Genomic DNA, 288,358 nt, shown 5'->3' with positions numbered 1-288,358 from the left:
GAATCTAGCTCACAAGGCAAGGTAAGAAACTCCAATGAAAAATCTCAGATGCTCAACAATGAAATAAAAAGTCAACCCCATCAACAACCAAGGAAAGAAATTCTTCAAAGAAAATCTTTTACTCCTAACTATGGAAGTGATAGTCGGTTATTTCCTTCAAGGAATGATGTTGAATGTTTTATATGTCATAATTTTGGACATGTTGCAGCCAGATGCAAAAGTAGAATGGTTCAAAACCATCACATAGAAAGATCATCATGTTCCAGGTACTTTAAGGGATATTGTTTTGCTTGCAATATGTTTGGCACAAAGCTATTGATTTCAATAAAAGGAATATGAAACATGTAAGATGTTATGCGTGTAACAAGTTTGGACATAAAGCAAAGGAATGCAGGAGAAAAATTCAGACACCAAACCAAAAGGAGCATACATCATCACACTCCAAGGTATTGAATAAGACGGAATTATTGTTAGAAAGATGTGGCATAGCTTAGTTTGCAGACATAACAGACCCAGGGGAAGCTGAAAGTGTAAAACTTCAGTATTCCAATTTTCATACGCAACTATTATGAAGAGAAGTCGCGTATATACGTGATTTAGATGCTGCACAGTCACGTATATGGTGTTCTGAAGAAAAAGCAGCGGGACAGACTCAAGAAAAGGAGTCTGATATGGTTCAGTCACTTATCTAGTCTATTCGATGATGGTATGTGTTGGTTGGCACAGGTTCAAGGGGAGCATATGATTCTAATAATGCATTTTTGGCATTATCTTAGAAGATCTTGATACAGATCCACATAGTTGTTTTGATTCAGGTGACTCCTTTGATGATGGAAATATACAGGTTGTTGATCTTGATGCTGCTGATGGTGAAGATCATATGGTGTATGATAGTTGCTGATGACTATCGTGATCTTGTTTAGATCGGTTGTCCTTGTTATAAATGTCATGTATATCATTTGATGTAAAGGTCATGAAAAGACCTAATTTGTAACCCCACTATGCATGAGAAGGATGATGTAATATTTTCTAAGTCAGTCATGTATAAACAAAATCGGTGTATCCCCACTTGGTTGGGAGATTGATGTATGTATGAGTCATTGGTGATAGGAAGGTCATACTCACTTAGTTTAGTTGTAGAGTCATGTTATTCTTTTGAAAAATATTTTTGCAGACTCTGCATGTGCTTAGGGGGAGCTTGGACGGATTGGTACATCTTAGCATGTACAAAGGGGAAGCTCAATCAGAGATTTCAACGTGTACTCAGGGGGAGTATGTACGGCATAATGTATATCAAAGGGAGAGAATATATTGGTCTGCCCTTTGCCCTTGATGTCAAAGGGGGAGAGTGTCTTGTTGTTGTTGTTGCCATGAAGTCTAAAGGGAGAGATTGTTGGCATTATGATACAGGTGTTGTCCTTGATGGAAACTCACTTAGATGATAGTTCATAGTGCAGAAGATTAACAAGAAAAGAATTAATGATCAGACTACAAAGAATGAAGAAAAAGAGGTATACCCAGGTTTACCTTGACAAATGAGCATATACACGCGGTTTAACAGAACAAAAGGAGTGTATAACATGCACTTTCACAAGAGGGAAAGCGCGTACATGTTGGAAAACTAAGCTTTTGGTTTGAGGTATTTGGTCCATGGTATTTTGATCCATGGTATTGGTCCAAGGTATTTGGTCCAAGGCATTGACCCTAGGTATTTGGTCCAAGGTATTGGTCCTAAGTGGTTTTGGTCCATGGTATTGAGAAAGGCCTACAACTATAAAAGGAGGAGAAGATCATTAGGCCAGGAGTGCAAGAATTGAATATCTGATGAAGTGTGAGATCTAGTATGCAGGTTATCGGCTTATGGTGCTTTGCTTGATCTAAATCAAGGATGAAACTTAGTGGTTGATGAGGGATAAGATCTAATGATGGATTAGGATCTTAAGGCTTGAAATGAATTATCATTATCTGGTTTGATTATGTATAATCTAGATCTAAATACTGACACATGGGTTATTCTGTAAATGTTATGATCTGGGTATAACTAAAGTCTGTAATAGCTACAAAATTATTTGCAGATGTATATGCTAGTTGGCTTTGGAAAAATCACGTATACACATTGTTTCGTTTCATCAGAATAGCATTTACATTATGAGATATTATATTTGAATTTTCAGTTCTTATGGTTGTTGCAGAGTTCTGGGTTCTGCTCTGTGATTTTGGTGATTTTGTTTTGATGACAGTATTCTGAATATTGCAGTGGTGATTGATTTTGAGCTTCAATGTTGTTAATGGGTCCAATATGAAAATTGGATGAAACGTGGCCTTTAGATTATGGTGTTGTGTTCCAAAAGTATTCAGTCTGAAAATTTATGAAACGTGGTCCCTGGAGGAAGAAAGAAGGTCGTAGCCTTCTGTAGGTTGGTGCCTACGTACTAGTAAACATATCGGCCAATACAAGAGCCAGGGGGTTGGAGCTCCCTTCCAGTAGTAGCTGGAAAACAAGTGAAGGTTGCAGCCTTCAATAGGTCGGTGCCTACGTACTAGTAAACAGATCGGCTAGTGCAAGAGCCAGGGGGTTGTAGCTCCCTTCCAGTAGAAGGTGGAGAATGAGAGAAGGTTGTAGCCTTCTGCAGGTGGGTGCCTGCGTACTGGTATGAGTCTGCACCAGTACAAGATTGTAAACAAGTTTTTCTTATATTAAAGAAGACAGCAGCAGGTGGTTTTTGTCCCGCATTGAGTTTCCACCTTAAATCTTCGTGTTCATGTGTGTTTCATATGTGTGATGTCTGTTCTGTTTTTACTGCACCTAGTTACTGTTTATGTGGTTAATGAAGTACTGATGCACTAATTAAAGATCAACATATGATGAATTAATTGAATCATAAGTTTGCTAGATATACGCTAGTTGCCCTTAATACAGTTGCTTGTACACGCAAGTTCCCTTCACTGAAGTAGCATATATAAATCTGATTATGGAAATGAAGTATTTATTGATTTGCTAATACTGATTCACAGCACACCCCCCCCCCCCCCCCCTCTCAGTATTATTTCCAACATAGCTTGAGCATGATTAAACTGTATGTCTCAAGCAGAAAGGAATTGTGGCATTTTAAACAAGCTGCACACAATTTCATCTATTTATTCTTTTACAAAGCTAGAAGGCTAGTAGTGGAACTTAAGCTAGCATCACTTTCAGGTTTATTCATTTTTTTGTGGGGTTCATTTATCATTTATTTTCTTTTTGTTTTCTTATATTTTTGTATTTATACCCTCTTTTCATTTTTTATTTTCATTTTTCTATCTCTTTTTGTGGAAATCATTTGCAGACAGCTATATTTTTTATCGTATGAAATATTGAAAGCAAATATTCAATGATAATTGATCCTATAAATTATAGGACCCTAACAGATGGCACTTGTATTGTCACACATTATTGGAATGGGATCAGACAGCTCTACATGTATATCTTTCAAGGTTTGCTTCATCCATAGAATCTGCATACAATAGGTAGCAGCAACAATATACTCTACTTCAGTAGTCGACAGAGAGATAGAGCTCTCTTTCTTGCTGACCCACAACACGAAGCATTTACCCAGGAAGAAAGATGCACCAGAAGTACTCTTCCTGTCATCAAGACTTCCAACCCAATTTGCATCAATGTAGGCCTTTAATTGTGAATCTTCACTCTTAGCATACCACAGTCTATATTCTGTTGTACCTTGAAGATATTTGAAAATCGATTTCGCAGCAACAACATTACTCTCTCGTGGAAAGGCATGAAATCTGGCTACAATCCCCACTTCTTGCATGATGTTTGGCCTTGAAGCTATCAAATACAATAAGATTCCAATCATTGACCTATATTCAGTCTGATTTACTAGTGGTGTTTCATCTTCTTTGCACAATTTGAAGCCTATATTCATGGGCATGCTGACTGTTGTGCAATCTTCCATTCCAAATTTCTTCAAGTTTTCCTTGAGATATTTGGATTGAGATATAAACACTCATTGTCGAAACTGAGTAATTTTCACACCCAGGAAGAAAGATAGTTCTCTGATCATGGACATTTCAAACTGTATTTGCATACATTTTTCAAATTGATGCCCCAACTGTTCCATATTACTACCAAATATTATATCCTCCACATACACAACTATTATTAGTACATGGTCGCCTTCATATTTTACATACAGGTTAATTTCAATTGTGCCTTTCTTAAATCCTTGTAGTTGAAGGTACTTATTTTGTCTTTCATACCAAGCTCTAGGGGCCTATTTTAATCCATACAGGGCCTTATTTAGTTTTTATATGAGCCCTTCATCGAAGGTGAGTAGAAATCCTTTTGGTTGTTCAATGTAAACTTCTTCTTCTAAATCTCCATTGAGAAATGTTGACTTCACATCCATCTGATATACCTTGATATTCTTATGGATGGCAAGTGCAAGAAATATCCTTATAGCTTCCATTCGAGCTAATGGTGCGAAGGTTTCTTCAAAATCTACCCCTTCTATTTGGGCATACCCTTTGCAGACCAATTGAGGGTTTTTCCTGATAACTTCACCCTGTTCATTCAGTTTGTTCTTGAAAACCCATTTGGTTCCAATAACATTTTTCCCTCTCGGCCTTGGAACAAGCTCCCATGTATCATTATTTTCAATCTGGTCAAGTTCTTCATTCATAGTGTTCACCCAAAACTTGTCCTCACTTTCTTGACAGAGGTTCTTGGGTTCTATCTATGATAACAGAGCCAAATTAGCATAACTTATACTGCCCACAAGTTTCCTTCTAGTTTTGACACCATGTCTTTGATCTCCAAGAATATTACTCTCAGGATGTTCCTTCTATACATACCTGGAGGGTCTCTTTGGCTTTGAAGACATGCCTGCTTCCTCACCTTCACTGTCTGATATGTTTCATTCATATCAGCAAACCTCAAGTCCGAGATTTCTTCATCATCTGAGTTCATATTACTTTTATAGGATTCATGTTGTGAACCTACTTCATCTACTATTACGTCGATGCAATCCTCAATCTTCCTTGTATGTGTGTTGTAACACTTATATCCTTTTCTTACAATAGACTATCTGAGCAATATTCCTTCGTTAGTGTGTGAGTCAAACTTCCCAGGGTTATTTTCATTCCATTTACTAAATCACTTTCTCCCAAACACCTTGAGGCATTTAACTAATCCAGGTATTCCCTTCCATAACTCATAAGGAGTTTTATCACTATTAGACCTGAGTTGAGGTCTGTTTGACAGATAGACTACTGCTCGGGTTGCTTCTCCTCAGAAGTTGTGAGACACTCCTACTTCATCCAACATTGCTCTGGCCATTTCCTGGATTGTTTTGTTCTTCCTCTCTACTACTCCATTTTGTTGAGGAGTTCTAACCACTGAGGCCTCCTAATACCATGCTCTTCACAGAATTCCTCAAATTCTCTTAAGGTGTACTCTCTCCCTTTATCTGATATTAAGAATTTTATCTTTAAGTCTTTCTCATTTTCTACTTGGGCTTTAAACTTCTTGAAATGCTTGAATCCTTCCGATTTTTCTTTGAGAACAATCCAATTATCCCTGGTGAAATCATCAATGAGAAACATGAAATACCTCTCTCCTTATGAGGTTTTTCTCTAGTTGGGCCACAAGTTTCTGTGTCAATGAGCTCTAGAGGTCTGGATGAGGATAACTCTTTTGATTTGAAATGATTCCTAGTCTGCTTTCCAAATTGACACAAATTACAGATTGTGTTATTGGGCTTTAAAATTCTTTGTAATCCTCTCACTGCTCTCGTCTTGCTTATTTATCAAACTGTCAAAATTCATATGCCCAAGCCTCTTGTGCCACAATCATGCTTCACTCATTTTTATCAAATATCAATTGACCCTAGAATCGTCAAACACATATACATTAATGTAGTTTTTGATTGCTTTTCCCACCATTTTTCCATTCTTTATGTTGTAGATCTCACAGTCTTTAGATCGAAAGGTCACATCATAGCCATTGTCACACATCTGGCTAACACTGAGAAGATTGTTCTTGATACCTTCTACATACAACACATTTTGTGCTTTTGTTTTTCTATCAAGACTCACTACTCCTTTTCCCTTGATTCTTGTTGGAGCGTTGTTTTCAAAAGTTACATTGCTTCCTCTGTCATTTTCCTTAAGCGACAAAAATTTTCTTTTGTCTCCATTCATATGTTTGGAACAACCACTATCCACATACCATTTGTTTTCTTGACTATGAGTTGATAAGGTAAGTCCACATTGCATGCTTTTTTTAATCTTTGGTTTCCAGCTCCCTTTATCATTTTGGATAGTTTTCTGCCTGACATTTTGGGACCTAAATAGGTATTCAAACCCGCTTATGCACTTACTAGCTTTATTCCCAAAATTATTGCATTCGAAGCATTCTACTTCACTTAGAAAGGGAGAGAAGACATTCTGATTTCTGAGAGAAAAGTTTTGAGAAATAGAAATCTTATGTGTATTATATCATGGATTTTCATCTCTTTCAACTTTGATCCTTCTACAATTGATGGCTTTATGTCCAAATATATGAAACTTATAGAAGTGACCATAAAACAAATAGGCATGCCTATTGTTATAAGCATTATGAGATTGTGTAGGAAAATACCTTGGTTGTCTGATTGATTGGTCCATTCTCCATTGACAATTTCCTCTTTTCCTGACTTCTTTCTTGTCTTCATTAATTCTTTCATGATGCTTCTTCTCATGGCTCTTTGATTCTTCAAATCCTTTGAACCTGAATTTTATCTTCCCAATAGAAGATATCTTAGAGTATGCCAGGCCGGTTTTGATTCCTGAGGGTCTTTGGCTATTTAGGATTGGATCTAGTCTCCTTGTTCCTTCATCAAATTTTTCATTTAGACCCTTCTCAGTCTTTCTTTTCTCAAGATCGGTTCTCATAGAGAAAGCCTCTGCTTCAAGACTCTAACATTTCTCTTGCCATTCTTGAATCAGGTCTTGAAGAACTTCTTCTTTTAAATTGGCCTCTTCGAGCTCAAATTTCAAAGACAAAATATCATCTTTCATATTTGTGAGATCGTTCCCCTTTTTAACTTGAGCAGCTCCTGGTTCAACTGCTTGTTCTCCTCTTTCAGCCTCTCACAGTTTCCTTGTTTTTATTTCAATAGAAGGACTAGACTATCCTTGCTCTTTATAGCTTCTTCAAAATTTTCTTTTTTACAGGAAAACTCCTCATTATCAGAGTTATACATACCTTCCTCAACACGATGTAACTGTTCCTTCAGCTGCTTATTTTTCTTCCTCTATTTCTTTAACTCGTCGAGGTCACTGATGAGTTCCCCTTCAAGGTATACTACCCCTTCTTCTTCTTCCTCTTCAGAGTCCATAATACCCTTTTTTTGGATTCTATTTCAATATCCATAAGAATATACTTATCTAACTCATTCTTCGATGAGTATTCACAGTCTAATTCTAGTGCTAAGCTATCCCCTTTGGAGTAGAACCCCTTCTTCTTATAGGGATTTTTACTTCTATGTGTCTGAGACTTATTTCCAAATTTCATAACCTCTTCCCTTTCAGCCTTTTCTTTCTAAGGGTATTTGGAAGAGAAATTTCCAACTCTTCCATAGTCAAAACACTTAAAGGGAAACTTCCCTTTATATTTTCCTGAGCCATGCTTCAATTTTCTACCTAGTTGAGCCAACTCCTGATCAAATTGACAGTTGGAGCAGCCCTGATGTTCATTGTGTTCCTTTCCCTTTCTGGATACTTTGAACGCCGCTTCCTTTGGTTCATATTTTTATATTCCTACTCTCATATCATAGGCTATGAGAGTACCATGTAGCTAATCCATCTTGAGATCCTTTAAGTTAGCCATTTCCTCAATAGATGAGATTTTGGCATTAAATATCATGGGTAGAGATCTTAATATTTTCTAAAAAATCATCTCTTCCTCTAATCATATTAGTCACTTCATCAACTCTGAGGAAGTATTCTTCTATGCTTTCATTCTCATTCATTCTCAGGCTTTCAAACCTCATTTTAAAGGTCTGAAGTTTCACTTGCTTGAATTTGTCATCTCCTTCATTATTCTGGTTAAGATTTACCCACACTTCCTTAGTAGACTTACAATGCATAAATTTTACAAGTTTGGATTGAATAAGACCAGAGAAAATGGAATTCTTGGATTTAGCATTGTTACCATATAACGTTTTACCATCTTTATCAGTGGGAGGAATATCAGGGACATTGTAGTCTACTAGTACTGAAGTCCAAACTTCTACTCCCAAGGACACAAGATATGCTTCCATTCTCACTTTCCAAAAAGCATAGTTGATCCCATAAAAGTTTGGTATTCTACTTGATTAAGACTATTGACACTCTTTCTTAGACATAATTCCTCATATATCTACCTTCCATTGTTTAAACTATTGCTGAAGGAACCTGGCTCCAATACCAATTGTTGAAATAAGGAATTACCGAGAGGAGGGTGAATCAATAATTAAGAAACTCTTTTCTTTTTCTTATTATTCTTGTAGTCCCTTATTATATTATTTATTAATGAGACATTCATTCACAAAAATGGTGAGCCAACAATATTTTAGACACACATGTTCAAACAACAATCACATGAGCAACACACATTTTACACGTGGAAACCTAGAGGGAAAAAACCACCAATATTATTTCTTGTTTATGATGTAAATTAATAACCCACTTAATTACATTTGTTTTTTTGTGAGCACCCACTCACAGGAGGCATCAACCCCTTTGGCTAGCAAGCAATAACTTGCCAAGAGGCACCAATGTGCTCTTGCCACTGCTTTACTATTTCATACAATTTTCAAACTGAAAACAGAGGCATACAATTATACAGATAAATAATAACAATGGTTTTTCATAGATCTGACTTCTACATTTTTCCTTCTGCGTTTACTTGTAATATATCTCCTCTCGTTTCTTATAGCAACACTTCCTCTGTGCTCTTCCTTCACTGTCAAGGGCTCTACACCAACTGCACTTCATCACTACCCCTGCAATTCTTCACACAGTCCTCACACTGCTCTTTCCATTGTATTTCACAGTGCCCTCTTAGGTGCTTCAACCTCTCTACTTTGATTCCCCCATCACAGCACTACACTCTCACATATATGCTCACCCATTGAATTTTTCATTGTCAGTGATGGCTTTGTTCCACTGAGGCACTATACACGAGAGAGTCTCTCCACTCTGTCCTCTAGCTGCCAATCTGTACTTAGGCATGGCTTCAGTTTCCACTCTTGCGTCTTCTAACAATTTCTTGTCACAACACCCAAAACAGAGATGGACCTTGTAGTTCTTCATAGTCTGACTACATAGAGCTCATGTGATGATAAATTAATTCTTACAGTGACTTGCACACTCCTCTAAGAATCTCATGTTGATTTATCATTCCACATATCTTGAACATCCACAGAGGTGACCGTTCTGTTCTTATTTACCATAATCATTCATGCACACAAATCAGTGGATTTCTTCCTTCATGCTCTCAAATTCATATTTGTCACAAATGTTTTCCTCAGTTTCTTCTTACAGATACTTTCATAGTATTAGCCCTTTCCAACTACCAACTCCTCAATGCCTTCATTTGTTGGCATTATGATGCATGTGTTGTACTTGATGGCAACCCACTCGTAGAAGAAAATCTCACTTATTTATAACTAGGTGAATCCACAGAAGAGATATCAGATGTGACTGAATGCATGGGATGTCGGACAGCTCAAAGGAATCAGATGACAGTTCTCAGTATGACAAGTTAGCTTTGCCATCAAGTCCAAAGGGGGAGATTGTTGGCATTATGAGACAAGTGTTGTCCTTGATGGCAAATCACACAGATGACATATCATATTGCAGCAGATCAGTAGCAAAGAATTGATGATCAGACTACAAAGAATGATGAAAGAAGAGTATATATGCAGGTTCAGAGTGCATACGCAGGTTCACTATATACCAAGTAGGGTATACAAGCAGGTTATACGCAGGTTCACTATGTACCAAGTCACGTATAGGCACAGGTTCTCTATATACCAAGTAGGGTATACATGTAGGTTATACAGGCGCGTATACACGCGGGATTGCCGACAAAAAGTCGCGTATGCGTATGCACGTACTTTCATGCACGGAAAAGTGCGTACATGTGGGAAAGCTTATTTTTGGGTCCGTGGTATTTAGACCTATGGTTTTGGTCCTTAGTATTGCGTCCGAAGTGTTGAACCCAGGTATTGGGTCCCTAGTATTGGTTCTCAATGGTTTTGGACCATGGTATTGAGTAAGGCCTAAGACTATAAAAGGAGAAGAATATCATTAGGCAAAGGTATTCAAAAAGTCTTGAATATCTGATGAAGGATGAGATTCACTATGCAGGTTATGGGTTCATGATGCATTGCTTGATCTGAGCTAAGGAGGAATCTCACTGGTTGATGGAGAACAAGATCTAAGGATAGATCGGGATCAAATGGTTTGAAATGAACTATCTATATATGGTTGATTATGCTTATTATAGATCTGTATACTGACGCTTGTAATGTTCTGACCTGGGTATAACTTAAGTTTGAAATAGCTGCAAGTCATGATTGAATATTTATATATCTGTACGCGGGTTGGCTTTGGTGAAAGCGCGTATGTACGCAGGTTTGGTTCATAGTAGTAGCGTATACATTATGAAGTATGATATTTGAAGTTGCAGTTGGGTCTGATTGTTATTGCAGAGTTCTGTTGTCTGCTCTGTGTTCTAGCAACTGTGTTGTTGATAGGGTTTCAGTGTTTCAGTGATTCAGAAATTGATGATGCTAGTATTGATTGTTTTGTGCTTCAATGATATTGATGGGTCCAGTATGAAAATTGGATGAAACGTGGCCTTTAGATTATAGTGTTGTGCTTCAGGAGTATCCAGTTTGAAAATGTATGAAATGTGGTCCCTGGAGGATGAAAGTAGATTGTAGGCCGGTGCCTATGTACTAGTACATCAGCTAGTACAAGAGCAAAGGGGGTGGTATCTCCCTTCCAGTAGCAGCTAGAGAACGAGTGAAGATTGGAGCATTCATTAGGCAGGCACCTATGTACTAGTAAATGGATCAGCTAGTACAAGAGCTAAGGGGGTTGTAGCTCCCATCCAGGAGAGTCTGGAAAACGAGAGAGGTTTGTAGCCCTCTGCAGGTAGAAGCCTGCGTACTGGTATAAGACTGCACCAGTACAAAACTATTGTAAAATGAAGTTTCCTATTAAAAGAAGATAGAGACGACTTGCAGCAGGTGGTTTTCACCCACATTGGGTTTCCACCCACATTGGGTTTCCACCTTATATCATGGTGTTCATGTGTGCTTCTTGTGTGTGATGATCTGTTTTGTTTTACTGCACCTCCTTACTGTACATATGGTTAATGAAGTTCAGATGCACTAACTAAAGATCAACATTTAATGGATTAACTGAATCATAAGTATTCTGGATATACACTAGTTGCATTAGACACAGTTGCGTATACACGCAGGTTCCCTTAATTGAAGTAGCGTATATGTATCTAATTATGGAAATGAAAAAGTTTTATTGATTCGATAATACTGATTCACCCCCCCTCTCAGTGTTATTTCCAACATCATTCAATTTCGCAGCTATCGACCCATACAATCTTTAATTATATGTACTTCCTTTTCGGAGAAACTCCATATTGCAACTTCACAGTGGTCCAGTGTTCTGATATCCTCAACCACTTGATGCTTATCTCCCTGAGCATTTACTATCTCATATGACTAGGCTCGTGACCATCAGTTTAATGCCATATCGAAACCCCCTTTGTATCATAACTTCTGTGAGGTTCTGATTGTGTCTTAGCTCCTTCTGCTTAGCCTTCATTACATTTCTCATCATAGGACCATTGCCTGTGACCACCAGTGTAGCACATAGGTGCCAAGCCTTCAAACTCCTAGTGGGGGCTTATCTTCCTTTGCTACTGATATGCGCCCTTGGCTCTATGGATTTATATGACCAAGAGCCTACCCAATATTGGAAGCCCCCTCAATCAGAAATTTCCAATAACCAACTGTTCTAGAGTTCTAATATCTTAATCCTCCAATATGACATCATCACTCCGCGTGGTGTCTTTATAGTAGTGACATGTGTCACCTTGATCTGGTACACTAGTGCACCCAATATTATTGAATTAGCCTACCACGTGTCCTGTTGTACTGCTATGTCATGTTGATGTCAGATTACACTGTATATTATTGGAACCAATCTCATGCCACCATTTTTAATACTACAAAGACAAAGAAGAGGACCCGTCAACCCTTGGATTTGCAACAAAATCCTTTGTTAGTCTTATTTGGCATTACTCGACACTTTTTAATACTATTAGAACTGTTGGACATCAGGACTTCTTAAAGTGCCTCAGTTAAGAAGTCTCAAAAATTCGATGTCCCGAAGCTTCGATATTTCAATATCGCGATGTGCCACTCTCCCGATGTGCTGACCTCTAAGATTTTGATATTTTGATATGTCGATGTCCCAATGTGCTGACCTTCAGGGTTCCGATACCTGATGTGTCAATGTCCCGATGTTTTGACCTCTGGGGTTCTGATATCTGATGTCTCGATGTGCCGATGTCTTGATGTGCTAACCTCCAAGGTTCCGATATCTGATGACTGGTGTCCAGATCGATGATAACTCAAACCTTCGATATGTCGATATTCCTTTTTTCCTAAGGCTTCACAAGCCTATACTTCAACAGACCATATCTTTTGATCCAAGAATCCATTTATGAACATCCACATATCGTAGGAAAACTCTTCCAGAGCACTTTGCATTGGATAGGGTTTGATGTAGCCTTTGATTCCTTCTATTGCATGGAAAATGACTGCAAAATTCTTTTCTCATTGACTCTTTGTACAGTTGAACTCACAACCACCATGATGATCATTTTATGGCTTCTTCAGTAAGCCTACTATTGTGATGATTTTCTACAAGAAGCTTGTAGCTACCATGGGATACCACCCAAACACCCAATCATCATGTTGACCCTTGTTTGACATCAATTCCAACACCTACACAACCACCCATACACCATCAAATGTCCAAACGCGAAATTGTGGCACAAAGATTGTTGGACTAAAATGCAGGCAATGTTTGAAAATGTTTATGATCAACTACATGTGGCACACTTGGTTCTAAAGACAAAAAAATCGAATAAAAGAATTAGAAGAAATAATAATTCGATAGTCCGGAGAGCCTAAAGACACTAGGCCTAATAAGAAGTTGTTGGAAGAAAATAAAAGGAGATCAATGCTTTACAATCTATGCTAAAAATTCTTGATCATGACCCTCATGTTTTAATTCAAGAATTTGAAAGAAAGGAAGAGGTCGAAACCCATCTCCAAGAGATGGAAATAGCCCCATGGCTCAAGGAAAAAGAATGCCAAGACACCCTGAAACAAATGGAGCTACTAAAGACAAAATCCTGTGAAAAAGAAGAGCATCAGCTCAAGATTTTGGCAGAATACAAATCCTTGGTGGATCGAGCTCTTAACTCTCCTAAATCATCTGAAATAGAAGATTCCCAACTATTATGCGTTAAGATAACTCAGTTAAAACAAGCGCTAGAACTTGCCCAATTTGAACAGGAAAGAGCCAAATATAGAGCATAAAATTTGGTAAATAAAAAAAATGAAGAAATCAAACAAATTCAAGTTACACTAAAGGAATCACACGGTGAGATTAAGACCCTAAAAGAAGTTATTAAACTTACCCACATAGGTAAACAAGTTCTAATTCAGGTGAAAGGGGAAATATGGAGGGAAATCAAACAAAATATCTCTATAGTCCGAGCCTACATTGAAATCCTTTCAGACTATGAAAAGGGTATTATTAAGAGTGCAAACTTAGAAGAAAAAGGTACAACCTCAGCTCTTGATGAAAGATTGAAATATGTTGATTCACTCATTGATCTTATCAATAGCTTGGAGGATGAAACCTTGAAAGAATTGGATCTACCTACCAGTGATCAATGTGTTTTCTCTTTCTGTATGTTAAAAGAAAAGTGTGTTGCGATGCAAGTGATGTGGGAGGAATTCGAGAAGGACACTAAGGAAATAGATTACTTTAGAGAGGATTGGAACTATCTTGGAAGGTTTGGTGTGCCTTTGTTTTGGGGTGTTGGACACCTAATCCTATAAGGGTTAGTGTGGAAGCAGAATAGACTAAGGAAGTCCAAGAGACCTTGGGATGTGGAACCCAATAGTCAAACCATGTACTATAAATATATATGTTTTGTTAATAAAAAATGTACTCTCATTTTTTATCTTTCATATTCTATTGTTGCCCATGTGTGTGTTTAACATGGTATCAGAGCATGCGATCTCCTGCCCTACTCAACTGTGAGCCACTTGTTTTCTGTGGCCTTTTTATACATGTCAATCCTGTATCTCTATTCTAGACTTCCATCTCTGTCAAATCTCTGTTGTTGAATGAGTTGGTCAAGAGTTGAACATTATACCATACCTTGAATTTCGTGAACCGCCCCAATACGCTACTCTTTGTACCTGTCAGTTTTTCCTATTCGCTGCCTCTCAAAGATCTGCATGTCCATTATTCTTCATGTGTTCATTCTTGCCTGAACCTGAGTGTTTCAATGTGCGCCTGAGCTAACGCTCCATTAATTTGGCCTTTGTCAGAAATCTATTTTCTTATTGTTGTCAGGGACGGTTTCTATTATAGATTTTGCGTTGAACAACAATTCGTCTGACCTTGTGCTGGTTGGCCTTCTCTTAGCGCTATTGATGTTATTCTCTATCTGCTCCACATCTTGAAACACCGCCTCCCATACCACCATACGCTGTTGCAGTTTGGTTAACGCCCGACCTATACCGCCTCCTCCTCCTGCATTCGGTTGAACGTTGGACTGTCCTCTAGCATCTTTTCCAATTATGAAATTCTTTGTCTTACCTAACATCCACGGCTACTTCTCCGCGAAAACAAATTAGCATTTACCCTTGACCCTTCATCATGACTATGTTCACTGATACCTTTCACCACGAGCGTAGTATTACCAGAGTGAATTGTCCAAGCATCCTTCGCCCTAGGGCTCTCTTTGGGTTTATCGAAGTGATTACCGGCAACAGAGAAAACCATCCAAGCCTCCATTGACCATCTCCTCATAGAGTTTGTAGTTGTCGTGGTGGAAGAAAATATCAATGTATTGGGAATGATGGAGAAAAAGCAAGGCAGAGCGGAATCACTCCAATCATAGTATGAAATCAGCCCAACATATGGAATCACTCCAATCGCAAAAGGAAACCAGCCTTTGTATAAAGCTCTTGGACCTTTCTCACGCAAGACAGTTGACAATGCATGGAACATTCCACGGTACTGATAAGATGAGTTTTCTGTCTATACAGTTAACCTTCTGTGAACCATGTCCATTATATATGTTGCAGACATAACAATTGTTCTTGCACATGATCCTGCTCCTAAACATAGAACTAGTGTTAGCTCTGCATCTTCATTGCCTATCTATCGCCTATAAAACCAGAGAATTTCACTTGAATCTTGTTCATAGCTGTAAAATTTTACTGCAGAATTTTGTACTATCCTGGCACAATTGGTACAATTTCCTTTAAAAATTCCATGAATTCCTTCAGTATTCCATATATAGTGTAATCCTTGAATTGTACCATTGTATTTGAGGTGAAGAGGATTCACAAGAGTAGAGGTGGGATGGAATGTCATCTGCTGGCCTAGCGAGAGAGAATTAGAGAAGAAGGGAATCCAAAGGGAAGAGGCAGCCATACATCTTAAGGTCTCGATAATCAAAGTGCCTTGGACCTTCATTGCCTACGACTGTTGCTATGCCCTGGAAGAAAAAAAAGAAGTAATAGTTTGAACATGTCTCTCCAATCAGTATCATTACCTGGTGCATGTGGACTCATTGAATGGCTTACCATCTGCTGGAAATGATATATACCCTGCTCTGGAAGGAGGGATGGTTATGTTTGGGGGACCATTGCAAATAGTCAGGGCCACGATATTCTCGCATGAAGGTTGGGAGGTCGAAGTAACATCCCTTGCTAATGCCTTGGGTTGTTCACATATCATGCAGATGGTAATCACAGTGAAGAAAACCAAGTCAAGGGTGGATATACACTTGTTTACCAATATTCTAAGATTGTGTGGCCATCCAGGTCATGTAGTGGACCAATGAAATGGAAAACATAGTATTCCTGTCTTCAGAAAAAATAACATCACATTAGTTTTGTGCATAAGTGTATGCCTCCTTTTATCTTGACAATGTCTAAGTCGGCTTAGTTCTTGTTCAAATTTGAGTTGTCACCTACGTGAAATCTTGAGTGTGAAACCCCTTCACTATATGATCAGTGCGTTGATGAGTATGGATTTATGGTCTTGAAGCTCCTCAGATTGGTTCTGCTGCAATACACGGGCAACGCCGACTCGAGATGACTGCACTCCATAAAACTGGAAACGCATTCCAGAGCTACTTTGCCATTTTTAATTTCGTTAGGGAATGTTTCATGAAGAGCTAGTCTTTCTCTGCTCCAGAAATAGATTCACAAAATATTGGTAGAGTTTTTTGCTCTCTATGTTGAACAATTTGGAAGTATACATTGAAGGGCCATGAAACGTGCTGCAATAAGTTCAGCTCCTAAATGCATTACACCCTTGCCATTCCATTAAGAGCAAGTCAATGCCATGAGAAGTTGAAAAGTTACGAGAAAATGTTTATTCAACTATTTGAATGCCACAGTATGCCATGAGGAGAAAGTTGGGCTATATCGATTTTGCACAAAATTTTTGATCCTCACCATGATGCTGGACTGAGGTTTATGTAACCAGATTTGATACTAACCTGTTTCAATGTTCTAAGCATAGAGACCATCATTTAACAGTGAAGTTCGAATCTAACATGGTGCATTGAATGTTTATGTGGTGCATTGAATATGAAAGTCTTTTTTATAATATGAAAGTGGCTATGGTTGGAGGTGACATATATATGTGGTAGGATGTATTGTGATAAGCAAGACCTTTTACATATATGTGTAGCTATGTGTTGATGAAAATTGTAGACAAGTTGTATAACGGTTTGGTCTCTTTATAGAGACATCACCTCATCACTGCAGATTTCTTTTAGAAGACTTATATCCAAGCTACTCTATTAATTTCCATTTTTCTCTAGCTTACAAAAAAGCAGAGCTGCTTCAGTAGTCTTTTGTTGTAAGTCAAAATGGCTTTAATTTATGATGTATTAGATTTATTAAATACTTTGATACAATCCAATGACGATGGGATGGTAAACATCAACAAAGACAGTCTCTGTGACATTCAGACCTGCCTGCATAATGCACAAGAAAAGATCAATTTTTTGCAGCTTGAATCACAACTATAGCAAGAAGAGCTACATCAAAATAGACATCATTCTGAACCTGTTTTTATTCAAAACATTGAGACAACCACCCATCAGCAGCAAGTCAATAATGTTATAGTTCATTCAGATTTAGTACCCAATAAAGCAACAGTTCTACATGCAGATGCAGAAGTTCAGTCTGCACTTTCCATGCCCATCATCAGACCTTGGGAAGAGATTTTCCACAACAAGCATAGAACTGGTCTTGGATATGACAAAGACGTGTACTTTCATATTCCAAACTACTCCAAGCCAATCCAATTTCAAAGTGCTAGATTTCTTCAGGACGGTTCATCTTCACCTGGTCCTCATGACAGTTCACCTTCAGCTGTTTCAGATTTTGGTTCTCTTCCACAACAACAACAACAAATTGTGAAATGCCAACACTGTGATCGAGTTGGCCATCTGAAAGATCACTATTTTGATCTTCATCCACGTAATCACTGTCATAAAACTAGTCATTCTTCAAACAGATGCTTCAGAAACAAACCTCCTGCAAGAACAAAGATTCATCTTGGATGGATCGATTCTTGGCAATGGGCATCAACAGCCAAGAAGATATTCCAGTCACATGTCAGAAATTGTTCTAGAGTATTGAACAGTCTTGCAGTTGAGTTTTCTCCATCATCTCACCTTATATCTTACATGGGGGGAAATGATGGTCATCTATAAGCTTCAAAGTCACATCAAGCGAGCCTAAGCCACAACCTGCCACACCAGTTTCAGGTTTGTAGCCAGATACAAAGATGCCCCCGAGCATGCCTTCAGTTGGTAATTCCTTTTCAAAGAATTTGGGGACACTTCCTCTAGCAGAAGACTTCATCTTCTTGCCAGTTTTGGAAGAGTTCTAGGAATTTCATTAAACATTCCAGACTTGGTGGTAATCCTTAAACCATCACAGGTTGAGACCTCCCTTTTCAGGTTGAGATTCTCCCTTTTATGCGGGGTGAGACCTCCCTTTATTGGTTTAAGGTTTCCCTCTTCAAAACATGAGGATCACTTCCTCTAGTAGAATAATTGAGTTTCATGCCAGAATTGGAAGAGTTGCAAGAACTCCACTAAGCGTTCCAGTGTTGGTGGTCATCCTTAAACAACCACCCTTTATACCAACATTTCAAAGAGCACATTCAGCCTAGTGTTGCCATGCATTTTTGCACATTTTGTATTACAACTCTCTTCTTGGACTCATACATAACCCTTTGAATTAAGGGGGGGAATGTTGGAAACCTAATCCTCTAAGGGTTAGTGTGGAAGCGAAATAGACTAAGGAAGTCCAAGAAACCTTGGGATGTGGAACCCAATGGTCAAACCATGTACTATAAATATATATGTTTTGTTAATAAAAAATGTACTCTCATGTTTTATCTTTCAGATTCTGTTGTTGCCCATGTGTGTGTTTAACATGGGGTAAAGATAATTGGGTGATATCTCAAGAGGAATTAGGTAATAAACTGAAGAATATAGAACAAGATACTGGTTGCTTGACTATACCTAGTGAAGAGGTGATTTCAGTGACTACGTCATAAACGAACTTAGCATAGACTTTGCCATCTTGGCCGGAATTATGCCTTGGTTGCTAACAGAAGAATGGGATAAAATGGCTAAGTTGATAAACCATTTGAAACAAAATATTGTTATTGAACAGGTCTCCTCAAAAACTCAAGTTGTTCAACCAGTTCCACCAATTCAATCTATAACAAAGAAACAAGAAGACTAGAGTGAAAATACTATAATTACAACTCAGGCAGTTATAGCCAGGATGCATGGTGCCTATGCTCTCTCCTTTATGGGCACAATGAAGAAAGTCAAGACTCCAAAGCCATGAAGGTGTTATGGTGCATAAACTTTTATTTAACAAGTTATTTTATTTTAAATTCAAATTTTCTACATTTGAGATAGTTATTCCATCAGTTATATTCCAGACTAATTATTTAAGGCTTCGTTTCCCATAAAGGGGGGGTGATTGATAGAAGTGATAATTTTCAATTTTTTTGAACTATTTGTACATGTTATGTTGGGCATGGAATCCCCCCCCAAGGCATGTTTTGGGGCTTAAAGCCCAAGTTTTGACCAAATCTTGTTATAAAAGCTTTGCGAATTGTGGGCATAGGGCGCGAAAGTATGATAGAGTCACAGGGGTGTCCGCCGTAGTTTTGTAATCTAATGTCGGCTAGATAGACCTACCCATGGTCCGCGGACCATGGGATTGTATAAATAGAGCGAGGCTCTAAGTGTAGAAAATAACTAACTAATAATGAAGAGAATAGAAGAATGAGAAGTCTAAGTGATTGAGTCAAGGTAAAAAGTGTGTCTGTGGGTCGTAGAGTAGGAGAAGGCTCTGCAGCTAAGTGCGCAGAGGCCTAGTAGTCCGCAGATGAGTGCGCGGATCCCTGTATCTGAGTGCATAGGGTGGGTTGAGTCTGTAACCATTGGAGAATCAATAAACAGAAGTTTTGCTATAATTATGTGTATATTTTCCTGGTTTAATGCATGATTGGATATGATTTGCAAATATATTGTTTATTTACTGCGCGAACCTGTATGAATGTTTTGTATTGTTAAGTATAAATTAAGACATTTAAGTAGGCGAAGGTACTTAAATAATACTGGAAGATAAATAAGATCTTGGGTAATAGCACAGAGCGCGGCACAACCCCTAGTCAGGGCTGCACAAAGGCAGGGTATCAGGCCGCGAGGAATAGAAGGTGCGCGAAGCCACTTGAGTGAAGGAACAACCAAAGGACCAGTCGAACCTATCAGACATCTCAAGGGTGCGAAAACCTGGTTCTAGCACCAGGGAAAATTTTAAGAACCCCCCCTAAATTTATAAATATAATAAATGGGCGAATCTCCATGGTATATAGGAAAAATGGAAGGCGATTTTATCAATAATATAATATGTATATATAATTTTTTGGCGAATCTCTCACCAGGCCTGGCGAATATTTTACTCAATTATAAAATCTTGTAAAATCTTGGCGAGTCTTTCACTAAATAATAAAAATTTGTAAAGTCCTAGTGAATCTTAGCATAGGCTACATGCTGGTTTAATTCCCCCATTTAAATAGGCTACATTCCAGGTGAATACCATGGGTAAATACCATGTGCCATTTTGGTGAATACCATGGGTCAATACCATGTGCCATTTTTATTTTTATTAATTCTAATATTAGGGTTAATAATGGTTTTTTGCATGGTATTAATAACAATCTAGTCCATGGTATTTGTCCCATAGTATTTTGGTCATAAGTTTCACCTAAATATACCCCATTTTTTGAGTGTTCGTAAATATAAGGTGACTTATGGAGTAAATATAAAAAAATGTTTTATTTGTTTACTATACCTCTCGTTTATTTATATTTTTATTAATTTACCATACCTCTTTTACAAATATGGTATTTGGCCCATAGGATTCACTTAAACAAAACCTCTTTCTATTTTTATTAATTTACCATACCTCTTTTACAAATATGGTATTTGGCCCATAGGATTCACTTAAACAAAACCTCTTTCTTGAACCTTCATAAATAGAACGAGGGTTATGGACTAAATATAAAAAGAGGTTTTATTTATTTACGATACGTCTAGTTTATTTATATTTTTATTTATTTACCATACCTTTTGAGTATTTATATTTTTATTTATTTACCATACCTTTTGAGTAAGTATAAAAAGACGTTTTATTTATTTACCATACCTCCACTTTACTTATATTTTTATTTGTTTACACTCTTACATGTATACAAGGTGACTCATGGAGTAAATATAAAAATGTTTTATTTATTTACCATACCTCTCATTTATTTATATTTTTATTAATTTACAATACCTCTTTTATAAATATGGTATTTGGCCCATAGGATTCACTTAAATAAAACCTATTCTTGAAAATGGGCGAATGGATTCACTTAAATAAAACCTATTCTTGAAAATGGGCGAATGGAAGGTTGTAAGTCCTAATTTCAAGGGCTAAATTTACCTTTTTACCCTCTCCCTTAAAATAAGGTGGGCTATTTGAGGTGATTTGTAAAAATGTACTATGATACAAAATATTCGCCCACTAAAAATTTAAAACCCCTTAATTTCACCAAAGGGCGAACATTCGCCCCTAAAATTATCCTTGTCTAGCACCCTCCCATACTACTTCAAGTGAGACCTCAATCCACACTCCGTGGACTGTTGCGAAAAGGGCCAATAGTACAGGGATTTGATTGGCTAATTAACTTCGAACCTGGGTTAGGCCCCAACAAGCCAACAAATGGTTCCATTGCCGGGACCGAGATCTTCATAGAGATGTTTGATGTCGTATCACTGGAATCTGACAAAGAAAGGAATTGAAAAGTGGTTGGACAAAAAGATTCATGTGTTCGCAGTGCAGGAAATCAAGAACCCACAATTATCAAAGGAAGAGTTGTTAGATTGCTACTTGTATACGAATATCCACAAAATTTTCTTTTCATCCTTCCCTACTGAGTTGTACGAGTGGATCGCGAAGCTAGCAGATAGCCAAGGAAGGTGTAAACTTGACAAACCTATTATGTGGACTCCAGAATTGGTGCGTAGATTGGAAGAATCGGAAGATCAGATCGCGCACATTGTCGATTACTGGCTCGATCGAATCATAGGAGGATTCATCACCAAATTTGTGGTAGATACTTCAGTGAACTATAGCGAGGCAGAATGACACTTCCTCAAGGGACCACGAGGTAAGTACGTTAAATATTTGAACACTTGGATTAAAATACTACTGTGTGAAAATCAGGTTATGTGAATAAATTGATGTTTGGGGCGATGCGAAGTGGGAGAATCTACAGAAACTAAGGTAGCACAGAACTAGAAACTAGCCCCTTGATTTCACCTCCATGAGGAGGTGAAGAAGAGCTCGCGAAGGTCTCGCCAAGAAGTGCGATCAATGTGATAAGGTAGAGAATTCCACGCATACCACCCCCACCCACACCACCACTAGTTTCACCATCTTCACCCCTGACTTCACCCACACCACCTCCGCCACCACCACAAAGCAGTATCGACAGTGCGATAAAACTACCAGTGTTCAAGGTAGTAGGGAATGAAGATCCAAACCAATTTTGGTTCGTGATAAAAGTTGTATGGGAAGCACAGGGTGTCACAGACGACAATATAAAGAAGGAAATGTTGGTCAGTTCTCTGCAAGATCGCACACTGACTTGGTACATTAAGCATTCCAATGACAATCCGAATGCAGGGATAGCAGATATCCAAGTTACGCTAAAAAAGGAATTTAGCATGCCAAAATCAAAGGCACAGTTGATCATTGGATTTAAGGAAATCATAATGCTACCAAGCGAAACCCCATGGGAGTTGGATCAAAGACTGAAGTGCACAATTCGCGAAGCGAACATGACCTTAAAAGATGGGCAACACCGCAAATGGTTTGTAGCCTTGTTAACGATGCATCTACGGAATGCACTGGCGCAAAAAAGACTAACCACTCATGCTGAAGCTTTGGAGGTTGTGATGAGATTGCACGAGACTCCGATACAAGATCCTAACCTGGGAGTCTAGCAAATTCACACGCAGTTGAAAAACTTGTGCCTTAAGATGCAGAGTTTGATATAAGACAGGACGACTCATCCAAAAGTACGTGACGAGGTATGGTGTGTAAAGTGCAAGGGTCAGGGTCATGATAAGGACCACTGCATGGTGTTTGCGAATTACCTCGTGGGAGGAGGACCAATGCCATTGAAACTGGAGGCACAAGTAGGACCAAGCGCGGCACCTACATTATGGTGCACGATTTTTCAAATAGCAGGAAAGCATGCTACAGATAACTGCCATCTATTACATAAGTACACGTAGAATTCCCAGCAGTTGTTTTGTAATTTCTATAGATCAGTAGGCCATGATGATCGCACCTATAGAAGTTATGAGCTGATGATGGATCGGACTCCTACTTATAGAGTTCAGTCCGAAACATGGCCCCTTGATCAGAATGCCAGGATGGCGCAAACCGGATTTCAGGGGTGTGGACAAGGCCAAGGTGGAATGGGACCAGGAAGAGGTCACAAATAGCTGATATGTTACAATTGCAGAGGGTCAGGGCATTATGCCCGTGATTGTACAAATCCAACGAGACCATCATGCTTATATTGTACGCAGTTTGATCATGAGATGGAGGACTGTCCCACACTAATAGCGAGGTTGCGTGATAAAGGAGCACTCCAGCCTCCCCCGACTCAGAACCTACAAATGATGAGGTTTGAGCCACGCGACGAAGATCCTAATGTAAACATCGTGCTCTGGAGTGGTATTATGATAGGTGATGACAAAAGCAAGCAGGCTGAAGAAAGTACATGGGTTCGCAAGGGTCCAACGAAGGAACCAGAATTTGATTTGGAGCACACTAAGGAGACCTTCATGGAAGCTAAGAGGAGCTTCACTGATGCCTCCACTTCAGGAAGTAAAGATAGACTGGAGCCAGAAATGGACCCATCGATGCTCACTACGTTCTTGGAGACATGAATGAAGCTACTACCTAACAGCAAGGCTATGAAGGGGCTGCAAGAACTCATAACTAGATGTGCTAGGACCGCACCAGGAGAACTGCGCGTATTTTGGAAGCTCAGGAAGCACACGAAGCGAACAGGAAGGGAGATGAGATTGACTGCGCAAATCAGGGAATATGAGATGGATCAAGTGATTCTAGATCTAGGATTGGACATGAACGTCCTACCAAAACATACATGGGAACGCATGGGCAGGCCTGCGCTGCAATGGTCTCCTATCTAACTGAGAATGGTGAACCAGCAAAAGATCCTACCTATGGGGAGATTGCAGGGAATCACAGTAAACATCGAAGGAGCAAGCACACTAGCAGATTTTAAAGTGATAAAGATTTTTGATGATAGCAATCCCTACCCCGCACTATTAGGAATAGATTGGGCCAATGACATGAATGGAGTGATAAATCTAAATAAGTGCAAGATGATCTTTGAGAAAAAGTCACTACACGTGGTGGTACCTTTAGACCCTGTGGAAGGATCATGCTACACAAAGCATGTGCGTGACTATGATAGCAACGACGATCTAGACTACATCTACAAGATAATTGCTTGAGAGAAAGACTAGGCAAATCGAACCGCGAATGGCTGAATCTCATGGGAGCGCAAAAGCTCCTGTACATCATATTTCGATGAAGATATAGAACGATGGTAGAAGCGGTTACACGAGGTAACCACGCTCAACTGTAACATGATGACGAGATCGTTGCGCTACGTAGCAACAGAGGTATGAGATCTGCCTACGTATGATGGGTTGAGTGAGGTGGATGACTTCCTGAACAAATTTGAAAAAGAAGTACCAAAACAGCAGCGTTTCGAAGCTCTAAAATGGATACTACGCGCTACGCCCAGAAGGTGGTGGGGTACACACCAGAAGAGTTTTGGGGACTGGCGCGAATGCAGAAGGATGATGCACATGCTGTTTGGGAAGCCTCAGATGTGGTTAAAAGACAAGTATAACAGATGAAATGGCCAGCGCACCCACCTTTCCAGGTGGATACAAGCATATGGTGTGAAACTTGCTGGAATGCACACAGTAGTCGTGGTAGGAAACACGATCGGTAAGCAAGTACGGGCAGGACAATGGTGCGAGCGACCCCTCCGGCTCGGACCATGAACAAGGTCCACAATACGAAGTGGACTGACTGGGACCTGCGCATACCAACAGTTCTATGGGCTTATAGGACTGCGTGCAAGCACTTGACCCTACAGGCACCTCCAAGGCTCGAGTATCCAGGACCCACTATAAAGCCTATAATACAGGGAAATGGTTGACCACGAATACTAGCACCTATAGATATGTTGGTTCGCAGAACCGTGTAAGAAGAAATCCAACTGGGAAACTCTAGGCTCCAGGAACTTGAAAAAGAAAGGGTACGATTAAGAAAGAAAAGTGCTCTGGTGGACGCGGATGTTAAGAAGCTTGAGGACGAGATAAAGGAAGATTTTCTCAGTAAAAAGACCAAGGTGGTAAGGCAGGATGTGTATGATCACGATGACAGGGTTAAAACCTATCGCTGCGAATTGATCAGTCTGATACCTTGGCTTGGACCACACATTACTAAGTGAATTAACCAGAGTAGCACGTTGCAGATGGTAAAGTGTGTGATGCCGACCATAACAAGAAAAGTTGGGTATTTTCCAAGAAACCTGATGGATGACAGGATGAAACTTTACACGAGTGGTGCAACCACCTGACTAGCCGAAGGAAGTATAGTCTTAGTACTCCAAGCAGTTGAAAGGAAGCGTGAGACTATAAACTACTCTACCCAGGAGCCGCGCGATGTTGAAGTTGCTCAGAGAAACAAAAAGTCACAAGGTCCGCGACTGTGCACGAGGGGCAGCGCTGCCGCACGGGTTGGCCAAAAAATGACCGTTGATGTCACTATTCATGATGGGATGCTTGACTTGAGGCCAAATGGAGCGGGCGGTAAGCATTTAAGATGTCATTTATGGGCAGGATTTGGAAAAATCTGCCACCAAGGGAGCATTTATGGACCGGATTTGGGGGCAATGGTCGAATTCAAATTTAAAAAGCACTATAAAATACAAAGGGTTGCCTAGCAAACAACACTTGGTCATTTGTGAATTGAGCCATTGAATAGAGCCTTGATTGTTGTGAGCCGAGCGTTGATTGAGCCCCTGAGTTCGAGAGTGCTAGATTCCTGGACAAACACGATGGAAACAGCTGTAAACATTATGGACATAACCGAAATGGCCACCAAAGAGGTCGCTCAAGCCCTGACTGTGGGGGATACTCTGGAAGGTGTCGAGATTATGGCAGAAATCCTGAAATCACCACGCACACCTGGACCCAAGAAATACAAACAAGCAATGATCCTCGTACATGTGTCCCCGTGGAACCCGCTGCGCACTAAGATGTCAATGGAGGAGAAGGGGAAAATTGTCACCATAGAGATCGATGAAGAAGAGGAAGACCTGGAGGACCTAATCATCGCAGAAGACGAGGATGAAGGCATGGAGGAGGAAACTCAGCCGGCGCACCCCCCAACAAAGTTTCCTGCCTATGGCACCCCAAGAAAAGGAAAGGCTAAAGTGCCCAAGGACCTGGAAGAGACCAAGAGCTCACTCTAGACCCCTCTCCTCCCAGACAAAATTATGTTTGAGGGCACACACTTGGAACGAGTGTTGAGCCTAGAATTCGAATACTAGGACCTCGCTGACCACGAGAAGTTCCCTCACCTAGAGACCCTACACCTCATGAAGCCCAAGCAAAAAACCGCGGCGAGGGTGACAGAATTAGAGTTGCGGAAGTGCTTGCGTGGAGTGGAAAAGGCTCGACTACTAAATCTGCTCTGGGTTCCGCATTTCCACCGCACCCCAATAACCATTTTTGTCATCAGCTAGCTGCTTTGCCTAGTGCATGATGGGTGTTTGTGGCTGGAAGAGCCTATCCCCATCACAGTAGACTTGATTCACCATATCTCCCAGCTCCCATGCAAAGGAGAGGACCCCGTAGACATCTCAGAGGGGAAGAGCAGTGACTTCGCCATCGTGGAGGCCATGAAGAAAAAGTACAAGAGGGAAAAGAAGAAGAGGGGCTATGCCATCTCCAGCATCAAGGACAAAGCAATACGTGTGGCAACCCAAATCCTGGTAGGAAAGGTTATGCGCAAGTGCCACACGGATAAAGTACCTACGCCGGTGGTAGCACTCGCTAAGCAGTGTGTGGAGGTGGTCCAGTTTAACTGGTCCGAGTTCCTCTGCAAGGAGTTTTTAGAGAATGCCATGAAGCTCAAGAACACGGAAAAACGTTCCACTATGCATGGCTTCTGTTGTCCATAGTGCTCGTGGCAGGGGAATTACTTGAGGATAGTCAATTCCCCATAATTGACAGGGACCTGCTAGAGGCCGTGAAGTATGCTTCGCTTTGGGCCACAAAGGATGCCAAGAGGATCTGCGACAGTAAAATATTTTGGGTGTTCATGGAGATGAACCTCAGAATGGAGATCAATCGTAAGCCGGGGTTGTCGCCCACTGTCTACAACAACCTTTAGAGTTTTGCAGAATTAAAAGTGGACATCCACAACATTTATATCAGAGCGCACAAGGATCCAACCAAACAGTGGATAAATCTCCCCTTCATAGCTACAGATGATGTCATTTTTAACGTACTAGAGGCATGGCCACCAGAGTGGCATGGCCTAGATTTTGCAAAGATCGAGAAGTCGGTGGCACAAAGGAAGAAAGAAGAGGCCAAGCTGTGCATCGCATAATTGGCCAAAAAGTGAAGGAAGGAAGTAGCGATAGCAAAAGTGCGAGCGGCGCAGGACGCTGCACAAAAATCCACTAAGCAAGAAAAGGCCGCAGCAACAACAACAACATAGGAGGCAGCCGCGAAGGCGAGTGAGGGCCAAACAACGCCTTCATAGGGGTAGGAAGCAGAGGAAGCAGAGACAGAAAATGGAGGCGCGGACCCACAAACCACGTCAATGCAGTTGAAGCACCAACACCCAATAGAGCGGGCAGGGTCACGTAAGAAGGTCAAGGCATCGAAGTTTTCTATTGACCCGATCACCCTAATCGAGGGTGATCTACACGACATCGGCGAGATAGTGCACAATGTCACCTCTAAGGCTCTCCAAGATTTCATGCAGGAGAACCAGATTGTGTTGGGGGCCCTCTGAGTGTAGTTGCAGGAATTACAGGCACGCCCTCCTCAGGTTGGTACCCTTTCGACCAACCTTGCAGTCGGAACAATGCCAACATAACATATGTTGCGCACGCGCATGAAAAATACCATAGTGCTGCTGGAAGGGGCACTCGTGACAACAAATGAGGCTGACAAGCCTACATTGAGTGTGCTAAAGGATCTCAGTATTAATATGGTTGCACTCCCACAAGAGACCTTATATGTTTTGCAAGATGGGATAACTGCAGAGCTGTGAGCTAGGGAGAGTTGCGCATTGCAAGTTCTCAGTGAGCAGAAAATCAATATGGAACAATTGAGGTTGCAGCACAAAAAAATGGTGTCACAGAATCAACAGTTGGTATAGGTAATATATGAAGCCTACCAAAGCATCCTGGAGCTGGCCATCCTAGCGGACATTACAGCAGAGGCACGCATCCATAGGCTAGTAGCAGGGTGCATGAGGCGCGGGAGAAAATGGCAAAGGTTCAGCTAGAGCTGAACCTTCAGATCATCAAGTTATGGTTAAAGGTGCAGTCATCCACCCCCGTAGAATTCATAGAATAGTGCGCTAGCGCTCTCACAGTGGGACTAGAAGAGATTGACGGTGCAATGCGAGACTACACCAGTATGTTGGAATAATCACTTAAGGTCCTCACAAATCTGCAGGAGGACCCCAACATCCAGCATTTAGAGACAGAGGCATGAGAACTCCAACAATAGTATGACAGCATCCAAGGAACTACGTGGATGGTGGTCCTCACTTAGAGGATCGCGTGGATGCAAAGGCTAAAGTGCTAAAAGAGCAGGTGGACGCGACACGACACAAGGAAGTAGTCCTGAAAGCGCGCTTCTAGCCTTGGATCGACGAGGCCTTCACCATCACAGCAGAAATTGAAGGTAAGCTCGCACACATGCAGGGGATGCACGCACTGATGCAAAGAATCACTCTCGACACAAAGGTCTGGAACAACGTATGCAGCAGTTCCAGCAAGCAGCAACTCAGTGTGCTGTTGACCTTGCCACAGTTCGAGAACAGTTGGAGGGACTCCGCGCAAAGATCTCTGTGCCGACAGAGTGACTCGAGGGTGAGTCATGATGTTTGTGTTGGGGGCCTGTTGGGCATGGAATCCCCCCAAGGCATGTTTTGGGGCTTAAAGCCCAAATTTTGACCAAATATTGTTGTAAAATCTCCACGAATTGCGGGCGCGGGGTGCAAAAATATGATAGAGTCACAGGGTTGTCCACCCTAGTTTTGTAATGTAATGTCGGCTGTATAGATCTACCCATGGTTCGCGGACCATGGGATTGTACAAATAGAGCAAGGCTCTAAGTGTAAAAAATAACTAACTAATAATGAAGAGAATAGAAGAATGAGAGGTCTAAGTGATTGAGTCGAGGTAAAGAGTGTGTTTGTGGGTCATAGAGTAGGAGAAGGTTCTGCAGCTCAGTGCGCAGAGACCTAGTAGTCTGAAGCTGAGTGCGCGGACCCCTACAACTGAGTGCGCAGGGCAGGTCGAGTCTGTAACCATTGGAGAATTTATAAAGAGAAGTTTATCTTTTCCTGGTTTATTGCATGATTGGATATAATTTGCAAAGATGTTGTTTATTTACTGCGCGAACCTGTATGAATGTTTTGTATTGTTAAGTATAACTTAAGACATTTAAGTAGGTGAAGGTACTTAAATAATACTGGAAGATAAATAAGATCTCAGGTAATAGCACAGAGTACAGCACAGCCCCTGGTTAGGGTTGTGCGAACGCAGGGTACTAGGCCGCGAGGAATGGAAGGTGCGTGAAGCCACCTGCGCGAAGGAACAACCAAAAGACCAGACGAACCTATCATACATCTCAAGGGTGTGGAAACCTAGTTCTAGCACCCTCCCATACTACTTCGAGTGAGACCTCTATCCGCACTCCACAGAATGTTGCTGAAAGGGCCAGTAGTACAAGGATTTGTTTGTCTAATTAACTCCAAACCTGGGTCAGGCCCCAACAAGCCAACATGTTACATAATCTATTACTACATTACTGAAAGCTTTCCTTGGCATTTTAGATTAATTTTATTGTGCTCATTTATGTGTGCGCAAAAATTACAGAAATATAAATCTGATACTAGCTATTGTTTAGAGAAGTATTTCATTTAGTTTTTCGTATTTTGATATCATATTATCAATCTGAATGACTATATGACCAATATTCAATTGCCATTTATTTTGGAAGCTTGTCACTTGATTTATGACAATTATTGTTTTATATTTATGATTTTTACTATGCTACATTTTGTAATTCGTCTATATATCATGTTATCGGCATTTCAAAATTTATAAATTCCCATTTCATCTTTGTAAGTTATGTTTTAAATATTTACTATTGAACATGGTTGTATTCAGATAGTTGGGATGGAAGGTTGGAGGAAATTTGCACATGTTGCAATGATGTCTTATCATATTGGAATGACTCTAGATTTTGTACCTTTGATGTTTGTTCCTTTTTCATTTTTTCCTTAACTTATTATAATAAAATTTTGAAGTTTGTTTGTTAAGGTTCATCTATCATATCTGGTTTAAAGCTTTCAGAAAGTTCTTTTGATAGGACTTTCTCTTTTGTTAATACCATAAAATTACTACAACAAATAAATTATCAACAACTAACCTTATTATCTTTTCCTATTGAAAATTATATAACTACTATCAAGGTTACCCCCTGTGGTGCACTAGAGGTTAACCTATAGCACCTAGAGCAAGAGGAATTCTCGGTCCTGAGTGAATGAGTATTCAATTCGTTCATATGTGGGGATTATTTGAGAACCAACACCATCAAATTGGATTTAACATATGATACCATCCCAGTGTTTAGTGGAGAAGCAAGATGACTATACAGAGAATTGAGGTTTGTTAAGACAGTTACTAGAGCTGTCCATTCAAATAATTCCCTTTATATGGTAAAGAGAAATATTTATCTTTCTTGCTGTTAGAGGAAAGTGAACTAATCCTAGAGGAAACACGAGTGGAGTCTGCAGTCTAGCTAAACCAACAATTACTTGAGTGTGATAAAGTGTGGAAGTTACACTTTCATGGTGCTTATTCCAAGGAGGGTGTCATGCGGAAAGAGTCAATTTTGCGGACAAAACCGACCTCCCTAGAAACTAAGGCGTTTCTAGTGACAAACAAAACAATCAAGCACTATCTTTCCCTAAATATGCATTTAAAATAAAAGCAACCAGGTGTTTAAGGCTTACCTTTAGTCCAACGCTGTTTGTAGTAGCCAAGCCTCTTCGATCCAGATGAGCTCCTTATCCTTGAAGCCTGCATACACTAACAAGCAAACGATTACATAGCACCTGAATAACTCATATAATAAAACATATTCATCATAAAGACCAAGGAGTTTATGAAACAAATTATATATAACAACTTGTTGAGAAAAATGAACTTAATTTTATTAATTGGAAACAAAGAAACCTTACAACCAATGCCTTGGTGTTGTGCAGGTCCCTCCCAGGGTCCAGCAAGAGTTCTCCTCTACTTTGATCAGCTCACCCACTTCCAAATGAAGCTAAGAAAGGAATGTGATCTCTCCTCTCAAGCTCTATAAGGGAGTCCTAATTTCAGCAGCATCTACCCTTAGGAATGTTCAGCTTTCAACCTCTCTTGCCTCTGGCCCAATGCCTGTATTTATAATGCTTTGGAGGAAGTTAAATAGGTCCACCATCAATGGGATAAGCCCCTCTTTCAAAGGGATAGCTCCCCTCTTCATGGGATAAGTTACTCTTTCATTGGGATGCATGAACCATCTGGAGGCGCTCAATCCACGCCAAACCATCTTCTAGAATGCTCTAGAATCGACCGCAAGTAAGTTTTTTGAAGTAAAACTTACGCCTTTTGACTTTTACAGGGGTACGCACCCACCCCTTTACAGACAGAACGTACAAGTACGCAGGTATTATGTACTTGAGGTGCGGGCACGCAGGTAAACGTAAGAGAAAGTGTGGAACCAGAGTTATATTGATTTTTTAAAGGCTTTCTCTCTTTTTTGGAGTTTGACATGAGGAGGAGAGGTATAAGACTTGCCAAGGAGGATAGTATGGTTATTGATGGAGCCATACTGACTGCAAATAGTCATGGTGACAAATTTTAGTGTAACAGAGGGAAATGGGGCAGGTGCGTTGTTGGTGTCCCCATAAGGCATCTTAATCCCTCTCTCCTTCAAGATGGAGTTTAAATCCACTAATAGTGTTGTTGAATATGAATCCTTGCTACTAGTTCCACAAGCTACTAGAAATCTTAATATTGGGTGCTTGGCTATGTTTGGAGAATCAGATCTAGTAGTGAAACAAATCAGCAATCAATGCCAAACCAAACATCCAAGATTAAAGGCTTACTAGAATGAGGTCTTGAATTTGATTGATAATTTTTTCTTAGCCTTCAACATCCAATACCTACCCAGGGAAATAAATCGGATGGCTAATTCCTTGGCTATAGCTACCAACAAATTTAAATCTCCTCAAAATCCACTGCTCAGATACGAAGTTGAGGTCAGATACAGACCATCAGTACTAGATAATGTCAAACATCGGCTGGTGTTTGAAGACAAGGATCATATTAAACGTTTCATGGAAGTTATCGGAGAATTATTTAATTCAGTAATTGACTAGGAGGAAGAGAGAGTGATAGATGAATAGTAGGTCAGTTGGGAAGAAACCATTGCAGGACACAATATTTTACAGCTGAAGGGTAACACTATTCCTAGGGTTTTGGTTCCCTTGGAAAGATTTTTTAACTCAAATGATGTGGCTACCAAGCAAACTGAGAAAGAAATTGAAGAGAAGGTGGAAGATTGCAACATTGGTTCAGAAAAGGATCCTCACATAATTAAGTTGGCAAAAGAAGTTCCTCATAAGTACAAGCAAAGGTACTTGGATCTTTTCAAAAATTATATGGATGTGTTTGCTTGGTCTTATGATGATTTAAAAACATCTGATACTACTATTATTCAACATAAGATCCCTTTGAAGGGTAGAGTGAAGCCATATAAATAGAAGCTTAGGAAATTTAACCCTCTGTTGCTCCCATCTATTGGAAAGGAAGTACGGAAGTTTCTCCAGGCCAAAATCATTATACCATTCAGATATTCAGACTGGGTAGCAAACATAGTTCCTATCAGAAAAAGAATGGATGAATAAGGGTATGTGTGGACTTCGGGAATCTGAAAAAGGCCTCATTAAAGGATAATTACCCCATGCCTAAAATGGAATACATTCTGCAGAAGGTGGTAGGGTCTGCCTGGATGTCCATGATGGATGGCTTTTATGGAAACAATCAAGTAGTTGTGCATCTTGAATATCAAAAGAGACATGCCTTCACCACACCTTGGGGAACGTTCATCTATGCAATAATGCCTTTTGGCCTCATAAATGTAGGGGCCACTTTGTAGAGAGCCATGGATATAACTTTTGTGGGAGAACAAGACAAGTTTGTAGTGATTTACTTGGATGACATCATTGTTTTTTCAAAAACATATTAGGAACACATCAAACATTTGTGTCTCACTTTGAGAAATGTAAAAAATATGGCTTGTCCTTAAATCCTAAAAAATATCAATCGCTCTAAGTGAAGGAACGTTTTTAGGGAACATAGTGGAAAAACAGGGGGTGAAGATTGATGAAGAAATAACAGAGATGTTGAAGAAGGATAAGGGAGTGAAATGGATTGTGAAGTCTCATGAATCATTCTCCAGAATTAAAAGGGATTTTGTAGAAGCCTCTGTATTGGTTAGCCCAGACTATTTAAAACCATTTTTAATTGTTTTACTTATTGCAGAAAAATAGTGAGGGGCATGAGAAACCAATAACCTTCTTCAGTCATGTGCTACAAGATTATGAGATAAAGTATAACATTTTGGAGAAGCAGGCTTATGCCTTGGTTAAAGCCCTAAAGGCCTTCATACTTTATGTCCTGCAACTAAACATAACTACTTATGTTCCTACATCTCTTGTGAAAGACATTCTAGTGCAGGGTGATAGTGAGGGGAAAAGATGCAAATGGATCGCTAAAATTTAGAAGTACAACATGGATATCAAGCCTACCAAGTTGAGCAAGGGGCAAGGGCTAGCTAGAATCCTATCTGAAGCAAATTTCCAAGCATTGGGCATAAACTTACTGGCTGGAGGAGATGGAGAGAGTGGAAATTTGGAGTAGAAGCAAGAGATTGAAACATTAGCCCAAAAAATCCAAATGAAGTATGTTGTGTCTCACTAGTATAAAAATATTGTTCATTATCTGCTTTTTTTGAGGTGCCCAGTGAATTTTGATAAAATTAATTATAGGGCTCTGAGGCTGCAAGCCCATAAATTTGTTATCTCAAATGGCCAATTAGACTGGAAGGATCCTATGGGGATTTTGCTTTTATGTTTGGTTGAGGAAGAAATCTATAAAGTGATGGATGAATTTCACAATTGTGTTTGTGGAGGACATTATAGTTGGAGGGATACATCACACAAGATCCTCAACGAAGATTTTTACTTGCCCAAAATATTTGGTGAGGTGCACACTTATGTTCGGGCCTGTGATAAGTGCCAAACGTTTGCTGAAAAACAGAAATTAGCACATTTTACTCTAATCCCTGTTTTTGTTGAAGAACATTTCAGACAATGAGGGTTAGACTTCATTCAGGAAATACACCCACCCTCCAGTCGCCAACACAAGTGGATACATACAGCCACTGATTACTTTACTAAGTGGGTAGAAGAAGCCCTGGCTAGGAATGAAATAGATGTGATAGTTATTAAGTTCATGGAGGAAAACATCCTCGCCAGATTTGGCTACCCAAAGAAGGTTGTCACTGACAATGCTTAGGTGTTTAAGTCAGCCAAATTTATAGATTTCTTCCAAAAACAGAACAATATGGTAGGCCACTCCACCACCTATTACCTACAAGGAAATGGATTGTGTGAATCCTCAAATAAAACCCTGATAAGGATTCTAAAGAAAACAATATCAAAAAAATAGAGGAACTAGGACTCACAGCTAAAATTTTCCTTATGGGCCAATAGGGTTACCCCCAAGAGAGAAATTAGAAAATCCCCTTTTGAATTGGTTTATGGAAAGGCAACAATTTTTCTTATACAACTAGTTATGCCAATGGCTAGAATCTTGCAAGACATTGAGAAAGAGCCAAATGCTTTAACTAGAAGGATAAATCATTTGGTGTAACTGCAAGAGAGCAGAGAACAGGTGAATCAGAATTTGATCAGTTATCAAGAAAAAATGAATTCCTTGTTTGACATAGAGGCAAAAGACATTAATATGTAGCTAGGATATTTAGTATTGAGTTGGGATGCCAAGAGGGAAGATAAAGGAAAGCATGGAAAATTTGATCCCCTTTGGTTCAGACCTTTCAGCATTCCTGAGGCCAAAGGGAACAACACCTTCTTACTAGAAAATCTAGAAGGAGAAGTGCTTGGGCTGCCTGTGAATGGGAAGTTTCTAAAGCTTTACTTCAAACACTGAAAGATTCCACTTCTATTAACTATCAACATCGGTGAGCCATTTGTAAATAACTATCATTGTTTTCAACTTCTATTTATGTTTTTGTTTTATGAAAATATGAATAAAATGACTCCATGCCCAAGGAGTAAGGAATGAATCTGTAGTTTCTTAGTGCATTGTATCCAATACATTGTCCCCAGTTGGATCTAATGTTGTTACACTTCACATTCAGTTCCAAGAAGCTGAGAGATTAGATTCAGGGCTCATATCTAAAAATTCTTTTTAAATCAGCTGAGGAATCATTGGTAAAGCCCTTAAGTCAAAAGATAGTTAAATCACCCATGGGGGCCCACTATCAGGGCCTAGAGCTATAGTGGAATGTCTAAAAGCACAAATGCTACTCACAGGACCCCTATCCATAAAGCACAGCAAGGCAAAGGGGTGTTTTTTCACGAGCACACATCGCTAGTTAAAGGTAGAGAGATTTTCTGTGCAGATCATTGTCCATCTCCACCCAACCACCCCCCAGAAGCACTTCGGGGGAGGGGGGGGGTAACCTGCGCGAGTGTTAAACAAGCGCCCCCCCCCCCCGGGAGTTGAAAAGTCAGATATAGATTCGACGATCCAGATTCATTTTGAGGGAAGAGCGTGGGATTCGGTATCTGGCTGTCCGACCCACCAAAGGATGGTGGGAGTGAGGAACATGCGCCAAGTGGGCCAATCCACATGTGCCTTTTCAAGCAAGCGTGAATTCAAAGGGTAAAATGGTAACTCCACTGGCCCCCACTCCTATCCACCTATCCCCACCATCGCCCAATCTCACTCAGCCATGTGTCCCTCCCATGATGTCATCCTAAGTCAATTACCGTTTCCCCTACTCACTTATAAAATCCTGCCCACCTTGCATTTCCAAACATTTTCGTTATCTTCTGGTGCAAGCTCTCCTGACAGTCGCCTGTCTAGAACATCATTCGAGCTTTCAGCTGGACAAGTACCTTCTCTCAACGTCATTTTCGACCCGCTCCATGACAACCAAGTAACCAATCACTCCTATCCTCCTGTGAATTGTTCAGATACTCATAAAATATCAAGAAGGCGGCTCCCGAGACCCCAAAAGTCCGTGAGGCCAAACCCTACTCCAACGTTGACCCCATCACGGACACAGAGACACAAATTGTTGAACCTACCTATGCCTACCACCTTGCTAACCTCCATTTTGACCTGTATGGCAATCATGTTAGGGGGGAAGACCCATTCGGGGTAGTTGACTCCAACTTATATTATCATATTACACCCTCTATGAACCATTCTCCTGAATTCATCTCCTGGTTGAATTCGGCCTACATTGAAAAGAAGAATTTGTTTGTTTCTTCCTCTGGGGAATAAATCCTCAAAGTAACCCTAGATCTGATTCAGAAGGTCCTGGTTTACCCCAGCTCTCCTGAAACCCAACAGTTTATTGATATCACACTAGTTTATCTTTACTTTACCCTCCCAACCAATGAGAAACAATCTTTCTTGCAAATGGTCCTAGCCCCTGGCCTACAATCTCTGCCTATGGCTAAGAGCTTCCCTATCACCCTCTTTATTGAACCCATCAAACCCATCCTATCCCTAATTTCTCCTATGTTGGGGAATGATGATGCTAACATAAAAAAACAAATCCACCTTGGGCTTTTTAAGGAAAATGATGCCGCCTAGCCATTTATTTGATATTCCAGCTTATCTATCTGAGGCAATAATATTTCTGCTGCACCATTTTCCAACCACATCTTATTTCAGATACTACTCATTGTTTTTCTATTTGTTTATGTACACTCGTGTGGATGATTTTGAGTGACTGGGCCTCAACTTGGTGGATGGAAACAAGCAGAGGAGATTTTTGTTCAACTGGGACATTATTATTACGAATAGGTCATATTTTGATAGTTACTCTCAATTTTTATCAACTTATATGGCCATTGCATTTAAGGTTATCCATGGTTTTTCTACCCCCAGGGTTCTCCCCCAACAAAAAGAGATTCTCCAGCTTAATAAGGACACCAGGGTAGGGGATTAGTACATTTCTTAGGATCACACAAAAATAAGGGTTTATGGGTGTGAACATCCCCCTTACCACCCACATGTGTTCATGCCCATGAGGATATTTTCTCTAGAATTCATCAGGCAGAGGCTCAATGTGGACCAACTCCACTTTGTGCCTGCAAATAAGGGACATATGTGGTGGGCCCCAGTATTGTAGCAATAATGCTACAACTCCTGGAACTCCCTTCTTTAACTTTATCAACCCGGTAGTTCGTAAAAAACTTGGAAGCGACGGTGCTGTATGCACAAGTACTAGCTCTTGCCGCAGCTGTCACTTGGTCAGCTGGCACAAGTCCGCTAGGGGCTCAAGCCAACTTCTATGAGCTCTTACAAGAAGCTTTTTAACTGATGGACGAAAGCTAACTCAAAGGAAGCTAATCTACTTGCGGAAAGAAACTGAAAGCCAAGAAGAAATACAAACCCTAGCAAACCCTAATTCTACCAACTAGTCCTACTGATGCAAAAATGAGAATGAAAACTACGAGAAGAGATGCCATTACTTCTAAGGAGGTAAAACGCATGTATCTAAGTTATCACTATCTGAAGAAAACATCTTTTTGTATTTTTGTTTAAGTTATTAGAATTATCATGCATGTGCTTTTAACTATTTTTTACTGTGCAGAGGTGGATCAGGGAGGAGAAATGCTTGGGAAAGGTTGGGAAGGTTCAGAGAGGGTCTAAGGGGTCCCTAACACCCTTCCAGAGAGTCTCACCAAGTTTGGCTGCCAAGGAACCGTGTTTATGAGCTTCTACAGGAAGTCTGCAGGGGTTCTACAGGATGTTCAGAGATTTCTACAGGATGTTCTGAAAAGAGGATTTTGGAGCATGGATGGAGGGAAAAAGATGGAGGAATGAGTATGGAGGTGAAATAGGGGTGTGAAGAGGTCTAGGGCTTGGTGGATGAGGCTAAGGAGTGATTGGATTTTTTCAAGGGAGAGTGAAGCAATGTTGCACAAAAATTAGGGTTTTGGGAGCGAATGGCAAACGTGAAGCAAGGGTTCTAAGTAGAGGGTGGAGTGGATGGTGCTGATGGAGAATAAGCAGATGAAGGAGTGGTACAGGTGCTCTGCAAGTCGTTTTTCCAATCTGAACCAACAAAACTTGTAAATTCAAAGACCTAGTTACGTTGACCTAATTTGCTAGCTATTAGTAAAGAGAATGAACAGAAGTGTGACCTGCAATGAAACCATGTATTTTAACTCATGCAAATAAGCAAATGAAAGTTTGAACTGGTAACCAACTTCTACACATGAAAATCAAACACTAGTGATTGCATGGCAAAGCAAAATCAGCGTTTTTGTGGGCAGCAAAGTCATCCTAGTCACAACTCCTGATCCCACTAAGGGAGAGGTGAAACCACAGATGTTTGTTGGCCCTTTTCTTAAAGCTTTTTCTGTTAACAACCTATCAACTAAATCTGAGCATGAAAATCTATTTTACACATAAAAAACAAACTAAATAACAAAACAAGAGTTAGATCTAAATAGCAGATTTTATCATAAGAATGCAGCAAAAACACATAAAGATAATCAAAGGAGGTATTGGGCGCTTGAGATGGGCCCAACCCCAAGAGATACAGCCTCCTAAGAGAGATTTAGAGCTGGTGCAAAGCTGGATTCATCTTTATTAATCAAGAAATGAAGAGTTACATCAAAACTGTCCACAAGGAGAACTTGAAAATGAGCTGACAGCAAAACTAATCTATTGCATACAAATCGAATTACAAAATGACTACAACAAGGCTATGAAATGACTAACTACTAGCTACAAAATGACTACCCACTAGCTAACCCCAAATGAGGCCCTAAGCCTTCTTATTTATACAATTTGAGGACCCAACAGTCCTCCTAAAATTTAGGGACTTGGCTGCCCAAGACTTGTAGTTAACAGCAGTCCTACTTGACTTGCTTGGCTGCCCTTGTGCTCATTGATTTGGTGGCCTTTGAACTCCAAGCTGATGGTGGAGAATTCGAGGTAAGGGCCCATAAATGAGGGGGACACCTTCCTACAAATCCTCTAGCTTGTTCTCCCACGAATTTGGCTGCCAAGTGCTCATTAAGACCTTCAATTTTGTCTCCAAGTTGACCAAAAAGGCTACACAAAGCACCCATTAGACTTGTTGGCATAATGACTAACCAAATTCACTCTATTAACATAAAAATAATCAAAAACATGCAATAAACCAATGAGAATGGTGGATTAAGTCAACTTAGGAGGTTGAATGAGCCCAAATAATTGTCCATTTTTGGGGCTCATCATCACCCCCCTACTGAAAGTGTTGCTCATCCTCTGAGCAACCAATCTCTCTCCATCTTTGATGGCCCTGGTGGCTTCTTTGGCTAACATCTCGGCTGATTTCTCCTTTGGCTTCCCTCTTTTCAAACTTCCTGTGGAAACAGTTCTCTGTCTTCCTGTAGAAACAGTCTGCTAACAGTTCTTTGTCTTCCTATAGAAACAGTCGGCACTGTCTTAGCCTGCTTGGCTGAGGGTGCTTTCTCCTTGAACTGTGCTGCTGGTTTGATCCTCATAGTTATTATTCTCGATGGAGATTGGTGGACTTTGGGATCCAAAAAAAAACCATCTCAATGAGGTCAATCTCCCTTTTGATCTCAGCCTGGTTAGAATTAATAGAATTATCACTCATATCATCATCTATGTTACAACCCAATAGCATATCAAGGTCAATATTTTGATCAGATGAATCACCATCTAACAGAAATGGGAAGTTGATGTCAGCATCAGACTCCATTTGAAAAGCTCCACCTCCTGCTACTACTACCTCAGAGTAGTCAGTCTTGTCTGGAGATGTGACTGCATTGGCAGATCCAGAACCCTTTCCATTACCAGTACCATTCATTACAAATTCACATAGAGGAATGCTATGGCTGCTGTCCATGGGAAAAGGGTTAGGATAGTTTTCTGGGTTGAATGTAGATGGCCCATCATCTCTTTGTGGAGATCCATCATCCTGAATCAAATGCAGGGTACTTGAGACAGTTGATCTAGGATCTCCATGATGGTGATGCTTTTGTTCTTCAGTTTGCATGTTCATGATGGGTTCACCTCTTTCCATTTTCTGCATATTGAAAAACAAAGAATTGCAGGAATAGGCGGAAGTTGTATGAACATTTTCTACGTCCCAGGGTTTCCATACAGGGATACTTACCTTATTGCAGTTGTTAGGAGAAGAGGCCAGGCAATGAAACGCATTGTAGTTTTCTTGCTGCAGTTGAACCTGAACCTGTAGCAGCTGCTCATGTCGATGCCGATCCCCTTGATCTGAATTAGATGACATTGCATCTGATATTGGTACCTCTTTCCTATCCTCATTGCAGGGCACTAATTCCTTCTTCTCTGCTTCTTTCAAATTCCTTATGTAGTCTGTTAAAATCGAACTTCTGTGTTTCCTGTCATCTATAGAGCCATCCAGAGTTCTCCTTGATCTTCTGCGAGCAGTTTGCCTGCATTTACTTGCATTCCAGTGGTTTTTTATGGCATTCTCCGTTCTGCCCGGAAGACGTTTGGAAATTTCTGCCCACTTATTCCCCACTTCTGCGTGAGCCTTCACCAATAATTTTTCTTCTTCTTCAGTCCACAGATCTCTCTTTCTTCAAGCTCCAAACTTGATGAAGAACCTTAGGCTTCTCTGCTCTGGAAGTCTCTGCTGCACTTTCCTGTAGAAGACCCCACCCGTTTCCTGTAGAGTGTGATTCTGCCTTTGAGTGAGCCCGATGCATGAGTGAAATTCGAGAACAGGTAGGAAACTCAGCGGAGGACGATAGGTTAAGCCGATTGTGGACGCAGAGGATGTATACTTCAGTTTAACATGATGCAAGTGCAAGTTGACTAACAGTTCATGACTTTCAGCTGAGCGCTCATTAATTCTGCGTGATTTTTGGTGGAGTGAGGTGGAAAAATGTGTACGCTGGCTTTTTAGAACTGCAATGATGTTATGAACTGCATGTCTTCATCTATCTGTCAATCAGATGATGTACTGTGCACTGGAGTTCAACAGATCTACCACTAACTGCGTTTTTCAAATTTTTCATGAATGACCATACACGTATGCTGCGTGATTTTTCCTTGAGCGCTAGAGAACTGGGTGTCTTGCTACATTCATGGATTAATTTCACCATTCCATTCGTTCATGCAATGCTTAGACTAGATTCATGCAATAGATGAACAAGGTTTAGTCACGTACCTGAAATCAAACGGCTGCTTGTGAAGCTTTTTGCTGCTGCATGCTCATGTTCTGCTGCTACATGCTTGGATCCTTTGATTGCATGAGGGCTTGGCTGATGGTCTTTGATTGCTTTTCCTTGTGCAGGTGTCCTCTGGCCGGATCTGAGCTGCATGCAATTATTTTCACGTTCAGATCTACACCTTCAAGCTGCTGCTGCTGCATGGTCACAAAATCAGAACTTGTTTTCACCATTGCTCTCAAATGGTAAACCGGATTGATCTGAAGCTCGGTGAGCATGTTCCTATCATCATTATGCATCTCTCATAGCAAAATCGTGATCAATGGATGCACGGATTTCGAGAAAAATGGAAAATGGCTGAAGACTTCAGATATCGATTTCTCGGAAACCGTGCATCAGAATTGGCTGAAACTGCTTGGGTAGGCTACTATCACCCATGTGCATCTCCCCATGAAACAGGTTTTGAAACGGATGCACGGATATGGAGAAAATGCAAAAATGGCTGATGGTGATGGAGGCTGATTTCTTGGAGACCGTGCACCGAAATTGCATGAAACTGCTCAGGCATGTTTTCATCAACCTTGTACAATTCCCCATAAAACGGTTTGTCAAATGGATGCATGGTTTTCAAGTTATGGCAAAAACAAATTTTGTTCTATGGATTTTTGCTTCAAGGCACTTTGCATTTGGTTGCATGGAAGGGAAAACTGAGCTGGGGCTGTGATGCAGGTATGGAGACGATGGAGGAGGAGTTGGAAGATTGCATGAGGACTTCTGAACCCTTGAGGAAGCTACCATGTTCACCAAACCACTTGTTGAGATCCATGTCTAGTTTCCCACAATTTCTACAGGAAGTTCCTGTAGAAGCACAATGAGAAGCACAAGGAGGTGGAAAAAAATGATGGATGAAGGCAAGAGATGGACACACAAGTGCTTGTAGGCCTAATCAACAGATTCCCACCATTAGATTCACTTTTGAAATTGGATTTGGCTCGTCCAAAGGTTCTACAGGATGTTTCCTGTAGAAATACAGAGCTTCCTATAGAAGGCACAAGAAAAATTCCTTTGACCTTGATTTGAGTGCTCCTCCTGTCATGAAACGTCCTTCTTGCAACCTGCAATTAGCCAATGGAATTAGTTTTATTTTTCTTTTTCTTTTTCTCTTTTTTTTTTGAAAAACAACTAGGGCGCCTCATGGAGGTTTTCACCCTAATTGCCTGCCTTGGGCGCCTCCAAGGGAGGTTTTCACCCAAAGATCTTATTCCATTTTTATTTTCTCTTTTTTTCCAACCCATTGACCGCCTCATGGAGGTTTTCAATCAATGAGCCAATCTGAGGCGCCTCCAAGGAGGTTTTCACCTTAGATTTCTATTTTCCTCTTTTTTCATTTTTTTTCTTTTTCTTTTTTCTCTTTTTTCTTTTTTCTTTTTTTTTCTACCCTACCCTACTTGAAAAACAAAATCGTTCTCAAGTATAAGAAAACTTCCAATGGAGCCATGTGCACATCGAGATTAGAGACAAAATGATGTGAAGGCTCAAAATGCATGCTTTGACAGGTATCCGGATCTCAGAGACCAAATGATCTGGCTTTGAAGGGATCAAACATAACTGAGGAAGAAAGTACTGCTGCAACTTAGTGACCTTCTGAAACCATATCTCAATATAGCTTTGATATCCTTGGTTCTTTTGCTGATCTGGATCATGTTTCATGTCACTTTCTATCATGACTTTCTCATCTTCCTCCTTTTGCTGATCTTTCTCTCGAATACATGGAATATTTGATGCTAACCATGAGGAAGCTTTCTCGATCTCTGATTCTGATCTCTTCTCTTCATCAAGTGCAGCCCATGGTTCTTTAATCTCCTCTTTTGAATCTTGTTTTGCTGGATGTGATCCTTCAATGCTTTCAAGATGATCTCTTTTTTGCAATGCTTTTCCTGAGCCATGGTGAAGATCATTGAGCTCAAAAGGAGTCATTTGCACATGTTGTGCCTCAGCTTTGCAATTGGGTTGAGCTGCTCCATGGTATGGTTTTGGAAATGGTGGTACGGGTAGCTGAGTGGAGGTGTGTATTTGAGATGGATGCAGATGGGGTTGTGGTTGGGTAGGCATTTGGGGTTGCCTTGGTGGAGGAGGAGGCGATGGTTTTGGATGAGCAGGTGGTGGAGGAAAATGAGCGGGATGAGAGTTGTACTGGGGCCTCCACTCCTGATAAGGTGCATTCCACTGAGGCTGTGGCGGAGCATAAGAGTGAAATGAATGAGCAACTGGTTGGGCACAATATGGATCTGTGAAGGAACAAGGAGGAGGTGTGAACCAAGAAGGATGAGCTGGGGGACCCCAAGAAGGCATGAAAGTGGCTTGGTAGGGGTCATAATAGGTCTTAGGTGTCCCTTGCAGTTCCTGCTGGTAAGATCTAGGTCCATGCGGCCAACTTTGGTTCATGTAATAGAGTGATTCAGTGGCTCCTTTGGCTCTCTAATATGCAGCTTTGAATCTGGGTAAGGAAGGGCACTGATCTGTAGGATGGTATTCTTCACAGATGAAACACACTTCTATGGAGTACAATGGACATTCATTCCTAGGATGCTTTCTAGTGCACCTAGGACAAAAAATGACCAAAGCCCTCTTGGCCTCCTCTTGCTTCTGTTGGATCCGCAAGGTATCCAGTTGCATGGCAAGAAACTGCCGCATATCACTCTTGAAATCTTTGATCTGATTTTCAAATTCATCTTTGGACGAGATGTTGCTCCCAACATTTCTGCTTGTAGCCATTCACTTAGAGGAATGTTTTCTTCTTCTTCTCCCCTAGAGGTTATTTAGATATGTCTTGTTGTCCACCTAAGGGTTCTTTAATCACAGCCATCGAAGAAGAGAGAGAAGGTTGGTTGTGTGAAGCAGTGCGGGTGTTGTGCAATCATTTTTCTAACTTATCTCTACTCCTACAAGGCATGAAATGAAATCTTTTTGGTTGATTTTTTCTTTTTTCTACTTCTACCTGCAAAACTGAAATAGATTGAACTGCAACTAACTATCTTTCTAAAATGAAAATGCGGAATTGAAATGAAAGGAGGAAAGGACTAATCTATTTTGCTCAAATGAAATTGCAAGAATGAAATGCTAGTCTACACTTGCAGAATTGAAATGCTAATCTACGCTTGCAGAAATGAAATTGCGGAATTGAAATGCTAATCTACGAAAGCGGGAAAGGCTAATCTACTTTTTCATAAATGAAATTGCATAATGGAAATGAAATAAACTACTTAGCAGAAGATTGTAGTGGAAAATAGAAGAAAAGCGACAATCACCAATACTCTGACGCTTCCTCGGTAACGGCGCCAAAAAGATGGTGGGCCCCAGTATTGTAGCAATAATGCTACAACTCCTGGAACTCCCTTCTTTAACTTTATCAACCCGGTAGTTCGTAACAAACTTGGAAGCGACGGTGCTGTATGCACAAGTACTAGCTCTTGCCGTAGCTGTCACTTGGTCAGCTGGCACAAGTCCGCTAGGGGCTCAAGCCAACTTCTATGAGCTCTTAGAAGAAGCTTTTTAACTGATGGATGAAAGCTAACTCAAAGGAAGCTAATCTACTTGCGGAAAGAAACTGAAAGCCAAGAAGAAATACAAACCCTAGCAAACCCTAATTCTACCAACTAGTCCTACTGATGCAAAAATGAGAATGCAAACTACGAGAAGAGATGCCATTACTTCTAGGAAGGTAAAATGCATGTATCTAAGTTATCACTATCTGAAGAAAACATCTTTTTGTATTTTTGTTTAAGTTATTAGAATTATCATGCATGTGCTTTTAACTATTTTTGACTGTGCAGAGGTGGATCAGGGAGGAGAAATGCTTGGGAAAGGTTGGGAAGGTTCAGAGAGGGTCTAAGGGGTCCCTAACACCCTTCCAGAGAGTCTCACAAAGTTTGGCTGCCAAGGAACCGTGTTTATGAGCTTCTACAGGAAGTCTGCAGGGGTTCTACAGGATGTTCAGAGATTTCTACAGGATGTTCTGAAAAGAGGATTTTGGAGCATGGATGGAGGGAAAAAGATGGAGGAATGAGTATGGAGGTGAAATAGGGGTGTGAAGAGGTCTAGGGCTTGGTGGATGAGGCTAAGGAGTGATTGGATTTGTTCAAGGGAGAGTGAAGCAATGTTGCACAAAAATTAGGGTTTTGGGAGCGAATGGCAAACGTGAAGCAAGGGTTCTAAGTAGAGGGTGGAGTGGATGGTGCTGATGGAGAATAAGCAGATGAAGGAGTGGTACAGGTGCTCTGCAAGTCGTTTTTCCAATCTGAACCAACAAAACTTGTAAATTCAAAGACCTAGTTACGTTGACCTAATTTGCTAGCTGTTAGTAAAGAGAATGAACAGAAGTGTGACCTGCAATGAAACCATGTATTTTAACTCATGCAAATAAGCAAATGAAAGTTTGAACTGGTAACCAACTTCTACACATGAAAATCAAACACTAGTGATTGCATGGCAAAGCAAAATCAGCGTTTTTGTGGGCAGCAAAGTCATCCTAGTCACAACTCCTGATCCCACTAAGGGAGAGGTGAAACCACAGATGTTTGTTGGCCCTTTTCTTGAAGCTTTTTCTGTTAGCAACCTATCAACTAAATCTGAGCATGAAAAGCTATTTTACACATAAAAAACAAACTAAATAACAAAACAAGAGTTAGATCTAAATAGCAGATTTTATCCTAAGAATGCAGCAAAAACACATAAAGATAATCAAAGGAGATATTGGGCGCTTGAGATGGGCCCAACCCCAAGAGCTACAGCCTCCTAAGAGAGATTTAGAGCTGGTGCAAAGCTGGATTCATCTTTAATAATCAAGAAATGAAGAGTTACATCAAAACTGTCCACAAGGAGAACTTGAAAATGCGCTGACAGCAAAACTAATCGATTGCATACAAATCGAATTACAAAATGACTACAACAAGGCTATGAAATGACTAACTACTAGCTACAAAATGACTACCCACTAGCTAACCCCAAATGAGGCCCTAAGCCTTCTTATTTATACAATTTGAGGACCCAACAGTCCTCCTAAAATTTAGGGACTTGGCTGCCCAAGACTTGTAGTTAACAGCAGTCCTACTTGACTTGCTTGGCTGCCCTTGTGCTCATTGATTTGGTGGCCTTTGAACTCTGAGATGATGGTGGAGAATTCGAGGTAAGGGCCCATAAATGAGGGGGACACCTTCCTACAAATCCTCTAGCTTGTTCTCCCACGAATTTGGCTGCCAAGTGCTCATTAAGACCTTCAATTTTGTCTCCAAGTTGACCAAAAAGGCTACACAAAGCACCCATTAGACTTGTTGGCATAATGACTAACCAAATTCACTCTATTAACATAAAAATAATCAAAAACATGCAATAAACCAATGAGAATGGTGGATTAAGTCAACTTAGGAGGTTGAATGAGCCCAAATAATTGTCCATTTTTGGGGCTCATCATCACCCCCCTACTGAAAGTGTTGCTCATCCTCTGAGCAACCAATCTCTCTCCATCTTTGATGGCCCTGGTGGCTTCTTTGGCTAACATCTCGGCTGATTTCTCCTTTGGCTTCCCTCTTTTCAAACTTCCTGTGGAAACAGTTCTCTGTCTTCCTGTAGAAACAGTCTGCTAACAGTTCTTTGTCTTCCTGTAGAAACAGTCGGCACTGTCTTAGCCTGCTTGGCTGAGGGTGCTTTCTCCTTGAACTGTGCTGCTGGTTTGATCCTCATAGTTATTATTCTCGATGGAGCTTGGTGGACTTTGGGATCCAAAAAAAAACCATCTCAATGAGGTCAATCTCCCTTTTGATCTCAGCCTGGTTAGAATTAATAGAATTATCACTCATATCATCATCTATGTTACAACCCAATAGCATATCAAGGTCAATATTTTGATCAGATGAATCACCATCTAACAGAAATGGGAAGTTGATGTCAGCATCAGACTCCATTTGAAAAGCTCCACCTCCTGCTACTACTACCTCAGAGTAGTCAGTCTTGTCTGGAGATGTGACTGCATTGGCAGATCCAGAACCCTTTCCATTACCAGTACCATTCATTACAAATTCACATAGAGGAATGCTATGGCTGTTGTCCATGGGAAAAGGGTTAGGATAGTTTTCTGGGTTGAATGTAGATGGCCCATCATCTCTTTGTGGAGATCCATCATCCTGAATCAAATGCAGGGTACTTGAGACAGTTGATCTAGGATCTCCATGATGGTGATGCTTTTGTTCTTCAGTTTGCATGTTCATGATGGGTTCACCTCTTTCCATTTTCTGCATATTGAAAAACAAAGAATTGCAGGAATAGGAGGAAGCTGTATGAACATTTTCTACGTCCCAGGGTTTCCATACAGGGATACTTACCTTATTGCAGTTGTTGGGAGAAGAGGCCAGGCAATGAAACGCATTGTAGTTTTCTTGCTGCAGTTGAACCTGAACCTGTAGCAGCTGCTCATGTCGCTGCCGATCCCCTTGATCTGAATTAGATGACATTGCATCTGATATTGGTACCTCTTTCCTATCCTCATTGCAGGGCACTAATTCCTTCTTCTCGACTTCTTTCAAATTCCTTATGTAGTCTGTTAAAATTGAACTTCTGTGTTTCCTGTCATCTATAGAGCCATCCAGAGTTCTCCTTGATCTTCCGCGAGCAGTTTGCCTGCGTTTACTTGCATTCCAGTGGTTTTTTTTATGGCATTCTCTGTTCTGCCCGGAAGACGTTTGGCAATTTCTGCCCACTTATTCCCCACTTCTGCGTGAGCCTTCACCAATAATTTTTCTTCTTCTTCAGTCCACAGATCTCTCTTTCTTCAAGCTCCAAACTTGATGAAGAACCTTAGGCTTCTCTGCTCTGGAAGCCTCTGCTGCACTTTCCTGTAGAGTGTGATTCTGCCTTTTAGTGAGCCCGATGCACGAGTGAAATTCGAGGACAGGTAGGAAACTCAGCGGAGGACGATAGGTTAAGCCGATTGTGGACGCAGAAGATGTATACTTCAGTTTAACATGATGCAAGTGCAAGTTGACTAACAGTTCATGACTTTCAGCTGAGCGCTCATTAATTCTGCGTGATTTTTGGTGGAGTGAGGTGGAAAAACGTGTGCGCTGGCTTTTTAGAACTGCAGTGATGTTATGAACTGCATGTCTTCATCTATCTGTCAATCAGCTGATGTCCTGTGCACTGGAGTTCAACAGATCTACCACTAACTGCGTTTTTCAAATTTTTCATGAATGACCATACACGTATGCTGCGTGATTTTTCCTTGAGCGCTAGAGAACTGGGTGTCTTGCTACATTCATGGCTTAATTTCACCATTCCATTCATTCATGCAATGCTTAGACTAGATTCATGCAATAGATGAACAAGGTTTAGTCACGTACCTGAAATCAAACGGCTGCTTGTGAAGCTTTTTGCTGCTGCATGCTCATGTTCTGCTGCTGCATGCTTGGATCCTTTGATTGCATGAGCGCTTGGCTGATGGTTTTTGATTGCTTTTCCTTGTGCAGGTGTCCTCTAGCCGGATCTGAGCTGCATGCAATTGTTTTCACGTTCAGATCTGCACCTTCAAGCTGCTGCTGCTGCATGGTCACAAAATCAGAACTTGTTTTCGCCATTGCTCTCAAATGGTAAACCGGATTGATCTGAAACTCAGTGAGCATGTTCCTATCATCATTATGCATCTCTCATAGCAAAATCGTGATCAATGGATGCACGGATTTCGAGAAAAATGGAAAATGGCTGAAGACTTCAGAGCTCGATTTCTCAGAAACCGTGCATCAGAATTGGCTGAAACTGCTTGGGTAGGCTACTATCACCCATGTGCATCTCCCCATGAAACATGTTTTGAAACAGATGCACGGATATGGAGAAAATGCAAAAATGGCTGATGGTGATGGAGGCTGATTTCTTGGAAACCGTGCACCGGAATTGCATGAAACTGCTCAGGCATGTTTTCATCAACCTTGTACAATTCCCCATAAAACGGTTTGTCAAATGGATGCATGGTTTTCAAGTTATGGCAAAAACAAATTTTGTTCTATGGATTTTTGCTTCAAGGCACTTTGCATTTGGTTGCATGGAAGGGAAAACTGAGATTGGGCTGTGATGCAGGTATGGAGACGATGGAGGAGGAGTTGGAAGATTGCATGAGGACTTCTGAACCCTTGAGGAAGCTACCATGTTCACCAAACCACTTGTTGAGATCCATGTCTAGTTTCCCACAATTTCTACAGGAAGTTCATGTAGAAGCACAATGAGAAGCACAAGGAGGTGGAAAAAAATGATGGATGAAGGCAAGGGATGGACACACAAGTGCTTGTAGGCCTAATCAACAGATTCCCACCATTAGATTCACTTTTGAAATTGGATTTGGCTTGTCCAAAGGTTCTACAAGATGTTTCCTGTAGAAATACAGAGCTTCCTGTAGAAGGCACAAGAAAAATTCCTTTGACCTTGATTTGAGTGCTCCTCCTGTCATGAAACGTCCTTCTTGCAACCTGCAATTAGCCAATGGAATTAGTTTTATTTTTCTTTTTCTTTTTCTCTTTTTTTTTTTGAAAAACAACTAGGGCGCCTCATGGAGGTTTTCACCCTAATTGCCTGCCTTGGGCGCCTCCAAGGGAGGTTTTCACCCAAAGATCTTATTCCATTTTTATTTTCTCAATTTTTCCAACCCATTGACCGCCTCATGGAGGTTTTCAATCAATGAGCCAATCTGAGGCGCCTCCGAGGAGGTTTTCACCTTAGATTTCTATTTTCCTCTTTTTTCATTTTTTTTCTTTTTCTTTTTTCTCTTTTTTCTTTTTTCTTTTTTTTTCTACCCTACCCTACTTGAAAAACAAAATCGTTCTCAAGTATAAGAAAACTTCCAATGGAGCCATGTGCACATCGAGATTAGAGACAAAATGATGTGAAGGCTCAAAATGCATGCTTTGATAGGTATCTGGATCTCAGAGACCAAATGATCTGGCTTTGAAGGGATCAAACATAACTGAGGAAGAAAGTACCGCTGCAACTTAGTGACCTTCTGAAACCATATCTCAATATAGCTTTGATATCCTTGGTTCTTTTGCTGATCTGGATCATGTTTTATGTCACTTCTATCATGACTTTCTCATCTTCCTCCTTTTGCTGATCTTTCTCTAGAATACATGGAATATTTGATGGTAACCATGAGGAAGCTTTCTCGATCTCTGATTTTGATCTCTTCTCTTCATCAAGTGCAGCCCATGGTTCTTTGATCTCCTCTTTTGAATCTTGTTTTGCTGGATGTGATCCTTCAATGCTTTCAAGATGATCTCTTTTTTGCAATGCTTTTCCTGAGCCATGGTGAAGATCATTGAGCTCAAAAGGAGTCATTTGCACATTTTGTGCCTCAGCTTTGCAATTGGGTTGAGCTGCTCCATGGTATGGTTTTGGAAATGGTGGTACGGGTAGCTGAGTGGAGGTGTGTATTTGAGATGGATGCGGATGGGGTTGTGGTTGGGTAGGCATTTGGGGTTGCCTTGGTGGAGGAGGAGGCGATGGTTGTGGATGAGCAGGTGGTGGAGGAAAATGAGCGGGATGAGAGTTGTACTGGGGCCTCCACTCCTGATAAGGTGCATTCCACTGAGGCTGTGGCGGAGCATAAGAGTGAAATGAATGAGCAACTGGTTGGGCATAATATGGATCTGTGAAGGAACAAGGAGGAGTTGTGAACCAAGAAGGATGAGCAGGGGGACCCCAAGAAGGCATGAAAGTGGCTTGGTAGGGGTCATAATAGGTCTCAAGTGTCCCTTGCAGTTCCTGCTGGTAAGATCTAGGTCCATGCGGCCAACTTTGGTTCATGTAATAGAGTGATTCAGTGGCTCCTTTGGCTCTCTGATATGCAACTTTGAATCTGGGTAAGGAAGGGCACTGATCTGTAGGATGGTATTCTTCACAGATGAAACACGGTTCTATGGAGTACAATGGACATTCGTTCCTAGGATGCTTTCTAGTGCACCTAGGACAAAAAATGACCAAAGCCCTCTTGGCCTCCTCTTGCTTCTGTTGGATCCGCAAGGTATCCAGTTGCATGGCAAGAAACTGCCTCATATCACTCTTGAAATCTTTGATTTGATTTTCAAATTCATCTTTGGACAAGATGTTGCTCCCAACATTTCTGCTTGTAGCCATTCACTTAGAGGAATGTTTTCTTCTTCTTCTCCCCTAGAGGTTCTTTAGATATGTCTTGATGTCCACCTAAGGGTTCTTTAATCACAGCCATCGAAGAAGAGAGAGAAGGTTGGCTGTGTGAAGCAGTGGGGGTGTTGTGCAATCATTTTTCTAACTTATCTCTACTCCTACAAGGCATGAAATGAAATCTTTTTGGTTGATTTTTTCTTTTTTCTACTTCTACCTGCAAAACTGAAATAGATTGAACTGCAACTAACTATCTTGCTAAAATGAAAATGCGGAATTGAAATGAAAGCAGGAAAGGACTAATCTATTTTGCTCAAATGAAATTGCAAGAATGAAATGCTAGTCTACGCTTGCGGAATTGAAATGCTAATCTACGCTTGCAGAAATGAAATTGCGGAATTGAAATGCTAATCTACGAAAGCGGGAAAGGCTAATCTACTTTTGCATAAACGAAATTGCATAATGGAAATGAAATAAACTACTTAGGAGAAGATTGTAGTGGAAAATAGAAGAAAAGCGACAATCACCAATACTCTGACGCTTCCCCGGCAACGGCGCCAAAAAGATGGTGGGCCCCAGTATTGTAGCAATAATGCTACAACTCCTGGAACTCCCTTCTTTAACTTTATCAACCCGGTAGTTCGTAACAAACTTGGAAGCGACGGTGTTGTATGCACAAGTACTAGCTCTTGCCGCAGCTGTCACTTGGTCAGCTGGCACAAGTCCGCTAGGGGCTCAAGCCAACTTCTATGAGCTCTTAGAAGAAGCTTTTTAACTGATGGACGAAAGCTAACTCAAAGGAAGCTAATCTACTTGCGGAAAGAAACTGAAAGCCAAGAAGAAATACAAACCCTAGCAAACCCTAATTCTACCAACTAGTCCTACTGATGCAAAAATGAGAATGCAAACTACGAGAAGAGATGCCATTACTTCTAGGGAGGTAAAATGCATGTATCTAAGTTATCACTATCTGAAGAAAACATCTTTTTGTATTTTTGTTTAAGTTATTAGAATTATCATGCATGTGCTTTTTACTATTTTTGACTGTGCAGAGGTGGATCAGGGAGGAGAAATGCTTGGGAAAGGTTGGGAAGGTTCAGAGAGGGTCTAAGGGGTCCCTAACACCCTTCCAGAGAGTCTCACAAAGTTTGGCTGCCAAGGAACCGTGTTTATGAGCTTCTACAGGAAGTCTGCAGGGGTTCTACAGGATGTTCAGAGATTTCTACAGGATGTTCTGAAAAGAGGATTTTGGAGCATGGATGGAGGGAAAAAGATGGAGGAATGAGTATGGAGGTGAAATAGGGGTGTGAAGAAGTCTAGGGGTTGGTGGATGAGGCTAAGGAGTGATTGGATTTTTTCAAGGGAGAGTGAAGCAATGTTGCACAAAAATTAGGGTTTTGGGAGCGAATGGCAAACGTGAAGCAAGGGTTCTAAGTAGAGGGTGGAGTGGATGGTGCTGATGGAGAATAAGCAGATGAAGGAGTGGTACAGGTGCTCTGCAAGTCGTTTTTCCAATCTGAACCAACAAAACTTGTAAATTCAAAGACCTAGTTACGTTGACCTAATTTGCTAGCTGTTAGTAAAGAGAATGAACAGAAGTGTGACCTGCAATGAAACCATGTATTTTAACTCATGCAAATAAGCAAATGAAAGTTTGAACTGGTAACCAACTTCTACACATGAAAATCAAACACTAGTGATTGCATGGCAAAGCAAAATCAGCGTTTTTGTGGGCAGCAAAGTCATCCTAGTCACAACTCCTGACCCCACTAAGGGAGAGGTGATACCACAGATGTTTGTTGGCCCTTTTCTTGAAGCTTTTTCTGTTAACAACCTATCAACTAAATCTGAGCATGAAAAGCTATTTTACACATAAAAAACAAACTAAATAACAAAACAAGAGTTAGATCTAAATAGCAGATTTTATCCTAAGAATGCAGCAAAAACACATAAAGATAATCAAAGGAGGTATTGGGCGCTTGAGATGGGCCCAACCCCAAGAGCTACAGCCTCCTAAGAGAGATTTAGAGCTGGTGCAAAGCTGGATTCATCTTTATTAATCAAGAAATGAAGAGTTACATCAAAACTGTCCACAAGGAGAACTTGAAAATGAGCTGACAGCAAAACTAATCTATTGCATACAAATCGAATAACAAAATGACTACAACAAGGCTATGAAATGACTAACTACTAGCTATAAAATGACTACCCACTAGCTAACCCAAAATGAGGCCCTAAGCCTTCTTATTTATACAATTTGAGGACCCAACAGTCCTCCTAAAATTTAGGGACTTGGCTGCCCAAGACTTGTAGTTAACAGCAGTCCTACTTGACTTGCTTGGCTGCCCTTGTGCTCATTGATTTGGTGGCCTTTGAACTCCAAGCTGATGGTGGAGAATTCGAGGTAAGGGCCCATAAATGAGGGGGACACCTTCCTACAAATCCTCTAGCTTGTTCTCCCACGAATTTGGCTACCAAGTGCTCATTAAGACCTTCAATTTTGTCTCCAAGTTGACCAAAAAGGCTACACAAAGCACCCATTAGACTTGTTGGCATAATGACTAACCAAATTCACTTTATTAACATAAAAATAATCAAAAACATGCAATAAACCAATGAGAATGGTGGATTAAGTCAACTTAGGAGGTTGAATGAGCCCAAATAATTGTCCATTTTTGGGGCTCATCAATATGTTTAAATTGGGAAAGCTCGTGGGGCCTTCTTTTTCAGTGCCAGGTAGGCTTGCAAGGCAGTTGAAGAATTCTCAACAATATGAATTTTGACCTGGGGGATGTCTGGCATTATGACCCTCATGATGTCGTTTCCCAAAGGAGGGAGAAGATAAAAGCTTCAACTTAAGAACATGAGTATAGGCCTAAGATGGAATGGAAAGCTAACCTTGTTTCATGGCCTATGAATACAGATATGGAGATCAAGACTCTAGTAACGAAGAAGAAAGCACAAGACAGGACTATGGACCAAACTAGAGATACAAAGATGGAGGATGTACATTTAGGTAAAAAGGAAAAAACCTAAGAGACAGAATAAGAGGAACTTGAAACCAGGCTAGGGGAAACAAGACTAGATCAACTTGGTTTCCAAGTGATCTTGGAGGATCCATCACTTATTTTTGCCTCATCCTCTTCAGAGGTAGCTATTTTAAGTGCAAAAGGAAGTGCAACTATTACTGGGTCAGGTTGGCTACTGGAAAAGCCATTGAAGAAAGAAATAAGAAGGTGAGGGAGGAGATGCAGCAGCAAATGACATCTGATTTAGTACCATACTAGACCAAACTATTGGATGTTGTGGATTTATAAATTAATCAAATGAATTTTTCACTACAGCATCCACTGGCATAGTCTTTGCCTTCAGGTTCATAGTTCAAATCCTTGGATATTTCACTGGATTCAGCAAGTGTTCCCCTACCAGACAAGATAAATTTCCACAGGTAGGTTGGAGATATGCTATATAGTAAGCTCAACAGGAACCCAATGACTATCAACAAGGCCGAGAAGCTTCTGGAAATGGATGCAACCAGGTTGAAGCAAGAGAGAGCCAACTCCAGGGCTTTCCACATGCAAAATGAGAGCTTCAAGGAGCTAGTCATGATGATAGGTGTGAATCCAAAGGAACAAACTACTTTTTAAGCCCTCCTTCAAAGTTTCCAAATATAAATCGAGTAGCTAAGGCACAAACTAAAGATCTCGAGTAGTGAGCATGTTCAATATAAAGAGATTTCACAGGTACAAGAGGAGAAGGAGATCCTAGCCAAAGAGCTCATTGAAAGGAATAATGAAATAGTGGCCCTTAAGCGGTAGGTAATAGAGATACAAGTGAGAATAGACCCACATATATGTGCAGTGATCACACCTGAAGATCCTCAAAACCAAACTAAAGAGCTCACTAAGACCCTTACTAAACTCCATCTTTCAGAAGGGGAGCTTAAAGGGTGCAAAATGATATAGATGTTTCCCAGAGAAGCCTAACGCAAAAAGAGAAGTAAATAGAGATTTCTAAGACAAATGCAAACATCATCAGTAAGAATTTACAGGTAGAAAACCAGTATATCTTTGATTTAAAGGGAAAGATGAAAAGAAACATGTCTCTGCTGCAAGCGAAGCAACTAGTCTGGGATGAGGTCATTGAAGAGATAAGGAACCATTGTGAGTACATAACCTTGATGGATGAAAAGAGAGTTGTAATCAAATATTATGAAGGCTTCATACAATTAGCCAAAGAGGATAGAGAAAAGACCTCCTAGATTTCCAAAAGGTTCATTCAGTTTTTGAATGAGAGGACACTCAATGAGCTAAGGCCCATAGATGTGGTGGATAGAGTAACTATTGTCATGGAGATTTTTAGGGTTTTCCAGAAGGAGGAAACTAGAGTCAAATCTGAGGAGTACCTAGAGGTGGTATCAAAGAATGTGGTTGTCTTCAACACTGAGTTTGACAGGATTGTCAGAGTAGGGTTTCCCAGCTATTGGGACTTTGGGGGAGTGTTGATCCAGTGGGAACAATACAATCAAAGACTAGTGGAGGCCAAAAGAAAAGTAGACTCTTCCCATGAGAATACTGCCACTCTGAATGGTAAGGTCGTGGTAAACTATCTGAAGAGGGATTTTCAACTATTAGGGATGGTAAAGACCCTATTTCATCCTATACTAAATTACACAGGTCTAACCAACCTCAAAATTACATATCAATGGCTCTTTCAAGCTCCTCTACCAGCGCCAGCACTGTGGAAAATATGCGAGTAGTTCTTCAACCCTTCTATGCTCCAAATCATCAAACCATCAATGCTTCCTCCATAAACTGTAGATCGTGTCAACTATGACACTTTAATTTCCTGTTTTATGTAAATATTTTATTTTCAATTAGTCAATTAGAGTTCGGTTAGTACAATTGTGCCATGGAGTACGCTAAATTTTTTTTATGATTATCCACTGTAATGAAATCAAGAAGGAATATTTTGTAACAGGTTCTCCCTCTTAGTCCCTATAAAAACAATTTTATGATACATAACCAAGGGTTAAAAATTTTGGTTTTCCAAGAGAGAAGTAATGTCTATTGTCGATGAAATGTATGCTCTATGGAAGATTAATACCAATTTTGGTGATTCAAGCTCATCTGAATCTGTAGTATGTGCTCTTTCTGTGTTTGTTCCATATGTTCTTATTATTCTTCTCAGATTACATGTAATAGTAGTTGTTGGAAGTGTTTTCATGAATTTATGGATTCATCTAAGTCTAATGTTGATGAAAGATGCCTATATTGATATGAAAGCTAATCCTTAAAATGCACTCCATGTATCTTTGCATTCCATTCAATTCTTTGTTTCATCTATTTCACTCTGAATTTTGATGCATCAGATTCTTAGATTTAAGCCTTGTGTATCGATTTTCCCTCTTGCTCAAGTCTTCTACCAAATATAATATAACGACTAATAAACTACAAGTTCATGTGATGTTGGCTGCTATGAATCTAATGTTAATGCTTCTATGAGTAATATTTTACATTTGCCTTTGCATTTCCTCTCTTAAGGAAGGTTCTAAATCAATTTTCTCTCATACATATCAAATACTGAGTATGATATGAATTTCTAGCAAATCTTCAAGACACTCATCAAGATGTCCTAGGCACTAGTCTCTCCTCAACCCAGGGGCTATCTCTAGGAGCTACAACAAAATGTCTGCAAAATGACATGAAAACACACATAAGTTCAGCCATTTAAAAAAATTAGGGAGAAAAATTACTCAAACACCAATTTATTGAAAACCATTTGCACCCATTGCATCGTCTCTTTCCTGGACAAAGAAACCCATCATACTCACCCCCACTGGCAAGTGCATTAGGTCACCTTTCCCAGTGTTATTCTTATTTACCCATTGCACCTCATAATATGGGGAGGGTGCGATGGGCCAAGGGCGATTTTATAAACTTAAAAATTCAAAAAATTCTCTGAAATATGCATGAAATGAGAAATGGAAACCATAGAAATGAAGAGAAAAGATAGATCTCTTACCTAGAACTAACAGTACTTGAAATGGTCCACCAGATTGGACACAATCCACTACTAAAGATTAAAAGTAAAAACCCACTTAGAGCTCACTAAAATTGGTAAAAATGAAAATGGTAAGAAATGAACTACATTTTCATTTTTAATGATCAAATTAGCCATTATTTTAGTATATTTTAATATTTTAACTTATTTTTTACCATATATCACATATTTTTAATCTTTTTGTGGTGTTATGAGCAGGTTAAAAGCTAATTGAAGGGTTGAATGCAGATTATAAGTCAAATACAAGTCATTTTGATAAATGAGTACACTTTTATCATTTTTTCGGGCTCATTAAACCCACGAAAAAGGAACCCCCTGGATTCCTCTTTCATCTCTTTTTCAGACTCCCAAAACATGAAAATATTGTTGAGCACTTGTATTTTCAAACTCATCAAAGTAAATGAGAAGATGTCTTCCCAGAATAAGTTTAACCCTTTTCCGCACTAGGATAGACTATTTATGAAAAAGGAATACTTTAGTCGAACATGACTAAAAGGTTCTCTTGAGTATAGTTTTATTCCTTTTCAGACTCAAGATACTAAATTTATGAAAAGGAACCTCTTGGAGTTTTCTTTTTCACCTCTTTTTCAAACTATCTAAACATGAAAAATGAGTTGAGTTACACCTTTGTTGGACTCATAAAACTATTAAACAGCATTGTACTCGTCAAGCATGACGAGACCGAACGAATCCTTCACAGGGTTCATTAAAAATACTCTTAAGAATTCATCCAAAAGATGAAATTATATATCAAGCATATGTTATCCTCCTCAATATTGCAAAAATAAAGAGGTGCTAGCGAGAAATGGTTGGGAATTAATGGCAACAAGTCGCTCTTGAACATAACATTCTTTCACTTCATATCTATGATTTTTTTTCATTGGGGAATCTGCTTGCCTCACTATTAATTACACCTTCATTATGGGTCCTTGAGTCAATGCTTCCAACTCCATTCAATGTCGTCAATATGTTCAAGAGAACTTCCACCCTCAGTTGACATCTGCTACAATACCTTAAGCCTTACTTCATCTCTGCCTCTCCTGAACCAGATTTACATCATTACATTCAGTGTCAAATCATGATACCTGTTTCATGTCATTGAAGGGGGATACATCAAGGCCCTCCTGCGACAGGTCACTTCCTATGGACATTAGAATATTATCTAGGAAATTGACATAGAAACTCCCTTCAGTGCCTTGGAGCTCGCATGTCTCAATGGAAATTCTCCTCGCTTTTGGCAGTAGGTTCTTATCATTGGCCTTTGACCGGAAGATTCTATTTGGTGTTCGACTTCAGCTCATTTACTTGCACTGCACAGATTATAGTGTAGTACCTTGAGTGTCATTATCATTATCGGTGGTTTCTCTCATGCATGTTATTGGATTACATCATTGGTTGGTAATAATATGGTGTCTACCATGTTCGACTCTGGCTCATTCTTTCACATGGTTAGACTCATACTATCGAGTGAAGAGGTAGAAGACCGCAGATCTAGTTTCATCCATATAACTTGTGTTTTCAGGATTGATACCATATCATATATTATGATGGCTATGATCATTCAAAATGTCATCCAAGCATGGACCCACCATTCGTCATTAGTGGACAATACTTTTGATCATTGTACATGTAATATTGGCTTATAGGCTGACTATGGGTATGCATACCTCAAAAATGAAATCATGATGATTATGTTTTATAACAGATGATGATGTCAACCAAACTTTACTTGATCTGGACTTGTGAAAAAGTAAAGCACTTAAGTCCTTAGCCACTACTTCTGACTTTGTACTTTACGAGGCAATCTGTTATATGTCATTTTTTCGCATTCACTCAAATGGTCTGGAAACTCCATTAATCAATATCCTTGACACCTTGTCATCATCTCCTTTCAAAGCCTCAAGCATCACTTCTCCAAAAAGTCCAAGAATTATGGGTTTAATAGTTTTGAGGCTTCTGTGATCTGCATTTTGTGTGGTGATGTCATCCGGAGTCATCACATTCATGATTTTATGTATCGACATTTCGAACCAACCTCTGTGGTTCATCATCAGGATCTAATCCTGATGATGAACCATAGAGGTTGGTTCGAAACTTCGATACATAAAATCATGAATGCGATGACTCTAGAAGATAGATCCTGATGATGAACCATAGAGGTTGGTTCGAAACGTCGATACATAAAATCATGAATGCGATGACTCTGGAAGACATCACCGCACAATTATGGGTTTATCAACCGTCGGCCCATCACATCTTGTCTTCTATGCCACCTGTAATGGTTGCATGTTGCATAACTAAGAAACTACATTGTACGCAAGTTGCCTTTGCTTCAAGTGCAATGGTTCTATAATTTCAGGAAAAATAAAAAATAATTACGAAACTTCCCTTTCCATAAGCTTCTAAGTTGGTTTTAACCATTTACTATTGATTGAGATATTGAAATCCTATCATATAGGTCTTTTCTATAGGGATTAATGCACGGGTGGTTGTGGATGAAATACCATCTCAGATCTTCCCGGGACCCAAGGTAAACTGTTTAAGATTAGCTGCAACTGTCACAAAGAAACACACATATTTTCATATTAATCCATCATTTACAAAGTAAAAGGAGAAGGATTACCTCAGTCCTTGGTGTAGCCCTGTTGGATAAATTAGTGTGGAAAAGTGGAATACCTCTTTGCCATCTCCTAGATCAGAGCCTGCACATAAACAAGAAGAAGTGTGATCCTACAACATATAAACCTTGATAATCAAAGCATCAATTTATGATAATATAAGTTAGCATGCATCTAAGCTACTTATTAATCATGGAATCGAATAAACATGTAAAGGAATATAGTATCAACACCATCAATTAGACAACATAGAAACAGATCTATATTATTAGATAGAAGAAGAATGATTAACACCATCTTGGTTGGATCAAGCCTCCTCTAGTCCTTCAACTCCACTCTCTCTCTCTCAACTTCTTGGTAGCATAACAATATTAAAGCTCTTGCAAACTTTTGGCAATCATTCGACGTCTATTACAAAGGCTGAGCCTCCAATATAAAGATGGAGAGAGGCTCATCCTTTCCAATTATTTCATGAGTTCCATTTAGGAAAAATATTGTATGTTTTGTCACTTTATTTCTCTTTTCCTTCCCATGAGACTCCGTTAGGAATAGAAATATCCTTAGTTAGGCTTGACATAGATGTTTCCTACTTTTCGAGATGACATTTTAGTGAAAAGAAGAGTGTCTGTCATTCAACTTGTGCTTTGACCTTCAGAATCTCATAAATATCTAGTAACGTTGCCCTTTAGAAAAAACAGAGCATTAACCTAGGGACTAATGCTTTTGGCTGAGAGATGCAAAGTGTTATAACTCTCCTTGTCTATTTCTGGGGTGCGTTGCCTTAGAAAATAGGCCTATAACTTAGGTCTCATCTTCATCCAATGTGTCTTTCTCCTCTGATCTGATTAGGAGGTCATTTTCCTATATAACATATTCCCCTAAAGTGTGAGGTCAAATATGAAGACGATGGTTGAAATGCATTATAGATATTGTATTAAAAGAGAGAGATGACTAGAGATTCAAGACTGTCGGAGACCTTAAACAATCCACATATGTAAAAGAATATAAGATCATGTCCTTAGTCAAGAATTCCCATGCTCAATAGTTATGTCGAAGTGATTTCTCAAAAACGACGTATGACCATCATGTCCACTGATAAGCACAATATGGAACTGTGTCATAATATGATCAACCTGACAAGTTTTCTCCTAAAACAATAAATGCAACTTGGGAGAGGAAACAAGGCTGAGTGATGTAAGCCTCTTCCCAAGGTCTTAGTCGTCTTTTATCTGAACAACACATTTCTGCACATTTTAATAAAGGAGTTGAAGTCAAACATGTGAGAAATTATCTTATTACTAGTCAATGATGAAAATTGTTAACAGATGCGAGGATGGCCACCAATAAGGATGATGGTCTCCAAGATGTGCACTATAATCTAGCAAGTGTGAGAAGGATGCTTTCGTCGAACACTCGTAGAATCATTCAACTAGGAGCCAATGATGAAAACCCCCAATCAAATGCAAGTTAACCTCCCACTGAGGACTGCAAGTTCCAAGGTACTGATATGTTTCTGGATCTGCTTCCTAGATAAAGTGTTGGAGTCGATAGGAAGAGATTTGTCAAAATACAGGCAATGAGGTGTCCTACATTAGTTGACATGAAACAGGACAAGAATGATTGTTTTGGAGATAAATTTTGAGCAATGGGTCAAACAGACGGAGGGAACTTTTGAATTATATGAATCCCTTGAATAATAAAAGGCATGACACAAAGGTTTGCTAGGAAGCTTAGACTCATGAATACCAAAGAGTGTTAGGATACAGGGATGCAGGAACATCAGAGTATGAAGGCTAAACTCATAGGATGGTAAGGTTCTGTGAGAGGCTAACAAAGAGATTTTCTCAGGGAGTGTCGTGTTCAAGGGATACACTGCTGCCAAAAAATCCATCTGAATATAGATATTGAATCACTATGTTCTCCAATATTTCCCCATCTAATTAAGTTTAACGAGTCAAGACGGGTAAACTCAGTGGTCTTTTCATATTTAGAGAGTCTAAAAAGATCTTAAAGAGAAACTCTAGGGGGTCCCTTTGTCATGGTTGATAACAGTGTGTGACAAAGGTTTAATAGTATACCCAACACAGTTCTTTTTCCATAAGTTAGTCTACTGAGTCTAGATAAATTGATAAACCTATGCTCAATAGATGTCTACATCATTTTGTTACGAGTACGAGGAGACAAAGTGAACTTGATATTCTTCGTGAAATCTTAATGATTCAGACGAAGAAAAACTCAATAGATCTTCATAAAATTTTAACGAGCCAGATGAAGAAAACTCGATATGTCTTTTTTCAGTTTATGGAGTGAGAAAAAAGAGATAAAAGAACTACTCACGTCTTCTTCGTGGGAGTTTTATGAGTTCGGAGAAGGCATCTTGGAGATTTTTTAGTTCAAGAGCGAGAAAAGGTCCCAGAAAGAAAGTGCTCATAACTTCTTCGTAGCATTTTTATGAGCTCGAATAAGGTAACTCAAGGATTTTTCAGTTCAAGAGCAAGAAAAAGTCCCAAAAAAGAACATGATCATCCATAATCAAACTTGGTCAACTCTGCGTAAAGACTCTAAAATATCATCAAAGCATAAGCAAAATTTGATAGCTTATCAATATGGCACATGTTTAAACAATATAGGAATGAAAAACTTTGATTTCGATGACTAGCTAGAGTGAGCCATACCTCCAAAGTGACTATAAGAAGGGTGATAGGCCGTCATTTTCACTATTTGAGTTCTATGAGAGTGCTCTAGCAAGAAAAAGGAGTAGAACTTTCCTAAGAGATTACGAGCAATCCATGCTACCATTCAACGTTTCATCTGTTCCAAGTAGATTGCCTCATCCCTATATTTCATTTAAATACTTATTTCAATGTTTTGGTTGGTTTATTTTATAGTTTTGAGCAAGCCCTCGGTGGTTGGGCTAGCTAACACAGTCTCCTAGGATATGGGCTGCGTTAAACACCTTTCCCATCAAATGGAATGGTGTTAGCATTCGCTGTGGGCTCTGGAGGGCCGCGTTAGCCAGCCAAGTGCAAGGAAAACTTAGTTTTCTTGACTTTCTATTATTTTGGCCAGCTAATGATTGATTCAAGGGTTTTGTTATGGAGGAATTAAGCTTGAAAAATGAGTCTATGGAGAGAAAGAGCTCATGATTCCAAGGAAATACAAATGCAAAACAATCTAGCTTGTTTGGCAACTTTACGAAGGTGTGGGTTGCTGAAATATGTCAGACTTGACCCGATGAAGAGTCAGAAGGATCTCCTTAGCTGGATCATCCAATGCTAGGATGAACGATAGGGTGTGTTCAAGATTGGGGACCATGAGCTCTCGATCGAAAGAGACGATATATATTTCCTCACGGGCTTATCATGTGGAGGTGCACGAATAAATGTGATAGGAGGGAGATTAGATCTGAGGACCACCGTGGAGTTGGTCCAAACATACTGTAGACCATGCAATGGGCTGGTGAGTAACAGGGTTCCCATTGAGTGGATCAGAACAAGACCAATGAGGGCTATTTTATGGATGATTGTATGCCTAGCAGGATCTAAGAGCCAACATGTGGCTACAAAGGCCTAGTTTCTACTAACATTGGACTGCTTACAACCACATATATTAGACTAGTGTCAGAGAGTCCTCTGTCAGGTGAAAGCAGAGTTGATAGCTTGTAAGACCCGGGCCCAAAGAGAGTTTGGGTACAGTACTTTGATCGTGTCCTTTATACTTGAGAGAGTTCCTGTGATGAGGCCACGTATGAGTATGGGTATAGCAGGTCCCAGGGAGCCAAGGCAGTTGTGATGGGCTTCCCTAGCACCTCGTACTAGAGGGGGACCGATTAGACACTTTTTTAATGATGACTTCTTTGAGTGGATCAATGGCTATATCTTGATGATTGAGGATTATCCTTATGTAGGAATGAACTACACAGGGGATCCGAAACTTATATTTCCACTTAGAACTCAGTGGGGGCCGCAAGGTAAGAGTATCAATCAAAGTACCAAAGAGTATTTTTTGTCTTTTTAAGTTTATGCAATTTTTTTGTTATGGGTGTGTTGTCGCACAGAATGTCTAGGCACCGCGACAATGGCTCAGATCGGTGGTTGTCACCCTGATCCTCAATCTCTTCATTTAAGTTGTCTCCCTATAGCAAACTAAGGGGGCCAGACCCTACATAAATGAAATGAAGAAGGACCATTTGGGAACCAACCAATCTGGGTGACACAGTGGAGAGACTAAATACTTGTTTAGAACTAGAAATAATTAAATGATTTGATTTAGACAATTGATACCAGTGCCTTGTGGAGTAAAATAGCTTGCTAAGAAATTTAGGACCAAGTACAGGATGTACAATTACTGCTAAGGAAAATTTTATTATGATGAAAAGAGATGCAATATGTGATTAGCAAAGGGATGAGTGAGTATTCTTGAGGTAAGATCATTTAAGGCTCAAATACTTAGTATTGATTAACTTTAAGACAAGACTAGTTAATGAAATAAAAAGACAATATTATACCAGACAAAGTGCCAAATATCTCAAGTGCCAATAAGATACACAAGATAACCAAGATGACCACAAGATATATGCTCTTAAAGAAAGAACACTAATATGCTTCAACGAAAATTCTTCAATATGATTATCAACACTCCCTTTAGACAATTAGGATTCTCCAAGATAATCCAATGACAATTAGATTTAAACCATTCAATTATCTTCAGATTACTCAATATTATGAAAATGGAATAAATCACCTTCAATGCTACTTAGCTCAAAGAGAATTATATTTCAATACAACTACCATTCACAAGTCAAGGCACAAGAAACACTTTAGAAAGATAAATATCGACTATTCCCCACTTAAATTCTCTTTAGGGAAGCAAGCTTATATATGTGATTTTGAGCTAGGAAATCAAAAGACAACAGACACTTATACTCGAAATCCAAAATCCAAAAAACTACTAAAATTTGCTGATGTAATCTATGCAAATAACTGCCCTTACAAATGAAACAAAAAACTTATTTTCAAAGATGATATCTATGACAATAGTTATGTTTCCAGAGACAATAAGAGCACCAAAAAAGAAAAATATTTATGACAATAAAGAAATGCTTGCTGCAAACAAATATATCAGTCCCCTGAAAAATTGTGACAGACACCTTCACAATGATGTTAGAGCACTTAATTTTCAGAAATTGTTTTTTAGGACAACAGTAAGAAAAACTTTAGGAAAACAACAAACAAATGTTATGTCAACAACAATATGACAATGAAAATAGTAAGCTATCAATGCTATATTTATGCCAAAAACTTACCGAAATTTTTCCAAACTTTCCCACATGAATTATCAAAACTTTCGAGCCTGTTATGATGTGATTTCCATAATTATATCAAATATGACATACTTATTGCAGTCATCAATTAAAATATGAAATAGGCTTAATGATGGATGCACAAATCAAGAAATTAGTTCTTTAATGTATTAGACAACTTAGGAACATATTTTAGGCTAACCCACATGAAATTTTTCCACTGTTATATTTCAGACTTCAAAAACATAATTATTCGGAAATAACGGCCCCCAAAAATGTAAATCTAGGCCAATTTTTTTATATCAATCAAACATAAGTGACTTATTAATGTATTTAGCAATTTTTTTCAGTTAATTTCAAACCACTTCGATGTGTTTTTCACCACTATTAGAAAGATATATGACTGTTGTAGCAAACAGTGAGGAAAAAGAAGGTTTAGAGATCAAACCCTTAGGCCGCAGGCCTTGAAGATCACTTGCCCAAGTTGCCAAAAAAATTTCAATACCTAAAACACAATTTTTTACCAAGTTTTCTGCAAAAGACCACCAATGATCAGCTTCAGAAAATTTAAATATTCAGATAAAAAATGGAGCAAGGGGAATATAGGGCCAATGAGGGCTAGCGTTGAGCTAGGAGAAGGAAGATCTAGGCTTAGGAGCCCCAAAACTTGAAACCCTTGTTCTGAAGAAAAAAATATTCTACTTTAGATGCAAAATCTTCAATGGTTGGTCCTGCAAAAAAATTGGAAAGTAGATCTTGCCCATCAGGGCCTAGATCTATCTTAAAAGCCGAAACTTTCCTCAAATAATCTCATATCTGAAGCCTTTAATGAAATATCTTATCGTTTCTTCACTACGAACAAAATTCTGAGGCTAGATCTTTCCCTTTAAGGTCTAGATCTAGCTCAGGTCTGAAGATCTCCTTGGTTGATTTCTCAGATCTATTCCTACAAATAATCTTTGAGCCCATATCTTTCCTTCCAGATTCTAGATCTAGCTCAGATCTAAAGATTTCCTTGGGTTATTTCTTAGATATATTCTTGCAAATAATCTTTGAGCCTAGATCTTGCCCTCCGGGGTCTAGATCTAGCTTAGATTTGAATATTTCCTTATCTAATTTCTCAAATCTATTCTTGAACAAGTGAAAAGAGAAAAACCCAATACCCAATATGTACAAAAATAGAGAAAATACCAATTATGTTACAAAATTTCAGATCTACAAAAGTAAATAACAAATCTATACAAATAATTTACAGGTATATACAAATACTTTACAAATCTATCAGATCGAAGGAGTATGAGTGATTTGGATTTAAAAAGGAACACAACAACTTACAGATATAACCATAAATACAGAGATGCGGTAGAAATAACACTTCCTTTCATTAATAGAAAAATATTGAAGTATGCTTACAAACAGAATGGAAATAAGACTAGCGTGGGTGGATGGTAGCTTATCTCTGAGAACAAATGTGGTGTCTACATGCCTCTGAACTAAGTTACATTGAGGCTCAAAGGCCTATTTATTATTGAGAATCAATGGAAAGCCCTAAACATCTAAAAACCTAACCCTAGGATATGAATCGCCAAAACTGTGGGCCCCGTTCGAGTAAATTGGTACATCAACTTCCCGGGGTCATAACTATTGCATACAATCTCCATTTGGCTATCACAATACCTCGTTTCAAAGATCTCGAAGAGAAGGCCAAAAATAAATTGGCAAGCCAATTTTTGATATTTTCAGTCTCTCCGTTTTCCCTAAAAATGTCATTTAGGGCCTTAAAATGACTCTGGTAGTTCAAGACCCAAAAAACTACAAAAAATAGTAAATTGTGCTACAATTAAGGAAACTGAAAGAGACACTGTTGGGGGTCCGAGTGGAATAGGCAGGTGGTCACCAATATCCATATGGATCAATGAGTCCAAATCCGCTCCCAGATTTGTAGATCTAAGGCTCTTTTTAGCTAGATCTAGCTATTTAGCACATTTTTTTGAAGATAAATCATTTTTTAAATTTTAGAAACTAGCACAAAAAATCCCTGCAAAATATATTTCATTAGATAATCTTGGAGTTTTAATCCAGAAGGCTCTCCAGATCTTAAGTTTCGGGAGTCGGTTGGTCCAACTGAGGACTTCTCCAAATGCCCAAAATCTCTGAATAAAGATGACTTCTGCACACTTAAAATATAAGTCATCAAATTAATAGATGTATAAAATAATGATTAAATCTTCAAAGATTGGAGATACCTGTCAATCAAATAAAATCTTAATGCTATCTTAAAACCCAAGCATTTAATCAAGATATTTGTGCAATAAATTAATCTACAAGAGTTATTAACCAACAGCTTATAAATAATATTAGCAAAAAATTAAACACACGTTACCATAAGATACCAGAGAAGAACGTTGCCATAAATTAAAATCCCAAATAATTTGTGTTGTATTATTCCATAAAAGTTTATAAGAGCTTCAAGAGCTAGTACACCATCAAAAGATCGGATGATTTCAAATGAAAAATGACCTCTAATTTATAGATTAAATCTCCAACAGCGAGTGGGCTTGATCCCCGTCAAAATAATCTTGACCGTTAAAAAAGATTTAATTATCTTTTAATCTCCTCCATCGAAAATATTTTATTTTTTTAGGAAATTTGAATTTTTTATTTAATTGAATTTTAATCAACTCAAAATTAATTATTTTGAGTTTATTTCCTCAAAAAATTGACTGACTTAACTACCAAGGCCTAAGGGTCCAAAATCTCTTGAAATTTTCAATATTCCCTTGACCAAGGACCTCCAAAAATTAATTTCTCTAGGACCCACGAATTTTTTAAATTGGAGAATTAATTTTTCCTATGACACAAAATTAATTAAATTTCTAGTTTAGGATTTTAATTTATTTTTACGAGAAAATTTAATTAATTAACTTAAATTTGAGTCTAATTAATTAAATTTATGGCTTAGGATTGTTTTAATTTATTTTTGGGAGAAAATTTAATTAATTGAAACATGAAGGGATTAATAAATTTTCCAACCCTCAAATAATTTAGCCATGGTGTCTAAATATGAGGGACCATGCACTAAAATATTTTTTTACATGAAGATTTTACATTTTAATACATGAAGGGGGAAAACCCATTCGTTATAGACCCTCAACACTGACCCATTTCTGCGACACAAAAAATATAATCTAGTAGACCAAGTGACTTGTAATAAAATAATTTAGCTAATTAGATAAAATTATTCCCAAGTCACTTTTACAAAGACTCAATCTAAAACACTAGAACTCACCTAAGATCTTGATGAAAAATCCGCCCTAGCTTTGGGGTGAGGGTGAGGGTGAAGGGAAAAAATATGTTGATTATTTATGTCTAGAGGCTGAAATGAATTAGTGAGACAAAAAACCTCATAGAATGGAAATCGTCACCAAAACAAAAGTTTTACCCAAGATATTACATACGGATGTGGTAATACTAGGATTATTTACATTATACATATGCAAAATGGGTTAATATGTTTACAAAATTGTCGACGGATGATGAAATCTAAAAGGTGCGAACACTCGAACACGATAGATCCCCATTGCAAAAAAAAGGGGTGTACTGTTATGGGGTCGTTGACATAGAGTGGTCAACAGAGTGAAAAGGTTTTGACATGAAGTGCTTGCTTGACACAGATGTGTTACCAGTGCGAACAGTAGGTATGCCTCGCCATGCTAGGTGAGGTGATCAACTACCTGGGGCTGGAGCAGCAGCAGAGGGTATGACACTCACCAAAGAGGGATATGACACATAGAGTCTCTGTGAGGTTTCTACAAACCTCGAAGTATTGAGCATGGGTGTGTTGCCTCTTCCCATGAGAGAGATACATGTTCATATGAGGCGGCACACAGTGGGTGTGCCGAAACAGTTTTTGGTGCCTCTTAGGAGGTTAGCTAGAGAAGTCATTTCTTATCATGAGCAACAGGCTCAACAAAAGTAGGGTATGGCCAGCGGGTGTCATAGCGAGGCTTAGCAGAGCCATTTTGTATTTAAAACACCCAATTTTTGGGAATTTTTTTATGTAAAAAGACTGGACTCGATATATATATATATATATATTGGCAATTAATGGTGTATGTGTTTGCTTTGATTTTTTGCAAATTTTTAACTATGAAAATTTTACATTCATACATGTAACTATAAAGAATGGGACAGATGCCAATCCAATACATAATTTGCTAATGAATCAGCTAATGCATTAGATTCTCTAGGAATGTGTTCATAAGTAATAAACTCAAATTGACATCCAAAACTCACACCCTTAAAAAGTAACATAACAATATTGGATTGCGAGTGTGATAGTGATTAGTTAATTGCATAATGACTAGCTGAGAATCTAACCTGACCAACAGATTGGAGATGTCCCGAGATGAGTCTTTAGTAAGAATTTCGATCACATACATGTACTTGGAAATATTGTTGATGGCAAAACCAATAAAAACTCCCCCAGAACTAAGTAGTTCTAACTCAGGCGTGTAAAGGACCCACGTAACTAATGCAATGTGTCATGTATGACGACTAGCACCATTCATATATATAACATGTGGTAAGAGTGACGAATACATATGTGCAACGATAGACATGTATGAGACAAATACCCATTAAAGGAAAAAAAATCTAGACACACCAAAAGAAGCATAACTTATATACTTAATATTACAAATCAGATGCTCAGTAGAACCCTAGGCATAATACTTTTTCAGAAAGAGCCAGTTGCAGGGCTCAGTGAGTGGAATTCCATCGCAGTCCTAAAGTTCATAGGCACCTTTTGAAAGGACCTTAGTAACGACATATGGACCGACCCATAATGGTTGAAGGGTTCCTACCCCCAAGAGGTAATGCTTTTCATCATAAATTAAAATGAGGTTTCCCCCTTGGTAAGATCGTGGCTTGACATTTTTTTCATATTGGGCTTTGACTCGATGCTTATGGGCTTCGAGAGCTAGTGCAGCATCTCGATGAGTCTCATCTAGCTGATTGAGTGATAGCAAGCGCTCTTCTTCAGCAATAGTGTTAGGAAAGAGTTCAACAACTAATTTTAGGGAGGGAATCTAGCACTCGATAGGAAGAACTGCTTCCAGGATGTAGTCAATAATTCAACAACTAATTTTAGGTAGGGAATCTAGCACTCGATAGGAAGAACTGCTTCCAGGATGTAGGCAAGTTGAAATGGTGTAAATCTTGTACCATTTTTAACTGATGTTTGGTATGCCCAAAGAGCAAGATATAACATGTGATGCCACTAAGTTTTATGATTTCCTACTAACCAATGGATCATGGTTTTCAAGATGTGTTGACAGATTCCACTTGGCCATTGGCCTCTGGGTAGTAGGAGGAAGAATGCTCTTGCCTAAAACAAGCAATGATGTTAATTCAGAAATCATATGGTTCTAAAAATGGGAACCATGATCTGTAATGATCGTGTGGGGCATGCCGAAATGACAGATTACCTGATTGAACAGGAATAAAGAAGTGGTTTCTCCATTAGCCGTAAAAGTGGGAATGGCTTCTACCCATTTCGTGAAGTAGTCCACATCAACAATAATGAAGTTATGTCTGTCATAGGAAGTGGGGTTATAGGTGACAAAGTCAAAGCCCCATTTACTAAAGGGGCCGACATAGATAACCAGGTGAAGAGGGGCAGGGGGTGCCTGCATTTTCTTGGTAAATATTTGACAAGGATGATTTAACCTATGTGATTTCTACCGAAAATACTCTTCTTAAGGATGACACTATTGGACTATAGTAATACAGTCTTTAAAAAAGGTTGGCCAGTAGTATCCTACGTGCAAAAGTTCATGGACGGTATCCATGCTAGAAAGATGACCACCACATGCCACTGAATGGCAGTAATCTAGAACGTGTTATGCCTCGGCATGAGTGAGACAACGTTGAAGAACTGAGTCAGCGCCACGACGATATAGAGTATCATTCAACACTAAGTAGTGCTTGGCTTGGTGGCGGATGTGACGACGGTCATTTGAAGATAGATCTGGATGGAAACATTGTGTTTGGAGGTAGAAAATAATGTCTCCATACCAAGGATCAGTAGATTCGACTATATAGACAAATTCATTTGGCAGAGGATCATGGGCTACCTCATCTAGTTCGACTATGGGAAGGTCCGACAATAATTTGGCGAAGACTATGGATTTTTTAGCCTTGGTAGTGGCGAAGATGTTTCAGAATAAAAACAAAAAAAACCATTTGAGACGAAATCTTGTTGAACCTTGGGTCTGAATTTCAGATCTTATATCGCTACATTTTCAGAGATCTGATCTGAGGAAATTAGGGTTTTGGAAAGCTCCAGAATTCCATCTAAAACAGTTCATCGTGGAATTTTTGCTATAATTTTTTTCTACTAATGTTCATACTCTGAAATTAAAACCCATTTGATTTGAACATGTGATGAAGCCCGGGCCCGAATTTTAGATCTTGTTTCGCTATATGTTTGGATATACAATCCAAGACATTTAGGGTTTCTCCAGGCTCCCGAATTACATCCCAAATAGGTGACTTTGGGAACATCGTCTTAACATTCTCTCTAAGCATCAGATTGAAATTTCGTAAGAAGTCACAGAAATAAGACGGACTGTAGTTTTCTGTATATTGGTTTCAGGTCCTAAGCTTGAAACTATGACATGTGGCACTTTGTACAAGTTCGCTCTACTGAACTAGTCTATAATCAAGTCAATGTGGGAAATTTGACATAACTCTTCCTTGGAGAATACAACATTGATCTGACTTGTGGGGTTAGAAAGAGGGCTCATAGGGCTATCGCAGAAAAAAATTTTAGACCTTAGAGATTTGACATTACAAAGATATAGTATATTCAAGATCGAGCTCCTTAAATCAAGAAAAGGCGATATGAGGAATTTTGATGGCAAGAATCCAGTAAATTGGATACTACATATGGAGTAATATTTTGATCAATATGAGGTGCAACTGTTACAAAAGGTACATATTGCATATTTATATTTAGAACCAAATCAATTTTTATCGTATGAAGGGCTTTGTTCTCGTAAACCACTTGTCACGTGGTTAATTTTCACAGAGGAAATGACAGCACATTATGAGGATACAAACAGAAACACCTTCTTTAGCCAATTGATAAATATCAAACAAAAGGGTTCAATGGAAGAGCACATTGAGGACTTTCAAAAATTGAATATAAGGATAAATGACATTCTAGAGAAGCAAAGGATTGATGTCTTCATGGGGACTTTAAAGGATAACATTCAACATGAGGTTCTTCTTTGGGAACCTGATTCATTGGAGAAGGCATTCAGGTTGGCAAGAAAAATTGAAATTGGAATTATGGAAACAAGGAATCCCACCACTCACAACTATAAATATGGAAGTGTTTTTGCTCCTAGCCTTCCACAACCTACAAGGTTTACACCACAACAATTGGAAGAAAAAAGAGAAAAATGGTTTTGTTACATTTGTGATAGTAAATACAGTAAAGGTCATAAGTGTGTTGAGAAGAAATTATTTTACATAGATTGTGAAGAGGAGGAAGAAAAGGATAAAGAAACATCAAAAGAAGAGGATATACACCAGCAACCAACCCCAGAGAAAGAAGAAATGAATGCGACCACATCTTGTAAATCATTGGCAAGAATTACCGCTCCTCAAACTCTCAAGATAGAAGAACATATCAAGAAGAAAAAGGTTCAAGAAGTGAAAGATCACATCGAGAAAGAAGAAATGAATCTGACCATATCCTATAATGCATTGGCTGGAATTACCACTCCTCAAACTATCAAGATAAAAGGACATATCAAGAAGAAAAGGTTAATAGTGTTGATTGATTTGGGCAGTACCCATAATTTTATTCATTGTAAGATAGCCAAGGAATTGAATTTCTTCGTATATCCAGCACCTGAGTGAAAGTGATGGTTGCAAGTAGAGGAACCATAAATTGCTCTGGAAAGTACCATAATATCAAGCTATCCATGGGAGAATATGTATTAAACAGCCCAATTCTTTCCATTCTAATGGGTGGTGCTGATGTTGTACTAGGAGTCCAATGGCTACAATCCTTGGGTACAATAGCTTTTAATTTTCAAGAACGTTTATTGAAATTTTCTTCAAAAGGAAAGGAAGTTTAATTAAGGGGTATCATAGGGAAACCGAGAAATATAATCACCTCTAACGGACTGACAAAGCTTCTAATTAAAGAAAAATGAGGCGTAATTGCACAATTATGTTCACTAGAGGTTCCCACATCGAAATCATCTATTTCTCCAGATCTCCAGAAAGTCTCGGACAATCATTCCAAGGTATTTGAGACTCCCAAAGGCCTCCCACATATTCATGATCATGATCATTCTATTCATTTGATTATATGAAGTGTTCCTCCAAACATCAGGCCTTACGGTGGCAGAAATGCTAGAGGCTGGTATAATTCAACCTAATCAAAGTTATTTCTATGCTCCAGTAGTATTGATTCACAAGAAGGATGGGTTATGGCACATGTTTCCGGATTATAGAGACCTCAACAAACTCACTATTAAAGATAAATTTCCCATTCCTATCATTGATGAATTATTGGATGAATTGCATGGATTAATTTACTTCACCAAGTTGGATCTTCGTTCAGAATATCATAAAATAAGAATGAAGATTGGAGACATTCTAAAAATAACATTATTGAAGAAATATGCATTTTCATGGACTCCAGAAGCAACAAAGGCCTTTGAACATAATAAAGAGGCAATGTGACAAGCACTAGTCTTAGCTACGCCAGACTTCACAAAAACCTTTATTGTGGAATATGATGCATCAGGAAATGGAATTGGTGATGTTTTAACGCAAGAAGTGTTATAGAAATTTTTGCGCCTTACAGCTATAAGCATGAAATGTCCATAATTCAAGGGATCCAAAGTCCCTAAAGATGTTATTACAGCTCCTAAAGGAACAAGGTCAACCAATGACAACTTCTTCCAGAAGTTCTCCACCAAAAACCACTCAGAAACAGTCAATTCAGGATCAATTCAGAGGCTCCACTAGCTGCCTACGTTGAAATGCAGAGGCTACACTAGCTAGGTGTACTGCAACGCAGGTGGAAGCACTACCAGGGTGCGCTGAGCGGGAAATGACAAATGGCAAACTCATTCAACGAGGTGGAAAGACCCTGGAAGCTTCCAGAATCTTCTCCAATGACACTTGCCTCAATGAATTCGACTAGTGATGAGTAAGAGGCTCTCAACCTCCAAGTGGAAACAAGAACTGACAGAGAGAAGCCACAAGTCAAAACATAAGCTGACTCATCCTCTCTTCTTACATCTATATATGGATCTCTCACCCAGAGGTTCAGGAGGCTGGAATTTTGTACTTTGCAGAGAATTGATGTTGGTTTGAGATTGAGATTAGTACATTGGGTGATTTATGCTTTGTTGGAGGAGAGGAAGGGATTCCTTTGCTGGGAGGTAGATGCTAGATCGGAACTCACTTGGTTGTATCTCCTCTTGGACTTTCGTATTCTATCAATAAACTATTTGATTTTCTCCTACATGTTGTGTACCAATGATGTTTTGTTATGCTTACATGTTTAGCTTAATCTGATCTTGAGCTTTTTATGAATGTATATCTGTATCTTTGTGTAGTTTCTCTCTCTTGTGATCTTGCAGGAATTCGGTGAAGCTGTGCCGGTGAAGGAGCAAGAAGCTGGGAGCTACTGAAGAGAAGAGTGATTTGGATCGACAAACTAGCGGAAGACACAGGTTAGTTACATCCTTCTTCCTCATTTACATTTCATAAAGAAGAATACTCAATTTAGTTTACCTTGTTTGTTGCTAACGCACTATCACACCTTAGAGTGGGATAGGGGCATTCCGAATGGATACTTTTCCCAACAAAAAATCGGCGACTCCGCTAGGAATCGTATCTTGTTAGTTTATTTGTGTTTCTATTGTTGTTCTTCTCATAAACTCAGGAGTGCCGAATCGAAATGCATTTGCCATTTTCAAATGCAAAGTAGAGATCTGTTACTCTAGTCCACTCACTGGGCCTGTTTTTATGATCTGAACAAACTGATCCACAAGTGCTCTAACAGCCCTTTGTGATAGATCTTAGTCCTCCTTTAAATCATCCTCCTAATTGTACCTAATTGATAGCTTTTATCCGGCCAAAAACTATAGATTAAACTGCAAACCATGACCCAGAACCCAGAAACAACTCTCGTTTCTGCTTCAGCGCAGACTCTGTGAAGAGGTTCTGCATTTCAACGCAGGTCCCGTGAAGGATACCTACGCTGAAGTTCAGTTTCTCTGTGCTGAGGGTGCGCTGATCAGCCCTTGCCTTGTGCAGCTGTGGTTCCCTGCTTCCTTTTGCTCAGTTTTATCTCTGTTTCTTGCAGCCTGTTATCAGTCAGTGTACCTATCTGAAACCCCTTTTCTTTGCCTCAATTCTGCCTCAGTTGTATAAAGAAACTGTATTTGTTCTTTTTGTATTTGTTACATCATTTGCAGTTTCCCATTACAAAAGTAAACTAGTCATACTGTCGCCCTTAGATCTAGACCTGTCGTAAGTGTCGTTTTGATCTTAGGAGTGAGCTTGTTTGCTGTTCACAGTTGATTAAGCTTTTACTTTTGTCGTTTGGTTTGAATTTATGCATTTCTAGTGTCTAAACAAGTAAATCATAAAGTGTCGTAATCGTCTTTTTTGATTTCGAAAAAGGAGCTTGTTTATGTTTTCACTTGAAATCGAATTCAAATTTGTACAACAGCTTTCTTTTTAGGCATCAATATTAAGAAAGAGAAAACAAATACATGCATATGTGCATTTGCATTTTGATAGTTTGCATGCTTTGATTTAGGAAAAGTGAATTTACAGTGTGCTCTATGCTCTTTGAGAAAAGATTATGTCTTTCTTTTCCCCTTGTAGCTAGGATTTTCATTGTTGAAAAGATATAAAAGCTTGCTTATCATCTTTAGACTGCATTTAGGAATTGTATCATACATCTCGTGGTGATCCAAAAAGGCAAACTTCTAAGAAAGATCAACCTAAAATAAATTGAATGAACTTAAAAACGCATTGGAACTTAACGCACAATATAGAGGTCTAGGCTAGAGACGTGTTCCGGCGTCGTAAAACCTGGTGACTGTCGATCTCACTGATGGTTGGGTGATTCCTCCTGAGAGACGATAAGCGCCAGTACGGATTGTGCTCCCACGTACCGTCGAGTATATATTGGGAGACCCCTATAGGCATAAAACCTTTATCCTTAGGAAGCCGTGTCGGCTTCCCTACTGATCGCAATGCACTGAACACAGCATTCGGGAAGATTGACCGCCCGTACCTTAAAAAGTATTCTGTGGTTTTGCGAAAAGTTTGGCACACCCTCTACCTAGAACTCCAGAGCAGTTCCTTTTGGCCTTTTTCAGACTCTATAACGGAAAAAGTCCATCCGAGCATTTGTCACTTCGGGCTCGTTAAAACATCGAAGGAGACTAGAGTCATCTTTTGCTTTTTCTCGACTCTTTAAAATTGAAAAAGCAAGTTGTGTCTAAGCGTCGTTAAAATTTATTTTAAACGGAATATTCATACCCTTTTTCCTGCGTTGATCTTTAGGTTGAGAAAATGGAGCCCACCAACCAAGGAATTCCCCTTGGTGGAAATCCTAGTCCTTTCTCCTCTTGGGGAGATGTTGGTGTGCCCCATATGGCCACATTGTCGCTTCCAGGACTGACAATTGGCTTGCTAGTCTGGCTCTTCTCAACCAATGTCGTTCAGAACACCACTATTCCTGAACAGTCGAATCAACAGTTAGACCAGTCCAGAGTTACCCACCAGCCTTCTACTTCCTCTAATTCTTCCTCTCCTCCTTCCTCTTCGCTTGATGGAACTGGTAAAACAAAAAACCAAGTTCCTAAGGAGAAGAAGGAAAAGAAGAAGAAAGAGAAGAAGAAGAAGGAGCCAAAAGCGACTGGGGGCAAACAAATGTCGTCTAACAAAAATCCACACACAGCACTGACTAGGCCTAAATCGCCATGTGTCATATGCAAGGGAGACCATTTCCACAGAGATTTTCCCTGCATCCCTCGGATACTAAGGGACTGGTCTCCCCGTTTGCACAATCTGGTGGCATCAACCTCTGATAGCCATGTTGAATGCATACCGTCAACTAGCGAAAGTGAAGTCCTTGGACAAAAAGGGAGAGCTAGATCCCCCTGTAGACTGTGCGAAGGCAATCATGCCATCCACCGTTGTCCCTTCTTAGATGAAGCGAAAAGAGTTTTGGATGATCGTCCGGTTTCACCATTACGACTTCCTCCTGGATATAAAAAAACTCTTGCCGAGTCCTTCGTTAGTTGAAAATCCAGCTGGCCCGCTCAAGTGGTCAGCTGAAGCACCGGTCATTGAAGATGAACGAGCTGAATCCATACCCGACGAAAGTCAAAAGGTCGAGGCGGCAGTTGACCCGGTCTTGCCTTCAGAGGATTTATCTTCGAATGATACAGTCACTGAAGAGGATAAAGATGACACCACCCAAATTCTCTTCATCAACACAGACTCCGACGAGCACGGGGGCAATTCCCCCATTCCTTTATCGCAGGAAGGAAGTTCGCCAAAGCGATACCCGGCCGTCTACTCGGTCCCACCACCAAGCAACCTAGTTGTCTCCTTCGACTGGAACCAACTAGGCAGACCCCATTTGCCAGCAAGCATACCATTCAGAATTATCGTCCAAATATACAGAATGGTCATGGCTGGCACCATCATTGATGAGGGGGCATCTGTGAGTATCCTTTCCTCTATTGCTTGGAAAGCGCTTGGTTCGCCAGCGCTTTTGCCTGAAATGAGAAATCTGACAGGCTTTGATAAAGGAACCAGTCGACCTTTAGGGATCCTCCCCAATGTGCCCATAACATTGAAAGGGAAGACCGTTCAAATGAACGTGATGGTCGTTCAAGGACCCTTGGATTATAACCTACTCCTTGGACGAGACTATATATATTGCATGGGAGCCATCGTCTCCTCACTCTTTAGAGTAATGTGTTTTCCGCACGAAGGAAGAATGGTCAAGCTCGTGGACCAGCTTTCATTTCCCGGATCACGCATCGCAAATAGTCATATACCTTCCCTAAATGGTCTCTTCACGCAAGAAATGTCTCAACCCACGATCCGTCCTCCCGATGAGCGCGAGTAATTCGGAAGGATATGACTGGAACCGAGGGGGCATGCGTCCTGGTCTGCTTCGGCAGGAAAACTTTGGGTATAGGGTAGGTTTCCACGGGAGAATATGACTAGTCTATACCCCGTCCGTCTTGGAAGAGGGGTTATTCTAGAATAAGATTCTTTTGTCAAAGTTATGTGTTTGGCACTCGTTGTCACTCACCTTTGTCTATCTCGGTGGACATCGCCGAAGAAGTGTTTTGTTTGAAAGATTAATAGAACAATATTTGGGTAACCTGAAAGAGGTAGGCCTTTCCTGGTAGAACAAATGTTTTATTTGCAAATTGAGGGGTAACCTTGAAACTCTGTTTTATACCTGGGGGCATGCAAACCTTTTGGAGTGCAAGCAAGGGGCGACTATTTATTTTTTAAATTTTTAGGTCCTCCCTTTAAACCCGTAGGTCTAACCCTTTAAACTCGTAGGATTAGTCGTTTCCGAACTTGCATAAAGAAAGGATTCCAGGAGCATAGCTTTGTGAGGCGCAAGCTCCATAAAAAATGGGATCTTACATGAGACATTCTTATCATATGACTGGAAAATCGAGCAGTTTTAGCACATAGTTCATGCTCGTTAAAAAATAAACATAAGATTGAGCAAGTGTTTCAACCCACATTTAAGCTCATCCGGTAAATAACCACCGTGAATGTAACATTATCAGCCATTAAAGCCTTGGTCGTGTTTGCACTGTCACCTCCACTTTTCCATTGGCCGATCATTCACCTCCATTTGATTGTTTACCCATTTTGAGGAACAGCTGCGAAGAGTGATTTCACTAGCCATCCTTGTGACACTGCAGTGATTGGAAAATTCCAACCCTTACCTGGAATCAGCTGCTAACCCGTTTTATCACTCGTTCCTCAAAAGACGAGTCTTCTTTAAGCTCTTTTCATCTGACTCGTAAAATATGAAAAGATTGCCGAGTTTTGGCCTTCCAGCTCGTTAAAGCGACCGGAAGTGTTATCCCTCCTCTAGATTTTAATCTTTTTGGACCTGAGGGATTATTGCACAAAAATATCGAGCACTTGTTTTGTTCGGCTCGTTAAAACTATCGAAAATTCATCCCTTCTATATTGTTTTATACTTTTTCGGACTTAAGGGATTAGATGACGAAAAAGGACCTTTGGAGTTATCTTTACGTACCTTTTTAGACTCTCTAAAAATGAAAAGGGACCAAGTTATCTTTGTCGTTAAACTCGTTAAAAAACATTAATAGCGACAAACTTGTCTTTAGACGAGAACGAGTTTCACTATCGCTAGGCTCGTTAAAACATAGCGATGGGTTTGCCCGAAGGGAAAATTATAGAACAAGCATATGTTATCCTCCTCAAGCTTGACAAAAATAAAGAGGTACTGGTCAGCAATGACTGGGGAAAAATTGGGAAGAAACTCAAAGAACTTTATTGGTAGCAAGTCGTTCTTGAACATGACACTTCCACTCCGTGCCTGAGTCGGGTTGGGTTGTTTCATTCACCGGTCACATCACCATGGTCTCGCCATACCATCCATATTTGGGGTAAATGCTACCAATCCATCACATAAGTGTCGCCGATATGTTCAAGAGAAGTCATCCAGAGAAGTCAACCGTGTCCCATCCACTACCATACATTATCCTTCATTCTTTCATGACCGCCACCCTGAACCATATATCATCAGATCGTTTTCACCTCCATCAAAATCATTTGCTCCGTTCTGTGTCATTGATGTGGGATACATTAAGGCCCTCCTTTGACGGATCGCTTCTTGTCGACATCAGCTCATTATCCAAGAAGTTGATCTAGGGACACCCCCTTCAGTACTTTGAAGCTTGCATGCCTCAATGGCAAGTTTCTCACTTCCGGCGACAAGTATACATCAATGACCTTCGACCGAAAGATTTTGCGTGGTGTTCGACGCCAAGTCCTTTATTCACACCACGTGAATTGTACTGCAGTACCTTGAGGGTCATTATCATTATCGGTGATTCCTCTCGCGCTTGTTAACGGTTTACATCATTGACTGGTAATCAAGCGATGTCTTTCCATGTTCAACTTCAAAACATTTCTCACATGGATCGACTTGTACTTAGAGTGAAGATCGAACGAGTTTGAAGACCCTAGATCTAGTTTCATCCATCCGGGCTGCGATATATATTCAGGAAAAATAAAGACATTGACATGTACAGCATTGCAGCACAGACAATCATCCTACCAAAGGATGATGATTTCAGCAGGATCATCAGTCTATCATCAGACAATTGTCTGTCCTATGTACATAAAAATGAATTTATAAAGCTGAGCATGGGAATGCCCGCCTCAGCTAGATCATGAAAACAGTATGAAAAATAATGTATTGTATTGTATCTTATTACAGGTCTCCTCCCAACATTGAATGAACTTCGGATCCTCCTAATAAAGCATTTCACCCGATAAACGGCCTCATACATTAGGGGGCAACTGCTATAGACATTTTTGTGCCTTACAGCTATAAGCATGAAATGTCCATAATTCAAGGGATCCAAAGTCCCTAAACATGTTGTTACAGCTCCTAAAGGAACAAGGTCAACCAATGACAGCTTCTCCCAGAAGTTCTCCACCAAAAACCACTCAGAAACAGTCAATTCAGGATCAATTCAGAGGCTCCACTAGCTGCCTGCGTTGAAATGCAGAAGCTACACTGGCTAGGTGCACTGCAACGCAGGTGGAAGCACTACCAGGGTGCACTGAGCAGGAAATGACAAATGGCAAACTCATTCAACGAGGTGGAAAGACGCTGGAAGCTTCCAGAATCTTCTCCAATGACACTTGCCTCAATGAATTCGACTAGTGATGAGTAAGAGGCTCTCAACCTCCAAGTGGAAACAAGAACTGACAGAGAGAAGCCACAAGTCAAAACATAAGCTGACTCATCCTCTCTTCTTACATCTATATATGGATCTCTCACCCAGAGGTTCAGGAGGCTGGAATTTTGTACTTTGCAGAGAATTGATGTTGGTTTGAGATTGATATTAGTACATTGGGTGATTTATGCTTTGTTGGAGGAGAGGAAGGGATTCCTTTGCTGGGAGGTAGATGCTGGATCGGAACTCACTTGGTTGTATCTCCTCTTGGACTTTCTTATTCTATCAATAAACTATTTGAGTTTCTCCTACATGTTGTGTACCAATTATGTTTTGTTATGCTTACATGTTTAGCTTAATCTGATCTTGAGCTTTTTATGAATGTATATCTGTATCTTTGTGTAGTTTCTCTCTCTTGTGATCTTGCAGGAATTCGGTGAAGCTGGGCCGGTGAAGGAGCAAGAAGCTGGGAGCTACTGAAGAGAGGAGTGATTTGGATCGACAAACTAGCGGAAGACACAGGTTAGTTACATCCTTCTTCCTCATTTACATTTCATAAAGAAGAATACTCAATTTAGTTTACCTTGTTTGTTGCTAAGGCACTATCACACCTTAGAGTGGGATAGGGGCATTCCGAATGGATACTTTTCCCAACAACAAGAAGAAAGACCCATTTGTTTCAAAATTCATCCAATCAGAGGAAAGTGTTTACACAAATCTATGTATGAGAAGGAAATGTTGGCAAGAATACATGCACCTAAGAAATGTGTACCTTACATAATTCGAAGATCCCAATTCAAACAATATTTCCAGAACTTGACGAGGAAGGAAAAATCATATTAGAACCTGGAGCAGTCACAAAAACAAGAACCCGATAGCTACGAGATCGATCAATTTCAAAGCATCTCATCAAGTGGAAGAACTTACCCGCTGAATATTCCACATGGGAGGATAAGAATTTTATACAGAAGCATCGAGAACTACTCAAGTGTTTAGGACAACACTATTTGAAGGAGAGGGGCATGTTAGGTCCCTATACTACTAGTGTAACCCCTTATTGTTATTATTGAAACCCCCTTAATATATTGTTGTGCCCATGTAATCCCCATATTGTTATTATAGTGCCCCATAGAAGCCCACTATTGTTAGTGTTGTGCCCTTACATTATTATTGTTAAGTCAGCTCTGATTATATTATGACCCTTAGACTCCTATATAAAGAAAGGAGGTCTTGTCCTTTGTATCATCCAAGAATTGTTCATTTGTGTAATGTAAAGGTGGTTTCCCCCTCGAAGAGGCTGATTTCTAAGGCGTTGATCTTTCTTTTCTATGTTTTTTTGAGTTGGTTTCATAACAGTAAGATCGAGGCTTGACATTTTTTTCATATTTGGCTTTGACTCGATGATTATGGGCTTTGAGAGCCAGTGTGGCATCTCGACAAGTCTCATCTAGTTGATTGAGTGATAGCAAGTTCTCTTCTTCAGCAATAGTGTTAGGCAGGAGTGCAACAACTAATTTTAGGAAGGGAATATAACACTCGATAGGAAAAACTACTTCTAGGATGTAGGAAAGTTGAAATGGTGTAAATCTTGTAGCATTTTTTACTGATGTTCGATATGCCCAAAGAGCAGGATATAACATGTGATACCAGTGGGTTTTATGATTTCCTACTAACCGACGGATCATGGTTTTTAGGACGTCGTTGATAGCTTCCACTTGGCCATTGGCATATGGGTAGTAGAAGGAAGAATGCTCTTTCCTAAAAACAAGCAATGATGTTATGTCAGAAGTCATATGGTTCTGAAAGTGGGAACCATGGTCTGTAATGATCGTGCGGGGCATGCGGAAATGACAGATTACTTGATTGAACAGGAATATAGCAGTGGTTTCTCCATCAGCCGTAAAAGTGGGAATGGCTTCTGCCCATTTCATGAAGTAGTCCACATCTACAACAATGAAGTTATGTCTGTCAAAGGAAGTGGGGTTACAAGTGACGAAGTTGATGCCCCATTTAATAAAGGATCCGACGAAGATAACTAGTTGAAGAGGGGTAGGGGATGCATGCATTTTCTTGGTAAATATTTGGCAAGGATGATTTAACCTATGTGATTTCTACCGAAAATACTCTTCTTAAGGATGACACTATTGGACTACAATAATACAGTCTTTAAAAAGGATTGGCCAGTAGTATCTTGCGTGCAAAATTTCCTAGGTGGTAGCCATGCTAGAAAGATGACTCCCACATGTCACTGAATGGAAGTAATTTAGAACGTTCTCTACCTCGGCATGATTCAGACAACATCAAAGAACTGAGTCAGCGCCACGATGGTATAGAGTATCATTCAACACTAAATAGTGCCTGGCTTGGTGGCGGATTTGACAAAGGTCATTTGAAGATAGATATGGGTGGAAAAGTTGTGTTTGGAGGTAGAAAATAATGTCTCCATACCAAGGATCAGTAGATTTGACCAGATAGACAAATTCATCCGGCAGAGGATCATGGGCTACCTCATCTAGTTCGACTATGGCAAGGTCCGACAATAATTCAACGAAGACTATGGATTTTGTAGCCTTGGCAATGGCGAAGATGTTTCAGAAGAAAAAACAAAAAACCCATTTGAGATGAAATCTCGTTGAACCTCTGGTCCAAATTTCAGGTCTTGTCTCGCTATATTTTCGAAGATCTGATTTGAGGAAATTAGGGTTTTTGAAAGCTCCAGAATTCCATATCAAACAGGTCATCGTGGAATTTTCCCTATAATTTGTTTTCTACTAATGCTCAGACTTTGAAAATAAAACCCATTTGAGCTGACAACCAGGTGAAGCTCGGGCCCAAAGTTCAAACCTTGTTTCATTATATTTTCGGATATACAGTCCAAGGCATTTAGGGTTTTTGCAGGCTCCCGAATTACACCCCAAACAAGTGACCTTGGGAACATCGTCATAACTTTATCTCTGGGAATCAGATTGAAATTTCGTAAGAAGTTATATAAATATGACGGACTGTAGTTTTTTGTATGTCAATTTCAGGTCCTAAGGTTGAAAATATGACACGTGGTACTTCGTACAAGTTCACTCTACTAAACTGGTCTATAATCAGGTCAGCCTGGGAGATTTGACATAACTCTTCCTTGGAGAATCCAATCTTGATCCAACTTGCGGGGTTAGGAAGAGGACTCATAGGGCTACCGCAAGATGCAATTTGAGACCTTGGAGATCTGAAATTATAGAGATACAATAGATTCAAGATCGAGCTCCTAAAATCAAGAAAAGGCGATATGAGGAAGTTTGATGGCAAAGATCCGGTAAATTGGATACTACAAATGGAGCAACATTTTGATCTACATGAGGTACAACTGTTACAAAAGGTACGTATTGCATATTTATATTTAGAACCGAATCAATTTTTACGGTATGAAGGGCTTTGTTCTCGTAAACCACTTGTCAGGTGGAAAATTTTCACAGAGGAAATTATGATAGCACATTATGAGGATACAAAGAGAAACACCTTTTTTAGGCAATTGATCAATATCAAACAAAAGGGTTCAATGGAAGAACACATTAAGGACTTTCAAAAAATTGAATATAAGGGTAAATAATATTCTAGAGAAGCAAAGGATTGATGTCTTCATAAGTACTTTAAAGGATAACATTCAACATGAGGTTGGAACCTGATTCATTGGAGAAGGCATTCAGGTTGGCAAGAAAAATTGAAATCGGAATTATGGAAACAAGGAATCCCACCACTCACAACTATAAATATGGAAGTGTTTTTTCTCCTAGCCTTCCACAACTTACAAGGTTTACACCACAACAATTGGAAGAAAAAAGAGAAAAAGGGTTTTTTTACATTTGTGATAGCAAATACACTAAAGGTCATAAGTGTGTTGAGAAGAAATTATTTTACATAGATTGTGAAGAGGAGGAAGAAAAGGATCAAGAAACATCAAAAGAAGAGGATATACACCAGCAACCAACCCCAGAGAAAGAAGAAATGAATCCAACCACATCTTGTAAAGCATTGGCAAAAATTACCACTCCTCAAACTCTCAAGATAGAAGGACATATCAAGAAGAAAAAGGTTCAAGAAGTGAAAGATCACATCGAGAAAGAAGAAATGAATCCGACCATATCTTGTAATGCATTGGCCGGAATTACCACTCCTCAAAACTATCAAGATAGAAGGACATATCAAGAAGAAAAAGGTAATAGTGTTGACTGATTCGAGAAGTACCCATAATTTTATTCATTGTAAGATAGCCAAGTGTTATGAAACCAGCTCAAGAAAAAGATAGAAAAGATAGATCAACGCCTTAGAATTTAGCCTCTTCGAGGGGGAAACCTCCTTTACATTACATAAATGAACAATTCTTGGATGATTCAAATGACAAAACCTCCTTTCTATATATAGGAGTCTAAGGAGTCACAATATAGCCCATCCGACCTAACAATAATAATATAAAGCCACAAAAATAACAATAGAGGGATTCTATGGGGCACAGTAATAACAATATGGGGATAATAGGGGCACAACAATATTAATAAGGGGTACAACTACAATAGTAATGAGGTAATCACTAGTATTATAGGGACCCAACATGCCCCTCTCCTTCAAAAAAGTGTTGTCCTCAACGCTTGAGAAGTTCTGGATGCTTCTGTATAAAATTTTCATCCTCCCATGTGGAATCTTCAGTGGATACGTTCTTCCACTTGATAAGATACTCCGAAATTGATCGATTCTGTAGCTGTCGAGTTCTTGTTTCTGTGACTGCTTCCGGTTCCAATATAATTCTTCCTTCCTCGTCAAGTTCTAGCAATATTGTTTGAACTGGGATCTTGTCACCTATAACCTTCTTTAAACATGAAACATGGAAAACTGGGTGCAATCGAGAAGCTGCAGGAAGCTCCAATTTGTATGCCATAGTACTAATCTTTTGCAACACCTTGTATGGACCATAATACTTTGGTGATAATTTATTATCCTTCTTAGCTTGCTTGAGGGACATTTGCTTATATGGTTGTAGTTGTAGGAATACCCAATCACCTACATCAAAACTTCTTTCGCTACGATGTTGATCTGCCAGTTGTTTCATTTCTATTCTGTGCCAACATGAGGTTATCCTTTAAGAGTTGGAGGACTTGTTGTTGATGTTCAATGTGATGTTCAACTGCTTGAACCTTAGAATTTTCTCTTAAATATGATGTGATGGATGGTGGCTGATACCCATAAAGTGCCATAAATGGGGTCATTTTTGTTGCTGTATGGAAGGAAGTGTTATACCACCATTCAGCCAGAGGCAACCATTTGACCCATTTTGTCTGTTTCTCAGATACAAAGCAACAAAGATATCCTTCAAAAAATTTGTTTACTATCTTAGTTTGCCCATCAGATTGAGGATGATAAGATGAGCTATGAGCTAACTGACTACCAAGACAAGAAAATAATTCTGTCCAAAAATTTCCAGTGAAAATGGGATCTCTGTCACTTACAATAATCTTTGGGTTTCCATGTAGCTTTTGAATTGTTTCCATAAATGCGGTAGAAACTGTACTGGATTTAAATGGATGTGATAATGCACAAAAGTGTGCATACTTGGTAAGTCTGTCAACTACCACCATGATGACACTCTTTCCCTCAGACTTGGATAAACCTGTGATAAAATCCATTGAAACCTCCTCCCAATGTTGGCTTGGAATGGATAAAGGTTGTAATAGACCCGGTGTCTTAATTGTTTCAACTTTATTTTGTTGGCAAACCAAACATTCTGCCACAAACTTTTGAATATCTGCTTTAAGGCCATCCCAAAAAAATTCCTTCTTAACCCTATGGTAAGTTTTTAAAAATCCTGAGTGCCCTCCTAAGGGAGAAGTGTGCAATTCCATAAGAATATTTTGTTTTAGTTGGGAATTCTTACATAGGTATAAGCGATCTTTGTACCATAACGAATCATTTTGCCAGCTAAATGTATCAGACATACTAGAATCTTGTTGTAACTTTTGAATAAGTGCCCACACTTCTTCGTCATTCTTCCATTCCTCCCTTGCTTCGTTTATCCAATCTGGTTGGATAATAGAAATGGCGCACAACAATGCTTCCACATCCTCATCCTTTCTTGAGAGTGCATCTGCCACCACATTTTGCTTCCCTTTTTTATAGATGATTTCAAAGTCATAACCCAACATCTTTGTGACCCACTTTTGTTGCTCTTCAGAGGATAATCTTTGTTCTAAAAGGTATTTAAGGCTATCATGATCCGTTTTTACCTTGTAGTGTCTTCCCATTAGGTAGGGTCACCATTTCTTAAGTGCATGGAGTATTGCCAACGTTTCCTTCTCATAAATAGCTTTGTGTAAAAACTTTCCCTTGATTGGACGACTTTCAAAAGCAATGGGTCTTTCATCTTGCATTAAATCAACACCAATTCCATTTCCTGAAGCATCGCATTCCACAATAAAGGTTTTTGTGAAGTCCGGTGTAGCTAAGACCGGTGCTTGGCACATTGCCTCTTTAAGATGCTCGAAGGCCTTTGTTGCTTCTGGAGTCCATGAAAATGCATCTTTCTTCAATAATGTTGTTAGAGGTGCTGCTATTCTCCCATAATTCTTAACAAACTTGCGATAATACCCTGTCAACCCGAGAAATCCTTGCATATGCTTTATGGATGTGGGGATTTTCCATTCCTTAACGGCTTTAATTTTGCTAGGGTCTACCTTAACTCCTTCATGAGATACAATATGACCCAGATATTCCACCTCTTGTACTCCCAAGAAACATTTGGATCTTTTTGCATATGATTATTTCTCCTCCAATAGTTGTAGCACCCTGTCAACATGTTCAACATGATCCTTCCAAGACTTGTTGTAGATTAGTATATCATCAAAAAATACTAACACAACTTTTCTAAGGAATGGTTTGAAAATTGAATTCATCAAACCTTGAAATGTTGAAGGTGCATTGGTAAGGCCAAAAGGCATGACCAAAAATTCATAATGACCCTCATGAGTTCTAAGTGTTGTTTTCGGAATGTCTTCAATCTTCATTCTGATTTGATGATATCCCGAACGAAGATCCAACTTGGTGAAGTAAATTGATCCATGCAATTCATCCAGTAATTCATCAATGACAGGAATGGGAAACTTATCTTTAATAGTGAGCTTGTTGAGCTCCCTATAATCCGGACACATGCGCCATGATCCATCCTTCTTGTGCACCAATGCGACTGGAGCAGAGAAAGACCTTTGACTTGGTTGAATTATACCAGCCTCTAGCATTTCCACAACCATACGTTCAATTTCACTCTTTTGAGCATAGGGATATCTGTACGGCCTAATGTTTGGAGGAACACTTCCTGGAATCAGATGAATAGCATGATCATGATCACGAATAGGTGGGAGACCTTTGGGAGTCTCAAATACCTTGGAATGATTGTCCAAGACTTTTTGGAGATCAGGAGAAATAGATGATTCCACTGTGGACACATCTAGCGAACATAATTGTGCAATTACACCTCTTTGTTCGTTTTTTTGAAGCTTTGTCATACCGTTAGAGCTTATTATCTTTCCCGGTTTCCCTGCAATACCCCTTAATTCAACTTCCTTTCCTTCCACAGAAAATTTCATGAAGAGCTCTTGAAAATTAAAAGCTATTGTACCCAAGGATTGTAGCCATTGGACTCCTAGTACAACATCAGTACCTCCCATTGGAATGGAAAGCATTGGGCTAGTCAATACATATTCTCCCATGGATAGCTTGATATTATGGCACTTTCCCGAGCAATTTATTGTTCCTCCATTTGCAACCATCACTTGACACTCTGGTGCTAGATATAGGAAGCAATTCAATTCTCTTGCTACCTTACAATGAATAAAATTGTGGGTACTTCCTGAATCAATCAACACTATTACCTTTTTCTTCTTGATTTGTCCTTCTATCTTGATGGTTTGAGGAGTGGTAATTCCCGCCAATGCATTACACGATATGGTTGGATTCATTTCTTCTTTATCTAGGCTTTGTTCCTGGAGTATATCCTCTTCTTTTGACCTTTCTTGCTCCTTTTCTTCTTCCTCTTCACAATCTATGTAGAATAATTTCTTCTCAGCACACTTATGACCTTTAGTGTATTTGCTATCACAACTGTAACAAAGCCCTTTTGCTCTTTTTTCTTCCAATTGTTGTGGTGTCAACCTAATAGGTTGTGGAAGACTAGCGGCAACAACACTTCCGTCTTTATAGTTGTGAGTGGTATGCTTCCTGGTTGCCATAATTTTGCTTTCCCTTTTTCTTGCTAACCTGAATGCCTTCTCTAATGAATCCGGTTCCCAAAGGTGAACATCATGTTGGATATTATCCTTTAAAGACCCTATGAACACATCAATCCTATGCTCCTCTAGAATATCTTTTACCCTTATGTTCAATTTTTGGAACTCCTCAATGTGCTCCATTATTGAACCCTTTTGTTTAAGACTTATCAATTGGCTAAAAAAAGTGTTGCTTTTTGTATCCTCATAATGTGCTATCAATTCTTCCATAAAAATGGCCCAAGTGATAAATTGTTTACGAGAGCAAAGCCATTGATACCATACAAACTGATTTGGTTCCAAATATAAAGTTGCAATACGTACCTTTTGTGTGTTTTGCACATTATTGAGATCGAAAAATTGCTCCATCTGTAATATCCATGTTGCGGGATCCTTGCCATCAAACTTCCTCATATCATTTTTTGGAATATGGTGAGTATTTGATCCAACATTAGAGTCTATGGAATCATGATTAACATTTCTTTTGTTCTCATCATGAGTTTCCTTTACTACCCTTTCACCATTAGTGACCCTTTCTTGTAGCAACTTATTCATATTTATCTTCAATTCTTCCATGTTTGTCTTCAAATCATCCATCTTAGCTTCCACGTCCTTCATCGTAGCTTCTACACCTTTTTTTAAACAATCCATCTTAGCTTCTATGCCTTTCTTTAAACCATCCATCTTAGATTCTGTTCCTTTTTGTGCAAGGGACAGTTGTTGCACTTGGTATTGTAATTTTGATATATCATGTTGCATTTCTTCCTCTTCTTCATGAGTCATGCTAGAGCTTTCAGGTTCCTTACTAGGTGTTTGACTTTTCTTTCCTCGGGGCATCAGTTACCAATAATAATGCTCTACTATGCCCTTTGAATTCCTTCAAAATAAATTTTCAAACCAAGCTTAAGCAAAAATTTAAGAAAATCTACACACCTTTTTTCACTTTGTAGGAGCTCGATATTGCCTCTGATGTATCTCTGTACTTTCCAATCATCTAGATCTAAATTTTTGACCTGTCGTGGCCTCTTTGTCCTCTTTCTAATGCCACAAGTCTGACCCAAATTGGATTCTCCAAGGAAAAGTTATGCGAAATCTCCCACAGTGGCTTGATTATAGACTAGTTCAGTAGAGCGGACTTGTACGACTTGCCACGAGTCACTGTTTCGACCTTTGGATCTGAAAAATGCATGAAAGAAACTAAAGTCTGTCCTCTTTCTATATCTTCTTACGAAATTTCAATCCAATCCCTAGAGAGAAAGTTATGATTCTTTTCCCCAGGTCACCTGTTTGGAATGTAATTCAGGAGTCTGCAAAAAGACCAACTTCCTCAGATCATATCTCCGCAAATATAGCGCAAACAGCTCTGAAATTTGGACCCAAGGTTCAGCGTGATTTCTTATCAAATGGGTTTTTTTTTCAACTTCTAAAATGTCGTAGAAAACAAGTTATAGCGAAAATGCCACGATGGCCTGTTTGGAGCAACGAAACCCTAGAATCCAAAGCTCTGATACCAAATGTTATGAAACCAGCTCAAGAAAAAGATAGAAAAGATAGATCAACGCCTTATAATTCAGCCTCTTCGAGGGGGAAACCTCCTTTACATTACATAAATGAACAATTCTTGGATGATTCAAATGACAAAACCTCCTTTCTATATATAGGAGTCTAAGGAGTCACAATATAACCCAGCCGACCTAACAATAATAATATAAAGCCACAAAAATAACAATAGAGGGATTCTATTGGGCACAGTAATAGCAATATGGGGATAATAGGGGCACAACAATATTAATAAGGGGTACAACTACAATAGTAATGGGGTAATCACTAGTATTATAGGGACCCAACACCAAGGAATTGAAATGCTTCCTATATCCAGCGCCGGAGTGCAAATGATGGTTGCAAGTGGAGGAACCATAAATTGCTCTGGAAAGTGTCATAATATCAAGCTATCCATGGGAGAATATGTATTGAATATCCCAATTCTTTCCATTCCAATGGGTGGTGCTGATGTTGTACTATGAGTCTAATGGCTACAATCCTTGGGTACAATTGCTTTTAATTTTCAAGAACATTTCATGAAATTTTCATCATAAGGAAACGAAGTTGAATTAAGGGGTATCATAGGGAAAATGTGAAAGATAATCAGCTCTAACAGTATGAAAAAGCTTCTAAAGAAAGAAAAATGAGGCGTAATTCCACAATTATGTTCGCTAGAGGTTCCTACATCGAAGTCATCTATTTCTCCAGATCTCCAAAAAGTCTTGGACAATCATTCCAAGGTATTTGAGACTCCCAAAGGCCTCCCACCTATTCTTGATCATGATCATTCTATTCATTTGATTCCATGAAGTGTTCCTCCAAACATCAGGCCTTACACATATCCTATGCCCAAAAGAGTGAAATTGAAAATATGGTGGAAAAAATGCTAGAGTTTGGTATAATTCAACCTAGTCAAAGTTCTTTCTCTGCTCTAGTAATGTTGATACACAAGAAGGATGGGTCATGGCACATGTGTCTGGATTATAGAGAGCTCCACAAACTCACTATTAAGGATAAATTTCCCATTCCTGTCATTGATGAATTATTGGATGAATTGCATGGATTAATTTACTTCGCCAAGTTGGATCTTCGTTCAGGATATCATCAAATAAGAATGAAGACTGAAGACATTCTAAAAACAACATTATTAAAGAAAGACGTATTTTCATGGACTCCGGAGGCAACGAAGGCCTTTGAATATCTTAAAGAGGCAATGTGCCAAGCACCGGTCTTAGCTATGCCAGACTTCACAAAAAAATTTATTGTGGAGTATGATGCATCAGGAAATGGAATTGGTGATGTTTTAACACAAGAAGAAAGACCCATTTCTTTCGAAAGTCATCCAATCAAAGGAAAGTATTTACAAATCTATGTATGAGAATAAAATTTTGGCAAGAATACATGCACTTAAGAAATGGAGACCTTACATAATGAGAAGATCCTAGTTCAAACAATATTTCCAGAACTTGACGAGGAAGGAAAAATCATATTGGAACCTGGAGCAGTCACAGAAACAAGAACCCAACAGCTACAAAATCGATCAATTTCAGAGTATCTCATCAAGTGGAAGAACTTAGCCGCTGAAGATTCCACATGGGAGGATAAGAATTTTATACAGAAGCGTCCATAACTACTCAAGCATTGAGGACACCACTATTTGAAGGAGAGGGGCATGTTAGGTCCCTATACTACTAGTGTAACCCCTTATTTTTATTAGTGCAACACCCTTAATATATTGTTGTGCACATGTAGTCACCATATTGTTATTTCATATTGGGCTTTGACTCGATGCTTATGGGGTTTGAGAGCTAGTGCAGCATCTTGACGAGTCTCATCTAGCTGATTGAGTGATAGCAAGTGCTCTTCTTGAGAAGTAGTGTTAGGTAGGAGTTCAACAACTAATTTTAGGGAGGGAATCTAGCACTCGATAGGAAGAACTACTTCTAGGATTTAGGTAAGTTGAAATGGTGTAAAGCTTGTAGCATTTTTTTACTGATGTTCTGTATGCCCTAAGAGCAGGATATACCATGCGATGCCAGTGGGTTTTATGATTTCCTACTAACTGACAAATCATGGTTTTTAGGACGTCGTTGACAGATTCCACTTGGCCATTGGCCTGTGGGTAGTAGGAGGAAGAATTTTCTTGCCTAAAAACAACAAACTATGTTAAGTCAAACATCATATGGTTCTAAAAGTGGGAACCAGGGTCTGTAACAATCGTGCGAGGCACACTGAAATGACAGATTACCTAATTGAACAAGAATAAAGAAGTGGTTTCTCCATCAACCGTAAAAGTGGGAATGGTTTTTTCCCATTTTGTGAAGTAGTCCACATCAACAATAATGAATTTATGTCTGGTGGGCTCTAGTATTACAGCAATGATTTTGCAACTCCTGGGACTCCCTTCTTTACTTTTATCAACCCGGTAGTTCGTAACAAACTTGGAAGCGACAGCGTTGTATGCACAAGTACTAGCTCTTGCCGCAGGTTGTCACTTGATCAGTTGGCACAAGTCCACTAGGAGCTTAAGCCAACTTCTATGAGCTCTTAGAAGAAGCTTTTAACTATTATGGATGAAAGCTAACTCAAAGGAGGCTAACCTACTTGCAGAAAGAAGCTGAAAGCTGAAAGGAAATGCAAACCCTAGCAAACCCTAGTTTTACCGACTAACCCTACTGGTGCAAGAAAAGAGATGAACGTTGCAGAAATGGATTCCATTGACTCTTGGAAAGTTGAAATGCATGTGACTAAGCTACTTCTGAAGGAAAATATGGAAAACACATCTTTTTGTATTTTTGAGTAATGTTGCAGAATTATTATGCATGTGCTTTAACTATTTTTAACTGTGCAGGGGTTTATTGGCGAAAGGAAATGGAGTGGGTGTTTGCAGGAGGTTGGGAAGGTGAGAAGAGGAGCTAAGGGGTCCCTAGAACCCTTCCAAAGAGTTTCACAGCGATCATATCTCGAGAAACTGCTCACATGATCTTCTACAAGAAGTCTGCAGGGGTTCTACAGGATGTTCTACAGGAAGAGCCGAGAGAGGATTTTGAGGGTTGATGGAGGAAAAATGGTGGGAAAGTGGAAATGGAGGATGGATGAGGATGTGAAGAGGTCTAAGACCTGGTAAATGAAGCTAAGAAGTGATGAAGGTGGTTGGATTTGGTTCAAGGATGGAGGGAGCAAGGTTGCACAAAGATATGGGAATTAGGTCAAGTTGGAAAAGGTTGGCGAATGAAGGGAAGGAATCTAGAATTAGGGGTTGGAGCAGGTGGTATGATGGAGGAAGGATAGAATGGGAGGTATTACAGATGTTTTGCACACTATTTTCCAAAACTGATCAACAAAGACTAGGAAAACCAAAGATCTAGCCATTTTGACCTAATTTGACCTAAAAACTAGAAACATGATGAACTGAAGTTTATTGGCAGAAAATCATGCAAGATAACTATGGAAACTAAGAAAGAACAAATTCTAAACGTGCAAGTACAACTGGTATCAACTTTCCTAACTAAAAATCTAACACTAGCAATTGCATGAAGAGGCAAAAACAGTGTTTTTGTGGCAGCAAGTACACCTTGGTCTCAGCTCATGGTCCCAAGGAGGGAGAGATGAGATCAAGGATTGCTTGATGGCCTTTTTTCAGATATTTTCTGTTACCAAACTGTCAAATCAACCTGAAGCATGAAAAGCTATCTTAACCATCAAAAACAACCTAAGTAACAAAGCAAGATCTTAACCTAAATAACAGAAATTATTCTATGAATGCAGCAAAGACACATAAAAGTAAACAAACGAGGAATTGGCCCTTGGGTTGGGCCCAAACCCAAGAGCTACATCCTCCTAAGAAATATCAGAGCTGGTGCAAAGCTGGATTCATCTTTATTGATCAAAAAAATAATAGTTACATCCCAAAAACCGTCTACAAGAAAAAGCTCGAAAAATGTGCTGAAATGCAGAGCTAACCTACTGAATAAAATCTAACTAACATCTGACTAAAATCTGACTAACTCAAATGATGCCCTAAGCCTTCTTATTTATACAAATGGGGACCTCCAACAGTCCTTCTAAAATTAAGAAACTCAGCTTCCTGGAACTGAAGATAATCAGCAGTCCTACTTGACTTGCTTGGCTGCCCCTTGTGCTCCAAGTTTTTGATGGAGAATTTGAGGTAAGGGCTCATAAATGAATGGGACACCTTCCTACAAATCCTTTCCCTTGTTCTTCCACGAATTTGGCTGCCAAGTGCTCATTAAACCTTTGATTTTGTCTTAAAATTGACCAAAAATCTGCATAAAGCACACATTAGACTTTTTGGCATAATGACTAACCCAATTCACTCTATTAACATAAATATAATCAAAAACATGTAATAAACTAATGAGAATGGTCGATTAAGTCAAATTTGGAGGCTAAATGAGCCCATATAATTACCCATTTCTAGGTCTCATCAATGTCCATCAGAGGAAGTGGGGTTACAGGTGATGAAGTCGATGCCCCATTTAATAAAGGAGCCGACGGAGATAACCAGGTGAAGAGGGGCAGGGGGTGCATGCATTTTCTTTGTGAAGATTTGACAAGGATGATTTAACCTATGTGATTTCTACTAAAAATACTCTTCTTAAGGATGACATTGTTGGACTACAATAATACAGTCTTTAAAAAAGGTTGGTCAGTGGTATCCTGCATGCAAGATTTCTTGGGCGATAGCCATGTGAGAAATATGACTGCCACATGCCACTGAATGGTAGTAATTTAGAATGTGTTATGCCTCAGAATGAGTGAGACAATGTCGAAGAACTGAGTCAGCACCACGACGATATAGAGTATCATTCAACACTAAGTAGTGCCTGGCTTGGTGGCAGATGTGACGAAGGTCGTTTGAAGAAAGATCTAGGTGGAAATGTTATGTTTGGAGGTAGACAATAATGTCTCCATACCAAGGATAAGTAGATTCGACCAGATAGACAAATTCATCTTGCAGAGGATCATGGGATACCTCATCTAGTTCGACTATGGGAAGGTCCAACAATAATTCAGTGAAGACTATGGATTTTTTAGCCTTGGCAGTGGCGAAAACCAAATCAAATTGTTGGAGGATCACAATCCATTTGGAATATTTTCCTCCAATGACTTGACGAGAAAGAATGTGTCTCATGGGATTCTCCAGGGAAATGAAAATAGTCTGTCATAGCAGGATGTAGTGTTAGAAGTGATTGACAACAAAGGCAACTAACAAGGATAGTTTCTTGACATGTGAATATCGAAGTCTGGGCCCAACCAGGCCTTTTGAGAGATAATAGATCACATGCTCATTGTGATCATCATGAGTTTGGACCAACACCATACCAATGGAGGATGGTGAGGATTCTAGGTATAAGAGAAAGTCATGCAAATAGTCAGGAGGACTGAGTAGTGGGGCTGATATGAGTTCCTATTTCAAGGCATCAAATGATCATTGGGCTTGATCATCCCACAAGTATGGTACTCCTTTCTTTATCAAACTCATAAATCCTTTCGTTACTTTGGCGTAATTCACGCTGAAACGGAGTAAGAAGTTTTCCTTCTCTTGCATACTTTGGAGTTGTAAGATGGATCGTGGTGAGGGAAATTGAGTAATCACCTTTACCTTATCGGGATCAACCCTTATCCTATGTTTTGAGACAATGAAACAAGGCAGGCATCCAGACTCAAAAAATAATACGCACTTATGCAGATTCAAATGCATGTTATAGAACCTACAACTAAGAAATATTGCTCGAAGATGAGCTAGGTGTTGGGCTTGCTTCCTAGAGTGAGTCAGAAGATCATCCAAGTAATCTTGAACAATATGTCTATTATCGTCAAATGCATAATCTATGGCCCTCTGAAGGGTTGCACCTACATTCTTCAAACCGAATGGGAGCTTCTGATATGCAAATATGACCCTAGGACAAATGAAGGCAGTTTTGTGCTAGTCTGCGGGTTTTAAAGCAATATAGTTATAGCCTAAGAAGCCATCCATAAAGGAGAATGACTCAAAACAGGCGCAATAATCGATTATTTGCTCAATGAATGGAGTCAAATAATTGTCTTTTGGACATGCGGCATTCAAATCACAGTAGTCAACATAGACACAGATGGAATCTTGTTTTTTGTCTAGAGGAACGAGGTTGGAAACCCATTCCATCAAGGGAACATGGTAGATAAAACCAACACAAAATACTTTTTCCACCTCAGTATTGATAGTCATTGTTTTGTAAGGGTGGAATGGTGAAGCCTTTGTCAGACAAGCCTGGCATTATCATAGACCTTGATATCATGCTCAACAATAGAAGGATCTATTCCGGGAATTTATTTATAAGACAAAGCGAATACATCAAGGAATTCTTTGAAAAGACAGGTGAAGCTCGTGATTTCCTCATGATTGCAGTCGGCTCAAATCTGAATGTTTTCCACAATACCTGTTTTGACTAAGATATCGATGAGTATAGTCTTTGAAAGATTTCCCAAGTTCCCTTTTGATTCCATAGTTTGGATAATCGTATAAAGTGAGGGAACAATCTCATGTGGTTCAAAAGGCAGGATTTTTATAGATGTCACATCTGAATCAGATATCGAATTGTGATGGTGAGAGGTTTCCCAAGGTCACTCTTCTACAGACATGATCTCTCAAATATGTTTATCTGTAGCTAGGACTTCATCAAGGATATCATTAGAAGGAGTTTTGATGTGAGAGGAGTTGGTATCATTGGTCGTAACCAAATCATCGGAAGAATCAGATGCAGATTGAATGGCTTGATAAGCTAATTTGGTTGGTGAAAGCATCATTCTTTCTTCATAAGAGTCAATGTCTGAAGGGGCTGGGAGGATCCAGGGATCATTTGGGTCACGAGGAATGGTGGAGACCATAGAAACCATCTATGCAACCTCAGGCAGTGGAAGAGGAAAGCAACCCAACAAGGAGGAACCCTTCAAAATACCAGTACCAACACTGACGTAAGAGCTAGGTATGACACCCACTAAGGGCACGATGCCACTACGCAACGGGGAGTAATCTAGGGTACATAATGACATCTAGTCCACTGTGACTATTTTCCCATCCAGTGGAAAGAGGACGAGTCGGAAGACTGAAGAAAAAAATTTAGTCATGGCATAAGTCCAACTGTGGCCCAAAGGTAGATTATGGTTGAGATGATGATCTATGACTTCAATGTCCATTGTTACCCTTTTCCCACTCAGAGAGATGGGGTAGCTCGAAACGTATCCTTTTGATATGAACCTATGGCCATCGAATTCTTTAAGGGAATTCGACATTAGTACTATAGGATTAATGCGCAGGTGATTGTACTGGAAATACCCTCAAGGATCTTCCTAGGATCCTTGGCAAACAGTCAAATTAGCTACAACTGGCATAGAGATATACGCACATATCCATATTAGTGAAATTATAATCAAAGTAAGAAGGAAGATTGTTACCTCAGATCTTGGTGTGGTGCTACTGGAGAACTCAAAGTAGCGAAGTGGAAGACCTCTCAGCTAGCTCTTAGATCAATACCGACACATAGACAAGACTAGGTGTAATATCACAACATATAACCTTGACAATCAATATAATAATACATAAGGATATCTAAGTGCACATACCTAAGCTACTCATAATCAATAACATTGCACAAAAATGTAAATAAATCACAATACCAATGCCATGGAGTGGACAACACAACTGTAGGTCTATATTAATGATAGGAAAGAGTGATTACAACCATCAGTTGCATCAAGCTTCCCTTACTCCTCCAACTCCTCTCTCTCTCTCTCTTCTTAACCTCTTGATGAGCCAATGTCTAATACAAAGCTTCGACAGTCAATAGGCAATCCTTTCAATACTTTCTACCTCTTTAACAATGCCCCAAGCCTCAAATATATAGCATGAGGGGATACGCCTTCCCAATTCTTTCATGAGTTCTTTTGGGAAAAAGTTGAGATGTTTCCATGCTTTATCGCTCTTTCCCTATTTGTTAGACTTCGTTAGGAATAGTAATTCCTCAAACAGGTCGAATATGGATGTTTCCCTACTTTATGGGCTAACATATGAGTGAATATAGGGATATTATTCAGTCAACCCACTCCTTTGACCTCCAGAAACTCACTAAAGTTGACCAAAGTTGCCCCCCAGTCAACACAGAGAGTTACCCTAGGGACTAACACACCTATTTCATGGCTAGGAAGCTTTATAAAGAACCTTGCTAGTTCCTGGGGAGTGTTAGCTTGGCAAATAGGCTTGTGAACTTGGTCAATCTTTCAGTCATCTTTCCTTTCTCCTGTGAGCTGATGAGGAGGTCATTTTTCTATATAACAGATGCCCCCTACAATGTGAGATCAGAGGTGAAGACGATGGCCGAAATACTTTATAATTGTCATGTTCTGGAAAAAAAAAAAAGAGGATCAGAGCTTCGGGACTATGAGAAACCTGATACAACACATATATATATAATCTAAAATCATGTCCTGAGTCAAGCATTCCCACGCTCAGTAGCTATGTCAGAGTGATTTCTCAACAAAGAGATATGATGATCGTGTCCACCAATAAGAAAAATGTGGAACTTGTGTCATAATAGGATCATCCTCATGAGCTATCTCCAAAAAATATATACCTAGCTTGGGAGAGGAAACAAGGTTGAGTGATGTAAGCCTCTACCCAAGGTCTTCATTGTCTCTTCATCTTAACAACATATTTTGATACATGTGAATAAAGGCGTTGAGGTCAAACATGTACGAAATCGTCTGATTACCAGTCAATAATGAATATTTATTAACGGACGCGAGGATGGCCACCGATAATGATGATGGTATCCAAGATGCACAGCATAATCTAGTGAGTGTGAATAAGTTGTTTTCGTTGAACACTCATAGAATCGTTTAACCATGAGCCAATAATGAAAACCCCTTATCAAACACAAGGTAACCTGCCACTACTGTCTACAAGTTCTAAGACACTGATGTGTTTCTGGATTTACTTCCTAGATAGAGTACTGAATTTGATAGGAAGGGACTTGTCAAAAGGTAGGAAATAATGTGTCCTACATCAGTCGACACGAAACAGGACAAGAATGGTTGTTTTTTGAAGAATAGTTTGAGCATTGGGTCAAATCGACAGAGGGCATGATGGAACTATATGTTTGATGGTTTGATGGAGGAAACAAAGGATAAAGGGACCCCTTGAACAATAGAAGGCATGAAACAAAGCTTTTAACCAAGAATCACTAGACTCATGAACACCAAAGAGTGTTAGGATACAGACATGCAAGAACATCGGGGTATATAGGCTAAACTCATAGGATGGTAAGGTTCATTTTGAGAGGCCATCACAAAGAAGGTTTTGCTGAGGGAGTGCCATGTTCAAGGGAACAACTGCTACCAAAAAAATATTTCCAAAATACTGACATAAAGCAATTGTGTTGTCCAATTTTCCCCATCTGATTAATTTAATGAGTCCAGATGGGTAAACTCGGTGGTCTTTTCATATTTCGAGAGTCTAAAAAGATCGTAAAGTGCGACTCCAGGGGGGTCACTTTGTCATAGTTGTTAACCGGGTGTGACAAAGGTTTAATAGTATACCCGACATGGTTCCTTTTCCATAAGTTAGTATGCTAAGTCTAGATAAAGTGATAAACCTATGCTGAATAGATGTTTGCCTCATTTTGTTACGAGTACGAGGGGACGAAGTAAACTTGATATTCGTTGTGAAATTTTAAAAGTCACGTGACCACAAACTCAATAGATATTCATCAAATTTTAATGAGTCAAATGAAGAAAACTCAAGGTATATTTTTCAATTTAATGAGCAAGGAAAAAGAGGTAAAAGAACTACTCATGCCTTCTTCGTAAATTTAATGAGCACGAAGAAGGGAAAAACTCAGGGATTTTTCAATTGAAGAGCAAGAAATAGTCCCAAAAAAGAAAGCACTCATATCATCGTCGTAGGAGTTTCAAGAGCCCGATAACAAAAACTCGGGGATTTTTCAATTCAAGAGTGAGAAAAGATCCCATAAAAGAAAGTGTTCATAGTGAATCAAACATGGTCATTTCTGTAATTTAGCCCTGAAACCCCTTCATTAAAGCATGAGTAATATTGACAATATATCGAAATGGTGCATGATAAATAGCATAGGAAATGAACAACTTCTATTTCAATGACTAATTAAGGTGAGTCATACCTCTAGAGTGACTATAAGGAGGTTTTTTGAGCCTCCATTTTCACCATTTGCATCATTTTAGTGCTGTGAGAGTATTCTGGAGTCAAAGAGGAGTAGATCTTCCCCGAGCAATTGCGAGCAATCCAGCCAACCATTTGACATGTCGTTTGTTCCAGATAGATGACCAAACCTTTATCTTGCATAATTTAACCTTTTTCAGTTGCATTAGGGGTGTATGTTTTGAATTTTGGGAAGCCCTAGCTCATACAATGCGACTAACACTCCCCTCTAGGTCTAGAGGGGCGTTAAATGCTCTTCATGACCTAGACAAGGGCATGGGCCTTAAGGGGGGGCGTTAAATTCCCTTCATGACCTAGAGGAGGGTGTGGGACCTAAGGGGGGGCGTTAAATGCCCTTCATGACCTAGAGGAGGGCGTGGGTCCTAAGGGGGGGCGTTAGGACGTATAGGAACACTTCCAAACCTTAGCATATGATTTGTTTGGCATTTCTCCATCATTTTGACTAATTTTTTGTTCTTTTGTGCAGGTTTGGGCCCATCATCATGAGTTTGTGGAGAGAAAGAGCTCATGATAGCCAACAACTAAAGATATTGAATGATCCATCATGCATACTTGTGCTACGAAGATGTGGTTTAATGAAGTATGCAAGTCTTGACCTAATGAAGGGTCAGGAAGAACTTTTAAGTTGGATAATCCAATGATGGGATGAACACCAAGGGATGTTCCAGATCGGGGGTCACGAGCTATCGATCGATATAGATGATATCTATTTTTAGATGGGTTTGTTGTGTATAGGTGCACAAGCAAACATGACCGAGGGCAGGATAGATCCACGGTCCACCCTCGACTTGGTCCAAACTTACTATAGACCTGACAATGGTTTAGTGAGAAATAGGGTCCCCATTAAGTAGATCAGGTCAAGGTCCATGAGGGCCACTTTGTGGATGATCGTACACATGGCGAGGTCCAAGAGTCCTCATGTGGCAACGAAGGATCAATTTTACGATAGATTTTTCGGCGTAAATCACATGGTATTTCGTTTGTCGACGCGTTTCGAACCAACCAGTGTGGTTCATCGTTAGGACAAGTTGAATGGACAGATCTCGCTTTGCATATTAAATAGATAGAGCAGAACATCCAATTTCATGACTAGGTAACGGCTAAAATGACAACGGCTAGATTTGACTGGTAAACGATTAGTTTGGACAGGATTAGGGGTAAAACCTTTATTTAATTAAATAAGTTAATTCTGTTAGTTATATTCTTATTAAAATCAAAGTAAATGGACCAATTTTATAAACTTATAATTATAAATATATATTAAAATAAATTAATTTAAATTAATAGTTAGTTATCAAAGTTATTATATATAAATATTAGAGTAATTAATAGTTAGTTATAAAATTTATTAAATATATAAATATTAGAGTAATATATAAATAGTTAGTTATATTTTTATTAAAATATAGGTTAAAGCGACGGTTTCATACACTTATATTTATAGATTAAAATAAATAAATTATAAAATAAATTAATTTCAAATTAATAGTTATTTATAAAAGTTATTGAATATATAGATATTAGAGTAATTTAAGGGTTAGAAAGAATATTTTAATATTTAAAATTAATTAATAGTTTATTTAAGGGTTAAAATTAGTATATTATCATAGATTATTTTCAAGATTATTTTCCTTCTATTATTAGAATAAAACTAATAGCATAAATTAAGTGCTATTACAATACCTCCAACTATATCAACCACACCTTAAAGAACAAAGGTCACAAGAAACGAGAAACAAGGGGAATTACTTAAAAGACAACAAGAAAAAGCTATACCTAGGGAGGGGAAGAAAGGAAGAAAACAACTAGGAGGAGAGGGTTGGGACCCAGCAACTACTGATCTTCCAGCCATCCTCTCTATTGAGATAGTTCGGCCTTTTTTCAATCTCAAGGGCTTCCCTAAATTTCCGGTGATGGAATTGAGACACTCTAGCAATAACACCAGCGTCCTCAATATAGACATGATGATTGGTTTTTCCCCATGTTTTGCTAAAGTAGAAGACTTGGTTCTCCTATGCTTAAGGTCATCTGCGTGCTCATTAATCCTTTGATTAATGGAGCAACCAGTTTCACCAATATAGGGGGTCCCATGAACAAGGAATAATGTATACCCCTTTCATGTCCTTAGAGTCGATAGGATCCTTCACTGATCCGAGGGACCTACGAATGGTGTTAAGAGGTTTGAAGGTCGAGGGGACATTATGCTTCTTAAGGATTCTCACAATCCTATCCGTGGTCCCCAGAACAAACAAAAGATGGACACCAGGAATTCATTCCTTCGCTTCTCTTTTAGTTAACGAATTCCTAGCTGCTTTGAGGAAAGCCTTCTATCCCATGTGTCTACTATAACCGTTGTCAACAAAGACATTAAGGAGATGGGATTTCTCCTCCTCAAAGCTCTTATCATCAGAGATCCTTAAGGCACAAGTAGCAAGGGTGTTGAGAACCCCCAACTTTTGAGCCGCGAAATGGTGGGAACTATGTTGTAGGGAAAAGTATCCGACTCGGATGACCCTATCCCACTCTAAGGGTGATAGTACCTCAGCAACAACTGTAAAGAAAACTACTTAAGGTTTACTTCTTTATGAAAGCAAAAGAGAGTGGATAAATGCACTAACCGTTGCCTTGCGCTTAATGTCGAATCCAAACTCTTCTCTATGGCCGCTTGCTCCCAGCTCTTTGCTCTTTTGCCGGCCCAGCTACAATGAGATCCTGCAAAATGACAACGAAGGAGACTACAAGAGGCATGCAATCATAACTGATTCACGGATTAGCATAAACCAAATATACAATTATCACAAAACATCATTGGAACAAATGCATATAGAAGAACCTCAATAGCTTTTATTAATGAAGAAGTAAAGGTTCTGAGAGTATTACAACCATTGAAGGCTCCAATCCAGCAACACCTCCCAGCAGAAAGAATTTCTCCTCTTCACCTCTCTCAAACAATCACCCAATAGCTCTATAGTGAAACCAACAGCATATCATTACTTTGCACCAAATTCCAGCCTCCAGAGCTCATAGGAGAGAGCTCAATATATAGATGAATTGAGAAAGGATGAGTCAGCTTGCAACTGATGTGTAGCTGCCTTGTGTCCTCTCTCTCTTCAGTTAATCTTTAGTTGATCTTCAGTTCTTGAGTCCACTTGGAGAACCTTGCTTCCACTTGGAGAAACAGAGCCTCTGACTCATCACAAGGCGAAATACCTGATCCAAGTGTCATTTTTGGAAGATTCCAGAGCAATGACTCAGTGTGCCACTTGTCCCATCTCGCTCAGCGCAGGTGGCCTTTGTCCCACTTGCTTTGCAACGCAGGTACACCATGGAGCAACTGAGTTTCAGCGCAGAAACCTAGTGGAACACCTGCTTTGATTTCAGGATTGCTTGTTTTTGAGTATTTTCAGGTGGAGAACTGATCTGAGAGCTGTTGGTTTGCTGACCTTGTTCCTCTAGGGGTAGGAACATCATGTTTAGGGAACTTTGGATCCCTTGGATTATTGACAATTCATGTCTGTTGCTGTAAGGCACAAAATTGTCTATAACAGATGCCCCCTAAAGTATGAGGTCGTTTATCGGGTGAAATGCTTTATTGAGAGGATCCGAAGTTCATTCAATCTGCTGAGAAGTGTCCTGTAATAAGATACAATACAATACATTATTTTTCATACATTTTCATGATCTAGCTGAGGCGGGCATTCCCATGCTCAGCTTTATAAATACATTTTGGTACATAGAACAGACGATCGTCTGATTGTAGACTGATAATTCTCTGCTGAAATTATCATCCTTTGAGAAGGATGATCATCTGCTGTAATGATGTACATATCAAATGTCTTTATGTCCTGAATATATATCGCAGCCCGGATGGATGAAACTAGATCCGGGGTCTTCAATCTCTTCCGATCTTCACTCGATGTACAAGTCGATCCATGTGAGAATTTTTTGAAGTCGAACATGGAAAGACATCGCTTGATTACCGGTCAATGATGTAAACCGTTAACAAACGCGAGAGGAATCACCGATAAGGATGATGACCCTCAAGGTACGGCAGTACAATTCACATGGCGGGAATAAAGGACTTGGCGTCGACCACCATGCAAAATCTTCTGGTCGAAGGTCATTGATGTATACCTGTCGCCGGAAGTGAGAAACTTGCCATTGAGGCATGCAAGCTTCAAAGTACTGAAGGGGGTGTTCCTAGATCAACTCCTTGGATAATGAGCTGATGTCGACAAGGAGCGATCCGTCAAAGGAGGGCCTTAATGAATCCCACATCAGTGACACGGAACGGAGCTAGTGATTGTGATGAGGTGAAAACAAACTGTGATGTATGATTCAGGGTGGCGGTCATGAAGTGGATGAAGGATAATGTATGGCAGTGGATGGGACACGGTTGACTCTTTGCAGAACCACATCTCTTGAACATATAATGACACTGATGTGATGGATTGGTAGCATTACCCCAATTGTGGATGGTGTGGCGAGGACCATGGTTATGAGACCGGTGAATGAAACAACCCAATCCGATGTGATACGGAGGACAAAGTGTCATGTTCAAGAGCGACTTGCTACCATTAATGCTGTGAGGTTCTCCCAATTTTTCCCCAGTCATTGCTGACCAGTACCTCTTTATTTTTGTCAAGCTTGAGGAGGATAACATATGCTTGTTCTATAACCTGCCCTTCGGGCAAGCCCATCGCTATGTTTTAACGAGCCTAGCGATAGGGAAACTCGTTCTCGTCTAAAGACAAGTTTGTTGCTATTTAATCATTTTAACGAGTCTAACGACAAGGAAAACTCGGTCCTTTTCATTTTTAGAGAGTCTGAAAAGGTACGGAAAGTTAACTCCAAAATTCCTTTTTCGTCTTCTAATCCCTTAAGTCCGAAAAAGTATAAAACCATACAGAAGGGATGAATTTTCGATTTCTTTAACGAGCCGAACAAAACAAGCGCTCGATCTTTTTGTGCAATAATCCCTCAGGTCCAAAAAGATTAAAATCTAGAGGAGGGATAGCTCTTCCGGTCCTTTTAATGAGCTGGAAGGCCAAAACTCGGCAAACTTTTCATATTTTACGAGTCAGTGAAAAGAGCTCAAAGAAGACTCGTCTTTTGAGGAACGAGTGATAAACAGGGATAGCAGCAGATTCCAGGTACAGGTTGGAATTTTCCAATCACGGCAGTGTCACAAGGATGGCTAAGTGAAATCACCCTTCGCAGTTGTTCCTCAAAATGGGTAAACACACATATGGAGATGAACGATTGGCCAAAATGAACGGATGGAGGTGATGGCATATAAACACGACCAAGGGCTTTTAATATGGCTTTCAAAGGTTACTTTTCTCAATGGTTATTTACCGGTTCATTTTTTCTGAGTGAGCTTGAACTGCTAGGGAAAGATTGCTCACAATTTATGTTTATTTTTTAACGAGCATGAACTCTGCTAAAACTGCTCAATTCTTGCGTTTATTTTTTAACGAGCATGAACATTGCTAAAACTGCTCAATTCTTGCGTTTATTTTTTAACGAGCATGAACATTGCTAAAACTACTCAATTTATACGAGTCTTAATACAAGGAATGCCTTAGGTGAGGTAATCTTATTTAAGGAGCGATACCTCACTAATTACTCCAATTTGGTAGGTTTTAACTTTTGCCTTTCATCCCTTTTTTATGCAAGCTGGAAACGGCTAATCTTACGAGTTTAACGGGTTAGACCTACAGGTTTAAAGGGAGGACCTAAAAATTTAAAAAAATAAATAGTCGTCCCGTGCTTGCACTCCAAAAGGTTTGCATGCCCCCAGGTATAAAGTATAATTTCGAGATTCTGTCCTCTTACTTATTATCCAAAAAATGGTTTCTTTTGCTGCCGCAGACTAAACTCTCTTTTCGGCGGTGTCTATCATTAGGTTGCTAAGGATGGTGACTACTTGTTTCAGCAATTTCATCTCTTTCTTTGGAGACTGCCCCTACTTATCCTTCAAAACATATTGTTTTAATGGGTGAGGCTTGACATTCAAAGATGGTGGCTACTTGCTGCCACAAATGGATCTCCTCCTTAGGAGAGCCTACTTTTTTAGACAAAGGGAGACGATCCTTTTCGCTCACATAACTTTGACAAAAGAATTTTATCCTAGAACAACCCTCTCTTCCTTTTTCGGACGGGGTACGGACTAGTCCATTCTTCTGCGGAAATTAACTTTATACCCAAGGTTTTCTCTGCCCAAGGCAGGCCAGGGTGCATGCCCCCTGGGTCCCAGTTCTTTCTTTCCGAATTACTCGCATTCATCGGGAAGTAGAACCGGGGGTGGTGGCATTCCTTGAGTGAATAAACCGTTAAGGGATGGTATTTGACTATTTGCGATGCGTGATCCTGGAAATGAAAGTTGGTCTACGAGCTTGACCATTCTTCCTTCGTGCGGAAAACACATGACTCTAAAGAGCGAGGACACTATTGCCTCCATGCAATATATATAGTCTCGTCCAAGGAGTAAGTTATAAACCAAGGGTCCCTGGACGACCATGATGTTCATATGAACTGTCTTCCCTTTCAATGTAACTGGAACATTGGGGAGAATCCCTAACGGGTGACTGGTTCCTTTATCAAAACCTGATAGATTTCTTATCTCAGGTAAAAGCGCCGGGCAACCCAGTGCTTTCCAAGCAATAGAGGAAAGGATACTCACAGATTCCCCTTCATCAATGATAGTTCCAGCCATCACCATTCTGTAGATTTGGACTATGATTCTGAATGGGATACTGGCTGGTAACCGGGGTTTGCCTAGTTGATTCCAATCAAAGGATACAACTAGGTTGCTTGGTGGTGGGACCGAATACACGGCCGGATACGACCCTGACGATGTTCCTTCCTGCGATAAAGGAATGGGCGCATTGCCCTGATGCTCATCAGAGTCTGTGTTGATGAAAAGAATATGGACGGTGTCATCCTTATCCTCTTCAGTGAGGGTGTCATTTGAAGATGGGTCTTCAATGACGGAGTCATTTCAGGATGAAACCTCTGAAGGAAGAACCAGGTCAACTGCCGTTTCGACCTTTAGACTTTCGTCTGGTCTGGATTCAGCAGGTTCATTCTCAATGACCGACACTTCAGCTGACCACTTGAGCGGGCCAGCTGGATTTTCAACTATCGAGGGATTAGGCACGAGTTTTTGGTATCCAGGAGGAAGTCGTAACGGTGATACTGGACGATCTTCCAAAACTCTCTTCGCTTCATCTAAGAATGGACATCGGTGGATGGCGTGATAGCCTTCACACAGCATACAGGGTGATCTTGGTTTCCCTCTTCGTCCTTCACTCTCGCTAGTTGACGGACTGCAATCAACATGACTACCAGAGGTTGATGCTACCGGATTGTGCAACCTTGGGGACCAGTCCCTTAGTATCCGAGGAATACAAGGACAATCACGATGGAAGTGGGTCCCTTTGCAAATGACACATGGCGATTTAGGCCCGGTCGGTGCAGTGTGTGGATTTTTGTCGGATGTCTTTTGCTTGCCCCAGTCGCCTTCGCCATAGGCCCCTTCTGCTTCTTTTCTCTCTTCTTCTTTTCTTTCTTCTCCATGGGAGGCTGACTTTTGCCGGCTCTACCTTGCGAAGATGAAGGATCAGAGGAAGTATTGTAAGAAGTGGAAGGCTGGTGGGTAGTTCTAGACTGGTCTGACTGTTGATTTGACTGCTCAGGATTAGTGGCGATCTGCACTACATTAGTTGAAAAGAGCCATACGGGTAGGCCAATTGTCAATCCTGGAAGTGACAATGTGGCCATATGAGGCGCACCAACATCTCCCCAAGAGGAGAAGGGATTGGGACTTCCACCAAGGTTACTTCCTTGGTTGGTGGGCTCCATACTTTTCAACTGAAAGATCAACGTGGGAATAACAGGTGATTATGTTCCGATTTAAAATAAATTTTATTAACGACGCTTTAGACGCAACTTTGCTTTTTCATGTTTTAAGAGTCGAGAAAAAGCTAAAGATGCCTCTAGTCTCCTTCGATGTTTTAACGAGCCCGAAGTGACAAATGCTCGGATGGACTTTTTCAGTTATAGAGTTTGAAAAAGGCCAAAAGAAACTTCTCTGGAGTTCTAGGCAGAGGGTGTGCCAAACTTTTCGCGAAACCACAGAATACGTTTTACGGTACGAGTGGTCGATCTTCGTGAATGCTGTGTTCACTGCATCGCGATCAGTAGGGCGGCCGACACGGCTTCCTATGGATAAAGGATAATTGCCTATAGGGGTCTCCCAATATATACGCGACGGTACGTGGGAGCACAAGTCTGTATTAGTGCCACCGACTCTCAGGAGGAATCACCCACCTTCGTAGAGATCGACAGTCACTATGTTTAACGACGCCGGAACACGTCTCTACCTAGACCTCTATGTGTTTGCGTTATGTTACAAAGCGTTGTTATGTAAATTGGATTTATTTTAATGTTGATCTTGCTTAGCAGTTTGCCTTTAAGGATCACCACGAGATGTATGTGACAAATTCCTAAATGCAGCCTAAGATGAGAAGCAAGCGTTTTCAAATCTTTTTGACTGATGAAAATCTTAACTACTGAGGGAGAAGAAAGGCAAATTCTTTTCACACAGTTCATACAGCACAAACTAATGCACTTTCTCCTAAATCATCATGCAAACTTTTTCAAATGCAAAATGCACAATGCATGTATTTTCTTTTCCTTTTCTTAATGTTGATGGATTACAAAAAGAAAGTGGTTATATAACTTTGATTTCGATTTAGAGCGAAAACAAACAAGTTTGTCCAAAATCAAAAGACACCTTAAGATTCACTTGCTTAATCACTGGAAATACATGAAATCAAACCATACTGACGAAAGTAAAAATGACTAATCAGCTATGGACAGCAAACAAGCTAACTCTTTAGACCAGCAAAATGCCTAACACAGGTTCAGATCTAAGAGGCCAAAAGCAAGACTAGTTTACTCTTCGTTATGGGAAATTGTAAATGAGTAAGAAATACAAAGAACAAGTACAATTTCGTTATATAACAGAGGCAGAATGATGGCAAGTAATATTGGTTTCAGAACAGGTGCAAGACTGGTAACTGGCAGCCAAATCAATAGTGAAAACAGGCAAGAGAAAAGGAGGAAACCCCAACAGCACTAGGCAAAATTGGGCCAACGCAGGTGCTGCACAGCCAGTCTGGCTCTCAGCGCAGGTAGCCCCTTCGGGACCTGCGTTGCAAAGCAGGTAGCCTGTGTACTACCTGCTTCGGAAAACGAAACTTGCGTTTTCACAGTTTCCGGGTCATAATTTTCTCAAAAATGCACAGTTTTTGCTCAAATCAGAAACAATCAGTCAAGCACACTCAAAGGGATGATTAGGAAGGTGAAAAGCTATCACTAAGAGCTTACAAGGATCCTTGTAGATCAGCTCTTCAAATCATGAACTTGCTCAGAAATGAGCTAGAGTAGCTGCCCTCTACTTCGCTTTTGATATAGTCAAAAGCTTTTCGATTTGGTACTCTTTTGTTCAGGAAATGAATAGCAAAATACTACAAACAATCAAACAGATACGATCCCCAGTGGAGTCGCCAGTTTGTTGTAGGGAAAAGTATCCGACTCGGATGACCCTATCCCACTCTAAGGGTGATAGTACCTCAGCAACAACTGTAAAGAAAACTACTTAAGGTCTACTTCTTTATGAAAGCAAAAGAGAGTGGATAAATGCACTAACCGTTGCCTTGCGCTTAATGTCGAATCCAAACTCTTCTCTATGGCCGCTTGCTCCCAGCTCTTTGCTCTTTTGCCGGCCCAGCTACAATGAGATCCTGCAAAATGACAACGAAGGAGACTACAAGAGGCATGCAATCATAACTGATTCACGGATTAGCATAAACCAAATATACAATTATCACAAAACATCATTGGAACAAATGCATATAGAAGAACCTCAATAGCTTTTATTAATGAAGAAGTAAAGGTTCTGAGAGTATTACAACCATTGAAGGCTCCAATCCAGCAACACCTCCCAGCAGAAAGAATTTCTCCTCTTCACCTCTCTCAAACAATCACCCAATAGCTCTATAGTGAAACCAACAGCATATCATTACTTTGCACCAAATTCCAGCCTCCAGAGCTCATAGGAGAGAGCTCAATATATAGATGAATTGAGAAAGGATGAGTCAGCTTGCAACTAATGTGTAGCTGCCTTGTGTCCTCTCTCTCTTTAGTTAATCTTTAGTTGATCTTCAGTTCTTGAGTCCACTTGGAGAACCTTGCTTCCACTTGGAGAAACAGAGCCTCTGACTCATCACAAGGCGAAATACCTGATCCAAGTGTCATTTTTGGAAGATTCCAGAGCAATGACTCAGTGTGCCACTTGTCCCATCTCGCTCAGCGCAGGTGGCCTTTGTCCCACTTGCTTTGCAACGCAGGTACACCATGGAGCAACTGAGTTTCAGCGCAGAAACCTAGTGGAGCACCTGCTTTGATTTCAGGATTGCTTGTTTTTGAGTATTTTCAGGTGGAGAACTGATCTGAGAGCTGTTGGTTTGCTGACCTTGTTCCTCTAGGGGTAGGAACATCATGTTTAGGGAACTTTGGATCCCTTGGATTATTGACAATTCATGTCTGTTGCTGTAAGGCACAAAATTGTCTATAACAAACTAGCATGAATATATTGCTCCGTATGAGTTTTCTTACGAAACACTTGGTGGGAGAGGGAACCATCACTATTCTTAGAGATAATAATATCAAGGAAAGGGAGGCAACCATCGTCTTCTTGTTCCTTAGTGAACTTAATGGCCAAGGATTGACTATTGAGATGATTGAAAAAGAGATCTAACTCCTCTTGGCCGTGAGACCAGATGACATTAGTGTCATCTACATATCTTTTCCAAAGATTAGGTAGGAGGCGGGCTGTGTTTAGAGCCTTGGATTCAAAATCTTCCATAGAAATATTTGCAACCACAGGGGATAGGGGTGACCCCATGGCAACCCCACAGGTTTGCTCAAAGAACTCACCCTTGAAACTGAAAAAGGTGGAAGTGAGGCAGATCTCAACTAGCCGAGCGGTGTTAGGATCAGTTAGGCGGTTGATTACCTCCATAGCCTCATTTATAGGGATGCAAGTGTACAAGGAAACAACATCAAAACTAATAAGAATGTCCCTAGAGTCAAGCTTAATGTCCTTGAGTTCGTCAATAAAGGAAGCAGAGTCTTTAACGAAGAACTCCGTATGGCCAACCAATGAAATGCGTCGACAAATGAAATACCATGTGATTTACGCCGAAAAATCTATTGTAAACTTGATATGGATCAAAAAAGCCTCAATTCAACGAAGGCTCAACTGTTTCTCACTATTGATTGTGTGCAGCCTCGAATATTTAACTGGCGTGAGGCAGTTCTGCGTCAGCTGAAGGCAGAGTTGGTAGCCTCCAAGACTCGTACCGAAATGACTTTTGGGTATGGTACTCTCTCTGTGTCCTTCATACTTGAGAGAGTGCCCATGATGAAACTGTAGATGAGTGTGGTTCAAGATGATCCCAGAGAGTCTAGGCAAGGGTGATGGGCCTTTATTGATCCTCGTACTAAAGGGGGACCAATCTGACATTTCTTTGAAGAGGACTTTTTCGAGTGGCTTAGTGGCCAAATATTGATGATTGATGACTATGGCTATGGAGACAAGGACTTTACAGGAGATCCAAACTTGATACTTCCACTTGGTACACATTGGGCGCCTCAAGGTAAGAATGTTTTTTTAGATTACTTTAAATTATTTTTTAGCTTTTGAATATTTATGTAATTTTTGTGTTTTTATGCGTGAACAAATACTGACATGAAGCGTTTTCTTGAAACAGATGTGGCACCAATGCGACCTGCAGACATGCCTCGCCAACCGAGGCGGGGGGGGCGACTACCTAGAGCTAGCATGGGAGTAGCAGTTGCCGAAGATGGAGATGATGCACAAAGTCTCCACGAGGTTCTGAGGAACCTCAAATCCCTGAGTATGGGCGTTCCTCCACTTCCCATGAGGGAGATTCCCGCTCGTATGTGGTGACACACTGTCGTTGTGCCTGAGTGTTTTTTGGTTCCTCTTTAGAGAATAGCTAGAGTTGTTCTGAGTTTTCATGAGCAATAGAATATTTAACAGTAGCCTGGTGTAGCCAATGGGTGTTATAGCGAGGCTTAATAGATTCATTTTGTACTTAAAACACCCAAGTTTTGAGAATTTTCTTATGTAAAAGACTAGATTCGATAGATATATATATATATATATATATATATATATATATATATATATATATTGGCATTTTTATGATGTAAATGTTTTTTAATGTTTTTGTAAATTTTTAACTGTGTAAATCTTTACTTTCATGCATGTATCTATAATAAATGAGACAGATGCCAATCTAATACACAGTTTGCTAATGAGTCTGCAACTACATTAAATTCTCGAGGAATGTGTTCATATGTAATAAACTCAAATTGACGTTCCAAGAGTCGTACCCTTAAATAATGAAGTAACAAGATTGGATTGTGGATGTGATAATGATTTGTCAATTGCATAATGACAAGATGAGAGTGTAACCTGACCACTAGATTGGAGATGTCCCTAGATGACACTTCAGTGAGAAGTGAAATTATAAACGTATGCTCAACAATATTTTTGGTGGCAGTACCAAGAAAGACTCCCTCGGAACAAAGTAGTTCTAACTCAGGTGTGTAAATGATCCAAGCAGCTGATGCAATTTGTCATGTGTGTCGACTGGAACCATCCGCATATCCTACCTATGGTAAGGGTAATGAATACATATGTGAAAAGAGAAGCATGTATGTGAAAAATACTCAAAAAATGCCAAAAATCCAGTCACGGCAAAAAGAAGCAAAACTTATAAATACATAGAATTGCAAAGCACATGCCTAGTGCCATACTAGGCATAATATGTTTTTAGATAGAGCCCATTTCGGGGCTCTGCGAGTCGGACTCCTTCACAGTCCTGAATTTCATAGGCCCCTTTTGAGAGGGCCTTGGTGATGACATATGGACCGATCCATAATGGTTGAAGTGTTCCTGCCCCCAAGAGGTCATGTTTTTTATCATAGAGTAAAACAAGATCACCTTCTTGGTATGAATGAGGTTTGACCTTTTTGTCATATTGGGATTTGACCTGACACTTATGGGCTTTGAGAGCCAGTGCAACATCTCGACGAATCTCATCCAGCTGAGTGAGATATAGCAAATTCCCTTCTTCGGCAATGGTTCTGGCCAAGAGTTCGACAACAAGTTTTAGGGAAGGAATATGGCCATAAGTGAGTTGGAATGGTTTAAATCAAGTAGCGGTTTTCATTGAAGTTAGATATGCCCACAATGTAGGATATAACATGCGGTTCCAGTGGGTTTTGTGATTACCTACTAACCTACAAATCATGGTTTTTAAGATGCCATTAACAAATTCCACTTGGCCATTAGCCTGGCAGTAGTAGGAGAAGGATTGCTCCTGATTAAAACCGAGAAATGATGTTAAGTCAAACATCATGTGATTCTGAAAGTGAGAACCATGCTCTGTAATGATCGTACGAGGCACACCAAAATGACAGATTGTCTGCTTGAATAGGAAGAACATCGCAATTTCTCCATCGGCCTGAAAAGTGGGAATGGCTTCGGCCCATTTCGTAAAGTAGTCCATGATGAAAACAATGTAGTTGTGTCCATCAAAAGAAGTGGGATTGCATGTGATGAAGTCAATACCCCATTTGGAAAAGGGGCCAACAGAGATAACCGGGTGTGGGGGGGTGGTGGTGCGCTCATTTTCTTTATAAATACTTGACAAGGGTGACACTGCTAGATTGCCTTGATAAAATCTCTGAACAAGGTTGGCTAGCAGTATCCTACGCGTAGAAGTTTTTGGGTAGTAGATATGCCAGAAATATGACTGCCACATGCCCCAACATGGTAGTCATTTAAAATGTGTTACGCCTCTTTATGAGTGAGGCAACATCGAAGAACTGTATCAACACCATGACGATATAAAGTATTGTTCACCATTAAATAGTGTCGAGCTTGGTAGCGGATGCGACGATGATCACCTAATGATAGTTTAGGGTGGAATATTTGTGCCTGGAGGTAGACAAGAATTTCACCATACCAAGGGTCAATTGAGTCGGTCAGATAGATAGATTCATCAAGGAGGGGATCATGGGTTATCTCATTTGGATCGACAATGGGAAGATCCGACAATAATTCTACGAAGACTAAGGATTTTTTCGCCTTGGTAGCGGCGAAAACCAAATCAAATTGTTGGAGGATGACAATCCATTTGGAATATTTTCCTCCAATAACTTGACGAGACAAAATGTGTCTCATGGGATTCTCCAAAGCAATTATGGTAGTCTGTTGCAGTAGTATATAGTGTCAGAAATGATTGATAGCAAAGACAATTGCCAAGGATAGCTTTTCCACATGTGAATATCTTATTTTGGGCCTAGCCAAGCCTTTTGAGAGATAATAGATCACATGCTCACTAAGATCATCATGATTTTGGACCAACACCATTCCAATAGAGGATGGCGAGGTTGTCAAATAGAGCAGAAACTCATGCAGATAGTTGGGAGCACTAAGCAGTGGGGCAGATATAACTGTATGTTTCAAGGCATCAAATGATCGTTGGGCTTGATCATCCCACAAGTATGGTACTCCTTTATTTAATAGTCACATAAAGCCTTTCATCAGCTTGGCATAGTTTACAATGAATCGTCATAAGAAGTTTGCTTTCTGTTGCAAACATTGGAGCTGTAGAATGGATTATGGTTCGGGAAATTGAGTAGTTGCCTTTACCTTATCGGGATCAACCCTAATCCCATGTTTGGAGACAATGAAACCAAGTAGGCATCCAGACTTGACAAAGGAAATGCATTTGTGCAGATTCATACATATGTTATATAACTTGCACCTAAGAAAAATTGCTCGTAAATGAAATAGGTGTTGAGTTCTCTTCTTGGAATGGGCAGGAAGGTCATCCAAGTAAGCTTGAATAATATGTCTGATATCATAGAATGCGTAGTCCATGGCCCGTTGAAATGTTTCTCCAGCATTATTTAAACCAAATGGGAGTTTTCTATATGAAAATATTCCCCAAGGGCAAATGAAGGCAGTTTTGTGCTGGTCTGCGGGTTTTATGGCGATCTGGTTATAGCCTAAGAAACCATCCCTAAATGAGAAGGATTCATAACAAGTGCAATTGTCTATTATTTGGTCGATGAACATTGTCGGATAATTATCCTTTGGACATGTAGTGTTCAAATTCTAGTAGTCGACACAAATGTGGATGGTGCTACATTTTTTTATCTACAAGAACTAGATTGGAAACCCATTCCGTTAAGGGAACGGGGTAAATGAAACCAGCACATAACAATTTTTCCACCTTAGTCTTGATGGCTACTATTTTGCGGGCGTGGACTGGTTGAAGTCTTTGGTGGACAGGTTTGGCATTGTCATAAACCTTGATCTCATGCTCGACAATAGATGGATCTATGTAAGGAATTTCCTCGTAATACAAATAAAATACATCACAGAATTCCTTGAAAAGGCAGGTGAAGCTTACAATTTCCTCAGGAGTGCAATCGGCTCCAATCTGTATGTTTTCCACAATGCCTTTCTTGACTGAAATATCGATGAGCAGTGTCTTGGAAAGATTTCCCATGTTCCCTTCTGAATCCAAAGTTTGGACGGTTGTATAACTTGAGGGAACGATCTCAGGTGTTTCAAAGGACAGGATTTGTATAGGTATCATGTCTGAATCAGATATCAAAACGTGATGGTGAGAGTTTTCCTAAGGTCTCTCCTCTAAACACATGATCTCTCGAATAGCTTCGTCTGAAGGTAGGACTTGATTGAGGAGATCATTAGAGGGAGCAGTTATGGGAGAGCAGACGGTACCATTGGTCGTGACCAAATTGACTGGAGAATTGGATGCAGATCGAATGCTTGATAGGCCAATTCAGTTGGTGACAGCGGCATTTGTTCTCCATAAGATTCAATGTCTGAAGGGGTCGAGAGGATCCAGGGATCAGTTAGTTCATGAGGAACAGATGAGACCATAGAAACTGTCTGTGGAGCCGCGGGTGGTGGGAGAAGAAAATAACCCATCAGAAAAGAACCCTTTAAAAGGTCAGTATTGATACTGACATAAGAGTCAGGTATGCCACCCACTAAAGGTATGGAGCCGCTAGGTGGCAGGGAGTAATCTGGGGTGCAAAAGGACAGTTGGTCCACTGTGACTATCCTTCCATCCAATGTAAATAGGATGATACAAAAGACAGTAGACATAATGGTAGTCATGTTATAAGTCCAACTGCGACCCAACAACAGATTATAGTTAAGTTTTCGATCCACGACTTCGATGTCCATCATTACCATTTTCCCACTCAAAGTGATGGGGTAGATGGAGAGGTAACCTTTTGGGATGAAAGTGTGGTTGTCAAAAGCTTTAAGGGAGTTCGAAGATGGTGAGAGGGTTGGAGAACCCAAGGTGAGCCAACATGAAGCTGACATGATGCAAGTCAAAGCGCCTTCGTCAATGACATTTCTATGTACCCCTTGTCCTTTCGAAAACATTTGCACCTGAAATTCAAACCGGTGTGAAAGGGGAGGTTTACATTTTTCCATGTCGAATATTGCTAGCATGGAATCGTGAGGGTCAACCGCACCAATAGCCGAAAGCAAAGCTTTCCTTTATGCTAGAAAAGTTTGTAATACCTCGAGCGCCGACATAGCCGACAGTGCTTGCACTAAATCTTCTACAATATTGTAGTTTTGGGCAGCACATGCAGAATTATTATGTGTTGTGTAACAAAGTGCCCCTTTTGGGGGCGAAATCACAACATCAGCAACCGATCGTTCGATATGAAGATCGTTGGGCAGTGGTGGGTTTGGACTCGAGGAAGCTTCCTCAGCATTAGCAACTGGAGCTCCATAAGTTTTGGCTCTTTTTTGAAGATCGACCAAATCAAAAGTGTAAATGGTGGATGGTCCTTCAACAGCGAAAGGATGATGCGAACTGCCATTGCCCCCTTGCGGGGGTTGAGGCTGGTTTGCAATAAGATGTTGTTGTTGCTCAGTAGGGAAAGGGTTGTTTAGGACCGCAGGGGTCCAGATCATGTCCTTTTGAGTAAGGAGACCTCTGCATTCTTGGAGGCATAGACAATGATGTGTCATATGGTCTTCCACACAGATCTTGCAAGGGAACTTGACAGATTTGTCCTTTCTACTGTCAGGTGGCACAACAACTTTTTGCTTTGGGTTGGAATTCTTAGCTAACTGCTCTTCAGAAGGAGTGGTCTTTTTCTTATTATTATTATTCTTACCATCAGGTTTTTGTGTAGACTGCATAGAGTTTATCACGGTAGTAGGAAGAGCAGTTGATTGGGTAGTGGGATCAACAGACAACTGGGCAATGTGTAGAAATTCTGCAAATTCTCTACAAATCTCGCTCTGAGACCATATAGAAAATATGATTGTAGATTAACCTGATAATGAAATATACCAAATCAAAATACTATAATATACTTCTACAATCAATTTTCTTTGTAGAAGCTTAAAGATTGAGTTGAATCAGAGCTGAACACATATAACCAGAAGAAGAAGAATCAATGCACATGAAACACAAAAAGTACTCAGGGGAAAGCCTCAACTAAAAACCCCACTATCTGTATTATCATACAAGGTGGAAATAAATAAGAATTATACAAAGTCTTAGCTCTCCCAGCTAGCCAGCTCTCAGTACAATCCTCCTGGACGCTCATAGGCAATCAAAGCTTCTCACAAGCCTTCTCTTATGCCCTCCAAGCTCCTATTTCCTTGCATTGTTTCTCCTGGGTGATCCTTCTATTACCAAGTGGAAGACTCTCAACCAAGTGGAACACTGATCTCTCACACTGATCTCACACCCTGTCAGAACTGCGCAATCCTCAAGGAACCTTCCCTTGACTTCATGCATGAGTTTCCTTTATAGGTAAACACATGCAACTGATATTACACTCTCCTTGACATTTAGATCAACTGGGTCTTTCTCAGAACAGACATGCATGAGTTTTTGATGAGGGAATCTTCAATTATCTAGAGTACACTGGTAGAGTGCATGCATGCATCAACTGACCGATAACTCACAATTAGTTCCTAAAACAGTTTGGAACTAATTTAACTGGACTTAACTCAATAAACTGAGTTAAATAATTACAACTCAAATATAACTCAATCTATCTCCTTAATTTAAGGGATAACTCTTGCATGACTTCAGAAAGACTTCTAACTTGATTTTCTCCAACTAATTGATCCATAATGAATTAATTAATTATTTCTAAGTAGCTGGTGAGACTAACTTCGAATTTTAATTCACAATTTTAATTCAAAGACAAATTAAAATTGGAATATTCTGGATTCTATTTTTATCATTTCTTGTTGTCATTTTCAACACTCCCTCTCAACAAGAAAGGAATTCAATTCGATCCCGATCGTGAACCTTTGGAATGTTATGCATGCAACACTTCTCTCTAGTTTTGTTGCTCCAACAACTCCAGAAACAAAAAATCATCCAGCCTGAATCAGTATGATGCATCTGTCATCAAAGTCTCTGACTGTTATTGCCTCTGTCAACTAAAAACTTTGCGCTTCTGCTGACTCTGCCTTTCTGCACTATTGCCAATCCTTCTCTGCACTCTTTAGTATCTGACTGCTCTAGCCTCTATCACTTTGATCTCTAACTACATCAATCCCACTAATTCCTCCCGCTACTATGTACTTTGGGCTCCCGTAGCAAGGTATGATCCATGAGATAAAACCTCTCAATGGACCCTGCCCAATTTCAGCCTTCATGGGACTATCACTTCACATCACCCAACCTCACACCTAGAGGTATAGCTGCATGTGATCCCTCTACCCACTTCTCCAATTGTGGCTCCTCCACAATTGTCTGATACTTCTTATGGGACTGCATGTTGAGAGGTAATTTACTCTCCCTCTCAACCACCAAGTCTCTAACATTTTCCTTGCTCCTCAAGGCTTTGCATGCATCTTGAACCTCAAGAGCATACAAGTTTTGAACTCTTGAACCGATCTGTTTCACCTATCTTGTGGTGATGTGTCTAAGGAACGCCTTTCCTTTATTGAAAACAACATCGTAGCCTTTGTCCTCCAACATCGCAACCGATACCAAGTTCTTCTTTAGTCCAGGTACATACTTCACATCTATCAAGGTGATAGGAGTTTCATTCTCCCTCTGAAAAGTAACCGTGCCCACTCCTGAGACATTATACCTTCCATCGTCACCCATCTCTATGTGCATCTTGAGGTATTTCTCCTCCAAGGCACTGAATAAACTTTTATCACTGGTCATGTGGAATGAGGCTCCACTGTCAAGATACCAGACACAACCCATCATCGATGACACCATGCATGCGATGAGGGTAAAGTCCATTTCCAACTGAGAGGCTTATGCCTCACCTTCCGATCCTTCTGAGGATCCCGTCTTGGACTTCTTTGATGGGTAGTTAGTCGCATAATTTCCCATCTCATGACAATTAAAGCATCTCACTTTAGACTTGTCACCCTTCTTTTCTTGTGAATGGCCACCGATTGAAAATTTATCATAAGCCACTCTCAAAAGAAGAATTTGTCAAGATGTTCCAAGAGAATTCTGCAATAAGGCTGGTGGAGAAGAATCCTTCTTCCCCACCAGCCTAGCCTTTGATTTATTTTTATTTTTTTCTGAAAAAAAAAAATAAATAAATAAAATAATAATAATAATGTATAAGCCTGAAAACCAATCATAGATTGGCAGTCTTATATAGAAAATATAGAGTAAAAATCAAGGACACTTGACACTATATTTTCCAAAAAAAATCTCCACTCCTTATCTTTCCATCTTCACTCCACCTCATTCGCCATTCCACTCCATCTCCATCTCATTCACATTTTCTCTTCACTTCACTCCGCTTCATTTTCATTCCATTCCACTCATTTCATCAATAAAAGTTCCTTTCAGGACTATTTTCACTCAGTTAGTTCTTTTCTAACCATATTTGTTTAGCTAAGTGGGTGCTGTCCTAGTTTCCGCAGCTGGAAGCAGTTTCCGCAGCCAGAAACAGTTTCCGTAGCCAGAAATGATTTCCGCAGCCACCACCACTCTGTTTTTCAAATTCACAGACAAAATGTTAGTACAAAAATCATGAAAATGCAGGTGTAAGTGAGAAAATGCCATGAAGACATGGAGCATCTCCAAGACATCAAGAAAGAACAGTTGGTTAAAAACTATGGGCAAGAAATGACAAAGTTTCCAAAGGTATGAGCAAAATTTTTTATCAAATAGCAATGAAAGTCATGATTATGCATAGTTATCAAACCATGAAAAGTTCTACTATGTGCAATGACTCGATATGATAGCTCCATTACTCACTCCTATCCCACGATCTTACTCCATACACCATGCATTCATTTCTTAACGGTCTCATGATGGGTTTTCGGGTTTAAACTCAAGTTGACTGCACTGTCATTTGCCACCTGCGCTCATAAGATGTGACCAATCTCTTTACAGCTCTTCCTCATCGTATTTTCCACAGCTATCTATTAAAACGTGTGATCTCCCGTACATAGCCGTTAATTCAAAAAAAAGGTCTCACCTCCACTACCGGTCACTTACCATTTCATTTAAGACCTTCCTTTCATACACACGCACTTCAGTTTGTAAACCCATTCACTACTGTTTATCCTCTGTTCCGCCTGAAATCCGAAGCACTCCCGTTACCTGTTATCGATTGCAACCATTACCTTTTACCATAAACCCTGCAACCGAGCAATTATCCTCTGCTAAAATCCTCATACGCAATTGCATCCTCAGTTGAAATTTAAAACAGGGAAAGGAATGGGAAAACTACTCATGGCAGAGCCAGAAGGACCGAAATATTTAGAAGGTTACCCTCAAGCCAAGGATTTATTGAAGAAAGATAAATTGTTACGGTTCATTCAAAGGTTTAAAGGCTATAACAAAGAAGTAACCAAGGCGTTTGCATGGTCATTTGATGGTCAGAAAGTGGAGATTGGAGATTTGAAGCTCAAGGTGACCGAAACAACAGTAGCAGCTACTACAGGCTTACCTCAGGAGGGTGAGAGATGGTTCAAAAATAAAAGCGTGAATGAACAGGCATGGAGAATCATGCTAAGAAACCCAGGTATGGACACCACCGTGTTTACTAAAGGAATTCATGTTCATGCATTGAAGGAAGAATGGGCTAGTCTGCTATTAGTTATCCAAAAATTTGTCACCTGTGAAGGACGCTTCGGTTCGATGTATACGTACCATGCTAGACTGTTGATGAATTTCTTAGAAAATCAGACTCTTAATTTGCCTTAATTCTTACTCTTGAGTTTGAAGAAGATGAGCATTACAGTTCAAAAACACATAGGCAATATAGACCCTCATCTATACCATCATGGACTTATAAAAATTCTTATTGAAGACCACTTAAAGAAAAACAAAGATACATGGGAGTAATTCTTGATAAGAAACCACTTCCAAGAGCCATCTGAGGCCTCTAAAAGTAGCACACCGAAGACACCAAGAAAAAGTAGGAGAAGAGAAAAGAGCACTACAGTCCAAGACTCACCTACTATAGAAACTCAAGAAACCGATCAAAAAGAAGAAGAAGATAGAGCTAAAGACAAGAAACAGAAGAAAGAAAAAGGCAAAAGAACCATCCAAGAAGTCTATCAATCCCCTGAGCAATCCATAGAGGAGGATTATCAACCACTGTCAGAAATATTAGTACATCTTCAGGTTGCTGCTATAGTAAAGAAAAAGGAAAAAGGAAAACAGAGTATACAAGAAAAGAGTACTAGTCCACCATACTTAAGGAGAAGCACAAGGTTAAGAGGAAAAGTGAGTAAAACGCAAATAAAACGGCCCCACTTCATTTACTTGGGTGGAGAGACACCTGAGAAAACTCCAGCTGGTCGTAGTCCACCTCATCCTCAACCAAGCATTGAAATCAGTCCTCCACATGATGAAAGCCCTTCTCGGCCATAGTTAGAGAGCAGTCCTCCTCCTCCACCAGATTTTGAACTCAGTCCAAGAAAGACACCTGAGATAGACCCCAATCAACAGGAAGTATATGACTACTTGGAATCATTAGAAAAATCAGCTGCAGGTCCAAGTACCACTCTGCCACTAGATGCACAAGTTCAGTGCTTAAAACAGGAGGTATTTGAATTAGAAGTCCTAAACAGGCATATCAAGCAGGAAAATGAAGCACTCAAAGAGCAGAGCAAGGTAGATAAAATTATTCATGATAACACTATGCTCCATTTAGGACTATGGCAAAAGAAAAATAAGAAGCTGAAGAAAAAGTGCAAAAAGTTGAGCAGAGCATTGATTAATCTCAAGTTCAGATATCTAATAAGGAAACCAAGAATGGTGGTAGCACCAAAGAAGAAGAAAAGAGGGCTAGATGTCCTAGCAGAAGCATCAGAACATATGGATTAGAAAGGGGTGACTAAATTTTGGTTGCATGAGGACATGCAACACCTTCACAGTGGGGGTATGTTGAGTCCCAAACCTGCACTTCCCTATATACCCTTTCAGCCTTCTTTTTCCATTTACTTCATCCACCAAGCTGTCAAATCATTGCATAATAGTCTAAAAAGAGCTTATGAAATGGTTTCCTAACTATGTTTATGACTGTTGTTTGATTTAGATTTTTGTTCAAGCAGCTGCGGAAACTTGTCACTTTCCGCAGCCAGCCCAAGTTTCCGCAGCCATTTTGTTAAAGGCTATGCTACAGGTGTCCAATGGAGAAACCAACCACATGGGTAAGCTGCAAGTGACGTGTACATGGAGTGTGTCCTCTCAGATCAGCCAAATCACTCATAAACAGTCGCGGTCAACGATAGTCAAAGGAAAGGCCAAATGAGGAATTTTGCGGTGGCACGGCTCTGTTTTGCTCACGTGAAGGTTTGGGTGGTGTTATCTCAAAATCAGGCCCTGGAAGGCTGCAGACCAGGAAGACTTCAAGTAACTATTTCAAACCAACTTTAGGCTGAAGCTTAGCCTCCTCAACCTGAGAGGGCTCTCTCTTGATGGATTAATGATTTTGATTAAAGATAAGATGGCTAACTCTTATAGAACAACTGTAAAAAATATGAATGGTGGAAACACATTAAATAACTATCCATTGGGCTTATGGAGTCAACAACACCTCAATATAACAATGAACTCAACCTTACATGGAAGTCAGGGCATTCAGCATTTAAACATTCAGAACATAAACTCATATGGGACCACACAGTTTATAAATGTATACAGGAAGTCAGAGCACATTCAGTGAATTCTTAGTGATTATACATCCATACCACTGTAAGAATTAAGAAAAGGACAATATCACATATTCTGAACATAAAAAATCCTTCATGAATCCTGAGAAGTAAAGTCCAGCATGTATATTATTGAAAATGAGTCTTACATAGGCCAAATACCAGCTTTTTCATAAAATTTCCAACTTTGATTACATTGATGTTTCAGCTATATATAGAGCTCTTATTCTAACTGATCGAGATTCCTCCTCCAGCATGAGGGGAATTCGAAAACTACTTCTATTACTGACAACTCTTAAACTCTAACTACTTAATAAATACAACAAAGTCTTGACTGGAGTTTTTAGAGATCTAAATCAAGTAGGATTCTAACACCATGTTATGCTAATAATAGCCTTGATTACAATGGTTCTCGTTCTTTGACATCTGCTCCCCTTTAGTTTTGGCTGTAATGGATGTTCAATGCTCCATGTTTGATCTTCAATGACACATCTTTTCCATTGCCCTGAAACGTAGGAAACTGCCTCTGTGTACCGATCTTTAGTTTGCCTTAACATGTCCGGATCCAACGAAGTATATCCTTTATCTTTTAATTACCCCAAAATGGAGCAGACTGCCACATCCTTGATGTGCTGTCCACCGTTTTCATGCGTGAAAGCCAAAATTCTTGCAAACTGTTTCACATATCCTGAAGTGTGGTAAATATGAAATATGCTCACTTTATGACAGAAATCTAAAGTTGGATTCGAATGCATATTATCTCCACGTGTCTTGACCTGGTTGAATCTTAATAGCTTCAGCTGATGCCTTGCATACCATGTAGACATCCCCTTTCAAAATTCCCGCTTATAGTTCAAAACTGTTTAATTTATGTTGAAATCATCACTTTCAGCAGTTTCGTAGCGCAACTGCTGAGTTATTTAAAACAGCTTGTTTTTAACCTGAGACCTTTATTAACCGAGTGCTTGATTGCCAAAAACTTCTTTAGACTTTCCAAAGGCCGAATAGGGATTTCGATTTCTTCAGAAAGATAAGATCAAGCAAACTTATCAAAATTTTGAAATGGAATCTTACTTGAAATGAAAACTCATTTAGCAGTTCCTTTAAGCTGGCTTAGCTGTGCCTTCAGATCTTCAATTTGTTTCTTCATAACCTTATTCCCAGCTCTCAGTTGCATATTGATCCTTCTGATGTACTTGGCTTCTTTGATTGCTGGTACTGTCCAGGTGTGAAATTGTGAATGGCCATCAACCACTGAATTCAACTGGGCTTCTACAGTTTCATTCCCTTTCCATAGATCTTTATAATAGTTTGCGTGTATGACTGCATGTCTTCTAGCAGCTTTCTTCAATTTGGCGATCTCATGCTTAGCTGATTCTAATTGGCTCTTTATGGCTGCTATATTATCTTCTTTAGATATGATGACTGTTTTGCCTGTGTTTTTCTTTTGCCAACGTTGTGTCCCTTCCCCTGTTTCCTCTGTTCTTGACAGTGATTCCTGTACTTGCTGGAATCTCCTTGTCATAGGTCTTCTAGGTTTAAAAACAAACTCTTCAGCTGGCTCATCAAATTTAAGCCTTTTTGAGGCCTTGGCTTTCTTGGTGCTTTCTTGTTCTGACTGTATCAACTCAATTTGAACTGGTAGAGACTGCTCAAAGTCAATAGCCTGTAATAGGGTATTTAAACTTCCCTTGGACACTGGACTTTCTTCGACTGCTACAGCTTTACCTTTTTCCTTATTCATCTGGCTTCTTGTTCTTATCCTTGAGGCTACTTCAGATGTGCTTGTTTCAGGTACAGTCTTTTTACCATGAACTTTTTCCTTAGTTGATTGCTAAGGTCGATCTTGGATGATGAGTGGCTTCACTTGTTTTCTCACTTGTGAATTTGGAACCCTTTTAGCTCTTGCTTCTGTTTGGAGCTCAGCTATTGTAGAATCTCTAACAGGTAGAGGAGTGAGGCCAGTCTGGCTTTTGAAGCCAGCCATAAAAATGAATGAATTCCAATCTCTGTCTACCTTTTGGAGCCCATCTAAAACCAGTAGTTTGATCAAACCATGATGAAACAAAGAGGTTTCACAATCCTCTTTCCTCAGCTGTACCTTATCACACATCTTACTCAAACTACGGAAAAGATAAAAAGGTAAGTCTATGGAGACCTTACCGGTGAAATGCAAAAGGAGTTTAAAATGGTAAGAGTAAACCTTGTTATATCTTCCTTCACAAGTCAGATATTTCTGTATGCAGGTGAGTAAATGTGCATAATATTCTTTGACATAACTCCTGGGCACTGCCTTACTTAAATCTTCATTTACAAATTCATCCTTCAAAAACTCCTTGCAAGGATTCATGTCAAACTTGAAATTTTTAAACCATTGCTCTTGTCCTCGTGGGATCTCTGTCACAGTAGATATCACTTCTGGCGAAACCTGCAATTCTATCATGGCTACCTTTGAATTCAAGCCTGTGAAGTTAAGTGCAAATTCTTTGGTTACCTGTGCGTGCCCTCCTTGTAACTTTTTGCAAAAATTCCAGCACCCGGCCTTTTTAAATGCTTTCTCCACCTCTTTATTTCTCAGCGTTATATCTAAGCCTTCAGGCTCAGTCCTTAGACATTTGCCGGATCTGTGCTCCTTTTTCTCCATTGATTCTTCCAAATCTTCGCAAACAATGACTACCAGCTCCGGTTGGAATTGTGATTCAGCTTCTATTTGAATTCAGCCTCGCTTGATTATCTTTGCAGTTGAATTTTTAAATTTGCCGTTTAAAATCTTTCAAGTTGTAATCTTGCAGATTTGTCATTTCATGCAAGACTTACGACCATCATTAAGTTTTATGCACGGTGGTTTTTCTTGGAAATGATGATTCATGCGTATCAACAGATCTAGTGGTGGTGATAGTGGCAATGAGTGGTGAAATGTGATAAGAGGGGTACATGAGCTGACATGAGAAGACACGGCCTATGACTCACCTAACGGATTTGACATTTCGGGAAAGATTCGCTGTGAAAGGTACGAATCCATGATTTCGCAGCGCGGTCAGTTTTAAATTTGAATGATGCGCTGCGAAACTGCCTAATCATGATTGCGCTGCAAAACTGCCTAATCATGATTGCGCTGCGAAATTACAAAAAGACACGGTGGCTGACATAAGATAACAGGTGGCTATAAAACAATGGTAGATGGAGGGGAACCAATGGGAGCTGAGAACAACTTGACTCAAAAACTCTTCAAAACTTCAGATTCTAAGGGAAGAAAATTAAAACAAAAATAAACTAGCACTGACCTTTATCATCGGGCTAGGATGAAAAGTTACATATATCAATTTTAGTTCTAAGTGATAACAGTGGCTCCACTTGGGATAGTGTGCTCCTGTAGTACTCTAAGAACTCGTATGTCCAGTGCTTTGTCCAATTTATGAAAACATAGATGGAGTTGACAAGCATCCTTTTCTAGCTTTGTGAGCCTTCACCTCGGGCTTGAGCTTCCTGTTCAACTTGTCATTTATTTGCAACAAAGAAAGACTAATAAAACGGTTATGTACAATGTTGTGAGAAACTTGGCAGAGATTTAATCAATTGTAATGCTTTAGGAACCTGCCATTAACAGGTCCTCCAGCATACGGTGTTCCATCAATCTCTTGTAGAATGTAGGTGTTATTCCCATGGAAAGCAGAAATTTGATATGGCCCTTTCCACAAATTTTCAAATTTACCATGTTTACCTTTCTCTTCAATTCTAGCTTCCCATTTCAAGACTTTATCATGGATCTGGAATGTAACTTCTTTGATCTTTTTGTCAAATGCTCTCTTGATCCAGTTATGGTTTTGCTGATGACTGTCAAACACCTCATTTCTTTTCTCTTGCAAAGCTATTAGCTGATTGATCCTTCGTTGTATAGCATTTGGTTCCTCTTCTAGTCCTTGAATCAACTTCATTACTGGTACTCCAAGGGATGTTGGAAATATAGCCTCTGCCCCATATACTAGCTCATATGGTGATGTTCCAATGGACCTCTTTGTGCAAATCCGGTCAGCCCACAAAGCATATCTCAGTTTCAAATGCCAAGCTTTTTTATTTTCTTGCAACAGCTTCTTAATGATTCTCACAAGGCTCTTGTTTGATGATTCAGCCAAACCATTTCCCTGTGGATAATAAGCAGTGGAATGTCCAAGGGAGATGTGATACTGATGACAAAAATTAATCATCCTTTTGGACTTGAAAGCTTGAGCATTGTCTGTAATGATCTTCATTGGGCAACCAAATCTTGATAATATATTATTTTCTAAGAAAGAAATAATCACTGAATCATTTTCTTGCCTTGTGGGTATTGCTTCTATCCATTTTGTAAAGTAATCGGTGGCTGTGAGAATCCAGCGATGCTGTCCTGATGAAGGAGGATGGATTTCCCCTATAAAGTCTAATCCCCACTGCTGGAAAGGTGCTTCAACATAAATAGGAACCAAGGGCAGTGGCATAAGCTTTCTCTTTCCTTCAAACACTTGACATTCATGGCATGTGGCTATCTTTTTATAGATATCTCTAAACATAGTTGGCCAAAAATAGCCAGCTCTCAAGACCTTGTTTGCAGTGGCTTTCCAATAGTGATGTCCTCCACAATCCCCTTTATGAAACTCATCAATTACTTTATCAGCTTCTTCTTCAATGAGGCAGTTTAATAATATTCCTCCTGCATCTTTCCAAAACAATTTTTGGTCATACACAAAATATCTGAGAGATTTCAATTTGGTAAACCGAGCTTTGGATTTTGAAAGATTATCAGGAGCTCTATTATGCTGCAAAACAAATGCTATATCCTTGTACCATTCTGAGATCAAGAATTTCTCATTTATTTGGACCAATTCCTCTTCATTTTCAGAAATTTCTGAGATTTCTGTGCTTAAATTAATATCAATACAGTCCAAATTTGACTGAGTCAACAATTGGGCTAGGCCTTGACCCTTTACCAACTTTGTGGGTTTGATCTCAATGTCATACTCCAACAGTTTTGCTATCCACTTCCCCCTTTTTCCATCTGGATCAGCTTGTGTAAGAATATCTTTTATAACAGCATTTGGGACGTAGGCAACAATGTGAGAGTGCAAAACATAGATTCTGAAATCCTTAATTGCTTTCACCAATGCATAGGCTTGTTTCTCTAAGATATTATATTTCAATTCAGCATTGGCTAATGTCTTTCTAAAGAAAGAAATGGGTTGTTCAATACCTTGACTTCCTTTTTGTAGTAAAACTCCAGCAATTGTGTCTTCAGAAGCGAATGTGAAGATAAGGAACTCCTTGGTAAAATCTGGGCTGATAAGTACTGGTGCTTGAGTAAGTGCCTTCTTGATCTCTTCAAATGATTTCTTTGCTTCAACTGTCCATTTAAAATCTGCTCCTTTCTTTAACATCTTTGTTATATTCTTGACAACTTCAGCAAAATTAGGAATGAATCTTCTAACAAAGTTAACTTTCCCAAGAAAGGATTGAATCTCCTTCTTACTCCTTGGTAGATCTAATTTTTGAATTGCACTAACTCTATTAGGATCAATCCTAATTCCTTCTTTAGAAATAATATGACCAAGCAGTTTGCCAGAAGTTAAAGCAAAAATACTTTTGGTTGGGTTTAGAGAAATACCAAACCTCCTACACTTCAGTAGGATCCTTTCAAGGTGCTTTAAGTGGTCTTCTTCCCTTTTTGAAAAAACTGTGATGTCATCAAGATAAACCACCACTGATTTGTCCTTTTCTTCAGCAAAAGAAATATCCATTGCTCTCTGGAAAGTGGCTCCCGCGTTCATGAGGCCAAATGGCATTTTTGCATACATGAATGTTCCCCATGGTGTAGTGAAGGCCGTTTTCTCCTGATCATCTGGGTGAACAAGAATCTGATTGTACCTTGAGAAACCATCAAGCATAGACATCCTTTGTGAACCAACAATGTTCTGCAGAATGAAATCCATTTTGGGGAGGGGGTAATTATCTTTCAATGAAGCTTTGTTTAAGTTTCTGAAGTCTATACAAATTCTGATCTCTCCATTCTTTTTTCTGACTAGTACCAAATTAGCAAGCCATTTTGAGAATCTGATTGGAACAATAATTTTAGCATCAAAGAGCTTTTTCACTTCTTTTTCAATCAGTGGCATTAGAAGAGGATTAATTCTTCTTAACTTCTGCTTAAAAGGCTTTTCATTCTGCTTGATAGGAATGGTATGTTGTATGATTGAAGAGTCATATTGTTTCAAGTCAGCATAACTCCATGCAAAAACATCAATGAATTTTTTCATCATCTCAACATATTTAGTCTTCATATCAGCTGAAAGGAATTTTGAAATCTTGACTATCTTAGGCACAACCGAGTCTCCTAAATTGCAGCTTTCTACTTCTTCTTCATTAGCTTGTAGTCTTGGTGCTTTGAACACATCATTTAGATCAAATAATTTCTCAAGGGGAATGAGGCCTTTAGGAATTAAGTTGTTTTGTAATTGTAAGACTTCAGAACTTTCCTTTGACTCTATTAACATATTCTGCTGATCTATCTGATTGTGTTCAAACTCTTCTTTTAATTCAATGAAGTTCCTTATATGCTGATCATCCTCAAAAACTTGCCAATTTGTGATATTATCTGGTATGACTGGTCTATAGCGAACCTCCACTTCATAATTTTCAGAAGAGTGTTTAGGAATGATAAAGAGACTGGCAGAAACAACAAGAGAATCTGCAATAGAGTTTTGATCTCTAGTTTTGATGCTAAAAGAATAGGATTGAAATTTTTCCAACATCTCCAACACTAAGTTTCTGTATGCTCTCATCCTTGCATCCTTAGTTTGATATGCACCTTCTACTTGTTTAATTACCAATTCAGAATCTCCACAAACAGCAATGTTTTTAGCTTTCAATTTTATCAAGGCTTCCAAACCTAAAATCAGAGATTCGTACTCAGCCATATTGTTGGTACAATCAAAGTTTAATTTGTATGAGAGAAACTTACTTTCTTCAGTTGGACTAGTGATCCAAATCCCAGCTCCTACCCCTTCTTTTCCTGCTGATCCATCAAAGTGTAATGACCAGCAGCCCATGATGTCTCTTTCATCTCCTTGCTAACCTTCTTGACACTGATTTTCCGCAGGTTCATCTTGTGATTTTCTTCTAACTGATTCATTGAAAAGGATAGCTGATCCAAGACCAGTATCACATGAATAAATAGGAAAATTCTGAGGCTTGTCTTTGCTGCTTACCATGTAGGCCATCCTTGTCTCGCGATACAACCTCCTTTGTTCACCAAACACTGGGATGGTAGCATATGTAAGATCCATCCGCATTGTGCCCTTGATTTTTGCTGCCCATGACCTTAAAAGAAGCATTCCAAACTTCGGTGGAATGTCTGCAACAATAATGTCCATAACAATTGTTTTTGCTGGAATTTGTGTGAGCCCCACAACAACATCTTTTATCAAACCAATGCATTGGACTCTTTTTGAATCAAAGGAAAATAAATCCTTATATGGCCTAGTTACCTCTAACCCCAGTCTTTCCATGATTACCTTAGGCATGAGATTATGTGATGCCCCCGAATCTAACATAGCATTATGTAGAGTCATATCATGAATGCTAATGCTTATTTAGAAAGGGGGAAACTCTTCATTTTGTTCATCCTCAAGTCTTGGACCCAAACAGATAACAGGATTATCTTCTTGTACATTTAGGATATCAGCCACTCCTGGTTGTGAATTAAGCATTTCAACAATTTTGCTTCTGTATTTGTCTACCTTGAGAATTTCATTAAAAGGGACTGATATCTTAATTTTTGCAATCTCATTCTCAATATTAAAAACAGAAGTAGTCTTGTCAATTTCTTTAGGAGGAGAAAGAATTTGAATATCCTTTTTGACAAGAGGAGAATCATCTTTACCTTCAACCACCTTTGAGTTTTCCTTTTTATCTTCAACTGTCCTTGAGGTATTCTTCTTGGGCTGTGCTTTGTTTGTTGTAATAGGAACATCTCTATTCCTAAGATTGTACTGCTTTTGCATCTCAAAGATAGCGTGTTGATAGCCCTTTAAAAAATCTGAAGGCTCTTCTCCTGATTTTATCATACTGGACTCATCATGTTCCTCCTTAGTCAAGAAAATCCCTGACACTTCTTCATCAAAACAATGGATTGATTCCTCAGGGACTTCAAGCTCATCTTCTTCATCTACCAAATTTTGTTGGAAGGGAGGTCTCACTGGAGGATCTGACTGCTGATTTCTGTTGTCTCTTGGCCTTTGCTGATTCTGAGGTCTTCTGTACTGAGGGTTCCTGAATTGAGGTTCCTGCTGTGCTGGAGGAGCAGAAGCATTCCCAAGAGCTAGTCGGTCCATCAATTTTCCCATGGTTTTCATCATTGTTTCAAACTTGTCTTCTGAAGCAGAGGTAGAAGGTTTCTCTTCTTCCTTCAGCTTAGTCTTTGCCATATTTGATTTCTTAGCAGCCATCATATTCACCTCCACCTTAATTGCATCATTTTGCATGTCAGCAAGAGAGGCAGACTCCCTTTCTCTGAGTAAAAGAGAGAAATCTGAATCAAATGATTCAGCATATCTCAACTGTGCCAAAGCTCCAGGAGGTTTCAAATGATCTGGAATAGAATTGTATATTTTATTAAACCTCTTAGAGAAGTTTTGGACAGTTTCCTCTGGAGCTCTTCTAAGATTGTTATATTCAGTAAGGGCTTGGACAAGGTTGGTTCTGTTTCCCCATTTCCTTAGAAAGCTATCTTCAAATTCTACCCAACTATGAATGCTTCCAGCTCCAAGGGCTTTAAACCATTTTCTGACTTCCCCAATGAAAGTTTGAGCAAACAATCTTAGTTTTACATCTTCATCATCCACTTCTTCCCTGTCAAAAAAATCATTGAACCTATCCACATGTTCCTCTGCTGTAATATCTTCATCTCCTCCCCATGTTGGAATTCTGGCAGCATATTTCCTAGGAAGATCATGTAAAACAGCAGGGAGAGCTAGTGGAGCATACCTAGCAGGTAGAGCCATAATGAATGGAGGAGCAGTGATAACAGGTATTGTATGACCGGTGGGACCAGAACTAGTGTGAGATAGTGTCTGAGGACTATTTGGGCTAGCAGAGGCAGAGGATAAAGTATTAGTACGAAAAGGACTATTTGGACTTTGCAAACCACTGACAAAGGAACTCCAATTTGGGAGGGGTAAACCAGTTTTGGATTTGAGCAGAACTTCAAAAGGATCAAGCTCTTTGAGTTGATTCAAATCTTCTTCTTCTAACAGTAATTTTGAAGTAACAACCTCCCAAAACTCTTCCTTATCTTTTTGTGACACTAAGGATGAAGTATCAATGCCTCTTTTTTGTAAATCTAAAATAATTCCAATAAGTTCTTCTTCGTTCTCAGACCTCAACAATACCTCATGAATTTTATCATCTACAATTTTATCTTTAGGACTTCTAGAAAATTCAGGGAACAAAGATTTCGAAAAAGATGAAGTACCTGGTATATCAGGAAATCTTTGCCTGCTCCTTGAGATGGTGTTTGGATTATCCACAGGAGTAGGTGGATCTGGGTCAGGATTACTCCTTGTATATCTTCCTCTCGAAGCCACCTTTTTAACTTTAAGATTGTATGGAGTCACCAAGGTAGAATGCAGCCTCGAAAACCTTCTGAGCTCCTGCTACCTTCAGAAGTTCAGCTTCATGATTTCGGGAATGAATAATCTTCAGACTCCCGGCAAACGCACCAAAATGTTATCTCAAAATCAGGCCCTGGAAGGCTGCAGACCAGGAAGACTTCAAGTAACTATTTCAAACCGACTTTAGGCTGAAGCTTAGCCTCCTCAACCTGAGAGGGCTCTCTCTTGATGGATTAATGATTTTGATTAAAGATAAGATGGCTAACTCTTATAGAACAACTGTGAAAAATATGAATGGTGGAAACACATTAAACAACTATCCATTGGGCTTATGGAGTCAACAACACCTCAATATAACAATGAACTCAACCTTACATGGAAGTCAGGGCATTCAGCATTTAAACATTCAGAACATAAACTCATATGGGACCACACAGTTTATAAATGTATACAGGAAGTCAGAGCACATTCAGTGAATTCTGAGTGATTATACATCCATACCACTGTAAGAATTAAGAAAAGGACAATATCACATATTCTGAACATAAAAAATCCTTCATGAATCCTGAGAAGTAAAGTCCAGCATGTATATTATTGAAAATGAGTCTTACATAGGCCAAATACCAGCTTTTTCATAAAATTTCCAACCTTGATTACATTGTTGTTTCAGCTATATATAGAGCTCTTATTCTAACTGATCGAGATTCCTCCTCCAGCATGAGGGGAATTCGAAAACTACTTCTATTACTGACAACTCTTAAACTCTAACTACTTAATAAATACAACAAAGTGTTGACTGGAGTTTTTAGAGATCTAAATCAAGTAGGATTCTAACACCGTGTTATGCTAATAATAGCCTTGATTACAATGGTTCTCGTTCTTTGACATCTGCTCCCCTTTAGTTTTGGCTGTAATGGATGTTCAATGCTCCATGTTTGATATTCAATGACACATCTTTTCCATTGCCCTGAAACGTAGGAAACTGCCCCTGTGTACCGGTCTTTAGTTTGCCTTAACATGTCTGGATCCAACGAAGTATATCCTTTATCTTTTAATTACCCCAAAATGGAGCAGACTGCCACGTCCTTGATGTGCTGTCCACCATTTTCATGCGTGAAAGCCAAAATTCTTGCAAATTGTTTCACATATCCTGAAGTGTGGTAAATATGAAATATGCTCACTTTATGACAGAAATCTAAAGTTGGATTCGAATGCATATTATCTCCACGTGTCTTGACCTGGTTGAATCTTAATAGCTTCAGTTGATGCCTTGCATACCTTGTAGACATTCCCCTTTCAAAATTCCCGCTTATAGTTCAAAACTATTTAATTTATGTTGAAAACATCACTTTCAGCAGTTTCGTAGCGCGCTACGAAACTGCTGAGTTATTTAAAACAGCTTGTTTTTAACCTGAGACCTTTATTAACCGAGTGCTTGATTTCCAAAAACTTCTTTAGACTTTCCAAAGGCCGAATAGGGATTTAGATTTCTTCAGAAAGATAAGATCAAGCAAACTTATCAAAATTTTGAAATGGAATCTTACTTGAAATGAAAACTCATTTAGCAGTTCCTTTAAGCTGGCTTAGTTGTGCCTTCAGATCTTCAATTTGTTTCTTCATAACCTCATTCCCAGCTCTCAGTTGCATATTGATCCTTCTGATGTACTTGGCTTCTTTGATTGCTGGTACTGTCCAGGTGTGAAATTGTGAATGGCCATCAACCACTGAATTCAACTGGGCTTCTACAGTTTCATTCCCTTTCCATAGAGCTTTATAATAGTTTGCGTGTATGACTGCATGTCTTCTAGCAGCTTTCTTCAATTTGGCGATCTCATGCTTAGCTGATTCTAATTGGCTCTTTATGGCTACTATATTATCTTCTTTAGATATGATGACTGTTTTGCCTGTGTTTTTCTTTTGCCAACGTTGTGTCCCTTCCCCTGTTTCCTCTGTTCTTGACAGTGCTTCCTGTACTTGCTGGAATCTCCTTGTCATAGGTCTTCTAGGTTTAAAAACAAACTCTTCAGCTGGCTCATCAAATTTAAGCCTTTTTGAGGCCTTGGCTTTCTTGGTGCTTTCTTGTTCTGACTGTATCAACTCAATTTGAACTGGTAGAGACTGCTCAAAGTCAATAGCCTGTAATAGGGTATTTAAACTTCCCTTGGACACTGGACTTTCTTCGACTGCTACAGCTTTACCTTTTTCCTTATTCATCTGGCTTCTTGTTCTTATCCTTGAGGCTACTTCAGATGTTCTTGTTTCAGGTACAGTCTTTTTACCATGAGCTTTTTCCTTAGTTGATTGTTGAGGTTGATCTTGGATGATGAGTGGCTTCACTTGTTTTCTCACTTGTGAATTTGGAACCCTTTTAGCTCTTGCTTCTGTTTGGAGCTCAGCTATTATAGAATCTCTAACAGGTAGAGGAGTGAGGCCAGTCTGGCTTTTGAAGCCAGCCATAAAAATGAATGAATTCCAATCTCTGTCTATCTTTTGGAGCCCATCTAAAACCAGTAGTTTGATCAAACCATGATGAAACAAAGAGGTTTCACAATCCTCTTTCCTCAGCTGTACCTTATCACACATCTTACTCAAACTACGGAAAAGATAAAAAGGTAAGTTTATGGAGACCTTACCGGTGAAATGCAAAAGGAGTTTAAAATGGTAAGAGTAAACCTTGTTATATCTTCCTTCACAAGTCAGATATTTCTGTATGCAGGTGAGTAAATGTGCATAATATTCTTTGACATAACTCTTGGGCACTGCCTTACTTAAATCTTCATTTACAAATTCATCCTTCAAAAACTCCTTGCAAGGATTCATGTCAAACTTGAAATTTTTAAACCATTGCTCTTGTCCTCGTGGGATCTCTGTCACAGTAGATATCACTTCTGGCGAAACCTGCAATTCTATCATGGCTACCTTTGAATTCAAGCCTGTGAAGTTAAGTGCAAATTCTTTGGTTACCTGTGCATGCCCTCCTTGTAACTTTTTGCAAAAATTCCAGCACCCGGCCTTTTTAAATGCTTTCTCCACCTCTTTATTTCTCAGCGTTATATCTAAGCCTTCAGGCTCAGTGCTTAGACATTTGTTGGATCTGTGCTCCTTTTTCTCCATTGATTCTTCCAAATCTTCGCAAACAATGACTACCAGCTCCGGTTGGAATTGTGATTCAGCTTCTATTTGAATTCAGCCTCGCTTGATTATCAGCCTCGCTTGATTATCTTTGCAGTTGAATTTTAAAATTTGTCGTTTAAAATCTTTCAAGTTGTAATCTTGCAGATTTGTCATTTCATGCAAGACTTACAACCATCATTAAGTTTTATGCACGGTGGTTTTTCTTGGAAATGATGATTCATGCGTATCAACAGATCTAGTGGTGGTGATAGTGGCAATGAGTGGTGAAATGTGATAAGAGGGGTACATGAGCTGACATGAGAAGACACGGCCTATGACTCACCTAACGGATTTGACATTTCAGGAAAGATTCGCTGCGAAAGGTACGAATCCATGATTTCGCAGCGCGGTCAGTTTTAAATTTGAATGATGCGCTGCGAAACTGCCTAATCATGATTGCGCTACGAAACTGCCTAATCATGATTGCGCTGCGAAATTACAAAAAGACACGGTGGCTGACATAAGATAACAGGTGGCTATAAAACAATGGTAGATGGAGGGGAACCAATGGGAGATGAGAACAACTTGACTCAAAAACTCTTCAAAACTTCAGATTCTAAGGGAAGAAAATTAAAACAAAAATAAACTAGCACTGACCTTTATCATCGAGCTAGGATGAAAAGTTACATATATCAATTTTAGTTCTAAGTGATAACAGGTGGCACGATCCTTAGTTTCCGGAGGTACTGGCACACCTGGAGAGCAGCCCGTGAACTGAACCAAGCAGCCACCACTCCATGAATTCATGACCATCACGCTAGATCTCGGGTCAAGGAGATTTACGTGTCTCTTGGCATCATAAATCTAGGAATTAGTTGCAGCACCTTTTTCTTATAAATAACGCGTTGATATACGCTGAATAGATTAGCTTTTGTATTGTAATCTTGACTGTTGTCGCCCACTGTACTGCATTTCACTTTGCTTTAAATACATGAGAAGACAGTTTTTTTGAATCTGATTTGTGACTAAGTGATTGACTGGCCGAGGTTGCAGAGGGCCCCTGTACACCAGAGCTTTGTATAGTTTCTTACTTGCTTTCATTTACTGTTTTTTTAAATCATTGCTTGTATATATATATTGTGCTATTCTGATGTTCATTTGCTGTCTATATTTCCTTTATGCTTCTTTTCTAACTGTTAGCTGCTTAGTGCTTCTTTTACAGGTTTTGTTGTAGGTAACCCGAGCAGATTTACATATTTTTTTTTATAACTATCGACATGAGATCATCTTGTCCTTGCTGCTAATTTTCATTTCCTGAAGTTTAATTCCAGCACTGTCATTTTTCAAATTGCATTTTGCTTATTTATTTTTCTGCTACTTAGACATCATATTACTCATCTATTTATGCTTTCCTTTCTATAGTCAAGTGACTCTATTAGTAAGGAATCAGAATATTACTTATTGTAGTATGATTTAGTTTGCTTTCCTGCAATTTAGATATCATATTACTCAGCTTGTTTATGATTACTCCCCATAGGCAGATTGAGTTGAAGGGTAAAGGATCAGAACAGGGGTTGAAGTAGTGTGATTAGTTAAATCTTAGTTTCCTTTTATGCAATTTAATTTCCTGCAATTTAGATATCATATTACTCAGCTTGTTTATGATTACTCCCCATAGGCAGATTGAGTTGAAGGGTAAAGGATCAGAACATGGGTTGAAGTAGTGTGATTTAGTTGCTTTGCTTTCAGTCTTTGAGTTGCTTTAAGTTCAGTTTTTACTTTCTTTTTCATGCAGCAATAAGGATACTGGGCCATTGTCACTAGTTCACTGTTTGGTTCATTTACTTCCTCTTGAGAATTGATTTCATTACAGTTAGTTTAGAGCTTTCTTTTTTAACACTTTTAAGTTTGGAAAATCACTGTAGAAATCACCATTACCATCCATACTTAACTTTCAATTTCGCCATCACACACTAGGGAATCCATAAAAGAAAAATCCAAAAACAAACTAAAAAACTCAAAAACGACAAAAGACCAAGAAAATGGTTATCTTGTACATATAGTACACCTCACTTCGTCAGTTTACGAATCCCGGATTGACATTTTAATTAGCAATTTAGAACACACTAAATTGACCAAACATTTTGGCGTCGTTGCCGGGGAAGTGAAACTAGGTAGCCAATTTCTTAAAAAAAATAATAATAAATAAATAAATAAAAAATTTCAAGGAAGGAAAATTGATAACCTCTCAAAGTATGCTCTCCTCTTGCACCTAGAGTGATCTGGAGGATCAGAAAAGAGAAATTTATTGGTTTAATAGTTTCTTGAGTATGCTCTCTTCTTGCACCTAGAGTGACCTGGAAGATCAGAAAGAGAATTATTAGCCTGACTTGAAGAAAAATAAAAAATGACATGCATAGAGCAAGAGATTCTAGGGGAAGGTTTTTAGCTAGAGCCAAGAGTTCGATTTTCACAACTCCATCTACTTCAAGGAATAGACAAGAGACACCTCCATCATCACCAACCCACACTCATAGCCCTAGGATTCCTGGAATTCAAGAGGCAGTAGTTGAGTTAGGAGACTCTTCCACACCATCCATCGAATCTGAATTAGGAAAAGATCCTTTCTTTCCTTCTACAAGGAGACACATTGTAATTGAAGAAATAGAATCACCTGAGCAAGAAGAGGGAGAAATTCCTCCTCGTTCACCATTAGTAGAGGAACCAGAGGACTCTGAAATCTCTGAGGAAGCTACCATGACAGAGGAGGGAGTTAACGGATTTGGTAGAGGTAGAGGAGGGGGAGGAGGAAAAAATGGAGGAGGTAGAGGTAACAATGGGGGAAATAGGGATGGAGATAACTCATTTGGATTTCCTATAGTCAATGAGGATTCTCGAGCAACAATGAAAAATATTTCACCATCTATCCTCCCAAACTTTCATGGGTTAAGAAATGAGGATCCTGAAACATTTCTATTTGAGTTTGAGGTCGTGTGTCGAACCTATGATTATCTAGAAGACTCTCAAAAACTCAAACTGTTTCCTTCAACATTGAAAGGAGCTGCTTTGAAATGGTTCATGGGATTACTCACTCAATCCATTAGGACTTGGAATGATATGAAACAAACATTTTTGGATAGATACCTGGACTATTGTATGCCCACCAACCACAAGGATGAAGTATTTAAAATGGTACAAAGAGAAGATGAAAACTTGGAGGATTTACTTGAAAGATTCCAATACAATCTGAAAAGAGAAAAAATGAGTAACTTAGATGAGGAAACCTTGAAATCCCTTCTATTAAAAGCCATTAGAGATGAATGGATAGATATTTTGAACATGATGGGAAAAGGAGACATATCTCAACTTCCACTTCATGATATAGCAGAGCTGTGTGTCCATCTCTCAAGAGGAAAATCTAAAAGTGGAAAAGGGCCTAGAGATCCTTCTCTCATCAGAGCAAACAAATCTGCAACTGGATCAGTAAGTAGGGCTGAGATTGGCAATATGCTTGATGAATTCAAAATTGATATCTTAGGGAGTCTTAGTGAGAAACTAGACACTCTTAAGATCCACAATAAGCAGAAAGCAGAAGTTGAAGCTTTAGCCATCTTTTGCCCAAAATGTAGAAAGAAACATGCTCTCAGGGAATGTCCCTTGGATGCAAAAGTTGTAGAAACATGTGCGATTTGTTCAGAGAATCATGAGACCAAGGATTGTCCTTCAATTCCTGGGCTCAAAGCTGTCTTCCAAGAAGATCCAAATACAATTGAGTCTCTCTGTTTTTTTGCAAGGAGACCTTGGCAGGGGCAACAAAACCAAGGGTTTAACAACTCTATGAACTTTCAAACCCCACCAAATTGGAATCCTTGGCAACAACCTTGGTCCCAACCTCAAAATCCTTTTCAATCATGGGTACAAGGCATGCAAAATCCTTATGGGAGATTTGCTCAATTTTATCAATATCCTCCATCTTTTCAAAACCAACAAGCTCCACAACTTCCAAATCAAAACCCACAACTATCATTGCCATTTCAACAACAACAACAACCTTCTCAACAGAACCCAAATTCTCAACTCTTGCTTCCATTCCAACAGAAGTAAAATCAACTTCCTTCCCAGCCATTGCCAAACCCCAATAATAAAAACCCTCAAAATGCTTACATGGTAGAAGGTCAACAATTTCCTACCTATATGATTGTTCCTCTCAATGATGTACAACTCAGATCTGGTAGAGTTTTAGATAAACCTTCTATAGATGCCCAAAAGCAAAGAATTTCTGAGGAAGATTCTCTTGAAGCCAATAAGGGTTCTGAAGCATCTCTTCAAAACCCAAGCACTCAGAAAGAAAAAGAAAAAGAGTTAACCCCCACAACTCCTATGGTTGAGCAACTTGCATCTTCATCCACACCTCCTTTTCCTGAAATATTACAAATTGACAAAGGGGTGGAAAAACAAATCTTGTTGCCTGACTATGATTTTCTAGATGAATTGAAGAATGTCTGTATCAAGATTCCCTTTTTACAAGCCATTAGAGAGATTCCTATTCTAGCAAAAACAATAGAGTTGAGTCTTAAAATACCAGGAAGGAAACCTAGAGATACAAGAAGAATCCACCTGGTAGGAAAAATTGCAGATATCATGATGGGAAAAATTACTATGCAGAAGTATGTAGATCCCGGTAGTCCAATTGTCAAAACACACATCAATGGGGTAGAAATTCCAAATACTTTGATTGATTTAGGGGCTGCTATCAACATTATGAGCAGACAAACTATGGAACAACTGAAACTTCCTAATCTTCTTTCTACACCTACTTTACTGCAACTTGCGGATCGATCAATTATCAAACCAGATGGTGTATTAGAAGACATTTCGGTCTCCTTAGACTCTTGGGAATATCCAGTAGATTTCATGATTTTAACCCCCAAGAGTAATTTAGGAGGACACCCTCTCATCTTAGGAAGACCTTGGCTAGCCACAACCGATGCTTTCATCAGTTGTAGGTCTGGGGATATGTATATTTCTGATGGTAATTCGACAAAGAAATTCAATCTATATCCTCCAGCAAAAGCAATTACAGAAATAGGAGACAATGAGTGGATTGATGATGAGGATACTATACAACCTGTCTTTACCATTTCTGAAGTTAGTGAAGATAGTCAAATTCTGAACACATTAGAAAACTTTGAAACATCTTCAAAATATGACCACACACAATTTCAGTTAGATTCTGACATTGAGTATCTATCATCTAGACAAATGTCTCTTTTCTCTATGGAAGAGTTTGGTAGTTTCGCCATTGAGATCTTTCCAGGTAAAACATTGAATATCAACAAAAATTTGGAAAGATCACAACAGGAAGAACTAACCAAAATCTTGCAAAAACATTCTACTGCATTTGCATGGGAATATACTGATATGAAAGGTATTGACCCTAAGAGTTGCATTCATAACATCTGCATTGAGGAAAACAGTAGACCAATCAAACAACCTCAGAGAAGGATGAATCCAAACCTTAGGGAGATAGTGAAAGAAGAGCTCCAAAAACTACTTAATGTAAACTTCATTTATCCAATTTCAGATAGCCGATGGGTTTCTCCTTTGGTTATAGTACCTAAAAAGAATGGTAAATGGAGGGTATGCATTGATTACAGGGAATTGAACAAAGCAACTTTGAAGGATCACTTTCCTTTACCCTTTATCGATCAGGTATTAGATACTTTAGCAGGCAAAAAGTATTTTTCATTTTTGGATGGTTTTAGTGGCTATAATCAGATTCAGGTAGCACCTGAAGATCAGGACAAGACCACATTTACCTGTCCATGGGGAACTTTTGCTTACCAAGTACTTCCTTTTGGATTATGTAATGCACCCGCAACATTTCAAAGGGCAGTACTAGGAATCTTTTCTGATCTAATCCATGATTGTGTAGAGGTTTATATAGATGATTTTACAGTCTATGGTAATTCATTTGAAGAGGCATTAAAGAATTTGGAAAAAGTCCTTATAAGATGTAAAGAAACAAACCTATCATTAAGTCATGAAAAATTCTTTATGATGTTTACTGAAGGGATTGTTTTAGGACATCATATTTCAGGGGATGGGATTAAAGTTGATAGATCAAAAGTTGAAGTCATCTCCAAGTTGCCTATTCCAAATTGTCAAAAAGATGTTAGAAATTTTCTTGGATTTACTGGATACTATAGAAGATTTATTGAAAACTTCACCAAAATAGCATCTCCACTCTTCAAATTACTTACAAAAGACTGTGAATTCAAATGGGATCCTGATTGTCAATCTGCATTTGAAACTTTGAAAACAAGAATATCTAAAGCACCCATTTTGAGAGGGCCAAATTGGAAACTTCCTTTCCATATTTCCACAGATGCTTCAGACACAGCTCTAGGAGCTGTGTTGGGACAAAAGGATTTAGTTCCTTATGCCATTTACTACACCAGTAAAAATTTGACTCCCACCGAGTTAAACTATACTGTGACTGAAAAAGAGTTCTTAGCTGTTGTTCATGCAATCAATAAGTTTAGACACTATATAACTGGCTATGAAACTTTTTTCCATCCTGATCATTCTGCAATTAGATATCTCATGAATAAACCTGTTACTAATGGCAGAGTTACAAGATGGCTCTTACTTTTACAAGAATTCAATATTACTGTGTTGGATAGACCAGGGAAACAAAATACAGTAGCTGATTTCTTGTCTAAAATCCAAAATACTAATGAAGATTCTCCTGTAGAGGATAAGTTTCCAGATGAGTATTTATTTGCAATAACTACTAAGACTCCTTGGTATGCAGATATTGCTAACTATTTGGTTACAGGAAAGCTACCTCCACATTTATTTCCTAGTGAAAAAAGAAGAATTATTCAGGAGAGTTCAAGTTATTCATGGATTTCTAATGAATTGTTTAAAACAGGGCTAGATTGTGTGATCAGAAGATGTGTTCGGGAAGATGAAATGCCTGATATCCTCAAGGCATGTCATGATGAACCATGCGGTGGACACTTTGCTGACAAAAGGACGGCCTATAAAATCCTTTCTTTAGGATATTATTGGCCTTCCCTTTTCAAAGATGCAAAACAATATGTCAGAAGGTGTGACAGCTGCCAAAGAGTTGGGAGACCGACTCTTTCAAATGAAATGACATTACAACCACAGGTACTAATCGAACCCTTTGAAAAATGGGCTTTAGATTTTATTGGACCTATTAATCCACCATATAAACAGAAAAAGTATATATTGGTATGCACTGATTATGTCACTAAATGGGTATAAGCCAAAGCATTGCCTTTTGCCACTGAAAATTCAGTTGTTCAATTTCTTTTTGAGGATATTTTTACTCGTTTTGGTGTCCCAAGAGAAATTGTGACAGATCAGGGAAGTTAATTTACATCTAACTTGATGGAGAAGTTGATGGAAGAATACAAAATCAAGCACAGAAAATCTACTCCTTACCATCCACAAGCAAATGGCCAAGTGGAGTCTACAAACAAAGTTCTTGAGAGCATCATCACCAAAATTGTTCATCTACACAGAAAAGATTGGGCAGAAAGGCTTCCTGAAGCCTTATGGGCCTACAGAACTACATGGAGGAATACAACAGGACATTCTCCCTATGAACTTGTTTATGGGAAAGAAATCTTTCTCCCCATTGAGTTTCAAGTCAAGACTTTCAAGATGGCAGTCCAGTTGGGAATGAATCTATCAGAAGCCCAAAAACACACAATGGAGCAGCTGAACGAGCTAGATGAGATCAGACAAGAAGCAATTTTAAAGACTGATCTAGTTAAACATCAAAGAGCTAAATGGCATGACAGATACATCAAAGAAAGAAAGTTTCAAGAGGGAGATTGGGCATTACTGTTTGATTCCAAGTTCAAAGACTTTAAAGGTAAATTTCAAACCCATTGGCTTGGGCCATATGAAATTGACAAAGTCTTTAATAATGGAGCAGTAAGAATCAAGACCATTGATGAATTTCAGATTTCTTTTCTTGTGAATGGCCACCGATTGAAAATTTATCATAAGCCACTCTCAAAAGAAGAATTCGTCAAGATGTTCCAAAAGAATTCTGCAATAAGGCTGGTGGAAAAGAATCCTTCTTCCCCACCAGCCTAGCCTTTGATTTTATTTTTTCTGAAAAAAAAAAATAAAAAATAATAATAATAAAAAATAAAAATAAAAAATAAAAAAAATGTATAAGCCTGAAAACCAATCATAGATTGTCAGTCTTATACAGAAAATATAGAGTGAAAATCAAGGACACTTGACACTATATTTTCCAAAAAAAATCTCCTCTCCTTCTCTTTCCATCTTCACTCCACCTCATTCGCCATTCCACTCCATCTCCATCTCATTCACATTTTCTCTTCACTTCACTCCACTTCATTTTCATTCCATTCCACTCATTTCATCAATAAAAGTTCCTTTCAGGACTATTTTCACTCAGTTAGTTCTTTTCTAACCATATTTGTTCAGCTAAGTGGGTGCTGTCCTAGTTTCCGCAGCTGGAAGCAGTTTCCGCAACCAGAAACAGTTTCCGCAGCCAGAAACGATTTCCGCAGCCACCACCACTCTGTTTTTCAAATTCACAAACAAAATGTTAGTACAAAAATCATGAAAATGCAGGTGTAAGTGAGAAAATGCCATGAAGACATGGAGCATCTCCAAGACATCAAGAAAGAACAGTTGGTTAAAAACTATGGGCAAGAAATGACAAAGTTTCCAAAGGTATGAGCAAAATTTTTTATCAAATAGCAATTAAAGTCATGATTATGCATAGTTATCAAACCATGAAAAGTTCTACTATGTGCAATGATTCGATATGATAGCTCCATTACTCACTCCTATCCCACGATCTTACTCCATACACCATGCATTCATTTCTTAACGGTCTCATGATGGGTTTTCGGGTTTAAACTCAAGTTGACTGCACTGTCATTTGCCACCTGCGCTCATAAGATGTGACCAATCTCTTTACGGCTCTTCCTCACCGTATTTTCCGCAGCTATCTATTAAAACGTGTGATCTCCCGTACGCAGCCGTTAATTCAAAAAAAAGATCTCGCCTCCACTACCGGTCACTTACCATTTCATTTAAGACCTTCCTTTCATACACACGCACTTCAGTTTGTAAACCCATTCACTACTGTTTATCCTCTGTTCCGCCTGAAATCCGAAGCACTCCCGTTACCTGCTATCGATTGCAGCCATTACCTTTTACCATAAACCCTGCAACCGAGCTACTGTCCTCTGCTAAAATCCTCATACGCAATTGCATCCTCAGTTGAAATTTAAAACAGGGAAAGGAATGGGAAAACTACTCAGGGCAGAGCCAGAAGGACCGAAATATCTAGAAGGTTACCCTCAAGCCAAGGATTTACTGAAGAAAGCTAAATGGTTACGGTTCATTCAAAGGTTTAAAGGCTATAACAAAGAAGTAACCAAGGCTTTTGCACGGTCATTTGATGGTCAGAAAGTGGAGATTGGAGATTTGAAGCTCACGGTGACCGAAACAACAGTAGCAGCTACTACAGGCTTACCTCAGGAGGGTGAGAGATGGTTCAAAAATAAAAGCGTGGATGAACAAGCATGGAGAATCATGCTAAGAAACCCAGGTATGGACACCACCGTGTTTACTAAAGGAATTCCTGTTCATGCATTGAAGGAAGAATGGGCTAGTCTGCTATTAGTTATCCAAAAATTTGTCACCTGTGAAGGACGCTTCGGTTTGATGTATATGTACCATGCTAGACTGTTGATGAATTTCTTAGAAAATCAGACTCTTAATTTGCCTTATTTCTTACTCTTGAGTTTGAAGAAGATGAGCATTACAGTCCAAAAACACATAGGCAATATAGACCCTCATCTATACCATCATGGACTTATAAAAATTCTTATTGAAGACCACTTAAAGAAAAACAAAGATACATGGGAGCAATTCTTGATAAGAAACTACTTCCAAGAGCCATCTGAGGCCTCTGAAAGTAGCACACCGAAGACACCAAGAAAAAGTAGGAGAAGAGAAAAGAGCACTACAGTCCAAGACTCACCTATTATAGAAACTCAAGAAACCGATCAAAAAGAAGAAGAAGATAGAGCTAAAGACAAGAAACAGAAGAAAGAAAAAGGTAAAAGAACCATCCAAGAAGTCTATCAATCCCTTGAGCAATCCATAGAGGAGGATTATCAACCACTGTCAGAAAGATTAGTACATCTTCAGGCTGCTGCTATAGCAAAGAAAAAGGCAAAAGGAAAACAGAGTATACAAGAAAAGAGTACTAGTCCACCATACTTAAGGAGAAGCACAAGGTTAAGAGGAAAAGTGAGTAAAACGCAAATAAAATGGCCCCACTTCATTGACTTGGGTGGAGAGACACCTGAGAAAACTCCAGCTGGTCGTAGTCCACCTCATCCTCAACCAAGCATTGAAATCAGTCCTCCACATGATGAAATCCCTTCTCGGCCAGAGTTAGAGAGCAGTCCTCCTCCTCCACCAGATTTTGAACTCAGTCCAAGAAAGACACCTGAAGTAGACCCCAATCAACAGGAAGTATATGACTACTTGGAATCATTAGAAAAATTAGTTGCAGGTTCAAGTACCACTCTGCCACTAGATGCACAAGTTCAGTCCTTAAAACATATTTGAATTAGAAGTCCTAAACAGGCATATCAAGCAGGAAAATGAAGCACTCAAAGAGCAGAGCAAGGTAGATAAAATTATTCATGATAACACTATGCTCCATTTAGGACTATGGCAAAAGAAAAACAAGAAGCTGAAGAAAAAGTGCAAAAAGTTGAGCAGAGCATTGATTAATCTCAAGTTCAGATGTCTAATAAGGAAACCAATAATGGTGGTAGCACCAAAGAAGAAGAAAAGAGGGCTAGATGTCCTAGCAGAAGCATCAGAACATATGGATTAGAAAGGGGTGACTAAATTTTGGTTGCATGAGGACATGCAACACCTTCACAGTGGGGGTATGTTGAGTCCCAAACCTGCACTTCCCTATATACCCTTTCAGCCTTCTTTTTCCATTTACTTCATCCACCAAGCTGTCAAATCGTTGCATAATAGTCTAAAAAGAGCTTATGAAATGGTTTCCTAACTATGTTTATGACTGTTGTTAGATTTAGATTTTTGTTCCCGCAGCCAACCCAAGTTTCCGCAGCCATTTTGTTAAAGGCTATGCTACAGGTGTCCAATGGAGAAACCAGCCACATGGGTAAGCTGCAAGTGATGTGTACATGGAGTGTGTCCTCTCAGATCAGCCAAATCACTCATAAACAGTCGCGGTCAACGATAGTCAAAGGAAAGGCCAAATGAGGAATTTTGCGGTGGCACGGCTCTGTTTTGCCCACGTGAAGGTTTGCGTGGCACGATCCTTAGTTTCCGGAGGTACTGGCACACCTGGAGAGCAGCCCGTGAACTGAACCAAGCAGCCACCACTCCATGAATTCATGACCATCACGCTAGATCTCGGGTCAAGGAGATTTACGTGTCTCTTGGCAGCATAAATCTAGGAATTAGTTGCAGCACCTTTTTCTTATAAATAACGCGTTGATATACGCTGAATAGATTAGCTTTTGTATTGTAATCTTGACTGTTGTCGCCCACTATACTGCATTTCACTTTGCTTTAAATACATGAGAAGATAGTTTTTCTGAATCTGATTTGTGACTAAGTGATTGACTGGTCGAGGTTGCAGAGGGCCCCTGTACACCAGAGCTTTGTATAGTTTCTTACTTGCTTTCATTTACTGTTTTTTTAAATCATTGCTTGTATATATATTGTGATGTTCTGATGTTCATTTGTTGTCTATATTTCCTTTATGCTTCTTTTCTAACTGTTAGTTGATCAGTGCTTCTTTTACAGGTTTTGTTGTAGGTAACCCGGGCAGATTTACATATTTTTTTTGATAACTACTGACATGAGATCATCTTGTCCTTGCTGTTGATTTTCATTTCCTGAAGTTTAATTCCAGCACTGTCATTTTTCAAATTGCATTTTTCTTATTTATTTTTCTGCTACTTAGACATCATATTACTCATCTGTTTATGCTTTCCTTTCTATAGTCAAGTGACTCTATTAGTAAGGAATCAGAATATTACTTATTGTAGTATGATTTAGTTTGCTTTCCTGCAATTTAGATATCATATTACTCAGTTTGTTTATGATTACTCCCTATAGGCAGATTGAGTTGAAGGGTAAAGGATCAGAACAGGGGTTGAAGTAGTGTGATTAGTTAAATCTTAGTTTCCTTTTATGCAATTTAATTTCCTGTAATTTAGATATCATATTACTTAGCTTGTTTATGATTACTCCCCATAGGCAGATTGAGTTGAAGGGTAAAGGATCAGAACAGGGGTTGAAGTAGTGTGATTTAGTTGCTTTGCTTTCAGTCTTTGAGTTGCTTTAAGTTCAGTTTTTACTTTCTTTTTCATGCAGCAGTAAGGATACTGGGCCATTGTCACTAGTTCACTGTTTGGTTCATTTACTTCCTCTTGAGAATTGATTTCATTACAGTTAGTTTAGAGCTTTCTTTTTGAACACTTTTAAGTTTGGAAAATCACTGTAGAAATCACCATTACCATCCATACTTAACTTTAAATTTCGCCATCACACACTAGGGAATCCATAAAAGAAAAATCTAAAAACAAATTAAAAAACTCAAAAACGACAAAAGACTAAGAAAATGGTTATCTTGTACATATAGTACACCTCACTTCGTCAGTTTACGAATCCCGGATTGACATTTTAATTAGCAATTTAGAACACACTAAATTGACCAAACATTTCCTTTATAGGTAAACACATGCAACTGATAGTACACTGTCCTTGACATTTAGCTCAATTGGGTCTTTCTCAGAATAGTCATGCATGTGTTTCTGATGAGGGAGTCTTCAGTTATCTGGAGTATAGTGGTTGAGTGCATGCATGCATCAACTAATTGATAACTCACAATTAGTTCCTCAAACAGTTTGGAATTAATTTAACTGGACTTAACTCAGTAAACTGAGTTAACTAAATACAACTCAATTATAACTCAATCTTATCTCCTTAATTTAAGGCTTATCTCCTTAATTTAAGGGATAACTCTTGCATGACTTCAGAAAGACTTCTAACTCGAATTTCTCCAACTAATTAATCCATAATGGATTAATTAATTATTTCCAAGCAGCTGGTGAGACTAAATTCGAATTTTAATCCATAATTTTAATTCAAGGACAAATTAAAATTGGAATATTCTGGATTCTATTTTTATCATTTCTTCTTTCTATTTTCAACACAATGTGTCTGCTAAGTTGTTTTATAACAGCCATGGAGGTAGTGTTGATAATACCATCAACATGTGCATCGGGTTGCTAAGTAGCAAGAGCATTGGAAGTTCTTGGGGCATTTGGAGTGACGTTGTATAATGTGCTAGACTATGAATAAATCAAATCTAAGTGTTGGGCATGACGAATGGATTGGTCTTCAGTGACCGCACCACCTAAGGCAACATCCGTAGTGATTTGGGGGAGAAGAGATTTTCATAACCAATCCACTAATGGATAATCTGGGAGGGGCGCTTTAACTAACCTCCGCCTACGTCTCCATTCATGGATTCGATCAGAGATGTGGGTGGCAGTGTCTTGGTGTAAAGTAGTAAGGAGTTTTGTCCTAGTTTCATAGCGGATGGGTAGTTGAAAGTGCTTTAAAAATTCCATCACTAAAGCGCCAAAGGTATTGACTGACGTGCATGGTAAATCAATCTACCACTTGACTATATTACCAGTAAGGGTGTGGGGGAAGAACCGGAGCCAGATACTATCGTCCACCATGATGTTAGAGGCACACCATATATGATAGGTGGTGATGTGTGTACCCAGATCCTCCCCTTGTTTCCCTTCAAACTTTTGGATGTCGGTAGGAATTTTGTGCGGGATTGGAGGCCAAAGTAAGTTATGAAAGATGGGGTCATTGGTGAGTTTGTTCAAATCGGGGATGTCAAGTGTTGCCAAGAAAGGAAAAGTATTTGATGCCCCTGATTCAGACCAAGGTGATGAAAAATGACTTGAGGGTCCTTGCAGTCCTCCCATCATATTGTTCCCAATATTATACACAGGATTTGTGGAATAATAATTTCCTTGGGGAACAATCGTATATTGTGGCTGACCATAGGAGTTGTTATGCTGGGGGATATAAACTTGATTGCCCCCAAGATAATAAGTTCCCCCCTTACTCATTTTAGGTTTAGAATGGGGTGCCCATATGGATTGAGCGAGACAAGGTTGACGGATCCCGCCAGCCACGTAGTTAGCCATTGGCATTTGACTAACATATGGAGGATTCATTTCAATTAATGATTATCTAGTTTGTCCTGTAAATGGAGTGGGAACTGTAATGTTCCTGACTGGTATGTGAATGTTGGGAACAATGCCACTAGGAATTTGAACCTAGGGGTTGGAACTAAACAAAGGATTCCAACCAAAAGGGTTGCTGAAGGTACCTGTGCTAACTGCGCTATATGTAGCACTATATGGAGCACTTGTCAAAGGTCCAGGAGTTGACACAAAAGGGGCGGAAACTGGTATGTACTGGGTTTCGCTCGTGTTGGGTGTAACTATGGTGCTCGAACCTGGCACAGTTGGGATAGCGGGGCCAAAAGTGAGGGTGGGCCAAAAGTGTCCACAAAAGCCCATGAATCATTAGTCATCGATGGGATGGTGGGTATAGGTATAATGGAAGACATAGGAGGTACAGGTGCAACTTGAATCAATAGCGGTCCCAATGGATTCGTGATCGGAGGATTATAATGAGGGATAAAACCTTCAAGTAAAGAAATATTCCAGTAGAAATGAATCGTGGGATGTATAGATTGATTCAACGTTAGATCTTGGAGTCTGATTACCTAAAGATGGGTAATCCGGCTCACTGGGATTTGGAGGATCCTCCATAGTTAGTGGAGGAAGACCTTGTAGCCGTCTAGATTGACGACGAGGGACGTATGTAGCCATGATGATAGATAGATTTTAATAAAATATTTTATAGTGATATTTATTATAGTATCAGTGATAAAAAACTGGCACCTAAAAAATAAAAAATACTCTAAACAAGTCAATCAGCAAGCAAGGGTATGACCCTCTCTAATAACCACCATTTGCTGGAGATGAAACCCAATATAACAATGGATAAAAGAGATAGTTGGCCAAATGTACAGTTATGATTACTCTTGAGCTTTGCCCGAACCTCAAATTAAGGGGCCAAATACTCTTGTGAAGATGAGCACCCTCCCAAAAACTGAAGACAGAGTAGGTTCATCTGTTTAGATACCAGGGCAGCATGCCCCAGTCACCTTGTGTTCGTCCCTAAAACGTATGGCCAATATGGTTACCTCAAATCACAGACACTACTAGGGGGGACATGGTCATAGACAGTATGCTATGTGGGTAAGATACCTGAGTCACCAACTCAGCTCCGATATCCCTGAAGGGATTCCCGACACACATAATACCCAAAGGAGATGTAATTGAAGTCGGTCTACCTTCTTTTACACTCCAATGTTATCTCGCATTTAGCTCCGCTTTGACTAGAGTGGTCTGTTAACGGGAAAATTGTCTACTCAGAACGACCCTATCCCACTAAGGTGTGACAGTGACCTTAGAAACAAACAGAGAAAACTACTTTCGTATTCTTCTTTATGAACTATAAACAAAGAGGAACAGGATGAACCAACCTGTGTCTTGCGCTAGTCCTTTGATCCAATCTCTCTCCTCTTTGACAGCTTCCAGCTACCTGCTCCCTTACTTGCCCAGCTTCACCAAGTTCCTGTAAGATCACAGAAAAGAAAACTACACAAAGACATGGATTTATATTCATAAATAGCTTAGGATCAGATTTAAGCTAAACATACAAATGTAACAAACATCACTGATACACAAGCATGTAGGAGAAACTCAAATAGTTTTATTGATATAACAAGAAGATCCAGGAGGAGTTACAACTGATGATTCCTGATCCAGCATCAACCTCCCAGCAAAGGAGTCCCCTCTTCACCTCCAACAAAGCATAAATCACCCAATACTCTGATATCTATCTCAAAACCAACAGCAATTCTCTGCAATGTACAAAATTCCCGCCTCTGGATCTCTGCGATGAGGGATCCATATATAGATGTATGCGAAGAGGATGAGTCAGCTTATGTTTTGACTCATGGCCTCTCTCTGTCAGTTCTTGTTTCCACTTGGAGACTAAGAGCCTCTTACTCATCCTTGGTCGAACTCAGTGAGGCAAGTGTCATTGGGGAAGATTCTGGAAGCTTCCATTGTCTGTCCACCTCGTGGAATGACACTGCCATTTGTCATTTCCCGCTCAACGCACCCTGGTAGTGCATTTAGGTGCGTTGCAACGCACCTATCTAGTGTATTTGGGTGCTATGCAACGCAGCTAGTCAGTGGAGCAGCTGAAATGATCCTGATTTGACTGATTCTGAGCAGTTTCTAGTGGAGAACTTCTGGGAGAAGCTGTAATTTGTTGACCTTGTCCTTTAGGGGCAGGAACAACACTTTTAGGGACTTAGGATCCCTTGGTTTATGGACATTTCATGCTTAGAGTTGTAAGGCACAAAAATGTCTATAACAGTTGCCCCCTAAAGTATGAGGCCGTTTATCGGGTGAAATGCTTTATTAGGAGGATCCGAAGTTCTTTCAATGCTGGGAGGAGACCTGTAATAAGATACAATACAATACATTATCTTCATACTATTTTCATGATCTAGCTGAGGCGGGCATTCCCATGCTCAGCTTTATAAATTCATTTTCATGTACATAGGACAGACAATCGTCTGATGGTAGACTGATGATTCTGATAGAGCCATCATCCTTTTGGTAGGATGATTATCTGTGCTGCAATGTTGTACATTTCAATGTCTTTATTTTCCTGAATATGTATCGCAGCCTGGATGGATGAAACTAGATCCGGGGTCTTCAATCTCGTCCGATCTTCACTCGAATTACAAGTCGATCCATGTGAGAAATGTTTTGAAGTCGAACATGGAAAGACATCGCTTGATTACCAGTCAATGATGTAAACTGTTAACAAGCGCGAGAGGAATCACCGATAATGATGATGACCCTCAAGGTACTTCAGTACAATTCACGTGGTGTGAATAAAGGACTTGGCGTCGAACACCACGCAAAATCTTTCGGTCGAAGGTCATTGATGTATACCTGTCGCCGGAAGTGAGAAACTTGCCATTGAGGCATGCAAGCTTCAAAGTACTGAAGGGGGTGTTCCTAGATAAACTTCTTGGATGATGAGCTGATGTTGAGAAGAAGCGATCCATCAAAGGAGGGCCTTAATGAATCCCACATCAATGACACGGAATGGAGCAAATGATTTTGATGGAGGTGAAAACGATCTGATGATATATGGTTCAGGATGGCGGTCATGAAAGAATGAAGTATAATGTATGGTAGTGGATGGGACACGGGTGACTTCTCTGGATGACTTCTCTTGAACATGTCGGCGACACTTATGTGATGGATTGGTAGCATTTACCCCAAATGTGGATGGTATGGCGTGACCATGGTGATGTGACCGGTGAATGAAACAACCCAACCCGACTCAGGCACGGAGTGGAAGTGTCATGTTCAAGAGCGACTTGCTACCAATAAAGATTCTTTGAGTTTTCTTCCCAATTTTTCCCCAGTCATTGCTGACCAGTACCTCTTTATTTTTGTCAAGCTTGAGGAGGATAACATATGCTTGTTCTATAATTTTCCCTTCGGGCAAACCCATCGCTACGTTTTAACGAGCCTAGCGATAGTGAAACTCGTTCTCGTCTAAAGAAAAGTTTGTCGCTATTAATCTTTTTAACGAGTTTAACGACAAAGATAACTCTGTCCTTTTCATTTTTAGAGAGTCTGAAAAGGTACATAAAGATAACTCCAAAATTCCTTTTTCGTCATCTAATCCCTTAAGTCCGAAAAAGTATAAAACAATATAGAAGGGATGAATTTTCGATAGTTTTAACGAGCCGAACAAAACAAGCGCTCGATCTTTTTGTGCAATAATCCCTTAGGTCCAAAAAGATTAAAATCTAGAGGAGGGATAGCACTTCCGGTCGCTTTAATGAGTTGGAAGGCCAAAACTTGGCAATCTTTTCATATTTTACGAGTCAGTTGAAAAGAGCTTAAAGAAGACTCGTCTTTTGAGGAACGAGTGATAAAATGGGTAGCAGCTGATTCCAGGTAAGGTTTGGAATTTTCCAATCACGGCAGTGTCACAAGAATGGCTAGTGAAATCACTCTTCGCAGCTGTTCCTCAAAATGGGTAAACAATCAAATGGAGGTGAATGATCGGCCAATGAAAAGTGGAGGTGACGGTGCAAACACGACCAAGGCTTTAATGGCTGAAATGCTTCATTCACGGTGGTTATTTACCGGGGAATAGTTCATTTTTTAATGAGCTTAAACGCGGGTGGAAACATTTGCTCATGTCTTATGTTTATTTTTTAACGAGCTTGAACTATGCGCTAAAACTGCTCGATTAATCCAGTCATATGATAAGAATGTCTCATATAAAATTGGCGATTTTTAGAGTTTTGCCCCACATCCTTTCTTTATGCAAGTTAGGTGACGACTAATCCTACGAGTTTAAAGGGTTAGAGGTCCTAAAAATTTAAAAAAATAAATAGCCCCCTCGCTTTCACTCCAAAAGGTTTGCATGCCCCCAGGTATAAAATATGGTTTCAAGGTTACCCCTCAATTTGCAGACAAAACATTTGTTCTATCGGGAAAGGCCTACCTCTTACAGGTTACCCAAAGATTGTTCTATTTGCGTGCAAACCAAACACTTCTTCGGTGATGTTTACCAAGATAAACAAAGGTGAGTGACGACGTCCGCCAACTCACATAACTTTGACAAGAGAATCTTATTCTAGAATAACCCCTCTTCCACCGACGGACGGGGTACAGACTAGTCATATTCTCCCGCGGAAACCTACCCTATACCCGAAGTTTTCCTGCCGAAGCAGACCAGGACGCATGCCCCCTGGGTTTCAGTCATATCCCTCCGAATTACTTGCGCTCATCGGGAGGATGGACTAGGGATTGAGACATTTCTTGCGTGAAGAGACCATTTAGGGATGGTATATGACTATTTGCTATGCGTGATCTGGGAAATGAAAGTTTGTCCATGAGTTTGACCACTCTTCCTTCGTGCGGAAAACACATTACTCTAAAGAGTGAGGAGACGATGGCTCCCATGCAATAAATATAGTCTCGTCCAAGGAGTAGGTTATAATCCAAGGGTCCTTAAACAACCATTACGTTCATTTGAACTGTCTTCCTTCTCAATGTTATGGGCACATCGGGAAGGATCCCTAAAGGTCGACTGTTTCCTTTATCAAAGCCTGTCAGATTTCTCATCTCAGGCAAAAGCGATGGCGAACCAAGCGCTTTCCAAGTAGTAGAGGAAAGGATACTCACAGAAGCCCCCTCATCTATGATGGTACCAGCCATGACCATTCTATATATTTGAACGATAATTCGGAATGGTATGCTTGCTGGTAAACGGGGTCTGCCTAGTTGATTCCAATCGAAGGAGACAACTAGGTTGCTTGGAGGTGGGACCGAGTAGATGGCCGGGTATGGCTCTGACGAACTTCCCTCCTGCGGTAAGGGAATGGGTAGATTGCCCCCATGTTCATCGAGTCTGTGTTGATGAAGAGAATTTGGACGGTGTCATCCTTGTTCTCTTCAGTGACTGTATCATCCGAAGATAGAACCTCTGAAGGCAAGACCGGGTCAACTGCCGCCTCGACCTTTTGACTTTCGTCTAGTATGGATTCAGATGGTTTATCTTCGATGATAGGCGCTTCAGCTGACCACTTGAGCGGGCCAGCTGGATTCTCAACTAGCGACGGACTCGGCAAGAGTTTTTTATTTCCAGGAGGAAGTCGTAACGATGAAACCGGACGATCATCCAAAACTCTTTTCGCTTCATCTAAGAAGGGACAACGGTGGACGGCATGATTGCCTTCGCACAGTTTACAAGGAAATCTAGCTTTCCCTTTTTGTCCTGGGGCTTCACTTTCGCTAGTTGACGGTGTGCTTTCAACATGATCATCAGAGGTTGATGACACCGGATTGTGCAAACGAGGAGACCAGTCCCTTAGTATCCGAGGGATGCAAGGACAATCTCTGTGAAAGTGGTCTCCTTTGCAAATGACACATGGCGATTTAGGCCTGGTCGGTGCAGTGTGTGGATTTTCGTTAGACGACACTCGTTTTCCCCCATTCGCCTTTGGCTCCTTCTTCTTCTTCTCTTTCTTCTTCTTCTCCTTCTTCTCCTTAGGAACTTGACTTTTGGCTTTGCCAGCCCCATCAAGCGAAGAGGAAGGAGGAGAGGAAGAATTAGAGGAAGTAGAAGGTTGGTGGGCAACTCTGGACTCGTCTAATTGCTGATTCGATTGTTCAGGAATGGTGGTGTTCTGAACGACATTGGTTGAGAAGAGCCATACTGGCAAGCCAATTGTCAGTCCTGGAAGCGACAATGTGGCCATATGGGGTGCACCAACATCTCCCCAAGAGGAGAAGGGACTAGGATTTCCACCAAGGGGAATTCCTTGGTTGGTAGACTCCATTTTCTCAACCTAAGATCAACGTAGGAAAAGGGTATGAATATTCCGTTTAAAATATATTTTTAGACGCTTTGACACAACTTGTTTTTTCAATTTTTAAGAGTCGAGAAAAAACAAAAGATGACTCTAGTCTCCTTCGATTTTTAATGAACCTGAAGTGACAAGTGCTCAGATGGACCTTTTCCGTTAAGGAGTCTGAAAAGGAACGAAAGGGACTGCTCTGGAGATCTAGGTAGAGGGAGTACCAAACCAATCGCAAAACTGCAGAATACTTTTTACGGTACAGCAGTCAATCTTCCCGAATGTTGTGTTCAGTGCATTGCGATCGATAGGGTGGCAGACACGGCTTCCTATGGATAAAGGATTTAAGCCTATAGGGGTCTCCCAATATATACTCGACGGTACGTGGGAGCACAAGTCCGTACTGGCACTTATCGTCTCAAAGTGGAGGAATCACCCAACAATCAGTGAGGACAACAGTTACCAGGCTTTACGACGCCGGAATACGTCTCTAGCCTAGACCTCTAAATGTCGTGCGTTAAGTTCCAATGCGTTGTTAGATTCATTCAATTTATTTTAAGTTGATCTTTCTTATGAAGTTTGCCTTTTGGGATCACCACGAGATGTAGATGTAATTCCTAAAATGCAATCTAAAGATGATAAGCAAACTTTTATCTCTTTTCAGCAATGAAAATCCTAGCTACAAGGGGAAAAGAAAGATGCAATCTTTTCTCAAAGAGCAAAGAGCACACTGTAAATGCACTTTTCCTAAATCAAGCCAAACAGACTATCAATATGCAAATGCACATGTGCATGTATTTGTTTTTCACTTTCTTAATATTGATGCCTAAAAAGAAAGTTGATGTACAAATCTGAATTTGCTTTCAAGTGACAAACACAAACAAGCTTCTTTTCGAAATCAAAAGGTAGAGATGATTACGACACTTTATGATCTTGAAATAAATACTCGTTTCGACACTAGAAAGTCACAAATTCAAACCAAAGGCAAAAGTAAAAGCATAATCTACTATCAACAGCAAATAAACTTTCTCCTAAGATCAAAATCGACACTTACGACAGATCTAAATCAAAGGACGACAGTATGACTATTCTACTTTTTCAATGGAAAACTGTAAATGATGTAACAAACACACAAAAACATCTACAGTCTTTTTGTACAAAGGAGGCGGAATTAAGGCAAAGAAAAGGGGTTTTTAAACAGACACATACACTGATCACAGGCTGCAAAAATCAGAGACAAAACTGAAAAAATGAAGCAAAGAACCTCAGCTGCACAAGGCTAGGCTGATCAGCGCACCTGTTACACAGAGAAACTGGATTGCAGCGCAGGTAGCCCTCTCGGGAACTGCGTTGAAATGCAGAATCTCTTCACAGAGCCTGCGCTGGGGTAGAAACGAGAATTCTATTCGGGTTTTGGGTCACGGTTTGCAGTTTAATCTATGGTTTTTGGCCGAGTAAAAGCAATCAGTAATGCACAATCAGAGGGTAGATTTAAAGGAGGCCTAAGAGCTATCACAAAGGGCAATCAGATCATTTGTGAATCAGCTGTTCAGATCATAAACAGATCCAGTGGATGGATTGAAGTAGCAGATGTCTACTTTGCATTTGTTAATGGCAAATGTAGTTCGATTGCTACTCCTAAGTTTATGAAACAAACAACAAGAGAAACACAAACAAACTAACTAGACACGATCCCCAACGGAGTCGCCATTTTGTTAACGGGAAAAGTGTCTACTCAGAACGACCCTATCCCACTAAGGTGTGACAGTGACCTTAGAAACAAATAGAGAAAACTACTTTCGTATTCTTCTTTATGAACTATAAACGAAGAGGAACAGGATGAACCAACCTGTGTCTTGCGCTAGTCCTTTGATCCAATCTCTCTCCTCTTTGACAACTTCCAGCTACCTGCTCCCTTACTTGCCCAGCTTCACCAAGTTCCTGTAAGATCACAGAAGAAGAAAACTACACAAAGACATGGATTTATATTCATAAATAGCTTAGGATCAGATTTAAGCTAAACATACAAATGTAACAAACATCACTGATACACAAGCATGTAGGAGAAACTCAAATAGTTTTATTGATATAACAAGAAGAACCAGGAGGAGTTACAACCGATGATTCCTGATCCAGCATCAACCTCCCAGCAAAGGAGTCCCCTCTTCACCTCCAACAAAGCATAAATCACCCAATACTCTGATATCTATCTCAAAACCAACAGCAATTCTCTGCAATGTACAAAATTCCCGCCTCTGGATCTCTGGGATGAGGGATCCATATATACATGTATGCGAAGAGGATGAGTCAGCTTATGTTTTGACTAGTGGCCTCTCTCTGTCAGTTCTTGTTTCCACTTGGAGACTGAGAGCCTCTTACTCATCCTTGGTCGAACTCAGTGAGGCAAGTGTCATTGGGGAAGATTCTGGAAGCTTCCATTGTCTGTCCACCTCGCGGAATGACACTGCCATTTGTCATTTCCCGCTCAACGCACCCTGATAGTGCATTTAGGTGCGTTGCAACGCACCTAGCTAGTGTATTTGGGTGCTATGCAACGCAGCTAGTCAGTGGAGCAGCTGAAATGATCCTGATTTGACTGATTCTGAGCAGTTTCTGGTGGAGAACTTCTGGGAGAAGCTGTAATTTGTTGACCTTGTTCCTTTAGGGGCCGGAACAACACTTTTAGGGACTTAGGATCCCTTGGTTTATGGACATTTCATGCTTAGAGCTGTAAGGCACAAAAATGTCTATAACATGGTCCGAAATAGTATGAGTGCAGAAGGATTTCCCTCATTAATGACAATAGTCTCAATTTACGATCTTGGGCAGTTAACTCACAACTGCCTAAACCAAGATCCTAGCCTAGACTAATATGTGTGTTTAATCATAAAAGAGTTGCTGATTGATTTTATTACGATGTAAATCTTAAATGTACTTTGTTAATCTCTTCGGTGGGGGTGTTGGCGTATGGAGTTATGTGGGACTCTGACACAAACCATGCAGAAAAATGATTTAAATTTCACTTCGATGAATGAGTTGCTTCTACAAGGAAAGGGTCATTTATACATCAATATATACCATGCATCCAGTATAGTAAAACAAAAGCACAACTGACATAAATACAATGCTCTTTAACAACTTTCAAAACCAACTAAGCAGAAGAAAATAAAATAATAAAATAATAAATAATAATAAAATAATAATAAAAAATAAAAATAAAATAAATAAAATAAATAAAATAAAATAATAAATAAATAAAAATAAAAATAAATAAATAATAATAATAATAATTAATTAAATATAATTAAAATTAAAAATTAAAAAAATTAATAATAATAATAAAAAAAATAAATAAAAATAAAAATAAAAATAATTGTATTTTCATTTTTATGAAAAACTTAAGCAGTACAATTATTTTCCTTAAAAGAAAAAATTGTTCAGAAGATAGGCATCCAAACAAACATGCACAACTGTAGATCCTTGATCAACCTACAAGCAACTTTCCCAACCTAGGAGTTCATAGAACTGGATGTTTATCAAGATTTGGTTGGCTAACGCACTTCAACAGAGGACACAGAGAGTTAGTGGTTGCACTAATGCTTTGTTTTCAAGGAAAGTGCTTTATAAAGCACTAGTTTCACTGCTGGGGTGCGTTAGTGTGGCAGAGGCTCTAAAACAAGGTTGTTGGGATTAGATCAAAAGTTGAGCACTGTGAGAAGGGTGTTGTATAGTCCTGAGTGGTCAGAAAGGGAATCAAGAAGTATAGGAGGGTCTCGAAGAAAGAGAGATCTGGGAACTTTCAGGGAGAAAATGAGGAACTAAGTGTAGTCCCCATTGGAATCGCCAATTCTACTATAGGGATTAATGCATAGGTGATTATAGTGGAAATACCCTCAAGGCTCTTCCTGGGATCCTTGGGAGACAGTAAGATTAGTTGCAGTTGGCACAGAGATATATGCACATATTCGTATTAGTGAAATGATAATCAAAGTAAGAAGGAAGATTGTTACCTCAAATCTTGGTGTGGTGTTGCTGGAGAACTCAAAGTAGCAGAGTGGAAGACCTCTCAGCTAGCTCCTAGATCAATACCTGCACATAGACAAGACGAGGCATAATATCACAACATATAACCTTGACAATCAATACAAGAATACATAAGGATATCTAACTACACATACCTAAGCTACTCATAATCAATAGCATTGCATAAACATGTAAATAAATCACAATACCAATGCCATGGAGTGGAAAACACAACTGCAGGTCTATATTAATTATAGGAAAGAGTGATTACAACCATCAGTTGCATCAAGCTTCCCTTACTCCTCCAGCTCCTCTCTCTCTCTCTCTTCTTAACCTCTTGATGAGCCAATGTCTAATACAAAGCTTCGACAGTCAATAGACAATCCTTTCAATACTTTCGACCTCTTTCACAATGCCCCAAGCCTCAAATATATAGCATGAGAGCATAAGCCTTGCCAATTCTTTCATGAGTTATTTTGGGAAAAAGCTGAGATGTTTCCACATTTTATCGCTCTTTCCCTTTTTGTTAGACTCCGTTAGGAATAGTAATTACTCAAACAGGTTGAATCTGGATGTTTCCCTTCTTTATGGGCCGACATATGAGTGAATATAAGGATATTATTCAGTCAACCCACTCCTTTGACCTCCAAAAACTCACTAAAGTTTACTAAATCTACCCCCAAGGAAACACAGAGAGTTACCCTAGGGACTAATGCACCTGTGTCATGGCTAGAAAGCTTTATAAAGCACCTCGCTAGTTCCTAGGGAGTGTTAGCTTGGAAAATAGGCCTGTGAACTTGGTCAATATTTCAGACATCTTTCCTTTCTCCTATGAGCTGATGAGGAGGTCATTTTCCTGTATAACAGGTGGCGTGATGATTAGAGAACCCAGGGTGAGCCAACATGAATTAGACATGGTGTAGGTCAAAGTGCCTTCATCAATGACCATTCTATGGATAGCTCTACCTTACGAAATAATATGCACCTAAAATTTAAGTTGGTGGGAAAGACGAGGCTTACTTTTCTCCATGTCAAAAATTTCTAGCATGGAATACAGAGGATCAACTCAACCAATGGCCAAAAGCAAATATTTTTGTTGTGCTGGAAAGGTTTATAATACTTCGAGTGCAGACATGGCTGACGGTGCCTGCCCCAAATCTTCTACAATATTGTGGTTCTGGGAAGCACGTGCAAAGGTATTGTGTGTCATGCGATGAAGTGTCCCTTTAGGAGGGCAGATCACAAGATCAACAACAGGCTTTTTGATATGAAGATCATTAGGAAACGATGGATTTGAACTCGAGGCAACATCTAGAGCATTAACGATTGGAGTTCCATAAGTTTTGGCTCATGTTTGAATATCAACAGTTTCAAAGGTGTAAATGGTTAATGATCCTTCACTAGAGGAAGGATAGTTTGAACTGTCGTTACCCCCTTACAGGGGTTATGGTGGGTTCGAAATAAGATATTGTTGCTGCTCAGTGGGGAAAGGATTGTTTAGGACCACTGGGGTCCAGTTAATGTCCTATTGAGGAAGAAGATATGTGAATTCTTGAAGATGAGGACATTTTTGTGTCATGTAGTCCTCCGCACAGAATTTGCAAGGTAACTTGATAGTTTTTTCCTTTCCACTGTCAGATTTTGTAGTAGATTTCTATCTGGGGTTGTGTTGTGTAGCAGGCTTCTCTTCAAAAGGAGATGTATTTTTCTTGTTATTGTTGTTATTTCCGCTGCGTTTTTGTGTATACTACACAAATTTTATCCCAGCGATTGGAAGAACAGACGATTTGGTAGAAGGAGCGACATCGACAGACAACTTGGCAATGTGCCCACTAAGTTGTTTTACAATATATCCAGAGATAGCGTCGATGATACTGTCAACGTGAGCACTGGGTTGTTGAGTAGTGGGAGCATTGGAAGTTTGAGGGGCAGGGGGAATTACATCATATATCATGCTAAACTGAGATTAAATCAGATCTAAATGGTGGGCACGATGAATGGATAGGTCTTCAATGACCGTACCACCTAAGGCAATGTCCTTAGCAATTTGAGGAAGAAGTGATTTGCAGAACCAATCTGCTAACAAGTAATCTGAAATGGGAGCTTTGACAAGCCTCCACCTACATCTCCACTCATGTATGTGATCAAAGATGTGGGTGGAGGTGTCTTGGCGTAAGGTAGTAAGGAGTTTCGTTCCAGTTTCATAGCAGATAGCATTAGGGGAGTTTTTAGGTCTAAATGGGACTCCTAAGTAAACTATAAAATAATAGTGGAAATAATAAAATAAGATTAGATTACATCATCAAATTTTAGAGGGAAAAAAAAAAAAGAAAAAACAAAATTTTCAAATCGTATTTTCAACTTATCTCCCTATGGGTTTACTAAAATTTCAAGTGGAAACACTCATTGGATGCATAATTTGATTCCTCATCCAAGAATTACCGATGTTTCATACTTTCGATAGACCCTACTACATGAAAAATGTGAAATACATGAGAAACGTGATTGAAATAATGTTTTTTCATCTATTTCTCATTTTTCATGTAGTAGGGTCCATCGAAAATATGCAACATGGGTACTCCTTGCATGACGAACTAAATTTTGCATCCACCAAGTACTCCCACTTGAAATTTGAGTAAAACATTAGGGATATAAGTTAAAATACGAGATGAAAAAGTTGTTTTATTATTTTATTATTTTTTAAACTTTTTATTTTTTTAATAAAAAAATGGTGAATCATCCTCCATGGTTGACATCATCATCTTGAATCCTATTGGTTCTTATAAGTTTATTTTGGTTGTACATTTTTCTGAGGGTCATTTTAGACCTCAAAAGTCCCCTAATGGAGGTTGAAAGTGCTTTAAAAATTCCATTGCCAGGGCACCAAAGGTATTGACTGATGCGTGTGGTAACTCAATGTACCACTTTGCAGCATTGCCAGTAAGGGTGCAGGGGGAGACTCTGAGCCAAACACTATCATCTACCATGGAGTTCGCTACACACCATAGATGGTAGGTGGTGACATGTGTACCTGCATCATCCCCTTGTGTCCCTTCAAACTTTGGGATGTCGGAAGGTATCTTGTTGGAATAGTGGGTCTTGACCCAGGTTCAGAGTTAGTTGCGCCAAACAAATCCCTACACTACTGTCCCTTTCGGAATCAATCTATGGAGTGTGGACTGAAGTCTCACCCGAAGCAGTATGAGGGGATGCTGGAACCAAGTTTCCGCACCCAGACATCAGCGTGATGTCGTTTTATGCCCTAAATTTGCCTTCATGCAGATCGATAAACCTTTAAGTCTTATCGATATAACTTCCTTGAATCGGCCTCTAGACCTCCGCGAAGGTCTATGACTAGCCTTTGCAGACCTTGAATAGGCTAATCAGCCACTTACACGCATCTAAGACTATTCTTAACCCAACAATTATTCAAGACTGCTTAAGTGTTGGATAGCTTTAACATGCAATAGTATAATCTTCGTGTAAACACTTAATGTCAATCGCATTCATATAATATTATAAATCATGTAAAGTTGTGCATCAATACATCATTCTTTCATACAAGCATTATTTATCACATCATAAAGTGCATTCATACGTAACAGGATTAAATGGGTAGACACATGAATTTCAATAATAATCTCCTTTATTGATAATCAAATCAGGTTACAAACTCAAGACTTCCTTGAGCACTCAGCTGCGGACTCTACTCTAGACCTCTGCGCACACAACTGCAGAGCCTTTCCTTTTACTCTCTTTCACTAACCCTTTAGACTCTTTCCATAGACTACTTCCTTACTTTTTTCTTTTAGACATCCCTAAGGCACTTTTATTTATACAATCCCATGGTCCGCAAACCTTGGGTAGATCTTCAAAAGCCGACTCAACTTACATAAAAGAAGGGTAAAACCCTTTTTGACTCCTTTACTATCTATGCACTCCGCGACCATAATTTTCGGAGACTTTACATTGTATATAACAAAACCTGGGCTTTTGCCCCAAAATTGACCCAGGGGACCCCACCCTAATAGGCCCCCAACACAAAGATCGTGACTCACCCTTGAGTCACTCAGCTGGCACGAATATCTTGCTACGAAGATCCCCCAGCTCCACTTGTGCAACCTCTACTTCAGTCGCGCTCTATGTGGCTGCTTGCTTGATCTGTTCCACGAGCTGCTCTATGGATGGTCCTGCACTGTCCTGCTTGATCTTCTGCTACGTACTCTGCAAGTTCGCCAATTTTTCCTGAATATTGGCAGAGATGATGTAGGCCTCATCCAAATAAGGCCCCAATCTAGTCTTAAGGATGACCTATTTCTTCTACATTGCTTCCACCTGTGTAAGCAGCTGCTTAGCCTCCTGTACCTTGGCGAGGCGTTGAGCTGTAACAACGGTGCGTGCTGTCACCCTTACTTCATCATATTGTTGTTGTAACTCATGGATTTCTGTATTCAATATCTATATGTTGGGATCTTCCTGCAGAGTCGTTACTACCTCCATAGCCTACTCAAATAGCGTGATGCAATCCCCGACTGTGGCATCCACCATCGCGACTCCATCCTTAACAGTGGCTTCGCGTTGTTCCCTAACCTCTGGCAGGGTGGAGGGTTGTGACTTCAACTCCAGTTCTATTCTCTTCATGTTTAACTCAAACTGGACTTGGGCCACCTCGGTCTTGGCGTTGCGCATGCCCGCAACAAGCTTTATGATCTTTGCCTCCAACGGTGCTTCCTCTGGTATGTGCAACTCTGGCACTATTCTACAAGCTTTTGCTACTACGGCCGCTATCTGAGTGCTCTGCACTTGTATTGTCTCAGTTGCCTTTAGTGCCTCTATCTTTTCAGTGAACATCTTCTCATTGTTCGCCCTATATTCACTAATTAGTCTTAGCGTGCGCTGCTCTCGTACTCTGAACTCTGCTGTCACACCTACCTGTAGCGTGTGAAGATATTCATTGGGCAACGCAGTGAGGTTTAGTCGGATTTTTTTGAAAGAAATTATGATGACCTTATTATTGGTCGCCTCTGCACTAAAGGATCCATTTGGTAGCGCGACTACCCAGAGATCAAGTGACCTAACCACCTTTGTTTCTTGACTAGTTCCCAGTGCCAATCTTTCATGTGGAGTGCTTACCTGCCCTGCGCTCACCTAGATCCTACTGGTTTGGATCTGCAGCTTGCGCAAATCTTTATGAATGGTACTTAGCGCCTGTTGTTGTTGTTGTTTGAACTTCTGCAGCAGTTCCACTGTGGTATCACGTGCCTTACCTCCAATTTCATCAAGGTCACCTTATATCAAAGTGATTGGATCCAGCGATGGCTTTGTTGCTTTTGACTTCTTCTGCGGTCCTTCCTTCTGTTGATCCCTGTATCTCGTTATTAAGAAGGGAGTGTTATGTTCTTCATAATCGCCACCGCCCTGCTCTGACTGCTCCTCCTCCTCTATTTGGGGCGAAGGAGACTTACCACTGTGCTCGGAGTCACACTCTTCTTGTTCAGCCTGCTACTTTGTGGCGCGCTCCTTTTCCACCCGGTCCTTCTCCTCGACCTCTTTTCTGTGCTTCTCAGCCAAATGTTGGACCTTCTGCTTTGCTGCCTCCTTATTTTTCTTCTCTACGGATTTGTTGGTGCAAGCAGCCAGATCATATGGAGTATGCCAATTTGTCAGCCAGTGCTTGATGACCTCCTGAATAGCATCATCTGTAGCAAGGTAAGGCAGGTCAAACCATCTTTGTTGTGGATCCTTCTATGCCCTAATGTATACGCGGTGGAAGTCAACTTTAAACTCCACATACTCTGAAATTTTTTCAAATACCGATGGGGAAAACCACGGCTTTTGGTTGATGGCCATGTGAATGCTCACCTCCATCAATACCCAGAAGACTTTGGTCTCTATGACGTGCATGGCGTCCTTTCTTGCCAAGAGGGATGCAAATTGTGCAGCCTCCAGCAAATCTTTCTCCATGGGAGGAAATTGATTGTCCTCTGGCAGATCCCAAGCCACTAATATGATGGAAAGTAAAAATCACACGTAGTGGAATATTTTACTCTCATCCTATGCCTCTCGATAGTTCACAAGGAACTCACTACAAAGGTAGCATGACCAATTCAATTGCACACCCTCCGCGCACTATGCAGCTAGTGAAATAATTGGCATCGGAACCTCGTCCGTGCGGCATTTTCCCATGACTTTGCAAGCAAGGATCTGCATAGTAATTTTTACAACGAGGTTGGTGATTGAGGTAATAGAGTACCCACATGACTTCTTCACGAGCTTCAATTCTCCTTCATTTTCTCTGTGAGGTCATGCTCGCTCGTCTTTCTGCCAAACTCCTTCACTGGATTCAACCCTGAGTGCGGAAACAGCGTGATCCGTTGGATCAACATATCAGTAATAGGGATCGGTGCTCTCAGCCACAACCATTCGTCATGTACCAAGGTCAACAACTGCTTGATAACAATAAGGTTGATGTTGGAGCGGTGGTAGCGGGGCACCCACAACAAGTTCAACAATCCTGACTGATTCACTCCGCGAATCCACTCCACAGGCTCCAATGCAGTGACACCTGATTCCTTGTAAAATACTATTTTCATGTAGTTCTTTGTTGCAAGGTGGGGGAACCTCTCATGGTCTTCCAAATCCCAGTCCTTCGGGTTTAAATGGGGAATCAGCGCCAAGCGCAGACCTTCAAAAGTGATGGCCTCCAGTAGTAGTGGTGTGTTTAAGAGGAATTTTCCTGCATCTGGGTCCTTGGGGACCTTCACTTTTCCCTTATGCGGAGGGATATAATCTAGCAGTTTGGAGATAGGCTCCACCCCCTCGGCATCTATATCCTTCGTGCCTTCTTCAGCCTCCAAATCGACCACTTTCCCCTTATCCTTCGTTGGTTGTTTTTCCTTCTTCTGAGCTTGGGTAGCAGCATGCTTCCTCAGTGACTCGTGCACCGGCATTAGCTTCTTCTATTTGTCTTTCTTGGGCTTGGGGGCTTCCCTCACTGATGTAGGCTTCGGCCAAGGAAACCTTGGTGCCGTAGGCACAACAGCCGGAGCCTCCATGCTCACAACCTCTAGAGCAGCTCCTTCAGAGGTGACATCCCCAAGAGTACTCATAGTTTTCGTGGGGCTTGATCCTAAGATATTTTCCAGGATGAATTTCTGATTTACCTCTGATAACTTGGAAAATGCAGGGCTCACGACTAAATCCTCCCAATACGTGCAATTCATACGCAATTGATAGCACAGCTCGATAAAAATTCTAAGGATGCAAATTGTTTTTCGTTCGATGACCACGCGTAATTTATAGGTGAATTCGAATTCAAATTCAACCGTTCCCATCAAAATTCATCCATAAATGTTGATTTGGCAGCAAATCTCCAAAGATTTCAGCCTTCATTACCTTAAATTCCGCCCCCCCACTCCTCTTAATCATCTTCTGGTAGTCGAATCATGAACAGTAACTGTAACGATCATCTTCTAGTTGTGTTGCGCAGTACCTCCCTCTATATCACAGCTCCCTTCACGCCTCTTCTGGTCCTATGACATCACCCTTTTTCGTGTAACCCCCCTGTCACGTAGCTTTACAAACTGAGCAGTGTAGTTTATAGTCCCGCGCCTCCTTGTAGCTACCTGGAGCGCTAAGAGTGTGCTACCATCATGTATTCATTAGGCCAAATCCCCGTGTATGGCTTCAATTGGCTTCCATTTACCCTTCCCAGAAATGGATCTCCATTCAACTTCGTGAGCTGAACTGCTCCACCATCTGTAATGTATTTGATAACATATGGTCCCAGCCAGTGCATCTGAAATTTTCTTGGAAACTTAGCAAACTTACTGTCATATAATTACACCAAATCATCTACCTTGAAGGTGTGCAGTTTGATGTGTCGATCGTGCTAAGATTTTTCACGTTCCTTCTAAACCTGCTGATGGATTCCAACCATAAATCTATCTTCCTCAAGCTCCATTAGCTGCCCGAGATGTTCTTCTAAGGCTCTACGGTCCACCATTCCTGTGAAAGGCACTATGCATAGACTAGGCACAATGTATTCCATAGGCATCACAACTTCTACATCATAGACCAACCTAAAAGGTGTCTGACATGTAAGATTTTTACAAGTAGTTCCGTAAGCCCATAATACTATCGGTATGTACACGTCCCAATCACTCCACTGCGCATTGCGAACCTTTGTCAGTGCATTCTCCAATATCTTATTAAAAGCCTCAATAGCTCCATTAGCCTAAGGATGATATGGCATACTCTTATAATGGTAAACCTAGAACTCTTCTGTCAGCGCGCAGATCATTTCATTAATAAAATGTGTACCGTGATCACTCATCAAAACCTTTGGGCAACCAAACCTGGTCAACACATATTCAAACAAGAACTTTGTTTTTGTTGCCCCTGTACAGTCTTTCACAGGTTGTGCCTCCGCCCATCTAGTCAAATACTCTGTCATGGTGATGATATAACATGCACCCGTCTTCTTGCCTAGGGGTTGAATTGGTCCTACAAAGTCAATTGCCCATTTCTCAAATGGCTGCAATGACACCTGCAGATTCAGAGGCAGCTCATCCCTCCGTGATGGCCTGCCTATTCTCTGACATGCATCACATGCCCTACAATATGCTTTAGAGTCTTTATGCAACGTCAGCCACCATAATCCAGCGCGTAAAATATTTTGTGTTGTTGCTTTTCCTGCATAATTCCCTCTCGCAGCTCCTCCATGAGCTTCAACGAGGATACTATTTCGCTCAAAATCAGGCACATAACATCGAAGTATTTCATCCAATCCCATCTTATACAAATGGCCCGCAATGACCGAAAAGTTTGTCGCGTGCACCACCAATTCTTTCTTCTGTTGACTGGTATATCCCTCTGTAGTCGTTCCTATAGTCAAGAAGTGGATAATATCCGCAAAGTGATTATTCGCTACACGCACCGTCAAGAACTGCACGTCAGGCAGCCCTTCATTCAAATTGGTAAGATCCTCTCCTGTTTCAATGCGCGACAAATGGTCAGGTATCGCATTCAATATTTTTGGCTTCACAATTACTTCAAAATAATATTCTTGAAACAACAACAACCATCTTCATATTCCCCCCCCCCCCCCCAACATAGGCTTGTTGACTAGATACTTTAATGCAGAATGGTCAGTGTACATTTTGAAATGTTCTCCTAGCAGGTAATGTTGGAATTTCTGGAGTATGTACACCATAGCCAACCCTTCGCGCTCTGTCGTCGAATAATTCTTTTTAGCTTTTGACAGCTTCCTACTTGCAAATGCTATAGGACGATCCAATTCTCCTTTGCCAACCTGTTTCAGAACTGCTCCTAGCGCAATACACAAGGCATCTACATGCAAGTGGAATTCCCTCTTCCAATTCAAGAATACCAGGATCAACGCAGTGACCATTTTTTCCTTCAATACATCCATACTGTAATGACATTCTTCATTCCAATAGAATGTAGCATCCTTCTTTAGCAACTTTTAGATATGCGCAGTAATCTAAGCATAACTCTTCATGCACTTTCGATAGTATCCAGTATGACCTAACATTGCGTGCAGTTGTTTGACACTTCTTGGCACCTCCAAATTAATTATTACTGCGATCTTAGCAGGGTCCACAATTAGTCCTTACTTGCACACCACATGACCCAGAAAAATTCCAATAGGGATGTAGAACAAGCATTTCTTCAGGTTCAACGCAATCTGATACCTTCAGCATGTATCCAACATTAAGCGCAAACTGGCTAAATGGCGCTTTACTAGCCCAAACACTGTCCAATCATCAAAATATACCTCCAAAAATTTTTGAATGAACTCTTTGAACGCCGTGATGACTACGCGCGAGAATATTTTCGGTGCATTCTTAAGTCCAAAAGGCATCACTATATACTTGAAACATCCCCATTCTATCGCAAAGGTGGTCTTAATCCTATCTTCTAGCGCAATCTTAATTTGATGGTATCCAAAGAACCCATCAGTGAATGAGTAGGCCTCTTATCCTCCAACATTATCCAGTACTTCGTGTGTGAACAGTGTTGGAAAAGGATCATGAACACAAGCATTGTTAAGCTTCCTAAGGTCTACGTGGATCCTTATTTCATAATTTTGATTATTTTCCTGAACTACCATTGAGCTCACCCAATCATATTCCTCCACAGGTTCAATAATACCTACTGTTATCACTTAGAACTAAAATTGATATATGTAACTTTTCATCCTAGCCCGATGACAAAGGTCAGTGCTAGTCTATTTTTGTTTTAATTTTCTTCCCTTAGAATCTGAACTTTTGAAGAGTTTTTGAGTCAAGTTATTCTCAGCTCCCATTGGTTCCCCTTCATCTACCATTGTTTTATAGCCACCTATTATCTTATGTCAGTCACCGTGCCTTTTTGTAATTTCGCAGCGCAATCCCAATTAGGCAATTTCGCAGCGCAATCCTGATTAGGCAGTTTCGCAGCGCATCATTCAAATTTAAAACTGACAGCGCTGCGAAATCATGGATTCGTACATTTCGCAGCGAATCTTTCCTGAAATGTCAAGTCCGTTAGGTGATTCATAGGCCGTGTCTTCTCATGTCAGCTCATGTACCCCTCTTATCACATTTCACCACTCATTGCCACTATCACCACCACTAGATCTGTTGATACGCACGAATCATCATTTCCAAGAAAGACCACCATGCATAAATCTTAATGATTGTCGTAAGTCTTGCATGAATGACAAATCTGCAAGATTACAACTTGAAAGATTTTAAGCGGAAAAATTTAAAATTCAACTACAAATATAATCAAGCGAGGCTGATAATCAAGTGAGGCTGAATTCAAATAGAAGCTGAATCACAATTCCAACCGGAGCTGGTAGTCATTGTTTGCGAAGATTTGGAAGAATCAATGGAGAAAAAGGAGCACAGATCCGGCAAATGTCTAAGGACTGAGCCTGAAGGCTTAGATATAACGCTGAGAAATAAAGAGGTGGAGAAAGCATTTAAAAAGGCCGGGTGCTGGAATTTTTGTAAAAAGTTACAAGGAGGACACGCACAGGTAACTAAAGAATTTGCACTTAACTTCACAGGCTTGAATTCAAAAGTAGCCATGATAGAATTGCAGGTTTCGCCAGAAGTGATATCTACTGTGAAAGAAATCCCACGAGGACAAGAGCAATGGTTTAAAAACTTCAAGTTTGACATGAATCCTTGCAAGGAGTTTTTGAAGGATGAATTTGTAAATGAAGATTTAAGTAAGGCAGTGCCCAGGAGTTATGTCAAAGAATATTATGCTCATTTACTCACCTACATACAGAAATATCTGACTTGTGAAGAAAGGTATAACAAGGTTTACTCTTACCATTTTAAACTCCTTTTGCATTTCACCGGGAAGGTCTCCATAGACTTACCTTTTTATCTTTTCCGTAGTTTGAGTAAGATGTGTGATAAGGTACAGCTGAGGAAAGAGGATTGTGAAACCTCTTTGTTTCATCATGGTTTGATCAAACTACTGGTTTTAGATGGGCTCCAAAAGGTAGACAGAGATTGGAATTCATTCATTTTTATGGCTGGCTTCAAAAGCCAGACTGGCCTCACTCCTCTACCTGCTAGAGATTTACAATAGCTAAGCTCCAAACAGAAGCAAGAGCTAAAAGAGTTCCAAATTCACAAGTAAGAAAACAAGTGAAGCCACTCATCATCCAAGATCAACCTCAGCAATCAACTAAGGAAAAAGCTCATGGTAAAAAGACTGTACCTGAAACAAGCACATCTGAAGTAGTCTCAAGGATAAGAACAAGAAGCCAGATGAATAAGGAAAAAGGTAAAGCTATAGCAGTCGAAGAAAGTCCAGTGTCCAAGGGAAGTTTAAATGACTTATCACAGGCTATCGACTTTGAGCAGTCTCTACCAGTTCAAATTGAGTTGATACAGTCAGAACAAGAAAGCACCAAGAAAGCCAAGGCCTCAAAAAGGCTTAAATTTGACGAGCCAGCTGAAGAGTTTGTTTTTAAACCTAGAAGACCTATGACAAGGAGATTCCAGCAAGTACAGGAAGCACTACCAAGAACAGAGGAAACAGGGGAAGGGACACAACGTTGGCAAAAGAAAAACACAGGAAAAACAGTCATTACATCTAAAGAAGATAATATAGCAGACCTGAAGAGCCAATTAGAATCAGCTAAGCATGAGATTTCCAAATTGAAGAAAGTTGCTAGAAGACATGCAGTCATACAAGCAAACTATTATAGAATTAAAACTCTATGGGAAGAGAATGCAACTGTAGAAGTGGTTGATTGCAATACACAATCTCACACCTGGACAGTACCAGCAATCAAAGAAGCCAAGTACATCAGAATGATCAATATGCAACTGAGAGCTGGGAATAAGGTTATGAAGAAACAAATTGAAGATCTGAAGGCACAGCTAAGCCAGCTTAAAGGACTTGCTAAATGAGTTTTCATTTCAAGTAAGATTTTGTTTCAAAATTTTGATAAGTTTGCTTGATCTTATCTTTCTGAAGAAATCTAAATCCCTATTCGGCCTTTGGAAAATCTAAAGAAGTTTTTGGCAATCAAGCACTCGGTTAATAGAGGTCTCAGGTTAAAAACAAGTTGTTTTAAATAACTCAGTAGTTTCGTAGCGCGCTACGAAACTGCTGAAAGTGATGATTTCAACATAAATCAAGCAGTTTTGAAGTTGAAGCGGGAAAATTTTGAAGGACAGCTGTGTACAACGAGAACACCTGAAGTTACAACAACCAATCAGACTAGCACAAGTGGAAATAAATAGTTTGAATCAAAAAGTGGCATTTTGTCATATCATAAGGAAATTGAAGCATGTATCAGACAGCTTGAATACGTTTTCCTTTTTGTTTTCGAAACAGTGGATGACACATCATCAAATCAGGTTTCATAACAGCGGACAGCACATCAAAACGTGGCCACCATCATATTTTGAGGGACAACAATTAAAAAACCGACTTATGAAGATTTGAAGATCATAAAGCCGAGAAGCAAGGATAGTCTCCTAATTTTTCTGGACAGTAAAGAAGATACAGCATCCAAGGTCAACATGGAGCATTAAACACCCATCTCAGCCAAACTGAAAGAGAACCAGATGTCATAGAAAGGAATCATCTTAATTATAGCCATCATGCATGTAATATGGAGTTAGAGTCATAGTTGATTTAGATCTCTAAAAACTCCAGTCAACACTTTGTTGTATTTATTAAGTAGTTAGAGTTTAAGAGTTGTCAGTAATAGAAGTAGTTTTTGAATTCCCCTCATGCTGGAGGAGGAATCTCGATCAGTTAGAATAAGAGCTCTATATATAGCTGAAACAGCAATGTAATCAGGGTTAGAAATTTTATGGAAAAGCTTGTATTTGGCCTATATAAGACTCATTTTCAGTAATACATGCTTGACTTTACTTCTCAGGATTCATGAAGGATTTTTTATGTTCAGAATATGTGATGTTGTCCTTTTCTTAATTCTTACAGTGGTATGGATGTATAATCACTCAGAATTCACTGAATGTGCTCTGACTTCCTGTATACATTTATAAACTGTGTGGTCCCATATGAGTTTATGTTCTGAATGTTTAAATGTTGAATGCCCTGACTTCCATGTAAGGTTGAGTTCATTGTTATATTGAGGTGTTGTTGACTCCATAAGCCCAATGGATAGTTGTTTAATGTGTTTACACCATTCATATTTTTCACAGTTGTTCTATAAGAGTTAGCCATCTTATCTTTAATCAAAATCATTAATCCATCAAGAGAGAGCCCTCTCAGGTTGAGGTGGGTAAGCCTCAGCCTAAAGTAGGTTTGAAATAGTTACTTAGAGTCAACCTGACCAGCAGCCTATCAGGATCTGATTTTGAGATAACACCTTCTTCAATCATCTTGTCCAACTCTAAGCAGACCTTTTCTTTATACTTTGGATTAAGGAAGTATGGCCTATGCATGATGGGCTTTGCATCCAACTTCAAGGTAATCTTCATTACACCCAGATCTCCTATGATACCTTTCAGGTCTCAAAATTCTGATATTCATGGAGCAACTCAGTGACTTTATCTACTGTAGCATCATCCCAGTATTCCCCAATATTTGCAAACTTCAACTCCGCCTCTGTGCCAATGTTTACTTTCCTAGTTTTTAGTGGCAGGGTGATGTCTGGATTCTCTATATGAGGTCCTTCAACTTTGCGGTGACCTTCTGCTTCTGGAATTTTAATATTCCTTGGATCCATCTCCTTCAGCAGTCACATTATAGCATTCCAGTGCATGGCGCAGTTGGGTGCTCCAATATGGTTGAATCAATTCTAAAGGATCCTAAGGTATTCTGAATATTGTTGCCTTAACCTCTCGTAGCACTTCGCGATGCTTTCAAACCCATCCTCAAAACTAAATGTCATAAAAAATCCTTCCCTTCAGATATCCCACTCCACAGTGCCATGGCGGAGATTCGTTTCCAGGTACCAATTGATAAGAATGATGTCCAAAGTGTGACAGAATATATGCACCCACTCTAGTTGCGGCTATGTTCCATAGACCTTAGTCCATTTTGCTAAATGATTGCGCAGATCATTTCTTCCATCGTATTTCTCAGTTAGCCAAACATTTGGGCGACCAAACTGCAATCTCATCATTCTTATGTACTCACGCATTATTAAAAACTATCTTTATGCATACCCAACCATCATGCGAGCATAGCGCGCAACACCTAATCTAGTGCTTGGAAGTGATATTTCTTAGGTACTTCCCTTTCAAATGCATCCAAAATTTATCTACATCAGTTAAACTATCATAATAAGGTAGATTTCTTACCTCTGATGATACACAGCGTAGCGATTTAGTCATCATATTACACCGTAGCATAGATACTTCATGCAATCTTTTCTGCCAATGCTCCAACTCTTCATCTAAATCTGATGTACAGGAACTTTCACAGTCCCATGCAATTCATCCATCAGTTGTCGAATTAACCCAGTTTTGATCTCGCATTGTTATTTTGTAGATCTCGTCCAAATCATCGTCGCTTTCCTCATAATTGTGGACCAGTTCAATATAGCACGGTCCTTCTGCAAGGTCCAATGGGACTACAACGTAGAGTGATTTTCTTTCAAATGACATTGTCCACTTCTTCAAATTGATTACCCCATTCATGTCAATAGCCCAATCAATTCCTAGGAGTGCGGGGTATGGATTTCTATCATCAACAATCTCTATCACTTCAAAATCGGCCAACGCACTCATACTTTCTATATCTACGGTCACTCCATGCAATCGCCCCATAGGGATAATCTTCTATTGGTTTTCCATCCTCAATTGAATTGAAGACCACTGCAGCGCAGGTCTCCCCATTCTTTCCCATGTCTGTTTAGGAAAAATGTTCACATCCAACCCCAGATCCAAAATGACTTGGTCCATCTCATAGTCTCCTATTTGTGCGGTGAGTGTCATCTCACGCCCTGTTCTCATCTTGTGTTTTCCTATTTTTCTGACTGCGTGGTGTCTTTCAGGAGAACTTTCCTTACCAGCACACTTATTTATCAGTTCTTGTAGCCCTTTCATGACCTTGCTATCGCGCAGTAGCTTCATACAAGTATCCAAGAAAGTAATAAGCATGGATGGGTCAACCTCTTCAGATACCTTGTCCTGACTTCCTAAGGTAGAGGCCCCAGCAAAGATTTTCTTTGCTTCCATGAATGCTCCTTCGCATGCTCCAAGTCAAACCCAACTTATTTTTCTGGAGCCCTGTGGACCCATTCACTTTCTTCATGTTGTTTCCTTTTATCATCACTAGTCATCATTCCACTTCGCAGCACAATATTTTTATTAGGATCCTCCTCGTGGGGCTTGGCCCTCATCATTTGTAAATTATGGGTAGGTTGTTGAGGTTGTGCCTTCTTCTCCTACATCTTAGCTATCAATATAGGGCATTCTTCTATAGTGTGGTCAAACTGAGTACAATACCTGCATGACGGGCATTTCTGGTTTGTACACTCCAGTGCATAGTGTCCTAGTACTCCACAATTATAGAAAATAACTTGCCCTCGACCTCTACTAGGTCCTCCTCCTCCTCGGCCTCGTCCGCGCACCTGGTATGCTCCGCGCGCTCCCCAGTGCCTTGATTCAGAGGCCGAGTTTTTATTTACATTCGATACGCAGGCATTCTTTCCATCATTAATTCATAGCTACGGCAGTTACGCTCATCGTGGCCCTCTGATTTACAGAAATTGCAGAATAACTATTGCAGCGTCTGTACAAAATTTTGCAGAAAGTGACAATTGTACGTTACATGTTTTCCAGCTACCATACATATAGCGCACCACACCGTAGGCCCTGTACTTGGTCCTACAGCAGCCTCCTACCTCAGAGGCATTAGCCCTCCTCTTGTAATATAATTTGCAAAGATAGGGTAGTGATCTTTATCATGCCCCTGGATTTTACATTTGAGGCACCAAACTTCTCCATGCACCTCGGTCAAGCTGCTTTTTCCCTTTTCAAGCTCTATAATTCCAAGCAAAGATTCTACAATTCCACGTGAATCTATTGACCTCCCAAAGCAGCATCCTAAATAGGTGTTTCATGGAATCTCATTGCAATTTCCAGGTCTTCCGCCTGGGTCCCTATCTTTTGTTGTGATAAAGCAACCCTTAGGTGGGGCAGGAGCAAGGCTACAAAAAATTTGCGATGCTAATTATTTGTGAGATTCATGTTGGCTTTGTGGATCTGGCACTTCAATATTTCCCAGGGCGTTTCACCAGGCCTCATCATGATTTCCTAAATTCTAATGACTGATTGTGATTCAGAATTGGGCCTACCGAATTCCTTATTTAGAGCAATATGATTGTCCTCTAACGATGCCAATGGGTTATCGGTGTAGTACTTAATGTACAATGTCAATGCGTGATATTATAGTGCAATAACCAACTGCGTCTTCTTTATATGATCATATGTAATATTCTGGGTCATCCATACAGCCTTCGTAATGAACCAAAAATGATCCAGGTCCTCACTTCCAAGCCCTTGAAAACAGAAAACTTCATGGTATTCGACATATTGAACGGTGGCAGAGGTGGTGGTGGTGTGAGTGAAGGTATATGTTGTGGAGGTGAAGGTGGAGGTGGTGTGGGCAGATGATGTATTCGCGAAAAACCCTGCTTTATCCACTATAGAGCGCTTCGCAGTGAGGCATGTACCGCTCCCTCATCATCACTCGAAGGAGGTTCTATCAATGGGCTATATTCATGACCTGCTCTCTCCTGAGTTCTAAATAATTTTCCACTTCGCGTAGATCCAAACATCATGGCAGTGGCATAACCCTCTTTTCACATAAGAGCATTTTAACCCAAGTATTCAAAGATATCAAATACTTACCTCGCGGTCCCTTGAAAAAACGTCGCTCTACTTCACTGCAACTGACTGAGGTATCAACCATGAATTCTATCATGAATCCTCCTATGACTCGATCAAGCCAGTGATCGACAGGGCACGCGATCTTATCTTCAGAAGCTTCCAACCTTCGCACTAGCTCTGGGGTCCACACTATTGGACCATCAAGTTTCCACCTTCATGTGTCGTCTACCAATTTAGCGATCCACTCGTACAGTTCAATCGAGAAGGTGTGAAGAAAATTTCATGCGTGGATTTCTATTCTCTTGCACCGCGAATTCATGGATCTTTCTATCCAACCACTTCTCAATTTCTTTCTTTGTCGGATTACAATGATGCGACATCACACATATCTTTATGTAGATCCTGGTCCCGAAAACGAAACCATTTGTTGGCTTAGTGGGTCCTGACCCAGGTTTAGAGTTGGTTGCACCAAAACAATCCCTACACTACTGGCCCTTTTGGCATCAATACATGGAGCGCTGACTGAAGTCTCACCCGAAGCAGTATGGGGGGATGCTGGAACCAAGTTTTCGCACCCAGAGAGTAGTGTGATGTCGTTTTATGCCCTAAAACTTCCTTTGCACATATCGATAAACCTTTAAGGCTTATCGATATAAGTTCCTTGAATCGGCGTCTAGACCTCCGCAAAGGTCTACGACTAGCCTTTGCAGGACTTGAACAGGCTAATCAACCACTTACGCGCATCCCATACTATTTTTAACCCAGAAATTGTTCAGGCCTGCTTAAGTATTGGATAGATTTAACATGCAATAGTATAATCTTCATGTAAACACTTAATGTCAATTGCGTTCATATAACAGGATAAACCATGTAAATTCGTGCATCAATACATCACTATTTCATACAAGCGTTATTTATCACATCATAAAGCGCATTCATACATAACATAAGTAAATGGGTAGACACATGAATTTCAATAATAATCTCCTTTATTGATAATCAATTCAGCTTAGAGACTCAAGACTTCCTTGCACACTCAGTTGCAGGGGTCCGCGCACTCAGCTACAGACTCTACACTAGGCCTTTGCACAAACAACTGAAGAGCCTTTCCTTTTACTCTCCTGTGCTAACCCTCTAGACTCTTTCCATAGACTACTTCCTTACTTTTTTCTTTTAGACATCCCTAAGACACCTATTTATACAATACCATGGTCCGCAAACCATGGGTAGATCTTCAAAAGCCAACTCAACTTACATAAAATAAGGGTAAAACCCTTTTTGACTCGTTTACTATCTACGCGCTCCGCGGCCACAATTTGCAGAGACTTTACATTGTATATAACAAAACTTAGGCTTTTTGTCCCAAAATTGACCCACGAGAGTTCCATAAGTTTTGTCTCATGTTTGAATATCAACTGTTTCAAAGGTGTAAATAGTTTACGATCCATCACTAGAGGAAGGATAGTTTGAACCGTCATTACCCCCTTATAGGGGTTGCGGTGGATTCAAAATAAGATATTGTTACTGCTCAATGGGGAAAGGATTGTTTAGGACCACTAGGGTCCAGTCAATGTCCTTTTGAGCAAGAAGATATGTGCATTCTTGAAGATGAGGACATATGTGTGCCATGTGGTCCTCTGCATAGAATTTGCAAGGTAACTTGACAGTTTTTTCCTTTCCACTATCAGATTTTTCAGTAGCTTTCTATCTAGGGTTGTGCTACATAGCAGACTGCTCTTTTCAGAAGGAGAGGTATTTTTCTTTTTCTTCTTGTTATTGTCGCTGGGTTTTTGTGTAGACTGCACAAATTTTATCCTAGCGGTTGGAAGAGGAGATGATTTGGTAGAAGGAGCGACATCGACAAACAACTGGGCAATGCGCCCACTGAGTTGTTTTACAGCAGATCCAGAGGTAGCACCGATGAGACTGTCAACGTGAGCAATGGGTTGTTGAGTAGCAGGAGCATTGGAATTTTGAGGGGCATGGGGGATTACATCATATAGTGTGCTACACTGAGAGTAAATTAGATTTAAATGTTGGACATGGCGAATGGATTGGTCTTCCATGACTGTACCACCTACAATTTCCTTATCAATTTGAGGAAGAAGTGATTTGCAAAACCAATCTACTAACAAGTAATCTGGAATGGGAGGTTTGACAAGCCTCTGCCTATGTCTCCATTCATGTATGTGATCAAAGATGTGGGTGGATGTGTCTTGGCATAAGGTAGCAAGGAGTTTCGCTCCAGTTTCGTAGCAGATAGGAAGTTGAAAGTGCTTTAAAAATTCCATTTCCATGGCACCAAAGGTATTGACTGACATGTGTGGTAACTCAATGTACCACTTTGTAGCATTGCTAGTAAGGGTGTGGGGGAAGAGTCTGAGCCAGATACTATCATCCACCATGGAGTTCGATACAAACCATAGAAGGTAGGTGGTGACATGTGTACCTGCATCATCCCCTTGTGTCCCTTCAAACTTTGGGATGTCGGCGGGTATCTTGTGTGGGATTGGGAGCCAATGCAAGTTATGATATATGGGGTCATTAGTCAATTTATACAAATCGGGGATATCAAGTGTTGCCAAAAAATGAAAAGGATTAGGTTCCCCCGAGAATGAAAAGGATGATGAAGAATGACTTGAAGGACCTTGGGGTCCTCCCATCATGTTGTTTCCAACAGGATACATAGGATTTGGTGGATAATAGCCTCCTTGTTGTTGTGGAACAATAAATAGTGGCGGTCCATAAGGGATATTAGGTTGGGGGAATATTTATTTCCCCCAAGATAAAATGTGCCCCATTGACTCAATTGAGGTTGAGGAGGGGGTTCCCAAATAGATGGAGCATAACCAAGTTGAAGGATTCCACTAGCCATATAGTTTGTCGTAGGCACATCACTGACACTAGAATAGTGTCCCCTTGGAGGAGGTAAGTTGTTCAATGATGATCAATATTTTCCTATAGGCGAAGGGGGGACAATAATGCCCCAGACTGGTATATGCATGTTGGGAACACTGGCCCCAAGCATCTGACCATGGGGATTTGAAATTAGAAAAGGGTTCCAACCAAAAGGGTTATTGAAGGTAGCAGTGCTAACCACGTTACTAGGAGCGATAACCAGAGGTTTAGGAGTAGACACAAAAGGGGAAGAAATCGAGATGTACTAGATTCCACTCATAGTAGGTTTAACTAGGTTGCTCGGACTAGGAATAGTCTGGATAGCAGGGTAAACAATCAGTTGTGTGTTACTGACTATAGGCAAGGGAAGTGATGGTGGACCAAATTTGACCAAAAAATACCATGACCCATTAGTCGTCGAGGGAATGTTGGATGTGGGTACTAACGAAGAAATGATAGGTATAGGTTCTACTTGAATCAACACTGGTCCATGAGGATCAGTGAGGGGAGGATTGTAAGGAGGTACAACTTATTCGTTAAAGAAGTCCTCAAGTAGTATGTTTTCTTGGGAAGTTTTATATGATTCAGGGTTAGACACTGGAGACTGATTTCCTGAAGAGGGAGAATCTAGATCACCAAGGCTCGACCGATCCTCCAGGGTCAGTGGAGGAAGACCTTGTTGTCGCCTCGATTGATGATGGGGGTCATATGTAGCCATGATGACTGGTATATTTTATCCAAAAATATTAAAGTGATATTTATTATAGTCTCAGTGATAAAAAACCAATGCCTAAAAATCAAAAAATGTTCTAAAATTCAAACAACAAATAGTCAGGGGATATGACTTTGTCTTATAAGCATTGTTTTCTAGAGATGAAACCCAGTATCACAATGGCTAAAAGAAAGAGATGGCTAAATGTACATATATGATTACTCCTGAGCTTCACCCAAACCTTATATTTAGGGGCCAATTACTCTCTTGAAGACGAGAGCCCTCCCAAAAACTGAAGACGAAGTATGTTCATCTGTTTAGGTACCAAGACAACCCACCCCAGTCACCTTGTGTTCATCCCTAAAACTTTTGGCCACTAAATATACCTCAAATCACAGACACCACCAAGGCGGACATGGTCATAAATAGTACATTGTGTGGGAATGTGTTATGAAACCAGCTCACAAAAAGATAGAAAAGAGAGATCAACGCCTTAGAATTCAGCCTCTTCGAGGGGGCAACCTCCTTTACATTACACAAATGAACAATTCTGCGATGATTCAAATGAAAAAACCTCCTTTCTATATATATGAGTCTAAGGATTCACAATATAACCCAGCCGACCTAACAATAATAATATAAAGCCACAAAAATAACAATAGAGGGATTCTATGGGGCACAGTAATAACAATATGGGGACAACAGGGGTACAACAATATTAATAAGGGATACAACTACAATAGTAATGGTGTAATCACTAGTATTATAGGGACCCAACATGCCCCTCTCCTTCAAAAAAGTGTTGTCCTCAACGCTTGAGTAGTTCTGGATGCTTCTGTATAAAATTCTCATCCTCCCATGTGGAATCTTCAGCGGATAAGTTCTTCCACTTGATAAGATACTCTGAAATTGATCGATTTCGTAACTGTCGAGTTCTTGTTTCTGTGACTGCTTCTGGTTCCAATATAATTTTTCCTTCCTCGTCAAGTTCTGGCAATATTGTTTGAACTGGGAGCTTGTCGCCTATAACCTTCTTTAAACATGAAACATGGAAAACTGGGTGCAATCGAGAAGCAGCGTGAAGCTCCAATTTGTATGCCATAGTACCAATATTTTGCAACACCTTGTGTGGACCATAATACTTTGGTGAAAATTTATTATCCTTCTTAGCTTGCTTGAGGGACATTTGCTTATATGGTTGTAGCCATAGGAATACCCAATCACCTACATCAAAACTTCTTTCACTACGATGTTGATCTGCTTGTTGTTTCATTCTATTATGTGCCAACACGAGGTTATCCTTTAAGAGTTGGAGGACTTGTTGTTGATGTTCGATGTGATGTTCCACTGCTTGAACCTTAGAATTTTCTCTTAAATATGATGTGATGGATGGTGGCTGATATCCATAAAGTTCCATAAATGGGGTCATTTTTGTTGCTCTATGGAAGGAAGTGTTATACCACCATTCAACCAGAGGCAACCATTTGACCCATTGTGTCTGTTTATCAGATACAAAGCAATGAAGATATCCTTCCAAACATTTGTTTACTATCTCAGTTTGCCCATCAGATTGAGGATGATAAGATGAGCTATGAGCTAACTGAGTACCAAGACAAGAAAATAATTCTATCCAAAAATTTCCAGTGAAAATGGGATCTCTGTCACTTACAATAATCTTTGGGTTTCCATGTAGCTTTTGAATTGTTTCCATAAATGCAGTAGAAACTGTACCGGATTTAAATGGATGTGATAATGCACAAAAGTGTGCATACTTGGTAAGTATGTCAACTACCACCATGATGACACTCTTTCCCTCAGACTTGGGTAAACCTGTGATAAAATCAATTGAAACCTCCTCCCAACGTTGACTTGGAATGGATAAAGGTTGTAATAGACCTGGTGTCTTAATTGTTTCAACTTTATTTTGTTGGCAAACCAAACATTCCGCCACAAAATTTTGAATATCTGATTTAAGGCCCTCCCAAAAAAATTCCTTCTTAATCCTGTGGTAAGTTTTTAAAAATCCTGAGTGCCCTCCTAATGGAGAAGTGTGCAATTCCATAAGAATCTTTTGTTTTAGCAGGGAATTCTTACAAAGGTATAAGTGATATTTGTACCATAACGAATCATTTTTCTAGCTAAATGTATCAGACATATTGGAGTCTTGTTGTAACTTTCGAATAAGTGCCCACACTTCTTCATCATTCTTCCATTCCTCCCTTGCTTTGTTTATCCAATCTGGTTGGATAATAGAAATGGCACACAACAATGTTTCCACATCCTCATCCTTTCTTGAGAGTGCATCTGCCACCACATTTTTCTTCCCTTTTTGTAGATGATTTCAAAGTCATAACCCAACATCTTTGTGACCCACTTTTGTTGCTCTTCAGAGGATAATCTTTGTTCTAAAAAGCATTTAAGGCTATCATGATCCGTTTTTACCTTGTAGTGTCTTCCCATTAGGTAGGGTCACCATTTCTTAAGTGCATGGAGTATTGCCAACATTTCCTTCTCATAAATAGCTTTGTGTAAAAACTTTCCCTTGATTGGACGACTTTCAAAAGCAATGGGTCTTTCATCTTGCATTAAATCAACACGAATTCCATTTCCTGAAGCATCGCATTCCATAATAACGGTTTTTGTGAAGTTCGGTGTAGCTAAGACCGGTGCTTGGCACATTTCCTCCTTAAGATGCTCGAAGGCCTTTGTTGCTTCTGGAGTCCATGAAGATGCATCTTTCTTCAATAATGTTGTTAGAGGTGCTGCTATTCTCCCATAATTCTTAACAAACTTGCGATAATACCCTGTCAACCCGAGAAATCCTTGCAGATGCTTTATGGATGTGGGGATTTTCCATTCCTTAACGGCTTTAATTTTGCTAGGGTCTACCTTAACTCCTTCATAAGATACAATATGACCCAGATATTCCACCTCTTGTACTCCAAAGAAACATTTGGATCTTTTTGCATATAATTGTTTCTCCTCCAATAGTTGTAGCACCCTGTCAACATGTTCAACATGATCCTTCCAAGACTTGTTGTAGATTAGTATATCATCAAAAAAGACTAACACAAATTTTCTAAGGAATGGCTTGAAAATGGAATTCATCAAACCTTGAAATGTTGAAGGTGCATTGGTAAGGCCAAAAGGCATGACCAAAAATTCATAATGACCCTCATGAGTTATAAATGTTGTTTTCGGAATGTCTTCAGTCTTCATTCTGATTTGATGATATCCTGAATGAAGATCCAACTTGGTGAAGTAAATTGATCCATGCAATTCATCCAGTAATTCATCAATGACAGGAATGGGAAACTTATCTTTAATAGTGAGCTTGTTCAGCTCCCTATAATCCGGACACATGCGCCATGATCCATCCTTCTTGTGCACCAATACTACTGGAGCAGAGAAAGAAATTTGACTCGGTTGAATTATACCAGCCTCTAGCATTTCTGCAACCATACGTTCAATTTCACTCTTTTGGGCATAGGGATATCTGTACGGACTGATGTTTGGAGGAACACTTCTTGTAATCAGATGAATAGCATGATCATGATCATGAATAGGTGGGAGACCTTTGGGAGTCTCAAATACCTTGGAATGATTGTCCAAGACTTTTTGGAGATCTGGAGAAATAGATGATTCCAACATGGAAACATCTAGCGAACATAATTGTGCAATTACAACTCTTTGTTCCTTTTTTAGAAGCTTTGTCATACCGTTAGAGCTGATTATCTTTCCTGGTTTCCCTGCAATACCCCTTAATTCAACTTCCTTTCCTTCCACAGAAAATTTCAGGAAAAGTTCTTGAAAATTAAAAGATATTGTACCCAAGGATTGTAGCCATTGGACTCCTAGTACAACATCAGCACCTCCCATTGGAATGGAAATCATTGGGCTAGTCAATACATATTCTCCCATGGATAACTTGATATTATGGCACTTTCTAGAGCAATTTATTGTTCCTCCATTTGCAACCATCACTTGACACTCTGGTGCTGGATATAAGAAGCAATTCAATTCTTTTTCTACCTTACAATGAATAAAATTGTGGGTACTTCCCGAATCAATCAACACTATTACCTTTTTCTTCCTGATTTGTCCTTCTATCTTGATGGTTTGAGGAATGGTAATTCCCACCAATGCATTACAAGATATGGTCGGATTCATTTCTTCTTTATCTAGGCTTTGTTCCTGGAGTATATCCTCTTCTTTTGACTTTTCTTGCTCCTTTTCTTCTTCCTCTTCACAATCTATGTAGAACAATTTCTTCTCAGCACACTTATGACCTTTAGTGTATTTGCTATCACAACTATAACAAAGCCCTTTTGCTCTTTTTTCTTCCAATTTTTGTGGTGTCAACCTTATAGGTTGTGGAAGACTAGGGGCAACAACACTTCAATCTTTATAGTTGTGAGTGGTATGCTTCCTGGTTGCCATAATTTTGCTTTCCATTTTTCTTGCTAACCTGAATGCCTTCTCTAATGAATCAGGTTCCCAAAGGCGAACATCATGTTGGATATTATCCTTTAAATTCCCTATGAACACATCAATCCTATGCTCCTCTGGAATATTTTTTACCCTTATGTTCAATTTTTGGAACTCCTCAATGTGCTCCATTATTGAACCCTTTTGTTTGAGACTTATCAATTGGCTAAAAAAAGTGTTACTTTTTGTATCCTCATAATGTGTTGTCAATTCTTCCGTAAAAATTGCCCAAGTGATAGTTTTTTTACGAGAGCAAAGCCATTGATACCATACAAACTGACTTGGTTCCAAATATAAAGTTGCAATACGTACCTTTTGTGTGTTTTGCACATTATTGAGATCGAAAAATTGCTCCATCTGTAATATCCATGTTGCGGGATCCTTGCCATCAAACTTCCTCATAATGATTTTTGGAATATGGTGGGTCTTTGATCCAACATTAGAGTCTATGGAATCATGATTAACATTTCTCTTGTTCTCATCATGAGTTTCCTTTACTACCCTTTCACCATTAGTGACCATTTCTTGTAGCAAATTATTCATATTTATCTTCAATTCTTCCATCTTATCATCCATGCCATCAATTTTAGCGTCCATGCCATTCATCTTAGCTTCCATGCCATCCATCTTAGCTTCTATGCCTTTATTTAAACAATCCATCTTAGCTTCTACATCTTTCCTTAAACCATCCATCTTAGATTCTGTTGCTTTTTGTGCAAGTGACACTTGTTGCACTTGGTCTCGTAATTTTGATATATCATGTTGCATTTCTTCCTCTTCTTCATGAGTCATGCTAGAGCTTTCAGGTTGCTTACTAGGTGTTTGCATTTTCTTTCCTTAGGGCATCAATTACCGATTCAAACTAATTTTTCAAACCAAGCTTATGCAAAAATTTAAAAAAAACTACACACCTTTTTCACTTTGTAGAAGCTTGATATTGAATCTGATGTATCTCTGCAATTTCGGATCATCCAGTTCTGAAATTGCGATTTGTAGTAGCCCTCTGTGTCCTCTTTCCAATGCCACCAGTCTGATCCAAATTGGATTCTCCAAGGAAGAGTTATGCACAATCGCCCAAGATGACCTGATTATAGACTAGTTCAGTAGAGCGAAATTGTACGACGTGCCACGAGTCACTGTTTCGACCTTTGGCTCTAAAAAATATATAAAATAAACTACAGTCCGTCCTCTTTCTGTACCTTCTTACGAAATTTCAATCCAATGCTCAGAGAGAAAGTTATGACAATTTTCCCCAGGTCACCTGTTTGGAATGTAATTCAGGAGTCTGCAAAAAGACCAACTTCCTTAAATCATATCTCTTCAAATATAGCGCAAAAAGTTCTGAAATTTGGACCCAAGATTCAGCGCGATTTCTTCTCAAATAGGTTTTTTTTTAGCTTCTGAAACATCGCAAAAAAAAAAATAAATAAATAAATAAATAAAAATTAATTAATTAAAAAAAAAAAAATTAAAAATTAAAAATTAAAAAATTAAAAAATAAAAAATAAAAAAAAAAATTAAATAATTAAATTAAATTAAATTAAAAATAAAAAATTAAATTAAATTAAAAATTAAAAAATTAAAAAAAATTAAAAATTAAAAAAAAAAAAATTAAATAAAAAAAAAAAAATAAAAAAATAAAATTATAGCGAAAATGCCACGATGACCTGTTTGGAGCAGCGAAACCCTAGAATCCAAAGCTCTGATACCAAATGTTATGAAACCAACTCACAAAAAGATAGAAAAGAGAGATCAACGCCTTAGAATTCAGCCTCTTCGAGGGGGCAACCTCCTTTACATTACACAAATGAACAATTCTTCGATGATTCAAATGACAAAACCTCCTTTCTATATATAGGAGTCTAAGGAGTCACAATATAACCCAGTCGACCTAACAATAATAATATAAAGGCACAAAAATAACAATAGAGGGATTCTATGGGGCACAGTAATAACAATATGGGGACAACAGGGGTACAACAATATTAATAAGGGATACAACTACAATAGTAATGGGGTAATCACTAGTATTATAGGGACCCAACAGAATGATACCTGAGTCCCTGACTCATCTTTGATATACCCTAAGGAGAATACACAAAATACCCAATGAAGATGCAATTGAAGGCAGGATACCTTCCCTCACATTCCAAATTTGTCTCACGTTTAATTCCTTTATGAGGGGAGCGGTCCTGGATGATATGAGTGCAGCAGGATTTTACTCTCTTTAATGACACTAGTCTCAGTTTTGTGATCTTGGACAGTTTACTCACCACTATCTAGCCAACGATCCTAGCCTAGACTAATTTGTGTGTATGCTCAAAAAGAGTTGATGATTACTTTTAGTAAGCATTGATTTTATGTGAACTTGTATTAAATTATACGGAGGGGTGTTCTGTGTGACAGACACAAACCATGCAATAAAAATGATTTCAGATTTTCGTTCAATGAAAAAGATCTCTTACAAGGAGAGGTTATCTATACATCAATTTAGTATCATGTGTCCAATGCAGTAAACGCATACACAACGTGCAGACAATCAATTCTCTCTAACAACTAACCCAACATATACAGAATAAAACCAACTAAAACAAAAATTTTAAACAATTATTTTCATTTTATTTTCCTAAAAAACAAATGCACTTAAGCTATTTTCCTAAAAGGAAAAGTGATCGTAGAATCAAGCAACCAAATATAGTGCATAGTTGCAGATCCCTTGAACAGACTACCAGCAACCTCCAAACCTAGCAATCCACAAAATAGGGTGGATATCAAGATAATGGTTGAGTAACGCTTCTCAGAAGAGGAAACAAAGCGTTAATAGCAAGACTAACGCTCTATCCAAGAGCTTGGGGAGTGTTATAACTCATTAGACTGCACATCTAGGGTGTGTTAAAGAGGCAAAGGGTATAAAAAGGGTAATTTAGGGTCTAATCAAAGGTTATGCACAACAGAGGAGGTTATGAAGCATCCTGAGTGGTCAGAATGGGAACCAAGAAGAACAGGAAGGCCTGGAAACAAGAGAGATACAGGAACTTGAAAAATCAAAACCGGGAACTAAGTATTTCTGCTATGGGGATTAATGCATGAGTGGTTTTGGATGAAATACCCTCTCGGGTCTTTCTGGTACCCAAGGCAGACTTTTTAAGATTAGCTGCAACTGTCACAAAGAAACACACATATATTCATATTAATTCATGATTAACAAAGAAAAAGGAGAAGGATTACCTCAGTCCTTGGTGTAGCCCATCTGGAGAACTCAATGTGGCAAAGTCGAAGACCTCTTCGCTAGCTCCTAGATCGGAACCTGCACATATACAAGACAAAGTGTAATCCTACAACATATAAACCTTGATAATCAAAACATCAATAAATGAGAGTATAAGCTAGCATGCATTTAAGATACTTATTAATCATGGAATCTAATCAACATGTAAAGGAATGCAATATCAACACCATCAAGTAGACAACACAGAAACAGATCTATATTATTAGATAGAAGAAGAATTATTACAACCATCTTGGCTAGATCAAGCCTCCTACAGTCCTTTAGCTCTACTCTCTCTCTCTCTCTCAACTTCTTGGCAGCATAACAATACTAAATCTCTTGCAAAATTTTGGAAACCATTCGACCTCTATTACAATGACTGGGCCTCCAATATATAGATGGAGAGAGGCTCATCCTTGCCAATTATTTCATGGGTTCCATTGAGGAAAAATCTTGGATGTTTTCTCACTTTATTCCTCGTTCCCTTCCCGTGAGACTCTGTTAGGAATAGCAATGTCCTTAGTAAGGCCTAAGGCAGATGTTCCCTACTTTTCGAGCTCACATTTGAGTGAAAATTGGAGTGTCAGTCAGTCAAATCGTGCTTTGACCTATGGAATCTCATAAATATCTAGTAACACTTCCCTTTAGGCAAAATAGAGCATTAACATAGGGACTAACACTTTTGGCTGAGAGATGGAAAGCATTATAACTCTCCTTGTCTATTTCTAGGCTGTGTTACCCTAGAAAATAGGCTTGTAACTTAGGTCTTGTCTTCAATCAATGTGTCTTTCTCCTCTGAGATGATGAGGAGGTCATTTTCATGTATAACAATCTTATCTCTTATCCCTAGAGCTTATCCTGCCTCATATGTGGATCTAAGTCTTAGATTGGTAAACCTCCCTCATATGTGGATCTAAGTCTTAGATTGGTAAACCCAAACTACCTTATTTACCCTATAAATTCACTACCTCCTGTTAGTATCCTATAGTCATAATAATCACTATCAGTTTGATTTTTCTATGTATTTAGGTCAATTTGTGAAGTTTATTCATGATCTTATAAATATCAAGTCTAAAACGTCATCTGGAGAAATAAGTGGTGTTTGGTCATGAGTGAGGTGTCATGAGTTAGTTGTCATGTTATTTACAAGATCATACCTCACCATTGCGAGTGGTGTTGTATTTTTGAAAGTGGGGCATCATTGTAACTAAAGAAGACTCTAGACCCTATGGAGGATTAAAAGGACATGCTTGGCTTTCATAAACATCCATTGAGATCATTCTTCACCTTTTCAGACGCTCCAAACATCAACCAGAAGTTTGTTGCACTATTGACAAAGCATTGTTGTTAGGGTTTTTGATCTAGAGATGAATGTTTTGCATTTTTGTCGAAAGGAGGCTTGAAAGGGGTGTGTTTTATCACTAATATAGTGTCAACATCATCACCAACATGTGCATCTTGTTCAGAGACCTCACTGTTGCTTAAACCATGAAAAATAGGTGGCGTTGCGCACGCACACAGTCAACATATTTTCACCATATCTCTTAAACCCTGTACCTGTTTACCATGAAATTTGTACATTATATGCATGGTCTAAGATGAATAAACCCACTTAATTTCAAGTTAAAATGATTCATGTTTTTCGAGAACCAAGCCACCGTCATCTACGTCCATTTTTATATTTACTGGAAATCCATGCATCGGAGTTAGTTCAATTTTTTTTTGGAGAAGCATTATGATTATATTAACCGGTTGACAAATAATCAGCTAAATCTAATTTACCGTTTAGGATATATTCAATAAATACAGTCATTGTGCACAAGTGTTGTGCACAAGATGAGCACCAGAACTAAGATTTCTTGGAAAGGGCATTTTTGGAAAAAAAAAATGTACTTATAGGGCATAGATATCTTCATTACAGTCAACAAGGCATCAACTAGGAGTTTTTTATCAAAGTGCAGCCATCTATGCCGTCATATAAGGAATAGTCAGGTGTTGCGCATAGATACAGTCAACTTTTTTGGACCGAATTTTTACCTGAGCATTGGAAAATGAAAGTTTAAATCATGTCATTATTTATGTTTTATCATTTAAAAACTTCTCTCATGATTTTTTGTACAAGTTCAATGTATTAGGAGTGTAGGAAAGTTTATAAGTAATAGTCAAAGATGCTTTGCTAGTTTCCAAAATAATGGTTTTTCCTTTCCTATCTTCATGAAATCAGTTCCATCTATTGGGGATAGGTGGGTTTCAACCTCCTTTTATCTAGAAACAATATTTTGTATATAGTGCATGATCTTGAATGAATAAGGGGTTGATTGTGGAGTAAAAAGAAGATATTTCCTTTGATATTGTAAGTTGTGGAGTTTCAATACAAGTAACCATTTCAGAAATACAAGGATGGTTTTGTTTCATGATTCTTGTGTCAGACAAATGGTGATGTTTCTCTTTTTCTAAATTTGTCTTTCCTTATAGATTTTACATGGATTTTCCTTCTTAATTCTTTACAAGAAGATTATGAGTGGAATTTACTCACAGTACTCTGCTCTGCCTTGTCAAGCAATTTTGATGTTTTTCTTCTGAAATTAAATATAAGATTCATTTATGTATGCGTTATATTTAACAGCTCATTACCCTCATTCATCTCACCCATACTACAACAGCTTCGTAATAACCACGAGTTTTCCTACCTCACCATGTTTCAAGCTACTTTTCTCATTTGTGATTGATTGATGAACGTTATTATGACTCCATTCCCAATGGACCTTTCCTTTACTCTGTAACCACAACGTTAAAACATATCTTTTGATCTTCATAACTAGCCTCAGATATGAAACATTCAGTCATCCAATTGGTGGTAAATTCAAATAGAGAGAGCCCCCTCCAGGCCAGAAGGGTTATATTATGGTCCAAAAGAGGTTTTTGGTTACCTCTACAATTTTCCTCCTCATCCTAGGAAAACTACGGTGTGCTAACATTTTGGCGACCACACTAGGGATCGAAAGGTTCCATCTTCCCTGAAAAGATTATCAGAGTTTAGATCTGATTGTTGATGGTGGATGGTGATCAAACATGAGAAGGATGAAACATTCACCTGGCGATTCCAATCATTGTTACATTCAGATTTAGAGACTCAACTGGAGAACGAAACTTGTTAACAGAGGACTAAAAGGAAATTTCAGAGAAATCGGGTATCTGGTATTCTTTCTCATCAGGTACCTTCTGTCCTTTCCTGAAAATGTTAAAAGGATTTTCCCTTACATGTTATATCCAAATGAAGATTGCAAATCTAAACATAATTATCCTTTCGAGATTGTATATCATTCTTTTGAAGCTGCAAATGCATCTCCTTTTTTTATTGGTGACCTTGAACAAGATCCTAATCATAATCATAGTCGAGTTAGTACAAGCCCATCCTACAAGCCTACAATGATGACTTTTCATTCTGCTACCTTGAATTTACAATATCTATTACATAATTTACCACAGAATTATGGTCAGAGACTCCCTCATTTCAATGGCACTAGTGAGATTACAGCTAGGAAACATGTGGACAAAATAGTTGACTTCATAGATCTTGAGGAAGTGGATCATGACGATGCCAAAATGAGACTGTTTGTCCAAATCTTTTCAGGAGAGGCTAAAAAGTGGTTTATAATCATGCAAGGTGGAAGTATAACATATTTTGAACAACTTGAGAATAGCTTTCTTGACAAATGGGAAGTTAAAGTGAACCCTCTCCAGATTATGAATGAATATGATAGTCTGAGAAGGAAACCTGGTGAAACAGTCCAAGATTTCTCATCAAGGTTTAATAAGGTCTACAACTCAATTCCAGCAGACATAAAGCCTCCCCCGGGGTTGGTTTTGATCCATTACCCATATATATTTGATGTAGAGATGGCATACCAACTTAGAGAAAGAAACCTTTCAACTCTTGAATATATGCAAAAAAACATTGTTAGTGTATAAGCCAACCTATTGGTGAAGAAATCCAAAATTAAGGTCGAAAGAAGGGAATTGACTAAGGAGGATGTTTCTCTGTCATCAGAAAGTAAGTTGGATGCATTGGTAATAACCATGGAAATATTGATAGAAATGTTCACTCTGCAAAACAAACTTGTCATTAGAAAGTCGCAAATAAGATCTCATGTCCAGGAAAAGTTTCCAGAAGAAGAAAAGGTTACTAGCCCAGATCGTTTTGTTACTGATCCATGTCATCGTGAGCTAGAAGCTGATGATTTTATGTATTCATTTATGTACAACCATGGAAGTGGATTTGTAAATCAACTTGTAGAAGAGCAATCTTTTGTTTCGACTCTCATGTTTGATGACAATGCGGATGTAGTTCAATTGCCCAAGTATGATCAATATGATGATGATTATATCACTAAATTTGATGTTGACTCTCCAGGGTGACTAGCAGCATGTTCTCAGCAAGAGAACATTCACTTACAACATCTTAAAGAAAACTATCAGCCTGCATGTGCTAGTCATGACATCGATAAGGAACATGAAGAAATTATTGAATCAGATGAAGGAACTTTACCTTTGTGTTTTGCTTCATTTCAATTACTGAAGGAGAAATTTCATAATGTTAGAAGTCAACAGTGTTATAGTATTGACATTGAACATGAGGAAAATAATGAGTTTGCTGAGGGAAACTCTCTACCCTTATGTTTTACTTCATTTGATTTTTTGACATAAAGTTATAAGACTGCTAAAGAAGCATGGAAATGAGCTAAATATAACATGAAATTGAAGAAGCTTTCTCATGAATTTGAAGAGCCTATCACTTGTTACATGGAAGGTTTTTTCACTTCAAAACCACAACCATTGAGTAACCTTGACTTTGAAGATGATCAATTCATGGATGAAGAGCTCATAGAGGCTTTACATTAAAAACCTTTCCATTATCAGGAGGAAGACCATGATGATAATATACAGTTGCAAGTAAATGTGGAAGAGGAGAAAATTATCTTTGATACCCTTGGAGGTGAAGAAAACATTAAAAAAAATTCATCATTTGAATTAATAAATTCAGAAAATCTTCATAATTTTAAGTGATGTTCTTTGTGAATCACACAAAGGGTTAACTTTTGATGCATCAACCATGTACGATAATGTTTTTCTTTTTGAATCTTTTCAAGAGTACATAAAGCCTTATCCTACCATAGATGATGTGGAATATGAATCGTTGGTTTCCTCTCCTTTCAAAAATGAGGTTAAGATAGATGTTGTTTCTAATCTCCATGACAAGAGAAAAGAATAGTTTACTAATGTTTTTTAGGAGGATCAGCTTAATCACACGTAACAGGCAACAAATTTGAATGAAGAAGATCCTTACCTTTTTGCTAGTTTTCGAGGCAGGATAAGCTTTCATGTCTTTCAAGATCCTTTTACAAGCCTACTGGAATCATCAGTTAAGGAAGATCTTGTTTTGTTCACCAATGCAAAAATTGGATTCAATTTGAGGTGTGAGTTGCTTCTGCCTTTCAATGTTATAGTTTTTATTCTGATGAAGCATAGTCAAGCACCCACATTATTTTAGCAGCTACTTGACTAGCTTCATTTCCTTTTTGTATCGCCTGATTTCAATAATTTTTCAGTTGGTTAGTGTGGGATAGTATCCAAATAAGCTTGTTGGTCAAGCATTCTTTTCAATTTCAGTTTATAACAGACTTTGTAGTTGGCAGTGTATAGTTCAGTTTTCAGTTGGAAGAATGGTTTTGAGTCAGTTGGAGGATTGCAATAGGTTTCAAGTTTGGTTTAAATTGTTTTGGTTCCAGCGCAAACTCCATTGCACAATGGTTCAAGCTACTAGTCTACGGTGTTCTTGGCACCTCACAAGGAGGATGTCATCCTCACTGGAGCCAATATTAGTATCCTATAGCCATAGTAATCACTATCAGTTTGGTTTTTCTATGTATTTAGTCAATTTCTGAAGTTTAGTCATGATTTTATAAAGATACAGTTTAAAATATAATTTGGAGAAATAAGTGGTGTTTGGTCATGAGTCAGTTGTCATGTTATTTACAAGATCATACCTCATCATCGCAGGTGGTGTTGCATTTTTGAAAGTGGGGCATCATTGTAACTAAAGAAGACTCTAGACCATGTGGAGGATTAAAAGGGCATGTTTGGCTTTCAGAAACATCCACTGAGTTCATTCTTCACCTTTTCAGACACACCAGAAATCAACCAGAAGCTTGTTGCATTATTGACAAAGCATCAGGGTTAGAATTTTTGGTCTAGAGATGATTTTTTTGCATTTTTGGTGAAAGGAGACTTGAAAGGGGTGTGTTTTATCAAAAATATAGTGTCAACATCATCACCAACATGTGTAGCTTGTTTAGAGACCCCATTGTTGCTTAAACCATGAAAAATAGATGGCACTACACATGCACACAGTCAACATATTTTCACCATATCTCTTAAACACTATACCTGTTTACCATGAAATTTATACAATAGATGCATGGGGATAAGATGAATAAACCCACTTAATTTCAGGTTAAAACACTTCACCAATTTCGAGAAGCGAGCGACAATCATCTACACCCATTATTGTATTTTTTCGAAATTCGTGTGTCAAATTTATCTCAAAGTTTTTGTGGAGAATAATTATGATTATATTAGCAATATGACAAAAAACCAACTCAATAATATTTACCATTTATGTGATACTCAAGCGATATAGTCGTTGTGCACAAGATGAGCAACAGGACTAAGATTTCTTGCAAAGGGCATTTTTGGAAAAAAATTGGTACTTACAGGGCATGGATATATTTATTACGGTCAACAAGGCATTAGCTAAGAGTTTTTTTATCAAAGTGCAGCCATCTATGCAGTCAGAGAAGGAACAGTCAGGTGTTGCACACAGATACAATCAACTTTTTTGGACTGAAATTTTACCTCAGCGTTGGTAAATGAAATTTTAATTCATGTCATTATTTATGTTTTATCATGTAAAAACTTCTCTCATGATGTTTTTTATAATTTCAATGTATTCGGAGTGTAGGAAAGTTTATAAGTAATAGTCAAAGATTCTTTCCTAGTTTCCAAAATAGTGGTTTTTCCTTTCTATCTTCATGAAATCAGTTCCATCTATTGGGGATAGGTGGGTTTCGACCTCCTTTGATCTAGAAACAATATTTTGTATATAGTGCATGATCTTGAATGAATAAGGGGTTGATTGTGGAGTAAAAAGAAGATCTATCCTTTGATATTGTAAGTTGTGGAGTTTCAATACAAGTAATCAATTCGGTAATACAAGGACAGTTTTGTTTCAGGATTCTTGTGTTAGACAAATGGTGATGTTTCTATTTTTCTAAATTTGTCTTTCCTTCTAGATTTTACATGGATTCTCCTTCTTAATTGTTTACAAGAATATTATGTGTGGAATTTACTCACAGTACTCTGCTCTATCTTGTCAAGAAATTTTAATTTTTTAATTCTAAAATTAAATATAAAATTCATCTCTGTATGCTTTATATTTAACAGGTCCCTACCCTCATTCATCTCACCCACGCTACAATAGTTTTGTAAGATCCAAGAGTTTGCCTGCCTCGCCCTGTTTCAAGATGCTCTATTCATTTGTGATTGATTGCTGAACATTATTATGACTCCATGCCCAATGGACCTCCCCTTTAATCTGCAACCACAACTTTAAAACCTATCTTTTGATCTTCATTACTAGCCTCGAATATGAGACATTCAGTCATCCAATTGACTGTAAATTCAAATAGATAGATCCCTCTCGAGGCCAGAGGGGCTATATTCTAGTCCAAAAGAGGTTTTTGGTTACCTATGCAATTTTTCTCCTCGGCCTAGGAAAACTTCAGAGTGCTAACACCTCCCATAGAGTCTAGGTTAGCTTTTGGATACTCTTATTTATTCCCTAATGTTGATTATTTTTACCTAAGGATCTATTACCATCCTAAAGTTGTGATTGAAGGCTTCCTTTGTGACTAAGGACAAGTTTGATGGGAGACTTCTACATTGTCAAGATCTGTAAAAGGATTGTAATATTCTCCTACATTTTATTAATACAAAAATATTTGTTTTCCTATACTTGTGTCTATTTGATGCTTATGTATTTCAATTCCCTCTTGACTCATTAATTAGAGATATTAGACTATGATGTGTATATCTTGTAGTTCTCTTGCTTGTTGTAATTGTTTTGCAAGTCCCATTTATAGTAATTAGAGCTTAAGCTAAAGTTTATAAGAGAAAAGAAGAGGAGGACTAGTGTTTGATTCCAAGTAGACCTTATCCTCCATTTTCTAATCCCTCTAAGGAAAACACAGGTGTTTTTTTTTGTTGTTTCTAGATCAGACCACTAGATCTAGGGAATTCACTTCTGTCTGCAAGAGAGAATTTTCCATATAACAAGTACCCCATAGCCTAGTAGATCGATCACTAAAGCATCATGTGGGTATTAACACAAGCTCGGAATCACCGCATAAGTTTAAGTATGACACTCCTCGCCTCTTCCTTTAAGCGCATAATGGTTAAAAAATGTTTTTAATGGATGAGGGACGAATATTATAGGATGGAGGTGACCAGTAAACTTGGCCACCCTCGAGTAGTTAAAGTGTAGCTCACTCACCTTTCATGCAACATGGAAAATTCAAATGAAGGGGGGTGATGATTATGAGGAGTGGGGGCCAACGATAAGTCTATGGAAGGTAGGGTCTAGCTCATAAAGCGCATTGATCCCACCAACACAAGACGAAATAAAAGGGACAGGCCTGACTTTAGTTGTACCAAGGCGCTTATTCCCAAAATGGTTAGATATTCCCACTAAGGCATTGAGAGGTGAGTAGGCTATGATCAGGGGGTCCCTAGGGTGCTATAAAAAATCTATGAGGTCAGGTATCAAGCGCTATAGGGTCGAAAGAAAGTGCTACAGGATTGTAGAACAATTGCTACAAGATCAGACCAAGAAATTAAATAAGATCCAAATCGACAAAATTCTTCCTCCAATTACCCACGATCCTGAAGAAATCACCTGGGGAAGGCTAAGTAGTGTTTTTTTCCACCTTTCATTATAAAAACCAAAGATAATTTAATTGAAATTATGCCTATGTAGATATAATGTAGCCAAATCCACGTAGTATTTAATTAGTCTCACAGAGGAGAAGAGAACCAAGAGGAGAAGGAAAGCAATGATTAAGCAAGGAAAAGATGGATCAAGCAGCTTCAGTGGGAATACTAGTAGGTAATAGGTTTCATGTATGATTTCCTAGTTGGTTTTGGCATGCATGGTATATTCATGTGTGTATTTCGTTCATTTATAGTCATTGGCACGGGTTTTGTCAGGTTTCAACAATGGTTTTAGCCTTACCTTGCCATTTTCAAATAGCCATGGTATGATGGGATTCATTCTTAGTTGAGATATAACTGTCTTTGGGTTATATATCAGAGCATGGTTCAAATAATTGGAATTGATGGGCTAGATGCATGTGGTTATGCATGCATTGTCATGGTTATGGTTTTCATGCATGCGATCATGGTATATAGTTGGTATTTTCATGTATGACGTTGATATATTGATATGATTATGATTATACATGTATCATGTTAATGTGGATTGATTTTTCATATGAGATAAGCCTCCTTTGAACATCATTGAGGTATGATTTTGATTGTGGTATCTATTTGGTTATCTGACATGGTACACTTGCAGGAAGAATAGAATCAAATATGATGAGAAAAATGGTAGACAATAGTTCACATGGCTCTCCCTACAGATCATTTGGAAAAAAAGGAGATGAGTATTCTCCTAATATACCAGATACATTGAGGATTTTGAAGGCAATAATAATAATTTGCAGAGCAAACAATGATAGGTTGGTTGAGGCCTAGGAAAGATTTGCAACGGTTCAAGAAAAGTAAGCAGAGCTCAATGCAATCATCCTTCAGATTTTGTTAGACTTGCAGAGACAAGGACAATTGAGGATTAGTCAAGAATAGGAAGAGAAGACTAATGGATCATATGGTAATAGGTCTCGTTCAAGGCACAGGTTGGATAGAGGGGACACAGTCAAAGGTGGCAAATCATTGGATACACCTGACAGGAGGACTAGTATGTATGGGTATCACTCTAGTTCCTCATCCAAGAGACATCATCATAGTCGTCACCGCCATCATCTTTATAGGAGGAGTGAGTACTTTCCCAAGGATTTCAAGAAATTCAAGGCGCCTTCATTCAATGGAGAGTTGAAGAATTCAGAAGATGTCGAAGGCATGGTTGCTTGGGATGAAGAAATTATTCAGATTGCATAACTACTCAGAGAACATGAAAGCCAAAATAGCCACATTCAGTATTAAAGGGAAAGCAGATATGTGGTGTGAAGATTTGAAGAATGTTAGAAGCCTTCGAGGGGAAGAGTTGATTTGGGATGAGTTTGAGCGACTTTTCAAGAAGGAGTGCCTGCATGAGAGATATTATGACGGAAAAGTTGAGTTTTATGAGTTACAGATGGGTTCTATAACAGATGATGAGTATACTAGCAAGTTATTGGAGCTTTTGAGGTCTGTTCCTTACCTCAAGGATGAGAAAGAGAAGATTCAAAGGTTCGTTAGTGGGTTGTCAACATCATATAGAGACCATATTGAGTTTCATGAGCCACGGTCATTAGAGGAAGCCATCAAGAAACTGATGCATTGCTATGAGCAGTAAAAGCATAAAGTTGAGCCTAAGTATGAATTGAAGGGGAATGAGAAATTTAAAGGGAAGTGGCCACTAAAGTGGGGAAGACCTCGGGATGCAAGTGAGAAATAAATTGTTGCTCCTTACGAGAAGTTTAATGTAGTTAAGAAGGGACATGGGTCACAACCTGGAGAGAAACAAAATAGAGGTGATGGTAGAGGACTGTTGCAGTGTTGGATATGTGGCAAAGATCATCGCAAGAAGGATTTCCCATTGTACCATGGTGGAAAGCCTCAGATCTACAGTGCTTAGTAGGCGTAGACAGTTGGGGATGTTGGTCATAACATTCCTTGGATTTTTGTAGTTGTGGAAAAAAAGCAAGCAGGGCACCAAGAATCCATCATTGAGATGGAAGGTAAGCTCTATGGTCAAGTTGTTTCTATTTTGATTGACCCTAGATATAATTATAATTATGTTAATTCTGACCTGGTGGATAAGTGTGGCTTGAGAAAAGAAGTGCATGCATAGTTTTGGTTGGTGCATTTGGGTACAGGTACTAAGAAGAGAGTTCATCACTGGTAAGAGATTGTGCATTTGAGCTTAACGGTATGCCTACATCGACACATCTAAATCTACTTCCATTAGGATCATATAGTATTCTTTTTGGTATGGATTGGTTTTACTTCCACATGACCAAGGTATATTTTTATGACAACGCTATTGAGTGTCTGGATGTTAATGGGGAAAAGATAATCTTACAGGGAAAGAAGAACCATACATCAATTAGAATGATTACAGCTATGCAGACTAAGCGCAGTCATAGAAAGGGGTGTGTACAATTTATAGTCCATAATACTAGTGACAAGGGTAAGGATGTTGAGGATGCAAAAATATTCAAGAGGTGCCCCGTATTGCAGCAGTTTCAGGATGTGTTTCCAGTAGAAGCTTTAGAGTTACCTCTTCATTGGAAAGTAGACTTTTCTATTGAGTTGGTACCAAGAGTGGCACCAACATCAAAGGCACCTTACAAGATGAGCACTCCATAGTTGGTATAATTGAAGTTGTAGTTGAAAGAAATGCTTGATAAGGGATACATTAGGCCAAATGTATCACCTTGGGGTGCACCAATGTTGCTTGTGAAGAAGAATGATGGCACTCTCAGGTTGTGCATTGATTACAGGCATTTGAACAAGGTAATTATCAAAAATAGGTATCCATTGTTGAGGATTGATGACTTGTACGAGCAGTTTAAGGGAGCAGTGATGTTCTCAAAGATTTATTTGAGATCAGGATACCATCACGTACGCATTAAAGAAGAGGACATATACAAGACTTCTTTTCAGACCAAGTATGTGCATTATGAGTTTTTTTTAGTTCCTTTTGGTTTAATTAATTCTTCAGCTACTTTGATGTGCTTGATGAATAGTGGTGTTCCCTTATCTGAACAATTTTGTTATTGTATTCAATGATGATATATTGATATATTTTAATAAAGAGGAAGAGTGTGTCGAACACTTAGAAATAATATTGAGATTGCTAAGAGAGCATTAGTTGTAAGCCAAGCTTAGTAAATGCAACTTCTTTCAAACAGAGGTACATTACTTGGGACATGTTGTGTCCAAGGAAGGTATAGCAGTGGACCCAGAAAAGATAAGGGCTATCATGGAGAGGGCAGCTCCTAAGAATGTGGATGAGGTTAGATCATTCATGGAGCTAGAAGTTTATTACATGAGGTTCATCAAGAACTTCTCACGAATTTCATATCCTATTACATCATTCAACGAAAAGGAAATAAATTTGAATGGGTCGAAGAATGTACAACAAGTTTTGAGCATTTGAAGTAGTTGTTGACAAATGCTCTAGTGTTAAAGATTGCAAATCTGGATAAAGTGTTCATGGTGTGCATAGATGCTTGTAAGAGAGGACTTGGTGGAGTCTTGATACAGGAGGGATAGGTGGTGTGTTATGAGTCATGGAAACCAAATGAGTACGAGTAGAACTATGTGACACATGATCTTGAGTTGGCAACAATCATTCATGCATTGAAGATGTGGAAGCACTATCTTCTTAGCAGGAGGTTTGTATTGATGAGTGATCACAGTGGGTTGAGGTACCTATTTAACCAACCAAATTTGAATTCCAGGAAAGCTATATGCTTAGATACCCTTAGTGAGTTTGAATTTGAGATCAGATACATTAAAAGAAATGAGAACAATGTTGTAGATGGTCTTAGCAGAAGAGTACATATAAATCATATAGCAACTATGAGTTCATATGGGACAAATTTACAAGGTTAGATCTTACAAGTACGACAAAAGGATGACAAGTACCAACAACTTAGGCACAGGTTACAGTAAGGTACAAGTGATCAAGATGTGGACTATCATCTCATAGCAGATGGCTTGGTCAAATTCAGGGACAAGATCTATGTGTCAGATGATAGTGAGCTCAAGAATCTTATCTTGAGGGAGTTTCATGTCAAGCCATATTCAGGTCACCCAAGATATTAGAATACATTGACAATGGTTAAGAAGTGTTACTACTGGCTAAATTTGAAGAAGGAAGTGGCAAAGTTTCTTACTAGATGCTTGGATTTTCAACAAGTGAAAGTTGAGTGTAATCACCCAGCTGGTTTGTTACAGCATATTCCAATTCCAAAGTGGAAATGAGAGATCACTTCCACGGATTTCATTACAGGTTTTTTGAGGACATATAGACAGCATGATTCCATCACAGTTGTGGTTGACAGGTTGAGCAAGGTAACTCATTTCATTCCAATGAAGACTACGTATTCAACTAGTGAGGTAGCAAATCTTATCACCTGCTGATAGATGGACAGACAGAGAGGGTCAACAAGATACTGGAGGATATGTTAAGGATGTATGAAATGCATCAACAATGGAAGTGGGAGTATCTTCCACTGGTTAATTTTGCTTACAACAATGGTTATCAAGAGTTACTAAGGATGAGTTTGTTTGAGGCACTTTATGGGTGGAGTTGTAACACTCCCATCATCTAGATTGATCTACTGAATAGGGTGCTTATAGGACCGGACATATTTTCAGAGATGGAATGGGAGATGCATGTTATAAAGAAGAATCTAAAGGAAGGATAGGATAGGTAGAAGAGTTATGCATACCAGCATAGGGAATTTTAAGGAGTTTCGGGTTGGGGAGAAGGTGTACTTTTGCATCAAGCCCAAAAAGATCTCCTTGAGGATTGGGTCATGTGTGAAGTTGGCACCTCAGTATTGTGGGCCTTTTGAGATACTTGAGAGGATTGGACCAGTGGCCTATAGAATGGCACTACCTCCAACAGTGAAAGTCCATGATGTTTTCCATGTTTCATTGCTTAAAATATATGTAAAGGTTGTTGATCATGTTATTGATTGGTTTGTATTGTAGGTGGATCCAGAAGGAGAACTCTAGCCAAAACCTCAGTGCATATTGTAGCGGAAACAGCTCATTCTCTGAAGAAGAGCAGTCGAGAAAGTTAAAGTGTAGTGGAAGCACTTTAGGCCTGATGAAGCTACATGGGAAATGGTTGATCAGATGTGAGTTATGTATCCGTCATTGTTTACCAGTTGAGGAAAAATAGTTTTGGTATATGTACATATTTATGTATGGTTGTTATTATAAATATCGCAATGAGTTGTGTTATAAATATCTAATAAGCAGTATGGTTGTAATGTTGTCATGTTTTTCATGATGATTTTTCTTTTAAGTAGGTTGTTCATTGTAAATACTGCAATGATTTGGGTTATAAAGTTCCATGGGAAATGTTACACTAAAATTTGTCACCATGACTATTTGCAGTTAGTATGGCTCTATCAACTGTCATACTATCCTCCTTGGCAAATCTTATACCTCTGCTCTTCATGTCAAACTCCAAGAAAGAGAGAAATTCCTTAAAAAGTCAAATAACTCTGGTTACGCAGTTTCTCTTAGCCTTACCTGCGTGTACGCACCTCAAGTTCACATTCCATGCATACTTGTACGCTCTGTCTGTAAAGGGGTGGGTGCGTACCCCTGTAAAGGTCAAAAGGCGCGAGTTTTACTTCAAAAAAGTTACTTGTGGTCGATTCTAGAGCATTCTAGAAGTTTGTTTGACGTGTATTGAGCGCCTCCAGATGGTTCATGTATCCCTATGAAAGAGGAACTTATCCCATCAAGAGGGGAGCTATCCCATTCAAAGAGGGGCTTATCCCATTGATGGTGGACCTGATTAACTTCCTCTAAAGCACTATAAATACAGGCATTGGGCCAGAGGGAGGAGAGGTTGAAAGCTGAACATTCCTAAGGGTAGATGCTGCTGGAATTAGGACTCCCTTATAGAGCTTGAGAGGAGAGATTCCCATCCTTTCCTAGCCTTATTTGGAAGTGGGTGAGCTGATCAAAGTAAAGGAAAACTCTTGCTGGACCCTAGGAGGGACCTGCACAACACCAAGGCTCAGGTTGTAATGGTTTCTTTTGTTTCCACTTAATACAAATAAACTCATTTTTCTCAACAGATTGTTATTCATGATTTGTTTCATATACTCCTTGGTCTGTATGATGAATATGTGTTATTTTATAAGTTTATCAGGTGCTATGTAATCTTTTGGCTTGTTAGTGAATGTAGGTTTCGAAGAGAAGGAGGAGCTCATCCGGATCGGCGAGGCTGGACTACTACAAAGCGTTGGACTAAAGGTATGTTATAATCATCTGATTACTTGTATTCTAAATGCATATTTAGAGAAAGGTAGTGTTTACTTGTCTTGTTTGTCACTAGAAAGCCTTAGCTTCTAGGGAGGTCGGTTTTGTCCGCAAAATTGACTCTTTCCGCATGACAGGAAATATGTTTTTCTTTTCAGCAGTTTTGTTGGTTGTAGGTGTCATTAAACACCAAGTATGATGTTCCCCTAAGGGGGAGTGGTCTATAACATCCCTCGACTAAAATTTCATGTAATAAAGTTAATAAAGGAAAAATAAGACGAAGGTCATGGGACACATATTCCAAGTTGAATGTTGAGAAAAACATCGTAGTTGGGCATCACTTCTTGTTTATTATGGCTAAGGGAAACTGAAAAAGGAAATGGAAAATGCTTTTTGAAAAGGAAAAAAAGGCATTATTGGCATCTTATTTATGAAAATAATGGAAAATAGGAGAGAAGGAAGGTGAAAGGTCACAGGTTGCATGTGAGGAGGAAATTAAAGGAAAATAGAGGTAAAATGAAGAAATTAGAGGCATCAATAATAAAAAGACATCATAGCATCAATTTGGGGCCTTTTGTCAGTTCAGTTTTAGAATTAGTCTCAAAGAGTAGAAAAACACAAAGAGGAGAAGGAAAGAAAGAAAAGGAAAGCAAGGATCAAGGGGCTTCAACAACTTCAATGGGAATACTTGCACATAACATGGTGTATGTATGATTTCCTAGCTAGTTTTGGCATGCATGGTATATGCATGTGTGTATTTGGTTCATTTGTTGTCATTGACATGGGTTTTGTCGGGTTTCGATAGTGTCTTTAGCCTTGCCTTACCATTTCCAGATAGCCATGATGTAATGGGATTCATTCTTGGTTGAGCTTTGGACTACCAAAAGGTTTTGGATTCGAGTGAGGTGGTCCTAGGAAAATACCAAGGGTTGGGGGTGGAGATGGTTTTCTCCAGGAAGCCCTCAACAGGTGGGTTGAGATGGGAAAATTTCTCAAGGGATGGTGTAGGAATTATGAGGCATCCAAGCTCAATTTGGTTTTGCGATCTCGGGATTGATTTAAGTGAGATCACGGTAGTGTGAGGGTGGATTTGGTTTAACCTCTGGATTCCCTTGGTTGTTTATGGATTGGTTTACCCCATGACATCGCACATTCATGCTTGGAATATGGCACGGGGGTGATTGGATGAAAGCATGGGGGCTTCACTGAGGGAGAAATACCATACCACATGCATTCATATTGGGGTATATATATTGAAGGAAAATGACATAATATATTGAGCATGTAATAGGGGGTAAATGGTTTTTATATTGGAAGGTATAAAAAATGGAGCTCAAAGTTAATGAAAAAAATATAAAGGGGCATAGAAACTATTAATGAAAAAATGGATACCTACAATATATAGTGAAAGTAGGGATTTTTTTTATTGGGAAGATGTATTGGGTTCATATTGGTAGGGGTTAAATAATGTGATTTTTAGAGGTATTTTCCAATATGTATTCAAATTAATGGTATTGTTTAGTATGCCACGAACGCACATGCTACGTCAGAGGTTCATTGAGTGAAGCCCCCGTGGCTGAAAGAAAGATTTGGTTCAGCTTAAACTATGGTCAGGTGGTATGTGGAAGTCCTTGACTTGATTAGATTTTGCATATGGTTAATAAGAGTTAAGTTCATATTGTCTTTATGAGTAAATGCACTTGTTATTATGTGGCTTTAATAGTTGTTCCATCATTATGAATTATTTGGTTCTATGTTGGTTATAAGCACGGTTTTATGACAGTTTTAAGTATGGCTCTTATCACCTTTTAATTTATGAATGGTTGGTTAATGAATTCGTTACCTAATTGGTATTATTGCATCTATTGTGAGAGGAAATTAGTCCTTCTTGGTAAACCTCGGATAAGTTTCAGATCTCTATGTTCAAATATGCATTCATGACCTGTAGGTTGCATGTTCAGTATGTGCTTGACGAAATGACTGTCATGGTTAGACCGAGTTAGGTCAATTCCTTGAGGAATTTTTCTGTTAGAGGCTTTGTCTCTGTGTTATTTATCATATTTGTAAGTTTCATTAAGTTATGTGCAGGGGTCTAGGTGCTAGCCCTTTAAAATTGGCTTAAATCTTGTAGTAGATGGCACAAACTACCAAAAAGAGACTAAAGTTGATGGGAAGCAGGCTTGTGGGAGTGATTGAAGGGTTACAATCACTTGGAAGTATTTCCATGGGAGCAACTAGGGGTCTAGATCACTGAAAAAAGAAATTTATCTTGGGGGATGGACACCTGGAATGGTTGGTTAGTTCCTGGGGGTCCTGTAGCACCTGAGGGAAGTCAATAAGGTCTTGTTTTGTCAGATCCATTTACTTAAAGTCACCTAGCAGGTTGATTAATGTCATAGTAGCCCCTCAACTCATGTTTACCTCGAGAAATTTGGTGAACATGGGTAGCTATGGGAGGAGGCATGTTACAAGAAGAAGTTGAAGAGAAAGAAGAAGAACAAAAGGAATAGGCTGAACGGATGGAAGAAGAGGTTGAAGTAGGAGTTGGAGAAGAGAGGAAAGAAGAAAGAGGGAAACAAAAAGTAGCAGAAGAGACCCTTGGAGGACCCTCTAGATCTCAGATGAAAAGGAAAAAAAGAAGTAGATAAGCCTCTCAAAGGGGAATACAGAACAAGATGTTGTCGCTACTCTCGCTGCCCTTAGCACACTTATCAAAATCAAGCGGAGGCAGCCCAAGCAAGGCCCCTTATACTTTAAAAGAAGAAAGAGCACCAGGATCAAACAAGGGAAGAATCATCCTCCTTCATCGGTCCCAATCACAATTGATGAATATGTTAGCCACCGAGAAAGAGAATTAGGATGAGATGAAGAGAAAATTGAGGAGGCCACCTCCCTCAAATCCAAGGGAATGAAACCTTTGACACCCATGAGAATTCCAACCACTAGGGTTGTCATGGCCAAGTAATTCAAAGCAAAAAATTTCCTGCTACAGGAAAGAACAGAGCTACTACAGGAAAGAATGGAGCTACTACAAGTAGGGAGATAATTGCTACAGGATTAGGAAAAAGTGCTACAAGAAAGGATAGTTGGTGGGGTCCAATCCTAACCACTTTATTTATGTAATAAGACTAATGGGTCGAGTTAGAGTCATAGTTGTTAGAGATTCAATAAATCCTGCATTAATAAGTGTAAGTGGTTGACCCGCATTAGAGAAAAGGGACCACAGTTAGTAGTAAACAGGTCATAGTTAATAAATAAGGTGGTTAACCCGTGTTATGCAAGGGACCACTATTATTTAGGGTTTTGGATGTCATTTAGCTATAAATAGTCTTAGTTAGTAAGGGAAATGTCATTGAGTCTTATTATAACTGAGCTCTGCTATGTTGGAGGTTTCCCCCTCGAAGGGACAGGTGAACATTGAGTCTGTTTCTGATTAATAGAATACTTTACATTTTTTCTCATTTCATGTGATATTTATGTGTTATGGGCTATATTTCTTCGTATTTCTGGTATTCTGGATTTCTCGTAGGTCAAGAGCATAACAAGTGGTATCTTAGCACTTTCCAGGGCCAGTTGTACCTCCAATTTTCGCAGAACTTTTTTTTAGGTTAGAGACGTGTTCTAACATCTTTAAACCATGGGATCTATCATTGAGCGCATAAACTTGCGGATTTTGGGAGGCATACATGCAAGAACTACAATAGGTGGTCATGCTTATTGGACTCCCTTGTAACCCCTGCGGGTACCCCTTCGAGTAGTAGTTCATTAAATAGAACCGCGCATGGGCTACACTTCCACGTACCCTTGGGTATATCGAAGCCCCCTAGGATCACCTGAAACCTAACCTTAGATGAGTCATTGGCCATATTTCTGCTACAGTACACTGAGAACAACACTTGGGAGATTACTCACACGTAGAATAGGGTAGTCGGGTAGTACAGATAAGGGTACATTTGATCTTCCTTAGTTAGCACCCTGAAATATTGGGCCGAGTACTATTCTTGGACCCCTACGTATATTGCGATCTGTAGCACCTGAAACTCCTTCGTGACCATAGTTCCCTCCGTTATCTGAAGATAGCCCCTACTTTATTTGTCAGAGCATATTTAGCAGTTGGGGTGTTGTCGTCATCGTACAACTCAAATGCAATAGTTGGGGTTTTCACAGTGAAAATCAGACTCTTTGGTAGCCATAGTCCAGATCAGATTGTCACAACACATTCGGCAGTACCAATACCTTGGGGTTTTTGTTACAACAGTCCAGACCCAATTTTCGCAGCACATTAGGAAGTATCAAGCTTTTTGTAATTCGGCCACCGTAGTATTGATCAGCAAGGAGTAAAACTCCTTTCTGAGTAAAAAAATTAAATTAAATTAAATTAAAAAAATAATAATAATAAATAAATAAATTGAGACCATCCCAGGACGCTTGCAAGAGACTTAAACCATAAGCTTCAGAACAACGAGCTGGTCACAGTGGTACTATTCACTTGTAAACCCCCACTTTTTTGGCAGTACGAATTTGTTTTCTAACGTGGCTTCAAGTAACCCACGCCATTACACTCTTGAGCTTGCCCTCTTTCCAATAAGACTACTCTTAAGTAGTTGATTAGGGTTGTTGTATGTTATGTACCATATCTCAAGTTATGGCTATGAAAAAGGAAATTGAGAGGGTCGACCACATTGAGAAAATATTTGATGCATTCGAGGATAATATTACCAAACAGATCTCACAACTAGAAAACCTTATAACAAAGTCTCATAGGGAGAAGCCTAGTTTTGATGTACACAGAGAAGGAGAATCTAGCCATCACATTCACTTCCATGGAAATCACCACCCTTCCAACCACTGGACACCCAAGCTAGACATGTACAAATTTGATGGCTCTAACCCTGCAGTATGGGTAGCACAAATGGAACAATATTTCTCCCTTAATGATATCTATGAAGATGGAACTAAACTACATGTGGGAGCCCTTTACTTGGACCAAGAGAGATGGAAGTGGTGGCAGTGGCATCAGAAATGTTATCCAGGGAGAGCAACTTGGAACATGTTCTCAAAATCCATATGTGATCGCTTTGACTGGGAATCTAATTTTTTGGGTCGTCTCACTAAGCTCTAGCAAATAGGTACAGTAAAGGACTACATTGTAGCCTTTGAGAAATTGGCCATCAGAACTGATGGTCTAGGAGATGAATTCTACTTGGAATGTTTCATCAGTGGCCTAAAAGAAGCCATCCAAGCCCATGTCTAGATGCACCACCCAGCTACTTGGTTGGACGCATGCCGCAAGGCCTTAGATGTGGAAATCACCTTAAATGCCCAGTCCAATCATCCAAATTTCATTGCCAAGGCACATCCCACCCAGGCTCAGGGACCCACCCAAACGCTTAGGTTCAAAATATGTCAGCAACAGAAACGGCCGAAAGAAGAAAACAAGGCTTGTGCTACTATTGTGATTACAAGTACTCCCCTGGACATAAATGGAAGGAACCAAAATTCTTTCAAATTGATGCTACTAATAACAACTCAGTATATGAAGCTCCATCCCTTCAAGTGCCCAAGGAAGAAGTGGGGGAAACCCAAACCGACAACAATCTCACATCTACACCAGATAAGCCACTTATATCACTAAATGCTTTGGATGGCATTTCTTCTCCTCAGACTCTCAAAATCCAAGGAGTTATTAAACAATGACAAGTAGTGGTATTGATTGATAGTGGCAGCACTCAAAATTGTATCCATAAGATAGTCGCAGAAGATGTTCATTGCTTTTTCTGTGTGGTATCTAATTTCCAAGTCCTTATCGTTGATTGGGGGACCATGAATGTGAAGGCCGTTGTGAAAATATTAAGCTTCATATGGGAGACTAACACCTAAAGACCCACATGTTTGCTATTGAAATGGGTGGTTGCAATGTTGTCCTGGGTGTTGAATGGTTTCGCACATTGGACCCTATCACAATGGATTTCCAGGAGTTATATATGAGCTTTAAGTAGAAAGAACACATTCATACACTAAGGGTACTCCAAGCAGGTGCTCCTACTATCATCAGCTCACATCAAATGGAGAATATTTAAAAAAAAAATCCCTTATGGAGTAGTCATCCAATTTAATGCCATCCAAGCAATTGAATCCACTACTCCTCATATTCATCCTAAGATGCAATAGGTATTATATCGCCACCGGTGGGTCTTTGCCAAAACTAAAGAGCTTCCACCCTCTAGGCGTGAACATGATCATAGCATCCTTTTAGTCCTGGGTACCCAGCTGCCTAATGTCCGACCATATCGATATCCTTTTGCCCAAAAGAATGAAATTGAAAAAATCATCGAGGAACTCCTTGAATCTGGTGTTATCCATCCCAGCGTCAACCCTTATTCAACTCCAGTGGTCATGATTCTAAAGAAGGATGGAGAATGGTGCATGTGTCCAAACTTTTGAGCCCTTAACAAGCTCACTATCAAGGACAAATTTCCTATTCCGGTTGTTGATGATATGCTTGAAGAACTGCATGGTTCTCAATTCTTTACCAAGATACATGAAGGAAGTAGATATTCTGAAGACTGCTTTACAAACTCATGAAGGCCATTATGACTTCTTATTCATGTCATTTGGTCTTTGTAATGATCCATATACTTTTCAAAGCCTCATGAACCACCTGCTAAAACCATAACTCCAAAAATTTGTCTTGGTCTTCTTCGATGACATTCTCATCTACAACATAACTTGGAACAAACATCTTCAGCATGTAGACCAGATATTGTCACTGCTCCAAGATAAAAAATAAAAATAAAAATTGTAAAATTATCCACGTGCTCTTTTGGCATGGAAGAAGTCAAGTATTTGGGACACATTATGGGTCGTGAAGGATTGAGGTTTGATCTGAAAAATATTCAGGAAATGAAAGATTGGCCCCAGCCAAAAACCTTGAAAAGTTTGAGGGGATTCTTAGGTCTCACTGGCTACTATCACAAATTTTTCTGCAATTATGGACGCATTTCTATATCCCTCACTAATATTCTCAAGAAAAAATCATTTCTCTAGATTGATGCAGCTCAGCAGGCCTTCTTTTCTCTCAAACAAGCCATGTGCTCCACTCTCGTATTGGCACTACCTAACTTCACCAAATATTTTGTGATTGAATGTGATGCTTCAGGTACAGGTATTGGCGTTGTATTAATGCAGGAAGGTAGACCATTGGCTTTCACCAGTCAGCAACTTAGTGGAAAACATCTGGCTCAATCTACTTATGAGAAAGAAATGATGGCCATCTTACATGCAGTAGACACCTCGCTACCATACTTATTCGGGTGATGTTTCCAAATCCACATGAATCATCACAACCTAAAATATTTTCTGGAGCAGCGTTTATCATTGCCACAGCAAAATAAATAGTTTTCCAAACTGTTGGGATATGATTATGAGATCATTTACAAGAAAAGGCATGACAATGTGGTGGTTGATGCTTTATCGCGCCAATTTGAGGATGAGAGCACCTTACTATAAATCTCTCTACCCATACCAGATTGGATTAAAGAAGCCCACAAGGAATGGTTCTCCCACCCCTCTCTTTCCCAACTCATTAATAACTTAAGAGAAGATCCTAATTCCTCAGAAGACTACTCTTGGAAGGATGAGATTCTTCGCTACAAGGATCGAGTAGTTATATCACCAGCCTCCACCCTAAAAACCCGCATCTTGGATGAGTTGCACTCATCTCCAATTACATGACATTTAGGTTTTCAAAAGACTTATACTCATGCACGTCATTCTTTCTTTTCAACTGGCATGAAAAAATACATTCTTACTTTTGTAGCTGAATGTGATGTGTGCCAATGCAACAAAGGGGAAATAGTCAAGTTACCAAGAACCTTACAACCACTGCCACTCCCTGCTTCTGTTTGGACAGATGTTTCCATGGATTTCATCGCTAGTCTCCCAAAGTCATGAAACAAATAAGTCATCAAGGTGGTTGTGGAAAAAATTTCTAAATATGATCATTTTTGTGCTCTATTACACCCATTTACCGCCACTTTTGTGGCTCAAGTTTCTTGGACCAGATCTTCAAACTGCATGGCATGCCGAATTCCATTATGTCTAATCACGACACCACATTCACCAACAAATTTTGGCTAGAAATTTTAAAGCTACAGGGCACACAACTCCAACTAAGTACCGCCCATCATCACCAAACTGATGGTCAAAAAGAAGAAGTCAACAAATGTTTGGATACCTATCTAAGGTGCTTCACTTTAGACAAGCAACATCAATGGGTACAATTGCTACATTTAGTTGAATGGTGGTATAATATTAACTATCATGAAGCCACCAAGATGACTCCATATGAGGCAGTGTATGGCCAACTCCCACCTTCACCTATTTATTATATCCCTGGATGTTCTAAAGTACAGGCAATTGATCAACTCCTACAAAATTGTGTCGCATGATTTCTCATCTAAAAGATAATCTACATTAAGCTCAGAACTGAATAAAGCAACAGGCTGCCCAACATCATTCTGAGCACTCATTTCAAGAAGGGAATAAGGTATTCCTGCGACTCCAACCATAAAGTAAATATATCTCAAAGAAAAGGGTACCAGAAACTAGCACCAAAATTCTATGGGTCTTATCAGATACTTCATCGCATAGGAGCAATAGCCTAAAAACTAGCCTTGCCACCTACTTCAAAAATCCATTTGGTCTTCCATGTGTCATGCCTCAAGAAATTGGTGGGGAACAATTGTAGAGTTCAAAAAAGTCTACCTGAATTGGATGAGGAAGTTTCACTTTAGCTCCGACAAAAATAGGCCCTCGATACTCGTGAAAGACACCTTTGCAACTGCACGATCAAGGAAATTCTCATCAAGTGGAAAGACACCTCTCCAGAAGATGTGAACTGGGAACCAACCACTATTCTTCATAAGTTTCTATGACTTCAACCTTAAGGACAAGGTTTCTTTTGATGGGGGGGCATGTTAGGGTCTAACCCTAACCCCTTTATTTATGTAATAGGCCCAATGGGTCGAGACAGAGTCATAGTTAGTTAGAGATTCAATAAATCCCGCGTTAATAATTGTAAGTTGTTGACCCTCATTAGAGAAAAGGGACCACAATTAGTTATAAACTAGCCATAGTTAATAAATAAAGTGGTTAAGTCGTGTTATGCAAGGGACCACTAGTAGATAGGGTTTTGGATGTCATTTAGCTATAAATAGTCTTAGTTAGTATGGGAAATATCATCGAGTCTTATTGTAATTAAGCTCTGCTCTGTTGGAGGTTTCCCCCTCAAAGAGGTAGGTGAACATTGAATATGTTTTTGAATAATATAATACTTTGCAGTTTTTCTCATTTCATGTGATAATTCTATGTTCTAGGCTATATTTCTTCATATTTCTAGAATTCTAGATTTCTCGTAGAATAACAATAGTAACACCTCAAGAGGATGGAAATGGTCCACAAGGACTCCAAGAGCCTGATCCACATCCTAATCTTGGGTCTTATCACGATCTGTTGAAGCGAGAAGAATTATACTTGAAACTTTTGCAATTCCTCTCCTGTTTGATTTAGAGAAAAAGAGAAGCATAACTCATCGGTGGATGCAAATTACAAAATCCAAGAAAGTAGAAGATGTGGGCTTCATAAAGTAAAATATGCAACAAATGGTTAAGGAAATTTTTGACTTGAGGCTAAAGGAATCAATCACAAAGGATCAGCTGCAGTTAGAAAACAAGAGGTCGAGAGAGAAACTACAGGAAAAGGAGGCATAACTCGCCACCATGGTAAGCTTGTCCATGAAGGCCATCCAATGTAGGAAGCCATCCAAATCATATGCCATTTTACTCAAAGAGAACTGGTTGCAATTCCAAATCAAGACATTGGCACAATATGGTTCTATACCTTTTAAGGATTATAGGAGGTTCATTGACTTTTGCCAACAAGTACGCATTGAGGATAGGGCCAAATTGTCTAGGTTTTATATGCACAACATGATCCTCATAAACATGAACTTTTGGGACCCCAATTCAAGTTTGGGGGGTGCACAATTGATGGAACTGGCCTCTTGGATGAACCATGAAGAAACAAGGGCTGAGGAAGTAAAGAAGGTTATGGCCAAAGAAGAAAGTGAGCCCCTATACATCAGAGAAGAGTTAATAAACCCCAAGGTTGTCATAAGTAACCATAACATTATCTCTGCAGATCCCAAATTGGCCCCTGGCTACCTCAAAACACAATAGCAAACCATCCTCCATTTCAAATATACCTTTAGGTTATTGGGGACTAAGATTTTGTAGGCTTTCCAAAGGATATGGCATGCTCTACCCCATAGTGTACAAATTAGGGATATCACTCTCGTGAAAGGTTCAAGAATGCCCTAGAAAGGACCCCATTCTACAAAAGAATTATTCAAAGGTTGATATAAATTAGATAGGGCTAAAACTCAATCCTCCCTTGCTATTGGGCCTACAAGAGAGAAGAGATCAAGCATAGGAACAAAGGGAGTGGGAAACCATAGAGGAAAATGCAGGATTCTATCCACAAGAAGGCACACCATCTGAGATGCCTTGGGATGTCAAAGAGGCCACCAAGGCCATGCATGAGCTACACATCAGTGAGTAAGTTTCTCAGAGGGTGAGCAACACTTTTAGCAGGGGGTTGATGATGGGTCCCATCAATAAGTATATTATAAGGCCATTTTTCCATCCTCCTGCCTATAAATTCTTCTTTTCTCACATTAATTAACATCTCTTTGGCTATAATGCGCTTAGTAGGATGCCTAAAGTTTGTTTGTCATACTTTGTGGCCTAATGTTGTTAATATGCAGGGAAAATAGTAGTTTTGAGTGCATTTATTATGCAGAGGCACATTGGAGGTATCTAGGAGATGTAAGATTTTTCTCCCCTACATTTACTCTCCTTCAACTCGACTTGATCCCTAGAATCACTCATCAACAGCTTGAGGTCTACTGGAAGCCAATGCCTTCAAGTTTTGCAAGGAACTAGGGGATCTAGATCCACTTTTCTCGATATTTTTGAGGGAAGAAGTCCTCTTTCCAAGGAGTTTGCCCCTCAGTCATCTTTGTATAAGTCAACAAACCCAAGGGCTCACTAGGATTACAACTTTTGGAGCAAGGAGAGCTACTAGGAGACAAGTGCTTAAGTCTATGATTTCCATTTTTATTTACATGATGTATTTGAAATCCATTTTATGTTAATGAAAGGTCTACTATTGTTTCACATCATAGTTTGCTTCAGAGGGTTGAGTCCCCTTGGGTTAGGGCCCAACACAGAGGCTGTAATCTCTCTTTATGTATCTTATTTATGCAATATTCTAGTACCAGCATTTCCTTCTTTGTTTGAGTAGAAATTTACTTACCATAAAAATTTTGGTTGCAAACTTGATTTCCACCTCTCATGTGGCAAGTCTGGTTGAGGACTTTATAGCAGCAATCCAAAAATATGGGGTTTCCTTCCTTTGCAGATTGCTAGGTTTTACCTCACTATTCTCTTGCATACTTTATTTCTAAAATCTAGGAGTTAAAATCATCTCTCTCAAGATTTCATGTACGTAGGTTAGATGCATGCTGTAAGGTGAATTAGTTCTTAATTAAATAAAATCCTTCTTTGGTTGATTTCATAAAAATTGACTCATCCTTTCTTGCTTAGTTTGTTCTGGTACAATTTGATCATTAGTTTGGAATTATTTACAAGAACAAGAAGGGATTTATCCAGGTGGATGTTGGTGGCCACCCACCTATCCCATTTGGACCCCCACAACTGTCTCTTTCAGCTTTTTTAGTTTCCTAAATTGTAGCACAGTTTACTATTTTTTGCAGTTTTTCGCGTCCCGAACTTCCGGAGCCGTTTTGAGGCCCTAAACGACGTTTTTTGGGAAATTTGGGGCAACATGGGAACATGGACCCATGTTGCCTCCCAAAGTGGTAGTACTCAGATAGATCTTTCTAACGAGCTATCGTACACGTCAAACGGAGATCATATGCCAAAGTTACGACCCCGGGAAATTGATGTACCAATTTACCCAAACGAGGCCCACAATTTGGCGTTTCATATTCTAGGGTTAGGTTTTGGGATGTGAGGGGTTTTCCATTGTTTCTCAACAATAAATAGGCCTTCGAGCCTCATTGTAACACAGTTTTAGAACAGTGAGAGGCATGTCGCCGCCACATCTCTCCTCAGAGATAAGCTACCATCGCCCTAGCTGGTTTCTTTCCATTTCTGTTTGTAAGAATATTTCAGTATTTTACAGTAATGAAATGAAGTATTATTTCCGTTGCATATCTGTATTTATGGTTTGCATGTCCCTAACGAGGTCGGGATATAGGCAGTTAGGGCTTGAACTGGTCGAACCTTTGCAAGACCAGCCTTGCAAATCTCGACGGCCTCCCATGGCGGATGAGAAGAAAGATGAGGTGGCAGGAGATCCTATCAAAATCTTGCTCGAAGAAGCGCTCGAGCGGCAAAGGAACGCGATGATGGATAGCTTTGCGCAGATCCTTCAGCGGCTACCCAGAGGCGACGCATCGGCTTCCAACAGCTACTCTGGAAACGCCACACCGTTGAAGGTGAAAGTTAATTTTGAAATCCCCATCTTCGAGGGTCAAATAGATGCAGATGCCGTAGATAAATGGTTAAATCTGCTAGATGGGTATTTTTCTGTTCATTAATTTTCAAGTCGGGAAAAGTTTGTTTTCGCTCTTCTCAAAGCAGCCCCCCACATCAAGGACTGGTGGGAACCTAGTGCGAGCAGAAGGATGAAAGTACAGGCTCACTATTTTCAGCCGCACCCACTTGGAATGACTTCCGGGATGCCATCAAGGAGCAGTACTACCCTGTCGGAAGCTATGAGGACAAATACATCAAATGGACCACACTGCGGCAGGGACAACACCAAGATGTGTCGAATTTCACAAACATTTTTCATACCCTTCGTACACATTTGTGTATCAAAGATTCTGAGTTGCAACTGGTACTCAAATACCGTGGCTGCCTACACAGATACATCCAGGAAGAGATGGTGTTCTTGAACATCTCCTCGCTCAGCACGGCGTACCGATACGCTGTCAAAATCGAGAAAAAGTTCAAACAGAAGAAGCGAGACTTTGGATCTGCAAATCCGAAACCCAAAGGACAAAGCTAAGGCGGGGTGACCCAAGACAACCCGTCGAAGCCGCAAGAAAAGAACAACACCACGAAGCTGAAGAAGGACACAAGAAAGTGGTGTGAGTTCCACAAGAGTCCCACTCATAACACAAGTGAGTGTCGGACCAAGCAGTCACTGGTGGCCGAGTTGAAGGCTTCCAAATCAGATACATGTTCTGACCCTGAGCCAGAACCTGACAAGGGGAATGGCAAAGGGAAGCAGATCATTGATGCGGATCCCAGCGCCACTGTTGCCACTGCCAAGATCTAGAAGAATGAACCTGCAGATCCAGAAGAGGGGCAGTGTCTTTTCCACTCACAGATGTGGGTGAAGGGTTCGCCGCTGCAATTCATTGTCGACAGTGACAGCCAAAAGAACCTCATTTCAGCAGAGGTCGTGAAGCGATTGGGCCTACCAACTACACTGCACCCGCAGCCATACAGTATCGGGTGGCTTCACGAAGGACGAGATCTAAAAGTTCACCAGCAGTGCCGCCTTCCCTACAGCATCAAACCCTTCACAGACGAGGTATTGTGTGATGTTACACCTCTGGATGTTTGTGATGTATTATTAGGCCAGCCATACTTGTGGAGGCGACATGTTGTGTATGAGTCCAGGCCTTGTGCTGTCATTATTTCTTTAAATAATTCATTATACAGGATACCGGAGGTAGCCCCACTTACTGCCACATCTTTGATCACTGCTAATAAAGGCAGCAAGCTCATCTCCCAGACCAGGAAATTTATCTGTCTGGTTCACTCCCAAAGTAAGGGCAAGATCATTGCTACATCCATGACCCCTGCAAAGGGTTCCTCCACGCAGCAGCAGCAGCAAAGGGATACGGTCATGACAAAACACAGGAACAACTTCTCCTCACCCACAGGGGTACCACACAAGTTTCAGGTGGGCGACAAATTTTGGTTACACCTCCAGAGAGAACGCCTTACCAGGACCCATCAGAAACTAAGACCACTCCGACATTGTCCTTACACCAGTACCAAGGCTACGGTCAACAATGCTTCGAAGCACAACATTCCTCCATTCCTTGGCTTGCACCGAGTGTTCAATGTGGACCGTCGTCAACCATGCTTCCCACCATTTCTGGACACATCGAAGATTGCAGAACAACTCACCAGAGACCCAGCTCAGCAGAAGCTTCCTCATCTCAGGGAGGAACTCAACGCAATGGGGACCATTGCTTCCTAAGGGGGGAGGAATGATCCAGGTGGATGTTGGTGGCCACCCACCTATCCCATTTGGACCCCCACAACTGTCACTTTCAGCTTTTTCAGTTTCCTAAATTGTAGCATAGTTTACTATTTTTAGCAGTTTTTCGGGTCCTGAACTTCCGGAGCCGTTTTGAGGCCCTAAACGACGCTTTTGGGAAATCTGGGGCAACATGGGTCCATGGACCCATGTTGCCTCCCAAAGTGGTATTACTCGGATAGATCTTTCTAACGAACTATCGTACGCGTCAAACGGAGATTGTATGCCAAAGTTACGACCCCAGGAAATTGATGTACCAATTTACCCAAACGGGGCCCACAATTTGGTGTTTCATCTTCTAGGGTTAGGTTTTGGGATGTGAAGGGTTTTCCATTGTTTTTCAACAATAAATAGGCCTTCGAGCCTCATTGTAACACAGTTTTAGAACAGTGAGAGGCATGTAGCCGCCACATCTCTCCTCAGAGATAAGCTACCATCGCCCTAGCTGGTTTCTTTCCATTTCTGTTTGTAAGAATATTTCAGTATTTTACAGTAATGAAATGAAGTATTATTTCCGCTGCATATCTGTATTTATGGTTATTTCTGTATTTTATTGCGTTCCTATTTAAATCCGGATCAACTGTGAGCACTTTCTTTTGTGAAATATGGGCCTCTGAGGGGTGTCAAGGTCATAAAATGCATCACATGACCTGCATACACCTTCATCTACCTTTATCCACCTTCAGAACACTTTTGCTACCCTCAAGATTCTCATGGATCCAATCTTGTAGCAAAACAGGGAAATCTTGTAGCATCCTATAATAATCCTGTAGCAGTCTTGTAGCATCCTATAGAGCTATCCAAACTTGACCATATTTTCTCTAAGAGATTGATTTTTTCCTCTTGGGATTGAATAATGACCCCCAGGCTCTAAATCCATGATTTGGGAGGACCAAAGACCACTCTAGACCCACCTTTCCTTCACTGCAAGTACAAATTTGCAATTAGAATTAGAAGACATATTTCCACATTTTAATAGAAATGAATGTTTTCTTATGAAATGTGCGTGGAATTTGGTACTAAGGATAAGTTTCATTGAACACGTTGATAAAAAGTGTGATTCACCAATGCAAATTAGATTAGACCTTATTCTTGAGTTCATTCTTTCTTAGGATTTTAGTCACACACATTATTGTTGAAAAGATCAAATTTCCTTTTTCAAAGTAACTTTCCACATTTTGCAAGTAGAGTATTGATTTACATTCTGCAAGTAGAATAACACTTTTCATTTCTACAATTAGCACATCATTTACATTCCTGCAACTAGAGTTAGTATTTACATTTGGATGAATAACACTTTTATTTCTACAATTAGAATGTTTTCATTCTTGTAATTAGAATAATGTTTTCATTCCTGCAAATAGAGTATAACTCTATATTTTCATGCAATTTCTTTCTCTAAGCTAGTTGAAGGAGTGTTTTATGTATTCCTTGATCTAATCCATTGCTTGAAGGTGGCATGAGTAGAAGTTGACTTACTGTGCATATAGCATTGTCACCTCTAAGTTTGTACGAACCCCTGGTTGATAATTAAAACTGGTAGCCTTGGGAGTCTCAACATTATTCTTGAGATAATGAGGCTCATCACTTGCTAAACCTATCCACTTCTACATACAAGTATTCATGACCCCTTTTTGACAAAGTAAATCACCCTAAAAAATCCATGGAGACACTCTCCCAAGGATGAGAAGGAACAAGGAGTGGTGTGTACAACCCTAATTTTCTATTAGTGGGCTTACAAGTAGAGCACATCACACACCCATTTAAATACTTGGTTACAATTTATTTCATATAAGGATAATATCAAAACCCATACAAATAATATAGAGTTTTTCTACCCCAAAGTTCCCAGACACAAGAGAAGTGTGAGCTTCTTGATTTACATGGACTCTTTCACTTGTAGGAATACATGACTTGCCAAGATGGTTGAGAAACTTTCATTGCAAATGATATTTCTCCACCTGTGATCCATGGGTTAGCCTCTCATAAACATATTTATAATCTTTACCTGTAGCGTATTTTTCAACATAGCTATCATGAGATAAAGAAGCATTCTTCAAAACAACAGATGCAAAAACAGGAGGTCTAGAAAGCATATTTGCCACTTTGTTACATGTACCCTTCTTATACTTGATTACCAAATGGAACTGTTGAAGAAATACCATCCACCTAAAGTGACGAGCTTGTTGTAGTCTAGTTTGTGACAGTCTCTACTGTAAGGGTTGATGGCCTGGATGGGCTAATACTAGCATCTTATTGATCTTCCCTTTCAAGGTGTCGAAAGCCTTTTTATTCTTTCCTCCCCACTAAAAGGCTTGATTCGCACTGTACATGATCGTATTTGGAAGAGGGGCATCTTGTTGAAGATGGATCTCATGTTGAATTTCCCTCTTGGGAGGAAATCCACCTGGTTCCTAAAAAATCTCAACATACTTAGAAACAATATCAAACATCTCTTTCCTGTGAGAAGGATTACACCCTTTGAAAGCATCATATGTCTCAACATCTTTTTCTTATACAGGTGGATATTGATGGCTACCCTCCTATTCCACTTGGACCTCCTCCCCCCCCCCCAACTGTTTCTTTTAATTTTTCAGTTTCCTCAATTGTAGCACAATTTACTATTTTTGGTAGTTTTTCGGGTCCTAAACTCTTAGAGCCATTTTGAGGCCCTAAATGACTCTTTTGCGGAAAACAGAAAAACATTACTCTTTAATTGATGTTTGCATTTGAAAGTTGTATTCCTCGAATAGATATTTCTAACAAGTTATTGTACACATCAAATGGAGGTCATATGCCAAAGTTACGACCCCAGGAAGTTGATGTACCAATTTACCCAAACGGGGCCCATAGTTTTGGCGCTTCATCTCCTAGGGTTAGGTTTTTGGATGTTTATGGTTTTCCATTATTTCTCAATAATAAATAGGCCTTCAAGTCTCAATGTAACATAGTTCATAGGCATGTAGCCGCCACATCTCTTCTTAGAGATAAGCTACCATCGCCCAAGCTAGTTTATTTCCATTTCTGTATGTAAGCATATTTCAGTTCTTTAATGTTAATGAAATGAAGTTTTATTTCTGCTGCATCTCTGTGTATATGTGTATTTTTGTATTTTGTTTTTCTCCCACATAAGTCTGGATTAGTGGTATCGAAGTGGTCTGCTCTTGATCTGGATTTAAACAGCAATGCAACAACTTACAGAGATAACCATAAACACAGAGATGTAGCAGAAATAATACTTCATTTCATTAATGTAAAATACTGAAATATGCTTACAAACAAAAATGGAAATAAACCAACTAGGGCAATGGTAGCTTATCTCTGAGAAGAGATGTGGCGGCTACATGCCTCTGAACTACCTTACAATGAGTCTCAAGGGCCTTTTTATTATTGAACAATAAGAGCAAACCCTAAACAACCAAAACCCTAACCTGAGGAGATGTAACACCAAGAGTTTATGGGCCCCGTTGGGGTGAGTTGGGCAGCCAACTTCCCGGGGTCGCGACTTGGTCATATTATCTCTGTTTGACGTGCATGATAACCCGTTGGAAAGATCTCTCCGAGGACTATGACAAAAAATACAATTTTGGACTACTATTCGCTGGCGGTAGATTTCCAAAAAAAACGTCATTTAGGGCATCAAAACGGCTCTGGAAGTTTAGGACCTAAAAAACTGCTAAAAATAGTAAATTGTGCTACAATTAAGGAAACTCAAAAACTAAAAGAAGAAATGGTGGGGGTCTGAGTGGAATTGGCAGGTGGCCAACAATATCCACCTGGATCATTCCTCCCCCCTTAGGAAGTAATGGTACCCATTGCGTTGAGTTCCTCCATGAGATGAGGAAACTTCTGTTGGACTTGGTCCCTAGTGAGCCGCTTGCCCTGGTGAAGGAGTTGGCCTGCTTTGATAACTTGATACAGTTGGATATTCTGCTAGCGAATGTGCTTGATCTGTGTGTCCATGATCCGATCAATTGCAACTTGTTCCATGCAATCTGGATTTAACTCTGTGGGTGTGAGCTGTTCTGCAATGTCGGATGTGTCTAGTAATGGTGGAAAGTATGGTTGAAGGCGGTCCACATTGAACACTGGGTGCAGGCCAAGGAATGGGGAATGCTGAGCTCAAATGCATTGTCTCCCATAGCCTTGGTAATGGTGTAAGGACCATATCGAAGTGGTCTGAGTTTCCGATAGGCTCCAGTAAGGCGTTCCTTTCGCAAATGCAACCAGACTTTGTCGCCCACCTGAAACTTGTGTGGCACCTGATGTTGATCATGTTGTTGCTTGTACTTGACATTTGATTTCTCTAGAATGTCATGGACCTACTGGCGAATATGTTGGATGTTCTCGATGAAGTTGTTTGCCTTATCTGTTTTGGACTGGACATGAGCCGAATCTGCGTGAGTAGCTGCAAATGGCATGGCCACATCAATGGGTCATAGTGGCTGGAATCCCAAGCCCACCTGAAAAGGGTTGTGGCCAGTCGAGCTATGGAGAGCCCAGTTGTAGCTGTGCTAAACATAGGGGAGGCTCTTGTGCCATGTGCGTGGATGTTTTGAGTTGTACATGCGCAGAATGTATATGATCATCCTATTGACAACCTCTGTCTGGCCATCAGTTTGAGGATGGAAGGCTGTGGACTTAGTGAGTTTGGTGTCCAGCATCAACCAAATACTGGACCAAAATGTACTGAGGAACCTACTGTCTCGATCTGAGATGATAGACTGTGGGATCCCAAAGTGTACCCACAATCGTTCAAAGAATAGTTTAGCAGTGGCTTCTGTTGTGATATTCTTCTTGCAAGCCGCCATAATGGCCATCTTCGAGAACCTGTTGACAAACACAAAAATACAGGCGTTTCCATGCTTAGTGGAAGGAAGGCCTAACATGTAATCCATGGAGATGGATTCCCAAGCTCGACTAGGGGTAGTAAGCGGGGTATAGAAGCCTTTCTTCTTGATGGTCGGTTTGGCAATAGCACAGGCAGTGCATGATTTGATGTACTTCCCGACATCCTATCGAAGATTCGGCCAATAGAAATATTTCTACAGTATTGCCACCGTTTTCTTGACCCCGAAATGCCCAGCAGCCCAATTGTAGTGTGCTTCCCAAATCATCTTGGCACGCTCGCTTGAAGGAACGCAAAGGTGACCCAAGTGGCATAACAAGACATCCTGGAAGTGAAAATCTGGAACATGCTTACCCTCCAAGAGTGTCTGGTATGTGTGGCTGAATTCTGGGTCGCTTTTGTAGAGAAGTGGCCAATCAGACATCTCGTGCCCACAAGAGTTGAGCACAATGGTTAACGCCATGATCGGTGGTCGATTCAGGCAGACTGCAACATTATTGGTGTTGCCCTTCTTATACTTGATATTCAAATGGAACTGTTGCAAGTATGTGGACCACTTCTGGTGGCGATCATTCTGCAATTTCCCTTGGGTCTGTATGAACTGCAGGGGTCGGTGGTATGTGTGGATGACCGTTTCCTTCCCTAAAATGTAATGCCTCCATTATCGGCAGGCCTACACAATGGAATACATCTCTTTGTCATAAGTGGGATACTTTCGGACTATGTCTGAAAGTGTCTCACTGTGATATGTCACTGGATGCCTGTGTTGAGTAAGGACTACCCCAATAGCATAGTCAGAGGCATTTGTCTCGACTTCAAATGGTTGTTGCAAGTCTGGTAATGTGAGCACTGGTGCTAAGCAGAGGTGATCTTTCAACTCTGTGAATGCCTTCTGTTGAGATTCAGACCAAAATAATTTTGTTTTCGCTCCTCCCTTGGTGACTTGACTCAAGGGGTAAGTGATATGAGAAAATCCCAACACGAACCTGTGGTAGAAGTTGGCAAGACCTAGAAAGCTGCGAAGCTCTGTCAGAGTGGTTGGAGATGGCCAATCCCAAATGACTTGGATCTTGGCCGGATCCACATGCACCCCTTGTTCATCAATAATGTATCCCAGATACTAAACCTGGGTCATGCCAAAAGTGCATTTCTCCAAATTGGCACATAACTTGTGTTGCCGCAGTGTTTGGAGAACCTGTCGGATATGGTGGAGGTGCTCTTCCTAACTCTGGCTGAATATCATGATGTCATCCAATTATACCACTACAAATGAGTTGGTGAATGGCCGCAAGATGTCATCCATTAGCCTCATGAAGGTTGCAGGAGCATTCGTCAATCCGAAAGGCATAACCAACCATTTGAAAAGGCCCTCCTTGGCTTTGAAGGCAGTATTCCACACATCGGAGGGTTCGATTGGTACTTAGTGATATCCTGACTTCAATCGATCTTGCTGAAATATTTTGCCCCCTTCAATTGGTCCAGGAGGTCATCAATCCATGGGATCGGGTACCTATTACGAATAGTGATCTTGTTCAATGCCCGATATTCAATACAGAGTCTCCAAGTCCCATCCTTCTTCTGTACCAACATGATTGGGCTCCCATAGGGTGATGAACTCGGATGGATGTGACCTTTCTGCAACAGCTCCTGAATATGCCTCTTTATTTCATCGTTCTCTAGAACGGAGCGCCGATAGATTGGTCCATTGGGCAGAGGCACACCTGGGGTCAAATCAATGGAGTGCTTGACCTGACAGTGCAGAGGAACCCCTGCAGAGGAGGTGAAGATGTCCTCGTACTCCTCCACGACCTTGTCCATTTGTAGTTATTGTGTGGAGGGGCCCTGTCTAGAGTTCGTGGCCACTGTCTTCTTCTTTCCTTGAGGGCGTATCATTAGGAAAACAAATTTCCCGATTTTGGAAATGAGCTTACTGCATTGTTTTGCAATAACCAAAGAGATGGCGGTAGGCAGTGCTACCTCCGGTATCCTATACAACTTATTTCCCAAAGTAACAATAACAGCATGGGGCCTTGATTCATACAAAGCATGTCACTTCACAAGTATGGTTGTCCTAATAATACATCACAAACTTCAAGGGGAGCAATGTCACACAATACCTCATCTGTGAAGGGCTTGATGTTGTATGGAAGGCGACACTGTTGGCTCACGCGAAGATCCCGTCCTTGGTGAAGCCACTCGATGGTGTATGGTTGTGGTTGTGTTGTGGTCGGTAAGCCCAGCCACTTCACGACCTCTGCCGAAATGAGGTTCTTTTGCCTCTCGCTTTCAACAATGAACTGTAGTGAAGAGCCCTTTACCCACATCTGGGAGTGGAAGAGATGCTCCTCCTCCTCTAGATCTTCGGGTTCCTCCTTCTGGATCTTCGTGGTAGTAACAGTGGCGTTGGGATCCGCATCGATAATCTGCTTCCTTTTGTCATTCCCCTTATCAGGTTCTGATTTAGAGTCGGAACATGCATATGATTCTGAAACCTTTAACTCGGCCAACAGTGACTGCTTGGCCCGACACTCACTTGTGTTGTGAGTGGAGATCTTATGGAACTCACACCATTTTCTCGTGTCCTTTTTCGGCTTTGCGGCACTGTTCTTTGCTTGCAGCTTTGGTGGGTTGTCTTGGGCCACCCCGCCTTGGCTTTGTCCTTTGTTCTGTGGTTTGGGGGCACCTTTCCCTTGCTTCAGATTCGCAGATCCAAAGTCTCGCTTCTTCTGTTTAAACTTTTTCTCGACCTTGATGGCATATCGGTATGTCGTGCTGAGCGAGGAGATGTTCAGGAATTCTATTTCTTCCTGGATGTACTTGTGCAAGCAGTCGTGGTATTTGAGTACCAAATGCTGCTCTGAATCCTTGATACCCAACTTTGTGCGAAGGGTATGGAAAATATTGGTAAACTCTGGCACGTCTTGGTCCCTTCCCTGCCGCAGCGTGGTCCACTTTATGTATTGATCTTCATAGCTTCTGACAGGGTAGTACTACTCCTTGATGGCATCCGGGAATGAATTCCAAGTTGGTGCAGCTGAAAATAGTGAACCTGTACTTTCATCCTTCTGATCGCAGTAGGTTTCCAACCAATCCTTGACGTGGGGGGCTGCTTTGAGAAAAACGAAAATAATCTTTTCTCGACTGGAAAAATCATGAACAGATAAATAACCCTCTAGCAGATTTAACCATTTATCGACGACATCTTCGTCTATCTAACCCTCGAATATGGAGATTTAAAAATTAACTTTTACCTTAAACGATGTGGCGTTTCCAGAGTAGTTGTTGGAAGCTGATGTGTCGCCCCTAGGTAGCCGCTGAAGGATCTAGGCAAAGTTGTCCATCATCGCATTCCTTTATCACCCGAGGGCTTCTTCGAGCAAGATTTTGATAGGATCTCCTGCCCCCTTGTCTTTCTTTTCATTCGCCATGGGAGGTCGTCGGGATTTGCGAGGTTGGCCTTGTAAAGGTTCGACCAGTTCAAGCCTTAACTCCTTATATCTCAACCTCGTTGGGGACATGAAAAGAAAAATAGAGAAAAAAAAGCAGACCGCTATGATACCACTGATCCAGATTTAAACAGGAATGCAACAACTTACAGAGATAACCATAAACACAGAGATGTAGTGGAAATAATACTTCATTTCATTCATGTAAAATACTGAAATATGCTTATAAATAGAAATGGAAATAAACCAGCTAGGGCGATGGTAGCTTATCTCTGAGAAGAGATGTGGCAGCTACATGCCTCTGAATTTCCTTACAATGAGGCTCAAGGGATTTTTTATTATTGAACAATAAGACCAAACCCTAAACAACCAAAACCCTAACCCGAGGAGATGTTATAACAAGAGTTTATGGGCCCTGTTGGGGTGAGTTGGGCAGCCAACTTCCTGGGCTCGCGACTTGGTCATATTAGCTCTGCTTGACGTGCATGATAACCCGTTGGAAAGATCTCTCTGAGGACTACGACATATAAGAAAATTTTACACATCAAATCGCTAGCGGTAGATTTCCAAAAAAAACATCGTTTAGGGCCTCAAAACGGCTCCGGAAATTTAGGACCCGAAAAACTACTAAAAATAGTAAATTGTGCTACAATTAAGGAAACTGAAAGAAGCAATGGTGGGGGTCCAAGTGGAATTGGCCAGTGGCCACCAATATCCATTTGGATCAGCTCTTTCTCTGTTTTTCTTTGCATGTCCCCAACAAGGTCAGGGTATAAGGAGTTAGGGATCGAACTGGTTGAACCTTTGCAAGACCAGCCTCGCAAACCCCAATGGCCTCCCATGGTGGTATAAAAGAAAGACAAGGGGGTAGGAGATCCTTTCAAAATGTTGCTTGAGGAATCCCTCGAGCAACAAAGGAACATGATGATGGATAACTTTGCCCAAATCTTTTGACGGTTACCCACAGGCGACGAATATTCATCTAGAAGCCACTCTGGAGACGTCACTCCTTTTAAGGCACAAGTTAACTTTGATAATCCCATATTTGAAGGCCAGATAGAGCAGACGTCGTAGATAGATGGTTAAATTTGTTGGAAGGATATTTTTTAGTTCGTGACTTTTCCAATCAAGAAAAGATTACTTTTGTACTTCTCAAAGCCACCCCACATGTCAAGCACTAGTGGGAAACCTACTGTGAACTAAAGGACGGGAGGGAATCCTCATTGTTTTCAGTCACACCCACCTGGAATTATTTCCAAGATGCCATCAAGGAACAACATTACCCTATCGGGAGCTATGGAGTTAAATACATAAAGTGGACCATGTTGTGGTAGGGAAGGGACCAAGATGTGCCGGAGTTCACAAATTTTTTCCATACCCTTCACATGAAGCTATGTATCAAGGATTCTGAGCAGAATTTGGTACTCATGTTGTCTACACAAGTACATCTAGGATAAGATGGAGTTCCTGGACATCTCCTCGCATGGCACCGCTTATCGATGCACTGTCAATATCAAGCAGAAATTTAAACAGAAGAAGTTAAACTTTGGATCTGCAAATCCAAAGCAGGGGAAAGGCGCCCCCAAGCCGTAGAACAAAGGACAAAGCCAAGTTGGGGTGGCCTAGGACATCCTTCCAAAGACGCAAGTGAAGAAAAATACAATGAAGACAAATAAGGACGCAGGGAAATGGTGTGAATTCCATAAGCACCCCACTCACAACACAAGTGAGTGTCGAGCCAAGCAGTCACTAGTGGTCGAGCTGAAGGCTTCCGAATTAGATGCATGTTCTGACTCAGAGTCAAAAACTGACAAAGGGAATGACAAAAGGAAGCAGATTATCGATGAAGAGCTTAGTGGTATTGTTGCCACCACCAAGATCCAAAAGGATGAGCCCAAATATCCATAGGAGGGAGAGCGCTCCTCCACTCACAAATGTGGGTGAATGATTCTCCGTTGTAGTTCATTATCCATAGTGGGAGCCAAAAGAACCTCATTTCATCAGAGTTTGTCAAGCGGTTGGGCCTACCAACCACACCACACCTGCAGTCATACACCATAGGGTGGCTTCACCAAGGGCGAGATCTCTGCATCAACCAACAGTGTCACCTTCCCTACAGCATCAAGTCGTTCACGGATGAGGTATTGTGTGATGTTTCTCCTCTTGAAGCTTGTGATGTATTATTAGTCCAAAAATACTTGTGAAAGTGGCATGATGTGTATGAGTCTAGGCCTCACACTGTTATTATTACTTTGGGTGATAACTTGTATAACATAACGGAGGTAGCACTGCCTACTGCCATTTTTTTTATCACTATGAGGCAATGTAGTAAGATCATTTACCAGACCGGGATTTTTTTTCATTATGATTCACCCTCGGGGAAGGAATAAGATTGTAGCCATGACCTCTAGACAGGGCTCCTCCACACAACAGCAACAAATGGACAAGGTTTTCAAGGAGTACAGGGACATCTTCACCTCACCCATAGGGGTACCTCTACGTTGTCAGGTCAAGCACTCCATCGATTTGACCCTGGGCGTGCCGCTACCCAATACACTGATCTATTGATGCTCTATTCTGGAGAATAATGAAATCAAGAGGTAGATTCAGGAGTTGTTGTAGAAAGGGCACATCAGGCCAAGTTCATCACCCTATGGGAGCTCGATTGAGTTGGTACAGAAGAAGGATGGGACCTGGAGACTCTGTATTGACTATTGGACGTTGAACAAGATCATTGTCCAGAATAGGTATTTGATCCCATGGATTAATGACCTTCTGGACCAGCTTAAGGGGGCTAAATATTTCAGCAATATTGGCTTGAAGTTCGGTTATCACTAGGTATTGATCGAACCCTCTGATGTGTGGAAGACTTCCTTCAAATCCAAGGAGGGCATTTTCAAATGGATAGTCATGCCTTTCAGGTTGAAAAATTCCCCTGTAACCTTCATGAGGCTGATGGACAACATCTTGCGACCCTTCACCAACTCATTCATGGTGGTGTATTTGGATGACATTCTAATCTTTAACTAGAGTTGGGAATAGCACCTCCACCATATTCGACAAGTCCTCCAAACGTTGTGGCAACACAAGTTGTGTGCCAATTTGGAGAAATGCACTTTTGGTACGACCCAGGTTCAATGTGGACCGCCTTCGACCATACTTTCCACCATTACTGGACACATTAGACATTGCAGAACAGCTCACACCAACAGATTTAAACCCAAACTGCATGGAACATGCCACAACTGATTGGATCATGGATGCACAAATCAAGAACACTCACCAACAACAGATACAATTGTATCGGTTTGTCAAAGTTGGCCAAGCCCTGCACAACGGCAAGTCGATCACCAAGGACTAAGTTTAGCAAATTTTTCCCTATCTCATGGAGGCACTAAATGAAATGGGGACCATTGCTTCCTAAGGGGGGGAGGACTAATCCAGGTGGATATTGGTGGCCACCAGCCTATTCCACTTGGACCCCCACTACTGTTTCTTTCAATTTTTCAGTTTCCTTAATTGCAGCACAATTTACTATTTTTGGCAGTTTTTCGGGTCCTGAACTTTCGGAGCCATTTTGAGGCCCTAAATGATGTTTTCAATTGAAATTTGTATTCGTCGGATAGATCTTTCTAACATGGTATTGTGCGCATCAAACAAAGATTGTATGTCAGAGTTACGACCCCGGGAAGTTGATGTATCAATTTACCCAAACGAGACCCATAGTTTTGGCGCTTCATCTCCTAGGGTTATGTTTTTGTATGTTTAGGGTCTTCCATTGTTTCTCAATAATAAATAGGCCTTCAAGCCTCATTGTAACATAGTTCAAAGGCATGTAGCCGCCACATCGCTTCTAAGAGATAAGTTATCATCGCCTGAACTAGTTTATTTCCATTTTTGTATGTAAGCATATTTCAATTGTTTGATATTAATAAAATGAAATTTTATTTTTGCTGCCTCTTTGTTTATATTTGTATTTCTGTATTTTGTTGTGTTCCTGCATAAATTTGGATCATTTTCCCTCATAACGATGAACATACACTTCTTGTTGGACTTGATGAGTCTTTTCATTTGTCTTTCACTAAGAAGAATTGAATTGACTTTCATACAATGACCTCTGACAATCTATTCTACCCCATCTTTAGTGAGATGGTATTTATTCTCATGCCTGAAAAATACTGCCTTCCTATCGTATAAGTATGGGCTTCCCAAAACTATGCCACAAATGTCAAGCAGAACAATATCTAAATCAACCTCATCTATCAATTTTGAAGCAAAACCAAATTTGATCCTACACTGCTTGGTGACATTGGTTTTTGCATTATCGCACACCCAACCAAGAGGATAGGGTTTTGGATGAGGTCTTGTTTCCAAAACCAACTTCTTAACAATTGATTATGAGATCAAGTCAACTTGAGAACTTGGATCAAACAGTGTATCTATTTTTGTGTGCTTAGATACAACTCTTATATGAAATAATTCACTTATTTTTCTTTCATCATCATGAGATTTATTTTTAGAACTTGAAATAGCATGAAAGGAATTTTTATCTTCTATCACAACGGTTTTGATTTGCATCTCACCGTCGAAATAAGAACCTAGGTAATTTTATGTTGTAGCAACCGTCTTTTGCTTCCCTTTTCCACCAAACTTCTTAGGCTTTAACTCAGGATGTAGTTTCCAGTAATTCTCCGCATCATGCCCATATTTCTTGCAATGAATGAAAGAGGGCTTTCCTTCCTCTTTCTTTGTTGTCGTTGTCTTCTTGCCCTTTCCTTTTCCTTTGGACTTGTTGTTCTTAAACTTGGATGAAGGCTTCTTTGTGTGATCTTCTTTTCCATGCTTTCCCCTATTTTCAAGATGAATTGATTTCACACTTGCTTCATCTAGATTAGTGGGATAAAACAATAACAATGAGTAATGAAGATAATTGTGTAAAGCGCCAATGTATTTCATCAAATTTTCTGGTGGGTTTAAGGGAATATTCAATGCCAATTCTTGCTTCCTAAACTCTTATGTAAAACTTTGAACATTATGATATTTACCCTTTCTCAATTTTTTACACTCCATCATGGCTTCTTGCCTGTAACCCAATGGGTAAAATTTTCCTCTTAATGCAGAAACACACTCAAACCATGATGAAAGGAGTTTACCATTATGTTGACTACCTTTCTGAATTTTGCTCTCCCAACATAGAAGAGTTGTGCCTCCCAACCGAAGAGATGCCAACTAAATCCTTTTTTCCTTCCTCTTCAATCTATTGTATATGGCAATAAAATTTGATCTATCTAATCCAATTGTTTAGCTTCTCCATTAAACATGGGAAAATCAAATTTTACATCTAATTTAATAATGGATTTTTAGAAGCATTTTTCTAATGACTATTTGAATGATGAGAATGAGGGGAAGAGGAAGAGTTTGAACTTGAAGATGGAGATTCAGGAGGTTCTCGTCCACCTCCTTAGTGTACTGACACATTATCTTCTGTTGGAGCTCCCTCTTTCTTGCCCTCTTTTGCCATTCTCCTTTTGTAATTTGCAAACAAATTTTCCACCCTATCTTCCATCTGCTAGAAGGCCTTATGGAAAGCATGCTCATTCTTTGTGCATATGTCATTATCCTCCATTTTTTTCTTCATGTTTCATTCCCAATATTGGGGTTAAAAGACTTGATTTTTCCTTCACCCTCTTTGATTTTGGCCATGGTAAGCATCTGCACTCACAATTCACATCAAAGAGTACTACTATGATACCAACATTATCTAAGATCTTTCCTTCAATTATGTTAAACGTAATCGCTTAAAGACCATGAAAAAACCATAAATGCTACATTCATGAAGAAGATACACAAAAATAAGGCAATATAGACAATCCACCAAGACTTGATAGCGAAGTTCACTCACAATGTGTGAGCTACGTCTTTGGGCCCAGCTTCAAAGTGGAGAGGCATCTTTATTATCTTACCAAAATAATGGAAAAATACATTGCTATACCTCACTTCTAAGAATACCATAGAAATATGTTGCTTGGATCCCAATTCTGACTGCATCAGTAGATTCCTTGCGAAATTTTGAGAAAAATGAGTATAAACTTCATAAGGTTTTGGAACTATCACCTCCTCAAATTTTGTGCCACAGTAGATTAGAATATGCTAGGAATATTCCTTCAAAATAATCTCTGGAATATGCTGTAGAATATGCTTGAAATATGCCTCGGGACCTATGCCCACCTGAGCATGGGTCCCCTCTTGGTCTGCACGTTGAGTCCCCATAGCTTGACCTCCTCCCTGTCATGGTTGTGGTCTTTGAGTCGAATGAGGTTATATATAAAATGAGGTGAGCTAGACGAACTTACCAAGTCCCGCTCAGTTTGCGCGTTGGAAAGTGGTGTTAATACTAGGTGGGTGACCCAGGGTCAAACTCACAATATCCCATTATATTGTATTGTATGTGGCCTATGGTGGCTATGCGCCAACCCTATTCCGTAGGCATTCATAATCATGACTCCCATACACTATGTGTGATTGTGGTCTTTAGTACAGGCGGGGGTCTCAGGTCAAACCCGCATGCCCCCATATATTTTTAAAACATTTCAACCATTATACAATAATGCCTTTCCCACCCCCCCGCCTGTTGTTTAACTGACTATGGGGTTGGTGTAACGATATGGTCTTGGACTTGGACTTTTGAGGCCAGGGGTTTGACCCCTAATGGGTATAGAAATTCTTTTAATAGGTGAGAACTAAGTGGCCCATCGCAGGGTGCTACATGGTGCCTATTGATTGGGCCACGTGGCATTTGTGGATTGGTTCACATCAAACCACATCATTGCCATGTCATGCTGACTGTATCATGATTTCCATGTGAGGGTGGCACATGTCACCTCTTGATGGTGTCATGTGGCCTCCCCTAGTGGCGCGACATGGCGCGGTCAATGCCCCTTTTTTTCCTATTCCACAAAACTTCAAATGAGCATAACTTTGTCATACAAACTTGGTTTGAGGTGTTGTTCATGTCGTTGGAATCATCTCGACGGGATCTACGACTTGGTGTTGGTTTTGTTGAGATTTGAGGACTTAAAATTTTGAGCCTTTTTTTATCCTCCTAGATCAAAAAGGAAAAAATTGGAATCCATCATGGTGTCAAGAAAGATTCAAATATGGATGACAAAGTTTCAATTAAGACTTCTTAAGACTCAATACTTACTTCTTCAACAACTAAAACTATTGCATTGTCCCGGGATAGTGAGGAAGCTAATGTGACTACTATATATCAGTATGCAATTCTCTTTTATTCATTAGTCTCCATTGATTAACCACCTAAAACAAAAACAAAGATGCATGAATATGATCCATAAACTATCGTGCATATTCCACTGAATAGTTTGTCATAACATATCTGATAAAATTATACTTAAAAATATAAAATCTACACTTTATGGGTTTATTTTTCATTAGATTTCTAGATCTGTAAATTATTGTTTATTATGTATGCATGCAAATTATAATTATGTAAAAAATAGAGAAAAGAAAAACAAAAACTCATAAACCACGATTGACACAAGATATAAACTAGGAAATCCTTTTAGGAGAAAAACCAATTGGATTGTGAGGTCACTTTGCTCTCTTTCTCTGAATAAAAAATGGCTTCGAGTACAAAGAAATAAGGCCTATGGCCCTTGGACTACTACAATGCACAAATTCTCTCTATGTGCTCTTTCCCTATCCTTCTTGGCTACTCTTCTCATTAATGGAACAAAATACACTCGAAAAGAATGGAATACATTTTCCTCCAAGTGGCTCGGTTATAACCCAACCCAATATTCTGTTAGTGGTTAGGTTTGACTCCCTCAACTCTTAACCAGAGTTACAATATGGACACCTACAAATAGAATATTCTTCATCATGCTCAAATTTCTAGCTCATTTTCTTTGAGTAATGGGGATTGACATGGCATCCTCTCGGATTATGGTGGTCGCAACATGAAGGTCAACTTTCGAGTGGCATAACTTTTGCTTGCATACTCTGATTGATGTGATTCTTGTGTCATTTGAAAGATATTTGTGTTCAGAATAGGAAAAAAGGTGTGGCGCTAAAGCACAAAAGTTTTACCCCCAGAAAAATGTTGTTTGATGCCTCAAAACGCTCCTAGAAGGTTTTAGACTCCAATTTGCCAAATGAGGTCCCGCTAGTAAAAATGATCTTGTAAGTTGATTCCTCTGCTTTTTCCACTCTGAAAGTACCGAGATAAATGAAAAACAATATAATGATCCAATCCAAATCATAATCAAATTCTTTAAATAAAAAGAAAATATAATTTTATTATCTTCAACATAATTAATAAATATAAATACACTAATAATCAACCATATTAAAACTGTTTCCACTGCCATTAAAAAAAATCTTAATAATAAAAATATAAAACAAACTAACATATATTAAATATATAATTATTTATAATAATAATTATAATAAAATTTCTAGTAAGCTTTTAGCCAGAAATTAGAGATATCATAGGTGGGCATAAGTTATCCACTGATAAAATCCATTGTACACGTGCCTTTAAAGGTTTTATCTCTTTTCTTATTCTATTGAAACTTTGACAATGTCTCATGCCTTTCTTTATTCTAGTTGTAGAATATTAAATGTGAGGTATAGCTTCAATTGCATCACAATGTTCTTTACTTGCCCCCTTCGTCTAGAGTTAGGGAATAAAGAATGAAGTTAGTATCATTTCTAGAGGAATAATTATAATACATTATGCCATGGTCCAGCATGCCCACCCAATGCAATTATAGTCATGGTGAAAACATTTAAATATTTAAATGGGCATGATTTCATTTAAACTTTAGTACTTGCTCTAGGGAAGCCGAAAGCATATTTAATTCTAGGAGTAGGATGCATGCTTTATAACCTTTAGGGCAGAATGTGATGATTTCAGTTCTAAAACCAAGAAAGGAATTGATTCTAATCATTACACGCATTCACGAAGCAATCAATATTCCTCCATGTGACCATAATCATAGGAACTATTTTTTGACTTTCAAAGCCAGGTGCCTAACATTTAATTTGCGGTTTAATAGGTTCCCATTGTAGAACATGTTTAAGAATATGATTCTTAATGTTATATATATATACATACATATTCTTTAGGTTTCAATGATGGGAAATCAGAATATTTAATTTTAATATTTATTTAGTATAAACTTTATCATATATATTATTTTTATTCATAAATATAAAATAAAATAAAATAAAATTGTTTGTATTTTTAAATAGGGGAATTGGTAATTGGGTTAGTTTCATATTCTGTTGTTATAGTGTTGATTTCTATTAATGTCACTATAACTTTTATATGTTCATATATGTTTTTTTGTCGATTTCCACCAATACCACTATAATCTCTATGCTCACATATGTTCCTTCTATAGACATTGATAAGTCAAGGGATTTGAACCTCCAATATCTTGATTCATAACACTTAATTTTCACATCCTTATCAATTAATATGCCCCCCAAAACTATAAAATTTTTAAAATTATTATAAATATTAAAATGTAGTTTTTTAAAATATAATAATTATTTAATTGTAAAATAAACAAATTCATTCGGTTAACATTAAATTTGATTGAAAAATTATTTTTCAAAACATAAAAATATTAAAATTTTTATAAGAGAATTCTATGTTAATTTTTGTATTTTTATAGTTTATTATTTCACTAAATAGAGAGCAATCTAAAAATATTAAATAGTTTTAGAGGAGAAATTAATTAAATTTAATATTTGGTTTTATATATGACAATAAGGTTAAATGCTACTTGAAATTATACAACTCTATTTATTAATAAGATTAAATACTACTGGAAAGTATATGATTCTATTGATATAGTCTTAACAATTATATTATGAGAAATTGCTATTTAAATTGAAATTTCATTTTGGTATTAAGACTTAATATTTCATTTTAGTGGTCATGAGGTTGTCTTCCTAAAATGTAAAGAAATAAGTTAATAACCAAAAATTTAGAAACATTTAACAAGAATTATGGTATACCATCAATATATCATTTGAAGTGGTGTGATTTTCCTACATATCAAATTTCATTCACAAATTACAACTGATAATAACTATCTCACTAAGAATGAGAGAGTGTAGATTTCCACAGTTGATCCAAGTGGATATTGGTGGCCACCTACCAAGTCCACTTGGACCCCCACCATTGTTTCTTTCATCTTTTCAGTTTCCTTAATTGTAGCACAATTTACTATTTTTAGTAGTTTTTCGAGTCCTGAACTTCGGAGCCATTTTGAGGCCCTTAACGACATTTTTTGGGAAAACTAGGAGTCATGGACCCCTGTTTCTCTTCCAAAAGTTGTAGTTCTCGGATAGATCTTTCTAATGAGATATTGTATGCATCAAACTTAGATCGTATGCCAAAATTACGACCCCGGGAAGTTGATGTACCAATTTACCCAAACAGGGCCCACAGTTTGGTGTTTCATCTTCTAGGGTTGGGTTTTTGGATGTTTAGGGTTTTCCATTGTTTCTCAACAATAAATAGGCCTTTGAGCCTCATTGTAACACAGTTCAGAGGCATGTAGCCGCCACATCTCTTCTCAGAGATAAGCTGCCATCACCCTAGCTGGTTTATTTCTATTGTTGTTTGTAAGCATATTTCAGTATTTTACATTAATGAAATGAAGTATTATTTCCGCTGCATCTCTATGTTTATGGTTATTTCTGTAATTTGTTGCGTTCCTGTTTAAATCTGGATCAACAGTTGTTCATATTGAGCGAATTTGATGGATAAAACTGTGTGGAGGATTTTTAATCGTGTCCAAGATTTTTAATGTCTTTCCCATCTCAACAACAATTCCCCTCATATTCAATTCACCCTGGAAATTGAATCTAATAAATCTCTGCCTTTCTTAGATGTTCTAATTACTAAGCTTCTTGATGGTTCCCTAATCCATCAATTCTACAAGAAAAGACCCACATTGATTATTATCTTCATGCCCATTCTCACCACCGCCCATCCTAAAAAATTGGTGTTCTTAAAACTCTCATCTATGGAGCCCTTAAAATATTCGCTCCCTAATCTCTTCCCCCTGAAAAATCCCACTTGTTCCTAGCTTTCAGAGCCGATGGTATATCGATTCTCATATCAATAAAGCGTTCAAGATCGACTCTCATCCCAAATTCATTTGCTATGTTTCCTCTCCTTTTCGGGGCCAAGTCTCTCTCCCTTATATAAAAGGGACCACCAAACTCATTGCTAAAATCTTATTAAAAAGGAACAATAAGATCATTTTTAAACCTCATAAAACTTTGAAACAAATGTTATGGTTAGCCAAGGACAAGTTTGACCCGATGCTAAGTTCAGGGTTCTCAAGATCTCTTATTCGTGTGGGAAGTCATACATTGGCTAGATTGGTCATCCCTTCAAATCTCCCATTAAAGAACATATTGTTGGTTAAAAAATGTCATCGTTGAACACTCTTTTAATTCTAAACATTTGATTTGCTTTGATCAATTCAAAATCTTTGCATATGTTATGTTTTACAACTCTTGGATCATTAGAGAGACCCTCGTAATAGAGAAGCACCCTGACGACGTTAATCGAGAAGATGGTTATAAATTAAATCATTCTTAGCAACTAGTTACCCCTACCTTTTTCCTTTGCTCCATTTTTTATATAGTTGTATTCTTTTTTTATCTCTTAGTCCTTAATTTTATTCTAATATAGTTCCAATTTGGTTTTAATCCTCCCCTCCTTCCCATATTCTATCTTTATATTTATTAATTTTTAAATTAAATTTATTTATATATTTTATAATCCAATATATCTATTCATTTCTAAAATAACCTTAATCGGTTTTCTTTCTCCTTTTTCCTAATAGGAATATTTTCACATTTTTCATTTATTCCCAGGTAAAATTAAATTGTTTAATTAAATCAATCTTTTTAGTTAATTATTTCTACTCTATTACTTAGGTCCTATTTTTCCTCTTAACCTTCTATTATTCTCTCTATTTTATTTTGAATTCCTTATATTTTCTTTTTAATTCTCATTTCTTTTGTTATTTCAATTTGTCAACTTACCCTTTCTCTTAACAACTACTTTTATTATATTATTTTATTTCAATTGGTTGACTTGACCCTTTCTCTTAATGACTATTTTTATTATTTTAATATTAATTTTTATTGGCTAATTGGTAAGTTGCCTTCTATTAAAGGCTTCAAAGCGCAGTAAAACTGCTTCTGCTTGGCTAAGAGCTCGTCTTCCTCGGACGTAAGGAAACAGGTTAACGGCCCAAGACCCAGAGGCATCTGGCAGGAGTGAGAGCCTGCTCCAGATTACGGACCACCAGCAGGGTTATGCCAGGTGGCGTGGTTTTCCTATTTAACAGTGATGAGTCAAACCCAGCATTCGCGGATAGCAGCCAGAGATGGCTGTTCTCACTGTTGGTTTGACACCTGAGTTGATAGGTTTTACCACCTTCGGAAAAAAAAAAAAAAAAGGCTTCAAAGCTCTCGTTCGAAATCATTCAATTCTCTGATCCTTGATGATAAATACAATGTCCATAGAAAAATTGTATAATATTAAAAATCCTCTACATAATTTTATCCAGAAAATTCAATAATTTTATCTAAAAAATTCATTCCACTATCTTACTATTAATAAACAATTTTATAGCCTTTGAAAATAAATGAATAAATCTTTTTCAAATATTTTAATAACTTAAAATTTAATTAAAAACATAAAATTTAAAATTTAATTAAAAATATATATTATTCACCTTGTAAAAAAAAAATAGTACGAAGATCATAAAACGCATCTTTTTGAGTCACACAAGTAAAAAGGTGATAAATATATACATATATTGTGTGATGTGTAACGTATGGGTATTTTGTTGTTCTGGTTACAATTAGCGTGTATTTTATTACCTGGCTGATAAAAAGCTGGACGATTGACTTCTGCTCCCTAAAAGTTGTTAGAGATAAAGACACATCATTAATCTAAAGATATTCCAGATGTATAATAAGTATAAATACACATAAATATATTTTTTTTAAATATGTGTAAAAGAATGCATTTTTTATTTATAGTTTTTAATATATATGTGGATGGATGGTTTACTTTGTAAATTAGGTAAATGTATGATGTAAAATATTATGAAGTTTATAGTTTTTATTTTTTATTAATTTTTATACTTGAAGATATCTTTAGTGTATTTAGTAGTTATAGTGGTAGTTAATGGAATCAACTTCATGTTATACAAGTATAATATTGTTTTGATTTCCAATTCTATTGGTTTAAAAAAAAAAAAAATTAATAGAAAAGAAAAGAAAAATCAATTATTAATAATAAAAAGTAAAAATATTGAAGAAAAGAGTCTAAAATTAACAACTAAAATGATATTTAGTTTTTTTTTTTTTTCCTTTTAAAACTTAAATTTGCATAAAAATTAACTACAAGTTAAAATTTGAATATTCAATATTTTTATTGTGAGTGAATCTTTATTTGAATCAAAGTTGCTAGATTCATGAAGTTTTTACATTCTCTTTAACTAGTGTTCATTTACAACTACCACTTTTTAGGAGAAGATCTTAGTATCTGTGTTTTCCTTTGTATTCATTGTAAAAGTGTTGATACCTCAACTTTCATTTCTAGGCATTCATTGGTATCTTTATGTGAAAATATTTTTTAGTAATTTTCTACATTTTGTTAGCTCTCTAGGGGTAGCTCAAGTGGCATGGCCGTGTAAATGAAGTATTTTGTGTGAGAAGGTATGGTGTTCAAATCCTAGGTTGATTCACCTATGTGTGTAAACAGGGCATACCTACGTGCCTAGAGTTTATAATGGTAGCGGTTGGAATCGACACTGTGTCACGCAAATACGACACTGACCTAGTTGTGAATTCCTTTGTTCAACAAAAAAAAATCTACATTTTGTCCATTTACATCCTTCCATAATTGTTGCTCAAATGAATCCTATTTTTTGGATTTGATTTTATGTCTCTTTTACCTTTTAGGATAAACTTGTGCTTGAAAACATAAATCTTGCAAATACCATATTTATTTATAAATATTGTAAAAAATGTTGTATTTCATAATTCAATGCTTAGTCCATTTAAAGCATTTCCTCGAAAGTATCAATTTATGAGTTAACCTTATTAATGGCGAATGATGGTCAAGTCGGTGCGAGAGACAGCCAGGTGAGTCGATGATGCAACTAGAATCGAAGGTGCGGATGTTCTGTGGTATTCTGAACACATTACAACGGTTTCTCCTGTGTATCCAAAGTCAGTATTATAGAACTATAGAAAGAGTCTCAAGGGGGAATTGTTTTGACATTTTCCCACTCTCCGAAAAAAAAGAAGAAAAATTGCCATTAAAAACATTCAGACATAAGGGTTTTTTCTAGGTATGACCTCCAAGGTAGGAGCAATTGGCCCCTCCTTTCGGGATATACTTGCAGGAAAAACGGTGGAAGAAGAAAAGAAAATAGAGGTGGAATATGGTCCTCCAGAATTATAGTATCCTTCTGTAATGGGCGATCTGTGGCAAAGGGGTTTGCGGGTGAAAATGTGTCCCTTAATCTCCTCAGAACCCAAATTCACAATTCCTACCAAATGCTTGGACGAGTAGAAGAAACAAATGTGAGATCATGCTTTCATTTGTAAGTTCATTGGAATTTGGCCGACAGAAAAGGAGATCAAATGGTGGATACAAGTAAATTGGCAGCCAAAGGGAGAGGTTGAATTACGATTGGGTCCCAAAGATTTTTTCACGGTTGTCTTTTTGAACCTAGAATACAAAGATGACATTTTCGAAGGAGGGCCTTATTTCCTTAATAATGCAGGCCTATATATAAGGCATTGGGAAGCTTGTTTTAAACCAGTTAAGGAGGAGTTTACAACAGTGCCAATATGGGTAAGATTATATTCCTTACCAATCAAATTTTGGTTACAAGAAATTTTTGAAGGAATAGGTCAAGTCATGGGTCGGTTTGTCAAGATTAAGAGGTTACAAAACAGGGAAATAACTCATCCTATGCTAGGTTGTGTGTGTATATGAATATCTCACAACTGCTGCTAGATTCCATAGAATTCGATTATCAAGGGGAGATTTTGAAACAACCCTTGGATTATGAGAATGTTCCATTCCGATGTCGATTTTGTCATGAACATGGTCATCTCATTCGAGATTGTCCCTTGAAAAAGAAGGAACAATCTATAGGTGGCCTGACGCTTAATGATGGTTTCATAAGGGTTCTTAATCGTCACCGTAATCAAAGGAATAGACCCCCAATAAATGCAAAGGGAGCTAATGAGAATAATTCTTTTTCTGTGCTCGAAGTTATGGAGGAGGGCTCTCAAGATATTGAGGCTACCCAAATGGAAAATTTTCCATCGAAGCTCACCCCGAGGAAGACGGTTTTGAAACGTAAGATGAGGGATGACAAAAATCTACAAGTTAATTCTGATCTCTTAGCTCTCCCGGGCTTTGAGGAAGTTGTTCCTCTCTTGGAACACAATCTATCAAAATTATCGGACGAAGAGCAGTGCTTAGTCTCTATGGTAAATGAGTGGGTCGTGAAGGACCTTGGTGATCTACCATCAGAGGAGAAATAAAGGTATTCCAAAGCTTATCTCCAATGGAAATCCAAGAAGAGGACCATACCATGGGATCCCATAGCTCAGGCCTTCCAAGCATTTAAAGATAAAGGTAAGGAAAACTTAGCAAAAGAACTAAGGAGCCAAAGAAGAAGACAACAAAACCAAATAGAGAAGCAAGTAAACATATGGGGTCAAATCAGAGCACACACAATTAGACAATAGTTAACCCTGAAAAGGGCTTGCAACTCACCAATCCCACCTAAATGAAAACGCTTTCTTGGAATATAAGGGGTCTCATTAGCAGATGGAAAGAATGATATCTTAATATGGTTGGATGAATGAATCCACTTTGGACGTTCTTTCTATTAGGATGGGCTCTTATGCTCTTTTGGTCTTATCATCAATAGTTTTTTCTTATGTTCTCTTTCTTTTCTCCTACTTCTAGTATGCTATTTGCGACGAGTAGACCATATGTTTTTTGTGATCATCTATGGTTTTTTGTAAAGTTGAAATATCGCCTTGTTAAGTTGTTTACAAATGGGTGGTGGTTTTGCTACACTGTCACTTTGGTTCTCGACCTACTTGCTATGTGCCTACAAATATATTATATGTAATTTTATTTTATGGCAATTAACGAAAGTGGCGATATAAATATTACAAAATAAAATATATATATAAAAAAAAAAACCTATTAACCTTGATCTCCACATATATAATTTATATATGTAAAAATACAAAACTTATTTTAATATATATTTATTTTTAAATATCTGTTATGTTATTCTCAATAATAACATAACATTTTTTTGAAAATGGTTAATTCCAAAAATGCATTGATTTGAGAGGCCTTCCCAATAAGAATTTATATTAAACATACAAGATGGGTCTTTAAAACTATAGGGTAACAAAAACAAAACCTAATCTTATACAAAACGAAAAACATTTCTTAAAATCATTTTGATAATTAATGAAATTTTGAAATTAAATAATTAAATATATATATATATATATATATATATATATATTTATTCTTAAATAAAAAAGTAATTACACAAATTTCATATAATACATCATAAATAATTAAATCGTTATTTTATATTCATATAATGAAAGGAGATCATACACTAACTCAAATAACTAAAAATATCTTAAATTTTTACCAATGTCTTAATTTCAAAGTAAACAATAATCTTTTTAAATTTAAAAGTAAACAATAATCTATTTGAATTCTAATTATTCTTTTTATGTTAAAACTTAAAATGTAAATATAAAATTTATAACTTATCCATATTTGATAAATAAAAGTTTACAAGTTTCAAAGAAAGAACAAAATTGGATCCTGATTTCTAGAAGTATAGAATTTCAAAAGTGGTATCTATTCAAAGACATGGAAGCATTATCACTCATGATGACACATAAAGATGAAAGATGGCATTTCTTGCTTTTGGTTTCCTGTGGGGCTATTGGGGCTATTGTATTGCCTTTGTACTAATTGTTTTCCTGTGGGGCTTTTGTATTACCTATGTATTGATGGGGTGCTTTTGAAGCTGGCATACAGGTAATGATGTGTACCCAGTGGCCTAAAACCTGATGGCCAACACCAACTTAATGCTATTGACTTTGCAATGCTAACTACCTTGTAATTTGCCATAGAAGATGCCCTTTTTTTGTAAGGACGTGAAAGATGTATTCATGCAATGCAGGGCATTATTATAGATAACAAGAAGGACAAAGAATGAATGAGTTGTCTACTTGTTGGTGGGAAGGATATGAATGTCAGTCTGGTACCTAAAAATGGTGGGGGTCCTTAAATTTAGGACTTATGGTGGGGGTCCCTAAATTTAGGAGTCACTCCCTTCCCAGGTAGGGGCACCATTGTACATAAATTTCCCTTCTAATATTGTGTTGATAAGTCTAATTTTATATCTCCTTGCAACGTGGAATAAAAGAATACCCCATGGTAAAGGTAAAAAGAGACAACAAAAGTATATCTCATACCTTCTAAGAATGTGGGATTCTCGAGTCAGCTTAGATTTTTTTAATAGGATAATGAGTGAAGAATGTGGGATTCTCGAGTAGATTTTTTTATTAGGACAATGAGTGAAGCATATGAGTTAGAAATGGAATTATTGGACATGTTTCTATTCTTCTATTTTTATCCTCTCCTCATTGTTAGGGTTCTTCCTTTTTATATTTATTAAATAAAAAGAGGGACGACCAAAAATTAGGCGTGTTGAATTTATGGTTGAAAAAACATTTAATTAAATTTTTAATTGAAAAGATATGAATAATGATGAATTTGTTTTAAAAGTAGGAAAAAGTTTATAATATTATATTTTGTTTTAATTATAAAATTCAGAGATTTTGATATATGATTGTTATGGAAAGAAAATTTGGTCATTTATAATAATGTGGTATGGAAAGATATTTTTTTTGCTCAATTAGAAGTAATATAAGGTGGTATTTTAAAATTAAAAAAGGTTTTCAATTTAAATAGTGTCGGCAAGAAAATCAATGTTTCATATTTTCATTATTGATGTTATCACAATGAAATTTTATATATAAATTTTTGATCTTGAACCTAATTCTTTACTTTCAAGGAAAATAAGTTCTTAACCAATCACAAACACTTTAAAATCATATTTTAAAATTAAAAATTGATTTTAACTTAAATAACATTTACAAAATCACCATTGATGAATAATATTCTTGTTACGCTACATATAAGCTTTTGATCTTGAATCTAATTCCTTACATTCAAAGAAAACAAGTTCTTAACCAATCACAAACCCTTTAAAATAATTAAAAATAATTTTAACCTAAATAACATTTACAAAATCACCAATGTTCAATAATATTCTTGTTAATATTATGTTATTGATAATAAACTTTTAGATAATATCTAACCTTTATTTTTATATATATAATTAAATAATAATTAACTAATTAATATAACAAAATAAAATAAATTATATTAATACAATTTTAATTTAATTTTATATAATTAATTTATTAACTTCATATCTATATTTTAGATGACATTGTTTATTCGGCATCAAATTTGTTTGCATGGCCAAGAATTATTGGAATCGGTCTATTTTTTAATTAAAATATGATAATAGGAGTGTTTGAATCTTATTGATAGTGGAAATAGATTCAACGCCATCAAAAAATTCGCTATAACCTAGATGTCTAAAAAAATTAGCCAAATTTTATCAAAATTATACCAAAATTTTCATAATTTACACACATCATTAAACCAGGCTTATTTTAAATAAACTATTATAATTTATTTATTTAATTAAAAACTACACATTAACTAAGAGTACTTCGTCCTCGTGCAATGCTTAATGGTAATAATTCAATTTACAAGTAGCCACTACCGACCCTCAAACGGATAAGGGGAAATCCGTTTCAATTAAAAGCAAAGTTACTATAAAATAGGACGTGAAGACATACACGTGTCAAAATTTATCACAATCCTTTCATTTATGGTACAGCAAATAATTATGTTACTTCAAATATATTAAAGGGATATAATATTCACTAAAGGAAAAGGTTTCGTAAAGCAAGACTTTAAATATTAATTAATTGTAAAGTCATTTAATTAAATTTAGATGAGAATTTTTAAAAAATATAATTTAATTGGTAAGATAAACCATTTTTTTTGGTATCAAGTAAGTCGGTGGGCTCATTACTTTTATTTAAGGAAATTTAAATCACTTAAATGATACACTGATAAGGGGTAGATATTCATCCCCACCAAAGGTCTTATTTATTTAACTCTTAATTTAATATATATATATATATATATATTTAATAATTTTTTTATCTATTTATAATATTCATTCATAAAAATTATATTGTAAATTATTTTGCATTTAATATGGGTTGATTCATTACTTTTCACTATTGAAAAAAAAATGGTTTATCAAAAAATGGGTTGATTTATTATTTTTTTACTTATTGTTTTATGTATGAAAAAAATATGTTTTGGTTTATTAAAAATAGTTTTAGGTTTTATTTCAATACCAATGTGATCTATCTTAATTATGGATCTATCAAGTGTCGAAAGAGATTAAATTTCTCAATATGTAAATTTTTTTTAGTGCAAAACTTGAGAGAAAATTTGCACTAGGGAGATTTGATTCCTCTCATCCCTTGAGAGATAGTTAAGATGGATCTATACAGTTCTTAATAATATTTTATATTATATAAATTTCACATCTCAAGCTATATAAAAGTATTACCATTTTTAATTTTATTAAAATCTCGATTTAATCCCTATGCAATATCCACTTAATCTTTTTAGTAGTAGTGAGGATAAAGTATTTAGATATATCTCAAAAGTAATTATAACATCTTTGTTTTTCCATTTAACTAAAAAAATGTTATAAAATTAAATTATAATAAAATATTTCGATTGTGAAATGAGTTATGGTTTGTGGGTGTGTGGCACTGATAAGCCATGGTATTCACCCATAGTATTGTAACAAAGCCTATTTACAAGTTAATAATATTCATAGTAAAGTGAGGGTGAATACCCATGGTTAAAAATCTTATTATATTGTAAGTTGACATAAGTATTAAACTTTTATGTGCTTATTAATTAAATTTAAATATAGTTACAGAATCATTATTTCGATTTATATGATAAAACGGATCTTAATTCATAGCCACTATTTATATGTTATATATTTTAATGTGATATATATATTATAATTTTATTTTATCTAAAATACCATTTGTAATTTTATTAGTAAAAACAAAATTACAATATAACAAATTGAATTTTATTATTTTTATTGCTTTTAACATTTTATCATTAATTGAGCCAACATTTAAATGTTGACACTCATTTATGGACACTACATCTCCCTATATTGGGCTCTATATTAATTTTAACTTTTTATTATTTTCTAGTTGAACCTACATGTAGATGTTTACAAACATTTACACCACTTAGCCTTTTAATGCAATCACAAAAACAATTTTAGTTTAAATAATGTTCCCAAGAAAGTCAATAAAATTTATAGTAACTTCTTATCCAGAAATAAAAAATAATTTAAAATTTTCACAAGGGACAAGCTTATTAACTTACAATCTTTATTCATATTGTTTATATTACAAAATGTATACAATTTATAAAAAAGAAAAAGAAGAAGAGGAGGATGGTCCATCATCAGTGTGTTGGTCAAATTGAACTTTGTAGCCATGCAATTTGGTGATATACATGCACTAATGTGTTGAGTTGTCCATCAAATTAATATGTTTGCTTTGTTTAATTTCAATGTTTGTGCTAAAAATATATGTTAATGTAAAGTGTATTATATGTTTTATTGAGAATGAAGGGAGGTGTTGGCAAAATGGTTTTGACGTGCAACGCTAAGATTTACTCAGACCCGTGGATTTACATTTTCGTCATGGTTTTGTTAGGGTCTAACCCTAACTCCCTTATTCATGTAATAAACCTCATAAGAGTCATCGTTAGTTAGTTGAGTCAATAAATTATGTAAGCGGTTATCCACATTAATATTAATTGTAAGTGGTTGACCTGCATTATAGAAAAGGGACTACAATTAGTTATAAACAGGCCATAGTTAATAAATAAAGTGGTTAACCCGTGTTATGCAAGGGGCCACTAGTAGTTAGGGTTTTGGATGTCATAAAGCTATAAATTGTCTTAGATAGCAAGGGAAGAAGTATCGAGTCTTATTATAATTGAGCTCTGCCCTATTGGAGGTTGCCCCCCAAGAGGCAAGTGAACATTGTATTTTGCTTCTGAATAATAAAATATATTTGCAACTTGTCTCATTTCATGTGATATTTCTATGTTTCAGGCCATATTGTTTCATATTTCTAGTATTCTAGTTTTCTCATAGGTCAAGTGCATAACAAGTGGTATTAAATCACTTTCCAGTGCCAGTTGTACCTCCAATTTTCACAGATCTTTTTTTAGGCTAGAGACATGTTCTAGCGTCTTTAAACCACAAAATTTTTCATTGGGCGCATAAACCTGTAGATTTGTGGAGGCATGCATGTGGGAACTACAAGAGATGGTCACGCTTGTTGGACTCCCTTGTAACCCCTATGGGTACCCCTTCGAGTAGTAGCACATTAGACATAACCGCTCACAAACTACACTTCCATGTACTCTTGGGTATACTAGAAGCCCCCCCAAGGTAACCTAAAACCTAACCTTAGATAATTCGTCGACCATATTACTACTACAGTACACTAAGAACATCACTCGGGGAGATTACTCGCACGTACAATAGAGTAGTCGGGTAGTGCGACTAAGGGTACGATCGATCCTCGTTAGTTAGCGCTCTGAAATATTGGGTTGAGTATTATTCTTGGAACCCTACGTATATTGTGATCTGTAGCACCTGACACTCCTTTGATACCATAGTTCCCTAAACTATATGAAGATCGCCCCCTAACTTTTCGTCCAGATCAAATCCAGTTGTTTGGGTTCGGACACCGTTGTCTACATCAGATCCAACAGTTGGGGTTTTTTTGCCATCGTACATATCAGATTCAGTAGTTGGGGTTTTCATAATACAGACCAGACTCTTTGTGCAGTAAGGTTTTTGGTCGCCATAGTCACGATCAGATTTTCACAACACATTCTGCAGTACCAAGACCTTGCGGTTTCTATTACTACAGTTCGGGCCTAATTTTCATAGGATCTTTGGCAGTATCAAGCTTTCGGGAATTCGGTCACTGTAGTATTGATTAGGTGGGAGTAAAACTCCTTTTGGTGTATAAAACAAAAAGCAAAAAAGAAGAAGTTTGGGGCCATCTTGGGACACTTTCAAGAGACCTAGCCCATAAGATTCAGGACGACAAGTTGATCGCAATGCTACCATTCACTTGTAAGCCCCCAATTTTTAAGTGGTCCCATTTTTTCCCTAATGCGACTACAAGTGACCCACATCACTGGACTCCTGAGCTTGCCCTCTTTCCAAGCACACTACACTTAAGTAAACTCAAAATTTTACCGGGGCTAGTGTATGCTCGGTACCAGGTCTCAAGTTATGGTTGTGGAAAGGGCTATCGAGAAGGTCGACAACCTCGAGAAAAAATTCAATGAATTCTAGGTGTCCATTACCACCTAGCTCACACAAGTATTGGAAGCTATAAATACGCCTCACGAACCCATGAGGGAAGAACATAGTGTTGATGCACACATAGAAGGAGAATCCAACCATCACATTCATTTCCATGGAGATCACCAATCTTCGAGCCACCAGACACCCAAGTTGGACATGTACAAATTTGATGGCTCTAACCCCACAATATGGGTGGCACAAATGGAACAATATTTCCTCCTTAATAATATCTGGGAGGATGGAAGTAAAATACATGTGGTAGCCCTTTACTTGGATCAAGAGAGATGACAATGGTGGAAGTGGCATCAGAAATGTTATCCAGGTAGGTGTACTTGGAACATGTTCTCAAAAGCCATTTGTGACCGCTTTGATCAGGAATCTCACTTTTTGGGCCATCTCACTAAGCTCAGATAGATAGGTACAGTAAGGGACTACATTTCAACTTTTGAAAAATTGGCTATCATAACCAAATGACTAGGAGATGCCTTTTACTTGGAATGTTTCATCAGTGGCCTAAAGGAAACCATCCAAGCCCATGTTTGAATGCATCACCCAACTACTTGGTTGGACGTATGTTGCAAGGCCTTAGATGTAGAAGTCGCATTAAATTCCCAATCCAATAGTCAAAATTTCGTCGCAAAGGCATGTCGCACCTAGGCTACAGGTCCCACCTAGGCTACGAGCCCCACCTGAACACTTAAGGTTCAAAAGGTCTCGCCAACAGAAATGGACAAAAGAAGGAAACAATGACTCTACTACTATTGTGATGACAAGTACTGCCTAGGACATAAATGCAAGGAACCAAAATTCTTTTAAATTGACACTATTGAAAACAACTCAGTCTATGAAGCTCCATCCACTGAAGTGTCTGAGGAAGAAGTGGGTGAACCCCAAACCGACCTAAAAAATGATCTCCCAGCTAAACTAGATGAGTCAGTTATGTCACTACATGCCTTGGCTAGAATTTATTTTCCACAAACTCTCAAAATCCGAGGTTTTATTAAACATCAGCCAATAGTGGTGTTGAATGATAGTGGCAACACACATAACTTTGTCCATAAGAGAGTAGAAGAAGTTGTTCATTGTTTTGTATGGGCAGTATCTAATTTCCACCTTATCGTTTATGGGAGGACCATGGAATGTGAATGACAATGTGAAAATATTAAGCTTCAGATGGGGGATTATCATTTCAAAACCTGCATGTTTGCCATTAAAATGGGTGGTTGCGGCATTTTCATTGGTGTTGAATGGCTCCGCACACTAGGCCCTATCACAATGGATTTACAGGAGTTATATATGAGCTTTAAGCAAAACGACTACACTTATACATTAAGGGGACTCCAGGTAGGTGATCCTACTATCATCATCTTGCGTTGAACGAAGAAGCTTTTAAAAAAGGGTCATCATGGGATAGTAGCCCAATTTAATGCCATCCCGGCCATTGAATCCACTCCTCATATTCATCCTGATATGCAACATGTATTAGATCACCACCAACAGATCTTTGACAAACCTAAGGAGATCCCACCCTCTAGGGGTGGACATGATCATAGCATCCCTTTTCTCTTGGGTGCTCAGCCGCCAAATGTCGGCCCATATCGATATACTTTCGCACAAAATAATGAAATCGAAAAAATAATCAAGGAACTCCTGAAGTTGGTGTTATTCATCCCAACACCAGCTCTTATTCATCTCCAGTGGTCATGATTCTAAATAAATATGTAGAATGGTGCATGTGTCTCGACTTTAGGGGCCTTAACAAGCTCACTATCAAGGAAAAATTTTCTATTCTAGTAGTTGATGATCTGCTTGATGAACTACATGGTGCTAAATTTTTTACTAAGCTAGACCAACGCTGGGGCTATCACCAAATATGCATGAAGGAAGTTGCAATTCCCAAGACAACCTTCTGAACTCATGAAGGCCATTATGAATTCCTGGTCATGCCATTTGGTCTTTATAATGCCTCATCCAATTTTTAGAGCCTCACGAACCACCTTCTGAAACCATTTATCAAAAAATGTGTCCTGGTATTTTTCGATGAAATTCTCATCTACAACATAACATGGTACAAACACCTTCAACATGTTGACCAGATATTGCAATTGCTCCAAGATCACAAAATATTTGTCAAATTATCCAAGTGCTCCTTTGGTATGGAAGAAGTGGAGTATTTGGGACACATTGTGGGTTGTGATGGAGTGAGGGTTGATCCAAAAAAGATTTAGGCAATGCAAGATTGGTCCCAACCAAAAGCCTTGAATAGTTTGCGGGGATTATTGGGTCTCACAAGCTAATATCACAAATTTGTCTGCAATTATGGACGCATTTCTCGACCCCTCACTAATATTCTCAAGAAAAAATCATTTCTCTAGACTAATGCAGCTCAACAGGATTTCTTGGCTCTCAAACAAGCCATGTGCTTTGCTCCAATATTGGCCTTACCAAATTTCACCAAATATTTTGTGATTGAATGTGATGCCTCAAGTACGGGCATTGGCGCAGTATTAATGAAGGAAGCTAGACCATTGGCTTTCACCAGTCAACAACTCAGTGGAAAACATCTGGGTCAATCTACATATGAGAAAGAAATGATGGCCATCTTACATGCAGTAGACACTTGGCGACCATACTTATTGGGATGTCATTTCCAAATCTGCACTGACCATCATAGCCTAAAATATTTTCTAGAGAAACGTCTATCGTCGCAATAGAAAAATAAATGGCTTGCAAAAATGTTGGGATATGTTTATGAGATCATTTACAAGAAGGGGCGTGACAATGTAATGGTTTATGCCTTATCATGCCATTTTGAGGATGAGGGCACCCTGTTATCCCTCGCTCTATCCGTATCAAATTGGATTGAAGTAGCCTGTCACAAATGGTTCTCCCACCCTTATCTATCCTAGCTCATTAACAAATTATGAGTTGATCCTAATTCATTAGAGGATTAATCTTGGAAGGATGAGGTTCTCCGCTATAAGGATAGGGTGGTATTGGCCCCGACATCCACCCTCAAACCCTGCATCCTAGAAGAGTTGCACTCCTATCTCATTGCAAGGCATTCAAGTTTTCAGAAGACTTATGCATGCGCATGCTGCTCTTTCTCTTGGACCGGCATGAAGCATGACATTCTTACATGTAACACCACTCCCTTGTGTGTCAAACTTTGCAAACCTAAGCTAAGAAAAGATAGGTTGTGTAACAAGAAAAATAAATACCTTATGGAATAAATTAATTAATTAATCATTTGGAAAAGCGAGACACCAAGAGATGAGATTCTTGCCAAATCCCATTGGGGAATGGGATAGGATAAATATTTCATGATAAATCTTCTAGATTCAATTCTAGATAAGATGGATGGATTGGAGATAAATATCCATCGAGAAAAACATAAAAGTTGTGTGGGAGAGAAAGGAAATCTTTTATGAGGAAAAGCCTCACGGGAGAGAAAGGTGAGCTTTTCTAAAATAAGCCTAGGCAAATGGATAAAAAGATACATAAAATTCGGACGTCGCTAATGGAAACCATATCATGAAAGATGGTATTAAATACCCATTACATAGGGACGTCGCTAATGGAAACCATATCATGAAAGAGGGTATTAAATACCCATTGCATAGATCAATTGGAGGCAGTTGATCCATGGAAAGAACCTCGGCTCGGGGGTGAACTGAAGAGTCAGTTCTAGGTTGGGTGGTGGTGCTCCTTTTTCCAAGTGGTGTTCTTCTAATCTAGTTGGATTCACTTGCATGGGATGTTCTATATGTTGGTTTCTTACCCTCTATGTTGTAATTTCATTTATCATATGAGAGAAATTGCTTGAGTTTTCCTCGCCATGAGAATGACTGAATGAATTGCATGTGACAATTATACATGAGTAGATTTAACCGTGTTAATGGTTGGTATGATATGATTTTTGGATGCATGTGGCAATTATGGCACATTAATGTAGTCCAAGTTAAATTCAGTGAAGGAACATGATATATGAGTTTTGATGCAATAATTGTTCATGTTGTCACCTCTTTAAACTTATGTGTTATCTTAATGGTGAACAACTATGCATGAGGTAGTCTATATATATATATATAATTTTGTTCTAACGCTTAAAAATACATAGCCTAAGGTTCAGATTATCTATGCTATGCATTTTTCCTTATGAAGTGATTACATCTACTAAGATATATGTCATTATTCTTTTGATTATGCTGTAGGATTTGGACAATGATAATGACAATGTATTGATGTTAATGATTTCATTAATGCTTCTATGAAGTCATCGTTCTGAGATGGTCATATATTAATGTTTGAGATAGTTATTGAATCTAACATTAAGTGATATCTCTGGTTTAAATTGGCATGAGACATTGGTGCCTGTGAAAGAGTTATGGGATAATGCTTCTAATTGTATAAGTGGATGGTTCAGGTCATCCATGCCATGCATGTCATAAGAATTGCATCCAATGAGGCTAGTCTAGCTATTTATGCATGTTGAACAAAGGTTTGATCGGTAACACTTTTGACTATGTCTATAGGACTATGACCATGATGCATGGCCAGGCTAGCCATAGTAGACATAAGATAATATTCCATTAATACTTATGTGGATTAACCAAAGAATTTTATGGGGTACATGCCATGATTTGTTTTTCTTGCTTAATGGTTGATCTGATATATAAGTCATATAAATGAATCTAAGGGTCCTCATCATGGGTCTGGTAAAGCATAGAAGGAGTATGCAGCACTATGGTTCCTTACCTTGATATTGTTAATGGTTAAGAAAATGAGTATAGCTACATGAATAAAACTTTTTCATGCAATGATGGAAAAATATTACTATGACGATGGTTAAAACTTAACTGTAAACGAAGAAAACTTATAAGGTTTAGAACCTAGTAGAAAATTCTCAGAGTAGGCTCATGAGGTATGTTACAAATGGTATTAGAGTGGTCTAGGTTCAAACATTACGGCCTATGGACCAATCCACCTTCGTAGAGTTTTTGTTGACGAGTTTTTAATTATCAAATTTCCTATAAGGAAAAATGATCCATAAGCCATAAGGTTGAAATTAAATTGGTTGGAGGAGGAATTGGAAGCCATGTCATGTAAATGTTATAATAATAAACCTAGCATCTACCGAGAAGGCTACGAGTTTAGTGATGTATTTGATTGTCTTATAGAGGCTTTAAGGCGCATGTTAGATATGGATGGAGTCTGCATTGAAGCCGCACATCTTAGTACTTGTCCATTATGTTGGTTCTTAACCTAAAATCAACCTCAAACGAATGCCTGAGAGTTAAATCACGAGATATGTCTCGATGTTCTAGGCCACCTATGTCGTTGTTGCCCCATGAAATTCTAAACAATGGGCCAAAGTTTATCTTGTACCTAAAAAGTTATTTAAATTAGTGTATGAAATGACCAGGCTGCACATTATTTACAGATTTCTCTTCCATATTGGTGCTCAACGGTTTTCTGTGTCAGCATATCCAAATCACAGGTCATCTAAGTGTGTTATTAGCGGGATTTTCAGGATCTCGAGTTAGAGCTAGACATTACAAATTGTCAATTTCCATGACAATGGACAGATTGGGTACTTCGCTTGATCGATTGATGGGACCCTTCCTTGTGCATGTCACTTTGTACCTGGCCCTAATGCTTTTTTTACTGTTATTAACTTGTAAACGATTCATTCATTAGTGTTCGACTGCGCTCTATATACGGTTCAAGGTGGGAAATGGGTTGCTTTCCCCTCACGCAAGGAGCATAACACTATGTATCCTTGAGTAATGCCTCTGCTCTCACATAGATGGCGATGGATTGGAATAATTTGTTACCCAATCTGAATTGTCGGATGATGGTATTTTCTTCTTGCGTTTTGCTTAGTTTGAACGTTTGGGAATTTTCAGGTTCTCTCCCTTCAAAGGGTGACACAAATCAATCTAACCGTTAAAAAACTTCCTACCTCCCTATTTTACTGCGACTATGTCACAGTTTGAAGCTTTCTGGTTGAGAAGACAAACAGGAAATTCACACCATCACCGATATAGAATCACGGAAAAGGATGCGTGATTCTGAACATTTCCTTTTGTGCAAGCATCGAATCAAAATCCTCATAATCTATCGATGAATGGATTGACTTTAAGGAATGCTTTAAAATCGTGTGGATAGAGAAACAACACCCTTTAAAGCACAAAACTACGTAAATAAGGAAAGCCATCATTTCCCCTTCCAACATCGCCCTCTTTGATCATGTGGATCACTACACTGCAAGGGTTGTGGGCGGATAGAATTACCCCAAAAACGTGCAGAGGGTCATGCGTGACATGTTGGTAAAAGCAGTCAGTGGAGAAGTAACTTATCACTGTGTTGTTTCTATAATAAAGATATGGATGATATTAAATGGAATGAGGATCTAGATGAATGAGATAAGACTTATCAATAATCATTCTCTAACCGCCATGGGCGTATAAGCCTTGCCGATGTGGAGGCGGTGGATTTTATTCTTATTTTTGGAGAAAAGTATGACAAAGCCGCATGATTTCTAGTCGTGCAAAAAATCTAATTAAGAAAGGCTACTATGAAAGAAACGCATTTTCTCTAAATTCCATTCCCTGTGAGCTCGAACATGCAACTCCCTCCTTTTGCCTTTGTGTGGTTTCTTTCACTTCCCATAGTTGAATTTCAAATCCATTTAATCCAAGGAGGAAGAGTATCGTACTCGATGGATGATGGAAAAGGGTGTAGCATTGTTTTTGCTATAGCTACCACCATGCCTACTCTTGTCCTCCTGGCGGAGGGACTCATAGCGTCCTAAGGGGCAGAAGTAGCCCTGTAGGTGACGAATTGGGCGGGGGAGAGTTTGTCATGTCCGGTAGATGCACTGAAGCCAGAATCCTGAGAGGATTGGTTGAGGGGATGGGTTTGGTGCATGTAGGCATTAGAGATCTTGTTACCAACCAGAGTTGTCCAATGTTGGCTGGCAACCTGGAGATGGAGGCAGTGCGGTGCTTAGGAACAACTATCCTCCTCAAGCTGCTCAACCTCAACTGGCTCTAGATCTTTTGCGCAATACAGTTTGACCCCTCCACCTAGATTCACATGTCTGCCTCTCAATTAGGAAGGTATACTCCAACATTTCATTCAAATGTAAGATCCATTTTAGTTGGCTTACGTAGATATTGGTATTCAACGAGGAGTCGACGTGAATATGGCACCTCTCTTATTATGATTCAGATCAAATTTTTTTTTAACCACAGTTGGATTTCAAACTTGGTTAAAAACATGAAAAATCTAACGAAGAAATGTATGTGCATGCTAGTTTCAAATTTCATCATTTTTGTTTTCGGCAGGTGAAAGCAATTAAAGAGAGGAAATTGTTTTTATTAAAACTAGCTTTGAAATAAAGAATTAAAGAATCGTATGAGTCAAAATCCTTCTAATTCAATGATTGGTACATTGGAATATTGTGTCAATTAGAAATGGAAAATACCTAACCGTAATAGTAGGTATTGTATTTTACACCTTAATAGGTGCAAGCACCAAAACCTGTTAATAAATATGCCATGATCTTCGCAAGGACATGACCATTGGTTTGTCAATTGGTCTACAAACTTAGTTAAGAAGTAAAAACAAGAGTAGCAGATTTGGGGGATAAATGAACTACATAAAAGATAATCTACAATTATTTTGAATTGCTTGAATTGCATTAATCCTTGAAGGTTCTATCTTAGCCTCTTCGTACATATATGTATGGCTTATTATGTGCTTACTATGGGCAGAAAAGGTATGCATGACAAGATTATGAGCGTTCATGCATTAACATCTCTCATGTTTAAAAATATGTTTAAGATATCTTGAAAGAGGTATAGTTGGGATGGATAAGTAAACGAGAAGGTATTACCCCTTACAATTATATGAAAATTCTCAAAACTAAGTTATTGTTGAATGCTTTGGGAGCACGCAAAAACTCTATACCATGATGTACAAGTGGTTTTAAATAAGTATGATTATGGTATTAAAATGTTGAATAAAGAATTATAATGGTATTCTATATTGCTAATCATTGCATATTGCTATGAGGATTTGTTCATGATTGTTGATTTAGAATGATATTGTTGCCTTGATTCGAGAGTGATGATGATTTGAGACATTGAGGAGTCTCACATGTAATGTGGTCATATGTAATGTGATCATAAGTATTGTTGATGTTTCACTTATTGCTGCTATCATATAGACCCTTCAACAAATAGGCTTTGATTATAGGTTGATGATGAGGATGATGCTCAGGGGGAGCATATTTGGTATATGGTTACCAGGAGTTGCTCTGGTATGTTGCATGCATAGAGCAGTGCAAAAGTGGAGAATTAACATGTTTATTAATGTTAATAAGTTTCTTTTATTGTGTCCCCTCATAGATGAGGAGTTTAAATTTTTTTATTATATATTGTGGAAGTTTTCAGAACTTAAGCTATGGTTAAAAGGCTATTATGAGGACACAACGACTTCATATCATTATTAAAAAATTATACTTGCAAATATGTGTAACATAGCAGAATAATTAAACAATTGGTAATCATGATAAAACATGGCCATCATATTAATGCGATATTAAATCTTGATAAAAAATAATGCATCTATAAGAAGAATATGAGTACTTGAGTTGCACAAGTACATTTATGACTTGCATGAAGGACTCATTGTGGGGTTACAATGAGTTGCATGGATATGCTTCCTATGTGAAGGAATTCCAATTCTCACAACTGAATTATAAGAAAACAAAGAGGAAATTTACCATGTATGTGGAAGAATATGTGGTGTATTTGACTCTGGTTAGATACCATAGAGGTCAAATATTAAACTATGTTTATCTTAAAAATCATTAAATGAATTTTTAAGTGAGTATCCATATATATGAGCAAAGTGGAAATTAATCATTACACTTATGTTAAATACTCAAGTTTTTGGATAACTATATTGCAAGGGGGAAGAGAGAATCCCTGGACATCTATATTGGAACAAAACAAATTTATGCCATGTTGAATTATAAGGGGAAAAGAGTAATGCAAAGAAAGGACAAAATTGTTTATTTCAATAAGTAACAGAGGGTCAACCATAAAATTGTTATTTTTTTTTTTATGAACCTACTTATTGAGTATTAGAAGTTACATACACTCATGTTAATGGGTCATTATATCCTAGAAATAGGAGTAGGGTCAAATACTAAACACCTCAACCTAAGAAGAATAAAGGCTATGACCAGCTCTAGCAAGGATAATGAACAAAATTTCTGAATAAATAACAGTGAGGAATAAGTAATTTTTAAGAGTATGGTTAATTGGTGGATTTAATGATATGGTCATCATATCTTAATCATTCTAAGTTGCAAGATCACAACTTAATAATATGGTCATCACCTTATTCTACCCATATCTGAAATCAAATTATGAGTCTAAGTAAGATCATAACTTAAGGAAATGAAGTTATGCTAAAAAGGTCCTAAGAAAGGATGAGATATGAAAGACAGGTCTTTGTATGTAATATAAGACTAGGTATTTTATTTCAATTTAATGTTGTTGTGTTGATCAATGCACATGCAGGTAATGATGTAATGCACTTTGGATATGGTTTTCCAATGGATGAATCATTTAATACGAAAATGTTCCAAATACACTTTAATAGAGGGAACAAAACCTTATCAGAAAATTATGCATAGCTAATTTAACATGCATAGGTTGGAACCTATGGGATTCCGGTTGAGTAAATCAAAAGGCATAAAGTACATGTCAATCTAACCTAAACTAGGGATGATATTGTCAAGTGTGTTCATAAATTTAATACAACATATTGTATACATATTAAAAAAGACATCATACATTAATAATAATATGATAAGAAGGTCAATAGTACATCTAGTGTACATACATAATGGAAATCTAGAACCAACTCCTGGTGCTTTTTGGTTAATAGTAGGAAGACAATATTAAACTTATATGCACAATCTCAAATTTCTAATGTGACTTAGCATATCCATACAAATGGAATGTTGTTACTATATCATAGAGAAGAACCTTCCAAAAAGGTGCTTACAGGAGGATGATTACAGATCCTACCATCATACTTTTTGAGTAAAGTATACTTGCAGATTAGATATGATAGTGCTGATGCATTAGAGAAATTCAGAGTAGCCTGATGAATAATAAGAATGGTTCTCTAGATGCGGAACATGATGGTCCGAATTAATAAGCAAACTCTTGATAAACCCAAAAGGTTTTGCATAATTACCACTCATGATGATCTAATGAACTCATGCTAATAGTAAAATAACACATGCATCAAGTAAGATAAGAGGAAGGATAACAAGTTACGCAACAGATCAATTCATCATATTGGTGGCTAAATGATACTAGTAATCGAAATTGTGTATCACTAATTACTAGCAAGCAATATTGGGATGTTTACTTGACAAATTGCATTGATAACGTGCCTGGGTTGGATAAGGCAACCTAATAATTGTTGCATAAACCACACGGGAATGTATCTTAATAAAAGTGATAACTGATCTCTTTGTTTTAAGGGTGATTTAATGTTACAAGGAGGGGTTAACATGTAAATACCCTGGGGTCACACCCTCACATAAAAATTTAAAGGGTGTGAAGTTGCAAATATGGTAACTTCCATTTATGACTCATAAATGGGAGATGTGTGCATGTGCATAATTTTTATCCAATAATATCTTTCATTTATGACTCATATATGGGAGATGTATGCATGTGCATATTGTTTATCCAATAATGGCCAACTAGGTGTTGGAAGAAGTGCAAAAAGAGCAATAGTAAATCACACGACATGAATTGTTTAAGTATGGAATATTTTTTAAGTACTAACCAAATTTGTTCTTGGTTAAAGACAAGCTAAGATGGTTATTAGACTTCAAATATCTATGATAGACTGAGTATCATAGTTAATAGTCTGCTTATGATTAAGCTGAAGGTATATTCTGTTGTTGTTAAAAACCTTGTACAGGTGACAGATTTAATCCCAAAACTAAAAGTTATGGGTATGATAAAATTGTAGTAAGCATGAGTACTTTTATGATACTATTTTGTTGATATTGTGTTGCAACCACATGAAACAGGAAAATGATTTGCTAAATAAAAGCACTTGAATACTATGACATTAAACATTTCACTGGTTGCAGAAATGGAACAGGTCCATGAAATTCCTTATTCTCCTAGCAATAAACTGAGCACAGTTTGTTCCACTTACCTAAAGGTAATATAAATAAATAAAGGAATTTTGGCATAGTACTAACATGGTTAGAAACATGTGGATGAAGAATATGTCATGCAGGTGATGCTATGGACATTGGTATGATGTACCAGTGGTACAAATGGTACTATGTACAAACGGTATATATGATACCAGTATGAATACATGTATTGCATAATAATATATAACATGTTTAGTTGTGTGTGTGTAATACACACTATGTGCAGGTATGCATGAAGACACTCGGTGGTTTTTTGACATGGCAACCGACCTGGAGTGTGTACAAAAGAAGGAAGCTAAGAAGTGATTCAAGGATAAGTAACAGTGGTTTATTTTCAGTTGTATGCATGTGATTATGATTCTGATGAGTACATATGATTATGATGGTTATGTGTGATCTAACCTGATATAATACTTTGTACATATTGAGTTGGAAAATGTTCCAGTTGACTTGTTGTATGTAGAGGAACTATAGGAAGAAAGTGTTCAGCAAGAACAAAAAGGCTTGGAAGAATGCAGGGGAAGAACATGCATTTCTTCAACTAAAATAAATGACGGGCAATATAAGCTGTAGCTACTCAAATAGTAGTATTGTGTATCAAATTATGATATTAATTGTGGTAAACATAGTTGATTTTTTGCATCTAAAAACTCTCACAAAATTGATGGAAACAAATTACAGGTAGCGAGAAAAGGAGATGCACTCCTTGTAACCGATGTATACCAGAAGATCTGCATTAGATGGCCAGGCCATGGGAACCTGTGAATTCAGAGACAACTACCTATGAATGAGGAAATAATATTGTAAGATGTAGTAATACACTGAGGATGGTGTAAATTTAAGGGGGGGAGTATGTAACACCCCTCCCTTGTGTGTCAAACTTTGCAAACCTAAATTGAGAAAAGCTAGGTTAATGTGTAACAAGAAAAATAAATACCCTATGGAAAAAATTAATTAATTAATCACTTGGAAAAGCAAGACACCAAGAGATGAGATTATTGCCAAATCCCACTGGGGAATGGGATAGGATAAATCTTTCATGATAAAGCTTCTAGATTCAATTCTAGATAATTTGGATGGATTGGAGATAAATATCCATCGAGAAAAACATCGAAGTTGTGTATGAGAGAAAGGAAAGCTTTTATGAGGAAAATCCTCGCGGAAGAGAAAGGCGAGATTTTCTAAGATAAGCCTAGGAAATGGATAAAAATATCCATAAAAGCAGGACACCGCTAATGGAAACTATATCATAAAAGAGGGTATTAAATACCCATTGCATAGATCAATTGGAGGCAGTTGATCCATGGCAAGAACCTTGGCTTGGGGGTGAACTGAAGAGTCAGTTCTAGGTTGGGTGGTGGTGCTCTGTTTTCCAAGTGGTGTTCTTCTACTAATCTAGTTGGATTCACTTGCATGGGATGTTCTATATGTTGGTTTCTTACCCTTTATGTTGTAATTTCATTTAGCATATGAGAGAAATTGTTTGAGTTTTCCTCGCCATGAGAATGACTGAATGAATTTCAAGTGACAATTATACATGAGTAGATTTACAAGTGTTAATGGTTGGTATGAGATTATTTTTGGATGCATGTGGAAATTATGGCACATAATGTAGTCCAAGTTAAATTCATTAAAGGAACATGATATATGAGTGTTGTTGGCTTCGTGGGCCCTGACCTAGGTTCAACGTTAGTCACCCAAACAAATCCCTACACTACTGATCCTTTCGGCATCAGCCTGCGGAGCGCAGACTGAAGTCTCACCCAAAGCAGTATGGGGGAACGTTAGAACCAAGTTTCCACACCTTGAGATGGTCGTGATGTCGGTTTATACCTCCTGCTCCTGCCTTCGCGCAGGTGGATAAGCTTAAGGGCTTTATCGATCTACCCTATATCTCGCCCTTCAGTACCTCAGCGAAGGTGTACGATTGACCTTTGCGCAGCCCTAACCAGCGGTTTAGGTACTTTCGCGCTACTATGACAATGTATTGTATAGGTTCCCAAGTTATCTCAAGTGTTTTTCTTATCTTACCAATCAATTACAATTAGTGTCGCGTAGACTGATATTCTTTCTTGCGTTCAATTAACAGATATAATCACACACATTCGCACATCAAATAAACATTGTAAAATAAACCTAGGTCGCAATATAATCAGATGCATTAACAGAGACTAAATACACAGTAATTTTAGAATACTTCTCTTTATTGATATCTTCTAGTTTAATACAGACTTTATCCGCCCTGCGCACACAGCTGTAGGGGTCTGCACACTCAGCTGCGAACTTCCACCCTAGGCCTCTACACACTCAGCTATAGAGCCTCTACCTATGCTAAGACCCGAAAACACTTAGAATTTTTTACCAAAACTTCCAAAGCTACCTAGAGATTACTTACTTAGCTCCTTTTTATACAATCCCATGGTCTGCGGACCTTGGGTAGATCTCTACAACTGAATTAACGCTTTACAAAATAAGGGCAAACAACCCTTTATGACTCTTGACACCTTCGCGCTCCATGACCATAAAATGCGGAGAATTTACAACTTTATTACAAAATTGTCCCAAAACATGGGCTTTTAGCCCCAAAACAACTCTTGGGGGAAGCCGTTCCCAACAGGCCCCCAATACAAACATGGTGACTCGCCCTCGAGTCATTCTGTGGGTGCGAAGATCTTGGCGTGAAGACCTCCTACCTCGACCTGTATAACTGCCACTTTGGCGGTGCATTGCGTAGCCGCCTGCTTCACTTCTTCGACTAATTGCTATGTCGTTGGTCCTAAACCATCAGCCTAAAGCTTCTGCTGAGTTGCCTGCAGACTAGTAAGCTTACCTTCAATGGAGGCCGTGACCAAATAGGCCTCGTCTAACCAAGGATTCAAGTGCGCCTTCAACACTACCTCTTTGTGTTGAGCTACATCTACCTATTCCTTCAGTGTTTTGGCCTCCTGCAGCGTCGCAAGTCTCCGTGTGGGGGCGACAGTTCATGTTGTTCCCTTTACCTCGCCATAGCACTACTGCAGTTCTTGCGCCTCTATTTCCAACCGTTGTACATTAGGATATTCTTGCAGACTGGTCAGTACCTCGAACGAATGCTCAAACAACCGTGTGCAGTCTACTACTGCACTGTCTACTGCCGCTATCACCTCTGTGACAGCGGTTGTGCGCTGCTCCTTTACTTTTAGCAGAGTTGAAGGCTAGGCCTTCAACTACAAATCTGCAATCTATAGGTTCAGCTCCAGCTGAGCCTTAGCCAACTCTATGCAAGTGTCGTGCACCCCTGTAGCAAGTTTGCAAATGCGCACCTCCGGTTCTCCCTCAGGAATGGCCAACTCCGAGACCATTCGGCATGCTTCCTCCATGACCTAAACTATGCGCTTGTTTCAGTCGGTTACATCAGTCACAGTGGCAATGGAAAAGTCTCGTTGTAGGGCTAGCTGCACATTATTGATTTGTTGCTCACTGATCACCTGCAAAGCGCATTGTTCACGGGCCCTCAGCTCCTCGATCATCCCATCATATAGTAGGTGGAGCGCCTTGCCAGGAAGCACTGCCAAGTTCAGCCCTACTCCCTTGAACCATCTGCAAATTCTCCCCCCCAACACAGGCTTATTAACAAGGTATTTCAACGTAGAATGATCTGTATACATCTTAAAATTTCCACCCAACAAATAGTGTTTAAACTTCTGGAGCGCATGATGAGCGCCAGTATTACAGAAAGGATGCTACAACTCCTGGGCTACCATCTTTACTTATCAACCCAGGGTTCGTACAAACTTGGAGGTGATAGTGTTGTATGCACAAGTAAAAGTGATGGTTCTATCTGTTGTCATTGTTCAGCTGGCGAGAGACCACTGGGGTTCCAAGCCAGACTTCTATGGAGTCAGAAGAAGATTGATCCTTTAATGGAAGAAAGGTAAATCTACTCTAAGAGAGTTACTCTATTGGATTAATGGAGAAGGTCAACATGTAACGCTAAACCACACCATACCCTAATTAGCCATCTAAGAAGCTATGCTAGGTAGAAATGCTAAATCAACATAAAACAAATGCTACTATCTAAGTTGCAGAAGTAAGAAGCATCAAACAATACTAATGTGCAAGTAAAGAGACTAAACTAAATCTGTTTTTGCTTTTTTGGTCTTTTTATGCAAAATCAAGTATGCAAACTAATTGTTCTAGTGGATGTGGTAGGTGTATTAAGGGTGTTTGAGGATGGATAGAACGTTTATGAAGTGGTTGGATGGTGTGGAGGGTCCCTAGGAGGATTTTAGTGACTTCCTAGAGGTTTTCCATCAATTCGGCCTCAAAACAGGTCGTTTAAGGAAAACCTAAAGGATGTACTAAAAACCTATAGGATGATCCTGTAGGAATTATAGGAAACCTACAGGATACAATTGAGAGCTAAATGTGAGGTGTTGGAGGTGATGGGAGGCTTAGGAAAGGTATGTGATGGGTGGAATGGAGTGGTAGAAGGTCTAGGATCACCTAGGAGTCAATATCCAAGAATCTAATAGATGGCTAGATTTGCCTAATGTGTTTGGGAGAATTTCAATGAAGAATGATGAAAAACTAGTGAAGGTGATGGTGAAAACAAGGGATGGATAAGGTGGATGAAGTGGAAGGTGGATGTTGGCTATGAAGTCTTAGTCTCCTCTTAAAGCACCTACTCTGCATGAAACATGTGCGTCTTCCAAAAAGCTACGCAATAAGATACATTTTCATATACTAGAAAAGCAGAATTAATGAATCAACTGCCTATACTATGCATGAAGAAAGTTGCTGAAAGGAATGAAAGAATGAGTGAGATCTACTACAGAAATGGAGATGAGAAATATGACAATGAAATCTACCTTGCAAAATTAACCAAATACTAAATTAAAGACAACAAACTCCAAAGCTCATAAAATAACTAGAAATCTGTGTTTTTGGGGTTGCTTAAGGGTCCCTTCCTCAAGTCATGGTCCCAAAGAGAGGAAGCGAGGCCGAGACACCTACTAACAACCTTGTGGTGATCCTTTTTCTCCTTGCTAACATGCTACTTGAAATAAGGCACAAATGGAAGAAAACTATCACACAACCAATCTAATCTACACTACTTGTAATGGGAATGCACCTAAAAGCAAATTAACAATGAAGCTATGAATCTACACTAAACATACATGTACAATAAAGACGAGCCTTGGCTGCTAGGGTTGGACCCTAACCCGAGAGCTTCAGCCCTCTGAGTTAACTCAGTGTTGGCTCAAAACAAAACTCATTCTTATTACCAAAATAGAAAATTACATCAATAGAACTGTCACAAGTTTTTCAGCTCGAAAATAGATTATAGTTTTACCATAAAAATCCAGATCCTATTGAGGTCCTAGGCCTCTCTACTTATACATCTGAAGTCCCCAACGACTTCCTTAAAATTAGGGAGGCTCAGCTCCCAAACTCGATATAAACTAGTGCTTTGTCTCTCACTTGCTTGACTGCCTTCTAGTCCTCATGATTTGGGTGTTTGCACTCCGAGATTGTGTGATGAATGGAGGAATATTTGAATGGAGGAGTAGTAAATGAGGAGGATTTACCTCCTACAATCCCTCTCCCTTGTCCCATTTGATTTTTTACCTTAGTCTTTGCCAAAATTCCTTGATTTTCTCCTTTAATCCTGCATTCAATGCATATTAGACCACAAAGCATAATATCCAACTCTAACTCACCTCATAAACAAAATATAATAAAAAACATGTAATAAGTTATGAGAAAATTTGGTTTTACTAAGCTAGAAGGTGAATTAAGGCCCATATAATTACCCAATGATGAGGCTCATCAGCGTGTATACCATGGCTAGTCCTTCGCGCTCGATGGTGGAATAGTTCCTCTCAGCCTTGGAGAGCCTCCTGCTTGCAAATTCTATAGGATGGTCCAATTCTCTGTCGCCATCCCATGTTAGTACTACTCCCAGTGCTATACATGACACATCTACATGTACATGAAACTCCTTCTTCCAATCCGAGAAGACTAAAATCAGTGCGGTGACCATTTTTCCTTTCAACACATCCAAACTTTTCTGACAATGCTCGTTCCAATAGAAGGTGACATCCTTTTTCAACAACTTCTCCATAGGTGCGGTGATTTGGGCATATGCCTTGATAAACTTCCTATAGTACCCAATATGTCCTAATGTTACGCACAATTGTTTCACATTCCTCGCCGCCTCCAGTTTAATTATCACTGCGATCTTTGTGGGATCTACCATCAATCCCTGTCTACATACCACATGACCCAGCAGAGTCCCAAAAGGGACACAAAACAAACATTTCTTCAGATTGAGTGCAATCTGGTACTTTTGACACGTATCTAGCATTAAGCGCAAACTTGCCACATGGCGTTTTACCAACCCAAACACAGTCTAGTCATCAAAGTACATATCCAGAAACTTATGAATGAAGTATTTGAATGCAGCAATGACTATGCGTGAAAAAATTGCAACGCATTATTAATCTGAAAGGCATTACAGTGTACTGAAAGCATCCCCATTCAGCCGCGAAGGTTGTCTTGCTTCTATCTTCAAGTGCGATTTTGATCTGATGGTACCCATAGAAACCATGAGTGAAGGAGTACGCTTCTTGGCCACCTACATTATCCAATACCTCATCAGTGAATGGAGTCGGGAAAGGGTCATGCACGCAAGCGTCATTCAGCTTCCTAAGATCTACACATATCCTTATTTCATCCTTCTGCTTATTTTCCTGTACCACCATTGGGCTCACCCAATCAGATTCTTCTATGGGCTTAATAATTCTTGCCGTGAGCATATTATCTAACTCTAGGTTGACCTTCTCCTTATACTTTGGATTGAGACGGTAAGGTCTCTGCTTAACTGGCTTTGCGTCGGGTTTTAACGTGACCTTCATAACCCCAGGTCTCCTATTATCCCTGTAACTCCGTAAACTTGGTAGGGAACAAATCTTGGTATTCGTGGAGCAATTCAACGACCATATCTACCGTCGCATCATCCCAGTAATCTCCAATCTTTGCAAATTTGGGCTCCGCCTCCGTACCAATATTTATTTGTTTAGTCTTTAGCGACGCGGTTATATCAGGATTCTCGATCAGCGGTCCCTCCACCTCGTGGTGACCCTTGGTTTCAGGGATATTAATCTTTCGTGGGTCCTCATCTTCTTCTTCAACAGTAACGTTATAAAATTCCAGCGCATGGCTCAGCTGAGTAGTCCAATCAGGTTGAATCAGATCCAAAGGATCCTACAGTATCTTAAAGATCGCTGCTTTAATCTCTTGTAGTGCTTCATTAATATAGTCAAACCCATCTTTAAAGCTGAACATCATTATGAACCCTTTGCACAAAATATCCCATTCTCCTGTGCCATGGTGGAGCTCTGTCTCCAAGTACCCGTTCGTCGGGATGACATCCAGAGTGTGATGAACAAGTGCACCCACTCAAGTTGTGGCTTCGCTCCATAGGCCTTAACCCATTTGGTCAAGTGAGCATGCAGATCATCCTTTCCATCATACTTTTCTGTCACTCATACCTTCGGCTTCCCAAAGCGTGTTCTCATCATCCTCCTACACTCACACCAATCATCAAAACTACCCTTGTGAGTACCCCACCATCTCGCGAGCATAGCACACAGGGCCCATTCCAAAGCCTGGAATCACTGCTTCTCTGGTACTTCCCTCTCAAATGCATCCAAAAACACATCCAAATCATTCAAGCCATCATAAGTGGGCAGATTTCTTACCTCTGACAACACACAGTGTAGTAACTGGGTCATCATGTTACAGCTCAGCGTGGTTACTTCATGTAGCCGATTCTGCCAGCGCTCTAATTCTTCGTCCGAGTCTGAGTTGTAGGAACTCTCGCGATCCCATGTAATTCATCCATCTGCTGTCGGATTCACCCAATCTTGGTCTCACACTGTTATCTTATATATGCAGTCCAAATCGTCATCGCTTTCGTAATTGCAGATTGGTTCATTATAGCGCGATCCTTCAGCAAGATCTAGGGGTACTATTACACGAAGCAACCTCTTTTCAAATATCATCTTTTGCTTCTTTAGGTTGATTACCCCGTTCATGTCAGTAGCCTAATCTATGCCAAGGAGCGTAGGGTAGGGGTTGTTGTCATCCACAATTTCTATCAAAATCATACAATGCGCTCGCGCCTTCAATATCTACAGTTACTCCTTGCAGTCGTCCCATGGGGATGATCTTCTGCTGATTTTCCATCCTTAACTGAATCGGAGACCACTGCAGCGCGGGTCTCCCCATCTACTCCCAAGTCTGCTTTGGCAAAACATTCGCATCTGACCCCAGATCCAGAATAACTTGATCCATTTCGTATTCTCCTATCTTCACGGTGAGTATCATTTCTCGTCCTGCCCTTGCCTTATGCTTACCAATCTTCCATACCACGCGCGGTTCACTCGGAGTGTTTCTGGCACATCTATTTATAAGTTCCTATAACCCCTCACAACCTTGCTATCGTGTAACAGCTTCATGCAGGTCTCTAGAAAGGTCGTAAGCATAGAAGGGTCCATTCCCTGAACATGTTTATCCTGGCTCCTTGAGGTAGAGGCCTCAACGAAGCTCTTCTTTGCTTCCATGAACATTTCACGTGCGCACTCCAAATAAAATTTAGCCTCCTTCTCTGGAGCTTTGTGAACCCATGCATTGTCTTAAGGTTGTTTCCCCTTATCGTCGCCCGTTGCAATTCCACTTCGGAGCACTATATTCACATTCGAATCTTCTTCGCAAGGCTCATCCCTCATCATATGCAGGTTCTGAGTCAGCTGCGGTGGTAGCACGCCTTTGTCGTGTATCCTTGTTATCAGTGTAAGACAGTGCTCAGTCTCATGATCAAACTGAGTACAATATTTTCATGACAGACGCGTTGGGTTAGTGCATTCGCGGGCATAGTGTCCTGGTCCTCCACAATTGTAATAGATCAACTGTCCCCGACCTTTGCCAGGTCCTCCTCCACCTCGGCCTCATCTGCACCCCTGAAAGCCTGTCTGCGCCATCCCAACACCCTGGTCAGGAGGCCACATTTCTGCCTGAACTCTATAGGCGGGTGTTCTATCCATCATCAATTCATAACTTCGGCAATTGTGCTCATCATGCCCTACCGACCTGCAGAAGTTGTAGAACAATTGTTGCGGTGTTTGTACAAACTTTTGCAACAAATGACAATTATCAGTCGTATGTTTCCCTACTACCTGACATATAGCGCACCACAACGCAGGCCCCGCACTCAATCCTGCTTGGGCATTGGTCCTCATCCTGTAATATAGTTCGTAAAGACCAGGTAGTGGTCTTTGTCATGCCCCTGACCTTTACATTTCAGGCACCATATCTCTTCACGTGCCTCTGCCCGAACTGTTATGTCCTGCTTCAGACTTTGCATTTTGAGGCAAATATTTTGCAACTACGCATGGATTTGTTGAACCCCCAAATTCAGATCTTGCATCGGTGTTTCATGTAATCTTATTGCAATCTCCAAGGCCTCTGCCTGAGTCATAATCTTCTATTGCGACAACGCAATCCTTAGGTGAGGCAGGAGTAAAGCCACGAACCACTCGTGGTTCTGCCCATCTGTTGAATTTATATTAGCTTCGCGGATTTTACACTTCAATCTCTGATCCAACTCCCAAGGGGTCTCACTTGGTTTCATCGCGATTTCCTTGAATCCCACAATCTACTGCACCTCAGATTTAGGCCTACTAAACTCTTTATTTAGCGTGGTATGGATCTTTGCCAACCCAGCATTTGGGTTATCATTAGAGTACTTGATGTACCAAGTTAGTGTGCGATCCTGCAAAGCACTAACCAATGTTGCCTTCTTCATGTGATCGTTTGTGACGCCATTAGCTTCCAATACAACTTTTACGACGAACCAGAATTGGTCCGGGTCCTCATTTCCCAAGCCCTTAAACAAAGGCAGCTTCATTGAATTCGCCATGTTGAACTATGGTTGAGGTGGTCATGGTGTGGGCGAAGTCGCAAGTGACGGTGGTGAAGGTGGAGGTGGTAGTCGCAGGAACCCTTGTTTTATCAATTGAATTGCACTTCACGGAGAAGCCTGCGCTACTCCCTCTTCATCACTCAAGGGAGGTGAAATCAGTGGGCTATATTCAAGACCCTTTCTTCCTTCGTTCCTATAAGTCTTTCCACTTCGCGTAGCTCTGAACATCAAGGTAGTTGCATAACCCGTTCTTCGCACAATAACATCTTAATCCAAGTATTTAAAGACTTCAAGTACTTACCTCACGGACCTTTGAAAAAGTGTCGCTCCGCCTTGCTGTAATTGATTGAGGTATTGACCGCGAATTCAGTCACAAACCCTCCTATGATATGATCGAGCCAATGATCAACAACGCGGGCGATATTATCGTCAGAGGCTTCCAGTCTTTGCACTAACTCTGGGGTCCAGGCAATAGGACTGTCAAGCCTCCACCTTCCTTAGCTATCCACTAGCTTCGCGATCCACTCGTATAACTCCACTGGAAAGGAAAAAAAAAGATCTCGTGGATTTATGTATATAGGTACCTGTCTAGCCACTGTTCCTTTGTCAGTTGCGGATTTCTGTTCTCCTGCACCGCGAATTCATGGATCTTCCTATCCAACCAGTCTTCGATCTCTTTCTTAGTTGGATTCCAATGATACGACATCACACATCTCTCATGCAGATTCTAATCTCGGCAACGGAACCATTTGTTGGCTTCGTGGGCCCTGACCAAGGTTCAGCGTTAGTCAACCAAACAAATCCCTACACTACTGGCCCTTTCGGCATCAGCCCGCGGAGCGCGGACCGAAGTCTCACCCGAAGTAGTATGGGGGGATGCTGGAACCAAGTTTCCACACCCTGAGATGGTCATGATGTCGGTTTATACCTCCTGCTCCTACCTTCATGCAGGTGGCTAAGCTTTAGGGCTTTATCGATCTACCCTCTATCCCGCTCTTCAGTACCTCCATGAAGGTGTACGATTGGCCTTCGCGCAACCCTAAACAACGGTTCAGGTACTTTAGCGCTACTATGACAATGTATTGTATAGGTTCCCAAGTTATCTCAAGTGTTTTTCTTATCTTACCAATCAATTGCAGTTAGCGTCACGTAAACTAATATTCTTTCTTGCGTTCAATTAACAAATATAATCACACACATTCGTGCATCAAATGAACATTGTAAAATAAACCCAGATCGCAATATAATCAAATGCATTAATAGAGACTAAATACACAACAATTTCAAAATACTTCTCTTTATTGATATCTTCCAGTTTAATACAGACTCTATCCGCCCTACACACACAGCTGCAGGGGTCTGCGCACTCAGCTGCGGACTTCCACCCTAGGCCTCTGCGCACTCAGCTGTAGAGCCTCTACCTATGCTAAGACCCGAAAACACTTAGAATTTTCTACCAAAACTTCCAAAGCTACCTAGAGCTTACTTACTTAGCTCCTTTTTATACAATCCCATGGTCCACAGACCATGGGTAGATCTTTACAGTCGACTTAACGCTTTACAAAATAAGGGCGGACAACCCTTTATGACTCTTGACACCTTCACGCTCCGCGACCACAAAATGCGGAGACTTTACAATTTTATTACAAAATTGTCCCAAAACATGGGCTTTTAGCCCCAAAACTGCTCTTGGGGGAACCCGTTCCCAACAAGTGTTGATGCATCAATTGTTCATGTTGTCACCTCTTTAAACTTATGTGTAATCTCGATGGTGAACAACTATGCATGAGGTAGTATATATATATATATATATATATATATATATATATATATATATATATATATATATATATATATATAATTTTGTTCTAACACTTGAAATTATATAACCTAAGGTTCAGATTATCTATTCTATGCATTTTGGCTTATGAAGTGATTGCATCTACTAGGATATATGTTAGTATTCTTTTGACTATGATGTAGGATTTGGACAATGATAATGACAGTGTATTGATGTTAATGATTTCATTAATTCTTATATGAAGTCGTCGTTCTTATATGGTCATATATTAATGTTTGAGATAGCTATTGAATCTAACATTAGGTGATATCTCTGGTTTAAATTGGCATGAGACATTGGTGCATGCAGAACAGTTATGGGATAATGCTTCTAATTGTATAAGTCGATGGTTCAGGTCATCTATGCCATGAATGTCATAAGAATTTCATCCAATGAGGCTAGTCTAGCTAGTTATGCATGTTGAACAAAGGTTTGATCTGTAACACTTTTGACTATGTCTATAGGACTATGACCATGATGCATGGCCATGCTAGCCACAGTAGACGTAAGATAATATTCCATTAATACTTGTGTGGATTAACCGAAGAATTTTATGGGGTGTATGTCATGATTTGTTCTTCTTGCTTAATGGTTAATCTGATATATAAGTCATATAAATGAATCTAAGGGTCCCCATCATGGGTTTGGTAAAGTATAGAAGGAGTATGCAGTACTATGGTTCCTTACCTTGATATTGTTAATGGTTAAGAAAATGAGTATAGCTACATGAATAAAACTTGTTCATGCAATGATGGAAAAATATTATTTTGACGATGGTTAAAACTTAACTGTAAACGAAGAAAACTTATAAGGTTGAGAGCCTAGTAGCAAATTCTCAGAGTAGGCTCAGGAGGTATGTTACACTTTTTTAGCTAAATGGGAAGTATGCCACCAAAACAAAGGGGAAACGATCAAGCTACTAGGCACCTTACAACCCTTGCCACTTCTTGCTTCCATCTAGACATGTTTCCATGGATTTCATTATAGGTCTCCCAAATTCAGGAAACAAATCTGTCATCATGGTGGTTGTTGACAAACTTTCCAAATACACTTATTTTTGTGCTCTCCCGCACCCATTTACCCCAACATTGGTGGCTCAGGTTTTCATGGCCAAATATTCAAACTCTATGGCATGTAGACATCCATTGTGTCTAATTGAGACCCCACTTTCACCAGCACTTTTTGGCAGGAACTTTTCAAGCTATAGGGCACACACCTCTAAATGAGTACAACCTATCATCACCAGAAAGATGGTCAAACAAAAGTTGTCAACAATTTTTTGGAGACCTATTTGTGGTGCTTCACCTCAGACAAGCAACATCAATGGGTACAGTGGTTACCTTTAGCTAAATGGTGGTATAAGACTAACTATCATGAAGCCACCAAGATGATGCCCTATGGGGCAATGCATGGCCAACTACCACCTTCACCAGCTTCTTATATCCTTGGATCTTCCAAAGTACAGTTAGTTGATCAACTCTTGCAGAATTGTGTCACCATGATCGCTCATCTCAAAGATAATATACACCATGCTCAAAATCGAATGTAGCAACATGCTGACCAACACCATTCAAATAGGTCATTTCAAGTAGGCGACCAGGTGTTCCTGTGATTATAAGCAAACCTCTCTCAAAGAAAAGGGTTTCCAGAAACTAACCCCAAAATCATATGGGCCTTATCAGGTACTTCAATGTATAGGAGTAGTCATTTACAAACTGGCCCTACCGACTACTTCAAAAATCCACCCAGTCTTCCATGTATCCTACCTCAAGAAAGTTGTGGGGAACAATTGCAGGGTTCAAACCAATCTGCCAAAATTGGATGAGGAAGGTTCACTGTGGCTCCAACCTGAATAGGTCCTCGATACTCATGAAAGACATCTCCATGGCCGCACGATCAAGGAAGTCCTCATCGAGTGGAAATACACCTCTCCAGAAGATGCGACATGGGAACCAACCAATATTCTTCAGCAGTTTCTGCAGCTTCAACCTTGAGGACAAGGTTGCTTTTGATGGGGGAGGGCATGTTAGGGTCCAACCCTAACTCCCTTATTCATGTAATAAACCTCATAAGAGTCATATTTAGTTAGTTGAGTTAATAAATATTGTAAGTGGTTATTCGCATTAACATTAATTGTAAGTGGTTGACCCACATTATTAAAAAGGGACCACAATCAGTTATAAAAAGGCCATAGTTAATAAATAAAGTGGTTAACCCGTGTTATGCAAGGGACCCCTAGTAGTTATGGTTTTAGATGTCATAAATCTATAAATAATCTTAGATAGCAAGGGAATAAGTATCGAGTCTTATTGTAATTGATTTATGCTCTGTTGAAGGTTGTCCCCTCAAAGAGGAAAGTGAACATTGTATTTTGCTTTTGAATAATAAAATATCTTTGCAGCTTGTCTCATTTCATGTGATATTTATGTGTTTCAAGCCATATTGTTTCATATTTCTGGTATTTTGGTTTTCTCGTAGGTCAAGTGCATAACAAGTTTCGGGACTTCATAGGGAAGTTATCTATCTTGTGCTCCCTCCTACCTTAGGAGTTGAATTAGCTTGTTAGGATCTAGGTCATGGAGGAAGACCCGGTGGACTATTTTGAGGATCCTCTTAATATGGTCTAGATCTGGAATATGTAACCCCTCTCATCTCATGTTCCACTATGATCCGTGATGATATTATTTTTTTTTACATTCATGCCTTAATGGGATTTCCTTGTACAGTGTCAAACTCATTTACCAACTTATCAATTCGCATAATCCAACCGTCTCAAAAAGACTGTGGCCCCTCATCACCTAGATCCTCTCATGATGGATCATCTATAACTTCATTGCCCATCATTCTATAGTCCAATCCCATGGAAAGAAGTCATATCTCACTCTTGTGTGAGGTATCTTCCTCAACCTTTCATCTTCACATCTCCTTGCAGGGTCTCCTCGATCTTTACTTCTATCTACTTTTAACAAATTGATGGCGGTTGGTTTCATCAGAAGTATCCTTATGATAGATATGCTCAACAGTGGTAGTCCTATCCCTACAAACCCTCCCACAAAAGCTTCCATGTATCCACTTATCAAAGACCCTAGTTGAAAATCCCAAAGATGTGTAAAACAAAAGGTTGAAGAACCTGTTATCATCTTAGTGGGAAGGATTAAGCTAAATGATATTCAAAATATGAAGTATGTGTGGTCGTGGGTCATTTTTCTAACAAGAGAGTGGCCATGGAAATTTTGAGAAAAGTGGACAAGTAGGAACTCTAAAGTTTCTTTTGGTTACCCTCCTTTGTGCTTTCTACTAGCAAGACATTGGATGTTGTGGGTCACAACCTTTGCAGAAGATGCATAAAAGCTACTCTTGACATATTTCCATTGAAACTTATAGGATTTTTTCATAAAAAAAGTGGAGATTTGATTTCAATGCTTAGTTTGAGAAATTGGAGGTGATTCCTATGTGGGCTTGTCTTCCCAAGTTTCCTCTAATCTTTTGGTTAAAGGATTTATTTTGAGAGATAGGAAATAGCTTAGGCTTCCTCTGCGAAGCTAAACTTTCATTTTGGGAATCATTATCTAGCTATGTCCTATATTTTTTTGGGTCTAAACCTATTGAATGGACTTGTGGATGCCATCACTATCAATAGAAATAACCAAGTTTTTAGGCAAGTCCTTGCTTATGAAGGTGCATATTTCAAGTGCAGTAGATGCCATGCTTATGACCATCTTGGGATTAACTGCTCTTAATATCTAAAAATGAAAAAATGGGTTAGGAAAGATTCATTCTCTATGGAAAATCAAAATGGGTGTACATCTCCATCCAACCACCATAACACAACAACTTAAGCACAAGACGAAAATTCTATGGAGGTATGTAAATTATTGTCTCTTCTTCTCCTTTTGTCATCTTTAGCTGATCATTTAAATTTAAGTTCTCCCCTTTGATTTTTGGGTCCTCCCCCTCTTCAGCATGTCTTGGTAGTTTTTTGTCCAATTTATTTGGACTCTCCTTTCCCTTTTCCTCCCCTCTAATTCCTATTCCCCCCCTCTCATGGAGCTTGATGCCCCCATCCCAACAATACCCCTCCATATCTCTCATCTACCCTCCCCTTTAAGAGAACATCCCTTTCCTCTAACACTAGGCTGAAGTGCAGTCTTCATTCTAAGAAAAAGGGAGCCCCCCTTCTAGAACACTTTATTGATGAAAAACTTCCCCTTGATAAAATTTGTGGGTATTTGGAGAATTTTGATAAACTAGAGTTGAAATCCTTGATTAGAGTTTGGAAGTATCCTATCTCTCTTGCTTAAAGACAATAAAATGTGGAAATTAGATATGAAAAATAGAAATTGATATTAGGACCCCTTAGAGTATCCATGCCATAAATGTCCTCCCAATTATTTATCTCTTTCTTAATAGTGAGGAAATGACCAACCCTATTAAAAATATAGCTATAAAGCACATGGTGGTTTCTCACATGCCTCAAGTTTTACTCATTCAAGAGATGAGGTTGGAGGGTGAAAAAGCCACATAGGCTTTATCATCTTTTGCCAAATTGGGAGCTTTTGGTAATCAATGCAATTAGACAATCATGATGACAAATGTTTAATTACATTTCTAATTGCTCAGAAAGACAACCAAAATATTGTGCATTTAATTGTGAGTTGATGTAAGTTAACATTAACATACACGATATATGCAGGTTACACTTTCTACTTCCATTGGTTGTTTTATGGTTGTAGTATCAATGATTGCTTATGCAGATGGAGTATAGATAGCTCACAAGCTTGGTAAGGTTATACAAATTCAAAAGTAAAGTGATTAAAGATACTTTCAAGAAAGTAAACAGGATTGAAGGAAAGTAAATATGCTTGCAGGAAATTAAACACAATTGCAGTGAAATAAATACACTTGTAGGGAATTAAACTCACTTGCAATAAAGAAAACATGCTTACATGAAAGTAAACACACTTGTAAAAAGGGATGGGCAACTCATGTAACATTCAACTATTCACAGAAAAAGAAACACACATGCTCGAAATAAAAGAAACATGCTTACAAAATTGAAATAACACACTTCTACCTTATGAGTTTAAAAATCTTATTGCATCAAGAAGCCTATTGCTTTAACCCCCAGCATAGGTTGAACAAACGACATAGGAAAGAAATAATTCACACAGGAAGAAATGAACGAAGGACTAATCCTTGCTAAGAATCCTTGTTTTTAATTAGAACAACAAATGTAACCATTGTGTTGAACACTTTTATTCAACAAATAAATGAATGCAAACCAATATAAAATGCAAGTTTGTCAAATGAATAATCAACTGTGTAAATAAATTGATGCACGAATAATTAATTGTATGACAGATAAAATCACACAACTAGAGATTAATTATAGAAACAAATAAAATAAATTCTATGTGAATGAATAACTAAGGAATTAAATTACACAATTAGAAAAGAGAACTATGTAAACTACACATCTCTTTGTTCTATTCAAGTGGGATTTGCCTCCATAGAACAAAGTGTTGATATTATCAACACTTGTTACATTGAAAATATAAATTAATTAAATTAAATAAGATAATTAAAATAAATTAATATTTCATAAATATGCAAAAATAATAATAAATTAAATTAACAAATCAAATCATAAGAGTCCTCCTCATGAAACGAAAGCGAAACTCTTTTTATACATAACTTTTGTTTAAAAATAAAATAAAAACCAATAAATAAGATCACAAGTTTCTCAAGTGGTTTGCTAACAATTAGAAAACAATGAATTTGTCTACACATGTTTCTATGTGATTTGCTAACAATTATCAAACAATTAATGACTCATACATGATTCCAAAATACTTATTAACAACTCAATTAATCATGTCTAATATTGATCCAAATTGAAATAATGGAACAACCACTGTATAACATCATCAACTTAAGTTTTTAATCAACTCAATGTTCTGATGTTAGCTCGTGGTTTTGAGAGTTGTGGTAGTGAGTTGCAGTAGAGATTTTCAATGGCTAATGGTTCTAGTTTCGACTTGTGGTTTTGAGATTTGTAGCACAATAGTTGTAGCACCAGATTTCAACAGCGAGTTGTGACACCAAAGTTGCAACACCAGAATTGCATCACAATAATAACAACACTAGAGTTTTGGCACTAGAGTTGTAGCAAGGAGTTGCAGCACTAGAGTTACAACAACGAGTTGCAACACCAAAGTTATGAAACTAGAGTTGCAACACCAAAGTTGCAACACTAGAGTTGCAACACCAAAGCTGTAGCACCAAAGTTGTGGCACTAGAGTTGTAGCAGAAAGTTGTAGCACCATAGTTGTAGTAGTGAGTTGGGACCACTGAGTAACAACAACTATGATTAAGTACACTCTGTGGTAACATTGCAACCTGCAAAACAACCTTTTTGACACATTGTCCTTGCATGTTAACTCAAACAAAAATACAAATATGATTTTTTTCTAATATTTAATCATAAATTCATGTAAAACACTAAGGAAATACAATGGAAAACACTTTATGTTTAAATCCCACATATAAGCATTAGAATAGACTAATACAAGGTCATAGGCAAGTGAAAGGGAATTAATAATAGGGAAAAGAGGATGTAAAAATATTCCAATTCTTAGGCATGTGAGAAGATTTTCCCCTAATTCGCCAAGGGACACATTGGAAAATTGGAGATGGCTAATAGATTTTAATTAGAAAAGACCCATGGATTAATAGTTCCAACAATCACCTCCTTCTTGATTAGTTGATCAAAATATTAAACATGGAAGGTTTTTACTTCTTGGATGAAGTAGCACAACGACATTTGAGATGGGGTAACATTAGTTGGTTATCCCCGTATGATTTAGAAATTAATGAGGAACTATCTCCTGCTTGAATACACTACATGCATTCCCTCCAAAACTATTTTGTTTCTCTCTCAGATAGTCATGACCAATTGATATGGGGCCTCAACAAAACTGGTGGATACACTTCCATATCTAAATATTCTACTTTGGCTCTGGAAATTCTAGGGCCTAGATCCATAGTGGAGGAAAATCTTATCGAAGCTCAAAAGCCTAACAAAAGCTAAGGTTTTCATGTGACCACTCATAAAAAAATAAATCTCTTACATGCGATAATGTTTAGAAAACAACTTTCCAAGGGTCGGACATCTATATGTTATGTAGATAACACGAAGAATTTATTGCCCACATCTTTTTTTCTTACCTATACATCCAATATGTATGGGGGAACTAAGGAAGGATTGAGGGAAATCCTGTGTGAATGGTCCTTTCATGTGCTTCACCCTTTCTCTTGGCTCTCCTCCCAGCATGAGAAACATAAAAAATATTTTCTCGTAACCATTGCTTGGGAGTTTGGTTAGATCAAAATCAAGCTATTTTTGAAAACAAGGAGCCTTCAACGCTTAAACTGGCAATCAACAACATCACAATCCTAGATGCTTTCAATTAGTTTTCTTAGCCAAATAATAAGGAGTCTCATCCTACTATGCAAATTTAGTCTGACATCCCATGGGATTTTTTTGATGGGGTGGTACAAGGCGCTTCTCCATGTGGTGGGTTAGGGGGATCCTTTTCCTTTTCAATTCCCACTCCATTACTTTCTATGAAAGTATCAGGGAGTCTACCGACAACTTTACATAACTTATGACTTTGAAACTTCTCCACATTGCAAATGAATAGGGAAGCTCTCATATTCATCTATATGGAGGCTCACTGCTTGTCATAAAATTGAATGAAAGGAACCACAAGTCTTCAAAATGTTCTTTTCAACCACTTTTTTAGAATATTCAACAACTTATCTCTTCTTTTTCTCACATCACTTATGACTGTGTGTACAAGGAAGAAATCATAATGTTGAATTGCTCTCAAAAGATGGAATGACACTGGACAAAAGCGCATGGAAGATTTAAAAAATTACAGAGGGTCTCTGGTCAGAATATATTCATAGCTATTGTCAGCTCCTAAACACTTAATTGTGATTATGCTCCTTTGAATTTTTTTTTGCACTCTTTATGTTGACTCTCCCAAGATTTTGAAATGATAAACTTATATGATATAAAAGTAATTATATTTGATCGATGTATATTTATAATGATTGCACTTGATTGAAAGTATTTTCAAACATTTCTTTTCGTTTATAATATTTTTTTTGGAATTCTCTCTAATTCAATAATAAGTTATGACCCATCAAAATGTTATATACACTTTGTATATAATTTTGATAGTTTAATAAAATTGTATTTAGTAAAACATTATATAATTTATTCAATTTTATTTATTTATTTTTCTAATCTTACTACAAAACGTAAATTCCATATAATAGATACTTCTAAATAACCTTTCAAAATCTTAAATCCATTTCAAAGTTTTAAGGATAAGGCAAAACCATGTCACCTTGAAACTTTTACAAGTGAACCATATAGATTTTGTATGGTTTGAAAAGAAAACCTTGAAACTTTTACAAGTGAACCATATAGATTTTGTATGGTTTGAAAAGAAAACCTATAACATTGATATATGAAACCATCCAATGTGTCAAATTTTGCCAAATTTTCCACATAACACTTTATTCAATTTGATATATGAAACCATCCAATGTGTCAAATTTTGCCAAATTTTCCACATAACACTTTATATATTAAAACATAGTCTAAATCTGCAGAGTGAATTTGTGATTAAAGCGACAATAACCTATTAGTCAAACTGTAATACCTGTGATTAAAGCGACAATAACCAATTAGTCAATCTGTAACTCTTTCCGACATCATGATTAGGGGACATAAACAGTTCCTGGTTCTTTTCCACATCAAAAAAGTGACTAGACAATCCAAGGCTGGTAAGCCATGTGAAGAACTCGATGCCTATTCATCGAGAGTCACTATTTGAAATTTGGGAGTAAAAGGAATGGAATACAAATACATTATATTAAGTACTGCCATCCGAAGCTTTTGGTGCACGCCCTGCACAGTGGGCCAAGGGGTTCGTCTGATTCAAATAAATGTATATAAAAGAGTGCCCACATTCCGCCTTTTTTTTTTCTTCCCTGAGGGCGAAGGAGGCTGGAAACTTAGTGGGTTCTGCAACATTTATGTCCAGTGGGAGGCATCATTGCCAGAGACATAAAAGAAAAGAGGTCGGGCCACGGTCATGCCTAGGGAAGTGAGAAAGAAAAGATCCCAGTTGCTGGTTTGAAGGAAAAACGTAAGGGAATTGAATTGAATTTTCTATTGAATTCTCTGGCACTGGGATTTGGCCTTTTTAATCCCAGGCATGGGCACATGGTCATGCCCAAATTTAAAAGATATATAGGTGTATTTTAAGAGCTTCTATGCCTGTGCCCTTCTGTGAGCTTCTGACATGAAGAATACATTGGAGGAAGAGCTCTGGTAATGATGGAGGTGTGAAAATTGAGCATGGAGGCCTTCCAGTGCAAACCGTTAGGAATAGGAATAAGATCATTTGGAAGAGGACAAAACCGATGGATTATTGGCTTCGGTTCTCATCAATCGCCAGCCATGGAGTCGCTCCCACAGATGCCAAGATCGTCGGCGACATTCCATACCTTTGTCCCTTGTTCTTGGATGAGAATTTCTGTTCTCATCTGCCTTGTTTGCTTCCTCCTGGTTCTTCCTCTGCCTCCTGCTGCTGGTGCTCTGGGGGAGGAGCCATTGATGCCCAATTTCAATGTTACAGAGATTAAATTGAAGAGAATAGGAAAGCATCTCAAGAGATTGAACAAGCCGGCCTTAAAGACTATACAGGCACGTTGCTGCATCTGTATCTGCATCTGCAATGGTGTTGGGATATTTCTATATCAATCTAATCCACAATTGAAACAAGGTTGCCAGTCATAGAAACGGTCATGTAACAACTGGTATGGAAATCACTGGTACATGTTGGTTTGGGGATTGTGAAGTATAGAAGAATGCCCTGAGAATCAAGAACTCGTGATTTTTTTTATGGTATTCATCTGTACCATGTTGGTTGGGGATTGTGAAGTATAGAAGAATGCGTTGAGAATCAAGAACTCATGTTTTTTTGATGGTATTCATTTGTATATGGTATTTATCTGTACCATGTTAGTTTAGGGATTGTGAAGTATAGAAGAATGCCCTGAGAATTAAGAACATGTGATTTTTCTTATGGTATTCATCTTTAATATCATCATATTAGTTTGGGGATTGTTAAGGTACAGAAAAAAATGTAGGATCAAAAACCCATGATTTTTTTCATAGTATTTATCTCTGATGTGATCTATTTCAAGGTAGAAAAATTCCATGTTAATTTGTCCTATGACCAGTCATCATACAGAGACCAGTGATACAGAGAAGAATGGGGGAGAATCGAACCTGGACCGTATCACACAGCTAAACACACTGTCATATATTATTGAGCTACATGGTCTTTTCATGACTGGCAACCTTGTTCTGGATGTGGATTGATAATCTAACAATACCCAACATTGTGGTTTGGTTTGGTTTTGTGCAATTTGTTTGGAATTTGTTTTCTGATCGTTTTGGATTTTGGGATTTGACAGAGTCCAGATGGAGATACTATCGATTGCGTGCTTGCTCATCAACAGCCTGCATTCGATCACCCTCGTTTGAAAGGACTCTTGCCTCTGGTAAGTACTGCAATTCCCTTTCATGGCTGCCATGCATATATATGTCAGGATTTCGTTCTGTTTTAGTGATCTGTGGAGGATAAATGTGATGCAGGAACCGCCCGTGAGACGGCCGAAGGGCTATAAAACCGGATCTTCATTGAAGAATTTTCAGCCATGGCATCGACAGGGGAAGTGTCCTAAGGGGACTGTTCCCATTCGCCGTACGAAAAAAGAAGATGTCATGAGATTTGGCTCTGTGAAAAGATTTGGCCGTAAGCCCCATCGTCGGCCTACTCCCTGGAATCCTACGAAGCACTACACAGTCGATAGTGGCACCCATGAAGTATGTTGTTGTCTGAGTTATCAATTTGTCTGAGCATTTCAAAGATCCTCTTCTCAAATTTTAGGCATCATCAGATTATTATGAACCAAGTCTTAATCCAGTTAAGTCTTATTCAAGGTTTGTGTGCAGTGGAACATGTTTCCAAGGACCCAATTCCTAATTCTGAATATATTCAAATTTTGAATCATTCAGTCAAATTTTAGAGTTTTGAATCCATGAACACTCCATGAATCAATAAGAAAATTTTGATAAGTTTGCTACACAAGTAAACTGCTCCCTACTTAAACTTAATTTCCTGTCATAATCTGATTATCTTCAATCCGAAAGAGTTCACTGCTGTTACAACATTGAAACTTAATTTCCTGTCATAATCTGATTATCTTCAATCCGAAAGAGTTCACTGCTGTTACAACATTGAGACTGACACCTGCGCAAATTTCAATTCATAGCCCTCTGCTATCTTTAGCAGGATAGAATTAGCTGTATTTCTAATGGTTTGAGATTTTCTCTATACAGCATTCTGTAGGATTCGTGTCGGGGGACCAGTACTATGGTGCAAAAGCCAGTCTGAATGTATGGACGCCTCATATACAGAAGCCTTCTGAGTTCAGTCTGTCACAGATGTGGGTCATCTCTGGTACCTTTGACAATGATCTTAACACAATTGAAGCTGGGTGGCAAGTATGAATTACAATTCTGCTCATTGCAATATTCTTGTTTCCCATGTCTGAGGCAGCTCTGGGGCTAAATCTAATGTGTAAACTACTCTCAAATTTTGCAGGTCAGCCCGGAGCTCTATGGAGATTCGTATCCCCGGTTTTTCACCTATTGGACGGTTAGTGCAGCAAAGATTCACATTTGACCAGTCCTACATTGCATACCAAATTGAGACCTAATGTTTTTTCGGGGTGTTTGCAGACTGATGCTTATCAGGCTACTGGTTGCTATAACCTCTTATGCTCAGGATTTGTGCAAACAAATAATGAGATCGCTATTGGAGCTGCCATATCACCAACTTCACAATATAATGGTGGTCAGTTTGATATCAGCTTGCTTGTTTGGAAGGTAGACAGTTGTTTTTTCTCCTTTCAAACCATGAAGATCTAATCATGTTGTTATATAATTTCTTTAGGAAAGATTTTGTGTTTGCCAGGATGTATCTATCGAGTCTCAGATCATAACAGCAACTGTTTCAGATCAGACTATACAAAATAGGCCCCCTATGAATCCACTCACTAGCATAAATCTATTGTATTGCGATTGCAACTACCATAACTGTAACTTTCAATTGGTTGTCATTTGAGGTTATCTTGGGTGGTTGGACATAATGGTTGTTGTCTGCTTTATCATGGTCAATTTCTTGTGAATAATGGCTACATACCTGAATATTGTTGTATTCACCCTCACTTGCCATTTCCCTTAAAGAGGATGATTGGTACTGGGTACTCAAATTAGCTCACTGTAACTATTTAGGAAGTTTTGTGTAGAAAGTTTGAAACAAGTTTATGAGCCGAGTCTAATGATTTCTCATATATGGATTGAACTGATCAGGATCCAAATCATGGGAACTGGTGGCTGGAATTTGGAGATGGACAATTAGTAGGTTACTGGCCTGCGTTTCTCTTCAGCCATCTAGCAGATCATGCGACCATGGTTCAATGGGGAGGGGAGATTGTGAACACAATGCCCGAGGGCATGCACACCAGCACACAGATGGGCAGTGGGCATTTTGCAGAAGAAGGATTCTCCAGAGCCAGTTATTTCAGGAATATTCAGGTGGTAGATTGGGACAACAGCTTGATACCTCTAGCCA

General features: G+C 39.0%; 1 protein-coding gene across 1 annotated transcript in view; it reads left to right on the top strand.

Annotated features, from left to right (window-relative positions):
* Positions 1-284,566: 284,566 nt before the first annotated feature.
* Positions 284,567-288,358, top strand: part of LOC149247044 (protein neprosin-like) — a 4,302-nt gene continuing 510 nt past the window's right edge. The window contains exons 1-7 of the mRNA XM_089458107.1: positions 284,567-285,357; positions 286,134-286,220; positions 286,315-286,545; positions 287,062-287,226; positions 287,327-287,380; positions 287,464-287,610; positions 288,097-288,358. The exon at positions 288,097-288,358 is cut by the window's right edge and continues 510 nt beyond it. Of these exons, the coding sequence (XP_089314233.1) occupies positions 285,010-285,357; positions 286,134-286,220; positions 286,315-286,545; positions 287,062-287,226; positions 287,327-287,380; positions 287,464-287,610; positions 288,097-288,358 (1,294 nt within the window). The 5' untranslated portion in view covers positions 284,567-285,009. The remainder of the gene's footprint in view (positions 285,358-286,133; positions 286,221-286,314; positions 286,546-287,061; positions 287,227-287,326; positions 287,381-287,463; positions 287,611-288,096) is intronic.

Source organism: Pinus tabuliformis, chromosome 7 (assembly GCF_031772625.1).
Source record: "Pinus tabuliformis cultivar Carrire ecotype Pingquan chromosome 7, CPIR1, whole genome shotgun sequence".
Lineage (NCBI taxonomy): Eukaryota > Viridiplantae > Streptophyta > Pinopsida > Pinales > Pinaceae > Pinus > Pinus tabuliformis.
The sequence above is the reverse complement of the archived record's forward strand: the minus strand, read 5'-3'. Positions and strand labels throughout refer to the sequence as shown.